The sequence below is a fragment of the Microcaecilia unicolor genome, chromosome 4, assembly GCF_901765095.1.
Source record: "Microcaecilia unicolor chromosome 4, aMicUni1.1, whole genome shotgun sequence".
Lineage (NCBI taxonomy): Eukaryota > Metazoa > Chordata > Amphibia > Gymnophiona > Siphonopidae > Microcaecilia > Microcaecilia unicolor.
In genome coordinates this window covers 274,637,496-274,925,853 of record NC_044034.1, presented here as the reverse complement: position 1 = coordinate 274,925,853, position 288,358 = coordinate 274,637,496, and the positions used below count along the sequence as shown (strand labels likewise).

General features: G+C 42.6%; 1 protein-coding gene across 2 annotated transcripts; it reads left to right on the top strand.

Annotated features, from left to right (window-relative positions):
- Window positions 1-142,955: 142,955 nt before the first annotated feature.
- GLRA2 (glycine receptor alpha 2) lies at window positions 142,956-286,430 on the top strand. 2 transcript variants are annotated; one of them, XM_030199575.1, is made up of 10 exons: window positions 145,041-145,173; window positions 172,257-172,324; window positions 212,453-212,676; window positions 234,740-234,822; window positions 238,254-238,391; window positions 243,465-243,679; window positions 274,175-274,321; window positions 275,851-275,879; window positions 278,891-278,906; window positions 286,155-286,430. In XM_030199575.1, exons 1-10 carry the CDS (start codon window positions 145,041-145,043, stop codon window positions 286,428-286,430), a joined length of 1,329 nt encoding a protein of 442 aa, XP_030055435.1. The 2 variants fall into 2 exon arrangements, with proteins under 2 accessions (XP_030055434.1, XP_030055435.1); XM_030199574.1 differs by lacking the exons at window positions 275,851-275,879; window positions 278,891-278,906 and adding an exon at window positions 142,956-143,023 and having other exon boundaries at window positions 145,040-145,173.
- Window positions 286,431-288,358: the final 1,928 nt, after the last annotated feature.

Genomic DNA, 288,358 nt, shown 5'->3' with positions numbered 1-288,358 from the left:
TCCCAGTGCTTTCTTGATCGTTGGGTACCTCTCCTCACTTCTGGACACAGGAACACCTCAGCCACCACAGATAGAAACCGGAACCAGGAATCAACCAGATCAGGATCAGGAACCCCAGCATCATCTCCATATGAAGGCTGGAAGAAAATTTGTCCCTGTCCCTTGTATCTGCAACCTTGCTTTATAGGTGCAGGAGTTTTTAGTCAGGGCCAGGATTTCATTCTGTCCCAGATCCATCTCTGTCTCTCTCTGCTAGCGGTATACATGTAATCCTGAAGAATGTAATTCATTTCTGATGGAAGTTGCACTGAACTCTTTGTGGGAATGCTGGCAATTAATAAGAACTAAAGTAAAGTAAAGTTGAGGTTCTCAAATGCTGAGCCTTGCAATTCAGGCTTCCTTAAGGCTCAGCCCTGCCTTTCCCTGCCTGTACATGATTTGGTCCCCTGCTTAGCAGGACCAAAGATTCTAAACCCTTTCCTGAGAGAAAAGCCAAAGAAAATACTGAAACTCTCCAAAGAAAATACTGAAACTCTCAGACTGAAGTTTACTTTTTTTTTTTAAATCATTTTACTTAATTACATTCACATTTATCACATAAATGTAAGGGGAAACAGAAATTAATATTAAAAAAGAAAACATTTTCTCCCACCAATATATATTATATAATCGTCCACAACTGGGAGATCCAAGATCAGGAAAACAATCTCAAAGAAAATAAGAAAAACTCAAAATGGTTAATCTTACAATTCACTTTTTCTCAGGGAGGAAGGTTAATCGGTAATTGCAGCCGGAGGTGGTGGAGATGAAAATGGTAACTGAATTCAAACATGCGTGGGATATGCATAAAGGAATCCTGTGCAGAAGGAATGGATCCTCAGAAGCTTAGCCGAAATTGGGTGGCGGAGCAAGTGGGGGGAAGAGGGGTTGGTGGTTGGGAGGCGAGGATAGTGGAGGGCAGACTTATACGGTCTGTGCCAGAGCCGGTGATGGGAGGCGGGACTGGTGGTTGGGAGGCGGGAAGTACTGCTGCAGACTTGTACGGTCTGTGCCCTGAATAAGGCAGGTACAGAGGAACCAACAGAACCGTAACCCAGTGTTAAATTATTTTTACCTGGGGGGGGGGGGTGTTCTAGGGGGTGAGGAGACTCTTGTTGGTGTCCATGGGTGTTGTCCCATCACGGGTGCAAGTGCTCCAGAGCAGCAGACTTGTTTTTGGAGCTATGGGATGGTTGATTTTTGTAGGGGGCAGCTTTAAGAAAGGCCCCCGGCTCTGCCTGAGCCTTGGGGCTGAGTTGTGGGGACTCCCACGGCTCAAAAAACAAGTCTACACCCACACCATGATGGGATCGCAGCTCATACCCCAGGATGCCTCCCCCCCCAAAGATTTACAAAAACCTCAGTTAAACCAGTAATACCAGGCCTCCCAAGGCAGGTTATAACAGCAAAGATATACCAGACGTAGACAACCTTGCGAAATATTTCAAGGAGAAAATTATACAATTACGACTCAGAATACCTGCCAGCCATACTGAATACGCCACACTCCTAGACTGTCTAGACCCCGAAGACGGAATATACCCAGCAGACAGAACCTGGACCAAATTCGAACCACTATCAGAAGACCTCATCTCTGAAACACTTAAAAGATATGCCAAATCCCACTGCAAATTAGACGTATGCCCAAACAACCTCATGAAATCAGCTCCTCAACAATTCATAACAGACCTAACGAACCACACAAACTCCATGCTACAAAACAGACTTTTCCCTAAAGAAAAAGGAAAAATTTTACTCACCCCTATACCCAAAGACACAAAGAAAAGCTCAAGAGAAATAACCAACTACAGACCAGTAGCATCCATACCACTAACAACCAAAATAACTGAAGGAATCATAACTAAACAACTTACCAACTATCTAAACAAACACACAATACTGCATGATGCCCAATCAGGATTCTGATCAAACCACAGCACAGAAACAGTATTAGTTACCCTAATGACTAAATTTAAACAAATAATTGCAACCGGTAACAATATACTCCTCCTACAATTTGACATGTCGAGTGCCTTCGATATGGTTGACCACGGAGTCCTATTACACCTACTTGAATACTTTGGCATTGGAGGAAATGTCCTAAACTGGTTCAAAGGGTTCCTAACCAAGCGTTCATACCAAGTCACATCAAATTCAACCACGCCTGCCGCATGGACACCGGAATGTGGAGTACCGCAAGGATCACCCCTCTCACCAACCATCTTCAACCTAATGATGATCCCTTGGCAAAAATCCTATCGAACCATAACCTCAACCCACATATATACGCCGATGATGTAACAATATACATCCCTTTCAAACAAGACATCAAGGAAATCTTCAACGAAATTAACCAAAGCCTATACATCATGAACACCTGGGCAGACGCATTCCGTCTGAAACTGAATGCAGAAAAAACTCAATGCCTGATACTCACTTCCCAATACAACACGAAGGAATTTGCTGCTATAAATACACCAAAACTAAACCTCCCAATCTCAGAAACGTTAAAACGTTAAAAATCCTTGGAGTTACTATTGATCGCCACCTAACGCTCGAAACCCATGCAAACAACACAACCAAAAAGATGTTCTACTGCATGTGGAAACTGAAAAGATTAAGATCATTCTTCCCAAGATCCGTTTTTCGCAGCCTAGTGCAATCCCTCGTACTCAGTCATCTGGATTACTGCAACTCGCTGTACGCAGGCTGCAAAGAGCAAATCCTGAGGAAACTTCAGACAGCCCAGAACACAGCAGCCAGACTCATCTTTGGAAAACCAAAATATGAAAGTGCAAAACCCTTACGCGAGAAGTTACACTGGCTCCCACTTAAGGAACGCATTACTTTTAAAGTATGCACATTAGTCCACAAAATTATTCACGGTGAAGCCCCAGCCTACATGTCTGAGTTAATTGACTTACCACCCAGAAACGCCAAAAGATCATCACGAACCTTCCTCAACCTACACTTCCCTAACTGCAAGGGCCTGAAATACAAGGCGCTACACGCGTCAACCTTTTCCTACATGAGCACGCAGTACTGGAACACACTTCCATGCAACCTGAAAATGATTTACGAACAAACCAACTTCCGCAAATTACTGAAAACACATCTCTTTGATAAAACCTACGGAAAGAACCAAAACATATAAAATCCACAATCACTGCTCCGTTATACATCAACACATCCACTTATGAATTCTCAATCCTGAAATCTCACCACACTCATACCTTTAATCACAGAAAATGTATACCATAGGTTATTCGCTTTTATATGCTATATATTGTCCTCAGACCCTCTAGTTTCTCGTTGTTTTCGTTCCAATGTTTCAATGTTCTTTTCAATTGATATGTTCCTTAACGATACTTTGATTTGTCTCGTATAACTCTTCACAATGTAATCCATAACCGAATTGTAACAAAATGTAATTTCCATCATTCATAATGTATTGTAAGCCACTTTGAGCCCGCAAAAAGGTGGGAAAATGTGGGATACAAATGCAATAAATAAGTAAATAAATAAATAAATAAATAAATAAATAAATAAATAAATAAATAAGATAACCCCACCAGGAAACAGGATATCCTCACTGAAATGTGACCATGTATTACTATATTGTATAGAACAATGTAGACAAAATAGCTCAAAATGCAGAGTTTATTACTGCTATTTCTACCAGCTACAACAATTTTTTATGCTATTTTAGTGGGAAGCTTTCAAATAAATAAAAATGCTGTCAAATAAAAAAAAAAATCCACACACAGGCAGTCATAAGCATTGCTATTGTTTTTATGTAGAAATATATTTATTGTCATCACAAGCAAAAATAAAGGCATATAGGGGGAGATTCTCTATATGGTGCCTAAAAAATTCAGGCGGGAAACAGTGCCGACTAAACATATTCTATAAGTGGTGCCTAAAACTATGCAGCTCCATTTACACCAACGAAAATGTAGCATAAATCCCGGCACAGATTTACACGCAGTGGGCCATATTCTCTAACTACACATGTATATTTTGGAACACCCATGGAACACCTATTTCCCTGCCCATAACCACACCCCCTTTTGCCTGTGTGAATTAGAAGTTAGGCTCAGTGAATTACACACACAACTCCCAAATACACTTCGGGAGTTGTGTGTGTAAATTCTAATTATTGCCAATTAGTGCTCATTATTGCTTATTAATTGCTGTTAACAACACTGATTAGCTTGTTAAGCCAATTAACTTAACTGTTACAGAATACTGATTTTGGCTCAGATCTCTAGGCGCACTATATAGTAATCGGGGGATAGTGCAGCACTGAAATCCACAATACAGCTTTGCAAATAACAAAGCAAGCTCTGGAGCACTGACAAAAACATTTTGAATATAACCCTCTTCCCCTTCACAGACTCCTCAAACTCCCCAACCACCAATTGCCCTTACACCCCCCCCAATCCCCTCCTAACAGTGAGAATGCAATACCAAGGAGGTTTAATAAAACAATATAAACCTCACAAGTTTGCCATTGTTTTCAATTATGTCTGCACATGTCTGGTGTCATTCAAAATGGTGGCAAGCTCAGCCCACAGAATGGGCCAGATAGGCTCATGCCGTTTTCTGCCATAAAACCTCCTTGGTCCAGAAGCATGGAATTCAAACTTTTACAGATCTAAGCTCCATTTTCAAAATGGGAAAAATACATTTCCCTCAATTCCTCCACCAATATTAGTGCAAAACACTACCCACTCACTATATTGTCTCTGCGCATCCATTCTAAAGTCCCCAAAATTTTAAATTTCAAAAATAAGCATTTTCCTGGATGTCACACAATTTCCACCGAAAAATCATAATAAAATCCCCTGACAGCCACATGGAAAATTAAAAAAATTCTCCACCAAAGACTATTACTGAAGGAACCTCAAAATATACATTCTAAGGACTATCAGCCCTACGCACATAAAATGCCCACTTTTCAGGCAAAAATAAAATTTCCCAGGATCCAGACCCCCATGGCCAACCTAAAAGGAACCCCTAGAAACCCAATCCACCAAAAATTAAAATTTTCTAAACATTTCCCCTGGTGCCCCAGCAAATGCAACACCAAAACTACATTTTAAAATTAAAATAAATAACCCAGAGGCCCAGAAGACCTCTTACCTGGCTCCCAGAAGGTTCCATATGTGATCACCAGCCTTAAATTTGGTCCCGATGAACATTTCCTGTTGCTGGTGACTGCCCATGATCAACTGCGGCAGTCTGCCAGTCGCGCAGAAAAATGTAGGCCCCTGGTTGAGTTTGGGCCTACACTGAGCTCTGGGTGCCTACCGCACATGTGCAAAAAGCTACACATGTGCTGGAGCTCCTGTAGCCGGGCCTCAAGCAGGCCATTCTCCTGCCCCTCTCACTTGCTTCTGCTGCATCCTCACAACAGGTTGTGTCTGCCATGGCAGGTTGTGTCTGTAGCGGCTGGCCGCCCAAAAGACCCTGGACCTTTTCTGGATCCTTGCTGGGTCATGATGTGATGCCACCAGCCCAGGCCAGCCTCAAATGAATTGGAACCCAGAACTAGCAGCACCCATCCGGAGCCCCCAAAACACTCCTAGGCAGGTAGATTTTTTATTTTACTTCTGCTTTACAAGAACTACATGTTTTATTTTTCATGGAAAATCTGTCTGCAGAAAAAGAAGGTACAAATCTCTGCAGTTACTTTTTACTGGACAAATTTCAAAGGAATACAAGAAAAAGGAGAAGAAAAAGTAAAGTGGGAAGCTACCACTGGTGAGTTGGCAAGGCAGAACAGGACCAGCATTTTTATCCATTTTGCCTAGAAATTTTGTTTTTAATGTGACAAATACAACTTCTTTCATGGATCTTTTCAGTTAAAAAAAGGAGGGAATATACTTCCACTTTGCTGTGCGCCAATCCAGCACTACCACTGGGCTACCACGGGAGCCCGGTGGTATTGTCTGCCCCCAACGTTCGCCATTTCTGGCGCTGAAGAAATGGTGAACGTGGAAGATGCTTCTAACTTTTCCCTCATTGCCTACTGCTCAAATAATCATGGCAAATGACACACAGAAGTATATGACTATACCACTGTGATTTGTTTTTGATGAGTTATAAAGATGATTAATAAATCCCAATAAATACAACAAATAAAACTATTTTAGCTTGTGATTACTCATCATGATGTCAAAGACATATGTGATTATGGACAGACTCATTTATAACTTTCTTTGAACCACTTACACATCTTTACCAAATGTCGGCCTAGCTCAGACTGAGGTTCACACTAGAATTATCTGGTGACTGTCATCATGTCATGCATCATTCAGAATGCTATAATCACGTCTACTCAAGAAACGAGGCATCCATTTTAAGTGGGTGCAGTCTGTCAGGAGGAATTCCCCAAGATCCCTCACTCTTTTCATTAATTGATTCTTTTATTGATTGGTAGCTACTTGGAACGTGCTGTTTACTGACAAAGGAAGGCAATCTTTTATAAATGCTTCTTTGGAGCCCTTGAGGTTATTTACATTGTAAATTATCTTTAGGAAAGAGAGCCAACTAGCTGTAATTTTTAAATTCAGGGAAATCAGACAATTAACCTTCTAACTTCTATCTTGAGGGATAGCTATATCACCCAGCAGTGACAGGTGTTATAATAAGTTTTCCTACAGCGTATAAGGTGCCCTATAAATGAATTATAATGTGCCTCTGGAGCTGTTAGAATGTAAAGTAGCAGAAAGAAAAATAAGCCTTCCAACTGTATTGACAGTTCACAGAACTTTGGAGCCTTTACAAAAACACTCAGAAGGTCTGTAAAATGTATGCTTTATTTGAAATTAATGCTCAATTTAGCAGTTATTTTACAATAGTGTCCTTTCAGCACTTTACATTTACCAGTGAATTTAGAGCTAATAGAAGGGGCTGGACTGACAGCACTGGAAACCAGTGTTTTCCATTGTAGCCACAAAATTATTATATTACAGGCTGTTGAATAATGTACTCTACTTAGAAGAAAGATGTAGAAGTTTATAAAGTTCACAAAAGGCTAGAGTGAAAGAAGTGCAATCTTATTCTTGGCTTAGACCAATGTCAATGGCATATTCTGAAGGTATTTTTTAGTAAATATGGATGCCCATCCATGTAGGTAGAGCTGCCAAGTTACCCAGTTGCAGGAAGGATATTTTAGGTCAGTCCTGGATTTCTCACATCCCTATCCTGCTGTGTTATGGGGGAACGCAGCACTGATTTCAATGGGTAGATTTAGGGACTATAAATACTGTATTGATTTAGGATATTTATTTGGATTTGGCTCATATGTTTGGTTGCTAAAGGTGAGTTATATTTAGGCATATTCGGATTGCCTTGTTTTTAGAAGGTGTAGAATCTAAATTTTTACCTGAGTTAGGGGAAAGTTAAGGGCCTCTTATCAAGCTACAGTAAAAGGGGCCCTGTGGTAGTGTTGGCACATGGATTTGCGTTAAATTGTGAGACTGAAAGATGCTGCGAACTGCTATGTGGATAACGATGAAGAAAAAGCAAATTTACTAAACAAATACTTTTGTTCTGTTTTCACTGAAGAAAATCCTGGAGAAGGACCACGATTGACTGGCAAAAGTACATATGAGAATGGAGTGGATATAGCACCGTTCACAGAAGATAGTGTATATGAACAACTTGAAAATCTAAAGGTGGACAAAACCATGGGACCGGACGGGATCCACCCCAGGATACTGAGGGAGCTCAGAGAGGTTGTGGCGGGTCCTCTTAAAGATTTGTTTAATAAATCCTTGGAGATGGGAGAGGTTCTATGGGATTGCAGAAGAGCGGATGTGGTCCCTCTTCATAAAAGTGGTGATAGGGAAGAAGCTGGAAACTACAGGCCGGTAACCCTCACTTCGGTTATCTACTTAGACTTCAGCAAAGCTTTTGACACGGTTCCCCACAGGAGTCTCTTGAATAAACTTGACAGGATGAAGATAGGACCCAATGTGGATTAGGGACTGGTTGACGGACAGACACCAGAGGGTGGTGGTTAATGGAATTCACTTGGATGAGGGAAAGGTGAGTAGTGGAGTGTCTCAGGGATCGGTGCTGGGGCCAATTCTGTTCAATATATTTGTGAGTGACATTGCTGAAGGGTTAGAAGGTAAAGTTTGCCTTTTTGCAGATGATACCAAGATTTGTAACAGAGTGGACACCCCGGAGGGAGTGGAAAACATGAAAAAGGATCTGCAGAAGCTAGAAGAATGGTCTAATGTTTGGCAATTAAAATTCAATGTGAAGAAATGCAAAGTGATGCACTTAGGGAGTAGAAATCCACGAGAGACGTATGTGTTAGGCGGGGAGAGTCTGATATGTACAGGCAGGGAGAGGGATCTTGGGGTGATAGTATCTGAGGATCTGAAGGCAACGAAACAGTGCGACAAGGCGGTGGCCGTAGCTAGAAGGTTGTTAGGCTGTATAGAGAGAGGTGTGACCAGCAGAGGAAAGGAGGTGTTGATGCCCCTGTGCAAGTCGTTGGTGAGGCCCCACCTGGAGTATTGTGTTCAGTTTTGGAGGCTGTATCTTGCTAAGGATGTAAAAAGAATTGAAGCCGTTGTAACCAGGTACCTCTTAGTGCAGCCAAGGATAGAACAATCTCCTCCAGCCACAGGCTCCTGGTATAGTCAAGAAATAAATGTCCACCATTAACTTCACTCTTAAGGACTTTATTCCATGCAGGTTTCTAGTGGACCTAATACACAGTTCCAACAGCAGCATTCACCTTCAATCTTAAGCACATGTAAGCCACCTGAAAGTGTGTGGAAAATAGTCCCCTTTAAGCAGTAGGCTACCAGCACATACCAGGATTCAATACAGGCTCACAGTCAGCTCCAGTCTGGGCTCTTTATCCAGTGCACAATAAACAGTAGTTCAATTCCAATTAGAAGCAGTTCATTCAGTTCATCATCCCAGTTAAACCACAAAGCAGAGGTTTCTACCTTCTACTCTCTTTACCTTCATAATAGGTTCCATACTTTAGGGACTTCTCATACCCAAGGGATTCCACCCTGCATCTGCTTCACTGGTAGATTCAATACTTTAGGGACCTCTCTTACCCAAGGGTTTTCAGCCTGCACAACTTTAGGGACTTCTCTTACCCAAGGATTTTCAGCCTGCATCTGCTTCACTCTACCCTCTTCTCTCCTTCTGCTTCTCTCTTCCCTGGGACTCCTTCCCACCTGCCTAATCAATCCCTGGCTTCTGCTCTCACAACCAATCATTCTCCTTCCATTAGCTTCCCCTACACCCATACCAGCTGAGATAAGCATTAGATTAATGATGAGCTCCTGCACACAGGATTTCCTATCTCTCTTTCCCCCTAGTGGCAGCCAATCTACACATCCTGTCAGCTTACATCCATGTCTTCCCCTATTGCAGCTAGGACTCCAGTCCAGGTTTTTTTTATCTCACCCCCTGGCTCCTTGCCTGCAATGCCTTCTGGGACTTGTATTTCAGACTGAAATTGCCTTAACCCAACTATCCTGGATGTGACTCTATCACACGGTGCAAAGAAAAGCTACAAAAATGGTATGGGATTTGCGTTACAAGACGTATGAGGAGAGACTAGCTGACCTGAACATGTATACCCTAGAGGAAAGGAGAAACAGGGGTGACATGATACAGACGTTCAAATATTTGAAAGGTATTAATCCGCAAACGAACCTTTTCCGGAGATGGGAAGGCGGTAGAAGTAGAGGACATGAAATGAGGTTGATGGGGGGCAGACTCAAGAAAAATGTCAGGAAGTATTTTTTCACGGATTGGTGGATACTTAGAATGCCCTCCCGAGGGAGGTGGTGGAGATGAAAATGGTAACGGAATTCAAAAATGCATGGGATAAACATAAAGGAATCCTGTTCAGAAGAAATGGATCTTCAGAAGTTTAGCAGAGATTGGGTGGCAGCACCAGTGGTTAGGAGGTGGGCTAGTGCGGGGCAGACTTCTACGGTCTATGCCCTGACAATGGTAGATACAATCAAGGTCAGGTATACATATAAAGTAGCACATATGAGTTTATCTTGTTGGGCAGACTGGATGGACCGTATAGGTCTTTTTCTGCCGTCACCTATTATGTTACTATGAGGCCCCCCCTTTTACTGCAGTGGGTAAAAGTCTTAAAAAAAAAAAAGAAAATGGTCATATTGTAAGTGAACCACTTGACACATGGCCATTTCTCGGGGGAGCCCTTACCACCACCAATTTAGGAAGCGGTAAGGGCTCCTATGCTAATCTGGCAGTAACTGGGCAGCGTAAAAGGCTGCCTCATTATGGTCGGCTAAGCCCCTGGTGCTAAAAAAGTACAGTATTTTTTCAGCACCAGAAATGGCACAAATGGCTGGTTCTAACGCCGTGCTTTGTAAAAGGGTACCGTCTCTTTGTACCCTTGTACAGGTACTGCTGCTTTGTAAAAGGGACCCTAAGTGACTTGCCCAAGATCACAAAGAGCAGCAGCAGGATCTGAACCAAGCTTCTTTGGTTGTGAGCTCAATGCTCTACCACTAGGCTACTCCTTCATACTCCTCTAAACCAGAATTGATCAAAAAAGTCTCTCTCAGAACTAGATAATTTGACAGTTCTGTGTAGGGTTGATGTCTGACTCTAGATTTTCATGATGTTGATACAGTACGAGTTTTATCCCACAGACTACATGACTTCTTCTGAGAGGTTCAGGCAGCTGGGAAGGAGTTTACTTTGGGTAAGACAACTAGGAGAAACCTATATGCAAGATGTAGCTTCATTTGTTAGAGTCTAAGTATCACCAGATGGCTGTTCTCCAGATCAAACCAACTGGCTGTTTCAAATTGCTTTATCTCAAGATTCATATCTAAACCTAAAAAAAAAAAACCCACATAGCTGTACTAATAGCAATCAGGGCCCCTATCTCAGCATTCTGCCCATTGTTGTTGCAGCATATTTCCATTGCCTGGTATCACCAATATCCTTTATGTCCTCACATCAATGGAGACATATCTTTTCTTAAACAATGGTTACACAAGATAGTTGCAGATTGACAAATGGTTCTTTTATTAAGGATTACAAGCAGACATTGTAGCATAAGCTATAAGTTCAGAAACAATGACAACCATTGTACTGTAGCCAGTCATTTCAAACAGCATGAAAACATTCTATTTTCACAAAACCACTGATGATCCTACAAACAGAAGGCCTAGAAGCATTGCCCAATAATATCTAGAAGAGATAAGGCCAAGCTTTCTATTCCGTTTCTGCCAAAATACCACTCAGGTAGTATAAATAAAGACCAACTTTTCCCCATAATTGTAGTCACACAAGACTTAATGTCATTTCAAAAATACTGCACCTAGCAAGCCATATGTTAGAGCTGCTGCCCCAGCCTGTTTGATCCCACTCCATGCTTATTGAGGTGCTCTTCACTTGGTAAAACAGTAAGGGGTCCTTTTACTCAGGTGCACTGAAAAATGGCTTGCGGTAGTGTAGGCATGGGTTTTGGGCGCGTGCCAATCCATTTTTCACTCCACCTTGAAGTGGAGGAGTGGCCTAGTGGTTAGGGTGGTGGACTTTGGTCCTGAGGAATTGAGTTCGATTCCCACTTCAGGCACAGGCAGCTCCTTGTGACTCTGGGCAAGTCACTCAACCCCCCATTGCCCCATGTAAGCCGCATTGAGCCTGCCATGAGTGGGAAAGCGCAGGGTACAAATGTAACAAAAAATAATTAAAAAAAAAAGGCCTTTTTAAAATTTTTGCCGAAAATGGATGTGCAGCAAAATCAAAATTGCCGCACGTCCATTTTGGGTCTGTGACCTTACCACCAGCCATTAACCTGGTGGTAAAGTCTCATGTGGTAACCGGGCAGTAATGCCTAAGTGCGCCAAATGCCACTTGGCTCACGTCCGATACATGCGTCAGAAAATAAAATTATTTTTTGGCCACGCGTATTGGACGTGTAGCACAAATTAAATTACTGCAAAAGCCACACAGTAGCCATGCAGTAACTCCTATTTGGTGCGCATTGGGCGTGCGTAGATGCTTACATGGTTTACTTAAAGGGCCCCTAAGAGAGCATTCTGAACTACCAGTCTCTGTACATTCTGTCATGAAGTTAACATTGAAACAAGCAGGCCTGAAAGATTGCAGATAATAGTTCAGCCTAACACATGACCAGATGCAGGCCCACCTGCCAATATCATTAGGCAGCAAATGGACAACACAGCCTCATTCAGTAGTCACTGAACATGGGCACGTGTTTATATTCTATGACACTTACTATTAGTACATTTTAAGTTAGAGCTGTGAATATATACAGGCTCTTTACAGTACCTATACTGGATTATTAAGGCAGATTATAAATGAACTCTGTACGCATCTTTACTGTCATTTTCTCCACAAAAATACACCCCTGCATTAGTGTGTGTTCTCCCATATTCCTCCAAATCAAAATGTGTTACAAACATTGAAAAAGAAATATTGGCATGTTTTACAAGTATGTGTTTTTTTATTCAACACTCTATTTTGCTTATATTCAGGTTACCCAAATACTATCGAATAAGTTGCTTTGTTATGGTGTACTACGTGTGGAGACATTGCTTAAGCGGAGGAAAAGGCTTCAGATGCTCGGTCTACTTTTGCAAGATATACTTTGCTTGTGCCGGGTGGGCTTCTTCAACAACCTTTAAAATCCTCCTGCCTCCATTTTAATATAGTTTTTTTTCTTTTTTTTGTAATGCTATACTGCTATTTGCCTATTACGTTTTCATAATTAATTATATACAACCATATCTGTGTTTGTTTTCAAGATACATGGTTTACAGTTACTTAGCTTTGTTTTCTTTATTGTTGGCGTGGGTTTCAGAGCGTCTCCGTTTCGGTCCTTCCTCAGGAGTCAAACTATGTCATAAAGTCGCTTGGAGAAATATAAAGGGACTTAGAATATTACTGTTTTTGGAGCCCTTTTACTAAGCCATATTCAGTGATAATGTCTGCGGGTAGCTAGCATAGGCAGTTATGTAAACAGGCTGCTGTAGTTGGCCCACCAGGGTTTTTCCTCTTTAGCATCAAGCCTCCTGTGATGTAGCTTCCTGTGGGCAGACGGGACAGAGGAAAATCCTTGGTGGGGCTGACTGAGGTAGTGGACATAGAAAGAGAACAAATGCCAAAAAGACAGGAGACCCTGGAAAGAGAATTTAGAAAAAGCAGAAAAGCAATCAAAGCAATGCTCAGACAACAAAGGTAGAAAAATGTATTCTTTTCTGAATTTAATAATTATAGTGTGTCAGCTTTGGGCAATGTGCATCTCTGATATCTTGTATTTAAATCTCTATTACTATGTCAGGTTTTCTATACAAGTCTGAAATGTGTTTGCTTTTTGCAGGGTTTGTTTACTGGAGCTCTGAAGGGGTTTCCATTCTCCCCCTCCCCCCAGTCCCTATTACCTTAGGAAAGATGGTGTTATAGGGGTCCTAATTTTTCCACCTGAGGCCCATTCAGTCCTAGCTACGCCACTGTATTTAGGTATTTTGACATAGATATATGAAGAGCAATGTAAATGTTTAGAAAACTAACACTTATTAAGCTTGTATGTATGCACACACCTACATAAGAGTTAGCAGGGCACCCAAGCATTATTCAGCAATTACCTGCCTATTTTACAGAGTGGGTATTTGCAAGAGGGCATACACAGGGATGGACATAGGCGAGGCTCACATTTATGCATGTAGCTTACAGAATATGTCTCTGCCACATTTAGGCATCCACCCTTATATAATTGTGGGCATCTAAATGTTAGATGCACCAATACCAGATTTCACTTGCACTCTATAAAGAAACCTGGCTGCTAGGTTCTATTGTTGAATAGGCACCTACCACATAGCTTTAAAATGCCTACATAGAATGTAGGCAGGTATAGAATTGCCTCCATGGACAAATGAAAATGAGAAATATTGATTACTGCAGTGGCTTGTTCCCCTGAGACCAAGTCCAAGGCCAAGTATCGACAAGAAGAGTCCCTCTTTCTTCCCACTGTCTCTATTCTACTTCCCATCTTTCCCAAGTTCCACCTCTGCAATGTGGACTTCTCCCTTATAAACGAGAGGAAGAACCCAGAGGAATGTCCTATTGTGGAACGTATCTGTATCTAATTCAAAAGTAATTTCCTAGATCATGATCTAACAGATTGTAGTTTCATTCATGGATAAACATTATTTTGTTTATAATTACTTTCATCTCGTATGATTTTTTTCAAATTTCATCCTTCATAGAATTTCCTTAATTGTTAATAAATTTCATTTGGATGATAATGCTGGATGGTTTTTCCTCTTTTTATTGATTAATCAGCAAACAGAGGACATTTAATATTGTATGTCAGTAGTAAGTACATATTTGGGTAGATGTTGATATTAAAAGGATCAGTAACACCACAGGGGTAGGTTGGACAAAATAGTGCAGCATATTATGTTTCAATCATTTTTATTCAAAACTTAAGAAGAAAGTTAACATCATCATGTATGAACATCTGATATTTTCCCCCCATGTGGCTAAACTAACACATAGACTTCTACCCCAACAAATAGAACTTAACCTTTCCTCCCCTTCCCTTCCCCTCCTATCCCCCCCCCCTTCCCTTGCTATGGCATCAAATGAACATAATAACACAGGGTACAGGGCAATATCTAGAAGTTTAACAGTCTACTCCTGGCGGTTGGAGTCAGAGTATTCCAAAAGGGAGTCCAAGTGAATTGGAAACGCACTTCAGTCTTCGTTTTAAAGTCTGTAATTCCCACCCTCTCTACCTGCAGTAACGTTATCATACGCACACGCCACTGCGATACTGTAGGGTAGTTGTATGTAAGCCATTCTGAGAGTATTGCTTGTTTAGCCACTACAATAGCTTTGCGTACAAAAGCGGTAAATCCTGATAGGACAGGGTATATGAGAACAGGATGGCCCAGGAGCAGCGCCGAGTCATACTTCCAGCCCGCCTTCCACATCTCAGAAACATATTGTATTAGCTCCTTCCAAAATCGGACTATGCCCTTGCAGGACCAAAAGATGTGCCCGAGGGTGGCCCCCGGATCCCTGCATTTGAGGCACTCTCCCCAAGGCGAGAGTCCCATGTGAAAGGCTCTTCTGGGAGAAATGTAGAGTCAAAGAGCAAATTTGTATTGTAGCTCCCAGTGCTGCGTCATGTTCATTGTTTTGCGCATTTTAAGCACATGGGACTTGAACTAAGGCAATGAAAGGGCCATGGGGATATCTTGTTTCCAGGCAGCCAGTAACTTGGCATAGTCTAGTTCAGTAACTGTGTCCCTGATGTGCCTGTGATGGAACGTGAGGGGCACTTTTTGCTGTGCCTCTAAAGAGAATACTGTTGCCAACTCTTCCTGGACATCCTCAGCCAGCGCCTCCCAGGACAAGGGAGGCTTTAGCTGTGCATAATAGAACTCATCGGAGGGCAGCAGGGCGTATTCAGCACAGAGCTCCTGAAACGGCTTTATCTGTCCTTCACGGGTAAGTACTTGTGTTTCAATCATTTTTATCCAAAACTTAAGAAGAAAAGTTAACATCATCATGTATGAATGTCTGATATTTTCCCCCCCATGTGGCTAATAGTGCAGCATATTAAATAATATACTCTACTTAGAAGAAAGATGTAGAAGTCTATAAAGTTCACAGAAGGATAGAGTGAAATAAGCAAAATCTCTCACAATGAGGGTCAAAAAAGTTAAAAAACCTACAGTGGTTACTTTATGATGGTACTGACTAGACAGAAGAGGGCATTCAACAAGTCAAATGGACATGGCCATCCTTATTTCCTCCTTTCTCTGCTTTCCAATAAAGAGTTCCAAAGTTATAGTATTTCAATCTATATGTAAATTAATTGCTGCTGTTTAACATGTTTAGTTAAATATTAGATACATCATAGTGTGTAGGTTCAGTAATTCTCTTCTCTTTTCTGTTGAGATTTTTTTAGTTCTAGGTGGGCAATGACAGCACTAAAATGAATGTTTTAATTATCAAATGGATATATATTCATGCATCAATTAATTAAGCTTTGATATCTTATTAATTACAGTAAAATATACCTAAATGTCAAAAACAGCTTTATAAAGCTATATTTACACAGTTAAAACTGAAGGAATATTTGATATCAAGTATGTTGTTTTGATGCCAATATGTTTTTATAACATTTTTGTCTTGTCAAGTACAGCCTTGGCAACTTTCACAACTACATTATCATAAATACCTATCCAAAGTCGATGAAAACCATTAGATGAAATGCTAGCAAGACAAAGCATACAACAAATTTATTAAAGAATGAATACATTTTCAAATAAACAATTTACATTCATTTCCAATTTGTGAGATAATGGTTCATTTGAACTTTTCTCATTGTGCTTATGCTATAGACATATTCCTATATGGATCACTTCAGTTTGCTCTTCAGACACTCTATTCCTACTATTGTCACCTTTCACCTGCTAAAATATCTAATTGCAAAGCCTTTAGCAAACATTGCAGTAAGATGTAAGATGCTTGGTTTATTTCCAGTTTGTATATGTTCTGCAAAGAGTGCATGCAAATTCAATGCACACTCTATGGAATTCAGCAAAATGATGTTCTACACAGAGCGCCTTGCAAATTTGAAAAGGCAGAGTTTTAATTGTGACCTAAATAGAGAATGGGATGGTCTTGGATAATAGAAGTACAAGAAGGCAGAATGCATGCAAACGGGAGGAAATTTACCTATTACAGAGAATAATATTATCATTTGGTGGGATTTAAGGTGTGTGTGGGGGGGGGGGGGGGGTGGGGGGGTCGAAAAGTACTGGCAGTCATGATGATATGGAAAGTTTATTTTGATATTTCTATTATTAGCTAGGAGCTAGACACTAATTTGCTGGATTAATGAGCTTCTCCTCTATTGTCCTTATGGTTGCAACAAATGATAGATTGGATGCAATTAGAAAGGTTGGATGTTGCATTAGAATATTGGAAAATAGAGAGGTCATGTAATAACTTGGGAGAGACCTTAATTCAATGCCTGGAAACAAAGTACAGTTGATGAAAAATTATATTATGAAGTGGTATCTGGTTTAACGGATATAAAATAATCTGACATGATGTATGGAAATGAGCTATAAGTGAAGTGTGGTTTGAGGCTAGGCAACACATGGAATTTATGAATGTACTAGGACTGGAATTCATATGAGTGTTTGATGTAAAACAAGAACTGAGAAGATTCTGAGTGTCTTTATGTAGAGTATGGGGACAATTTTAATACAGTGCATGTAGCTTCAAAGCCTGCAGACCATTTTCCTTTGAAAATTGCATACAGGTATACAATATCTTCTTTTTCAGTGAGAAACATTTGCTGGAAATCACCATGCAAGATCTAGAAATCCAACCTATGTGCATTATCCCCCTACCTTGCTGCCTCCTCAACCCTAGGATTGCCTGTCTTCAATCAGGTTAAAAATACATGTGCTGTAAAAGCTTCATGAAAGAGGACAGTTTACTTGTTGAAAGAGGACAGTCTATTTTACTCATGTAAATTGCTATATGCCAAAGTAAGGGGGAAGTTGTCTAGTTGCTTAAGGGCTTTGCAATCATATTAATTGCCCCTTAATGCAATTTAAAGGGTCCTTACACAGCTTGATTTGTTTTATCATGGTGATATTTAGGTCACCATGGATTAAATAATAATGAGATTTAAAGCATGCAAATGCATATAAGACAGCTCATTACTATGTAAAAACCAGAACATAATTGTCTTCTGGTCTTAGAATGATGGTAAAATAACCTCAGCCAAAAGCCGGGGTCTGATGCTCCTGGGCTAGAGACAAGGACTGGTAACATTACCCCCTCCCCGATCATGTCCCCAGTCCCGCTGAGGCAAGACTTCCACCCCTTAAAAGGATCCTCCATGTGATTCTCTGGTGATCTGGTGGTGATTGAGCAGGAGCTACCCTCAGTCGTTCGTCTTGCTTCTATCCTGATTGTTATCCCACAGGTTGCCAAATCCTGTAGTAAATCAAGGTGCACTAAAGGTTCGCCTTTTACCACACCTTGATAACTTCTTTTGTAAATGGATCTGAAAATTGATCTGATGCAGTGCACATTACAAATTGTTTCTTAATACAAATTTGTGAAATGAATTAAAAAACCATCTGAAATCTGGGGAAAAGCCTAAATGAACACTAGGGGAATGATTACTAAGGTACAGTAAGTAGTTAGTGCAGGTTTTAGTGTGCACAAAGGGCCAAATTCTATAAATGGTGCCTTAAAATTGGTGCCAAAACCACATGGTTAGCATGATTCTATAAACTACGCCTAAAGTTAGGTGTAGTTTATAAAATATATCTATGCACCATTCTTGTGACTAAAATCTAGGCGCACCCATTTATGCCACCTAAAATCAGGCCTAAATACCTGCATCTAAGTTAGGTGCAGATCAGGTATATTGCATAATAATGCACATGGTTTTTTGAAACACCCACAGCCCACCCATTCCATGCCCATAGCCAGGCCCCCTTTTCGACTGCATACATTATAATTTATAGGCACTGCATTGTAGAATATGCCTAGGGTCTGAAATATTGGGGAAAAACAAAGACAACATTTCCATTCCAGAGAGCTGTTGGACTACAGTTTAGAGTGGAAATGCTGCCTCTATTTTCCCCCTATACTTCAGACCCTGAAGCAGCTGAGTGGGATGGACCTAAGCGAAACGCTAGCCACCGTTGGTCTGGGGGATTGGCGAGTACTATGAGGAGTGGCTCAATTTGTGCATGCGGAGATAAGTATTGTTTTTCAATGCACGAACATGGGATTTGTGTTCACTGTGCAATGTTTACTTTGGAACTGAATGGAATATTGTTCTAATTGGAACATGTATAAATGTTGACTGCATTGAAGCTGGAAGCTATTGGGCACTAGTGATGACGTTCAAAGAAACATTTATAAATTAAAAGACGTCTATGAATTGAATAAAGAAAAATGTAAAAATTAAAAGAAGTCTATAAAATGTGGACTGGACTGGAAAGGTTTTTTAAGCCAATGATGAAGAGTAGATCTGTGAGATTACCATAAGCTCTATAAATCTTTTGATTTGGAGCTCTTTGAGGCTTTTTTTCTTTCTTTACAATCATATCTCTAATGTCTAGTGAGTCATAATTTATTGGTGTTGATTTAATTTTTAATGATTTGTATGACTTCACACCCGTCCTGTTGATTTAGTGGATTTTACAAAATTGCTAGAAACATCAGTGAGTAGAGTGATGTGGTAGACCTGTTAGTCCACTTTAAAAGGTAATAAATAGAAGTAAAACAAAACAGAGAAAAGAAAATAAGATGATACTTCTTTTATTGGACTAAAATACATTTTTTGATTAGCTTTCAAAAGTAACCCTTCTTCTTCAGATCAGAAATAAGCAAATGTTGATAAATAACAGCATATATAAGTGAAAAACCAAAGCATTCTAATGACAGTTTTTTAAAACATTTATTTATAACCATTTAAATTTTTACAAGCGATAAATACAGAGAAAATAATATGTAGGAATTATTTCAGTCAGGTAAATCTATTCTCTTCCTTAGACCACTAAATAGGGAGAGTGAAACAAGATAAGGAGATCAATTAAACAGTAAACAGAAAAAAAATGTGGTATTAACCTGATTATCCCCAGATATTACTCGTCCAATTCATTATTCCACATTGAACCTGGTTGGCTTCTTCAAGGCCAATTCGGTGTATAGTCAAATCATTTCATTGAAAAACATACTTATTGTCCAATATTGGTTAGAAATAATACATCTGATTACATTTTCTCTCTTTTAAAAACCAGAAGTTATTTAACAATACATATACTTAAGTCTCTAATTCAAATCCCACTGATTAAAGTAATCCCAGTTTTCACAGGCTTCACTCCTTTTAAAGTAATAATTTGAGGAAATACATTCTAATTACAGTTTCACAGGAAGAAGGTGGGGTGGGTAAGAGTCAGAGAGAGATGCATGGTAGATAAGAGGGTGAAAAGCAGTAGAATTGTATGGTTTATAATGGGCTAGAAAACCCAGATCTTTGTTAAGACCTGTCTGGTGGGTGTCAAAATATTTAATCATTCTGACTTCAAAGGTCTTATGTTCCTGAACTGTCTTAAAGTTTCCTTTTAGTATTTTCACCATAAAATCATTGATACAGTGTTCTGGTTTTGTAAAGTGCTGTCCTACTGAAGTGACATTCTGGTTGGCACTGGCATTTTTCATATGGTGTCTAAGTAAATTAAATCTTGTCTTTAGCATCTGACTTGTTTCTCTAATATAGCACCCTTCTTCACACTTTTTACACTGAATGATATATACTACATTTGAAGATGAGCATGTGAAGGATTCCTTTATGTTGAATATTTTTTCTTTGTGAATTACTGTGGGATCCTGTGAATGTATTGGCACAGTTTGTGGCTAGATATATTGCAAGGACATGTGCCACTCTCTTTTGAGTCTCTATTGGGAGCTTACTTTTCACTAGTTTCTGTCTTAAGTTGGGTGGCTGTTGGAAGGCCAGCACTGGTGGGGACCAGAGTATCTCTTTCAGTATCTCTTCTCGAGTAGTGACTATAGATCTTTTATGATTCTTCTCAATGTTTCTAGCTCTGGGCTGTATGTCACTACAAGGGGGATTCTCTCTGTGGCTTTCTTTTCTTTGTACTGCAATAGGTTTTCCATGGGTATTTTAAGGGAGGAGGCAGCATTCTTGGAGATTATTTTGGGGCTGTAGTCTTTTTGTTTGAAGGATTCAGTCAGGAGTTTGAGGTGTTTATCTCTATCTCCTGGGTCAGAGCAGATACGGTGATATATTGTGACTTGGCTGTGTGTAATGGATTATTTTTGTACGTGAAGGGTGCCACATGACTCTGCCATGGGCAGCCTTCTATGTGATGGGGCACGTGCACACTGCCAAGCACATGCATGCTCCTTCCTACAGCTTCCGGGTCCATTTGCTACTACATCCACTGGTTTAAAAAGCAATACCATGTGCATGCAATGTCTGGAGAAATGAATTGAGACTAAAGTAATGCAGTAACATACTAAAAAGTAGATGATGGCAGATAAAGACCTGTACAGTCCATCCAGTGAAAGTTTTAAGCAAATGCCCAAAATATGTAATACTTGGTAGCAATAATGAAACAGTGATGGAATGTTCACATAGTAGGTACTTAAAATGATTAACTTTGTATTAACTTGATGGCTAATAGTGTGCTGCTTACAGTTACATCCACCAAAACTGGTCCAGGAGAAAGCCTCCCCAGGCTCTCCCTACTTTGCTCTAGCCCCATAATTGTTTCTTGAACCTCCCAGAGTGAGCCAGCACTGATCCAGCACTCACGTATGCATGCTGATGCCAGAGTCATGTGGCAAAAAGGAGTGCTGGTTTGTGGCATATGCACACCATCAGCATGTGCATGCATGCACACACCCATGACTACTTCCAGGTCAGCAAGCTTACCTCGCCTGGAGCTCTACCAGGTAATTTTTCTGCCCTGTCACATTAATATTCATCCACTCAATCATGAATGTCACTGTCAGCAATCACTGTCAGAGGGGAATGAATGAATGAAGTGGCATTAATATTATGATACAGTTTTGCAACTGGATTGTGGCTGAAAGTTAGTGCAATGGGAATGGACAATATTCATGGACAGTAATGATGAAAAGACAAAACTGGAACACAAAAGGCTCAGCTGCAGCTTGTCAGAATCTGGTTCAATAGGAAAAGATAAGTCTGTTGCTTCAAACAATTATGCATCTCTACTGTGTACACAGCAAAATTAAACTAAAACTGGAGATTCACACAGATGCATAAAATCATCATCAATTTATTTTTTTTCCTGAGCACGCACAAAATTGTAATTTCATTTCATTTCCAATGCCGAGCCTCTGCAGTGGTTGGACTGACCTTATAAGCTTGTTTGCATATCTCTTCCTCCACTAGTGCAACAGCAAGCAATGAACAACTTGTAGCAACCAGAATGGCCTGGCCTGCCTCGCTCCTGTAATGCCTAGAGATGGTGAAGAAATGTCAGCAGTTATCTTCATACAAACCAAGAAAATCAGGGCCAAGCCCTGTGCAGACCAGTTTAGTGGGGCTCCTCAGCCCCTTGCCTAGCCCACCCACTCCTGCCAACCCCTGCCCACACCCCCAACCCACCTAGCCCCGCTCCAACCCCTCCTCTGTCTAGCCCCACCCCCAATGACTCACTTCTACCGTCTGTACTCACCATCCTCTTATCACTCATCTCCCCTGAGAACACTGAAGGTCTCTACCACATGGTTCCACCATGTCAAACATTTCCCCTCCCTCTTCTTTCCTACAGTCTGCTACCCCAACATTTCCTCTCTCTCATTCTTCACCCACACTTGCAGCCACTGCTTTTTTTTTGTAGGAAAAAAAGGTACTGGTACTCATTATGGGTAACCTTAGGGGCGGGGTCACTATGGCCCTTTCCCTATGATAGCCACACCCTTTTACCGGTTGAGAAGTAGCCTAGTGGTTAGTGCATGTGGGAAGTGCACACAGACGGCAAAACTACCTGAGCATGACCTGTGGTAGTGGATTTTAACCTGTGGTCAGCATGCATTGGTGCTTATCGCAGCTTAGTAAAAGGGTCATAAAGTTTGCTTGTCTGCTTAATGATGGCAGCAGAAGCATGGGAACTGAGTTTACTTTACTAACCCCCCTGTACTAAGCCGCACTAGTGGCTGCCGTGCGCTAATGCCGACACAGCCCATTCAAAGTCACTTTGAATGGGCTATGTCGGCATTGCCGTGCGGCAGCTGCTAGTGTGGCTTAGTAAACAGGCAGATAATGTTTTAAGCAGCATTCCAACGAATAGCATAACAATATGCCTTGTTTGTTTTCATTGATAGGAAAAAAACAAACAATTATACAACAGTAAGCCAAAGAGATTCACTGAGATGTGACTAATGCATTCTGTTTTATTACTTCAAGGTATGTAAAATTGCTGTAACATATCTTTCAATGACTGAGAGAGCGCTGAGCTAAAGGTATTCAAAGAGCATTCTGTTTATAGTAAGAATGGTTCTGGAATATCTGAACAGTAGGGATGTGCATGCTTTAATTTTAGTGCACAGAAAATCTTTTATGTTAACCTACAAGTCAACATCCATTGAGTTAATCTGAACATATTAAAAAACTCTGATGTGTGTTACAATTTTTATTAAATCTAATATGTAAAATGAACAGAATAAAAAAACAAAATTCTGAAAATTCCCCCCCAAAACATTTATGAAGGCGTGGTAGGACTATTGCGTGAATAGCGGGCGCCAAAACAGCACCACTGCTGGGCACTCCCAGGCACCCAGCGGTAGTTCTAATTTTGGAGCGCATCATTTCCCATGATAGAAAATAGTTTTCTATTTTCTACCGCATGGGTGTTCCCGGTGGTAAATGAGAGCACGGCCTCATTGGCAGGTGCTGCCTGATTACCAATAGACACTCAGTTCTACATCTACGCGGACGATGTGCAGCTACTCATACCCATTGAACCTGACTTACCTACAGCCTTAAATAAACTGATTACCTGTCTAACATCAATTCAAGAATGGGCTAAACACAACATACTTTGCCTGAACCCAAGTAAATCCAAGCTTCTCTGGGTCCCTAACACAAGTGGATACATACCTGACATCAAAATCCCTTTTGGGAAGTATGAACTCCCCTTCAAATCACAAGTCAGAAACCTTGGAATACAGTTAGATTCAACACTTACTCTGATTCCCCAAATCCAAGCAACCTTCAAGAGCTGCTTCTACTATTTGCGACAGCTGCGCTGCCTCTCTCCTTATATCGAGAAGGTAAATCTTATCCCAGTTGTACATGCCATGATGACATCAAGACTGGATTACTGCAATGCACTATACAATGGTCTGACTACAAAGGGCCTGCACCAGCTCCAGTTGATTCAGAATGCAGCAGCAAGACCCATAGAAGGTTGCAAGCGACGTGACCATATCATACCATTTTTGCAAAAACTTCATTGGCTACCAGTACAATACAGGGCTAAATTTAAAACTCTATGTCTGATCTTCAAGGCCCTGAAAGGAAATGGCCCTGAGTACCTGAAAAATAGAATGATCCTCCATACACCGCCAAGGACACTAAAGTCCTCCCAAGGACTTTCACTAACCACACCCTCTCCACAAGTCATTACATGATGTGATACCCGTAAGCGAGCCTTCTTCAGAGTAGCCCCCACACTCTGGAATGCATTGCCTGAAAGGCTCCGCTTAACACAAGACTATCTGTACTTCAGGAAGCAGGTGAAAGCTTGGCTCTTCAACCAGGCCTTTACTGGAAGAAGTAACTAACTCATCAGTCTCACTCATACACACAAGGAGTACTCAGGCTGCATATACTGCAGCAGGACATGTTTATCCACTTCTACTCTAGCTGAGATAACATTTAACCATTTCTCTGACCTCATGTGCAACTTTCATTAAATCAATCACCTTACTTTCTAACTCTTCCTACTTTCTTACCCTTCTATATGTTACATCTTTGCTTTACCCTTTGCTATCACCTATAATGTTCTATTACGTATTGTGTTGACATTGTAAATAGTATACCATGACATACTTTGTATTGTTTTTGAATATTTTTACTGCTGTAATTGTCTATTCTTACTGTACACCGCCTTGAGTGAATTCCTTCAAAAAGGCGGTAAATAAATCCTAATAAATAAAATAATAGTGTGCTGAACTGGACGATGTTGGCACATTTAGCCACACCCTTTTACCAGCCTTGGTGCATATAAACAGTAAGCACTGAAAATATTACACTAGTACAGGAGAAGAAAAATAACTTATTTTCCATTATAAATAATTTCTGTAAGCTGTTACAGCTCCAGTATACCCAAAATGACACACAACAAATTAACATACAGACTCTGCATGTAGCACAATACCAGAAAAACAGAAACAAACATATTGCTATACATTGAAAAATAAGACAGCAGATGTAAATTCAAATTGGACATATTCCAAACACTAAAATGAAAATAACATGATTTTTGTTTTCTACCTTTGTTGTCTTGTGACTTTGTTTTTCTGATCATGTTGGTCCCAGTCTCTGATTCTGCTGCTCTCTATCTGCTCCCTTAACTCCACTTCCAGGGCTTCCTTTCCATTTATTTATTTCCTTACTTTCTTCTTCATTTCTTGCCCTACATCCATAGGTAAAAGCTGGGTCCTCTGTGGACTTGACTGGAGGAGGTATAGAGTGGATCCAGCATTTGCCTATTTTCTCCAGCCATGTGCAGTTTTTCTCCTCTTTTCCCTTTCCCTCATCTCTGTCAGTATGCATCTCCTTCCTCTTTCTTCCATCCCTTCCATCCATATGTATCTTCTTCATCTATCTTCCCTCTCCTCCATCCATGTCCAGCATTTCTCCTCTCTCTGCTCCCCTTCATCCATGTTCATCTCACTTCATCCCACGTCCTCTCTCTTCCCTCTCCTCCATCCACATCCAGCATTTCAACTCTCCTCTCCATCTGTGTCCAGAATTTCTCCTCTCCCCTAAGTCCATGTGCATCTCCTCCTCTCTTCCCTTCCCTCCATTCATGTCCAGCATTTCTTCACTCCCCCTCCATCCATGTGCATCTACTTCCTCTGTCTTCCCTCTCCTCTATCCATGTCCAGCATTTCTTCTCTCTCCTTTCCCCTCCATTCATGTGTATCTCCTTCCTCTGTCTTTCCTTCCCTCCAACATTTCTACTCTCTTCTCTGCCCTCCACTCCATCCATGTCCAGCATTTTTCCTCTCTCCCCTCCATCCATCCATGTTCAGCTCTCTCCCCTGCCCTCCCCTCCATGTCCAGCAACTCTCCTCTCTCCCCTTCCTTCCTCTCCCATCCATGTCCAGTGATTCTCCTTTGCCCCCCGTCCTCCCCTCTCATCCACATCTAGTGATTCTCCTCTGTCCCTTGCCCTCCCATCCCATCCATGTCCAGCGATTCTCCTCTGCCCTTCCCTCGTTGTCCAGTGACTCACCCCAGCCCCCAGCTTACCCCCTTTTTCAGCCCCTGACTTTCAATTCCAGGTTAACCCCAGCCCCCACCTGCTCCCTCAGCATTCCGACAGCCCTCCATTCTGTCCAGCCGCTCTGCACTTAAATAGTTGCAGTGGTGACAGTGTCAGCGAAAGCAGCAGGCTCGCCTCTAGTGTTCCCTTCTCACTCAGTGTCCCGCCTTTGCGGAAACAGGAAATTGCATCACAGAAAGGCGGGACACTGAGTGAGAAGGGAACGCTAGAGGTGAGCCTGCTGCTTTCGCTGACGCTGCCACCATTGTGACTTTTTAAATGCAGGGCGGCTGGAAGGAAATGAGTGCTGTCAGAAATCTGAGGATTGAATGGCGGGAGAGCAGGAGGAAGCACTGCGGGGCTCCTGGAGGCACGGGGCCCTGTGTGACGGCTCCTGTCGCCCCTGCCTAAGACCGGCCCTGCATCCATTTTCAGCATCCACTATCTCCGCCTCTCCCTAAGTGGTCCCACATGCCTGTACCATGCTTTCTTAAATTCAGATACAGTCCTTGTCTTCACCACATCCACTGGGAGGCTATTCCACATGTCCACCACCCTTTCTGTGAATAAGTATTTCCTTAGATTATTCCTGAGCCTCTAACCTCTTAACTTCATCATATGCCCTCTCATTCCAGAGTTTTCCTTCATTTGAAAAAGGCTCACCTCCTGTACATTAATGCCACAGAGTTATTTAAACATCTCTATCAAATCCCCTCTCTCCTGCCTTTCTTCCAGAGTATACATATTGAGATCTATAAGTCTGTTTTTATTTGCTTTATGACAGAGACCACTAACCAATTTTGTAGCCGCCCTCTAGACCAACTCCATCCTGATTATATCATTTTGAAGGTGTGGTCTCCAGAATTGCACACAGTATCCTAAATGGGGCCTCACCAGACACTTAAACAAGGGAACTATCACCTCTTTTTTCCTGCTGACCATTCCTCTCCCTATGTACCCAAGCATCCTTCTGGCTCTGACCATCACCTTTTCTATCTGTTTGGCCACCTTAAAATAATCAGATATGATCACCACCAAGTCCCACTCTTCTTTCGTACACAGAAGTACTTCACCCCCCTATACTATACTGTTCTGTTGAATTTTTCAACCAAAGTGCATGACCCTGCATTTTTTAGCATAAAATCTTATTTGCCAATTTCTGGACCATTTTTCAAGCTTCGCTAGATCCCTCCTTATACTATCTACACTCTCCGGGGTGTCTACCCTATTACAGAGTTTGGTACCATCCACAAAGAGACAAACTTTACCAGACAATCCTTCTGCAATATCACTCATAAAGATGTTAAAAAGAGCCAGCCCAGGGACTGATCCCTGTGGGACACCACTGATAGCATCCTTTTCATTTTGATGTCTTATACTTTTTATCTTCCACTGCTTTTCTTGCTCATGGTGCTAATTAGAAAAAAAATCATATTCTAATACTGCAGACAAAATGACCTTTGAACATCAGTCTGCACTCATTTTGATTAGAGAGAGAGAGAGAGAGAGAGAGAGAGAGAGAGTGAGAGAGATGGGGAGGGGGTGGATGGTAACTATTATAGAACTGGCTTCTTAAAAAAAAATAAAGAGAGAGAGAGAGAGAGAGAGAGAAAGAGGGCCTGACTTGCTGCCTGCTGTCTTTACACTGCTTATAGGTTCATAGTATGCAGTTCTGGTTGCCCAAATTCTCTAGAGATGGTATACAAAAGCCTAGATAAGGTGACAAAATGAAAGTGGATGCAGCACCTCCCTTATGACAAAAGACTAAATATATTGGAGTGGGGGAGTGGCCTAGTGGTTAGGGTGGTGGACTTTGGTCCTGAGGAACTGAGTTCAATTCCCACTTCAAGCACAAGCAGCTCCTTGTGACTTTGGGCAAGTCACTTAACCCTCCATTGCCACATTGAGCCTGCCATGAGTGGGAAAGCAAGGGTACAAATATAACAAAAATAAAATCATGAGTGGAGTGATCAAATACAGAATAGTTGCTTAATATTTCATACAAGAGTATACTCTACAAAACTAACAACCAGCAGATTGAAAACAAATTGTTGATAACATTTTTTTCATGCAGTTCATAGTTAAGCTGTGGAATCTTTTGCCAAATGTAATTAAGGTGACAAACATGAGTTCAAAAGAGATCTGGTCATGTTCCTGGTTCAAAAATTCATAAATGACTAACCCAGTAGACTTGAAACAGCCATACCTTATCCCTTGAAATGAGCTATAAAAAAACTGGTTCTGCTTTTTGGAATCTTCCTTGTATTTGTCACCCAAACTGGCCACTGTCAGACAGACATCCTGTGGTAATTTTGCCATGTACACACGCTACCTATGTGCTAAAAAAAATATATATATATTATTTTTTGGCACAGGGGGAATTTCTGGGGACAGACAGTGGGCAAGAATATGTAAATTGGTCAGTACATCAGCATTGCTGCATGCTAACCAATTAGTGCAGGTTTAGCATATGTCTCTACCGCCTACAAAATAGGTGGCAGTAGGGGCTCACACACTATTGGCCATGTGCTAATGGGAAAATTAGTGTGTGGCTATTAATGGAAAAATTTGAAAGTCGTCCATTTTATCCCTTAGCATGTGGGGAAAAACCCAAATAAGGGTGTGCTAAGGCCACTAACATCGATTTTGAATGTTGAACCTTGGGACTCATAGCGCTGTACTGCTGTGTGGTTCACTGATTTTGAGCGCAGAATTTTGAAGGCGTGTAGTGCAGTGATGCTACGAGTGCCATAACCTCTGACGAAAGCTCTGTGTCAAAACTTGCCCATGTTGGGTTGGTGTGTCAGCACATCTGTTTGAAGAATAAATTTTGGACTTCCTGGACATTGTGGCTTGGCTTATTCCTCTATTTTTGCAGCCTCTTTGTTTTTAAACATTATCAGTCAAATAAAGGTTTGTAATTTTTTATCTGTGATCTTCTGGATAATTGTGATCTGGGATCAATGGATGATTTTTCATATGGTTTTATGCAATAAAGAAGATATAAAATAGCTACTGAGATGTTTTCACAGTTAAATTTTATTCTGTATTAAAAACGTATCATCCCATTTAACAAAAGTTATATTACGTGGAGAAGATTATTTTACAGAGAATTGATAGTACTTAACTTTCCATGGAGACAATTAGTTCCCTTAATATTTTGGATAGTCATAGCTGACCACCCACATATATTGTGAAGATATACGTTTGCCACTGTTGTCATGGAAACAATAGGACCTATATCTAAAGGGTTAGTCAGAACAGAAGTGATGCAATCTGTGTACATCATATCTATTTTCAGAAACTGTGCAGTGACACACGTATGCAAATGCAAGTTTTTAATGAGTCTGGACACATAGCAAATGCACATGGATGAATGCACACATACTGAGTTGCATCATGCATTGACATTTATGCTAGGTTGTATGCAAATGCAAGTTTAATGAGACTAGACACATGGTAAATGCACTTGGATGCATTCACACATGCTGAGTTGCATCACACACTGACATTTATGCTAGGTTGTCTTTTATACTTAACTGATGTATTTGCTTTCTTTTTTTATCACTAATATGAATTTCAACCACTGGTGTAACCCCTCTAACTCAGGTTAGTTGGTCTGAGACTCACTGTTTGAAGAACAGGACTGTAGATTTCTCTCTGTGTATTAGAAAGGAGGTAGGAACAGTGGCAAATATGCAGAGCTTTCTTTCAGCCTGTATTGAAAGCCAGCCTCAGTGGCACTGTGGCCATGGATGTGGATGGAATGGACCAGCACTTTAATAAGGGAAAGGGGATGAGACTTAATATGCAGGTACTTACTTTGTACATGGGGCAATAGAGGGTTTAGTGACTTGTTCAGAATTACAAGGAGCTACAGTGAGAATCAATTCAATTACCCTGGTTCTCAGGCCACTGCACTAACCATTAGGCTATTACGCCAGACTCTCTATCCCTGAAGGATCTTTATGATGGGCTTGTTAAAGTGATAGACCAAAGAAGGCACAAAAAAAGCTATGAGTTTATGTTTCCAGTCTATAGACAGAAAAGCACAATAGGGATAGATCTGGATGAAGGATTCCATGAAGTTTTGCTATAAAGATAAACCTGATCCCTTGAAATGAAAGGTTCATATAAGGGTCAATCAATTAATATGCATATAAGTACACAGTGAAACTGAAAAGTTTAGAAGAAAATACTCTGAAAATGACGTAGTTATAAAAAGCATTAATGAATCTGGATGTTGCACCACTATGCACTGTCAATGTCATTGCTTGTATCATGTTGCTCCTTTTCAAACCTTTGATTTGATAATTCCCCGTTCTTTGATCTTTTTCTTCTGCTACCCCCTGTAGGCCTAAATGCTTCTCTTTCAAGGAGTAGATTGGGCTAGCCCATGCTTCATACTCACAGGCCCTACCTTCCACATAGGAAATCCAGAAAGAGTAGAGACACTGCTGTGACTGACTGACTACAGTGGAGGAGTGGCCTAGTGGTTAAAGCACTGGTTTTATAATTCAGAGGTGGCCAGTTCAAATCCCACTACTGCTCTTTGTGATCTTGGGCAACTCACTTAACCCTCAGGTTGAACTCTCTCCTCAAGGTGCCCCCTCCCCCAACTCTCCTTTCATTATCTCCTCAGACCCTTGCTGAATTCTTTCACAACAAGGTTGAAAAATACACCTTGTTTTCTCTACCTCACCACCTCTCCCTCCACTAGTCCGTTCCCCTCTCTCTCCTTCCTCTCATTCCCTTTCCTGAAGTTACTACTGAGGAAACTACACTTCTCCTTTCTTCCTCAAAATGTACCACCTGTTCCTCTGATCCCATTCCCACCCACCTTCTTAATGCCATCTCTCCTGCTCTTATTCCTTTTATCTGTCACATTCTCAACCTCTCACTTTCCACTGCGACTGTCCCTGCTGCCTTTAAACATGCTGTGGTCACACCTCTCCTTAAGAAGCCTTCACTCGACCCTACTTGTCCCTCTAATTACCGACCCATCTCCCTCCTTCCTTTTCTCTCCAAATTACTTGAGCGTGCTGTTCACCGCCGCTGCCTTGATTTTCTCTCCTCACATGCTATTCTTGACCCACTACAATCTGGTTTTCGCCCTCTCCACTCAACCGAAACTGCGCTTACTAAAGTCTCCAATGACCTATTACTGGCTAAATCCAGAGGTCAATATTCCATCCTCATTCTTCTTGATCTTTCCGCTGCTTTTGACACTGTCGATCACAGCATACTTCTCGATATCCTGTCCTCACTTGGATTCCAGGGCTCTGTCCTTTCCTGGTTCTCTTCCTACCTCTCCCTCCGCACCTTTAGTGTTCACTCTGGTGGATCCTCTTCTACTTCTATCCCTCTGCTTGTTGGCGTACCTCAGGGCTCTGTTCTTGGTCCCCTCCTCTTTTCTATCTACACTTCTTCCCTTGGTTCATTAATCTCATCCCATGGCTTTTCCTATCATCTCTATGCTGATGACTCCCAAATCTACCTTTCTACCCCTGATATCTCACCTTGCATCCAAACCAAAGTTTCAGCGTGGTTGTCTGACATTGCTGTCTGGATGTCTCAACGCCACCTGAAATTAAATATGACCAAAACCGAGCTTCTCATTTTCCCCCCCAAACCCACATCCCCGCTCCCCCCGTTTTCTATTTCTGTTGATGGCGCTCTCATTCTCCCTGTCTCCTCAGCTCGAAACCTTGGGGTCATCTTTGACTCTTCTCTCTCCTTCTCTGCTCATATCCAGCAGATTGCCAAGACCTGTTGTTTCTTTCTTTACAACATCCGTAAAATCCGCCCCTTTCTTTCCGAGCACTCTACCAAAACCCTCATCAACACCCTTGTCACCTCTCGTTTAGACTACTGCAATCTGCTTTTTGCTGGCCTCCCACTTAGTCACCTCTCCCCTCTCCAGTCTTTTCAAAACTCTGCTGCCCGTCTCATCTTCCGCCAGGGTCGCTTTACTCATACTACCCCCTCTCCTCAAGACCCTTCACTGGCCCCCTATCTGTTTTCGCATCCTGTTCAAACTTCTTCTACTAACCTATAAATGTACTCACTCTGCTGCTCCCCAGTATCTCTCCACACTCGTCCTTCCCTACACCCCTTCCCGTGCACTCCGCTCCATGGATAAATCCTTCTTATCTGTTCCCTTCTCCACTACTGCCAATTCCAGACTTCGCGCCTTCTGTCTCGCTGCACCCTACGCCTGGAATAAACTTCCTGAGCCCCTACGTCTTGCCCCATCCTTGGCCACCTTTAAATCTAGACTGAAAGCCCACCTCTTTAACATTGCTTTTGACTCGTAACCACCTGTAACCACTCGCCTCCACCTACCCTCCTCTCTTCCTTCCCGTTCACATTAATTGATTTGATTTGCTTACTTTATTTATTTTTTGTCTATTAGATTGTAAGCTCTTTGAGCAGGGACTGTCTTTCTTCTATGTTTGTGCAGCGCTGCGTATGCCTTGTAGCGCTATAGAAATGCTGAATAGTAGTAGTAGTAGGTACAAACTTAGATTGTGAGCCCTCCTGGGACAGAGAAATATCCAGAGTACCTGAATGTAACTCACCTTGAGCTACTACTGAAAAAGGTGTGAGCAAAATCTAAATTAATAATAATACAGGGCCATGGGCTAACAGTTTCTTTGATACTTGAGGTTTGCAGAAATTGTTTTGCTGCCTGAGGTCTGCAGTATGATAGGATGGGAAGAGGAAAATTGGAGTTTTGAAAATATTTGACTCAATGAGCATTATAGATTGATGACCTTTGGTTTTTTTTTTTATATATTTTTATTTTTAGGGGTCTGTGATGTGACCTCTGAGCTGATTTTTTTGTATTATGATTTTCTTGCTGTACTATTCCTGGGAATGCTCAGTTTTGATTTGTAAGCCACACTGAACTCAGAATACATCTATGGGGTATAAATCCTGTAATGTAATGTAATGATCAGTGGCATTACAAAGGTATGCTGATGCTTAGATTCCCCCCTCTCCAACTACATTAGGAACAACATTGCCATTGATAAACTCATGAGTTATAAAGATCTCACTTTGCTCATGAGACAGGGATCATCAATACATTAAAGAGATTAAGAGACAATTAGATGACAAAAAGTTTTATAAACCTCTATCTAAAGATCCAACAGATAATTTGAAAATAAGGATTGACTCTCTGATTGGGGAATTTTTCTGAAGGTAGAGCACCCATGCATTCCGACTATGTACTCCCAAAAATTCATAAATCTCTAAGTAACCCTCCAGGAAGACCTATTGTGTCTGGTATAGGCTCTTTGTTACAACCAATATCAAAATTCACTGATGTATTTTTGAGACTTCTCATTCCATTGATTCCCTCATACATTAGGGACTCTACATATTATTAATATATTAGAACAATTACCGATAACAAACAAAGATATTACTCTGGTTACGTTTGATGTAGAGTCCCTTTATACTAATATCCCTCAGGATGAAGCATTACATGTGATTAGAAAAGCATTGTCAGACAGTTTTGTATTCAAAGGGGTACCTACTGAATCCATTATGGAACTGATTACCATAGCATTGAAAGAAAACTTTTTTTGATGACACTTTTTTTCAAAACAAATTAAAGGTACAGCCATGGGTGCAACAGTAGCAATCCCCATAGTTAATCTTTTCATGGCATGTTTTGAAGAAAGATTTTTGCAGGGCAATCATTTTAAAGGGAATATTATATGGCAGAGATTCATTGATGATTTTTTTTATGATATGGACTGTCAGTGCAGCAATGCTGATGGATTTTTACAAATGGCTAAACACAAGGGATAGTAATTTGAAATTTCAGGTTAATTATAGTAGGAAGGAAATATCATTGTTAGATATCAAAATTCGGCTACAATTTGTAGGCTTACAACTACAATATATAGAAAACTCACAGACAGGAATAAACTCCTACATTTTGACAGCTGTCATTGCATTTTAAAGCATGGCTATCTCCCTTACAACAAATTCTTAAGAGTGAAAAAATTGTGTTCATAAGATCAGGATTTTAAAGGCCAAATAGAAGAAATGGCTTGAAGATTCAAGCAAAGAGGTTATCCTGTCAAATACATTAAAGAAGGTATATCAAGAGTTACACAACTACAGAGGAAAGACCTCCTGCAAACTAGTGATAGGAAAAATAATGATAATAAAGTTATATGCACTCTATATTACGATCACTTATCCTCTGATAATCACAATATGAAGAAAACATTGGTTGCTGATTCAGAATATTCCATTTTTTTTCAAATAAAGAGTTACTAATAGCATATAAAAGAAATAAAAATTTGAAAGATTTTTTGTCACCATCAGCTTTGCCAGTACCACCTAGGAAAGATTCAGTATAGGGTCATTACCCCTGCCTACATTGCTCAGTTTGCTCTGTCAATATTAAAACAAAATTTGAAAGATTTTTTGGCACCATCAGCATTGCCAGTACCACCTAGGAAAGATTCAGTATAGGGTTATTACCCCTGCTTACATTGCTCAGTTTGCTCTGTCAATATTAACAAACTTTTTTGAACATCCAATGACAGGGGAAAGATATCGGATGAAGCATTATTCAAACTGCAAGACATCCCAAGTAGTATATGCAGTAATGGGCTGATTTATATTGGTAAAACAATAAGGGCATTTAACAAGCGCATTTTAGAACATAGGAGCGCAATCAAAAGAGCCAGTACCACCAAGGAAAGATTCAGTATAGGGTCATTACCCCTGCTTACATTGCTCAGTTTGCTCTGTCAATATTAAAACAAAAATTTTTGAACATCCATTGACAGAGGAAAGATACCGGTTGAAACATTATTCGAACTGCAAGACATCCCAAGTAGTATATGCAGTAATATGCCCATGTGGGCTGATTTATATTGGTAAAACAATAAGGGCATTTAACAAGCGCATTTTAGAACATAGGAACGCAATCAAAAGACCCACACTGGAAAACCCATTAGTAGCACATATGTGTGATTTTAAACACGATTTTAAACAATTGAGGTTTTTAATTCTTCTAAGAATGTACTCACATTGGAGAGGTGGAGATGTGAATAGACAGTTATTGCAAGCAGAACAACGGTTGATTCATAGATTTAAGACTGTAAAACCTTTGGGTTTAAACCAGGAAAGTGATCTCTCAGTGTTTTTATAGAAGAGCTTGTATATATTTAGCTTTTGCTTTGCAATCGTCCTCATGCTTGCTCATAATCGTCAGCCTATAAAGATTGAGTTGGCATTTTTTATTGTTTTATTACAATTTTCAGTACTCTGAATTGTTTTTAAACTCAATATTGAGTATCATGAATAAAAGAAAAAAACATTTTAACGGCTGTTCCCTGTGTTGAAGTTCCGGTTAACCCTTGAACTGGTAAAGAAGATATTTAAAGGACCAAAGTGTTTGTTATAACGCTGTCAGTTAGCAGTGCCGAGTGAACTGAGTCGCGGTGAGAAGTGTATAGAGTAAGTCATGGACACTTATTTTTATTCTTTTTTTTGGAAAACAATGTACTGCTTTTACTGGATTTTTAGTTAATGAGTGGATGTTGTGAGTATTTTTACACAAGGATGCTGTAGCGACAATTCGGAAAGTTTCTGTTTGCCGGTGGAGATGGCTGCTAGCATTGTTTTTTGTATTGATTAGTTTGTGGAACACCATATGCTTTTATGCTATCACATAACTGTTTAAAAAGTATTTGTTTGAATGTTATTTGACAAACGTGATCATAAGACAGTTAATCATGTAATCTTCTAAGTAGTAGCTCAGGGTGCTTTATTTCAATTTAGTCACGTTTGTAAAGTTTAAAAATTTTCCACCAACAATCCTTGCTTTTAGCAACTGTTTCAGCATTTACCTCAATGACTTTTATAATCGGCATCGTTTGAGTGACATCTTGCTGATTTGTGTAATGTAGGTATGTAGATAGCATGTGAGGATGTTACTTTTTAATGGAGATAGGCAAAGTAATTAAGAACTTTATTGTGGAAATATGTTAATGGAGATCAGTCTCTAGCGTCCAATAAGGGTAAGTGGTAATCTACTAAGTATTGGATACTGTTAGTGAATCATCTCGCTGATTTGTGATGCACTGTTTTACAAAAGTAATTCTGTATTATATCATGGTGATGCACTTCTGAGGCATTCACTATTGGCTTAAGCTTTTGCATTAAATGTTTAGTTTTATCATAGGCATTTAAAATGAGATAATTTATTCATTATTTATGTTCATAGGACATGTTGATTATGACCAAGCATTGAGATTTTTGCTTATTTTTTTAGGTGGTTATATGACTACTATTAGGGGCTTGCTTTGTTCTTTACCCCTATTAGGTACAGTGGGGGAAATAAGTATTTGATCCCTTGCTGATTTTGTAAGTTTGCCCACTGACAAAGACATGAGCAGCCCATAATTGAAGGGTAGGTTATTGGTAACAGTGAGAGATAGCACATCACAAATTAAATCCGGAAAATCACATTGTGGAAAGTATATGAATTTATTTGCATTCTGCAGAGGGAAATAAGTATTTAATCCCTCTGGCAAACAAGACCTAATACTTGGTGGCAAAACCCTTGTTGGCAAGCACAGCGGTCAGACGTCTTCTGTAGTTGATGATGAGGTTTGCACACATGTCAGGAGGAATTTTGGTCCACTCCTCTTTGCAGATCATCTCTAAATCATTAAGAGTTCTGGGCTGTCGCTTGGCAACTCGCAGCTTCAGCTCCCTCCATAAGTTTTCAATGGGATTAAGGTCTGGTGACTGGCTAGGCCACTCCATGACCCTAATGTGCTTCTTCCTGAGCCACTCCTTTGTTGCCTTGGCTGTATGTTTTGGGTCATTGTCGTGCTGGAAGACCCAGCCACGACCCATTTTTAAGGCCCTGGCGGAGGGAAGGAGGTTGTCACTCAGAATTGTACGGTACATGGCCCCATCCATTCTCCCATTGATGCGGTGAAGTAGTCCTGTGCCCTTAGCAGAGAAACACCCCCAAAACATAACATTTCCACCTCCATGCTTGACAGTGGGGACGGTGTTCTTTGGGTCATAGGCAGCATTTCTCTTCCTCCAAACACGGCGAGTTGAGTTCATGCCAAAGAGCTCAATTTTTGTCTCATCTGACCACAGCACTTTCTCCCAATCACTCTCGGCATCATCCAGGTGTTCACTGGCAAACTTCAGACGGGCCGTCACATGTGCCTTCCGGAGCAGGGGGACCTTGCGGGCACTGCAGGATTGCAATCCGTTATGTCGTAATGTGTTACCAATGGTTTTCGTGGTGACAGTGGTCCCAGCTGCCTTGAGATCATTGACAAGTTCCCCCCTTGTAGTTGTAGGCTGATTTCTAACCTTCCTCATGATCAAGGATACCCCACGAGGTGAGATTTTGCGTGGAGCCCCAGATCTTTGTCGATTGACAGTCATTTTGTACTTCTTCCATTTTCTTACTATGGCACCAACAGTTGTCTCCTTCTCGCCCAGCGTCTTACTGATGGTTTTGTAGCCCATTCCAGCCTTGTGCAGGTGTATGATCTTGTCCCTGACATCCTTAGACAGCTCCTTGCTCTTGGCCATTTTGTAGAGGTTAGAGTCTGACTGATTCACTGAGTCTGTGGACAGGTGTCTTTCATACAGGTGACCATTGCCGACAGCTGTCTGTCATGCAGGTAACGAGTTGATTTGGAGCATCTACCTGGTCTGTAGGGGCCAGATCTCTTACTGGTTGGTGGGGGATCAAATACTTATTTCCCTCTGCAGAATGCAAATAAATTCATATACTTTCCACAATGTGATTTTCCGGATTTAATTTGTGATGTGCTATCTCTCACTGTTACCAATAACCTACCCTTCAATTATGGGCTGCTCATGTCTTTGTCAGTGGGCAAACTTACAAAATCAGCAAGGGATCAAATACTTATTTCCCCCACTGTATGTGTAACATAATGATTTCATATGGGCACTCAGATACCTTAAAATTGTCACTATCAGCGGCATCATCGAAAGAGAAGGACGTCCATCTTCCGACACAAATCGGGAGATGGCCGTCCTTCTCTCAGGGTCGCCCAAATTGGCATAATGGAAAGCCGATTTTGGGCATCCTCAACTGCTTTCCATCGCGGGGACGACCAAGGTTCAAGGGGGCGTGTTGGCAGTGCCTTGTACCCTAAGGGAGGAGAATTCAGGAGTTCCCCCAGAGAATATTTAGAGATTGCACCAAGGGATGGGGAGTTTGTGCAGTTGGAATATTCCAGTGATTTCAAGTTGTAGAATTTGAGTTTTAAGCTGCTGACTATAGAGTGGTCATTTTGGACTAGACAGAGTGTCGCTGTTCTCCCAAATTTAACTGCCAGCTTTATTTCCCACATGGGATTTTGGGCTTGATTTTGAATTTCCTGTGGGAGGGTCATTCCACCCACTAACTCTTCTTTCCTCAGGTGGAGATACTGTGCACCAAGTGAGTGAGGGTCTGACAGAGTCTGACCTTCATGGGGGCTCCAGCCCACTCGGACCCAGAAGTGCCCAGGCAAAGGGGCGTTACATAAGGTTTACTGTCAGTTTATTTAATATGTTTCAGAAGTTTGTTTAAATACTGCACAAATAAAAGCTTTTATAGGATAGTAATTGAGCCAACATATACGGAATAATGCAACAATTACAAACTGATTATAATTTTAAATCTATGAAGATGCCAAGAATATTTTTGCTTTTCATCTGCTGTAAAATAGTTGAGATCTTTATTAGTTAAAATACAAACAGTTTTGAGCCTGATTACAGATGGTGAAGCACCAGGAGTGCATGCATGTATTCCTACCACTCCAGAGAATCTGGAAGAAAATTAGAGAAGATGTCTTATTGGGAAAAGGAAAGTCCAGTACATGACTGAAAAATGAACAAACTACTTTTGTGGCTGTAGGCTTGGACCCAGTTGGATCCAGTGGTCTCCCTTATATGATTTAGGAGCATGTAGGGAGCAATTTTAGTGACTTTCATTTTAGTTTCTTTGTAAATTTATTTTCATATTTTTTTTTCATTTTAGCATGTCCTAAAACAAAACTCAATGTGAAGAAAATGCACATTCCTAATGCAATTTTATTTCAAGCTAAGCCTTCCCCCTCTCCTGCTTAAGCTGAGAGAATGAAGCTCAGTTCTGGATCAATAATTTTTTCTCATTGTAAAATACATCTTTGGGGCCTAATTTGCTAGATATTCAAAGTGGATTGTAATGTGTGCTAACAGCATGGTGCCACATTAACTCAATGTTAACTGTTAGCACATGCTAGTTGCTGCTTTAAACACCTAAGATGGCAATTCTGACCAGGAGGTATAATATGGGCAGGGTATAGGACGGGAATAAATCTTGCTGTGAAAATGGAGAACATTATCATATGTTAATTGCTGTTCACACATGTAAGATTATATTAACAGAACAGCAGATAAAGTGGAATGCAGTCAGCTACAGTTCTGAGTGGTAGTGATCATTGCCCTGTACTTAGAGGGTAATTCTATAAAAGGGTACCTACGTTAGCAGCTATAAAGTGAAGTAGGCAACTAGTTTCCTTTATAGTATACTAGTGTAACAAGATGCATATATATTTTAGGTGTGACCACTTATATTAATGTGCCCTTTGGAGGTAATTCTTTACTGCATAAATAATTATGTGCACATCCACTTGCAAATCCACAAATTCCAGCTAGGTGCTATTCTATAAAAAGGTGCCTAAATGCATTAGTGCATAGTTGGTGAGTGGGTGTACACGTGGGTGTGGCTCATATTTACCTATCTAAATTACTTGCATGATTCAGCAATGTAGGCATGAGTGCAATGGCTGGCCTAAGTGCTTATGCCTAAATTACAAGAAAAGTACCAAGGGCCGTCAAGGTTGGAACAAGAAAAAGTTCTTTATTAATAGACCTGACAGGGGCAGTATTTTGGTGTATATACTCTTTGGAGTGAATGCGAGAATACTGGTTCGTGGCGGTGTGCCACTTATTTTTACACTGGAAACCTTTGGTTATTGGCCAGAGTGAGCTGTGGCTGTATACCCCTAACTTGGAAATATTTTCCAAGAGTCCAATTTATTTGACTTCTAACATAGGTGTATCTATGCTGAAATACGGCCCATGTTGGGTCTGTTAAAGGACTTTTTATTGTCCCAAACTTGATGGCCCTTTTGCTTTCCTTCTTCGCTCCTGTGTGTTGTCTTTGATCTTTTCTGCTGTCTGATTGTGCCTAAATTACAGGCACAAATCTTCCCTATTTAGCTAGAATTCTACATGGCGCCCGGAAAAAAATGGGACCCCTTACATAGTTTCAAAATACTTTGCAATTGTTTAAACATTTATTATGACCTTTGAAAATACATTAGTATAATGGGGCTTTTCCTTAGTTAATTCATTGCTTGTGTTCAAAATGTCCTCCTTCAGGTGATCCAAGATGGCATTGAGGTCGGACACAGCGAAAAGAGTTCACTCATTGGTAGATTATTTTTCTAATTTTCTTTGGATTCTTTACCTTCTCATGCCTAGACATAGGGGGAAACTGCGGGGAGTTCCTCTACCTCCTACGGTTCCTGGCAGACTATGGTAGACCACATCAGTTACAGGATGCATCTGTTGCTGGGGTGGGGAACAGCCTCAGCCTGGACAATGAAGTTTTGCTGAGCCCACGAGGACCCGTTACTCCCCTGATATCCAGAAGTCTTGCTCAGTCTCTGTCCTCGTGATGAGTGGAGGGCGCCAAAAGAAACAGCATCATGGGGGTGCTTGAACTGTCTGACTCCAGAGGAGCTTTGTCATCTCTGGCAGCGCGTATGTAATCCTCTTTGCCATGGTCAAGAGAGAATGAATCTGGATCTCCAGTGTTGTCAGAGGAGTTGATGGCTGGGGCTGTTTTACCAGCAACAGGGGTTTTCCCTGTGTCTTTGGCTGGTGTTGCTCCTCTGAATCCCCTGGTGAAACCAGCAACAGTGACCCTGGACACACTCTGGGAGGCTGTTCAGGACTTACACTAGGTTTGCTCCTCTATTATGTCTATTTCTGTGGCTTCTTCATCTAAAATACTGTAACCCTATGGGTTAGATCTGGTGTAGAGACAGTGAGCAGTGCAGTGAAACTGAGTAGTCTGTGTGCATGCGCTGAGTGTTCTGCATGCTGATGGAACTTTCAGGAGAGTGACAAACAGCTCAGGCTGGCAATTGGGAGGTAAGAGAGAAGCTGTACAGAAGTATGTTAGTGGTCTGTGAACAGCTGGACTAGAAAATCTGTTTTAAAAGAGAGAAAACAGATTTTGAGTAGCTTTTAAGGTTGTTTGAGTGTGAGAAATGTGAATGAGATTAATTACTTAGTTTGCAAAGCCTTCCGCGGTTTTTAGAGGCTTTTTAGAGTGGTGACTGGCAGCTGCTTGGAAAGCTCTGGTATTAGAAACGAAATAACTTAATAAATCCTAGCAGGATATTGATGATTTGATGAGTTAATAAGACTGATTTATCTGATAGGGTGTCATATTTAATATTTCTGACAAAAGTGCAGGTTGAAGTGCACCTTAAGTCCTATCAAACCTTATTGGTTTTAGTAGGAGTTTAAAAGAGGAAAGCCTCACTGAAGCTTTAAATAAATGATTATTTAAAGGGAAAAATATTACACTGAACTTAAGTTGCAGTGCATATGAAACAGCTGAGAATTATTTTAGTCTCAAACAGGGGCGTAGCCAGACAACAGATTTTGGGTGGGCCTAGGCAAGAAGTGGGTGGGCACCAAGTGTTCTCCCCTTCACCCACCACCAAAAAAAAAAACTCAGCCGGTGGGAAAACGCTTCTTTCCACCTTAGCAGTCTGCAGCAGACACGCGCTCAAAACTGAGCATGCGCAGGTGCTGGTATCCTGGAGAATAGCGTTTTCATTACCATTAGGGGGAAGTCTTCTGCTGGTGGAGCTTGGGATCCCCACCTGCTACCGCTAATGCGTGTGCTGCTGCTGGGTGGGCCTGAGCCCTAATTGGGTGGGCCCTGGCCCACCCAGGCCAACCTTTGGCTACGCCACTGGTCTCAGAGGATCTTACATTTCCTGTAGTTTTGAAAGAAAACTACCTCTAACATACCCTTTCTGCTTGAGTAAGTGTGGGAGGGAAAGTATAGGGATTAAAAATTATCCATTTCTTTACTTGGGATAGTTAGATAGTAGATACAAATGAGCTGATATTCAAAGTGATTTTGGGCTTAAATCGCATCCTGCTGCCTAAATGAGGATATTCAGTGGCACTTAACCGGAGAGTGCCGCTGAATATCCCCAGGGCCGCCGAGAGACTAGGCTGGGCCCGGGGCAAGGCCACCCCGCCTCTGCCACCCCCCTGCTGCCGCCTCCCATTGCTCCCCCTGCCGCTGCAGTCCGTGGTCTCACCTGCCTGCCTCCACGGCTCTGGGCCCCCTGCATTCAAGGCGGCAGTCGCAGATCGCCTCTCTTCTCTCCCTGTGTCCCGCCCTCGTCCCTTGGAGGCCCGGGCCCGGGGAATTTTGTCCCCCCTACCCCCCTCTCAGCAGCCCTCAATATCCCCTCAGACCACCCAAGTAAAAAGTGGGCAGGTCAGGGGCAGCACTGGGCGTGACATAGGGGAGAACTCTGAGGTTATGTGGGTGCCAGCAATATTCTGTGCTGGCACCCGCACTGGTAGCATGGCTGTGGCTATAGTCATGAGTCCAGATTGCTTTGCCCTTATATGTCACCTTGACTCCTGATGGTAGTTTTTTAAAACTACTGCTAGTGGTCACTGGCACCATTTTGAACCCAGTAATGTCAAAGGCAGGAGCAACTGGGGATTACTTCTGCCTCAGGACCTACTGGACTACCATGGATGTGTTCTGGTAGGCCTGTTGGGGGGGGGGGGGGCAGGTAGAATGCATGAGGGCCCTGATCAGGGGTCTTGCCAGGAGTGGGGGTCTTCAGGGGTTTTCTGTCAGGTGTGTGTGTGGAAGATCCTTAAGCGGAGGTGCATGGATCAGGGGAACCTTGAAGGACTGACAGCTTAGTCGGCCCCTTTAAGATGTGACCACTTTGTGACCTGATGCTCAGAAGCAGCGTTATTCAGATACCATGGGTGTCAATAACCTGTGGTGCTGGGCTACCATTTGTTGTTGACTCTCATGGTAAATCAAGTTATGGTAAAGGCTCAGCTTTTACTACACCTTGATGACTACCCTCTTTAATGTGGACACAATAAAAAATTTCCCATAGGGGCCAATATTCACATCGCGGGAGTTAGCTGGGCTAACTCCTGTGGACACTGCTAAACCCAGATAGTCAATGCTGGGCCATTGCCGGTGACTAGAGTTGACTATCCAGTTTATTTTTGGCCAGTTAAAAGATAACCAGTTAAATTGCTTAGGGCAGGCTAACTGCTGATATTCAATGACACTTAACCTGGTAGTAACCACTGAATGTCAGCATTCAGACTGCCTCTTCACTATCCGAGTAATGCTTGGGCAGTTTGGAGGCAGAGTCTGGGCAGAACTGGAACTTATCTGGACACAGATGCCATTCAGTGCCAGTGCCCAGATAGTTAACCAGGCAGATAGGACTACTTTGTTGCCTGTAATGGAATCTAGGTACCTAGGTTCCTTTATTGAATAGACTTCTACCACATGCTTTTGGAGTGCCTGAATTTAGGCACATATTTGTGGAATTGCCCCTTTAATGTGCATATTAACACTCTATAGCATTCCCCAGTATGATTCATGAAAAGAACAGCTATTAATATGCAAATTTGGTTTTATTCATAGGCCTTTTATCACATTTAGATTAAAAACTATTTAAATGTCCGACCCCTATCAATTACCAACAACGACTCAACTAGCATATCTTTTTTTCCCAAAGATTCTAGTATCAATCTTAAAGACAGTTCCCCTATAAAGTCATTACTAGTCCTGTCCAGTTGTTGACTCATAGAGCTATAAATGGCTTTTTTATTAACTTTCTTAGGCAGATAGTTAGTTTTCATTAATGGTGGAATTACTGAATCTGAACTCCCAACACTTCTTTAAGGAACTCCAATAAATCAACTCCAGGAACTTTAGCCACTCTGGGGAAAGTTCTTTAATCTTAAGCATATTATCAACCTTTTTAATGTTCCTTCTGTAATGTTACAACATCCTTTAACAGAGAGTAAGAAACTAAAATTATAATGTTGAAACCTTACAGGGCAGTATTCCTTCACAGGTGGCCTCTGGTTCTTCAAAGTGAATCACCACATACTGCATTTCTATTTTCACCACAGCAACTGCCTGCAGTCTAGAAAAGACATCTAGGGGCCCTTATACTAAGCTGTGTAAGGGCCTACACGCATACAGCACGTGCCAAATCGGCACTACCACCCCGCTAGTACATGAGCCGGTCAGTAATTCCAAATTTGGCATGCACTGAATCCCGCGGTAGAAAATAAGTTTCTATTTTCTACCGTGGGCCGCTTACCTGGCAGTAAACAGCAGTTGGCATGCACTACATGCTTACCGTGCAGGTAGAGCGTGAGACCTTACCACTAGGTCAATGGGTGGCGGTAAGGTCTCAGGCCAAAAATGGGCATGTGCTAGTTTCAATTTTAGTACAAGTCCATTTTCCGGCCCCTTAAAAAAATGGCCCTTTTTCCTAGATGTGGTAAAAAATGGCCCAGTGTGTGCCCAAAAGATACGCTCACACTACCGCAGGTCATGTTTTTACCATGGCTTAGTAAAAGGACCCATTAGCTTACCAACAATAGGCAGGCAGACAGCTTTCCAGGTGCTTAGCTCATTTGCAAAGTGCTTGATGATGTAGTAAATAAAGTTGCTGGTTTGTAAAACTACTCAAGGGGTCATGGTCAGGAGCAGGTGGTGACAAAGGTCATAGTTGCCCAAAATGGTAGTTATTAAATATGTACAACACAAGTTATATCTATTATACTCAGTGCTTTTTTTGTGCCGGTACGCAACGGTACGGCGTACCGGCACCTTTTTTTTTTGCTCCCCCCGCCCCGTGAATCCAAGTCCCACACGCAGTGCCAGCCCCCATTTCCGGCCGCTGCTGCTTCTCCTGTTGAGCAGCAGCGGCCGCTACACAAAGAAAAAGATAAAAAAAAAAACTTCAAACCTGTTACCTGGCTGAAACGCGGCACCCCGGCACTGTAGACAGCCATTACGCATTGGCTGTTGCCCTGCAGCTGCTCCTCCTCTTGCCTCTATTTCACTGCGCTCCTCCGGGGTCTTCCTCCAGGGGCAGTGATGTAGAGGCAAGAGGAGGAGCGGCTGCGGGGCAACAGCCAATGCCTAATGGCTGTCTACAGTGCTGGGGTGCCGCGTTTCAGCCAGGTTTCAATTTTTTTTTAAATCTTCTTTTTCTTTGTGTAGCTGCCACTGCTGCTCAACAGGAGAAGGAGCAGCGGCCAGAAATAGGGGCTGGTGCCGCGTGCGTCGCGACTTTGCTCCGTTCGCGGGAAACTTGGCTGGGAGAGGGAAACCAACAGAGGGAAGGATTGGGGAGAGAGAGAAAGAGGGAAAACAACAGAGGGAAGGATTGGGGAGAGAGAGAAAGAGGGAAAACAACAGAGGGAAGGATTGGGGAGAGACAGAGAGAGGGAAAACAACAGAGGGAAGGATTGGAGAGAGAGAGAGAGGGAAACCAACAGAGGGAAGGATTGGGGAGAGAGAGAGAGAAAGAGGGAAACCAACAGAGGGAAGGATTGGGGAGAGAGAGAGAGAGGGAAACCAACAGAGGAAAGGATTGGGGAGAGGGAGAGAGAGAGAGAGAGAGAGAGAGAGAGAGAGAGAGAGAGAGAGAGAGGGAAACCAACAGAGGGAAGGATTGGAGAGAGAGAGAAAGAGGGAAACCAACAGAGGGAAGGATTGAGGAGAGAGAGAAAGAGGGAAACCAACAGAGGGAAGGATTGAGGAGAGAGAGAAAGAGGGAAACCAACAGAGGGAAGGATTGGGGAGAGAGAGAAAGAGGGAAACCAACAGAGGGAAGGATTGGGGAGAGAGAGAGAGAGGGAAACCAACAGAGGGAAGGATTGGGGAGAGAGAGGGAAAACAACAGAGGGAAGGATTGGGGAGAGAGAGAAAGATGGAAAACAACAGAGGGAAGGATTGGGGAGAGAGAGAAAGAGGGAAAACAACAGAGGGAAGGATTGGGGAGAGAGAGAGAGGGAAAACAACAGAGCGAAGGATTGGGGAGAGAGAGAGAGGGAAAACAACAGAGGGAAGGATTGGGGGGAGAGAGAGAAAGAAAGAGGGAAAACAACAGAGGGAAGGATTGGGGAGAGAGAGAGAGAGAGGGGAAACAACAGAGGGAAGGATTGGGGGGAGAGAGAAAGAAAGAGGGAAAACAACAGAGGGAAGGATTGGGGGGAGAGAGAAAGAAAGAGGGAAAACAACAGAGGGAAGGATTGGGGAGAGAGAGAAAGAGGGAAACCAACAGAGGGAAGGATTGGGGGGAGAGAGAGAAAGAGGGAAACCAACAGAGGGAAGGATTGGGGAAAGAGAGAAAGAAGGAAAACAACAGAGGGAAGGATTGGGGAGAGAGAGAGAGGGAAACCAACAGATGGAAGGATTGGGGAGAGAGAAAGAGGGAAACCAACAGAGGGAAGGATTGGGGAGAGAGAGAGAGAGAGGGAAACCAACAGAGGAAAGGATTGGGGAGAGAGAGAGAGAGAGAGAGAGAGGGAGGGAAACCAACAGAGGGAAGGATTGGGGAGAGAGAGAAAGAGGGAAACCAACAGAGGGAAGGATTGGGGGGAGAGAGAGAAAGAAAGAGGGAAACCAACAGAGGGAAGGATTGGGGAAAGAGAGAAAGAAGGAAAACAACAGAGGGAAGGATTGGGGAGAGAGAGAGAGGGAAAACAACAGAGGGAAGGATTGGGGAGAAAGAAGGGAAAACAGATGGAAGGATGGGGAGAGAGAGGGAAAAACAGATGGAAGGATGGGGAGAGAGAGGGAAAAACAGATGGAAGGATTGGGGAGAGAGGGGAAAAACAGATGGAAGGATGGGGAGAGAGAGGGAAAAACACAGATGGAAGGATTGGGAGAGAGAGAGGGAAAAACAGATGGAAGGATGGGGAGAGAGAGAGGGAAAACAGAAGGATAGTGAGAGAAAGAGGGAAGACGCTGGATGGAAGAATGCAGAAAGAAATAGGGGAGACACTGGAAGGATGGGGAGAGAAAGCAGAGCTGCTGGATGGAAAAGGGGAATAGAGAAAGACTGGAGAATAAGAGGAAGGGGCATGGGGAGAACAAGGGTGAGGAAAAGATGAAAAGCCACAGGTAGATGAAGGAAATTAAAGAATGGATAGTAAGAATGAATTAAATCTGGACAGAGAGAGAGAGAGTCTGAAAAATATTGAAGAAAGCAAAGAAAAAGGAGACAAAAATGACAAATGGCACAGAAGAGTTAAGCGAAAACAAAGGAAAGGAGAATCACAGACTGGGACCAATATGGAAAGAAAAACAGTCACCAGACAACAAAGGTAGAAAGAAATCATTTTATTTTCATTTTAGTGTTTGTAATATGTCCAATTTGAGAATTTACATTGGCTGTCTTATTTTGCACTGGGTATACTGGAGCTGTAAGAGCTTACAGAGATTATTTATAATGAAAAAAAAAATCACATTTTTTTCTCCTATAGTACTGTAATATTTTCAATGATGTCTGTTTATATGCGCCATGGCTGGTGTAGGGGGTGTGGTTAATGTGGGTGTGGCTATCATATGGGTGGAGCCATATGTGGTGACCCCGCCCATAATGAGTACCGGCACCTTTTTTTGTACAAAAAAAGCACTGATTATACTAAGCCAGAATATTTATCTCAAAACAAGGAGGGAAAAGACTTCAGAAACTCAGCGACCTGCCCTATCATAAGGGACTTTCAGCTGAGTATGCCTCTTCACTAGTCTGTAAAAAAAACCATTAATATATTTTTTAATATTCATTTCTCTCATATGTTCCTTTTCATGTAAAACCATATGTTTATAACAAATGCGTTTTGCCTTATGAACTTGAAAGGTAAGAATTGGACACATCTGAAAAAATTAAAAGTCATGCTGGTCTGCTCAACAGAGCACCACTGTTTTACTTACAGCTTCTTCAGGAGCATAGCCATGACTAACTTATGTCCATCTTATACAAACATGTCCTTCTTGATGCAGCTTTCACTGCTACATTGCGGCTTGTTGAGCAGATCGGCATGACTGTTCAAATGTGCCCAATTCTTAACTTTCAAGTTCATAAGGAAAACGCATTTGTTATATACATATGGTTTTACATGAAAAGGAAAATATGAGAAAAATGAATAAAATTATAGAGACAATATAGATTTTAAAATATAAATGCATGCACAGACTACACAGACACACATTGATACCTGTCTTGGAGCAGAGGAAAATTTGTGCTCGAGCATTTATGATAGGAGCCTCCATAATAAAGGAAAATTTTATGTACTTTGGATATTTATATAGGTTAAAAAAATGAATCCATATTGGAGGGTACAGCGTTACTTCTTACAAACTAATTGGCATAAAAGTACACACCATGATAAGATCGCACACACTTTGCAGGTGGGCATGCAAACTGGAATTTGGGTTGAGCATGGACAGAGTCTATAGTGTGCAGTTACACTGACAACAGGGGATTCAGTAAAGGTGTCAAACAAGATGGGCTCAGCAGCACCAACATAACACGTCCCACCCTTAAAAAAAACCAAAACAAGAGGGGCTTGACAGCCCCTACACAGTACTTCCCCACCCTCAAAAAATACAAGAGGGGCTTGCCTACCTTCTACTCTAGTAAGAACACAAAGAGGGGCTTGATGGCCCCAATATAATAGTTCCCATCCCCAGCGGAGATAATGGGTCTCAGTGACCCCCAACAAAACACCAATCATCTTTCCCCTGTAAACTGTATCCAACAGCTTATTCCTCTCCCTCTTATCCCTTGTACTTCACCACACTGGATAGAAAAGGAATGCAGGACCCAATATTCAGAGTCATACATTTATGGTGGCTGGTTAAAGTATAACCACACTATCCATGCATTTTCAATCTCTTTACCGATAGCGTCAGGCTGAAAATCCCTCTAATCGATCCAGCACTCACTGTATAGTGAACAAGGCAGGTTTAAGGCTTTGGCACACTAGAAATGTGCCTAGAGTGCAAGTTTGGCAGCCATTTTGGGCCATGCGAATACCAGGCCTATCTTTGGCCGGTTCAAACTTAACTGGACAGTGCTGAATATCAGCTTGGCTGGTTAAGTTTGAACCGGCCAAAAATAAACCAGATATTCCATGCCAGTTACCAGATATGGCCCAGCATTGAATATCTGGGCTCAGCGCCAACCTCTGGAGTTAGCCAGGCTAAATCCCACGGTCTGAATATACGGCCCTAAATGTTTTGGACGGGGAATTCTTAGAAGGGCTGATTAATTACCTGCCAAGGCAGATTTTGCCCAGGTAAGTCAGCTGCTAGCAGAAAGAAGAGTGGAGTTGGGTCAGAGTCACCACTGCCCGGAGTGGTCTATCTTATCTCTCCATATCCTGTGTACTGTCCCCCAGTTGGCAGGAGCAGTTGGCAAGTGGTGCTTCTTGCCTCCTCTTTCAGTGATTTCTCTCTGCATTCAGAACCACATGAGGCCCAGTTGTGGGAGTTTTAAAATATTTTCATATTACAATAAGAGGACCCAACACAGTTGTTTACTTAGAGCCCACCCAGGGATAAATCATGCTTTAATAGCAAAGAGGTGGAGGGAAATCAGAGAGAGGGCAGAAAAACAAAATAATCTAGGTAGTGGCGATTTCCAGACACTATCTGGATAATCCATATGTTTGTTTAGGCTTGCTCAACAGCAGGTCTAAACTAAACATACACCGGCTGATACTCGGCACTTTTTAACTAGCCAGGGATGGCTCCTGGTTGGTTAAATAGCACATAGCTGGAGAGCACTAATATTCAGTGCAAGATAGCCTGTTATCTCCGCTGAATATTAGTGCTTAGCACATACTGCCAGAGTCTATATAGCACACTTAGAGAACTGCGCTGAAATCCAGGCATATTCTATAACAATGCATGTAACTTAATTGGCTTAACAAGCCAATCAGCATTTTTAAAAGCACTTAACAAGCAATGGAGTGAAGGAGTGGCCTAGTGGTTAGAGCACTAGTCTTGCAATCCAGAGGTGGCCAGTTCAAACCCCACTGCTGCTCCTTGTGATCTTGGGCAAGTCACTTAACCCTCCATTGCCTCAGGTACAAACTTAGATTGTGAGCCCTCCTGGGACAGAGAAATATCCAGTGAATCTGAATGTAACTCACCTTGAGCTACTACTAAAAAAGGTGTGAACAAAATCTAAATAATGATCACTAATTGGCAATAATTAGAATTTACACATATAATTCGCTAAGCATATTCTTTAATGAACTGAGCCTAAATTCTAATGTGTGCAGTTCAAAAAGGGCATGGCTATGGGCAGGGAAATGGGTATTCTGCGGCATTCCCAAATTTACACGTGTAGTTATAGAATATGGTCCAGTGCACGTAAATCTACACACAGGGATTTATGCCACATTTTTATTGGTTTAAATGGACATGCATAGTTTTAGGCGCTGGAATATCAACTAAGCGAATTCTGCATACTGTGCCTAAATCTAGGCACTATTTATAGAATATGCTTAGGCAGAAATGTTTACCACACAGAGGGGCTGTTTTACCAAGCTGCAGGAAAGAGGACCCTGTGTTAGTGGCAAAGGCCATTTTTCCCATGTGCCAGGGCCATTTTCCTGCAGCTGATAAAAGCCCCCCCCCCCCCAAAAAAATGGCCACACAGTGAGATAACTCTTACCGCATTGCCATGCCCATTGAGGCAGCGATAAGGGCTCCCATGCTAACCCGGTGGTAACCGGGCAGTGTGCGGTGATGCACGATTACCGCCGGGTTAACGCCATGCAAGCCATTTCCAGGGGTTTCCTTTTTCCTCCGGAAATGGCGCACGCTCGGGGCAGGAGTACTGCTGGCGGACACGTTGGGCCAGCAATAGTCCCGGAAGACTGAGCAGTAAGCCTGCATTGGGCTTACCACTGCTCTGTAAAAGGACCCCTTATTTTTTAGGCGCCATATATAGAATCTAGCCCATAGTGGCTAACCTAACAAACTTCTGTAAAGCACTGAAGACACATCTCTTTGACATGACATACCATAATGGCTCTTAATTAGAACCATAATTTTCCCATCATCTGTTTAACAATCGGACTATTTTTTCCCTATATCGTACTGCCTAATTTACACGTAATCCATGTTCAATATATGATTCCAATTGTATGTTCTCCCTTGTGTAACTGATTGTTCATTATATCATCCTTGTTTCTATATATATTACCAATTGTATCTGTACTCTGAAATGGCATAAGTCATGACGGAAATTGTAAGCCACATTGAGCCTGCAAATAGGTGGGAAAATGCAACAAATAAATAAATAAATAGCCGGCTATATCGTGCAATATAATTAGCTAGCCATGAAAGTTCAGCGCTTAGCCAGCTAAATTTAGCAGCCAAATCAGACTGCATAAATAGCAGTCCTATCTTTGGTCACTATAAACTTAACCAGCCAGAGCTGAATATTAAGTTTAAGCTGACCACAAAAAAAACCCAATAACAACCCCCCCCCCCCCCCCCCCCAGAAACCAGATATTCGATGTCGGTTACCGGAAACAGCCTGGCATTAAATATCTGGGCTCAGCAAAGATCACGGCACTTAGCCGGCCTGCCTCCTGCAGGCTGAATATTGGCTGCTTAAAAGGCAATTCTGTAACTGGTGCTTGCAGTTATACATGCCTTGTAATGTGAGCACACAGAAAAATTGCACACAAGTGCACTGTGCACTATTCTGCAAAATAGCATACAAGTACAACAGGGGAATTCCCATGGGCATGTGCAGCTCATAGATTACTATAAGTTACATGCTTTACAAGGGGCACTTAAGCACAATCATTTATACCTGCCATTGACTTGGTGTAAATGGTTGTGCTTAAATTTAGCTGTGCCCATTTGGGGTTACACTAGTGCTCTATACCAGCACCTTGCAACACAGATGCCATTATAGAATTGGCACTTAGAACAGTGTCAACGTGCCTAACTAGAGGCACCAAATCGTAGAACAGCCCTCATAGCGGCAGCAACACTGACCACATTACATGAATTGTAGTATTATTCATGTAGTACTGCTGGATGTAGATAACAAATTTAAATGCTGGCATGGGCGTTTAATTTACGATTGCTGCCACCACTGAAAATTCACCCCAGTATTTTCAACTGACTAATTTTTGCCAGTGATCACTCAGTGGGGTGGATTTACATAAATAACTCCTCCTCTCAGCTATGTTTTTAAAATACAGAAATGATTTTTGTCAACAGCTGAAGGTTTTCTTGGAGTTAGGGATATGAGATTGGAGCAGATATAGATTACTAAACTGATTAATGCAGGCACTTTAAACCAGTGTTTCCCCAAGTCCAGTCCTGGAGTACCCCTTGCCAGTCAGGTTTTCAGGATATCCACAATGAATATGCATGAAAGAGATTTGCATATAATGGAGGCTGTGTGTATACAAATCAAGTTCATGAATATTTATTGTGGATATCCTGAAAACCTGACTGGCAAGGAATACTCCAGGACTGGACTTGGGAAACACTGCTTAAACAGTACATCCCACAATTGGGAATATTTACTAATAATGCATGTTAAAATGGCATTAGGACATGCTAATGAGCTAGCATTCTTTAGTAAACCTAGCACTAATTATCATGAATGAGTACTTGACTTGTGTTGTCAATAAAACTAAATACATGTGCCGGCATCTTTATTCTTGTGTTAAACGTGAAAATTTCAGCCCAAGCAGGCTGCTGCCTAAACTGGCAGAAGAGAAAATGAGTAATTGTTCCCGCTTATCTTAGTGATACATTGGGGAATGAAAAGTAAATTTAAAAATATCTGGCTAAATGCTTTCATAACTCATTGTGACTGTAGTTACAGGCAGTATACAAAAGGACCTTAAAACCTTAGCCTACCACAAGAACAATCCATCATTATACTTGACCTGGTTAAGCAAACTGTACTGTACATACCATTAATGATTCAGTAGATCTAACACCTTTTGGCTGTAGACCTCATGTTCTTATTCCAAGCTAAAATGGATTTTTTTTCAACAAAATTAAAGATTATAATATTTAGATCTCTGCATAGACTTTTCCCTGCTCCCATCAGATCTGTACCCACTATTCTATAAACAGATAATTATAGTGTTATATTGGCTCCCAAATCTGTTAGCTTTTCCTTAATGAACCACAGCTTGAGCTTCCACCAGGGTTGCCAGGTGGAAAATTTTTTCCCCACCCAATCGAGCCCAAAACCAGCCCAAAACCCGCCCAAAGTCAAACCCCGCCCCTGACACCCCCGCCCCCGCCGTCATCAACCCCGCTCCCGCCGTCATCGGCCCCGCCTAGAACGTCACTAACCCTGCCCAAAACATCACTAACCCTGCCCAAAATGCCACTAGCTCCGCCCCCCGCGGCCAAAAAAACCGTGGAAAAACCCCAAAACAAGCCCAAAAAAGCGGGCAAAAATTTCCCGCGGCGGGTCGCGGAAAACCGCCCAATTGGGCGGGAAAACCGCCCACCTGGCAAAACTGGCTTCCACCAGTGAGTTAACTTTACAGTATCATAGGCAGCATTTTACCACAGTCCAATTATTAGCTCTCCTCTAGCCTTCTTTATGGCTTACCCTCCCTGTGTTTGGCCTTAAGAGCCCCCCTTGCTCTTTCTAGGTGCAACTGTGGCCCCCTGTTGGGGTCATGATCTCAGCCAATGGCCCTATAGTGCGTGGTAAAAACTTTGCCGCTAAGAAGAGAGAGACAATCCATTTCAGTCTTGGTAATTACTCTAGTAGTCTTAGACAGTGATCCCCTCACATTCAGGGTGACTCCGGTCAAACTCCCCTGTTCAGGCACTCCATTTTGCTGGCACATTCTTTCCTTAAACTGAACTCAAGCTGTGGTACTTCCTCAGCATTTTTTCACTTCTCATATGACCAAACATGCTTGGTTAGTAGGCTTTTGGGCAATATGCAAATATGACAGTCATTACAGCCCAGCCTAATGCAAATCAACCCCCCCCCCCCCCCCAGATGCAACTTCTACCCACCAACTCTGTGGGGGTGATTCTCTTTCACCACTGTTCTCTTTAAACAGTGAACTGAGCCCTTCCTCTGGAGTATAAGGGACTCAGTTTAACAGCCCCTACCTCTTCGACAAGACAATACTTCACTGTGACCTTACGGTCCTGTCCTCCACCCCCAGATGTTAATATCTGTTCAACAAAAGAAAATGTAAAGTCCATGAATATTAGTTCTAAAGGTAGGTACCTTCTGGCATCTCTTTTCAAGCTCCCCCAGGTCTTGCTTTTCCTACAGTGGCGCCTTCTTTCTTCTCCAGGGCCCTCCTCTTCCCTTTCTGCTTCATTCTGGGGAGTACTTTTAAAGGGCTCCAGTGTCTGAACATCTCTCTCTGCTTAACTTCCCCACCTGTAGGGACACTGGTCTCCTCTCCTTCTTTAAAAGGGCGATGACATCTCTCCTTCCTTAACAGGTTCTGTATCTGTGAATTCTTAAAAGGGGAATGTCGTTCCTTTCACAGGCAGGTTCTAGGTTTGTCCTGGGACAGCAGTATGTAGGGCTCCTTCTTGTGGCCACTCTGTGACTAACCACTTGTAATCTCTCCAGTGGAGTTCTTCAGAAAATGGGAAGTTTTCTCTCATCCAAACATGCCTGGAAACAGGTAATTTTAGGTGAGATCATTTTTTTCTTATATACCACCTGCAAGCCTGATGGCTATCAAAATGGTATGTATTCAGGTACAGTAAGTATTTTCTGTCTCTTGTGGGCTCACAGTATAAGTTTGTATCTGAGGTAATGGAAGATTAAGGGGCCCTTTTTCTAACTATGTTAAGCACTAAAAAAGCCATATTGTAAAACACATTAAAGCATTTTGTAGTTTGTCAGTGCATGCTAATCATGCAATTAAAAAAAATGTTTTCAGGAGGGGCATACCATGCTTCAGGAATGGGTATGGAAGTGTTATCCAGCTAGTGTGTTTTGATTAACATGCAGTAATTGGATAATAGGAGGTGGTAAGTGCTCCCACGTTAATTTTATTTTTATTATTATTATGCTTTTATTTTTTGCAAATCCTGCATGCTAATGGAAAGTTAGCGTGGGACCTGCAAAAAAATATGATGTTGTGTAAAACTTGACTGAAAGGGAAAATCTAATGTTAAAACACGCTAAGCCTTTATTTTAACAGGTTTTAATCAAAAGGCCCCTAAGTGACTTACCAAGATTACAAGGAGCTGAAGTAGGATTTGAACTAGGCTCTCCGTGTTCTTAGCCTGCTGCTCTAATCATTAGGCTTCTCCTCCAGCATTGAGGTCGGTGGACATAAACTTGCATTCCCCTTCTGAAATGCAGAATGCATGCTTATTTTTCATCCCACCCTCGTACAGCCGAAAATGTGCTCAGACCACTCCCCCATGCCGTATGCACATACTCAAGTTTTAGATGTGTATCTCTGAGTCTTATGCATGTCCAAAATGCCTAATCAATAACAGAAGTGTTAATCAGCTAGCAGGGTCAGATTACTGTGCACTAACTGGCTAATGCAGAGTTAATATGGGAGCACTTAGCGCCTCCTAAATAATGTTCCAGTGTTACTGTTTTCCGGTTAATGCACGGTAATGAAAAAAAATTGTGTGGGACTGGAAAAAAAAAAAGAATGGTCAAAAACAGTACCATGTTGAATCTGTGCTTAGCGTTCTCTAAAACCCCATGTTAGCAAGTGCTAAGCCCAGATTCTAGCGCACTTAAAGGTCCTTTTACCAAGCCACGCTAAAAAATGGCTGGCACTGTTGTCAGTGCATGGGTTTTCTGCATGCTGTGGCTGCGTTACGGGCCCCTTTTACCAAGTTGAGGCAAAAGGGGGCCAGCGCTCGTAAAAGGGAAGTCTCGCCTTCCTGCAGCAAATGGCTGTGTGGCAAGTAAAGCACTTGTCATGCGGCCATTTCTGGGGGGAGCCCTTACTGCCACCCATTGAGGTGGTGGTTAGGGCTCACGCGTTAACCCAGCGGTAACCGGGCAGCACACGGCACTATCCAATTACAGCCGGGTACACTCTGGGTAGCGCGCTGGAAATGATGGCGTACTGGGGGTGGGAAGTACCGCCGGGCTGCTGAGGTAGACCGGCGGTACTTCCTGCTTAGCGAGTGGTAAGCCCGCATTGGGCTTACCACCGCTTAGTAAAAGGAGCCCTTAGAGCGGTGGTAAAATGGCTGCCGTTCCATACTTTTTTGTAATGGCCACATGCTAGTTTCCCATTCACTGCATGGCCATTACTGCGGTAGTCCTTATATCTAGATGAGTTTGTATTACTAAGGGGCCCTTTTATTAAGGGACCCTTCTACTAAGCAGCGGTAGGCACTAGAGCGTGCCTACCATCCGGTAAAAGAGCCCTGCTGTGTGACACACTGAGGCATCCTATGGTAATAACTAGTGAGGTAATTAAATTCGCCGATGACACAAAATTATTCAGGGTCGTCAAGTCGCAGGAGGAATGTGAACGATTACAGGAGGACCTTGCGAGACTGGGAGAATGGGCGTGCAAGTGGCAGATGAAGTTCAATGTTGACAAGTGCAAAGTGATGCATGTGGGTAAGAGGAACCCGAATTATAGCTACGTCTTGCAAGGTTCCGCGTTAGGAGTTACGGATCAAGAAAGGGATCTGGGTGTCGTCGTCGATGATACGCTGAAACCTTCTGCTCAGTGTGCTGCTGCGGCTAGGAAAGCGAATAGAATGTTGGGTGTTATTAAGAAGGGTATGGAGTCCAGGTGTGCGGATGTTATAATGCCGTTGTATCGCTCCATGGTGCGACCGCACCTGGAGTATTGTGTTCAGTACTGGTCTCCGTATCTCAAAAAAGATATAGTAGAATTGGAAAAGGTACAGCGAAGGGCGACGAAAATGATAGTGGGGATGGGACGACTTTCCTATGAAGAGAGGCTGAGAAGGCTAGGGCTTTTCAGCTTGGAGAAGAGACGGCTGAGGGGAGATATGATAGAAGTGTATAAAATAATGAGTGGAATGGATCGGGTGGATGTGAAGCGACTGTTCACGCTATCCAAAAATACTAGGACTAGAGGGCATGAGTTGAAGCTACAGTGTGGTAAATTTAAAACGAATCGGAGAAAACTTTTCTTCACCCAACGTGTAATTAGACTCTGGAATTCATTGCCGGAGAACGTGGTACGGGCGGTTAGCTTGACGGAGTTTAAAAAGGGGTTAGATAGATTCCTAAAGGACAAGTCCATAGACCGCTATTAAATGGACTGGAAAAATTCCTCATTTTTAGGTATAACTTGTCTGGAATGTTTTTACGTTTGGGGAGCGTGCCAGGTGCCCTTGACCTGGATTGGCCACTGTCGGTGACAGGATGCTGGGCTAGATGGACCTTTGGTCTTTCCCAGTATGGCACTACTTATGTACTTATGTACTTATGTACTAATTTGGCCATCAGCATGCACTACTCCTGTGTTAATTTATTTTTCTTTTTTTGGCATGGGAGGCGTGTCTGGGGGTGGAGAGTAGGCATACCCTCTGCTAATCATGTGTTGCCCGATTAGCACAGAAGTAGAACCTAAATAGGTAGCGGTAAGGACTACCTATTTAGGTTCTACTTCTGTGCTAATCGGGCAACACGTGATTAGCAGAGGGTATGCCTACTCTCCACCCCCAGACACGCCTCCCATGCCAAAAAAAGAAAAATAAATTAACACAGGAGTAGTGCATGCTGATGGCCAAATTACCATAGGATGCCTCAGTGTGTCACACAGCAGGGCTCTTTTACCGGATGGTCGGCACGCTCTAGTGCCTACCGCTGCTTAGTAGAAGGGTCCCTTAATAAAAGGGCCCCTTAGTAATACAAACTCATCTAGATATTAGCTTGTATGCATATATTAGTACAGCACAGTGAAAGGGAGTGGAGGGATAGCCAGAAGTGAAGAGTCAGTAACATTTTACAGATCAAAGTCCCAATATCCGATAATGGGTGAGAAAACCAATGACTTTATTGAGTCCTTTCATGTCAGTCTCAAAGTATTTGATCTTTCTAACTTTGAAAGATTTCTATTCCTATGTGCTCCTGAAGTTTTTTGTAAGAATCTTTATTGCAAGGTCATTACAACTAAGAATGTATAGCCTGCTTATTTAATATTAGTGAAAAATAATAACAGACAATATATATTTTCACCTCAAATAATACTATTAATGACAACTGGAGATTTGAAGGAACATTTCTGGTACACACCTTGATTCTTTCTTAACTTGAGTGAAAGTAACTGACTGTTTCTTTGCCACAGACCATTCTGGATATTTTTAGAAAGAAATATATACATATATTTGTTTTTTTATTTTTATATACATAAACATATGCTGAAAAAAATACAGTGAAGAGACACAAATATCTAATGACCCCAGGCAAGGGTTAATGTAGAGCATGTTTAGCCAAAGGCACAGCCTGGAGAAAATATTATAAATAGTTTAAGGAGGAAGTCTAACAAACCATTAAGCATTCAGTAAACATATACACAGGAGGCTTCATTAAGAAATTATTTTAAAGCATATAAATAGAACCAAATATGGTTACCAGATGTCCTCAATGTTCAGGAACTGTTCCTGAATTTAGAAGCCTGTCCCCAGAAATCACATGTATCTGTGGTCATATTCTCTGTCTGGCAGGCAAATGGGTTTTAGTTTACATCCTTGTTAATCTGGTAGAATTAACCCATCCTTCTAAACAGGATTCCTTTCTGTTTGTCCCACGCATTCTTGAATTCCATTACCATTTTCATCGCCACCACCTCCAGCAGGAGGGCATTCCAGGTATCTACCACCCTCTCAGTGAAAAAATACTTCCTGACATTATTCCTGAGTCTGCCCCCTTTCAATTTCAATTCATGCCCTCTAATTTTACCACCTTCCTGTCTCTGGAAAAGGTTTGTTTGCAAATTAATACCTTTCAAATATTTGAATGTCTGTATCGTATCACCCATGTTTCTTCATTAGTACTTTGTTTTTTAGACTTCTTCCGTGTTCAGTTATTGTTGTGCAAAGTGTGGGATTTATGCAAAGGGTGTGGGGTGTTCATGGGTGTACACAATTGAATTACCACTGAATAATAACGTCCCAAGATCAGCATGACTTATGCTGCAGAAGACCTTCCGTATAGTCAAAACAGTTAGTCTGGTCAATTGGCTGGAGGTGGTGATATTCCTCTATTGCATCGAGGAGGGTACCTTTCATGAATTGAAGGAGATAGAGTTTTGAATTAGGAGGAGGATGAGTCCAGTGCACTTTTGGACCTGTAGGAACCTTACCTTCAAGGCCTTGAAACACTGTGTTAATTCAATAGATGGTTTCTGAGCATTTGAGAGACTGTGTCCTTGAAGTGCACTTAAAGAGGGACATTTCTGTATTGGGTAAGGGGAATAAGGTGTATATGGGGTCTTAATTAGTTGGAGTAAGTTTATAAACTGTGTATGTTTTATCCAGGATTTAGAGTCTTGTTGTGTGAATTTATAATATTTTATTGTTGGAAAGCATAAATACATTTGAACTAAAAGAAAACCTAAATATCAAAGAGGACATCAGTGACGTGGGAAGTGGCTTGAGATCAGGTCAGCTGAGGGTATGCAATCAGAGCAGTCTTAAAATGAAGTTCCTGTTTTTGAAAACCTTTTTACCAATTTAAAGATAACAGTTTGGCATCTAGACTGCTGAATATTTTGAAAGTAAAAATAGGTTGCTGTAGAACGACCTTGCAAAAAATTAGGGACAAATATACAATTGAACAACCGTTAGCCATGGCCCCTGTCCAACTAATTGGCTGCTGTTTACCTATCCAATAATATCTGCTTGCCAATGGATAGTAGCCAACCAAATTTATTGGTGAATCAGTCAACATGACATTAAGCTGTAAAACAATTTGGCATCAAAGACATGATTTATGTTTCTGTCTTGCATAGTAACGAGATAAGTACATTATTGGTGACTGTGATAATTTTGCTAAGATGATATTTATTAGCAGAAGTATCACTGGGCCTTAAAGAGCTCGGAAAGGGGTCCTTCTTTGCAAAAGTGAATGTTTTGATGTATGAGAGGGAACTCTTGTGGGCTCTTCTCTGATGTTATGCTTTTGGATGCTCCAGTTGCATGTACTGTTTATGTGAGATGCTCAGATAGAATGCTTAGCAATAAAAAAAACCCTAGAATAAAATGATAAATTATTAATATACAAGTGGCATCTGCATGTATTAAACACAATGGGAGAAATTTTCAAATAACCTGCACACTGGGGTTGTGCTGTCAAAGAGGCGGTGAGTAGTATCATAAGGGTTTCAGGATCCACAAGCACAGATGGTATGAAAGTCCTTAGAGAGGTGACCTTTGGACCTGGGACAACCCTTCAACTGCTCTTGAGGGCCACAACTAACATCACTATAATCTTATTGAGTAGCATTGTAGAAGCAAAGTCATTTCATTGAAATAAAATCTTGGAGGCTTAGAAGACTACCCAAATATCAATGCAGGAGGTTTTGAAGATGTACCCTTTAAAGATGATGTATATTTACATACTATCATCAGTAGAAGGTTCTCCCTTATTGTTGAGCCAACAGGAATAAGTTGTAGGAGTTGCCAGAAATGCAAATCTGTGTGATGTTGTAGCTCTTTCTTCTTCAAGGTGAGAAAGACATTATGCCTCAGAGAGCCAAACGGTATCTACAAAAGAAGTAAGTGGAATCCACAGTCAGTAGTAGCAATAGAAAAGAGTAGATCACAGGATGTGAACTTAAAATGCTTTTATTAAAATAGCCCACATGGCCACATTTCACCTTTCTCCTTCCCTTTATGTCATGGCCAATCTCCCCTCTCCTTTTTTTTGGGTTCTTTTTCTTCCTTTCTTCTCTTTCTTCTTTTTAGACTGTATGCGTCCCAGAAATCTCTGTATAATGGATAGGATAGTAAATTCTTAATAAACTTGAAACAAATCTTGATTAATGATTAGCGTGTCCATAATGCAGGAGTCCTTAGCACCTCCTAAATAGGATGTGTTAAGTACACCTGTGTTAACTTTTTTAAATGGCCGCATGCTAATGTTAACATTAGCAGATGACCAGATATTCAGCAAATAGAATAATGCCTCGTTTATGGCTGTGCTAAAAAGGGGCTTAGCATGCAAGGAAGACCAACCTTAGGATGTGGTAAGTCCATTTACTAGCTCATCTTAGTAAAAGAGCCCCATAGTAATCCTTCTCCAAGATTAGGTTCCTTCTAGCATATCCCTTCACCTTTTTCCTCTTTCTTTGTTAGTCCTTGGGTTCAATCTGTCCTTTTTCCAGTACTTATTTCTCAGAACAAAAAGAATCACCCCAAGCTGTCCTATTTAGTCTGCCTGAGAAGGTCTTTTTCATACATCTCTCATTATCCAAGCAGACTTACAGGGGCATAATCCAAAGAGAAGGGCGCCCATCTTTCGACACAAATCGGGAGATGGGCGTCCTTCTCTCAGGGTCGCCCAAATCGGCATAATCAAAAGCAGATTTTGGGTGCCTTCAACTGCAGTCCATCGCAGGGAGGACCAAAGTTCACAGGGGCCTGTTGGAGGCATAGCGAAGGCGGGACTGGGGCGTGCTTAAGAGATGGGCGTCCTCGGCCGATAATGGAAAAAAGAAGGGCGTCCCTGATGAGCATTTGGCCAACTTTACTTCGTCCCTCTTTTTTTCATGACCAAGCCTCGAAAAGGTGCCCAAACTGACCAGATGACCAGCGGAGGGAATCGAGGATGACCTCCCCTTACTCCCCCAGTGGTCACTAATCCCCTCCCACCCCCCAAAAAAAATAAAAAAACATTTTTTGCCAGCCTCTATACCAGCCTCAAATGTCATACCCAGCTCCATCACAGCAGTATGCAGGTCCCTGAAGCAGTTTTTAGTGGGTGCAGTGCACTTCAGGCAGATGGACCCAGGCCCATCCCCCTCCCTACCTGTTACATTTGTGGTGGTAAATGTGAACCCTCCAAAACCCACCCAAAATCCACTGTACCCACATGTAGGTGCCCCCCCTTCACCCATAAGGGCTATTGTAGTGTTGTACAGTTGTGGGGAGTGGGTTTTAGGGGGGGTTGGGGGGGGTTGGGGGGCTCAGCACCCAAGGTAAGGGAGCTATGCACCTGGGAGCAATTTGTGAAGGCCAATGCAGTGCTTCCTAGGCTGCCCGGTTGGTGTCCTAGCATGTGAGGAGGACCAGTGCACTACGAATGCTGGCTCCTCCCATGACCAAATGGTTTGGATTTGGTCGTTTTTGAGATGGGCGTCCTCAGTTTCCAATATCAGCGAAAACCGAGGTCGTCCATATCTAAGGTCGACCATCTCTACATTTAGGTCGACCAAGAGATTTGGGCATTCCTGACCATATTATTGAAACGAAAGATGGACGCCCATCTTGTTTCGATAATACATGATACCCCACCCCTTCGCGGGGACATCCTCAGAGATGGGCGTCCTCAGTTTCCAATATCAGCGAAAACCGAGGTCGTCCATATCTAAGGTCGACCATCTCTACATTTAGGTCGACCAACTCTTAGGTCGACCTAAATGTTGAGATTTGGGCATTCCTGACCATATTATTGAAACGAAAGATGGACGCCCATCTTGTTTCGATAATACATGATACCCCACCCCTTCGCGGGGACATCCTCAGAGATGGGCGCCCTTAGAGATGGTCATCCCCGTTCGATTATGCCCCTCTTAATATTAATAAAGCCCAGCAGTCTGTCAGTTGGGCCAGGGCACTTCCCCATTCAAAATAAAGGTAAATTCTCCCAACTTTTGCTGTCACCAGGAACTGGTTGCTTTATTTTTAGTTCACCAATTGGTCAGGTGACATCAGAAGCTTGTATAAGACTGCTTTTTCTTCATCTCAAATCTGGTAATGGACTGAGTGAGGAACCACATTGAGAGCTTTATGCCCCTGGTGCAGCAGTAGCGAAATGAAGACTTCCACTGGGCAGTGCAAGCTAAGGGGCCCTTTTACTAAGCCACGTTAAAAAAGGTGGATGGTGCTGTTTTTAGTGGGTGGGTTTCCCTTGCACTGCGACCATTTTTTGGTGCCACTCTAGAATGGCCACAAATTTTGATTGTGCCATTAATGGCCAGGTGCTAATTTCCCAATTAGTACATGGCCATTACCACAGGAGCCCTTACTGCCACCTATATTGTAGGTGCTAAGGGCTCCCACGCTAACCCTCACTAATCGAGCAACACATGGCAATTTACTCGCGCTATCTGATTAGTGCAGGTTTCGCCTTCTCTCTGCCTCCAAACACATCCCCTCACTAAAAATGTTGTTATATTTTTGAGCGCAGCATTGGCGCACGGTAATCCAAGAACTACTGCGTGATGCCTGAGTTTGTCCTGCAGTAGTGCCTTTTCAGCGCACAGTAAGCATGCTTTAGTGCTTACTGCCACTTAGTAAAAGGGTCCTTAAGTCTTTTGTTTTCATAAGTTACTGTTCTATGTGATAATTTATAAATTGAAGTCTTCAATTCTATTTGGACTTTTTTGATTGAAATATTTTTTAAAGTTTTGATATGTAAAGTATGTTTTTGTTTTCTGATGCACTTTTTTGAAATATAGTTTGAGATTGTGTGAGGAGATGAATGCTAAATGGCAGCTTATTGTTGAGTGTGTTCAAAAAGGGTTTTACATTATGTTACTTACATATGTCTTTTTCAGGGCTACTAACTTTTGATCTTGTTTTTTTCTAAATCTACATAGGTGCGTTAAGAAAGACAGATTTACTTGTGCATGCGCAATCATCCCTATGCAAAGGCATACATGTAGGAAATAAGAGATGTATGCAAAAAGAGCAGCAGGGTGGAATAGAAGTCAGGATCCACTACCTGAAGAAGGGCAAAACAGATCCATGACTGGGGTCCCAGTGAAGAATTAAGCAGTTTACCAGCCGGAACCCAAACCCTGTCTGCACAAGAAGGAGAGCAAAAGCATTAGGGGAATGGAACCTACTGATGACAGAAGAATGTGGAGAGTGGGGATTGCAAGAGGGGGATGAGAAGGAAGGAAATAAGTAAAAAGGGGAGGGGATAGATGGGGAGGAAATGGAGATGGGAAGTTCAAGAGGAAGGCATGCAAAGGGGGAGAGTGTAAAGGGGGAAGGGAGAGAGTACAAGACAGAGGGTAGCAAGGAAGTGAAAGGGAGAATAGAAGAGGTGAGAGAGAAGGGGACAGATAGAGAATGTAGGTGATTAGGAAAACCTACAGGTCCACATCCCCAGCTATAGCCACACTCTTACACCCTCACCCCCAAATCTCCACAGAAACATACCTAGACTCTTTCCACAGGCATACACAGCCCCTGTTACTTTTCAAAATCACTTTACAGTGGCTCTTTCCACCTTGTCCCATGCATAGACACGCCTGAGTCTGCCAGTGGAGAAAGAGGAAATGTGCCATTGTGTCATGCTGTGAGTGTTCATCTTTCAACATGTTGAAATATTAAGGACTGAACAAGATAATCTGATCGTTCTTTGTCACTGATCAAAATTAACATTTTTTTTCACAGCTGGATATGAGATAATTGGGATGAAAACAGAGGGGCTTGATTGTTAGGAATGCAGCTGCATTCTTCTCCAGACTCTTTCCTCTCATACCAGGATGGCAGATTAATCCTTGATCATCAGTTTTACAGATAGATTCAGTATGAGAAAAGGAGGTGATACAGTATAGATACAATATTTTATTTGATAGGAAAAGAAATCAGTGTAGCTTTCATCAATACAATCATTAACAGACAGTTCTCTGTGCAGGTTAGTCCAGTCCAATAGAGCACCATTAGGCATTTTGCAGTAAGGCTATTTTCCTTTCAACAAATGCAGTTAATAAAGAACCAACTGATATATTGAAGTTATACCTATAAGTAACAGTACCTTCCTTAAGGTAGCCATATTCATTTTTTGGTTTCTCTTCATCATGCACGTCCTCCAGGAACCCTTGCATTGACTTCTACAGAGAACTCCACATAGCAAATCAAAACCAGATCAAAACATAGCTGTCACAACCAATAAAAATACATTAAAAATATTCATACCAAGACCATGTCAGGAATAGCAAAACTGAGAGAAACACACTTCCCATGGATTACATGGGAGCAGGCTGTCTTTTTAAAAGTAATTTGCTCTGTCTGCATGTTTTTTTTTAACCACGCAAAATCGATATAAGTTACAGAAGCAGCTCAGGCCAGGTCTTTTAGAGAGAGACCCTCATCCCTGATTAAATGAACTTCGCTAGCCCCTGTTGTACTGGGGAGATTAATTTGTATTTTGTGTATAGAATGCACCTGGCAAAGCAGATAAGACTGGCTGAAAGAGCTTAGTTGAAACAAAAGCATAAATAATATCATTGGAGAGCCTACAAAGAACAAAAATATGGACAATCATTCGGAGGTGACAGTAATTATTCAAGTAAATGTCAAAACTCCCCTACTAAACAAGACCAGTAGAAGCATTCATGAATATTTATTGCTGGGATACACTATGTTAAAATGCCTTTTGGACTGTTATGTTTTCTTTTATCTTTTTCTGATGGTTAATGAAATGTGTATTTGAACCTGGTGCTGATCAAGTGTATATCATATGGATGATATACACAATCGTCTCTTAATTTACTCTGTAATTACATTTAGCATCCTAGTGATGAATTTAATCACTATGAGAGACCATTTTGCATGACTGTTTTGTGTGTGGGTTTTTTTTTGGCCTCAGAAATGTATTCTTGGTTTATATTTTTGTCTGTAATACTTTCCTTCCACCAGAGTTCATCATATAGGGTATATATATTTGTATTTATTTATTTAGATTTTGCACATGCCTTTTTCAGTAGTAGCTCAAGGTGAGTTACATTCAGGTACACTGGATATTTCTCTGTCCCAGGAGGGCTCACAATCTAAGGTTGTACCTGAGGCAATGGAGGGTTAAATGACTTGCCCAAGATCACAAGGAGCAGCAGTGGGATTTGAACCAGCCACCTCTGGATTGCAAGACCGGTGCTCTAACCACTAGGCCAGTCCTCCACTCTGGTAGACAGTAGTGTGAGCCCCTGCTATTGTGTCCTGTGCACCAAAAATCCCACAATAGTTGAACATGGGAGGAGATGGAAGATGGCATGATGTGGGAAGGTGAAGGATTGGCTAGCTGTGACAGCTGGGTCGCAGGCTGGCACTGTACCCCAGCTGTCATTACTGCTGATACTGCAGCTGAACTTACTGCCAACTCACAAGGCTGTCAGGTAACACAGCACACTGGAAACCTAGGCTTAGTAGTGTTTCCCCCAACAGCCGTATTAGCCTCCTAATTCTATAAAATTGTGCATCCAATAAGTGTCAGTTGCGTGCATCACTTAATAGAATAATTAAATGCTAATTGGATTATTATTGGTTATAATTGGCGTTAATTTGTACTATTTAGCAGTTATATATGTAACTGCCATTGGTCCATATTCTATAAATTGAGCACACAAAATCTACTGTGTGCAACTGAAAGGAGGGTGTAGACCTGAGAGGGACATGGGTGGGTCAGGGGTATGCAGATTAAGTGCTGGGTTATAGAATACTAGCAGTTATGCACCTGTCTATAGTTAGACTCAATTATTTGCCATGTCCTTTCATCTAGTATAGGTGCTTGCGCCTAAAGTTAGGCAGGCAACTGTGCACTTATGCTGGTTTTCTATAATGGCAACTGGGCACACAATTCCCTTATAGAATATGCACTTAGCATGCATCATCCTGGCACCTAACTTTAGGCAACCTATAGAGAATTACCTTTAAGGGTATAATTCTGTATAGGTCACCCAATGTTAGGCACCGGGATGAGGAAGGCTAAGGGCTGGATTCAGTAAATAGCGTTCAAAAGTTGGCATTGAAAAATATCAGCGCTGAATGGTTTTCTATAATGTGCATTCTGAAATGGAAGACCATTATAGAATAGCATGTCACAAGGAGTAACATCAATTAAATCAGGTGTAAATCCTAGTGCACAGGTTGGGTGAGGATCCACACTATTCTATAACACTTTACACATTTCAAGGGAGCACCCCTGACCCATCTTTGTCCCTCCCATCGTTATACTCCCTTTTGCAGATCCACATGTAAACACTTAGGCACTACCACCGAAATGGGTGCGTAAGTGTGTTTTTGTGTGGATCTGTCATTTCTGCCCTGTTTTGATGCTTTGCATCCATTGGTACGTTTTTGAGCACTGAAAATTCAGCTCAGAAGTAGTACCTAACGTTTGGCACCATATATAGAATTTCCCTGTGTCAATTCTATATTGGTAATTATGCACATAATCGTCATTCTAGAATACTAGTGTAAGTCCTCAATTATGTGCCTAATTTAAAACGCAAGCACCTATGCTAGTTCAGTGGCCGATGTAAATGCTCATGCCTTACTACTCTCAGGCTTGTAACCAGGGGCGTAGCCAGACTTCAGCGGGAGGGGGGTCCAAAGCCCAAGGTGAGGGGACAAATTTTAGCTCCCCCCCCGCTGCCACCGACAACCCCCTCTCACCATTGCCGAGCCCCCACCACCACCGCCAACCCTCCCCTGCCGTCGCCTACCTTTGCTGGATGGGGACCCCAATCCCCGCCAGCCGAGGAGGTCCTCTTCTTTCCGCGAAGGCTTCATTATGTTTCTGACATCCTGCAGACTCACAGAAACAGAACAAAGCCGTGCAGGACGTCAGAAACAGAAAGAAGCCTTCGCCGGAAGAAGAGGACCTCCTCGGCTGTCAGGGATTGGGGTCCCCTGCCAGCAAAGGTAGCCCACAGTGATGGCGGGGGAGGGTTGGCGGCGGGAAGGGAGGTTGAGAGGGTCGTCGGCAGGGGGGGGGGTCTAGGGCCAAATCTATGGGGGCCCGGGCCCCCTGGCCCCATGTACAGTGGGGGAAATAAGTATTTGATCCCTTGCTGATTTTGTAAGTTTGCCCACTGACAAAGACATGAGCAGCCCATAATTGAAGGGTAGGTTATTGGTAACAGTGAGAGATAGCACATCACAAATTAAATCCGGAAAATCACATTGTGGAAAGTATATGAATTTATTTGCATTCTGCAGAGGGAAATAAGTATTTGATCCCCCACCAACCAGTAAGAGATCTGGCCCCTACAGACCAGGTAGATGCTCCAAATCAACTCGTTACCTGCATGACAGACAGCTGTCGGCAATGGTCACCTGTATGAAAGACACCTGTCCACAGACTCAGTGAATCAGTCAGACTCTAACCTCTACAAAATGGCCAAGAGCAAGGAGCTGTCTAAGGATGTCAGGGACAAGATCATACACCTGCACAAGGCTGGAATGGGCTACAAAACCATCAGTAAGACGCTGGGCGAGAAGGAGACAACTGTTGGTGCCATAGTAAGAAAATGGAAGAAGTACCAAATGACTGTCAATCGACAAAGATCTGGGGCTCCACGCAAAATCTCACCTCGTGGGGTATCCTTGATCATGAGGAAGGTTAGAAATCAGCCTACAACTACAAGGGGGGAACTTGTCAATGATCTCAAGGCAGCTGGGACCACTGTCACCACGAAAACCATTGGTAACACATTACGACATAACGGATTGCAATCCTGCAGTGCCCGCAAGGTCCCCCTGCTCCGGAAGGCACATGTGACGGCCCGTCTGAAGTTTGCCAGTGAACACCTGGATGATGCCGAGAGTGATTGGGAGAAGGTGCTGTGGTCAGATGAGACAAAAATTGAGCTCTTTGGCATGAACTCAACTCGCCGTGTTTGGAGGAAGAGAAATGCTGCCTATGACCCAAAGAACACCGTCCCCACTGTCAAGCATGGAGGTGGAAATGTTATGTTTTGGGGGTGTTTCTCTGCTAAGGGCACAGGACTACTTCACCGCATCAATGGGAGAATGGATGGGGCCATGTACTGTACAATTCTGAGTGACAAACTCCTTCCCTCCGCCAGGGCCTTAAAAATGGGTCATGGCTGGGTCTTCCAGCACGACAATGACCCAAAACATACAGCCAAGGCAACAAAAGAGTGGCTCAGAAAGAAGCACATTAGGGTCATGGAGTGGCCTAGCCAGTCACCAGACCTTAATCCCATTGAAAACTTATGGAGGGAGCTGAAGATGCGAGTTGCCAAGCGACAGCCCAGAACTCTTAATGATTTAGAGATGATCTGCAAAGAGGAGTGGACCAAAATTCCTCCTGACATGTGTGCAAACCTCATCATCAACTACAGAAGACGTCTGACCGCTGTGCTTGCCAACAAGGGTTTTGCCACCAAGTATTAGGTCTTGTTTGCCAGAGGGATTAAATACTTATTTCCCTCTGCAGAATGCAAATAAATTCATATACTTTCCACAATGTGATTTTCCGGATTTAATTTGTGATGTGCTATCTCTCACTGTTACCAATAACCTACCCTTCAATTATGGGCTGCTCATGTCTTTGTCAGTGGGCAAACTTACAAAATCAGCAAGGGATCAAATACTTATTTCCCCCACTGTAGCTATGCCACTGCTTGTAACTGATAGTATTGACTGCTGATACCGCTCTGTGAAGTTACTGTTCTAAGTCTCAATCCCTTGATATAGCGACGGCGAAACGGATGTCTGTCAGGATTCGTGGAGCCAAGGATAGGTACCACACTGCTTTATTTACCAATACACTGTCAGTCAGTTTATATAATGAATTTGATAATATTTTGAGCACATTATTTGTTTTTGGATGGAAGGGGTTTTTTGTCTGGTCAATGATTGAATCAATCACCGAGGGTTTTGAACATGGCTCCTTAACAATGAGTGGAGCATTGACCTGGTGACTGATGAGACTTTTTCCCCCTCTCTTTTTCTATACACAAATTTATGCATTTGTATGGTGACTTATTGGTCCAACTTAGTTGATATTTTTGCGTTTAAATTGGACTGATACTTTAGCCTTTGAACAGCTGGATATTAACTGGAAAGCTAATCAGATAAAGGGGTCCTTTCACTTAGTGGTGGTATGCACTAATGCATGCTTCCCACACACCAAAATGTACTACTTCGGGGCACACTCAGGCATCCTGCGGTAGTTCTGGCATCTACTCAAGTTTCCCTGTTGCTAACAAATATTTAGCATTTTTTAGCGCTGGGGGCATGTTTGGGGAGCAGAGAATAAGCATTCCGGGAACTAATCAGTTAGCGTAGCTACATTGTCACACGCCAACTGACTAGCACATGATTAGTGCGTGAGCCTTTTCCACCTACTAAATAGGTCATCAAGGGCTCACACGCTAATGACCATTTGCTAATTTGGAAATTAGTGCATGGCCATTAATAGGAAAAATGGAAATGCAGCCATTTTATAGCTGTGCTAAAAGTGGCCTCAGAACATAGTGACACCTACACACTAGTCATAGAGCAGGCCACCTTTTAGCACAGCTTAGTAAAAGGGCCCCAATGTTTGGGCAGTCTTTTTGCTGTCTTAACTTTTACTAGTTATCTATATGGTTAGCATTGTGAACATGGCTGCTAGTCAGAAACAATCCAGCCCAGGGACTGTCCCAGCACTGTCTGGACAATGCCAAGGTAGTCAGAGGAAATATTTAGTGAAACTATCCAGTTAGTACCGCTGGATATTTCTGTCATCGGTACTGATCCAGTTAGCACTGCTAACCGGATAAGTGCCTTTGAATATCTACCACAAAGTTTATAGTGTCTTTACTATTTCTCTGTTCTCTCTTTCTGTATAATTTCCCCTCTGTTATCTTCTGTATCTTTTCTATTTTTCTATGTTCTTGTGTACTTTCTAATCTACACAATTTCCTGACTTTTGTGTAAATTGTGATCCGAAATGTGTTTTGGATGAGGTGTACACCTAATAGCTCTTCTAATGTTTCCTATGCCTAGTTCTCATTTTCAGTTCAAAGTTTACTATCCTAGTCAAGATTTCATCCAGTAATCAGCTGTGGACCTACTGTTTTGGCTTTACCAAATCAATTAAAAAAAACTAAATTACCCCGTCACCTTTGATTTATTTATTTAATGTGATTATACCATCGTATCTGGACTATCCAATCAAAATGGTATGCAAGTGTTAATTATCTAATAGTAACACATATAATAACAAAATTATTACAAAAAAACACAATTAACAATAACAAATCAGGTTGCAATGATGTAATCTAAATTTTCTGAACCAGGGAAAACAAGAATAAATTAATAGTTTTTAAGCCCATGTTAACGTTTTGGTTTCTTTATAACTGAAGGTATAAAGAAAGAGAATTTCATGGAGCTGGGGCAAGATAATAGCATGCAGAAGCCCATGCAGAATCTCGTCTATCACATGAGGGGGGAGGGAGAATTCATGTTGGCCAAAGTGAAAAGCCTTATTGGTTATCACCACCAGCCTTGAAGGCTATCACCACCATTTTGAACTTTATACGACATTGAATTGATGGTGTTCCGTAAAGTAACTAGAAACCTTACTGAATTTTCTTCTGACACACAAAATAAAGATTATTGAACTTCTCTGTCTAACTGAGAAAGTCAGAAATACCATTCATTCTCCTCTCACCATAGGGGTAATTTTTCTGTTTTTACACAACCCCCTGGATTCTATATATGGCAACTGAAAATCCGCTTTAAAACTGAAGCATATTCTATAATGATGTGCATAACTTAATTGGTTAACTAGCTAATCAGCACTGTGAATTGGATGTTAACAAGCAATTATCAGCACTTACACGCACAACTCGCTAAGTGTATTCTATAACATGGTGTGCCTAAATTCTAAGTTGCATAGTTGAAAAGGGGGCATGGCCATGGGCAGGCCTTGGGTGTTTCTAAAATCTATTCACATTATTACAGAATGTGCCTGATCTGCACCTAATTTAGGCATTGGGATCTACACCAAATAAAATGTGGCCTAAATGGATGCAACCAAATTTAGTCACTTGGTGAGCCACTTGGCATAGTCTATATAGCAGGTGGAAATTTAAGTCTATTCTATAAAATGTAGGTGTACTTTAGAAAATACGCATAGGAGTTATTTTTTCCACATATATAGAATCTAGCCCTACATGCACAAAAGTATATACCTACTTTGCACAATCTGGGGTAATTTTGAAAAGGTCACCGATATTTAGGTGCTAGGTTGCTCCACACCAAATGTGGTCTATATCAGCCATTATAGAATATTAGAGTAAGTCAGCATTTATGTCCAAAAATTTAGGCATGACTGTATTTGCCATGTCAGTTGCTAGTGTAAATGACCACAGTTAAATGTTGCAGTTGCACGCATAACTGACTGTACTCTAGAATCTTAACGCATGCCCCTGACCTGCCCATACCCAGCCCACATTAATGCCCCCTTGCAATTACACACTAAGTCTAAAATAAAGGCTAAGAGGTTCTTTTAGTGGAGTGGAGGAGTAGCCGAGTGGTTAGTGGTTAGTGCAGTGGACTTTGACCTTGGGGAACTGAGTTTGATTCCCACTGCAGCTCATTGTGACTCTGGGCAAGTCACTTAACCCTCCATTGCCCCTGGTACAAAATAAGTACCTGAATATATGTAAACCACTTTGAGTGTAGTTGCAAAAACCTCAGAAAAGCAATATATCAAGTCCCATTTTCCCCCTTTTACTAAGCTGTGGTAAGCCCTAATATGTGCTTATCATAGCAAAGAATGCCTTACCATGGGCGTACTCAGGTATCCCATGCTAATTTTGCCATGCTAATGTGTGCATGCTACTCACACGCTAAAAAATAAAATGTATTTTTTAGCGCTGGGGATGGGTCTAGGTCAGAGTGGGTGTGTTCTGTAATAATTGGTTAGTGCAGCTACATTTCTGCGCACTGATTAATACATACTTAGCGCTTGAGCCCTTACCGTCTACATAATAGATGGTGATAGGGACCTCACACGCTAATGGCCATGTGCTAATAGAAAAATTGTCACAATGTTAAACCAGCCAGCTGGGGTGTAACCACGCTTCACATGAACGGCACAGCTCCACAAAGATAAGTTTTTGATTCTTAATGCCAAGTGCGTTATGATCAGCACTGTGTATAAATGACTGTGGGGCAGTGCGTATGATATGCCTGAATGATATTATATGAGATGTCAAGATTTTACAGTGCAAGATAAAAAAAAAACAACAAAAAATATTTTTAGGAGGTTTTTGATCTATGATTACTTTTTGCACTGTGTGTAGAGAAATTGTCAATTAATTGCCACTGTTGTATGAGATCTTTTTTTCCTCCTTGAAAAGTCTCTCTTCACTGTTTGGGGTTTGAATAGAAAAATTGGCACATGGCTGTTAATGGGGAAAATAGAAAAATTGGCAGTTTTACCCTGGTGGTAAAAATGGCCTTAGCCATGAAGGAATGACCCACGTAAGGACGCACTAAGGTCACTTTTTACTGCAGTTTGGTAAAAGGGCTCCTAAAAGCAGTTACATATCTAACTGAAAATTAGTGCCAATTAATGCTAAGTAACTCCAATTATCTGTGATTATTGGTTGTTAGTGCCAATTAGCGCCTAATTTGACAATTAACTTATACTTGTAACTGGTACTATTCTATAACGTGTGCATGCAAGATCATAGAATGAGGGGGTTCATGTGTAGGTGTTTCTGTGGGAATTGCTCAGGCAAAGTGGAGGCAGAAAGCATATTTTCTAAAATTCACAAGTACATTCTTGAAGTACACACACATATTTACACCATTTTTGTAGCAGGTGTAAAATATGTGTATGGGCATTAGCACATTATTGGGTTGCTTGGCTCTCAGTGCTTATTTTACAAAGGCACATAGGTAGCCTTTATAAAATAGTCTTATAATTGGTGTTTTTAAAAACCTTTTACCTGTTATAAAATCAGGCCTCTTGTGTTCAGCTCTACTTGACATTTAAATATAAGAGCTCACAGCAATGAACCAGGTTTTTTAATTTTTCTTCTGAGCTGTATAGTGTTATAGACTCTCCCTTGGTTTCTCAAAACTAGCTGATGATTCTCAAATGTTTGTTCTTGGTTTTTGTTTCCATCTTTCTAAATATTGTAAGAACATTTCAGGCAGCTTGAGTGGCTGACAGTGGTTTCTTCACTAAAGATGAGCGTTTATTAGCACATGTTACATTTTATTAAGGCACCTTAAAAACTTTATGCACTTAAAATTGAACTGATGGAATCCGTGACCTCTAGTGATACTACCATTAGGGGTCAAGAACCTAGCAGTAGTACCATGAGACTACTGCTAGAGGTTGTGACCACCATTTTAGACCAGAGCCAGTACTGTGATAGAATGGAAAACCTTTAACTAAAGTAAATAATTTTTCTGTTTTATTAATACAGTTCCCTTCAATAGAACAAGCTTTCTAATTTTAACACTCCTTTTCAGATAAGTTTTAAATTTAATTCTCAGTAAGACCTCAAAATTTCAAAATTATTTCTAAATTTTTTCTTCCAACATTTCCTTCTTTCACAGGTTTCTATCAAAAACACATTTCCAGGTTAATTACCTTTTACTGTAGCATACCTTTATATCAAGTTCTATCAATTTTCTGTCACTAAGGGGCCCTTTTACAAAGCTGCATTAGGCAATAACAGGTGCCTAACCCAGCAAAAATGGCCTACAGTGGGACACACAAAAGTGTTCCATATTAGTTTTGCCATCTGTGTGCATTAGGTGCATGATATTTATTTGGTTTGGGGGGGGGGGGGGGGCAAAGGGATATGTCAGGGGCAGATAATAGGTATGGAAGCTACTGCACTGAAATTAGCGTATGATAACTTAATAATGCTGGCAATGTGGGAGCCCTTAGCACCTCCTACAAAGGAGGCAATAAGTATGTCAGCATTATTTTTTTTTAATGGTTGCACCCTAATGCTTACTTTAGTGCATGGCCATATATTCAACAAACAGAGAAAAGCCCTTTTTGATGACTATGCTAAAAGTGGGCTTAGGGCACTGGAAAGTCCCACATAAGGAGGGCTAAGCCTATTTTTTAGTACAGCTTAGTAAAAGGGCCCCTTAGATATTTTCTTTTTCTTTGCAGAAGCAAAACTACCTTAAATTTCTTAGGTAAGTATGAACAATTCTAATCACTAACCCAAGTTCTATAAATCGCGCTTTAAGTTGCGTGCTCTAATTTGGCCACACGACCAAACTGTGTACACAACTTAATTGATTAACAAACAAATCAGCACCAATAATTGGTATTTAATAACCAATTAGCAGTACCAATTGGTACTTTCTACAACTTTCTACAACGTGGTGCACATAAATTCTAATGCGCACAGCAAAAAGGTGGTGCGACCATGGGCGTGGAATGAGTGGGTCAGGGGTGGTTCAATAAATTATGTGCACTGTTATGGAATACACCCGATCTGCACCTAAGCTAGGCGCAGGTATTGAGGCCTGGTTTTAGGTGGCCTAAATGGGTGCACCTAAATTTTAGTCACAAGAATGGCATGTGAGCATATTCTATAAATTACGCCTAATTTTAGGCGTAGTTTATAGAATCGCGCTAAGCGTGTGACTTTTCGGTGCTGATTTTAAGGCACCATTTACAGAATTTGGCCCTTAAGTGAGTGGTTATTAAGGTGTGGTAAAAATCAGACTTTAACCACACCTTAATTACCATGGGAGTGTCTAACGTCAGGTAGCTCAGTATGACAGGTTATTTTCTCCCATGGTGCAAGAGTAACACTGTTTGCAAATAACCTTGCAAGTAACATTATTTTATCATTCCAGGAGTATTGATGTGCTCAGGGGCTTTCTAAGGAGGCCAGCATTCGCAATCAAGAGCTGCTCCCCATCCCTGTAATCCTCCCAATGACATCCCCCCACCTTGGAGAACCCCCCCCCCCAGTACATACTACACCTCAACCCCCCCCCCCCCCAGTGCAAACACCCTAAACTCCAAAAACCTCTCCAAATAACATACTCCCTCGCTTGAAGCCTCCCAGTGACATCTCCCCACCCAAAGATCCTCCCAATCACTCACAACACCATCCCACCCTCTCTTAAGCCCTCCCCCGCCCCTGAGCCTACCTTTCTGAATACCTGCTGACTTGTGGGTTCAGGACAGGAGAAATCCGTCATCTTTGAGAAATCTTTGGCTGTTGAAGCAGCTAGATTATGGAAAGATATTGCTGGAATATTTTCATTTTCTCATCCCTATGTTTTATTTAAAGAAGGAAGATCAGAACATTTTTATTTAAGAAATATGTATTATAGGTCTGATGTTACTCCCTAATTGGTTAATGTAATTCCCAGAGCATTGTTCTTTTTTTTCCCGATAGTTGTGACCTGCTTAGAACTGAATGGTGGTACCGGGATACATGTCATAATATTATTGTTAATGTTAATCTCTCTCCTGTGCCTTGTGGTGCTGGATTCAAAATGGCACTGGTGACCCCTACAATTAGCCTCATGGTACTACCAATGGGACCATCTATGGACCTTTTGCCCTTATACAGAACCCCAGCACTGCCCCAAACCAGCCTTGACCTCAGAGCCTCCCTGAAGCCTCAAGTAATTTGTTATTTTTTTTTTTTTTAGCTCTTCTACAATCACTTTAAGATATGAATTAAAAATCCTTTTTTCACTCTCAATCTCTCACAGCAGCAATTCTCTCTCAAATCAGGTCTCCTTCTGGTTTGTTGATTTCTGGAAATTCCCTTTTCTTTCTGTCACACCGCCTCTCACAAAGTTTGAACTTTTTCCAATCACCATACCAGCTCTCATAAAACCCAGCCTCCCTATTACTAGCTTTCACTCTCTCTCTCTCTTAATTATCTCCATCAGACTGTTCAGCATGAGCTCTGCTCACCAAGCAATAACGTTGCCAAGCAACACTGCCCCAGACTTTCTTCTCTCAGTTGCACTGCCTGTCAGTACCACCAAGGCAGCCTGCTTTCACACCAAACTGTGCCATTAAGATGTGTCTTCCATCCTCCCCCCCTCCCCAGCAGCACTTGTTTTGAGCTGGACAATAATCCTTCAGCACCAGCTGGCCCTGGGGCTGCCGAGAAACAAAGTTGGGCCTGGGGCAAACAATCTTAACGGCCCCACTGCCGCCCCCATCCCCATGGTGTGCCATCGCTGTTCCTCTCCCTCTTGCCTGTTTACTGGCATATCACGCCCTCCCTGCACATGTTCTATTATTTTTTACCCTTCTTTCCCGTCACCTCCCCATGCAGTCCAGTATCGCTGTTGTCTTTCCCTCCTCCCCATTGGCGGTCCTCCATTGTTTCTGTGGGCTGCATCATTAAGGAGAGCAAGCTGCCTCTGGCTGGCCCTGAAAGCATTTCTTCTGCTGTGTTTCACCTATGCAGAAAGGCCTACTTGTCAGTTCAGACATATTTATCCTTCCTCATTTACTAATTATTGTTACAATGCCATCTTTCTATCAACAATGGAGTTCTGTTTGTCCCCTCCCTTACAATTCCCCCCTTGTCTTTTTCCTTCTATTTTCTTTAGTTTTAGCTGTGTAAGCTGCATAGATATATTTTCTTTTACTGATGTGTGACATAGCACATTTTTGATAGACCTGAAACCTGAAACCATTACAGAATACTAAACTTGGAATTGGAGTGCCTATATTTAAGCATGACCATCTATGCCATCTCAATGGCAGGCATAAATAGGCACACCTAAGTGTACCATGCAAAACACAAGATTTATACTAAGTTACACACAAGTTGGAGACATGCTCATAGCCTGCCCTTGCTCCACCCATGTATATAACCCCTTGCAGTTACATGTGAAACTCCCCTGTGGGTAGCTTTCCTGAGAATCAGTGAAAAGAAGAAATCCTGGTAAGGTGCTTTTAAAACACAAACAGGTTTATCCTTTTTAAGGTGAACTGTCAGTTGCTTGCCTTGGTAAGAGGTACATAGGAATGTGGCTGAACATGGTTACATTTTGCAGGAGGGGGAATGGATCCCACAGTTCTGTCTGCATGTAAATGGAAACAGACAGGTGGATGGGAACATTTCCACACACTTTGAGGGGACTAATTCACTGAAGGGAATATAGCTTGTGAGTCAAACTATGCATACACATTGTATGGAGAGAGCTGAATCAGAATAAAGGAAACAAAAACCTGCTCCCCATGAGTTTAGGGGAGAGGGAGCTTGTCCGCATGTTGGGAATTCACTGAGCAAGATTAGTCTTCAGAGGGTATTTGTTTCATGCTGAGCTATCACTGATGGCTCTGACTGGAATGAAAGCCAGCCCTCTAGTGGGAAAATCCTGCTATTGGTGGTTACAGAGTCTTATTATGTGCTGGAAATTCTGAACCCAAGCAGGGTTAGCTCAGGGCAGAAGAGGGAGCAGGCTCAAGGCAAAGACTTTTGGAGAAGCACAGGGTAGAAGAAAATGGCCTACGGGGGTACTATAGATGTCTAGGGCCAAGAAGAGCAAAGGTGGCTCTCTAGCAGTTGCACAGTCCTTTTAGAACCCCAACAGGGAGAAACCCCATAGGCTCCTCTTGAAGATAGGAGCAGCGAGGGTGAAGGCCTCTGAGGTGTGATTGGCACTAGAGGCTCAGTGAAGGAGAAGAATTCCTAGGTGAGGACAACCTTAGTAACCTTCTGACAACCAGTCCCCAGAGGTGAGGGAGATCCTCCAGGAAACCACAGTAAGGGGCAGGCTCAGCCAGCCAGTGATCAGCACCAGCCTAAGAAGCCTCCTGAAGGAGGGGTGAGATCTGAGGGAAGTTCCTCATTTTTTGGATTTTTTTCCTGTGGGGAGAAGAAGGTAATCCCACCCGCTAACCCTTTTCATCCTCACATGGAGGCACTGAGAGCCAAGTAAGTAAGGGACCGACAAAGGCTGCCCTTGGAAGGCTCCAGTTAGGTCGGGCCCCGAACCCAGGAGCACCCAGTAAAGGGGTGTTACACATGTTATAATACTTAGATGTGAGCTTATAGAACAGCATTTGGTGCACATATGTGCATAATTGTTGATGCATGTGAATGCTGAAAGGTAAAGCATCATGTTATAAAATTGCCTTTAAAACACTACTTTCCAAGCTGCTCTTTTTGCCTCCTTGGGTCCCTCAAGCCTTAATGCATAGTAGAAGCTAGTTAAAAAAATACTTCCCTGCCCCTTTCTACCTGTAAAGATCGCCGGGGGGGGTGGTCCCTCCTCCTCTTCTACTCTCCATGGGGATCTTTCTGCATCAGCTCCCAGCTCTCTGCTTCAGCTGCTAGCTCTCTTCTCTCCCTCCCACTCAGGTGGGGTATTAAGTGGTTAATGGCTAAACAGGACCCAGCCCATAACCTGCTGCACCTGTTTCCTCCTCCAGGACTCTCCTCGGTCCTAGCGACCTCCTGCTATACATCCCCTTACTGGCTCCCTTTAGTGACTCACCCAGTCCTTCTCCCTGGACATTTTAGGGGAACAGTGCCCTCTAGGGGCCTAACCAGGGTAGGACAGCCTCATACTTATCACAATATCTATATAAGATCAATATTTTAGATGCTTAAGTATAAGAGCAACCAATTTGTTACAGGGGTTTGGCTTTTCCACTATCCCTTCCTTCCACTGGGCTATCACGTAACCAGGACAAATACCATTCTTTCATCACTTGAAATAGCTATGGGGTTTCTGCTTTGCCACTAGCCCTCCCCCCACTGTGCTATCATACCAGGGCATTATCTGTGCCCTTGTTCCCACAGACTTCCATACCACATGGAGTTCCTCTGTGTTAATTGGGACTGGAACCCACAACACCTAACTCCACTTCCCTGTTACAATTTGAACCCTCCTGTCCCACTGGAGTGGTTCCTAACATCAGGGAATTCTGCTCCCTCATCCCAGGCACTGCCTTCTCTTTGCCTATCCCCATGCTGGGCCCCCTTGCAACAGAGAATTGTCATCGCTGGTTTCCACTCCTTACTGGGAAGAGCTTTCCTGTTCCACATGCCAGGCATGGCTATGAGCTGACAGGGTTAAGCCTTGCCTTGCCCTATAACCTTTAGAAAGCCCTCTACCAGAGCCTCTCTGTACCCCTGGAGTGCTGCTCTTCCTTTCTCTCTCTGAACACAAAACTAAAAGCCTCTCTTTTAAATTCCCTCTCTCAAGGCCAATGCTCAAAACCTAACACCAGCACTAGAGATGATTGGCGCCTAGACCACCAAGGAGTAATAATTAGAGTGGGTGTGGGGGGGAGGAGGTTTGGGAGGCAGTCCACTGGACCACCATGGAATTTTTAAAAGATCTTGGAGGGGGTTTGGGTGGGGGTTGTCATGTGGCAGTCACTAGACTACTAGGGTTCTTTTGCCTTGGGGAGGGGGGTCTACTGGACCACCAGGGAATTTTTAAAAGATTTTGAGGGGGAGCAGGAGGTGGTCCACTGGACCGTCAGGAATTTTTGGTTTAGTGGGCATTCGGTATTTAACAGGTTACAAAAAAAAAACCACATAAAGATAGGACTGCTTTTTTATGCAGTCAACTTTAACTGGTTAAGTGCCAAATAGCAGACTTAACCGGTTAAGTCCCAACTCTGCTCCTAAAGTAGCTGGTTTTGCTTGGGTGCTAACTGGACATTTTCAGTGGCACTACCCAGTTAAGTGCCACTAAAAATGCCTGGTTAGCCCTGGATAGACGTTTGAAATGGTTCATCCAGTTTAACACATCTGGATAAGGACATAGCCTAACATTGAATATTTAGGGATACTGCCAACTGTGGCCAGAAATAACGCTGAGCACTACTAGCTGAATATTGACCCCTGTGTGTTTTGGGTTATCTCCACTTGTAAATAGTTGTATTCTGAAATTCTTATTTGGATGTGTATGCCATTTACATGTGCAAATGCTGCTGTTTATATGTGGATATGTCACATAAGGCTTTTAAAATTACCTCCTTAAGGGGGCCATTTCTAAAGATTAACTCGAGTTATCTGCAGCAGGGGCCATTTTATTCCTATGGGCCCTGCTACAGATAACTTGAGCTATCCATTAGTAAAAGACCTCCTAAGTTATTGCTTGGCACTGTATCCAGTGCCAGACCCACAACATTTCTAAGACAATAGAAAAAGAATTTAGAAAATGCAATGAAAGCATTCCTCTGAAGAGCACAGAACATTAAAATTTTATCTCAAGAATTGTACCTGATAAAATTAAAATAATAGCATGGATTCCAGTGGGAACTGCCAAAAGATGCATATGAAAAATCAGTTAGTTTAAGCAATTAGTTCATATTGATGTCTGATGCATTCTGGAAAGCATCTTAATATAGTTAGGCAGACATTCATACTAATAAATGAAATAACATTCATGGAATGGAACTTATTATTATTGCAAATGCTGTATTAACTGTAATACATTTCCAAGTGTACAACAGAAGCTGTATCTGCTTCCAGTTTGCTAAAGATAATTTTGATTTCATAATTTAGCTACTTGCTTATTTTTTTTACTTTTATTCATTTTATTATATAGCTATGTTTTATGACTTGACTGGACATAGTGTAGATGCCATTGGAAGAGTATCATTGGAAAACTTGGAAATGGTAGAAGTGAAAGAGAAGGACTCCCTCTCCAATGAGAGCTCCCTCTCATTGGAATTGTCTTCCTAAAATTATTAGATTGGAAGAGTCCTATGTCCAGTTTCGTAAACTTTTGAAAACATATCTGTTTCAAACTACTTTCGATAATAAGCTGGGATAAAAAAGGGGACAAATAGGCAGAATGAATACGCAGTAAAAATAATATGTTTGCTTATATAGTATGTTATGAATGGTTGTCCAATGTCTATTGGTGTTAGTATCTTTTAGAATGGTTGTTTTAGTTTTTGCTGTGCTTTTCTATCAAATCAATGGATTTCTTATATGTTTTTTAAAAATGATATTTTATTTTAAGATGTAAACCGTTCTGTTTTGTGAATGCAATTAGAAACGGTATAGTAAATAAATAAACGATAAACGATAAACTATGTTTAGGTGCCCAGAAGATGCCTTTTTGGAGGCTATTGTACAAAGGAAAGTAGGCACCTACTCTCCTTTATAGAGGGGCATATTGTGTATGCACATATATGTTTAGACATGAGCAGTTATGTCTTGCACTTCATCTCCTTATTCATTCTCTAATTGTCTCTCATTTGGACTATTGTAATGCCATACTCCATGGGCCAAATACATTGTTTACAGCTAGTACAAAATACGGCAGTAAAACTCATCTGTGGTGCAAAAAAGTATGACAGTGTTTTTTCTCTACTGATGGCTGAACACTGGCTCCCTATTTCTTTTCAAATAATGTACAAAATTCTCATGCTTGCTTTCTAAATCTCTTATGCAGGTGTACTTTTATTTCTCAACAGTTCTTTTATACCGTTTCGGGCTCTTCTCAACAGAATCTATTTATTATCCCTTTTCACTTGCAAATTAAATCTCATGTAGCTCCCATATCATGTTTTTCAGTGGTTGCCCCATCTCTTTTATTTATTTATTATTTTATTTATTAGGATTTATTTACTGCCTTTTTGAAGGAATTCACTCAAGGCAGTGTACAGTAAGAATAGATCAAACATGAGCAGTAGGCAATTAGAGCAGTAAAAATATTCAAACAACAATACAAAGTATGGCATGGTATACTACTTGCAATGACAACACAATATGTACTAGAAAATTATAATTGGTAGTGAAGGGTAAGGCACAGTTGTAACATATAGATGAGTAAGAAAGTAGGAAGAATTAGAAAGTAAGGTGATTGATTTGAAGAAAGTTGCACGTGAGGTCAGAGAGATGGTTAAATATTATCTCAGCTAGGGTAGGAGTGGATAAACATGTCCCACTGCAGTATGTGCAGCCCAAGTCAATCCTTATGTGTGTGAGTGAGACTTACAAGTTAGTTACTTCTTCCATTAAAGGCTTGGTTGAAGAGCCAAACTTTCACCTGCTTCCTGAAGTAGAGATAGTCTTGTGTTAAGCGGAGCCTTTCAGGCAATGCATTCCAGAGTGTGGGGGCTACTCCGGAGAAGGCTCGCTTGCGGGTATCACATCGTGTAATGTCTTTTGGAGAGGGTGTAGCAGTAGCGTAGCCAGAAGTCAATTTTTGGGTGGGCCAACAGGTTGGATGGGTGGGCACTAGACAGTGGTTTGCTGGTAAATGTTTAACAACAGGCTCTCTCCCCGGTCCAACTCTGCGCCCCCCCCCTCAAAATTGCAGAGCTGGCTATAGCCGGGGAGAGAGCCTGAGGGGGGGGGGGAGGCAATGCATTACTCTCTCCAGGAAAAAAAAAATTAAATGATCCCAGGTTCCAATCTAATTCATGTTTAATGTGGGATAATATGCTATAAATAAGTAAATAAATAAATATAAACTTTTAATGTTGAGCACCTGGTTCTCAAAGTGGACATATTCCAAACACTATAATGAAAATAAAATGATTTTTTTTCTACCTTTGTTGTCTGGTGACATTGTTTTTCTGATCATGCTGGCCCAGTATCTGATTCTGCTGCTATCTGTCCTCTTAACTCCGTTTCCAGAGCTTCCTTTCCATTTCTTTACTTTCCTCCTTTCTTCTTCATTTCTTGCTCTACATCCGTAAGTAAAAGCTGGGTCCTCTGCAGACTTGACTGTCCAGTGGATCCAGCTTCTGCCTATTTTCTCCATCCATGTGCTGTTTTTCTCCTCTCTTCCTTTTCCCTCATATATCCTTCCTCTCTCTTCCCTCCATCCATGTCAGCATTTCTTCTCTCTCCCTTTCCCTCCATCCATGTGCATCTCCTTCCTCTGTCTTCCCTCCCCTCCATCCATGTCCAGAATTTCTTCTTTCTCCCCTCCATCCATGTGCATCTCCTTCTGTCTTCCCTTCCTTTCCCTCCATCCATGTCCAACAATTCTCTCCCTGCCCTCCCCTCCATCCACCCATGTCCAGCAACCATCCTCTCTCCACTGCCATTCCTTCCATTCATGTCCAGCAACTCTCTTCTACTCTCCCCTCCATCCACCTATATCCAACAACTCTCCTCTCCCCTGCCCTCCCCTCTATCCACCCATGTCCAGCAATTCCCCTGCCCTCCATTCATCTATCCATCCATATCCAGCAATTCTCCTCTCTCCCCTGCCCCCTCCATCCATCCATATCCAGAAATTGTCCTCTCTCCCCTGCCCTCCCCTCCATGTCCAGCAATTTCTCCTCTCTCCCTGGTCCTTGTCCTCCCATCCATGTCCATCGATGCTCCTCTCTCCCCTTTGACCACCTCCCTCTCATTCCCTCTCCAGCACTCCCATTCCCCCCTCTGTCTCTCCCTTACCCAGTCTCCTAAATTCCTCCCCCATCTTTCACCCACTTCATTAGTCCCCCATTCCCCATACTCTGTACTTACCACCCCTCCCAGTCCCATCCTTCCCTCTGCTCACCACCCTCTGCTGAATAAAGAAGACAACGTGGATGCAGACAGCACAGCAGCTCACTGGTTTGCTTGCTGTGCTTTAAGTGAATGGTGATGGCTGCGCAGGGAAGTAGAAACAGAGATTTAAAAAAATGGCTTCCTTCTGTAGTTTCAGCAGCGAACTGGCGGGCAGCGGCACTAAAAGCATAAAGCAGCGAAGCTCTTCGATTCCGTCCTTCGCTTTCCGTTTCCTGCCCTCTCAGCGTCCCGCCCGCCCGAAAGGAAATGACATCAAATGAAGGCGGGACGCTGAGAGGGCAGGAAACGGAAAGCGATGGACGGAATTGAAGAGCTTCGCTGCTTTATGCTTTTAGTGCCGCTGCCCGCCAGTTCGCCGCTGCTGCAAGTCTGGAGAGATCAGCTGGGTGGGCGGGCGGGCCTGAGCTGAAATTGGGTGGGCCTGGGCCCACCCAGGCCCACCCGTAGCTACGCCCCTGGGGTGTAGTTAGTGAAAGTCCTTGGGAGGACCTTAGTGTCCTTGGCGGTGTGCAGGATCATCCTATTCTTCAGATACTCAGAGCCATTTCCTTTCAGGGCCTTGAAGATCAGATATAGAGTTTTAAATTTAGCCCTGTATTGTACTGGTAGCCAACAAAGTTTTTGCAAAAATGGTGTGATGTGGTCACTTCGCTTGCAACCCTGATATTCAAAACCATTTAATTGGCCAGTAATGGTACTTGGCCTGTTAAATGGTAAATAGCTGGCTATCTAGCAATGTTCAGTGGGGGATAACTGGCTATCTCCCGCTGAATATTGCCAGCTAGCAGATAGACAGTTATATCCCCCCCACCCCCCGATATAACCAGCTATCTGCTGATTTTTAAAGTCAATTTAGCAATCATATTTGGCTATATGAAAACGTGGGATATCTTTGACCAGTTTAAAGATAATTGGCTAGCGTTGAATACCAGCTTAGCTTGTTATTTTTAAACCAGGCCAAAACAAACCCGGATATTCAATGCCGGTCACCAGAAACAGCCCGGCATTGAATATCAGGGTTTAACGCCGACCACAGGAGTTAGCTGGTCTAACTCCTACGGACTGAATACCAGCCTCTTAGACAGCAATGTCATCACAAATGAGTCCTTTTCAAAAGCTGTGGTAAGCACTAATGCGTACTTATCACAGCAAAAAATTGTGTACCATAGGGCATGCTGAGGTGTCCTGTGGTAATTTGGGGATGTGCGCGTGCTACCTACATGCTAAAAATATAAAACTGAGGCGGGTAAACATAGGAGCTCATAAATTTAGGAGCATTACCTTTATAGGATAAGGCCCTTTATTCTTATGGGTGTTTTATTATGCAGCGAGTGCTATTCGTTAATGCTTGCTAAATCTGTTACCACACCTTAGTAAAAGGACTCCTACATTTGAACTGTGAACTTATGTAAATGTTCGCACCTAGATGTGGTAGATGTGCATGCAACTAGTTTTTTAAATTAACTCTGAGTGAGAGTGTGTCCTGCCCATGCTCTACCTAGACTCCACCCCAATGAACACCCACCTGCAAAATATGTGCTATTGAAAATAGGTGAGTAATTCCAGAATCGTGCATAGACAAATTGTTATTTACATGTGTATGTATTCACATACACATGTAAATGACTAGACACCAGCATTTAAGTGCATACTTGCCACTAAATCTATCTCGCACTTTATAGAATTATCTCCTTGCTGAGAAACTATATTGAACATTAGCTCACCCTTGCCGATATAGTATCCTAGCATCAAAATAAGGGGCCCTTTTACTAAAGTACAGTAAAATCTGGGCTTAACGAGTTCTAACGCAGTACGTTTTACTGCCCTAAGACCAGATTTATAGTGGCACTTTATAGGGCATCCTTTTATTTATTTATTGCAGATCATGAGCTAATGTTATCATTAGTGTGCAATACCTACAAAAAATTAATACAGAAGCACTTACCACCTCCTATTTAGGAGATGCTAAGAGTTGAATTTTATAAATGCTTAAAATATCGGTGCCACCCTCCCCCTCACTTAAGCAGTATTCTATAAGCTGTGCCTAACTTTTGGCATAGTTTATAGAATAACACTTAAACAGAGAGGTTGTAAGTAAATGTAGGCACTGCCATTGGAACCAGCAAAAAAGTGATGCAAATGCCCATGCCTAAATTTATGCACGGAGCACTGTTATTCTATAATTACACGTGTAATTCAAAACCATGCCCCCAATCTACCCTAAAATACCCATGAGCCTCTCATTTCCATGCCCCCTTTTCTGGCTGCATGTAACTTTTAGGCGTGTAAGTCCCAAATAAAACTAATTAGTGCCAACAATTGCTTTTTAAAAAGCCAATTATTGGCACTAATTGGCTCACTATTCTATTAAATTACATACACGAATCGCAGCTGTGCCTAAATTTGCATGCACATTTTTTTGTGGCTTTTATAGAATCAGGGGGTTAGTGCTCCCATATTAACTCTGCATTATCCAGTTAGTACATACTAAGTCTAACACTCTAGTTAGATAATTTGGGGATGCCCACTCTTTGCCCACTCCTCACCCCTCATAAAAATATATATTTTAAAATAGGTAACATGAAATACCGCGTGCTAACAAGCAAAATACTGTAAAATGCCTTAATGCATTTTGCAGTAGCCTGGTGGCCCGTGCTAACACCTTAATGTCGTTTATTAAAAGGGCCGCTAAGTTTTAAACCATCTGGATGCACCTTTATTCTAAGCATTAGAAACTTTTTCACTATATTACTTTCATTAGAAAGACATCGGTAATATGATGATTACTGGAGCTGTGAGAGGTGCTAAATGCTGGACTGATCATTGGCACATCTGAGCAAAATTCAATGTTCATATAGCATCATGGAGCAGAAAATCACCTGAGAAATTTAATACAGCCAGAATAAATGACCAAACCATTGCTGACCAGCTGATGCATGAAATTGGTGATCACTTTTACTTTATTAATACATCATCTGGAGATATGAAGTCTGGGAAAATTTACTCTGTTTTCTCTTCAGTCAAGTCTATAGGGAAGAAGACCAGGAAATATCAAGATCAATTTGATAAAATTGACAATGAAATCCATCAGCTTTTACATAAAAAACATATGGGGCCCTTTTACCAAGCTGTGCTAACAAGTGGCCTTAGTGTGCTCTTATGCAGGTCTTTCCCGCACATTAAGGCCATTTGTACCACTGATAGAAAATGGGCAATTTTCTATTTTTAAAAATTAATGGTATGCGCTAATGTTGCAATTAGCATGTGGTCAGTAACAAAAGCTAACACACAAGTGGAGGAGTAGCCTAGTGGTTAGTGCAGTGGACTTTGAACCTGCCGAACTGAGTTCAATTCCCACTGCAGCTCCTTGTGACTCTGGGCAAGTCACTTAACCTTCCATTGCCCCTGGTACAAAATAAGTATTTGAATATATGTAAACCACTTTGAATGTAGTTGCAAAAACCTCAGAAAGGCGGTATATGAAGTCCCATTTACCCCCACCCATTTTGTAGGTAGTAAGGGCTCACGCACTAATTCTGTGTTAATCAATTATTATTATTTGTTACATTTGTATCCCACATTTCCCCACCTTTTTTGCAGGCTCAATGTGGCTTACATATAACCGTTAGCGGTGTTAGCCAATTCCGATCTGAACAAATACATTGTATGAATGAATACAAAGTGTAATTGTGGTAGAATGAGGTACATGTATGGTAGGTACAATTGGGGGGAACTTAGAGAGGGAAAGGGGGAAGAAGAGTCAGGTAATGTCCGTTACGGTCTTTGGTTACATTGTGTCGCAAGTGTCCAGGTATTTTTATGTTGGGTCGGTGGGGTATGCTCTTCTGTACAGGTCTGTCTTTATTGCTTTCCGAAAATTTAGGTGGTCGAGCATAGTTTTTGCTGCTTTTGGCAATGCGTTCCATAGTTGTGCGCTTAGGTAGGAAAAGCTGGATGCATAGGTGGATTTGTATTTGAGTCCTTTGCTACTTGGGTAGTGGCAATGTAGATGTGGTAACTGATTAGTGATGAAATGCCCACTCTCAGCTCCAAGACATGCCCCCTTCCAAAAAAAAAAATCAAAATATTTTTTATCATGTGGTTCGCGTGCGCACATTCAGAACTTATTGTGGGTCACCTCAGCACGTCCCGTGGTAAGGCCTTTTAAGCCTCAGCAAGCACACGCCAGTGCTTACTGCAGCTTAGTAAAAGCTCCCAGGGGCCCTTTTACCAAGCTGCAGTAAAAGGGGCCCTGCAGTAACAGTTATTGATGGTTATAAGCTTGTTATTCAATTACTTTGCATGCACATCTAGGGAGAAGTGCGCAAATCTGGGCACAATATATAAAATCTAGGGGTATATACCTAGCTTGAGTATTATTATGTGATATCACACACTATAGCAAGGAACTACAGCAGATAGCTAGTATTGTGATCAAACAAGACTGACTTTCAAATGCCAGATGCTAGATCCTAGCATGCCTTAAAAAGTTTACTGTGTGATAAGTGCAAAGCCTGTGTGGTGAATGCAGGAGGCATGGCATCATGTTACCTGCAGTGCCATATAGCGTGGGTGCTAGTTCTATCTATCACAGCTGGTATTGTGGTGCATGCCCAAGTCTAAATAAATACGAGCAAAAAAGATCTACCGTGGTGGTATTCCCCATCACATATCCCCCCTACATATATATACCTCCCCATACAGGGGCCCTTTACTAAGGCGCTCCCAAAAGTGGCCTGTGTTGGTGTAGGCATGTGTTTTGGATGAGCGCTGGTCCATTTCCTGAGCGTGCCTGGAAAAAAGAGGATTTTTTTAATGTGCCGGAAAATGGAAGTGCGGCAAAATGAAAACCAGCCTACGTCCATTTCGGGCCTGAGACCTATTGACTTAGTGGTAAGGTCTCATGTGCTAACTGGTCGGTAAGCGTGCAGCACGCACCAACTGCCGATTACTGCCATGTAAGGGCCCCGTGGTAGAAAGTAGAAAATATTTTCTACCGTGTGTTTCGGTTGCGTGCCAAAAATGGAATTACTGCCCGGGGTACATGGTAGCTGGGTGGTAGTGCCAATTTGATGCACATTGGACGCACATAGATGCCTATACACCTTTATAAAAGGGCCTCACAATCCCCCCCCCCCCAGATGTCCTAATTCTCATGATACCCCTGATCAAATCCCTGGATTCTGTAACAACCTCCTTGAACCTCAACCCTCCCCATGTGTCAATGGAAAACCTTCTCTAATCTCCCGGCTCCCCTAACCCTTTATCCTTGGGAGTTACCCAGAGGTAAACACTAGCAATACAGTGGGCTGGGATAGGAGCAGTCCCCCTCTGCTCCTGCCCCTTTTGACTCCAGGGATCAATGTGGCCACCATGACCCCTAGTGTTATTCTCATGGTACTAGTAACCTTCCATGTAAAGACAATCTCCTTTACAACATTTGGAAACCTAGGGGCCCTTTTACAAAGTGGCGGTAAGCCCAATGCGGGCTTATCGCACACTAAATCTGAACTACTGCCTGGTTACTGTAGGAGCACTTACTGCCACCTCAATGGGTGGTGGTAAGGGCTGTCCGCTGCATGCCCATCTAATTTGGCTATGGTAAAAAGGGCCCTGGTGCATGGGAAAAACGGCCCCTGCCATTACTGCAGGGCCCTTATTCCCGCAGCTTAGTAAAATGACCCCCTAGTCACCTGATTAGCCTCAATTGCAATTTTCTATCCCTGTGGGCTACATTATCCAGCTTATTTTCGAAAGAGAAGGCCGGCCATCTTCCGACACAAATCGGGAGATGGCCGGCCATCTCTCAAGGCCGGCGAAATCGGCATAATCGAAAGCCAATTTTGGACGGCCTCAAATGCAGTCCGTCGCAGAGCCGGCCAAACTTCAAGGGGGCGTGTCGGAAGGGTAGCGAAGGCGGGCCAGGGGCGTGCTGGGGCGTGCTTAAGAGATGGCCGGCTTCGCCCGATAATGAAAAAAAGAAGGGCATCCCTGGTGAGAATTTGGTCCATTTTATTTGGTCCCTTTTTTTTCAGGTCCAAGTCCCAAAAAAGTGCCCGAACTGACCAGATGACCCCCTGAGGGAATCGGGGATCACCTCCTCTGACTCCCCCAGTGGTCACTAACCCTCTCCCACCCTCAAAAAAACAACTTTAAAAACTTTTAAAACCAGGTGTCCTTCAGCTGGGAGCTACCTTTTACCTACGTTACCCCTGTAAGTGCGTAATCTGTTACCAGTCAGTGAAGTATGTTTTTTATGAATCCTCACAACTTACAGAATTTCTTGTTGCTAGAAGAGTTTGAGAACTTTATGGAAAATATTAACATAATAGAGCTATGATTGAAATAGGAACTCTTTGTTTAGCCAGGTTTAATAATTCTTAATATTATATTTCTTTACATTCCACATGTGTAATTCTTGGATCATAAAATTGAGGTCTTGAGAGTACTTAAATCTGGTAATTTTCAATTGTGAATTAAGGATGTATTTGTTTTTTCTTGATGAAGTACCTTTTCTATTCAAGATGTAATGCTTGATGAACAATGTAAAATAATTATAAATAAATAAATAAAAAAAAAGAAGAAAAAAAAAACCTTTTTGCCAGCCTCAAATATCATATTCAGGTCCATCGCAGCAGTATACAGGTCCCTGAAGCAGTTTTAGTGGGTGCAGGGGACTTCAGGCAGGTGGACCCAGGCCCATCCCCCCACCTGTTACACTTGTGGTGGAAAATGGGAGCCCTCCAAAACCCACCTGAAACCCACTGTACCCACATGTAGGTGCCCCCCTTCACCCCTTAGGGCTATGGTAGTGGTGTATAGTTGTGGGGAGTGGGTTTTGGGGGCTCAGCACCCAAGGTAAGGGAGCTATGCACCTGGGAGCTATTTTAAATTTTTTTTTTAATTTTTAGAAGTGCCCCCTAGGGTGCCCAGTTGGTGTCGTGGCATGGAGGGGACTAGTGCACTACAAATGCTGGCTCCTCCCATGACCAAATGCCTTGGATTTGGCTGGGTTTGAGATGGCCGGCCTCGGTTTCCATTATCGGCAAAAACCGAGGCCGGCCATCTCTGACATTTGGCCGGCCCCAACCATATTATCAAAACGAAAGATGGCCGGCCATCTCATTTGAAAATACGGTCGGCCCCACCCCTTCACGGCACCGTTCTCGGAGATGGGCACCCTTAGAGATAGGCTCCCCCGGTCGAAAATGCCCCTCTATATTATTACTACCTGCTGTGGTAGGCCTGATGAATGGAGCAAGATGTATAAGAGGAACCTACTCTAACCTTAAATATTCCAATAAATGAATAACTACATAAATAAAATAAATATAAAGTTAAATACAATATTTGTAAATTAATACAGTAAGGGATCCTTTTACTAAGGTGTGCTGAAAAAGGACCTGCGGTAGTATAGACACGTGTTTTTGGTGCACACTGAATTATTTTTTAGAGCACCTACAAAAAAAGCCTTTTTTTTTTTTTTTTTCTGAAAAGAGATGTGCGGCAAAATGAAAATAGCCGCACGTCCATTTTGGGTCTGAGACCTTACTGCAAGCCATTGACCTAGCGGTAAGGTCTCACGTGGTAACTGGGTGGTAATGGTCTACGCGTGTCAAAATCCACTTGACGTGCATAGCTGCTGCTTGCCAGAAAAGATAGCCAAGACCTGTCGCTTCTTCCTCTTTAACATCAGCAAAATTCGCCCCTTCCTCTCTGAACACACCACCTGAACTCTCGTCCACGCTCTCATTACCTCTCGCCTTGACTACTGCAACTTACTCCTCACCGGCCTCCCACTTAGCCACCTATCCCCCCTTCAATCTGTTCAGAACTCTGCTGCACGTCTTATATTCCTCCAGAAGCGACATACTCATATCACCCCTCTCCTCAGGTCACTTCACTGGCTTCCCATCAGATACCGCAATCAGTTCAAGCTTCTCCTTCTAACCTACAAATTCACTCAGTCTGCTGCCCCTCACTACCTCTCTACCCTCATCTCCCCTTACGTTCCCGCCTGAAACCTCCGCTCACAAGACAAATCCCTCCTCTCATTACCCTTCTCCACCACCGCCAACTCCAGGCTCTGCTCATTCTGCCTCGCCTCACCCTATGCTTGGAACAACCTTCCTGAGCCCTTACGCCAAGCCCCCTCCCTGCCCATCTTCAAGTCTTTGCTTAAAGCCCACCTCTTCAATGCTGCGTTTGGCACCTAACTCTTACCTTTCAGGAAATCCAGACTGCCCCAATTTGACTGCCCCTATCTAACTGACTGTTCACGTGTCCTTTAGATTGTAAGCTCTTTGAGCAGGGACTGTCCTTCTATGTTAAATTGTACAGCGCTGCGTAACCCTAGTAGCGCTTTAGAAATGTTAAATAGTAGTAGTAGTAGTAGTAGAAAGGAAAAAAATATTTTTCAGCCCCCAGTAGCAGACGCGAGCCAAAATTGAAGGGCCCCCTAAATGAGGGGTGTATTTATCAACACGGGGTTCCATTAAGTAATAATTTAGAACCAACTTGTGCTATTTTAACACAGGTCACATTTTATGAGATCTAAGTACTAATAACTGGGGTTAACAGTAAAATAGCATGTTTTAATGGTAGCCCACATTGAAAACTTCTCCCCTGAATGTCTTATGTACCAATTTGTCGATCATTCTGAATGTCATTAAAAATTGCTTTCATAACAGAATATAGAGGAGTCATAGGCTGACCCTGGAATTCCTGTCATTACTTTAGTTAAAATGCTGTCGGCATCACAGGCTACCTTCACATGCTACAATAAAGTGTTTCAGGTTCTAAAATTGCACTATATCTCAGCAGATGCTGTCAAGGAAACCTGAGGGCAATCAGTAGCCTTTACAACATTTGGACTAAACCTGATTAAATTTGACCTTTGTCTATTTTCCTTAAAATTATGATTTTGTAAAGGATGATATTTCCCTGCTTCCACCAGAAAGGAATACAAATGTTGATAGAAGCATAGGAATTTCTGTCTGCAGAGAACAATATTTAGGAGAATCTGTTCTATATTTTGGAGAATCCATATCTTCTAGCTCCCTAAAGTCTTAAAATTATGTTCCTTCCCCTTCTTCCTTCTACACTTCTTTTTCTTTTGTCCATCTGGCATGGAAGTAATTTGAGAATGGGCCTTGTGAGTTATTATTATAATGCATGATTATTTTGCTTGGCCTGAAGCCCTGAGGTCAGATTTAATTACCATTTTGACCATATATACAGTTTCTATATGTCAGATCGCTGTCTGCTTGTTTTTTTCCCATGATTAAATGTTTGCATTCTAAGAGGATTATTTACTAAATCTTAGCCTGAGTTATCTGCAGCAGTGCCCACAGGAATAAAATGGGCCCTGCTGCAGATAACTTGAGCTAAGCTTTAGTAAACAACCCCATAAGATAGCTCTTTTCCTTATCAGGTGACTTATATATGGAATGGTCTGGTCTGCCTTTTTTTGTCAAGCAGAAACCTTTTTATTTCTGTTTCAGAACTATCTGAAAACATTCAAAAATATTTAATTCAGCAAAATGTATAAATCTGCACAGTTTTGTTGATTTTCAGTTTTATTGATATTATGTAATTCCCAGAGTATATCTGGTTAATCTTTTGTAAACCGCTTTGGATCCATTTTTTGGGAAGAGAGGTTAATAAATGATTGGATTAGAGTAGATTGTTGGGGTAATTGCAGAGACTCAATTTATTTATTTTATTTAAAGAAACCTTTCCATCCTGCTGTCTCTAAAGTTCATTATGATTGACAACATACATGCATAATCCTAATCACACTAAAACACATAGGACATTTTTTTACAAAGCCACGCTAGTGATTCCCACGTGGCAAATGAGAGGAAGCCTATAGGAATTGGATGGGCTTCCTCTCATTTGCCGCACCAAAGTCAGTCGCGTTGCTTTGTAAAAGAAGTCCTTAAGGCCCTGTTTATTAAGCCGTGCTGTAGGCGCGCTAGCATGTTTAGCATGTGCTAACGTTAGAGACATGGGTGTCTCTAGTGTTAGTGCATGCTAATTTTTAGTACACACTAAGGGCTCCTTTTACTAAGCGGTGGTAAGCCCAATGCAGGCTTACCGCTTGCTATAACAGAAGTACCGCCAGGCTACTGCAACAGCCCGGTGGTACTTCCCACCCCTACCACACCGAGTGGGAGTTCATCAGGGGAGGACTCTGAATAGAGTTCCTCAGCAACAATGACTAGACTACCACCAGCTGCTCCGGAACCGGGTGGGAGGGGTAGGAGCCAGCGAGGCAGGGAAAGGGGGGAGGGGAAAGTATGCAGTAGTTTCTCTGATGGGACACACTGGGGAGTGAGGGAATGTGGGAGTGGTAGGGTGGGGTGTGCTGGGAGGTGGGAAAAGGGTTGTGAGGGTTGGAGGGAGGGGAATATGCAGCGGGTGATTGTGCGGGAGGGTGTGGTGGTAGTGTGTTACTGGTGTGTCATTGAAATAAATGTTCATCACTTACTGTCATTAAAAATTTGTCCTGATGAATCTTTTCCTGGCTCGAACCCCCAGCTGGTGGGAACTGTGCTCTGCTCTGTGGTCGGATGGTGGAGGGGGTTCCTCCCTTGGTCTGGGGCCTGCTGCTCTGGTTGCTGTGGCTCTTCTGGGAGGGCCTGTGCTCTGTGCAGGGCCAGAACATGTAGCATGCAGCAAGCCATAAAGATCTTGGCAAACTTTTGGGGATTATACAGGAGCTCCTCTCCAGAACGATTTAGACATCGGAACCTGTTTATGAGCTGTCCAAAGGTGCGCTCTATGATGCCACATGTGGTCCAATGTCTGAGGCTGTAGTCCTCCTCCACCCATTTCTAGGTGCACTATAGGGGTCATGAGCCAGTTCAGCTGTGGGTAACCTCTGTCACCTTTGGGGGGGGGGGGAGCAGAATGAGAGACTGTGTATTGTCTGGTCTGGGTACCTTGTGACGGTGGAGTGGGAATTGTGGGTTGTGGAGTCACTTGGAGGAAGACAGTGCTGAAGGTTGGCAGGTGGAGGGGATATGGGTTTAGCTGATCCATGTTGCACTTGCCTTGGAGCCATCCATCGATGATCTCCCCTCAGTCAAACCTGCGGAAAATTCCAGAGTGCTGTATTATGTAGGCATCATGGGTTGAACCTGGGTATTGGGCACACACATGTACAATCTCTCCCTGGGTGTCACACACAACTTGCATATTCATGGAGTGGAATGCTTTCCTATTCCTATAGGTGGCCTCTCGTGCCTGGGGGGGGGGGGGGGGTCTGAGTGCGATATGTGTGTAGTCAATGACACCTATGACAGAGGGGAAGCGAGCTATGGTGTCTAAGTGAGCCATGTTGTTCTGCAGGGCCTGGGGGGGGGGGGGCAGGGTGATGTACTCCGAGGTGTGTGTAAGAAAGACATCAAGGAACTGGGTGAGGCAGTTTGAAATGACAGGCTGGCTGAGTCCCACGTTGACAGCTAGCACAGACTGCAAGCTACAAGTGGCCAAAAAAGAGAGAGGGAGGCAGTGAACTTGAGGTGGACAGGGATGGGATTGTTCTTATGGGTCCTGGCTTGCAGGAGGGGTTGGAGCTGGTCACAAAGGTGCTGAATGGCAGCCCTGTCAAAATGGTACCTATTGAAACACTGCTGGTTAGTAAGGTCTAGGAAATGGGTATGAGGCCTGAAAACTCTGGAATGTGAGTATCTCCTGCGGCGCCTCCCCTCCAACTCTCCTACTCCTCCAACATGTGAGTCACCTGTGCATTCAGTGCATCCATTTCCCAACACCACAGGTGCAACCTAATGAACACAGTGCTCACCTCTCCCTACCAACCTGGTGAAATCCACCACCATCAAACACAACCTGACACTCACTCTCCCACTACTGATAAACAATGTAGTCACACACTGCACACAGCATAGCCACACAGCAATCACTCTCTCAGCCACTGCAAGCACTCATGCCACACCCTCTATCCACTCACCCTCCAAGCAGCAACCACACACAAACACACCCACACACAGGAGCAGCACACAGGACAAAGACAGCAACACAGACTGACACCAAATAGGTGTAATGAAAGGGGTGTGGGCTTGGGGACAGTGAGTGGAGGGCAGGGCCGCCGAGAGCCAGAGCCAGGCCTGGGACAAGGCCACCCCCGGCCCCCCCACCCACCCCACCTGAGGTCATCATCGCCGCCGGGGCCCCCCCACCCGAGGTTGCCGGGCCCCCCTCCACCCGCTACCTTCGCGGCAAGCAGCAGCAGGGCAGACCTCTCCTTCCTTCCGTGCTCCGCCCTCGTGGATGTTACGTCAGGCGAGGGCGGGACACGAAAGGAAGGAGTGGCCTGCCCTGCTGCTGCTTGCCACAAAGGTGGTGAAAGGAAAGGAAGGAGGCGTTTAAGGTTAGTTAGTTCGGGAGCGACGGCGGGCGGGCCTGACTGTGGTGGCGCCGGGCCCGGGGACTTTTGTCCCCCCTGTCCCCCCCTCTCGGTGGCCCTGGTGGAGGGGGAGGGGATGGGGGAGATACAGAGGAAGGAGTAAAGGAGTAGTTGTGGCTGGGGGGGGGGGGGCTAGCAGGGGTGGACAAGCCGAAAAGGCAAGACACAGAGGAGGCAAGTCAGGGAATATAAGGGTGAACAGGTTCAGACAGAGAAACAGTAAACACAGCACTGAACAACTCGCAACTTTCTCTCAAAACAACTATTCCTCCTCTCTCCAACTTCGCAAAATCGATATTGGGTTTATAGACAACTTTGCTGTTACCCCAGACACTTTTATATCAGGTCCAAGTCTGTATGTTTCAATTCCCACCAATATAAAATCATTTTGCTATCCGTTATGGGCTGAAGATGTTCATTCTATAAGACTGCCCAAGACACGCCTCAGAAATGACCCCTCTGAAGACGTTGTAAACTGGACACACTAGCGACTTAGACCATTTTTTGTTTGTTTGTTTGATTATACGGGTTGGATGTTTCCCACTAAGATAAATGTCTATCTCACTTGTAAACCATTTTTTTAAATGTTGTTCTCTTTCAAAAATGAGCCCAAGAGTAACCTATGGAACTTTGTAAGCCTGAGTGCTTTAAAAATGAGCCCCTTAGTTATTTTGAAAAGTGGTATAGTCTTTAGTAATTTACATCTGTACTACTGCTCTACCCTTTCTGTAGAGTAGATCTCAATGGTAGGCTAAATCCTAGACTACAAGTAGTCCAGAAAGCAAAATGTATAGCAGTGCTCAATTGCTCAAAACAAACATTGGTTGTGCCAGTGCTGAGAACTCTGTATGTAAGGATGTGCATTATTATTGTGCCTTAAAAAAATTAATTCACACAACATTGTCTTCCTCAAACTGGATATCCACTGAAACCAGTTTCCACATTTTGAGTCCAGCAAAATCAAACGCCTGCCAATTATTTTAATATTCTACTTAGTATGTTGCCTTGGTAATTGGTAATAAATAATACATTTCCAAAATATAAATAAACAAACAAACCTTGCCTCTGTGTCTTTATCGCACCCTTCCATTCTAGTACTCAACACTCCTAACACCCCTGGCAACTGAATTCAGAAGCAGAGGATGAAGACAGCTAATTGGCAGAAGCAACTGACATTGGAGGCATAAGAACCAGGGCTTTTTTTGAGGGGGTACTTGGGGGTACTGAGTACCGGCACCTTTTCCATTGTCTGCTAAAATTGATCCATGGTCCCCAAGTTTTAATGAAACAGCTCAGGCTCTACACACCAATTCTGCCTTGTCATAGATTCTGTGATTGGTTGCAGGGGGCCTGGCTATTGTGGGGGTGGGTCCCTCATTGATCACCCCACCCCTGAAGGGTGGCCAGGCCTTTGAGTACCGGCACCTTTTTTGCTAGGAGAAATGCACTGATAAGAACACATACTCAGGTCAGCAGTGGAGGTGTGATGGGGAGAAAGATTTAAATTCTGCACTGTTTGCCATGACGGAGTCACAGGAAACTGGAAGAACAATGTGTTGTCTCTGGAACTCTTTTATTTGAAAATACTCAAGAAATTTCATTGCAATCATACAAACCAAGATGGTTGAAAGTGTCCTTGTAATTCTTCATGACCACCTATAAAATAACATTTCAAGATTGCTCTGGCTTCCTTTTATCATCAATCAATTCAGCACGTGTTAATTAAGTGCTTTGTAGTGCTCTCGCATGATTTATTAGGTCTTTCCTCATTAATGTGTTTGATCAGAAAAGTAATTAAACAATGAACGTTGACAGTAATATATACTCAGCATCAATAATGAATAGGTTGTCTAACAAGAAAGTAGTAATTAGACCAGAACTACCACAGGTTCACTTAAAGCTATTATAATAGTTCTTTGAAATTGGAAGAAAGATGATCAGTTTCTTTATAAACTATCAAAGGATGTTCCCTGTTTTTCAAGAAGATTACATCAGTCACAGGCACTTCTGGAATCTGCATTTTAGTTTCAATTCTGCTTTTTCAGGAAAGTGTGCAGAGAAGTCACTATCTGAAAATGTAACCTCACCAGTGGTGTAACCATGGGGGGGGGGGGGGGGGGGGGGGGGGCTTGGGGTCCTGGGCCCCCTATATTGGGTTTACGCTCCAGAGCTGCAGCACCCCTTTAAATGGCTGGTGGGAATGCCAAAGCCCCACCGGCCAAATAAATATCGTGCCCGGGCCGCTCCCCTCCTCCTCGTGCTACTTCCATAATGCAGAAGTTGGCAGCGTGCCTCAGCCACTGATGTTGGGACCTCGTGCATTCTCAGTTGGTGCACGAACTGAGCATGTTTGAGGAGTCCTTGAGGAGTCCGTGGAAGCAGGGCATGCTGGGGAAGTTGTTTACTCCTAGTACTATCATTTTGTTGCCTACAAGGGCCTAAGCTACTTCTGTAATAGGCATCTCACAGGAAACCCAAGAGCTAATCTCCTTTACACACAGAATTTCAGTCAGTCAGGCTTTCAGAGAAAAAGTCTCATCAGTGTTGTATGGACCCAGACTCTTTATAGCTACCCTTAATTCCATCTAATCATCTCATAAGTTCTTGTTTGTTCAGTATATAAAATCATTGGAAGTCAAGAAGCAAGTGTGTGGATGTTTGAAGTGAAATTGAAATTTGTGTCCAGCTTCAGTTTCTGACCTATCCTGTGGTTCTAGCAGGCAGGAATTGAAGGTGGAAGATAATATGCACAGGTGAGATTCATTTTCTGCAGCTGTCAAAGCTTTGTCCTCCTTTGTGCCTCCTTTGTGCCTGACTTCCCACATTTGCTTAGAACAAAATCTTTCATTTTAATCCTGAAGCCTTTTAGTTACACTAATTTGTACTTCCTTCCCTGGAACAGCACCAATATAGTTTCTGCATTGCTCTCTAGTATTTCTTGATTTAACTCCTGTGTTAACCAGTTTGACTTGAAAGATCTACCATAAATAATCACATATAGGTTGCAAAATTTAGGAATTATTTGTAAATTAAATGAGGAAGGTGATCAATATGCCCACCCACCCCAGTCCAGCATCTCCCCTTCCCCTTCCTCTTCCCATCCACAATCCCCCTTGGGGTCCAGCATCTCATCTCCCAATCTTTTTCCTGATACCATTGCCAGCATCTTCCCCCTTCCCTTCCTTCTGTAGTTGCTGTCACCCTTCCTCTATTGCAGCAGCTCTAAAGGAGGTTTGCACTGGCTCGGAATCTTCCAGTAGAGGCTCATGCTCAAGAGCTACGCGTCCTATCCTCCCCCTGATAGGAGCTCCCATGATGCATTGACCATTCAGTGGAGGGTGGGATGTAGCACTAGAGAATGACACGGGGACAGGGATCTGTGGTAACCATGGGGGCGGGGACAGAGCTCGCCGGGACAGGGACAGAACCCATGGGGACAGGGTGGGGATGGAGACAAAGCCTGTGGGAATGGGGACAAACTTTGTCTCCATGTCATTTTCTACTTTGAAGCATATTAATGAACTAGACTATTATTTATGTTTGAGTGATGCAGACGACATTTTGATTTTTTGGAAAAACAAGCAAACATGCTGGCCACAACTAGCAAAATTTGCATGGGGGATCCTGTACATTCCTGCTACCAGCACATCTTCTCAGAAGACGTCTTCTGTTGCAGGAAGGACAGTGAAAGATAGGTGAGCTAGACTGAATCCTGAGATTGTTGATGACTTATTCATTCACAGATTAAAAAATCATAACAGCACTTTATAGGGCATATTTCTCCCCCGCTAGGGCATACAGAATGGATTGTATTTTGTACCCCTGGACATTTTAACATGGTGGATTAGGATTCTTTGGGGTAGTAGGAGTCAGCTATTGTTGGGGTTGGAATGGTAGATGGTGGTGGTGGTGGGGGGGCTATTATAGTTGTTTGGTTTTATTATTGTTTTCTGTTTGTGATTTATAAACAAACAGTTGCACAGCATATTGTTCCTTTTTATACTTTAATAAAAAGATTTAAATATAAAATCATAAGTTTTCGAGGCTTCTGTAGATGAGGACAAAACCCACTGGGATGCGGCAGGAATGGGGCGGGTGTAGGGTGGGGATGAGAACAGAACCTGTGGGGATGGGGCGGGGACAGAGACAGGGCCCATGGGGATGGGACAGGGATGGAGAAATAATCTGTGGGGATGGGGTGATGATGGAAACAAACTTTGTCCCCGAGTCATTCTCTATGCAGCACGATGATGCATTTCTATCAGGAGGGTGGGACATAGCAGTGCTTGAGCATGGGCATCTACTTGGAAGGCCCTGACATAGAGCACTTTGGAAGGGTGTCAGGGGAGGTAGGGTGACAGCAGGAGCATGGGAAAGGGAAAGGGGAGAAGATAGGAGGAAAGAGGCTGGATCCCTGGGGAGAGGAGGGATAAGGAGGGGTGAAGATGCTGTCTTTGGGACCAGAAGAAAGAATTGGAGATTAGACTCTGGATACTGGGGGGGGGGGGGGGGGGGATTCCAATGGTCCATATAACCCAGTGGCTTCTCCCATGTCTATGTCAATAGCAGACGTTTACTATTTTTTTCTTTTTTTTTTTTATTATGAGCCCTTCAGGAACAGAAAAATACCTACTGTACCTGAACGTATAAAACACCTGTAAGCCAGAATGCTATTGAAGTAGTGTACATTCAGGTACAGTAGTTATTTTTCTGTTCCTGGAGGGCTCAAAATTATAAAATAAAATAGTTAAAATGTTCAGTTTTGGAGGCCATATCTTGCTAAGCATGTAAAAAGACTTGAAGCTGTCCAGAGGAATGTGACGAAAATGGTATGGGGCTTGCTCTAAAAGACAAATGAGAAGACTGGAAGACCTGAATATGTATACCCTAGAGGAAAGAAAGGACAGGGGAAATATGATAAACATGTTTAAGCACTTGGCAGGTATTAATAAAGGATCAAATCTTTTCCAGAAAATGGGAAATGGTAAAACTAGAGGACATGAATTGAGGTTGTGGGGTGGTAGACTTAAGAGTAAAGTCATGGAATAGTTTTTCATGGAGAGAGTGGCCGATGCCTTGAATACCCTCCTGAGGGAGGTGATAGAAACAAAAATGGTGATGGAATTCAAAAAGGAGTGGTATGAACATGTGGAGGGGCATAATCGAATGGGGCGCCCAAGTTTTTCTGAGGGCATCCTCGCAGGACGTCCCCAGGAAGGGGCGGGGAAACCCATATTATCGAAAGAAGATGGGCGGCCATCTTTCGTTTCGATAATACGGTCAGGGACGCCCAAGTCTCCACATTTAGGTTGACCTTAGAGATGGTCATCCCTAGAGATGGTCATCCCCAATTTTCAGCGATAATGGAAACCGAGGACGCCCATCTCAGAAACGACCAAATCCAAGCCATTTGGTCATGGGAAGAGCCAGCATTCGTAGTGCACTGGTCCCCCTGACATGCCAAGATACCAACTGGGCACCCTAGGGGGCACTGCAGTAGACTTCAGAAAAAGCTCCCAGGTGCATAACTCCCTTGCCTTGTGTGCTGAGCCCCCCAACCCCCCCCCCAAAACCCACTCCCCCACAACTGTACACCACTACCATAGCCCTTAGGGATGAAGGGGGCACCTAGATGTGGGTACAGTGCGTTTCTGGTGGGTTTTGGAGGGCTCACATTTACCACCACAAGTTTAACAGGTGGGGGGGGGAGGGCCTGGGTCTGCCTGCCTGAAGTGCACTTCAGTACCCACTAAAACTTCTCCAGGGACCTGCATACTGCTGTCATGGAGCTGGGTATGATATTTGAGGCTGGCATAGAGGCTGGAAAATATTTTAACATTTTTTTAGGGTGGGGAGGGGGTTGGTGACCACTGGGGGAGTAGGGGGAGGTCATCCCTGATTCCGTCCGGTGGTCATCCGGTCATTTAGGGTACATTTTTGTGTCTTGGTCATAAAAAAAAGGACCAATTAAAGTCGGTCAAGTGTTCGTGAGGGACGCCGTTCTTTTTTCCATTATCGGTCGAGGACGCCCATGTGTTAAGCACGCCCTAGTCCCGCCTTTGCTATGCTTTTGACACACCCCTGGGAACTTTGGTCATCCCCGCGACGGAAAGCAGTTGAGGGCGCTGAAAATCAGGTTTCGATTATGCCGATTTGGGCGACCCTGGGAGAAGGACGCCCATCTCCCGATTTGTGTCGAAAGATGGGCGCTCTTCTCTTTCAAAAATAAGCCCAAAAGGATCTCTAATTAGAAAATGAATGGTATAAAAGAAGACAAAACTGAAATGGCTGCATTTGTGTGGATGCGTCAAGTGGCGACTAGATGGAGACTCTGGCTATGAAGAACTAAGGCCGGTGCCAAGCAGGCTTATATAGTCTGTGTCCCATATATGGCAATATGGTTTAGGATGGGCTGGAGAGGGCTTTGACAGAAACTTCAGTAGCTGGAATGTGAGGACAGGGCCGGGCGGACTTCTACAGTCTATGTCCCAGAAATGCCACAGAAAGATCATGATCAATCTGCCATCTTCAAACAATCCAAAACACCACCATTCACATTTATGCCCAGGGCCGTGCCAACACAGTAAGTGGGGTAAGCACCGCAGGGGGGCGCCTCTGGGGGGCGCCACCGCGGTGCTTACCCTCGCCGCTTACCTCAGCTCCACGCCGCCCAGGGGGCTTTAAATCTTTTACCTCCGACGGTCGCAGCAGCTGAGCAGCATCAGTGAAAGCGCTGCCGACGTCTCCAGCCTTCCCTTCGCGCTCGTTGGTTCCCTCAGTGTCCCGCCCTCGCAAGGAAATGACGTCAGAAGAAGGCGGGACACTGAGGGAACGAACGAGTGAGCGCAAAGGGAAGGCTGGAGACGTCGGCAGCACTTTCACTGAGCTGCTCAGCTGCTGCGACCATCGGAGGTAAAAGATTTAAAGCCCCCAGGGCGGTGCGGAGCTGAGATGAAGGAAAGGCAGAGAGGGACATGGATGGGAGGGAATGGCCCAGGGAGAGGAAAAATTGCTGGAAATGGAGGGGAGGGGAGAGAAAATTGCTGGATATGGATGGAGGAGGGAAGGGCAGAGAGGGACAAGGATGGACATGGATGGGAGGGCAGGGCCCAGGGAGAGAGGAGAAATTGCTGAACATGGAGGAGAGAGGAGAATTGCTGGATATGGATGGAGGAGGGAAGGGCAGAGAGGGACAAGGATGGGCATGGATGGTAGGGCAGGGCCCAGGGAGAGAGATTGCTGGACATGGAGGGGAGAGAGGAAAATTGTTGGACATGGATGGAGGGGAGGGAAGGGAAGACAGAGGAAGGAGATGCACATGGATGGAAGGGAACGGAGAGAGAAGAAATGCTGGGCATGGATGGAGCAATCCCACAAAGATGCACTCCATCTTTCAGCTCCTATTTCCTTTGCATCTTGTGTCACACGGGGGGGGGGGGGGGGGGGGGGGGGGGGGGGGGGGGGGCAACCCTAGGCACGGCCCTGTTTATTCCCATGACATTAGATTCAACCGTATAACTCTTTCACTCATTCATCTCCACTGGCTTCATATTAGTTCCTGAATTCACCATAAAATCTTAGTTCTCACCCATAAAGTACTCTATTCTGGTACCCCTTCTTACTAGTCTTCTATGATTATCCCTTACACTTCAGCCAGAGTTCTGTGCTCCCTTAATGACAATAGAATCCAACTTCCACCCCAAAGGAGGCTCTTCACTAGTCGAGCCTTTTTCTGGCATGCACCTTCACTCTGGAACTCCTTCTAAATGCAATTAATCTTAATCAGTCCTACTCAAAATTTAAAACTCTATTGAAAATGCATCTGATCATAAAGGCATATGCAGTTCAGCTGGATATGGATGAATCTGGGGGAATCCACTAGCCAGAAGTCTTTTGTATTACCTTAAGCTACTCCTTCCTTCTTTTACCTCTCTCTTTCCTATCCTTAATGCGATGGTGTTCTTTTCTGTTATTGTACATCACCTTGTTATCAAACGAGGAAAGGTGATTCATTAAATTACAATAAACCATATCACATTCATTGTTGGTTTAATCATGAATTGATAATGAGTGTGACTGTTGAGCAGACTGGATGAACTGCTCAGGTCTTTCTCTGCTGTCATTTACTACAGTATGTTACTATGTAAAGTGGGATTGGAACCTCAGTCCTTGGGCCCCTGTACTAACCACTAGGCTACCTCTCTGCTATGCATGGATATCTATATGGCATTTGCTAAGAATGCTGCCATACTGACATCCATGTCCCTTGTTTCTCACCATTCATAATTTGGATGTTCCAGCTTGTGGAATGGCTGTTCATGCTGGATATCTCCAGCACATAGATGTCTATCTCACATATTTTCAAACAAGAAATCTTGATATATTTACTGGGCAAAAATACCTGTGAGATGGATGTCCATTTTGGATGTTATGACCTAGATGTCCCTATTCTGACTTGGATGTCCTTTTGAAAATGCCCCTCCACGCCAACTGGCTCACCATTACACTTTCAAAATAAATCTGATAAATTGGTAAGGTAAATTTGTTTTTGCTGGACCTATGCTAAATTATTTCTATTAAGCCATGTAAATCTATATGTTCAGTAATTCTGTTTATTAACATAGCTTGAACTATTTTGCCCTGCACTGACATCAGGATCACCAGTCTGTAGTTTCCATAATCATCCAGGAGACTATTTTAAAAACTGGCATTATATTGACCCTCCTAAAATCCTTAGATATTGTGGACATTTTGAATGATAAGTTACAAAATACTTGTAACAGATTAGCAAATTCATGTCAACTCCTAGTACGGGAACCATCTTTCTTATATGTGTCCGTTACTGCACATGCCTACTAGTGCTTTATAAAGATGACAAACATAGTACAAGAGAGGGTTCAAAAGTATACAAATCAAGACAGCAAAGAAAAAAAAAAGCACAAAGGAGCCCTCAAGACTGGAACAATGTAGAAATCTCTAATGCAAAAGATCAGACACAGGCCGTATTTCGGCATAGAAATGCGCCTGCCTCAGGGGTCAAAATAATATACTCTTTGATAGAAAATGAAGTCAAAGCAACCCTTCTAAAAACACATCAAGTTAGGCAGCAGATTATACGAAAGGCATACAAACACAATGATGGCTTTCGGTAATCTGCCAAAGAAAAAAAAGTGCGTAACCTTCTGCCTAGCATGATGTGTTTTTAGAAGGATTGCTTTGGCATTAAAGATTTCTACATTATTCCAGTTTTGAGGGCTTCTTTGTGCTTTTTTTTGTTGTCAGGCATTGACACACGGTCACTGCCCTGTCTATAGTCTTTGAGTTCTTGTTCTCTCTGTTTTGAGTGTGCAAGCTGTCTGGATCTACAGAGCCTAAGAGTTTTAAAGTCATTTTTTGGGGGGACACAGTCAGAGAACAAGGTTGCCTGTACCTCTTTTTGTCTTTCTTCTAGACCTGTAACCAGACAGACATGCTGACAGATTTTTTACAAGGAGTCACTTTGCTATAACACTGAGAAAAAAAAACCATATTGCTACTTCCTCGCTTTCTATGTGAGCCCTGTCTATGCTGTTATAATGCTTTCTCTATTTTGTCAAGTTTCTGAGTTCAGCAAACATTTTTTCAAGCTAGTAGCCCTTTCTTTCTTACTTCCCTGTCTGTATGCAGACAGAAACTGGTGCTGTGCTTTCTTTCACTTTCCCAATCAAGTGCTAATGACATCACCAGTCATGGGATTTTTTTTTTGGGGGGGGGGGGGTGGAGGAGGAGGAGGAGAGCAGGGATAGGTTAGTCTGGTCGCTTGTCAAAAAGTTTCAACATGATCAGTGAAGTGCCTCATGGGTCTCCCTTCTCCCCACAGTGGCTTTCATTTGTCTGCCCTTCCCCCTTCTTGCAGGAATGGTTGTTGCCACTAGAAATAAATTCAATTTCATCCATTTAAAGGTATACAAACTGAAAATACTCTCATTTGCTGCACTTTACCATTGGTCTGAAATGAATGCATATAATTACTGAACAGCTTATTTGCTATAATGGTCTCTAGAGGATGGGAACAACACTCCTTCCTGCTTTCTTAGATGTATTTTCACTTGACTGGGGGGGAGGGGATTGGGCAAAAGCATGGAATAGGTAAAAAAACAAAACAACGCATTTTGGGACCCTTTTACTAAGCCGCGTAAGCATCTACATGTGCCCAATGTGCGCCAAAATGGAGTTATTGCAGGCTACCACATGGCTCTTGTGGTAATATAATTTTTGGTGCATGTCCGATATGCGGGGGCGAAAAATAATTTTGTATTTTCTGCTGTGTGTATTGGACATGCGCCAAGTGGCATTTGGCATGTGTAGGCATAGACGGTCGGTAGCCCAACTGTTTGGGGAGGCTAAAGGGGGCGGAGCTTACTTCCATACGCTCCGGGCAGCGACGTCAATGAAGAAAAAGACTACAGGCTCGCCGCCAGCTTCTCCCTTCTCTCTGCACACAGTGTCCTGTGATGCATTTCCTGTTTCCGCGAGAGCAGAGAGAAGGGAGAAGCTGGCGGCGAGCCTGTAGTCTTTTTCTTCATTGACGTCGCTGCCACGGAAATAAAAGATGAAAATACGCGGGGCGGGAGGGTGGGCTGCACCACAAGCGGAAGTCGACGATTGGGCTGGGGAGGCTTATCCTCCCCAAGCCTCTTATACGGGGCGCCTATGTGTGTAGGTCATTACCAACCTGTTACCACGTGAGACTTTACCGCTAGGTCAATGGCTGGCAGTAAGGTCTCAGACCCAAAATGGCCGTGCGGCAATTTTCATTTTGTCGCACATCCATTTTAGGCAAAAATTTTAAAAAGGCCTTTTTTAATAGGTGCGCTGAAAAATGATTCTGCAAGCGCCTAAAACCCCTGCCTACACTACTGCAGGCCAATTTTCAGCGCACCTTAGTAAAAGGATCCCTTTGTTCTCATGTGTGAAAAACAAATATATTTTTTTTGTTTCCCCTTTCCAATGTAAAGATTTGAATAAAGATTGATCATAAGAAAAAAAAAATAAATCTTACATGGATTCCACTGAAAAATTAAAAGCACTTATGGGAAAGTTTCCTCAGCACATAGTAAATGGGATAATGTAAAACCTCATTGTCAGTTTTCTTTCACAATTTGATGCACAGTTTTCACCAGAAAGAACAACAGACTGCTAATGTACAGTTTAATCAAGCCAAATGATTCAAGGAAGAAGAGTATGAAATGCTGAGCCAATTTTGATATCCTATTAGAACTTGCCTGGGTAAGAGTGTCAGTGTATTATTTGCATGCTGTGTCATCTGGAACATAATAAAATTGTTGTTATTCATGCTCCAAGGAAGAGCTAGAAATAACCTATAACTTCGGTATGCTTTCTGCTGATGTAGTACAACATGATGACTTAAATGAGACATATGGGAAATGCACCAAGAAACATATGCAACAGCAGGTAAAATGCTAGCCCACACATTTATGCTGAGTGCTGCATAACAAATCCAATAGATCAGCACTGCAGAAAAAAAGGATCTACAAATCACATTTGGTTTCAACAGAAAAGCTATATTTGGCATGACTGCAAAAATTTGTGGCTCTATTAGTACACTCCGATTTGGCTACAAAATGGCCCTACATGTGAACAAGTGGCTTTTCTAAAAAAAAAAAACCCCAAAAAACAAACACACACAAATACCAAGATATGTACAGAAGTATAATAATGTGTGTACTTCAATGTGTGTTGTGTGTAGGGATTCCAACGGATGAAGCTGGGGCAGAGATGGGATATATAAAATGTAAGTGTACAGACATGGGGTGAATTCTGTATATGGTGCCAAAAAAAAAATCAGCACTGAAAAAGTGTTATTCTATAAGCCAGGTTTAAAGCTAGGCTCGGTTTATGGAATAACACTTATGAGCAAGAATCATGCCTAACTTTAGGCACAGCCATTTGTACCAACTGAAACGTGGTGCAAATGTAGGCATCTAAATTGGGCACTTATCCCCCCTCATTCTATAACAACGGATGTAAATGCCAGCAATGCCACTGTTCTATGATGGTATCTGTATATCAAGATGAGGTTATAGAATATTAGTGGAAACCTGAATTGGCGTGCTTACATTTTAGGCACAGCCATTTATGCCAGGCTAATGACAGGTATAAATGGGCACCTAAGAGCACCATGCAATCCACATAACTTATTGTATTCTGTAGGTTACACACATAAGTTGGAGACACCCTCATGTCACCTCCCACTCACATGTATGTCCCTCTTGTAGTTACATGCTAAGGCACTTATGTGCTACCTTATAGAATAGTGCGAGGAGGGGCATAATCGAATGCAAACGCCTATCTCCATGGGCATTTATCTCCGAGAACGGGTCCGTGAAGGGGCGGGCCAAACCGTATTTTTGAAAAAATGGACGTTTTTGAGCTGGGCGTTTGTTTTTTTTAGCGATAATGGAAACTAAAAATGCCTAGCTTAAAAACGTCCTAATCCGAGCCATTTGGTCGTGGGAGGGGCCAGGATTGGTAGTACAATGGCCCCCCTGATATGCCAGGACACCAACTGGGCACCCTAGAGATCAGTGCGGTGGACTTCAGAAAAAGCTCCCACATGCATAGCTCCCTTACCATGGGTGCTGAGCTCCCAACCCCCTTCCCCTAAAACCCACTACCCACAAATGTACGACACTACCATAGCTCTTAGGGGTGAAGGGGGCACCTACATGTGGGTACAGTGAGTTTTGGAGGCCTCACATTTACCAGCACAAGTGATGCAGGTGGGGGGGATGGGCCTGGGTCCACCTGCCTGAAGTGCACTGCGGTACCCACTAAAAGTGCTCCAGGGACCTGCATACATGCAGGCCTCTAGGACTTGTTGCTGTTGTATAACATTGGCACACCAGTTGACACCTGAAGACTAATCTCTCCGAAAACGTCCTTTATTGGAATAAGCACGTTTACTCGCAGTTAACTGCAGAGGTTGTGCCCCACTGGCAACGAGTCTCCCTGGTACTGAGATTAGCAGAAGGTCAGAGCTGGCAGAATGCTGTACAATGCCCTCTTTCAGCCACATTCAAGGGAAGAACTAAGTTGTCTAACGTGGCTAACACAGGAAAGGGAACTAAAACTGGCTTACAAAAATGGCCACTACCGCATGGACTACAACAGGAAACACAACAGGGCACACTCTGACCCAGTAGGCAGGGGGAAAAGCACCATGGGAGAAGAGCCTACCAACTACCAACATCGTGAGACTGTAACACAAGCTAATGAAATCACGGAGCCCAATACCCTACACCCACCACAATGCAATGCTGATGTGACCCTGTAGTGCACCCGAGAGCCACATCTGACCCAGGGAAAGGCTGTGAGAGGATTGAACACATTCTGCTGTCATGGAGGTGGGTACGGCATTTGAGGCTGGCATACAGGCTGGGAAAAAAGTTTTTAAAGTGGGATTTTTTTTGGTGGGAGGGGGTTAGTGACCACTGGGGGAGTCCGGGGACGTCATCCCCGATTCCCTCCAGTGGTCATCTGGGCAGTTGGGGCACTTTTTTGGGACTTGTTCGTGAAAAAAAAGGGTCCAAAAAAAGTGACCCAAAATCGCGGTAAAAACGCCTTTTTTTCGATTATCAGCTACAGACGCCCATCTCTCCTTGATAACCACGCCCCAGTCCCGCCTCCGACACGCCCCCATCAACTTTATTCGTTTCCGCGACGGAGTGCAGTTGGAAACGCCCAAAATCGGCTTTCGATTATACCGATTTGGGCACCTTTGCGAGAAAAACGCCCATCTCCCGATTTGGGTCGAAATATAGGCGTTTTTCTCTTTCGATTATAAGCTGGATAGTATGCTTATGTGCAAAAGTGCCAATTTTCACAATACTTACGTGTGCAATGTGCCCTGTTATGGAAATGCCCTTATTGAATACACACACATATTTCCCCCTGCCTCAGGACAAGTGTAAATTTGTGTGTCTGAATTTGTGAGCTACTGAAGCTGGTTCAGGGTGCCTATTTTATAAAGAAAGGAACCTATGCTGCCTTTATAAAATAACACCCAATAACCAATGCAATAATGTGAAAGCATATATAAAATATCACACATATAACATTCCTCTCTCTCAAATCCTCACAACAAGGCTGATTTTCAGACCATAGGAGTTAGACTGGCTAACTCCTGAGGTCGGTGCTGAGGCTTCGTTTTATATAGCCAGTCTGTAAATTCTGATATAAATTCATGTTTCAAGTCTGCATCTGACTCCATATTTTTTGTAGGATTAATGTGATGAAAGATTTGGACCTTGTGAAGGAATTCTCCAATGTAGGTTATTGAGTCAGATGCAGACTCAGTACATGAACTCATGTCAGAATTTATAAACTGGCTGTTTAAAGCAAATGATTGAATTATGATTCCTCTTGTTTACAATGTCTGAGTATTTCATTGATAAATATAGATATATATTGAACTAAATTGGACTGATGATGAGACGGAAGACCAAATTATGCTGAATAAGCTAAGCGATGTACCTACTAAAGGGTCTTAAGCCCTAACATGTGCTTAGCGTGTATGAAACCTCTTGCCACAAAGGGCAATAAAGCATTTTTCAGTAAGTAACCTTTTTGTGTGTGCTAATTTTACGCTATTTATATTTTTATATTTATTTTTTGAAGATATGAGTCAGGAGCAGAGAGTGGGCATGGATGTGCTATTCAACTTTCGTGTCGACATTTGCACGTGCTAACTGATTAGCATGTCTATAACGTGGGACTCCTTACCGCAAGTGCTTCCACGTCAATGTTTTTCAAGTTATGCAAACATGTCAGGAGGCCAGATAAGAAATGAAGTGATAAGAGAGACAACTAAACAGCCACCAGTTAGGAAGCTACTACAGAAATGGCACCTTAGAAGGTCTGTTCTCCTCTAAAGAATGGATGTACAGTGCATACCAAGGGAAATCAAAACAGAAAGGCCTAGACAGATGTACCATCAAGGAATTGAAACGGACTTCTCTGAACTGGATATCAATTGAGCAGATGCAGTTGATGAAACACCAGACTGACAAGTATGGAAAATGCATTTGTCTGCTTTATGTGCCAACTGGCTTGAGAAGACATAATGCTACTACTAATAATAACAGTTTTTATTAAGGTTAGTGCAGAGGCCCAAGAACCAGAGGAACTGGCTTTGAATCCCACTGCAGGTCCTTGTCACTATGGGCAAGTCTCTTAACCTTCCATTGTCCCCACTACAAAATAAGTACCTGTATACAATATGCAAACTGATTGTAACCACAGACAGGCAGCATATCAAATACCACCCCATATTCCCTTTATATATGTGGATTGTTATCTATATGATATGGTGGATGGTGTGGGTTATAAATCTTTAAAAAATATACCTGTGTGGGATTCACAAAACCACAGTGGCATAGCGAGGGCGGCTGCCACCCGGGGCGGTTTGCCACTGTGCACCCCCCCCCCCCCCCCGGATGCAGCATGACACCCCCCCCCCCTTGGAGCATCAACCCCCCCCTTCGGCGCATCACCCAAGCCCCCCCCTGAGTGCATTCATGCCTGTGCCATGTGCACGCCGCTGGGGGGGTGTCGGCTCCGCTGGTTCCCTGTTCCCTCTGCCCCAGAACAGGAAGTAACCTGTTCCGGGGCAGAGGGAGCAGGGAACCAGCGGAGCCGACACCCCTCCAGTGGCGTGCACCTGGGGCGGACCGCTCCCACCGCCCCGCCCTTGCTACGCCACTGCAAAACCATATTTAGATTTAGCTCATGCCTTTCTTAATTGTAACTCAAAGTGACATTCAGGTTACATTCAGGCCTTTCCCTTTTGGTTTCCAGTTCATGGCTATCCTTGGTATGCACTGTACATCCATTCTCTGTACTTTGAGTATTGTGTACAATTCTGGTCACTGTAGCTCAAAAAAGATATAGCAGAATTAGAAAAGGTTCAAACGAGGGCAAACAGAATGATTAAGGGAATGGAACTCCTCTCATATGAAGAAGGGCTTAAGAGGTTAGGGCTCATCAGCTTCGAAAATAGATGGCTGAGGGGAGATATGATTGAGGTCTGCAAAATCCCGAGTGGTGTAGAATGAGTAGAAGTGAATTGATTTTTTATTCTTTCAAAAAGTACAAAGACTAGAGGATATCCAATAAAGTTACATAGCAATATTAAAATGAATAGGAGGAAATATTTTTTCACTCAATGAAAAGCTCTGGAACTCATTACTGGAGGATGTGGTGACAGCAGTCAGCGTATTTGGGTTTTTAAAAAGTTTGGACATGTTCTTGGAGGAAAAGCCCATAATCTCAATTAAGATAGAGATGGAAAAAGTCACTACTTATCTCCAGGATTAGTAGCATGAATCTTGCTGCTCTTGGGATTCTGCCAGGTACATGTGACCTGGATTGGCCACTGTTAGACATAAGATACTGGACTAAATGGACCATAGGTCTGACCAAGTATGGCTATTCTTGTTCTTAGGTTTTTTCTTGTTTCTTGTACAATCTTAGCGCCCTGTTTACTAAGCAGCATTATAGGCACATTAACGTTTTTAACGTGCATTAACCATGTACGTGCCTACATTATCCCTATAGATGCTTATGTGGTTAATGCACGCGCTAAGTGTAGGCGCGCTAAAAACACTAACGCACCTTACTAAACAAGGTCCTAAATTTGTATCTAAGGCATTGGAGAGTTAAGGTGGCATTTCTATGAAGTTGTGCCAAAAAAAGCAGCACACATAGCAGCAGTTCTATAATGGCATTAAGGCATGCCTAACCTGTAATAGCACAAAGTGGTCTTAGTGCGCCAATATATAGGTACGTCTGCTTATCCCATATTATCGTTTTTTATTTACTATACCATTTCTTATTGCGTTCACAAAACAGAATGGTTAACATCATAAAACTAAAATTTACATTAAAAACATATAAGAAATCCATTAATTTGATAGAAAAGCACTGCAAAAACATTCATACCCATATTATAAAGTATATAGACAATCAGTGCTTTTTTGTGCCGGTACATACCAGTACAGCGTACCGGCACCTTTTTTGTAGGTCCCTCCCCGACCCAGTCCCCACCTGCCTACCAGCTCCGTGCCAACGACCCTCTTCTCCTGCCACCCGGCACCATGACCCAGCCTTTAAAAAAATCTACGAAGTGGCGGAGCGGTGCCTCGCGTCTGCCTGTAAAAGAAGAAAAATCGCCTCGTCAGCCGGCCTTCCCTCACTGTGTTCCGCCCTTGCAGAAATAGGAAGTTACATCAGAGGGCAGGACACAGTGAGGGAAGGCCGGCCGACGAGGTGATTTTTCTTCTTTTACGGGCAGACGAGAGGCACTGCTCCGTCACTTCATAGATTTTTTTAAAGGCTGGGTCACGGTGTCAGGTGGCAGGAGAACAGGGTCGTCGGCACGGTGCTGGTAGGCAGGTGGGGACTGGGCTGGGGAGGGGGGCTCAGATGGGTATGGGTGGCTGAAGGGAGGGGGAGCAGGGAAACAAGGAGAGTCGCTGGATATGGGTGGAGGGCAGGGGGGACGGGGGGGTTGCTGGACATGGGTGGATGGTAGGGGAGGGTAGGGGAGGGCAGGGTGGGTCAGGAGGGTCGCTGGACACGGGTGGATGGCAGGGGGAAGAGAGAATTGCTGGATATGGGTGGATGGCAGGGGGGACGGGGGGGTTGCTGGACATGGGTGTATGGCAGGGGGACGGGGGGTTGCTGGACCTGGATGGATGGTAGGGGAGGGCAGGGTGGGACAGGAGGGTCGCTGGACACGGGTGGATGGCAGGGGGAAGAGAGAATTGCTGGATATGGGTGGATGGCAGGGGGGACGGGGGGGGGTGCTGGACATGGGTGGATGGCAGGGGGACGGGGGGTTGCTGGACATGGGTGGATGGCAAGGGGAAGAGAGAATCACTCGACATGGGTGGATGGCAGGGGGGACGGGGGGGCTCGCTGGACATGGGTGAATGGCAGGGGAGGGCGGGGGGGGATGGGGGGGTCGCTGGACTTGGGTGGATGGCAGGAGAGACGGGGGTTTGCTGGACATGGGTGGATGGCAGGGGAGGGCAGGGGAGTCGCTGGACACGGGTGGATGGCAGGGGGAAGAGAGAATCGCTAGACATGGGTGGATGGCAGGGGGGACAGGAGGGTCACTGGACATGGGTTGATGGAGGGCAGGGGAGAGGAGGGCTGCTAGACATGGGTGCATGGAGGAGAGGAAGGGAGAGAGAAGAAATGCTGGACATGGATGGAGGTGAGGGAAGAGTGAGGAAGGAGATGAGATGAGGGAAAAGGAAGAGAGGAGAAAAACTGCACATGGATGTAGAAAATAGGCCAAAGCTGAATCCACTGGACAGTCAAGACTGCAGAGAACCCAGTTTTTACTTACGGATGTAGGGCAAGAAATGAAGAAGAAAGGAGGAAAGTAAAGAAATAAATGGAAAGGAAGCCCTGGAAATGGAGTTAAGAGGAGAGATAGCAGCAGAATCAGATACTGAGCCAGCATGATCAGAAAAACAAAGTCACCAGACAACAAAGGTAGAAAAAAATCATTTTATTTTCATTTTAGTGTCTGGAATATGTCCAATTTGAGAATTTACCTCTGCTGTCTTATTTTGCACTGGGTATACTGGAGCTGTAACAGCTTACAGAAATTATTTATAATGAAAAAAATCACGTTATTTTTTCTCCTATACTAGTATAATATTTTCAATGATGTCTGTTTATATGCGCTATGGTTGGTATAAGGGGTGTGGCAAATGTGGGTGTGGCTATAATGAGTACCGGCACCTTTTTTTCTACAAAAAAAGCACTGTAGACAATAGACAACCATCCATGCCAAAAATATAATTAAACATATTAATAGGTAAGGCATATTCATTCTGTCTGACATATTCATTCTGTCTGTTTTTTTCCCTTTCATCCCAGATCATTATTGAACATATTTTGAAACAGATACGTTTTCAGAAGCTTAGGAAATGAATATTGGACTCTTCTATTCTAATAATTTTTGGAAGACAGTTCCAAAGTGAAGGGGCTAGAAAGAAGAAAGTTGAAGTTCTAGTAGCCTTTTGGGGTGACGGAATTACTAATCTATTATCTGTAAGTGATCTAAGTATTCATATGGGAGAGTATGGTATAATGAGATTAATATTAATGTCAGGCGTAAGTTGTCATGCTTTAGTGTATGAAAATTATAATATTCGATAAGTTGCGTGCGTTGCTAGAATCATAGCCTACTTGAAGTTGTTCGCTAAGGGCCCCTTTTACTAAGCAGTGGTAGGCTCAATGCGGGCTTACCACTCGCTAAACAGGAAGTACCGCTGGGCTACCACAGCAGCCTGGCAGTACTTCCAACCCCTAGCGCAACGTCATGTCCAGTGCTACTAAAATATAATTTTTGTAGCGCCAGGATGTACCCAGCAGTAATCGGGCAGTGCCGTGTGCTGCCTGGTTACTGCCAGGTTAGCACGGGAGCTCCTAGTGCCACCCCAGTGGGTGGCAGTAAGGGCCCCTCTGAAATGGCCGCACAGCAAATGCTTTACTTGCTGCACAACTATTTCCTGCAGGAAAGAAAGACTTCCCTTTTATCCGCTACGGTAAAAGTGGGCATTGGCGCGCGTTAAAAACACACGCTGACACCAATGCGGGCCCTCTTTTGCTGCAGCTTGGTAAAAAAGGCCCTAAGTGATGTTCATACCATGTTTGCAAAATAGTGCCTAGCCCTTACTTCTGTATTTGCCAATCAAAGGAATCAATCCAGCTTGTAAGTGCTAGTATTATGTAAACCTTTGTGTGCAATTGACACCTATATGTAGGAGTGCCTTATAGAATTGCCCTTTAAGTGACTTGTCTAGGCTCACAGGGAGTCACAGTTAGATTGTGTTTGTGATGGGAAGAATAGAAAAAAGGAGAGAGGCAGACTGAAAGGATCAATTCTCTAACAGCTGTTTCAGCATGTCCATCTTCTATGCTGCAAAACCTGTAACTGCTTCTCTCACTGAAATGAATTGTACCATATTTTGGGAGGGAGAAGGGCTCTTTTTCTCTGGAACCACCAGTCTGATCTAGGCAGTTTTCAAACTTGATGTGTCTTTTTACTGGGTTTTCTCCCTACAGCAAATTTGGCTCTATTCTGTTATAATATCAGAGAGTTATTTTGCCCCCAGAATTAATTGCCAGAGGATTTAGTGAAAGCATTCAGTACCAGAGGATTTAGTGAAAGCATTGGGATAGTTATTTGGAAATTGCATCTTAACTTTATCCAGTTAGCCATGTGGATTACAGTTTGAATATTCAGTAAAACACAATTCGAAAGTGCCAAACCCCTCCGAGAAAGAATGCTTTGGCTCCTAATCAAAGAACGTATCACCTTCAAAATCTGCACCCTGGTCCACAAAATTATCTACGGCTAAGTCCCAGGCTACATGACAGACCTCATAGATCTACCAACCAGAAACAGATCCGGATCATCACGATCATACCTAAACCTTCACTACCCAAACTGCAAAGGACTCAAATACAAAGTAACCTATGCATCCAGCTTCTACTATATAAGCACACTACTACTACTACTACTTATCATTTCTATAGCGCTACAAGGCATACGCAGCGCTGCACACCATACACAAAAAAGACAGTCCCTGCTCAAAGAGCTTACAATCTAGATAAGACATGAGACAGACAGAACAATTAAGGGTAGGGGAATAAAGAGGTGAGGATAAAGGATAGGGCAATAAGTGAGGGTACTGAGTAAGAGAGTCATGGTTAGGAGTCGAAAGCAGTAGCAAAGAGGTGGGCTTTAAGCCTAGATTTGAAGACAGCCAGAGACTGAGCCTGACGTACCGGCTCAGGGAGTCTATTCCAGGCATAGGGAGCAGTGAGATAGAAGGAACGGAGCCTGGAGTTAGCAGTGGGGGAGAAGGGGGACGACAGGAGATATTTACCCAGCGAACGGAGTTCACGGGGAGGAGTGTAGGGAGAGATGAGAGCGGAGAGGTACTGAGGAGCTGCGGAGTGGATACACTTGTAGGTCAATAGGAGAAGTTTGAACTGTATGCAGAAGCGGATAGGGAGCCAGTGAAGTGACTTGAGGAGAGGGCTAACGTGAGTATAGCGACTCTGGCGGAATATAAGATGCGCAGCAGAGTTTTGGACAGATTGAAGGGGAGAGAGATGGCTGAGCAGGAGACCAGCGAGAAGCAAGTTGCAGTAGTCTAGGCGAGAGGTGATAAGGGTGTGGGTAAGGGTTTTGGTAGCGTCCTCGGAAAGGAAAGGGCAAATTTTATTGATATTATAGAGAAAGAAACGACAGGTTTTGGCAATCTGCTGAATATGAGCAGGGAAGGAGAGAGAGGAGTCGAAGATGACTCCAAGGTTGCACGCAGATGGGACAGGGAGGATGAGAGTGTTACGAAATAGAGAACTATGGAACGCACTGCCAAAAGCTGTGAAAACAATACATGACATTTAAATTTCAGGAAATCACTAAAAACCAACCTGTTCAAAAAGGCATACCCTACTGACCCAACTTAAATGCCTAAACTCTGCAACACAGCAAAACCAAAGATTGTATTGAACACTATAGAACATTCCTCTCTTCAACCCCATAAAAGCTGAAACACATGTACCTTATTCTACCACTACATCACCTTGTATCTGTCTCCCTACCGGACTTGGTGAACGCCTTCACGGTATTATTTAAGCCACATTGAGCCTGCAAATAGGAGGAAAAATGTGGGATACAAATGTAATAATAATAATAATAATAATAATAATAATAATAATAATAATAATATCGCTGCTATCTGGATAGTGATGCACTCCTGCTTTGCATGGATAATTAGTACCACTCACTATCTGGATACTGGCATTGGATACTATAAATCATATAAATGCCATGTCTGGTGCTTAAAATAAATGCCATTCACTGAGTTTAAGTACTGACTCTGCTGACATCACAGTGGGAGCAGCAGCCTCGCGCCGGTCAGTCTCTTGCAGCAGATTGGCAACAGATGAGTGCATCTCTGTAACACAGATGCGGCTGTAGCAGAATATAGGTAGCCCTTCTACAGATCTTGTCGCAGGAACATCTCTGCCACAGACCCCTGAGGCAGGCATTGTTTAACGCCGAAACACGGCCCGTGTTGGGTCATATGTGAAATAAAGACTCCTGTTGTCTCAGTCTTGAACGTTCAGTGTTGCTTTTTTGTTTGTACACTTTCTATGTATGCTGTTTACCCTCTCTGGTCAGTTTGTTTTTAACTCCCATGGTCTGAATATTGGCCCTAATGAGTTTTATACATGTATTCCTGTTTCTTCTCCAACATTTACGCACTTTTACTCTTCTTCTTAGATCTGTCTGACTTTTCACCTGAGATCCTGCTTTCTTGCACTTGTTACATTTTTATACCCCTATTGCAGTTTCTTTTTGTACATTTACAGTGCTTTTATTATTCTTTTTTTCTTATTCCTAGATCTATTCTCACTTTTCATCTGTGACCCTGCTTTCCCTGAAATGGCAAGTTTAAAAGAGGGAAAAAGTTATATTGTCTATAGAGCAGAAACTTGAAGCTATAAAAAAAAAACAGACAAGGGTTAATCCATCAAAAAAAAATTGTAACTGAACTTGGAGTGGGGAGAGTAACTGTTATTGACTGGGAAAGGCAACGAAAGTGAGCTGGAGAAATGGGGCTCCAATCATGCCTCTAATTATGCAATGAACACTAGAAAAACTGAAAAACGCTACTATGAGAAGGTGAGCGAAGCTTTGTCCCTATGGTTCACATGGAAAGGAACAAGGGCATGCCAATATCAGGCCCTATATTGCAAAAGAAAGTTCTGGAGTCTTTTTAAAGCAATTTAGAACCCCTTTTACAAAGTGGCGGTACTTGTACTGTCGCTTTTCCGCACAACATTTCAGCTCTACCACCGGGCTACTGCAGGAGCCTGACAGTAGTGCCTGCCCCTGCATGCCATTTCCGCCACTTAAAAATAAAAAAAAATGTTAGCACCGGGGCTTACTCAGCAGTAATCGGGCAGCCCCACACACTGCCTGGTTACTGCCAGTTTAGCGTGGGAGACCCTACTACCTTCCAAATAGGTGGCGGTAAGGGCTCCCCATGGAAATGGCTGCATGGCAAGTGGTTCACTTACCACATACAGTCACAAAAAAGAGGGAAAACAGCACACAAAAGCAACCAACCAACCAACCAAACAAACAAACAAACAAAGTAAACACTGGGCCTTCAGGAATGAGAAAAATGCAGTCCTTTATTTATGATGAAAACCCGACACGGGCCTGATGCAGGCGTTTGTACGCCGAAACACGGCCCGTGTCAGGTTTTCATCATAAATAAAGGACTGCATTTTTCTCATTCCTGAAGGCCCAGTGTTTACTTTGTTTGTTTGTTTGGTCACTTACCACATAGCCATTTCCTCTTAAAATAAAAAAAAAGCCTTTTACTTGCTGTGTTATAAAGGGGTCTTGGTGCATGGCAAATCTATGCACCAGTACTACCGTAGGGCCCTTTTTACCACAGCTTTTTAAAAAGGGCCCTTAATGAGTGTGACCCTGATTTCATTGCTAGTGTGGTTGGCATATAAGTGGCCTAGTGGTTAGAGTGGTGGACTTTAGTCGTGGGGAACTGGGTTCGATTCCCACTGCAGGCACAGGCAGTACCTTGTGACTCTGGGCAAGTCACTTAACCCTCCATTGCCCAAGGTACAAATAAGTACCTAAGCCGCATTGAGCCTGCCATGAGTGGGAAAGCGTGGGGTACAAATAAAAAAAAAAAAAAAAAAAGAAAGAATGATAGCTGGAAAAATATGAAATAAAACAGCTCAATATTTCTGGGGGGGAAAAAAAACTATCAGCAGATTCTGAGGAATTTATCTGATTTAAAACAAAATTTCATCATCTTATTAAAAAGGAAGGAGTTTCAAGAGAGCAGATGAAACTTGGTTAAATTTGTAAATGTTGCCACCAAGAACTCTTGCATCATGTCTCAAAGCTTCAGTTTCTGGTTATAAATGGAAAGAAAGAATGACTATTCTAGCCTGTAGTAATTCAACTGGTAAATATAAATTACAATTCACTTGTATTGGAAGAGATCCAAGGGCTTTAAAAAACCTGGTTCCTACTGCACTTCCAGCCTCCTATAAGAACTAGAAGAATGCCTGAATGGACACACATTTTCCATAACTGTTTTTTTCAGTGAATTTGTTCCATCAGTACAAAAGTTTTCGAAATTGCTAAACCTGCCTAGGAAAGCAATGTTTCTCACTGAAAATGCACCATCTCATCTGTGTCAGCCAGTGGATCAGGGTGTACTTGAAACATTAAAGAACAAATATCACCGTAAGCTTCTAACAATGCTTGTCTCTGCATTGGATGATGGAAAAGGAATGTTAAAAAAGAGAAGAAATGCTAAAGAAAGTGAACATTGAATATGTTAATTACTGGATCACTCAATCATGTAATGAAATTGAATCACAACCTTATCAAGATCATGGAGAAAGTTATTTTCTGAAGATGACAATGGACAAGGAGATCACACTGAACATGAAGTTGTTAAGGAAGATGATGATAATCTTCTTTTTATGTTATAAGAAATACCAGGCAGTGAGAATGCTTGTGAAAATGACATAAAGGGGTCCTTTTACTAAGGTGCGCTGAAAAATGGCTTGCGGTAGTGTAGATGGGGGTTTTGGGCACCCATCACTCCATTTTTCAGCGCGCCTGTACAAAAGCCCTTTTAAAATTTTTGCCGAAAATGGACGTGCAGCAAAATCAAAAGTGCCACACGTCCATTTTGGGTCTGAGACCTTACCACCAGCCATTAACTTACAGGCTCATTTTAGAAAGAGATGGGCATCCATCTTCCGACATAAATCGGTACTTGGACGCCCATCTCTCAGAGACGTCCACATCGGTATAATCGAAACCCGATTTTAGACGTCTCTAACTGAAGTCCATCGCAAGGACTTCCAAATTTCAATGGCGCATATTGGAGGCGTGGTAAAGGTGGGACTTGGGTGTTCCTAAGACTTGGACGTCTTTGACCCATATTCGAAAAAAGCAGAGGTGACCATGACTACAACTTGGATGTTTTCACCCAGATGTGTTTTTATTACAAATAAGGCACAAAAAATGCCCGAAATGACCAGATGACCACTGGAGGGAATCGGGGATGACCTCCCCTTACTCCTTCAGTGGTCACTAACCCCCTCTCACCCTCAAAAAAACAACTTTAAAATGTTTTTTTGACAGCCTCTATGCCAGCCTTAAATGTCATACTCAGCTCCATCGCAGCAGTATACAGGACCCTGGAGCAGTTTTAGTGGGTGCAGTACACTTCAGGCAGGCGGACCCAGGCCCATCCCCCCCTACCTGTTACACTTGTGGTGGAAAATGGGAGCCCTTCAAAACCCACCCAAAACCCACTGTACCCACATGTAGATGCCCCCCTTCACCCATTAGGGCTATGGTAGTGGTGTATAGTTGTGGGTAGTGGGTTTTGGGGGGGGGGTTGGGGGCTCGGCACCCAAGGTAAGGGAGCTATGCACCTGGGAGCTATTTTTTTTTTAATTTTTAGAAGTGCCCTCTAGGGTGCCCGGTTGGTGTCCTGGCATGTCAGGGGGACTAGTGCACTACAAATGCTAGCCCCTCCCATGACCAAATGCCTTGGATTTGACCGGGTTTGAGATGGCCGGCCTCGGTTTCCATTATCGGCGAAAACCGAGGCCGGCCATCTCAAACCCGGCCATCTCTGACATTTGGGCGTCCCCAACCATATTATTGAAATGAAAGATGCTGTCCTCGGAGATGGGCGCCCATAGAGATGGGTGTACCCGGTCGAAAATGCCCCTCCACCTCTCCTACTGTCATCCCTTTTATCTGTCATATCCTCAATCTTTCACTTTCCACTGCGACTGTTCCTAATGCCTTCAAACATGCTGTAGTCACACCACTCCTTAAAAAATCCTTCATTGGACCCTACCTGTCCTACCAACTATCGCCCCATCTCCCTCCTCCCTTTCCTATCCAAGATACTGGAAAGTGCTGTTCACCACCGTTGCCTTGACTTTCTTTCATCTCAAGCTATTCTTGATCCACTTCAATCTGGCTTTCGCCCCCTTTATTCAACTGAAACAGCACTTGCTAAAGTCTCCAATAACTTGTTTCTGGCCAGATCCAAAGGTCTCTATTCTATCCTCATCCTTCTTGATCTATCTGCTGCTTTTGACACTGTTGATCACAGCCTACTTCTTGATACGCATGAATGAATATGCATGATCTTGATTTGCATACACTGCCTCTATTATATGCAGATCTCTTTTATGCATACTCCATTTTGGATACCCTGAAATCTTGACTGGCAAGGGATACCAGCGACATAACGTAACCAAAGACTGTAACTGGACATATCTTAATCCTTCCTCTCCCTCTCTAAGTTGCCCCAATGGTCTTTACCCTACATGTACCTCAATATCACCTTGTTCTACTAATGTAACAAATAAATAAATAAATAAGTTCGCTGTCCTCACTTGGATTTCAGGGCTCTGTTCTTTCCTGGTTTTCTTCTTATCTCTCCCAGCATACTTTTAGTGTATACTCTTGTGGATCCTCCTCTACTTCTATCCCACTGTCAGTTGGTGTACCTCATGGATCTGTCCTGGGACCTCTTCTTTTCTCCATCTATACTTCTTCCCTTGGTACTCTGATCTCATCCCATGGTTTTCAGTATCATCTTTACGCTGATGATTCCCAGATCTACCTCTCCACACCAGAAATCTCAGCAGGAATCCAGGCCAAAGTATCAGCCTGCCTGTCTGACATTGCTGCCTGGATGTCTCACCGCCATCTGAAACTAAACATGACCAAGACTGAGCTTCTTATCTTTCCCCCTAAACCAACCTCTCCTCTTCCCCGATTCTCTATTTCTGTGGATAACACTCTCATCCTTCCTGTCTCATCAGCTCGTAACCTTGGGGTCATCTTCGACTCCTCCCTCTCCTTCTCTGTACATATTCAGCAGACTGCTAAAACCTGTCGTTTCTTTCTCTATAATATCACCAAAATTTGCCCTTTCCTTTCTGAGCACACTACCAGAACCCTCATCCACACTCTTATCACCTCTTGCTTAGACTATTGCAACTTGCTTCTCACAGGTCTCCCACTTAGCCATCTCTCTCCTCTTCAATCTGTTCAAAATTCTGCTGCACGACTAATATTCCACCAGTGTTGCTATGCTCATATTAGCCCTCTCCTCAAGTCACTTCACTGGCTCCCTATCTGTTTCCGCATACAGTTCAAACTCCTCTTATTGACTTATAAGTGCATTCACTCTGTAGCTCCTCAGTACCTCTCCACTCTCATCTCTCCCTACACTTCTCCCCGGGAACTCCATTCACTGGGTAAATCTCTCTTATCTGCACTCTTCTCCTCCACCGCGAACTCCAGACTCCGTTCCTTTTTTCTTGCTGCACCATATGCCTGGAATAGACTTCCTGAGCCGGTGCATCAAGCTCCATCTCTGGCTGTCTTCAAATCTAAGCTAAAAGCCCACCTTTTTGATGATGCGTTTAACTCCTAACTCTTATTCACTTGTTCAGAACCCTTATTTTATCATCCTCACTTTTAATATTCCCTTATATCTTATTTGTCCTGTTTGTCTGTCCTACTTAGATTGTAAGCTCTGTCGAACGGGGACTGTCTTTTCATGTTCAAGTGTACAGCGCTGCATACATCTAGTAGCACTATAGAAATGATAAGTAGTAGTAGTAGTAAAAAAATTTTAAAAACTCCAAAATTTGCAATAATATCTTTTTTCAAAATCATTTATTTTTCCTGTTTTTGTTATGTAAGTTAAAATCTTTTGGTAGTAATTGGAAGCATAGTTTCTGAGGACCTCCCACTGGTATTGGGTCTGCATTTAAGTCTGAAAAGATTTTCTCACTTTTTAAACCTCATTTCCATATCACACAGCAGAAAATAGCATCTGCCTACTCCTAATTTGCTTTAATGAACTATAGGATTCCTAAATGCTAATGAGCATGTGGGCTCATAAAGCAAAATAGAAAAGCACAATTTTGAGCTTGTAAGACAACCACATAGGAGTCTGTGCACTAAAAGCTAGTATACATGCAAAGGCCATATGGGTGGCAACGCTATAACAGGACTCCCAGGCAGAAAAGGCACATATGTGCACATGTGTTTTATAAAGGCAACATATGTACCTATACACCTTGATGAAATAGCCTGCCTGAAAACTCCCACACAGTAGTCTTCTTGTACAAAGTCACACTAACGATTCCCACGCGGCCAATCAGAGGAAGCCCATAGGAATTCAATGGGCTTCCTCTCATTTGTGACACCGGGAATCGGTACTGCGCAGGGGCGTAGCCAGACTTTGGCGGGAGGGGGGGTCCAGAGCCCGAGGTGAGAGGGCACATTTTAGCCCCCCCGGCACCGCCAACTCCCCCACCATTGCTGAACCCCCCCGCCATTGCTAACCCCCCCACCAACTTTGACCCCCCCTGCCGATGACCCGACGACCCCCTCCCGCTGCCGCCTTCCTTTGCTGGCGGGGGACCCCAACCCCTGCCAGCCGAGCCGAGGTCCTCTTCCTAATCCCGTGCATGGCTTCGTTCTAGTTTGATGTCCTCAGCAGCCCCAACAATTCCCCCTCCCCCCAAAGAAACAGCAAGAGAGGCTCAGTGGACCCATTATATCACCTCTAAGTGGGAGGTGATATGTTGGAAGCCAAAAAATCCCTCTTGCTGATTCTTGGAGGTTGGGAGGATCTCACCCCCTCCTCCAGGACACAGCAGGAAGGGCTCACTGGACCCAGCATACAGTACCAACTCCACATGAAAGAAACAAGAGGAGCTTAAAACTTGGCAATTGCATTATATCACCTCTCTAATGACTCCCCTCACTCTGAGTATACAAGCAACAACTTTTTATGGAAAGGTTCTCTGTTTGTTTGAAGTCACTAGTGAAAGTTATTTTTTTTTGTGGTGCACTAAAATATGCAGATTGTATATCCATGATGTTCACTTATTAGTAATATTTTATTTTGTAGTTTTATCATTACTCTTTAATTTATGATTTTATATATATATATATATATATATATATATATATATATATATAGTCCTTTTTCATTATTTTTATTTTTCATTTATTTTGATTACATTATTTTGTTTTTTGTTTTTCGAGATCCGTATCAAGACACACATCTTTCCACGCTTGGTATTCATCCAAAAAGTTTTTATAAACAGTTTTTTTGTAAACAGGTATTTTCAAATACATGTAGAGTTACACATATGAGTTGTTTTTAGTGGTACTTCATGTCTGTGTATTTAGCTTTGGTTCTGTTACTATACTTTCCTCACTTCATCATGAAACATTTTTGTACACCTATGTATATACAAGTTTTATACACATGATTTACTTCTCCTTTATATTTACCACTTTATGTTCACTGTATATATGTGTTATACTTTATGCATTATTTTTTGTTGTCATAGAGATCTCAGATCATAGAAAATCCACTCAGAGATTTTTTGTATCAAAAATCACTAGGTATGTTCCTTCATATATATGTTTATTATATTATGTTTTATTTTATTTTAGTTTATTTATTTTGATTATAAACATTTGTTGAAATTATTTACAATGTTTTTTTTACTCTTTTAAATCATATATATTTTTATATATGTAATTCTTATATACATGTGTTTTTTGCTTACTTTGTTGTATTTACCCATAGACCCTTGACACAGGCCTCTAAGGCCAAAACACGACTCGTGTCGGGTCATTTTTTATTGATTTGAATAAAGACCTTGTTCGAGAAACACCATCTGAAAGAGGAGTTTTTTGGATCCACTATTTGTTTGCTTGGCTTCCCCTTGCTCTGTCCAATGCCTATTTTGTTGTGTTTCTTTCTTGGTTCCCTAGACTTCCTCCACTCCAAATCCTTTCTTTATCTCTCTCTTCTCCTCCTCCATCTTCTTGTTTCCCTCCTTTTACAAATGCACACCTATTCCCCTCTTCCCACCTTGCCCCTTGCCCTCTTGCTACCCAAACTATTCCCATTGAACCCCACCCCTTCCTTTCCCCACCATCCCTTTTCTCTTGTTGCCTTCAGTCCCTCTCCTGTATCATCCCAATCCCACAGTACGTTTCTAAGTTTGTTACCAAATAGCCCAAATCAGTGGCAGACTCAAACTCTTCCCTCTGTACCTCCATCCTATTCCTGTCTCCACCATCCCTCCTCTCCTGTTGCACCCACTCCCTTTCTAGTATCATCCCAACAGCCCAACCTCCCAGTAAAATTAATAGTTTTTAAAAAATCTTAAAATACCCCAAATCAGTGGTAGTCATCCGCCTAGCATGAGTTCTGGAGGAAACCCATACCACTATGCATCCAGGGATCTGTCTCCAGCAGTTGAACTGAGGCAATGATAGGCCAAGGTGCAAGGCTGCAGCCCTGTTGCAATTGGGGTCTCTTGTCCTGACTTAAATGGGGTTCATATGTGGGCAGGGGAGGATGGTGCAGCTTTCCAAGATTCATATCAGCACAGCACTCGACTCTCTCCTCCTGGCATGCTATTGGTTTGGAAGTTCTGCTTGGGGTACCTGGCCCAGACAGCACAATGTGCAGCATGAGGAGCAGTGCAAGAAGGTGTGGTAGCTCCTCTGCTCCATCTGCATGTTTGCCTTGTAACTTCCAGACCATTGCATCTGCTCCAACTGATCTGCCTCTGCTGAGGGACCGGACTGCTCAAAAGGTAAACAAACAAAAAAAGTTTGAGGAAAAATAAAAGCATAGCTGTAGGGCTGGGGATTCATTGAATCCCTCAAAGGTCCTGACCGTACACCACTGATCACCACCGAGGAAGAGGATCTAGGTATCGCTGTTGACAAACATTTGTATCTTCTGCTCAGTATGCAGAGGCAACCTATTTAGACAATAAAACAAAGAATATTATAATGCCTGTATATTGCTCTATGGGTGTGACCATATCGTGAGTATTGTGCGCAATTCTGGTCACTGCATCTCAAAAAAAGATATAGCAGAATTAGAAAAGGTACAGAGAAAGGCAACCAAAATGATAAAAAGGATTGACTTCTCATATGAGGAAAGGTGTACTTCAAAAAAGCCATGTGAGGCCTGTTTTCTGCATAACTGTGCCAAAACCTGACCAACTTCAATAAAATTTGGCATATAGCATCCTGAATAAATTGACAATGAGCTTACACTCACGCCAGCCACTTCAACTAAATGAGGTCCTTTCACTACCTGGTTCTTCAGCTGTAGCAATGTTTTCTTCAGTATGGACTGATTGGGCCCTGCCACTTCCTGTTTTGAAGAAATTCAATTTTTCTTTTGCAATTTCTTCTAAACATATTCTACATTTACCTTATTCCACCTCTTTTCTGGAAAGACTTGCACCAGTCTATTAGAAACATAACCTTTCTCCAGATACACATTTTTAATAAGGATCAGATTCTCCTGATGGAAAACCATGGTAACTATTTAGGTTTAAAGCAAAATGGCATCTATGTGTATCATAACAATCATCACTAGGTGGTAGGGATGTTGTTTAGGTGAGATGACTGGTGAGTGTAGTAGTGGGAACTTAGGGAGTCTTTTTCTAAAGTGTGCAATATTTTTTGTATTTAGCATGCCTTAACAGGAAAAATTGAAACATGTTGAGTGCAAAGACTGTGCAGTTATAGTTGAAAGCGTGCTCAGCATATCCTTAGCAATTACCACACTGAAAACTGCACTAGCGCATGTAAACCTGATTGTAGTCAGTGCGGATGCACTAAGCTCCTCAGAGTTCCCACCCCTAACAGCACATGGAATTAATGCGCAAATTAGCATGTACTATCTACCATGCCACCTCAATAACAGTTGTCACGCTTGTGCAAAAGCAGTTAATATGCACTAATTCACATGTTAATTATTGCTCTTTGGTAAAAGGTCCTCTTATGTTTTAATGTATATTGATTTAGCTATTAATAGGGCCGCTGAGAGACTGGGCCGGGCCCGGGGCAAGGTCGCCCCCGTGGCCCTGCCCCCCCCCCCCCCGAGGTCACTGCCGTCGCTCTCCCTCCACCCCCTGAGGTCACCACCGCTCCCTTCGAGATTGCTGCAGCCACTGCTCCCCCTCCACCTCCCTGAGGTCGCCGCCACTCACCCCCTCCATCTGCCACCGGGCCAGGCCCCCTGCATTGAAATTGCAGTCTCACCTCCATGAAAGCAGTACTGCAGGCAGCAGAATTCTCCCTTTGGCCCTCTTTCCCTCCTTGTGTCCTGCCCTCGCGGAAGTTATGTCAGACGAGGGCAGGACACAGGGAGGGAAGGAGGGCCGAAGGGAGGCGTTCTGCTGCCTGCAGCACTACTTTCATGGAGGTGAGACTGCGATTTCAATGCAGGGGGCAGAGGGTTGATGACAGAGGGCGGCGGGACTGCGGCGCCGGGCCCCCCTTGGAGGTCTGGGGAATTTTGTCCCCCCTACCTCCCCTCTCGGTGGCTATGGCTATTAATTTGAAGATACATGAAGTTATTTCTGTGAGTATCTTGTTTCAGTTGAGTAAAAAGATGTACAGTTTTGTCAAATCTACTGCATTTGCTGGTATTCATTTGATTGGGCTTTTTGATAAAGTATTTATCCAGCCCAGGCCAAGTTGATATTTGAAGATTCAAAACAGGTATTTCTTTATCCTCTTCCATTTTAAAAATATAGAGGAAAAGGTCTGTGAGATTAATAAGCAGTGCTGGGGACAGAACTCAACATGATTCATATCACTCTTTATAAATCTAGCTGTATCTGTGAAATAGAAAATGTGATAAGAGTTTGAGCAAGTAGATGGTTTTAAATAGCAAGTGAAAATGACTTCTGACATTGTACCAAGCACCATAGTGAAGCTGATAATACTTTCTTAGTGTAAACTGAACAATAGGGAATTTGTTTCCTACCTGGAGGTAAAAACAAACGTTTATTGCAAAAGTAAATGGTAAAATAAATCTTTTAGACTTGCTGTATGTGTGCTGAAAAATATCACCAGGAAATATAAGAAAAGAGACGTAGGATTTACCCATAAATCTACTGTAGTACCTGGCTTGAAGACCTAGAACTAATTTGACCAAAGGGGCTTATATATAAATCTGAATTTGCTTGGTGTGTTAATTGTGTAAGCAACAGATTTTAACATGTATTAATGGAACAAAGTTAATGTCAGATTTACTAACCAGTGATATACAAAAAATGTGCACATGCTCTTAGGCCCTGATGCTCAAACCTCTGGTGCTGTTCTGCACAGCGCTGGAAAATACCGCCAGTAGCGCCCAAAAATAACTCCCTGTTTTGACACTAATAGTATGCAAATGATATGCACACTGTTAGCGTCAAGCATTAGAACGTTAAGTGGCAGGATTTTGTTCTAGAATGTGCACAAGAGCTGTGCCTAAGCCCTAACTGCAAAGGTCTAAAATACAAAGTAATGCACGCGTCAAACTTCACCTACTTAAGCACACAGTTATGGAACGCACTGCCGCGCAACTTAAAAATGACCTACGAACTAACGAACTTCCGCAAACTACTGAAGACCCATCTCTTCAGCAAGGCTTACCACAAAGATCAACCAATGTGAATATACATAAATCTCCACACGTAGTTAGAAATGTCTAATAATATCTGCTTGTCATACTACTATCATGTCTTATCATTTTCATGTTACCAAAACTTTTCTGTAACACTAAATGCCTATTTTTCTATTATATTTCCACTATCCATGATGTATTGTAAGCCACATTGAGCCTGCAAAGAGGTGGGAACATGTGGGATACAAATGCAATAAAATAAATAAAATAAAGCTCTTGTGCTCATGCCCAGCCCAACGGGGGGAGAGGCAGTGCGGCAAAGGCAGAGGAGACCGGCCAGAGGGAGGGGCAGTAGAACAGGAGCTGGAGACTGCAGCAGCTTGTATGCCCTCGCTGCTCTTACTTGGCCCCCCCCCCCCATGGCCCCCTCATATTCCCATAGCATTGTTGCCATGGGTGAAGAGGATTTCCTTGCCTCAAGTTCCCACAGCATGCTGGCTGAAACTCCTTCAAATCCTCGAAAACCGCATGTGTGCTTGACATGTCTCTGCATCTTTCACCATTTCACCAGCCATATGGGAAGGAAGGGGACCTCCACCTCCTCACCTTGCTAGATGTGAGTAATGCCTGCTCCGAGCTGGCACACGGTTTTGTGCAGTAGGGCACCCTTGTTCTGGGATGCTGTTTTCGAGTTCAAAGTTGGTATGAAACAGGCTCCAGTGATTTGGCGACTGTAAACTACAGCCTCAAGAATTTAAACTTTACAACTTGTGGTGGATCACACATACATCCTGGAAGTGTGGAAACTTGATACATTGGATTTACAACATGTTCAGTAGTGGCTGGACTATTTAAAGCCATGACATTTATGAACAATATTTAAATATTGGATCAACTATATCTGGATTCAGCGATGTGATTTATGGAGATTACGAGATGTTAGAAATGGGTTTACTTCCGAGTTGTATGGTGTATTTCTGAGTTGTATGATGTGAGCGTGATATGATTTGTTGTGAAAAATATTGTGTGTGTGTGTTTTTGAAGAATTAGCACTATAACATTGTCTTGATAGTAAGAGCTTTTAATAGATTTTTCTAATACAGAATAAATGTTTGAAGACTACATATAGTTGTGAATATATTGAACATGTTTGTATGTTAAAAATTTATTTGAATTAATGTTTCTCCATCGTGCATAGGTGAAATCAAAGGTAAATTAGGAAAATTTATTACCCGAAGGTTACAGTTTAGACTGTTTTTCAAAACTCTCAATTTTCCTCTTCATATTATTATTTTCATTTATAATGGATACATTAACTGCTTGAAGCATTTTAATCTGAGTAGCATTTTTGGTGGCTGTTTCTTCAGCAAGGGACACCTGCACTTGTAAAGCGGTCAAGGAAGAGGAATTAGCAGTTCAAACGGTAAAACAGCGGGGGACTCTGGAGTGAAATCTCAGTAAGTTCAACAGCCTTTGGTCCACTTCCAGCAGCTGCAGAAGTCCCATTCGTATCTAACACTGCAGCTCCACCCGACACCGCTCCTAGCAAAGGTTGACCTGGAGAAGCAAAAACTTATTCCTGTGATGCTGACTCCATCCCTCCACAGGCTGGGGACTCCGCTGTCTTGCGTCGGGCTCCGGTCTCTGAAACCAGCAACTGTACACCGCTACCATAGCCCTTACGGGTGAAGGGAGGCACCTAGATGTGGGTACAGTGGGTTTGTGGTGGGGTTTGGAGGGCTCGCTGTTTCCTTCACAATTGTAACAGGTGTGGGGGGGTATGGGCCTGGGTCCACCTGTCTGAAGTGCACTGCACCCACTAAAACTACTCCAGGAACCTGCATACTGCTGTCATGGACCTGAGTATGACAACTGAGGCTGGCATAGAGGTTGGCAATCGATATTTTGAAAGATATTTTTTGAAGGTGGAAGGGGGTTAGTGACCACTGGGGGAGTAAGGGAAGGTCATCCCCGATTCTCTCCGGTGGTCATCTGGTCATTTTGGGCACCTTTTTGTGCCTTGTTTGTAAGAAAAACACGACTAGGTACAGCCGTTCAAGTGCTCGTCAGTGACGTCCTTGTTTCTTTCCATTATGGGTCAAGGACGTCCAAGTGTTAGGCACGCCCAAGTCCCGCCTTCGCTATGCCTCTGACACTCCCCCTTGAACTTTGGCCATCCCTGCCAGGAAAGCAGTTGAGGATGTCCAAAATCGGCTTTCAATTATACTGATTTGGATGACCCTGTGAGAAGGATGTCCATCTTCCGATCTATGTCAAAAGATGGGCATCCTTCTCTTTCGAAAATGAGCCCGTTAGCCTTCCTTTTGTATTGTTTATATGGGAAATACAAAAATAATAGAAATAACACATAATTTCTGAAAGAAGCATAAAGCATTCCTATTCTTATGGATGTTTCAAGGTCCACACTCCTCTAGATAGCAACCTTTTAGGCATTGATGTTGGCTGCTCTATCAGGAAGGATATTTGTTATTGTCTAGTTTGGCATTATGATTATATTGTCTGATATTGAAGTATGTTTTGTTGTTAGGTACCATGAACTATCATGTGATATTTTAGAATATAGATCATTTTAAATAAATAAATAGATAGATGCCCAACAATCAGAAATATGAGCTGCCATTTTGCTGTATTATATTGTGCAGTAGTTATTCTACGGCAATGTTCAAATTTGACCTTGAGCTGGAATTTCCCATTAAGAATATCTATTGGAAGCAGTAAAGTAGGTATAGAACATTAATATAAAACTGTCAATAGTATTTTTAGCATCTAATAATACTAGTTATCATAAGGGTAATTGCCAAACTGCCCGAATTGTTGCAAAGTCCATGGGCATTTTTGTGTATAGACATTTATCACTTTTCAAAGTGATAGCATCCACACACACTTGAACCTACTTTATTTTGCAAGTTCTTTAACATGCACACACATTGGTGAACAATGAGAGTACTTTTACTTGTAGATATGTTGGGCAGTATACAAAGTCCAGATTTCCTCACCTAAAATGTTATTGTGTCCCTCTGTTTGATACAGTTTGTTAATGGCAATATTTTTATAACTTGTTCCGGCATTACACACAGAAATGTATAAGAAGTAGGCAAATTCATGCTGGAGAAACAAGGATACATTTAGGAATATTCATATGAATGGGCATTCACTCATCTAAGTGTTGGGCAAATCAATATTGCAAAGTTGTAGGATATATATGAAATGTTGCTCTTTTGAAAGTCACCTGGCTTGATGTTGACTACAGATATATGTAAAATGTGTGTGTGTTCATTTGTGTGTGTGATAAAAGATTTAATACATCATTAATCATTATAGGGAAACAGTCAAAACCTTTCCATCATTCACAATGAATTTTAGAAGGTTAGAATTAGCGGAGGAAGGGGAAATGAGTGAATGTATAGATTGTGCTGATGTGGCATTAAAATAGATTGGCAAGACTGAGTGCAATTGTGATAGATGAGCTGGAGGCCACAGTGCTGTCAGGCATCCAGCCAGTTTATGCTTATGAAATCTGTTTAATACAGATGTGCAAGATATATGCTGTAGATTTTCTTTGGTAATTAGTTCTGGCATAATTCCATACTTTCTTGCTACCAAAAAAAAAGTGTAAAGAGTAGACGTAAATCTTGAGCAGAGGTTTACTTTTTAACTTTAATATCCAAGTATCAGACTTCACCTTTACGCCAGTAGTTATATGGCCTCAGGTTTGATACCACAAAACCTTTTGGTTGATGTGATCAGTTTTTCAGATTTTGTTTGAGAATCTATAGCAGTTATAAAAATCTACTTCCAATGTATTAGATTGCGTTTGAATTTTGACCAGGTTTGCTCAAAGAAATTATCCAGCTTATTTTCGAAAGAGAAAGACGCCCATATTTCGACCCAAATTGGGAGATGGGCGCCTTTCTCTCATGGGCGCCCAAATCGGTATAATCGAAAGCCGATTTTGGGCGCCTCCAACTGTATTCTGTCGCGGGAATGAACAAAGTTGATGGGGAAGTGTCGGAGGTGTGGTGAAGGCGGGACTGGGGCGTGTTTATTGGCCGAGGAGAGATGGGCGCGCTCGGCCGATAATGGAAAAAAAGGGCACCAGAAGTGAGAATTTGGGTCACTTTTTTTGGACCCTTTTTTGTCACGAACAAGTCCCCAAAAAGTGCCCCAATTGCCCAGATGACCACTGGAGGGAATCGCTGATGATTTCCCCTGACTCCCCCAGTGGTCACTAACCCCCTCCCACCAAAAAAAAATAACTTTAAAAACTTTTTTCCCAGCCTGTATGCCAGCCTCAAATGTCATACCCAGCTCCATCACAGCAGTATGCAGGTCCCTGGAGCAGTTGTTAGTGGGTGCAGTGGACTTCAGGCAGGTGGACCCAGGCCCACCCCCCTACCTGTTACACTTGTGCTGCTAAATGGGAGCGCTCCAAACCGCCCCCAAAACCCACTGTACCCACATGTAGGTGCCCCCCTTCAGCCATAAGTACTATGGTAATGGTGTAGAGTTGTGGGCAGCGGGTTTTGGGGGGGATTTGGGGGGGGGGCTCAGCACCCAAGGGAAGGGAGCTATGCACCTGGCAGCTATTTAACTTTTTTTTTTTACTTTTTACAAGTGCCCCCTAGGGTGCCCGGTTGGTGTCCTGGCATGTGAGGGGACTAGTGCACTATGAATCCTGGCCCCTCCCATGACCAAATGCCTTGGATTTGTTCGCTTTTGAGCTGGGCTGCTTCGGTTTCCATTATCGCTGAAAACCGATACTGCCCAGCTCAAATCTGCCCAAATGCGATGCATTTGCCCAGCACAAACTGTATTATCGAAACAAAAGATAGACGCCCATCTTTTTCGAAAATACGGTCTGTCCCGCCCCTTCATGTACCTGTCCTCGGAGATAGACGCCCATGGAGATGGACGTTCGCATTCGATTATGCCCCTCCATGTGGCTTTCCCAAGGTTAACATGGATGAAATCTGAAATGTATTTTATTTATTTATTTTCAAAAAATTATATTCTGCTTAGAGTCAAAGTGGGTTACAAAGCAAAGCAATCATAATATGAAGGGGAAAAATACAACAAACAGAACAATCACATAAAATCATAAATCTCATTCAATATAAGACAACACAGATCAAAACATGGGAAATGTCCAAAGAAATAAACTCGATCCTATCCATCAATAAAAGCTTTTAAAAATAATAAAGTTTTCAACAATTTCTTAAATTGTTTGTGATCAGCACAAAGTTTTAAATAACCTGGCAAAAGATTCAATAAATTCCCTCCAGCTATTGAAAAGGTGTGATTCCTTGGTTCTGCAAAATGATATGTTCAAACAACTAACAGTTAGTTTTTGAGAAATCAAAGCAAATATTGACACTGAGAGGGATTCAAGGGTGGGAAAGAAGTTGATGAGTAGATGAGTTAGGAGTACTGGGAAAATATTTAAAAGAATTGGACCTGAAATAGATCCCTAAAGAACCTCAGATATCAAAGGCCTTGAGGAAGAGTTGACATCTGATAAATGAACCACATAAGAGCAGTTGGAAAGGTATTGAAACTATTCAGTTCCACAGATGTTTAGATCAGAAAGTCTTTGGAATAAGATGGTTGACTAGATCAAATGTGGCAAAAATGTCTAAGAGAAACAAGACAACATCTCTACCACCATCCAGGGTTAGTTGTAAGTAGCTAACCAGTCCCAAAACAGTATGTTCTGTGGAATGATTCAGATGGAATCCAATTTGATGTGGATGGATGGTGTTTGTGTGGACAAGGTAGCCATACAGCTGAACTGCTATAACTGTCTCAACTATTTTATAGACAAATGGTAAATTGGATATGGGTCTATAGCTGCTTATTAAAGAAGGCTCTACCCTAGTCCTTTTAAATGGCTCTGGCACTATAACCTGAAAACATCACAATCCAGCAGGCAAAGGCCTGGGATATCTCAGGTATCTAAGGCTAAGCAGCAGAATATACTATATAGACCCTTACTTGGGTAAAAATTGTGACTACATGCAATGCAGTCACAAAATGTAATAACTGTATGAGACAATGCAAAGGAAGCCCAATATAGGAGGGTCACTGCTGCCATGTTAAGGCTGAGCATCTACCTGTACAGTACAGCAGTCATACATTAAACAAATGGCCAGAAATATCACCCTGTATCACTGTCCTGCCATACCTATCTTCATGTTGAGAACAGTGCTTCAAAAATGACCCCTAAAATGTCTCTATGTGCTAAAAGGCCCATTGTTATAAATTCTTGATACACTTTATTAGTGATAATATTTTTATGACTCTGTAATACATTTCTAGCATAAATATATTCCTGCTTTTGAGTGCAATCTTTTATTGATAAATTGATATGCATATTTTTCACATACATATGTTCTATATGTAAACATATTGGAGCAGACTGTGTATATGGCGCCTAGATTTCCATGCAGAATATACACGTAACTTAATTGGCATAACAAGCCAATCAGCATTTTTAATAAAACTTAACAAGCATCAATCAGCACTAATTGGCAATTATCACAATTTATGCATGGAAATCGTTAAGTGTATTCTATAAAGAACTGTTCCTAAATTGTAAAGCGCACAGTTCAAAATAAATAGACTTTGGCGGGAGGGGGGTCCAGAGCCCAAGGTGAGGGGCACATTTTAGTCCTCCTGGCACCCCCCGGCGCTGCCACCCCTCCCCCTTCCCTTTCGACTCTCCCTCCCGCCGCTGCCAATTTTCCCCTGCCACCGCCAGGTACCTTTGCTGGCGGGATCCCCAACCCCCACCAGCCAAAGTCCCCTTCAGCGCCGGTCTCTGAATCCGGCACGTTCACTGATCTGGAATCTGTTTCTGTGAGTCCTGATGTCCTGCACATTCCTACGTGCAGGACGTCAGGACTCACAGAAACAGAATCCAGATCAGCAACGTGCTGGTGACTGGCGCTGAAGAGGACTTGGGCTGGCGGGGGTTGGGAACTCCTGCTAGCAAAGGTACCTGATGGCGGTGGCGGGAGGGGGGGGACGAATGTGGCGGGGGAGGGTCAGCGGTGGGGGTGTGTGAAAGCAGAGGGGCGAGGGCTAAATCTGCGGGTGCCCCTGGCTCCACCTAGCTACGTCCCTACCTTTTACTATGTTTAGCACATGGATTTCCCCAACGCTGATGCCACTTTTAGCGTGCTGGTAAAATAGCTGCAATTTAGTTTTTTTCTATTAATGGCCACATACTAATTTCCCAATTAGCAAGTGACCATTAGTGCAGGAGCCCTGACCACCACTTATTTACTAGGCAGTAAGGGCTCCTGCACTAAATCCATGCTAATCAGCAGTACACGGCAATTTGCCGATTAGCACAGGACATGCCTACCTTCCGCCCTCAAATATGCCTTCGTACTGAAAAATATTTTATATTTTTTTTCATGGGATTGGCATGCGCCGATCCCAGAACTACTGCAGAATGCCTGAGCACATCCCACGATAGTGCTTATCTTTGCTTAGTAAAAGGACCCCTAGGACAGCTATTTCTGCAGTCCTACTTGTCCAGATTGTTATCCCGGCACCAGCACCAAATATCAGCAATACCTGATTAACTTCTGGGTCCACCCCGACTTCTCTCCTGGATCACCATGGCACTAACCAAATATCTTCCCTAAAGCATATATTCAGGAACACGCTTCAGTTAAGTTAAGAAATGGATCCAAAGAAACTTAGCGGAGATTAGGTAGCAACACCGCTAATTGGGAAGCAAAGCCAGTGCTGGGCAAACTTTCTAAGGTCTGTGCCCTGATTGTGGTTGAATAGTTTTGTATGGGCTGAGTGAGCTTTTCAGAGGCTTCGAAATTTCAGAACTTTAGAACAAGGACAGTGCCGGGTAGACTTCTACAGTCTATGCCCTTAAAATGGCAAGGACAAATCAAGATCAAATATCACATCAAAAACTCATTACATATGGCATCTTGTTGGGCAGACTGGATGGACTGTACAGGTCTTTATATGCTGTCATCTACTATGTTACTATGAGGTCCTTTTATGAAGCTGCAGCAAAAGGGGGCCTGCACTGGTATCAGCACATGTTTTTGATGCATGCTGAGACCCCTTTTACCACAGTGGGTAAAAGGCAGATCTTCCTTTTTTTTAAAGAAATGCCTGTGTGGCAAGTGAAGCACTTACCATGCACCCATTTCAGGGGGAGAACTTACCGCGTTAAAGGGCTCCTGTGCTAACCTGGAGGTAACTAGGCAATGAACGCCACTGCCCCATTACCACCGGGTACACACTGGCACCGGAAATGGCACGTGCTGGGGTGGAAATTAATGCCGGACTGCTGCAGTAGCCCAGCGGTACTTCTGTTTTAGTGAGTGGTAAGCCCGCATTGGATTTACTGCTGCTTTGTAAAAGGACCCCTATGTTACCACGTATCACTGAGTATCTGCTCTAGAGCCAATCAGCATTATCTAACTGGGCAGGAGCTGCCCCATTAAATCATTTTCAATATCAGCCCTTTTGGAAATTAATATTGCTTAGTCACAAGAGCACATAGTGTTTTGTTTTGGTATTGTGGTTATATTTAGCTGCAATAAAATTATCACATCATACTGTAAATAAACTCATTAAGCTATTTTTTCTTTTGCAGCTGCTGTTCAAAAGATGTTTGTTTGTTTTTAAATCCTCAAGCCACAAAGACCTCTCAATCAACGAATAAATGATTGATCAAAATTCAATGTTCAAATTTAAGCATTGAAATGTGTATCACAGATTGAAGGAGAGATTAATCTGGTCAACTGGGTTGCATGCCAGCTATAAAAGAGGAGGTCACCCAATATGATTAGAAGGAAAATGTTTTTAAGCTGGTTCAGGGGATAGGGTCGTTTACACAGAGGATTGTAATTATTGACTTTCCTGCCAAGTGAACCACTTCAATAAACATTTATAAAGTTGAATGAGTTCCTAGGAGTAATATATACTCAAGTTTCTTGATTAATACTGATCTCAGAATTTGCTTCATCATTTTCTTGTGCTAAAAGAGGGATGATCTGCTTACGATGCAGTTGGTTGAGGTTCATAGTATTTTTTACTTCTCTCTGTTCCATCATAAATAATTACCCAAATGTAGGAAGTTTAACAAGTGTTGGTTAACTGTGTCAGGTCACTGATGTACAGTACTGATCAGCATTGCCAATAGAAGGATTTTTTGGTACTTTTATGCTTTGGACTTGCCCCACTTTTGAAGACCCTTGGTGCTTTGCTGTACTGAATATAGCACTTAACCGGTTAAATGCCAACTTCGCTCCCAGAATGACCCCAAATATTTGGTTTTGGCTTGAGTGCTAACTGATAATTTTTAGTGGTGCTATCTGGTTAAGTGCCACTGAAAATGTCCAGTTAGCCCTGGATTCTCCTGGCCATTTAAATAATTTTGACTATCAAGCCCATCATTATTAATAACTAAGGGGCTCATTTTTGAAAGAGAAAAACATCTTAAAAGTGACATAAAGCAGCATGTGGACGTTTCTCATAAAAGTTCTCACAAAAATGTTCAAATTGGTATTTTTGAAACCTTTTTAACGATGTTTTTCTATGCTGTTCATCTGCAGTGCATCCAAATCTCAAGGAGGCATGTTGGGTACTTGTTAAGAGTGGCATTTGGGCATTCCTAACTTGGATGCTTTTCAGCCATAATCGAACAAAACTGTCCAGGACTAAAACTAAAGACGTTTTGAGCTAGATCTGTTTTTAGAACAAACAAGGCACAAAAAGGTGCCCTAAATGATCCAATGACCAAAAATGCCCCTTCATGTCTCATTGTATAGAGTGAGACCTATGCTAAAATAGCATGTTAATGGTAAAATAACACATCTTAAGAGTAAGCCATGTTGATACTTCCATCCCTAAGTTGGTTGTTTTAAGCTGTACTTGCTCATAAGAGTGGCTTCAGAATAGTTTTCCATTTCAGTGGTCCAAGTTTCCCTGAGGTGAGTAGACGAAACTCTGGTCAATATCGGACATGGGCTTTGGTATTTGGATTTGCAACTAAAAGATAAGAAACTGTTTTTTGAATATCAATGACAAGCTACATACATTTTTTTATGTATACTATATGATGGACATTTCTTTATAAGGAATTTTTTTTATACCAATGATAACACTGTAGTTAGCACCTTAAAAGTTGAGGCTTTCCCCCCTTATTTTTAGCATATAGTACCCTGAGTTTTCAGAGTTGCATTGCCTCTGTTATATTATTTGTGGACTTGTTTAAGTGTTTAGGTTATAGGTACTCCACCTCACTTTTCTTTTTTATAGCGTTTAGACAAAAAAAAAGGTGCATCTTCCAGAACACGCCAAATCCCATCCTCTTTTTGAATGGATAACTTTGGCTGTATAGCAATTTATACAACCAAAATTACCAATATTCAACTGCCATGGATTTTAAAATAAAAACTTATGTGGTTGGTACTGTCATTGACTGTATAAGTGCTTTTGAATATCAGACCCGTTATTTTTTTTTTATGTTATACAATTGTACATAGGGGAGAAGAGAGTTTTGTTTATCTGAACCATTTTATCAGATAAAGTCTCTATCTGAATAAATTATTTGAAAATTGCCCTCCCCATCTCTGGCACAACAAATCTCAGATCTCAATGGGGTATCAGAAAGATCTGGCCAAAGAATGAAACCTAAAGAGGGGGAATCATATAGGGATCCTTTAACAAAGGCACACTGAAAAATGGCTTGTGGTAGTATAGGCATGGGTTTTGGGCGCGCACCGATCCATTTTTTAGCGCACCTGTAAAAAAGGCCTTTTTTAGCTGAAAATGGACATGCAGAAAATCAAAGTTGCCGCATGTCCATTTTGGGGCTCAGACTTTACTGCAAGACATTGATTTAGTGGTAAAGAATCTGGGCGGTAATGACCTACTCGCATCGAATGCCACTTGGCATGTGTCAGTTACGCACGCCCAAAAATATAAAATAATTTTCAGACATGCATATCAGACACTCACCAAAAATGAAATTACCGCAAGAGCCATGCAGTAGTTGGACGGTATCTCCATTTTGTAACGTGTGTTCGGCACACATAGACGCTTACATGGCTAAGCAAAAGGGCCCCGTAATTTGTCTTTGATGAGCATCAACAATATTCTCAAGAATGACCATGTGGTCTCACCTGCTCCAAGGCACATTTCCCTATCTGCAAAGGTTGCTTAAGTCAAATGTGTCATGAAATGTCAAAGTCAATTCAGTGCTTGAAAGAGAAATAGAAGTTATAATTTGATAGAGCTACACTGAATTATCTAGAATGTCTGTTGGAATGCAGCCAGAATGAAATCTAATTCAGTTCGAAGTACTAGCATTCTTGCAATAAGGCTATGAAAACACCAGAATTGTTGCAGTTACACAAGTGCGTGTGTGCACTCTCTCTCTCACTAAAACAAGGGGAACTGCTCTAATAGATGCATGGTATTGTCATCCCTAGTCAAACAGTATTGGTACTTGATTTGTTTAGCCTGTGATCATAGAACAGATGATCAAGGAGCTCCGGTGCCTCAGTGAACAGTTTTCCTGGGAGTCGGTCTTGCTGCCTGAGCGTTACTGAAGGAAGCTCGGAGCTGTCCAAGTACTGAAATTTCTAGGCACTGCTAGATTACGTTGCGCCCTTATTCGCTTAATCCTGCCGGGCTCCTGAAGAACATTTTTAGTATTCTGTCATCCAATTGTTTTTTGGACCTATTTTAAACACACAGCGCTCAGAAAAAAATTGTTTCTTTTGCCAAAGCAGAGAGGATAGCACACATCCAGCACAAGCTAATTCTCCATTGTACCCTAACCATTTCTTCTGGGTTTTTTTTCTGGAGAGAGCTGCAGGGAAATAAAAAACATATCCAGTACTTTGTCTGTTTTGTGTTGGCCGATGGTGAATCTATATTGGACCTGATCATGATTCCAAGGACTGGCATTTTTCGTATTTTTCCCCCAGTCTGTAGGAATCCAGATCTTTCTGTTCTGATTTTTAGGCGAAACAGCTACAGGTCATTAGTGAGATCCAGACAATAAAAAAAAAATCACTTTCCCTTGCATTTTTTGAGGGATCGTTTCTGGGATATTTTACAGTTATTCAAGAATCAGGAATGAACCGACAGCTGCTCAACATTTTGACAGTATTAATTGCATTTTTCTTAGGAATAAACAACTTCAGGTTGGTAAATCATGCTTTATGTTGTTATTTGAAATATATGAGGATATTTATAATTTATCTATCTATGTGTGTGTATTTATATATATTTATACATACTTAGACACACACACACACAGCATAAAAATCTAATTCATTATTCATTCTCCTGTATTTCATATGAGTCACTTATCGGTAATTTCAAAACATTATTTATGTGCAATGTATATGTTCTGTAATTTGTACTATAAATATTGTCACTTTCTAGCATGATTATTCACTTGGAGGGCAATACTCTTAACCCCACTGTTTGTTTAATGTGATACGATCAGACTCCATTGGATGTTTGATTTGTTCCTGGTACGATTCCTTCAAGCTGTGAGAATCAAACGTAGGGACCTGCTTGTTTGAATGTTCCTAGTAAGCACCATGGTTCCAGCTGAGCCAGTACCATTTCAGTTTCCCTTCAATCAGGTAAAATATAAAGCATTAATAAAATAGACTGACGAAATGATTATCAATAAGATTCAAGTACTGAAGGGGTTATTTTGGACCAAATAGTTTCATTCTGTTATTCTCTCAACGACTGTGGCTGTCTCTATCTAGGGAAACTACATTTGGGCAAACCTTAAGGTGTAGCTAAGAAGCACTGTTTTATCGGGAATGCAGTCAAATAAATTGTACCATGAACATTAGAGAGTGTTCAATTATACTTCACTGAGTATGATATTTTGAGATGTGCTTGCACAATGCTTCACAGGAAAGATGATATCATAGAAGTTACAATCATGTCTTTTAAAGCACAGATGCAGTCACAATTTTAATTTGATAGCAAAATTCTCAAGTCTTTAAATACGGTATTTCCAGGAAATAATATATCTGTCACACCATCTGTGCTATATATCCGCCTATCCATCTACAAACTGCTAGCATTATTGTATTAAGTAGAGTTGTACTCTTAATTTATGGAACTCATAACCCACATATGTTCCATACAGACTAGATATGCATGTTAGTTGATAGGCGTGATGAATAATTTGACCATTTACAATGAGAGTTTACAGAGGAGAATGCCTCCAACTCAGGCTGTTTTCTGAAACTGTCTCCTCCCCCTAAAAAAAAACACCCAAGCCCATAGTTGCTGACAAAATAAGTCATTGCATTTGTTTATGTTTTATATTGAAAGTAATTTGGTCATGGTATAATTTCAGCAAATGCCTTTCAGTTGTTTGGACTGGAAGAGTCACTTCAGTTTTTGCTGTCATGTAATTTTACACCAATTTCCTAATCATTTCAGGGAGCGTTTCCTTAAACAGCTAAAATTAACCTGTTATGATCTTTTTGTAAGAATATTTTCTTTTTAAATGACTGTTTTTTTAAACTATTGCTTCAATGTTTACACAGTTATCAGATTGGAGTTTATTGTGCTGGAGAGTGACTGTAACTAAATAGATTGAAAGCAAATTATAGTCATATGTTTCTATCATCACAGCTTAAACATAAAGTGGTTCCTTATATACAATTCTTTGCCCTCTGATTTTTTTTACTTTCAGATACAAAACAGCATTTTTAGAAAGAGGGAATTTAAAATGTATTTTCTACTAATTATTGAGCTCTACTAATTGATAAAACCAATGTGGAAACTGAAGTGATAAGGAACAAACAGAGGAGAAGTGTTAAACCTTACAGATGCATGTACAGTCAATAGTCAGGAGTGAGGAAGCCAAAAAAATAACAAAGATGAAAGCAAAGCTCATCCAATGAATCAGGTTTTTATTGCCTCAGAAAGAATGTAAGCCACTTTTGAAAAGCTTGACACAGCCGTGTTTCGGCAGATGTTCCTTTATCAGGAGCCTTATCTTACTGACCACATAAACAAATGTGTAAACTGTGAACAGGTACAAATATAGTACACATTAGAGTGAGATGTATAGAGTGGCTGTACTCTAATGTTGGCCTCACAGTGTCTCACTTCAAACTGAAGTGATTAAATTTTGACTTCAGAACTGTTCACTTAATGGTAATTAATAATCTGTTTAGGATGCTATCTTGTAAAGAACATGATTCCAGATCTGGAAAATCCCATTCACAGACCATGTCTCCTTCTGATTTTTTGGACAAACTGATGGGAAGGACCTCAGGATATGATGCAAGAATCAGGCCAAATTTTAAAGGTAGGTATATTCAAGATTTTTAAAAATCTTCGGTCAAACTTAGAACCTAGTTTAATGTTGTGCATCAGGCCAATATACCCTTTATATATACCAGAAAAGACAGAATTAACTAGTCAGTCAATCAATTTTTTTTCTGTTCTGTGTGGGAACCTCTGCTCATGATTAGAATTTGAATTGGATCTAAATTATTGTTGGCTGTTGTTTAATTGCTCTAATGCAGTGGTTCCCAAACCTGGCCTGAGGGCTCCACAGCCAGTTAGCTTTTCAGAGAGATTTCTATATATATATTGCCCCCACTGCATGCATATCTCTCTCAGGAATATTCATTGTAGATATCTTGAAAACCTGACTGACTGGAAAACCCTCAGGACAGGTTTGGGAACCACTGCTGTATTGGATCTTCTTTATCTGATTAAATTCCATTATGCATATGGTAGATCAATATAAAAATGTATTGTATCTCTCTCTAGTTAAAAGCTCATTATAAAACAAAATATGGCTACTGGTTGAAACGTTTTATACAAGAAATGTCCTTGAACAAACGTCAAAGTCTGTAAGGTATTTCTGATCTGAAATAACATTGTAGTCCAAGTTAGTTACCTACTTTCTGTCAGCCTTCCTTTGGAGTGGTCTTCCTTTGAGTATTAGGTCTAAACTATCTTTACAAAAATGTAAAGTCCACCTTAAGACTTACTTTTTTTTACCAGCATCTCCTTGAGAAAACTCTGTTTTCCAGGTGGGAGAGGAGTGCTCTGCACTTTCTGCTTTATGAAGAGGTTGACAGTTTCTTGATATGATTGATGACTTTCCTCTATATTCATGGTGTTCCTTTTTCAATTGTTAATTTTTCATTTTTATAATGTACATCACTTTGATTTAAGTGTTAAAAAAGTGGGTAAGCAAATTTTAATAAACATTAGCTTTGTATGTTACTTATAGATGTTCAAAACCGTATCCCCTTCATTCTGTAACTAGATACCTAAATTTGCATGTTTATATTATAGAATGGTAGCACTTGAGCAGGTAAGGTATACTTGCACTTGTAGGTGCTAAGGGCCAGATTCTATATATGCAACTGAGAAAATCAGCACTGATGGAAAACGTGCTTATATATATTCTATAAACTGTGCCTAACGTTAGGCCTGGTTTATAGAATATGTGTAACGCCATCCATGCGACTGAAATTTAGGTGCAGCCATTTACACCAATGAAAAGCTGGTGTAAATGCCATGCCTAACTGTAGGTACAGAATTGGTTATTCTATAACACTGTGCATAAATTTTAGGAACACCCTGGCCATGCCTACATTTTCAATCCGAATGGTAGAATTTATGTGGACTACTTTATAGAATACACTTAAGTAATGAGTGTAAATTCTAATTAGTTTCAATTAGTGCTGATAATTGCTTGTTAACATCCAATTATCAGTGCTGATTGGCTTGTTAACCAATTTAGTTGTGTGTGCAAATCAGAATACGCCCAGATTTGCACGCACAATTCTAGTCGCACTATATTGAATTTGGGGGTAAGTGTGCATGCAGCACTGTTCTATAAATGAAGTACACAAGTCACTTAAAAGCCCTTTCACAAAGGGGTGTTATACCCTTAACATGTGGTTAGCACACAAAACCAGGCTACCACACAAATGCGTTAAATCATTTTGAGGTATTTGTCCTGTTTCCATGCACTAAACAGTGCATTAGTGAATTGTCAGAGATATTTTTGGAAGGGGGCGAGGTATGGGTGGAGAGGGGACATGGATGCATTAACCAGCCAGTGCACTATACTTAACATGCACTAATAGAGATAACACGGGAGCACTTAGGCCCTCATGGTCAAAAGCAAACTCTGGCGCTAGAGGTTGTTAACGCCATACTAGCGCCAGAGTTTGCAGCCGACCCATGATCAGAGCCCTCAAGGGCCTGAAACAGCGCACTTGAGGGCTCTCAGCGCAAGTAGCATGCAAATGCATGCTAAACAGGGCTTCTAGCGCAATTAGCTTGCAAATGCATGCTAATTGGCGCTTAACGCATTCATCCCCAATGATCAGCGACCAGCGCGCCAAAGATTGGGTCGCTGGCCGCAGCAAAATCAACGCCAGCTCCAAGCTGGTGTTAGATTTTGCGGATCATTGGGGAGGAATGGTGAGCCTTGTCCAGCATGCAGTTGTATGCTGGCAGGCCCCCGTTCCCCCCCCCCCCAAGGCAACAGCATACGGGACTGGAGGTCCGGTGGACCTCCGGTCCCCCCCCTGACGATCTGACCCTCCCCGAACCCCCTCCGAAATCTTCGTGGCCGCCTCCGGCCAAGCGTTGTCCCACCCTCCCACCAGCGCTGGGGGGGGGGCTGGAGGTTCAGTGGGCCTCCAGCCCCCCAAACCCCAAGAAATCCTTGTGGCCGCCTCCGGCCAATTGCTGTAATCTATCGACGAGGGGGGTGGGGCTGGAGGCCCACCCCAACTCCTCCCCCCCCCCCCCCCGCGTTCTCAACAAATCTCTGGTGGTCTGTGGTGACATGTAAACCCAACCTCCTCCCTCCCTCCCGGCCCCCCTACCTTTTGTTGGAGGAGGGACGCAGCCTGCATGCCTCCCTCCTCTTCCTTTCGACGCCGCTTCAAAATGGGATGCGCTGGGCGGGGCTACATACCATGTAAGGGAATCGCTCCGACCCACCGATCCTCCAGCCCCCCCCCCCTCCCGTCGCAGATGGGATGGTAGGGCAGCGTTTCTCTAAAGCCGGCAACCAAGTCCTCTGGGGGTTCGTGAACATGGGGGGGGGGTCGGCGGGGGGACCGGAGGTCCACCAGAACTCCAGCCCCCCCATTGCTTTGTCGGTTTGGCCGGCGGCGGCGGCAGCGGCCTCTTTGTTGGGGGATCGGCAGGCCACTTTGACAGTTTTGGGCTTTTGACAGCCCAGACCTGTCAAAGAAGTGCGGGAGGATTGTGCTGAGCGCATGCTCGGGCGCAATTCTCCCGCACTTCAACATGATAATCAAAGATAATAGCGCTGCTTAGATTTGCATGCATTATCTTTGATCATCGATGCAGAAAAGCCCTGCGCTGTCCCGGCGCTATTTTTAGGGCGCTGTTTGGAACAGCGCAGGGCTTTTGATCATCTGGGCATTAGTGCCTCCTAAATAGGGGCAGGAGTGTTCCTGCATTAACTCTAGGCAGGTACAGCACACAAAATTACAAATGACAAAATTAGCACACAATCTGCAAATTGAAAAATGAAAAGAGTAATATTGAAAAGTGGTTGTGTTAGATTTACAGTTAATACATGTGAAAAGATTTCCTAAATTGGGTGCTGATGAGGCCTATTCTGTAACAATGTGTGTAAATTCTGGAAATGTCCCTGACCACACCCCCTTGAATTTATGTGCTATAAGATTTATGCACAGAGGGTTAATAGAATATGATTGGTGTATAAATCCCAATTAAGGCCAATCAATGCCAATAATAGGTTGTTAGCAGCCAATTATTGGCACTGATTGGCTCATTAATCAATTAAGTTGCATGCACAAATCGGCAATGCGCGTTGATTGGCGCAGATAACTTTAGTTACCATATATAGAATCTCCCATATATTGAGAAATTGTTCTAGAATGTGTATTGATTATAAAGATTGACAATACAATTGTTAGATTATGCCCTTTAATGTAATTTAGTAAGGGTAAAGCTTGACTGATCATTTTAGCCCATTGTGCAGAAACGTATTCAGTTGAATTATAACATCCAGTTGGTTTTACTAAAGCTAATTAAATTAATTTACACATTTCAGAAAAAGGTCTCTTAGGGCCAGATTCTATAAATCATACTCAAAAATGAGTGCTGGAAAAAAATCAGTGCTAAGCATAATTATATAAAGGGTGCACATCCTTTATAGAATCACGCTTCATGCCAATTCTCGCACCCAAACTTTAAGCATCAGATTTATGCCTGCTGAAACCAGACACAAATGCTGGTGATCAGGTTGGGTATGCTGAGCCAGTATTCCATAACTATGGAATACTGATGTGCCTATGGCCATACCCTCTTCTGAGTTATACGCTATGGGAGTTAGGTGTCCTGCCATATAAAATAGCACACAGCCAGATGCATGCACAAGTTCTAATGGGTGCCAACTAACCTCAATAAGCCAATTAATTTGCGCTTACATCTCAGGATTGTGCCCAAATTTGGGTGTGGTAATCTGGTGCCATAGATAGAATCCAGGGCTAGTGTTTAAATGCAAGGGGGCATTCACAGGGGGGAAGAATGGGCAGAGCCAAAATTTACAGTAAAGTGTTGCATTTATGCACACACATTTATACCTGCTATTGATATGGCATAAGTGGGCATGCCTAATTGTAGGCATGTTGATGCTGACTTACACTAGTATTCTATAATGGAATCTTGGCACACAGATGCCAAAGTAATCAGTTTGAAAGTAATCCTGTGAGCAATAGGTAACCAATGCTCACCTATCATGAGTGGTATAACATAGTCATGATGTTTTGATCATGTTATAAGCTTCAGTGTTGAGCATTGGATGATTTGTAGACAATATCTTGTTTACGAGATATATAAAGGAGGGAATTGCAGTAATCTAACTGAGCCATCACAAGTAAGTGGATTAAAATACGAAGAGCTGCCTTATCAAAGAGGTAACGTACAGAGTAGATCTAAGTCTGAAAAAGGATGTTCTAATGATGTTTCACTGTGCCTGGAAGCTCATAACATCATCAATAAGAACTCCTAGAATTTTCATAGCGGTAACAAAGGTTATGGGCATCCCTGCTAACACAATGGGGGCTATCAAAGTGGCCAGTTGTCATACTTTGAGACTTAGACATGTTCAATTTATGTTTATGGGTTTGGAGCTTATCCATAACACTGGGCAGGTTCTTATTAAGCGCTGCAATTTCATCAGGATCATCATTGCTAATACTAGCCAAAATTTGGATGTCGCATAGACAAATGGAAGTTGACCAAGAGACTGAGTAAGTGTAAGAAGGGGGATAGAAAGATATTAAAGAGAGTCAGAGCCAAAAGGGATCCTTGGGGAACACCAGAGAGGAGAGTGTAGGGTCTAGATGTGGTATTATGCCAATAAATCGAGTTGATTCTGTCAGAGAGGTAGACCATTCCAGAGCAGTAACTCCCCAATAAATGTAAAATAAATTAACACACAATAAAGAACTATTCTGTACAGTAATCCTAGGGGTCCTGCTGGGCATGCCCCTAACAGTTGCTAAACAGCTTTCACACTTACCATGCATTAATTTTTGCAGTTGTAGAAAGCACAAAATTTACTACACTTCAGTAAATAGGCCCCTAAAGTTAGTTAAGGATATAGGCCTGTGTACCTTGAAGGAAAGAAGGGAAAAGGGGGATATGGTAGAAACAAAGCTAAAATCAGATATCCTGTAAAGTTGTTAGTATTGCAGCAGGAAGGAAATGTACAAATTAGATGGCTCTTGTGGTCTTTATCTTCTGTTATATGATTCTTTGTAAGTATGGAATTATTTATATTCAGATTTTTCTCATATTGTCTAAATCCAGTGTTGGGCCATGATCCATTAAACTCTACCCACTAGTAAATACCAGGATTATACAGAGAAAATTGAATGCAGAGTTTTCAGGTAACCTCTAACTTGTAATCTGAAGTTATACTTGAGAAACATGCTCAGACCTGAGCTCTATGTTAAATTATCTTATGAAAACAAAGAGTTGTGAACCGATAGGAGCTCTTGTATAGGCCATTGATAGCAGTGAGAGGCTCTTAATAAAGGGCCTTTTCATTAAAGCTTAGTGGGCTTTTTAGAAAGGTACGCTAGCATTTTTAGTGTGCGCTAAAAATAAAAGTGTGCTAAATGCTAGAGAGGCCCACATATTCCTATGGGCATCTCTCGCGTTTAGCACATGCTAATCATTAGCGTGCACTAAAAATGCTAGCACGCCTTTGTAAAAGACCCTCCCCCCCAGAGCACACTAACAGAATTAGCACACGCTACATTCTAAGAAGCCCGTAGGTATAAAATGGGCTTTCTAGCATTTAGCTTCTGCAAATTCCATTAGAGCTAAGCTTTAGTAAAAGGGCTCCTTTGTGGAGTGAGGATTGACTTGAAAAAAAACATAGAGACGGTTAATTCAGTTTCCCCAACATGTGCAAGGACATTGTTTTTATTATTATTCACCAAAGTTGACACATTTCCATCCTAGAACTGTCTGAATTCAGCCAATTGTGGCAGACACTTACAAGGAGTGAAAAAGATGGAAGTTAAGGAAAATATATCCATAGGCTCCATGGGAAAATGGTACCAAGTGAGAACTTAAGAAGATACTTACTCCACCAGTCTTCTCCCCCAACCTATTTCCTTCCTACCGTCTGGCAAGATCTAATTAACATATTTAATTCCAGACAAATGCTTGTCTACTTTGTTCTTAAAAATCTCCACTGGCAAATTCTACCAGCTCCTTAGGTATTTTGCTGCTATGCTTGGCTGTTAATACACATAGAAGGCTAGAGCCTATAAATGGTGCCACCCCCCCCCCCCCCCCCACACTAAGTGCTAGTCTATAAGCTGCACCAAAAGATAGACTTGGTTTATAGCAAAGCACTTAAGTCCCAGGGGTTATTCTTAAATGTAAGTATGTTCATTTGCACCAATAAAAATATGGTGCAAATGCCCACACCTAAATTTAAAATCTAAGACATATCTCAAACACTCAACAATTTTCCACTTTTAAAGCTAAGTACTTAATACTAAATAGTACTTGATAGAAGTTGTTTGATTTAACATATATAAGTAGATTTGGATATAAAACCATAAATAAAAGAAATAGTAAAAAAATATTGAATAATATATTCAGGTTGATCAATGAAGAATGGGGTGTCACCTGTGGAATACTGGGGAATTCCCCAGATGTTAGTGGTGATCAAAGTAATCTGATGATCCCCGTTGAAGATAGGATGTGCAGCCATGCATAAATGTGTATGCTGCGATTTTCATCATCGTTAAAAGTGGAAAATTGTTGAGTGTTTGAGATATGTCTTAGATTTTCAATTGATCTCCACACTATAAATATAAGGTCTCCTTCATTTGATTGACACACCTAAATCTAAGCATGGAGCCCCCTTATTCTGTAATTGCACATAACCAAAAACCATGCCCACGATCTGCCCCAAACCACCCACGACCTTCCCATTTCTGTGCACCCTTTTTCAGGATGTGCTTAAAAATTAGGCATGGATCATACAGTTAAATTTAGGTGCATATCTTGATCGATTCCAATTAGCTCCAATCATGACTTGTTAAAATGTCAACTATTGGCACTAATTGGCTAATTATTCAAGATGTGTGCGTGTGCATCTCAAAGTGCCCTTTATAGGCGGTATGGTGGTCTTCAAAAAGCGATCTGGCAAGGATTCACATAAATGGTGTTTTTGAAGACCACCATAATCCATCATCGCTACTTCTGGACTCTCATTTTTTGTTTAAGCATACAGACTCCTGATGTAGGCCTTCTGGCTAAAACACAACGTTGTGTTGAGTCTTTTTATTGTTCAATAAACTTTGCTTTGTTTTTACTACTGCTGTGGTCTGGTCTTTGGGAATCCTGGTTTATATTCCCACTTCCCTCTGTTTTTGTGTTCCTTAATAGATAGTTATATTTATCAGTTTAAAATCTGAGGTAGCATATTCTGTAGTGTGAGTACATAGGGGAATGAGTGCCCCATCCATAATTTGCGGGGCACACATGTCTCCATGAACCCACACTACAGAATATGCTTCCTCAGATTTTAAATTGATAGATTTAAAATGTTTTTTAGGTGTGTATGCATCAACATACATGACTTGAATGCCCAACATTTACATGCATTCTTGTTGCCTAAATCTAGGTAGCATCTTATAGAATTACCCCCCTAGGACTAGATTCTATAGATGGTGCCAAAAAATGTGCTTAAATGGCACCTAACTTAAGGCGCCAATGGGGTCTATTCTGTAATGATGCGCGTAAATTCTGAGAATGCCACGGAACACCCCTGAAATGCCCAGCCATGCCTCCTTGAATTTACGTACTATAGGATTTATGTGCAGAGTGTTACTAGAATATGATCCATGAGTAAATCCCAATTAAGGCCAATTAATGCCAATAATTGGTTGTTAGCAATTACGTTTCATGCACAAATCAGCAATACGTGCTGATTTACATACACAACTTTAGTTGCCATATATAGAATCCCCCAGATAATGTAAAATAGTTCCATGAATGTGTATTAATTAGAAAGATTGACAACACAATTGTTAGATTATGCCCTTTAATGTAATTTGGTAAGAGTAAAGTTTGACTGATCATTTTAGCCCATTGTGTAGAAAAGAATTCAGTTAGTTTTGATAAAGCTAATTCAATTAAATTATTAATGATTATAAGCCAAATATTGATGCTTAAAATAAATCCAAATAGAAATTAGGGTTAGTTTGTCACAAATTGCAGGTCTTTAAACAGGTATTATTATTTGAATTTGCTATACTGCCTATTCCGTCAAGCAGGTTGAGGTGGTTTACATTGTCTAAAACATAGAAGCATAGGACCACCTGAGAGATCTATCTACCACTGAAAGTTAAGTTGAAAAAAATAGTTTTTAAAACTTTCTTAAATTTTGGGAACAACTGTTCCATACGGACATAAAATGGAAGATCATTCCAAAGTCTGGGTGCTAAATAGACGAAGGCTGTGCACCTTGTACATTCATAGTGTCCTGGGAGTACCAACTGATGTGTATCTAGTGGCCGTAATACTCTAGAAGGTAGGAAGGCTGGCCTACCTAGTAGGCCTTGTGGACCAAACAGAGGGGCCCTTTTACTAAGCTGTGGCAAAAAGTGGCCTGCAGCAGTGCAAGTGTGAATTTTGGGCATGCTCTGGGCCAGTTTTTGTTGCGTCCTGGAAAAAGGGCCTTTTTTAAGGGGTCAGAAAATGGACATGTGGCAAAATAAAAACCAGTGCATGTCCATTTTCAGCCTGAGACCTTACCGCCACCCATTGATTTAGTGGTAAGGTTTCACGTGCTACCCAGGCAGTAGGCATGCAGCGCACATCCACTGCCATTTACCGCCAGGTAAGCACCACGCGGTAGAATATAGAAAATATTTCCTACTCTGTGTTTTCAGCACATGCCAAATTCAGAATTACCGCATGGGGCATGCAGTAGCTGGGCAGTAAAACTGATTTGATGTGTGATGGACACGTATAGGCCCTTATGCACCTTTGTGAAAGGGCCCCAAAGTATGTTAAAGAGCACATGATAGTGAAGAGGCAACTCATGTAATCGCGAGAGTAAGAGGGTCAGATGATCAAATTTTCTGTCATGGCACAGAAGTCTGGCTGAGAATTGTGAAGGGTCTATAAGCTTTTTTCTCAACCCCCAGTGAAAAAAATATTGCTTTCTTGAATAGAGGCACCTTACTGAAACCTTAACCATGAAATATCAGCAAAGTTATACATATAGGGCTAGATTCTATATATGGCACATGAAAAATCGTTACGGTAACAAAATATGCCCAGGCATATTCGCTAAAGTATGCCTAAATTTTATAGAATAGGCTTAAATTTCTGCATGGTATATAGAATAAGCCAAGCGCCTCTCCATGTGACCAAATTTGGTTGCATCCATTTAGACTACATTTTACTTTGCTGAAATACTGATGCTTAAATTAGGCGCAGACCCCCAGATTCTATATAGTGCGCCTAGAGATTGGCGTTTATATCTACACGAATTCAATAACAATGCACTTAATTTAACAAGCTTATCAAGCTAATGAGCATTGATAGCAGCACTTAACAAGCAATAATGAGCACTAATTGGTACTGATTAGAATTTAGGCGTACAACCCGCTAAGTGTATTCTGTAATGATGTGTGCCAAACTTCTAACACATGCAGGCAAAAAGGGGCTTGGTTATAGGTAGGAAATGGGTGTTTCATGGACGTTCTGGATTGGCCACTGTCGGGGACAGGATACTGGGCTTGATGGGCCTTTGGTCTTTCCCAGTATGGCATTACTTATGTACTTATGTTCTGAAATTTACATGCCTAGTTACAGAATATGTCCTAGTGAGCCTAAATCTACACGCTGGGTGTTATGTCACATTTTCATTGGTATAAGTGGATGTGCATAGATTTAGGCACTGAAATATCAACTAAACATATTCTATCATTGGTGCCTAAATTTCATTGCTGATTTTTTGGCGCCATATATAGAATCTCCCCCCGAGTGGGTGCATTCTATAATAATGCGTATAGATTTTAGAAATGCCTACGCACCGCTCATGGCCTGAATAGAACAAGGCAATTTTCAAACAATACATAGCTATGGACATTGATAGGGCAATTTTGATTACCCCAAGTTGTTTGCAGTTTATGTCGACATGTTTAACCACGTCATTTCTTTTTGAAAATTTAGCAGCTGCAAAGTACGTTTACCACAAGCACCTATGAACTTTGCACCGGGGAGCAAAATAAAATTCATGTATTGAAAATTAACTGTATGCATGGTTTTTGACTGTCTTGACCCAAGCATATCCAGGGGAGTGCCCCTCTATTACCTGGCTAAATGTAGGTGTCTGAGGAGGCTCATGCATGCTTCTGTTTCAGAGGAGGGAACTTTTCAGATAAGCCAATATACTCAGTTATATAGCTTTGAAATTTTCCCTTTGATTTAGAAAATTGGATAATTATGAGGGTAAATGCATGTAAAAGAGGACATCTGGTCAAGCACACTAGAGGCACACCATGTACCACATACATTTTGAACATCTAAGTTATGCATATAAATCTGTTACATGCCCACAAATAATCTTTGCAATGCCTTTTTAGAAATGTATTGAGTTTGGTGCCTTATGAAAGTATGTGTGTACTTTCAGGAAACTGAAAATCTACTTACCTTAATAGGACTGACTTACATGGGTGAACTCTATTTTTATTTACATAACAGGCAATTAAGTCTTTGAACATTTATGTCCTGGATTTTGAGTGCATTTACACATTTTAATGATGTATCTTGTTATTGTGTACATCTTAAAGAATGAGGTAGTCTAGGGCATGAGTCACATTGGGGTTACATCATGCAACGGAGCTGAAAGCTTTGTGCCTTTAACTTACTGAATCCAAAATAAGACATACAAAGCATTTACTCACGTCCTATAGACAAAGGAATTGGCTAAAACAGAAAAATAAGAGTCCCCTGGGGTGAAACTATATTGTCTGTGCACACTGCTGCATCTGCCCATCAAAATTGCACCCAACAGTGACTGCATCATTTATAGTCTATCATATAGACTGCAAAATGTTACAGATCCAGCATTGTTTGTGTTGTTTCATTTTACTTTTACCTTGTAAATTATTTCAAGGCAGGAAACACAGAACTGACCAAAACCTAAATCAAAATCAATATGAAATTGATTGTAGCATATTACAATTGCACTAGAACTTGTCACCCTCATCCTCACAATGAACATCGGGTCCCTAAATATAGCTCACACAATGATGCTAGTGAAAAATATGATTACAAACCACAACTGGCAGGAGTAACCCATTAGGGGTGATCATAGAATCTTATACTGGTCTTTGGAGGCAGCCTTGAGAATTTGATAGTGGCTTCTAAATACCAGGCTTACAATCAATGAGGCACTGATTAGCATCATGTAATCCTTGAAGCATTATACTGTGCAACACCTCAACTGGGTTGGTGCAACAAAGACATTTAAAGAGATGATGTTTGTGTATAATCACTTGCCACAGCTGAAAAATATACTGTGCCCTTTCATCACAAATAAGTGCCAGTTTTGTAACAGGTCCAGCAGAAATCCACTAAGGCGGAGAACTCTGAAATCCCACTGGATATAGTAACAGAAGAAGACAAATGGGAACTAGACCATGGACTCCAAAAACGAGAAAGACAACTTTGATACTTAAGGAAGATTTATTGATAAAAGACTCAGCACAATACTGTGTTTCGGTCTATGTCCTGCTTCAAGAGTCTGTTGGTGACAACTGGGTGACAAAATCTCCAATGTCATGTCTTTTCAATATAAAAAATACAAAGGAAAGGTCTTGAAAAAGACCTTAGTTAAATTATATAGAAGATCTATGCATCCTCTAATTGAATGGCTTAAGAGACAAGTGGTTGAAAAAACACGACATTGGAAATGTTGTCACCCAGTCTTCTTCAGTTTTGTAACAGGGACAGGAAAACTGAAATGGCAGGAGTAATTCTTCAGGCTCCAGGTTCATCCATTCATTAGTGCGTGCCATGTTTGGCTACATCTGACATGTAGTATTCCTGTATAGAGCTGAAAAGGTGGAAGGTAAGAAGTATTTTCTACCCACCCAAGTCCTTCCTGCTGTTGTTTGGTTTCCCTAAGGTGATGTCACATCCATGCCTCTACTTCAGTGATCATGATTGTGATTCATCTATTGATGACATTTTCCCTCTGTTGTTCCTTCACAGGTATTCTGCACCAAACTGATACCCACCTTGTTCTTTCACAGGTATTCTGCACCAAACTGATACCCACCTGAGTCCCTCCCAATGCTGCTCTAGTTTTGCTAAGGTGATGTTATATCTGTATCATAGAAACAGAGAAAAATGACTGCAGATAAAGGCCATATGACCCATCTAGTTTGCCCACCAATACCATCCCCTACCTCTTCCTCCCCCTAAGAGATCCCACATGCTTGTCCCATAGTTTCTTGAATTCAGATACAGTTCTTGTCTCCACCACCTCCACTGAGAGGTCATTCCATACTTCCAGCACCCCTTCTGTAAAGAAGTATTTCCTTAGATTACTTTTGAGTTTACCCCACATCAACACCATCTTATGCCCTCTTGTTCCAGAGCTTTCTTTGAGTTGAAAAAGACCTGCCTCCTGTGCATTTATGTTATGGAGATATTTAAATGTCTCAATCATATCTCCTCTCTCTCTCTCGTTTTTCTTCCAAAGTATACATATTGAGATCTGTGAATCTGTTTCTATATGCTTGAACCACAGTACAGGCATGCAACTAAGGAGCAGCATCTGCTTCTTCAGTGCTCCTTGAGGTGTCTTGTGGGGCACCTTTTTAATGTCTCCTCAGAGTCTTTTACAGGGACATCATCACCTCCTTTTTTCTACTGGCCATTCCTCTCCCTGTGCACTCAAGCATCCTTCTAGCTTTTGCTGTTGCCTTTTCTACCTGTTTGGTCGCCTTAAGATCATCACATATGATCACACCCAAGTCCTGTTCCTCTTTACCCCCTAAACTGTACCATTCCCTCAGGTTTTTGCAGTCCAAATGCAAGACCCTGCTTTTTTTTTAGCATTAAATCTAAGCTGCCAAATTCCAGACCATTCCTCTAACTTTGCTAAGTTCTTCCTCATGTTATCCACACCATCATGGCTGCCTACTCTATTGCAAATTTTGGTATCATCTGCAAAGAGGCAAACCTTACCAGATAGCCCTTCGGCATTATCACTCACAAAAATGTTAAAAAGAACCGGCCAAAGAACCGAACCTTGCGGCACACCAGTACCCTCTGTCACCTTCCACTCAACCAGTTCCTAACCTGGTCAGTCACTGAGGGCTTTAAGTTTATTAATTAGTTGTATATGCAGAACTGTGTGAAAGGATTTGTTAAAATCTAAATACACCACATCCAGTGGTCTCCCTCGATCCAACTCTCTGGTCACCCAGTCAAAGAAATTAATCAGATTTGTCTGACAAGACCTGCGTCTAGTGAAATCATATTGCCTCAGATCCTGTAATCTATTGGATTCTGAGAACTTTAATATTCTCTGTTTTAAAAGTGTCTCCATTAATTTACTTACCACAGAAGTCAGACTTACTGGCCTGTAGTTCCCAACCTGTGATGCTTACAGGAAGGACGGTATAGTAAGTTGAAATAAACCATAAACCTCTTCCTTATTTCCACTTCTATGAAGATGGACCGCATCTGCTCTTCTCCAGTCCTCCGGAACCACTCCCGTCTCTAGAGAAGCATTGAAAAGGTTAGCTAGTGGAGCTTCTAGAACATTCCTAAGTTCCATCAGTACCCTTGAATGTGTGCCATCTGGCCCCATCACTTTGTCCACCTTTAGTTTAGCCAGTTCCTCACAAACACAGTCCTTTGACAATCGTTCAAGGGCTACCACCCCTTTATTCCAATTTGTGTTTGTCTTCTGTGTCCTGCTCCCAGTCCTTCAGCTGTAAACACAGAACAGAAATATATGTTAAGCAATTCCACTTTATCTTTATCAGCTTCTACATATTCTTCCCCTTCACCTATACGTCTTACAATGCCACTTTTACACTTCCCGCCTATCACTGACATATCTAAAAAATGTCTTGATCTCCCATTTTACCATATTGGCTATTTTTTCTTCCATTTCCATCTTTGCTTTCTGACTACTCCACCAGCTTCTCTTAGCTTTTCCAGATACTGTCACCTGTCTTCCTCTTTCTATGGTTAGGGAAACTTCTTGAGAGGACCTTATTGACCTTCAAGGTGTGCAGAAGGAGATCCTGTTCTTCAAATATTCTGGGCCATTTCCTTTAAGGGCCTTGAAGGTTTTAAATTTGGCCCTGTATTGTACTGGTAGTCAGTGAAATTTATGCAAAAATTGTGTGATGTGGTCATGTCACTTACAACCTATTAGTCTTTCTGCAGCATTCTGAATAAATTGGAGCTGGTGCAAACCCTTTGTAGTTAGACCAGTGTAGAGTGCATTACAATATTCCAGTCTTGATGTTATCATGACATGCACAACTGAGACAAGGCTTGCCTTCTCAATGTAAGGAGAGAGGCAGCATGGTTGTCACAAGTGATAGAAGCTGCTCTTGAAGGTTGCTTGGATTTGGGGGATCAGAGTAAGTGTTGAATTGATCTTTATTCCAAGGTTCCTGACTTGTGATTTGAGGGAGAGATCATATTTCCCAAAAGAAATTTTGATGTCAGGTGTGATCACACTTGTGTTAGGGACACGTGGAGGGGCATAATCGAACGCAAATGCCCATCTCCATGGGCGCCTATATCCGTGGGCGCCTATTTCCCTGAACGGGACAAACCGTATTTTTGAAAAACGATGGGTGCCCATCTTTTTTCTGATAATATGGGTTGTGTGGGGCAAATGCCTAGTAGTTGGCTGTTTTTCAGCTGGGTGCTATCGGTTTTCAGCGATAATGGAAACTGAAGGCGCCTATCTCAAAAATGAACAAATCCAAGGCATTGGGTTGTGGGAGGGGCAAGGATTCATAGTGCACTGGTCCCCCTCACATGCCAGGACACCAACTGGGCACCCTAGGGGGCACTTTTACAAATAAAAAAAAAACAGTAAAAGAGCTCCCAGGTGCATAGCACCCTTCCCTTGTGTGCTGAGCCCCCCAAATCCCCCCAAAACCCACTGCCCACAAGTCTACACCATTACCATAACCCTAAGGGGTGAAGGGGGGCACCTACATGTGGGTACAGTGGGTTTTGGGGGTTTTGGAGGGATTAGCATTAACCAGCACAAGTGTAACATGTAGTGGGGTGGTGGATGGGCCTGCGTCCGCCTGCCTGAAGTCCACTGCACCCACTAACAACTGCTCCAGGGACCTGCATACTGCTGACAGGGAGCTAGGTATGACATTTGAGGCTGGCATACAGGCTGGAAATAAAAAGTTTTAAAAGTTGTTTTTTTTGGTGGGAGGGGGTTAGTGACCACTGGGGGAGTCAGGGGAGGTCATCCCTGATTTCTTCCGGTGGTCATCTGGTCATTTAGGGCACTTTTTTGGGACTTGTTCATATAAAAAAAGGGTCCAAAAAAGTGCCCTAAATTTTCGCTAAAAACGGCTATTTTTTTTCCATTATCGGCGAAAGCCGCCCATTTCTGTTCGGCCGATAACCATGCCCCAGTCCCGCCTTCACCACGCCTCTGACACGCCCCCGTCAACTTTGGCCATTTCCGCGACGGAGTGCAGTTGAAGACGCCCAAAATCGGCTTTCGATTATACCGATTTGGCCGCCCACGGGAGAAAGACGCCCATCTCCCGATTTGGGTCAAAATATGGGCGTCTTTCTCTTTCGAAAATAAGGCGGATAGAAGCTCAATTTTACTAGGTTGAGACAAAGTTTGTTGTTTTTAGCCCGTTCTTAAATTGATGTTAGACTGGTAGTCAGTTTATTCAGGTCTACGTGTAAGACAGGTTCAATGGGTATGAGTAGCTACACGCCATCCACATAGATGTAGAACTGAGTGTCCATTGACCAAATCAGCTTGGCTAGTGGCTTGAGGTAGATATTGGATAGAATAGGTGACAGTATCGATCCTTGTGGTACCCTACAGGTCAGTGTCCATGGTTGTGATGAAGTGCTGCCAAACAATAAGGACTGTTGCCTGTCTGATAGACAGGATCTGAACCAGGCAAGTACTGTTCCATTGAGACCTGTTTCTGTCAGTCATGCTAGCATAATATTGTGATTCACTGTCAAAAGCTGCTGAAAAATCTAGCAGTACCAACATCGAGGCAAATCCCCATTTCACTTTCTGTGAAAATCATCTAGTAGGGATACAAGGACCGTTTCTGTTCCATAACTGGGTCTGAATCCAGATTGTCATGGATCTAGCCAGTTTCTCTCTTCTAGCCAGTCATTGAGTTGATCACAGACTGTTTGTTCTATAAGTTTCCCTAAAAATAGGGTGCTAGATACCGGCTAGTAATTTTCAAGTTTGTCCTGGTCAAGGTTGTTCTTCTTTAGCAAAGGATGCACCACTGCCCTTTGTAATATTGTTGGTAGTTGTCCATTACAAAGAGAGGAGTTCACAATTTTTGTGGCACCTTCTATGAGGCTTGCCTGCAGCACTATCTTTGATGGGCAGGGGTCAAGGGATCAGGTAGTCGGTCAAAGATTTCTTAGGATTTTGTCAAGGCCCTGCTCTGTTATTGGGTTAAAAGAGTCCCATATGTCTGTGTCAGGAGGGACAAGTTTGTGCCTGACAGAGACTTTTAATTTTGTTAGCAAAGTGTGCAGCAAAATCATTGCAGTTCAGTTGTAACTGGGCAGACTGGTTCTGTTGTGGGGTTTCAGTAGACTGTTTACTGTGCTGAACAGGTGCTTGGTTGAATTGGCAGCCTGTTCAATGCATTGAGAGAAATATTGTTTTTTGGCTGCTGTTAAGGCTTGGCAGTACTTTGTCATGTGATTCCTACAGTTTAGCTTGTACTCATCCAGTCGAGATTTATGCCATCTCCTTTCCAGTTTCCGTCCTTTGCACTTAATTGTATGTGGATTGCAGAAATGTATTACTTTGACTATACCAAAGCACACACAAGTGCCAGCTTGAAGGGTCAGATACAGATACCAATGGATCCACTTTACTTCATACATAAGAATATAAGAATTGCCATACTGGGACAGACCGAAGGTCCATCAAGCCCAGTATCCTGTTTCCAACAGTGGCCAATCCAGGTTACAAGTACCTGGCAAGATCCCAAAACAATACATTTTATGGTGCTTATCCTAGCAATAGTGAATTTTCCACAAGTACATGTAAATTGTGACTCTGCCAGTGCTAAACCTTAACTCCTCCCCTCTCCCCGAGCATGCCTTTAGTACAAAAATATGCAGGCATGCAGTATGCATACTTTTAGACATGACCAAATTTTATGAGGCATTTTTTGTATGTATAGATAGTGCCAGAGCAATTAGAGCAATTTTTGCTGGTGCTATGCATCTGGTGTCACTGAAAAATCACTAGTCAGTGACATTATTTCTCGGATTCTATAAAAGTTGCTCAAATTATTTATTCTCACACACTGTCTCTCACACACTCTATGTCTCACACTGTATCACATTCACTCTCTATGTGTCATACAGTCACTGACACACTCTCTTGGTCTCATACACTCAGTCTCACAGAGAGTCTGTGTCTCACACATACTCTCTCTCTCGCACACACTGTATCTGTGTGAAACACACTCTCTCTCTCACACTGTGTCTCACATATGCACTTGCACACACTCTCATTCTCACACACATACTCTCTCTCTCACAGACACACACACGCACATTCACTCTCTCTCTCTCTCTCTCACACAGAGTCACTCTCACTTACACTCTCTCAAACATACACACTCCGAGGAAAACCTTGCTAGTGCCCGTTTCATTTGTGTCAGAAACGGGCCTTTTTTACTAGTGTAATAATTAATAAATAAATAAATATGCATATCTCTGAGAGTGCATAGTCTGCAGGTAGGTGTACACATGGGCAGAGTCTGGCCCGAGCATGGGTGAGGCGCAAAGTTCCACACATGATTTATAGAATACTATAAGTTCTGCATGTATCTCTGGAACATAGCAACTTCCTCCTTTTATGAGGATGAATTATAATTGTGATGATTTAGCAGATGAGGCATTTCAGGTAGTTTTAAGTGAGCAACACCAGAAATGGGGGCCCTCTTAGTAAGCTGCGGTAAAAAGTGGCCTACACTAGTGTGGGCATTTGAAATTGGCACGCTAGGCCATTTTTTACCACAGCGGGTAAAAAGGCCTTTTTTAAAATGGGGCAGAAAATGGCTCTGCGCTACTATTAAAAGTGAGCCCTTACTGCCACCTATTTACTTAGTGGTAAGGGCTCACGCGCTACTCATGAGGTAATCAGGCAGCATGCGGCAATGTGGCCGTGCTGCTGGTTATCACTAGAGAATGCCCCACGTGGTAGAAAATGGAAAATTATTTCTACTGCAGGAAACAGCACACGCCAACTTCAGAATTACCACCAGGCACCCACACTACCCTGGGGGTAGGGTCGATTTGGCGCATGCTATCACATCAGTAGCTCTACTGCAGTTTAGTGAAAGGGCCCCATGGTGCATTTAATGAGCTCTGAAATGCTATTCTTGCAGTGACAGTGCACACTGAGGTCTAGATTCAGTAAATGGCACCCAAATTTGGGCACCAAAAAATTTGTGCTAAGTGATATTCTATAAACAGCGCTCCGAGTTGAACACCATTTATAGAACAGCACTTAGCACCGGGATCTGCACCCAATTTTGGGTGTAAGGATTTACACCAACTGAAATCCTGGCACACAAGTTAGGCGTGGATCCCCCAAATTTTATAACACTATGCGCATTTTAAGGTAATACCTCTGACACGCTCATATCTTTCCCATCGTTATGTCCCCTTTTCAGATCCATGCAGAAACAGGTGCTATTCTATAACAGGACACACAAGTGAAGTTTCATGCCGATCAGCTATTTATGGGTCATTTCGGTGCCTTGCTTCCATCATAACGCTTTTCTGTGCCAAAAAATCAGAGCGGAACTAGCACATAATGCTAGCACTATATATAAAATTCCCTAGTAAAGCTGCTGGGATCACATGCGACTACTAATTTTCTTAATGTAAACAGGACTATGGTGGAAGGTGGGAGCAAAGCCAAGGCAAATATTGCTACTGCTGTCAGGGCATCCCCTTAACTTCAGTTGATTCTCCCTGACCAATGTGGAGGAAGTTGTACTGTTTGAATAAAAGTGAAGAGAAAGAAAAAGGCCAGTCCGATTAGGGAGGCCAGACACAACTGGGCTGTAGGCCAACAAAGGGAGCAGTGGTGAGGAAAGGGTTAAGGAAAGGCAGGGGAAGGAGGGGGGAGGGAGGGCATAAAGAGGAGCTCCACAGGTAAGGAGGGGTCATTCTGAGTGGGCAGCAGCAAGGCAGAAGAGCTGAAGAAAGACTGACCTCACCTACCTTGAGAAGGCCTGAATCGAACACGTTTACTTCTTGCACAGGGGCTTCAGGTTGTTTGCTTTCTGCAGTGAAGTTCTCAATTGTCTGGTTTGCTTATTCAAGGTAGTTTTGCTTGCAGCCCATGATAGGCCGCAGCCAAGGGGGGGGGGGGGGGTTGGAGGGCCCTAAGCAAACGAAGCTTTGTTGCCGCGGGCTGTGACGGTAAGGGATGGAGATTATGTAAGACTATGGAGGGTACACAGCATGTCAGCACATAATAGTGCTTCCTGGTTGGGGAATAATTGCTGAAATGTTATGTTCAAGATCAAGTTCAAGATCAAGTTGAATTGTTACGCCTGCATGCGGGCAGATTGCAGTTCATTTATTTTGATTGCATTGTCTCCTGGCTTGAACGGCCGGGAGGCCAAGAGCTTATGTCGGGTGCATCCTTAAATGGGATGCACCATAATCAGTGGGTGCTATAGGTAACAACCCGTATAGGAGGGGGGTGTGCTTAGACGGCACAACCCGAAGCGGGTTAAAACGCGAGGGGAATGAAAAGCTATGTACCCAGGGGTTTACAATGAGTGGTGATGTTATTGGAAGTTATACGATTTGCAACCGATGTAAGTGGTATTTATGAGATTGAATGTTAAAGTGCTTGGCTACGGCCTTAATAAATTCCAAATTCGTTCAAAGAAGTGGCTGCTGGGTCTTTTTTGGTTAAAAAAAGGAGCTTGGATGAGTGGGCAGTGCCGAATGCCCCAGTTGTGACTAAAAACAAGATTTTTTTGGGATATCGGATGTGATATTTCTTTCACTTTTATGTGAATGGAACAGAGTGAAAAGATAGAAAGAATGATTCAGTTTATAAGGTTTTCTCTAGCGTGAAACTAAAATATATTTTTTCAAGTTTTCCTCCATAAAACACAATGGGAGATATGTGCTGAAAGGAAAGCCCAGCCAGAATTATACCTGCTCTTAGCAGGAGTAAATATATTTAGGATGAAGTCCTCCAGCAAGAGATAAAGGTACCTTTCGGAGTAGTATAGAGGTGGAACACTAATTGAGCATATCTGGTTGCTCTGTCTTTTGAACATGTAAAATACATGGGGTCAATATTCAAAATGATTTCACTGAACAGGAGAGACTGAGGGAATAGGTTTAAGGCATTTAGATACACCAGAAAAGTGAATGGTGAGAAATCACTGAAGGACAATGAAAAACTCCTAGAAGAGAGATTTAAAAAAGATGAGATAGAAGGGTTCATAAATTTCTATGGATTCTACCAATATTGTGGTCATCATCTTAGATATATTTATATTGTCTAACTGTGTTTAGGGTTTTGTATTATCTAACCCAGGCTTGTCCAACCTTTTTTTATCGGGGGCCACATTTTATATTTTGTAACATTTGGAGGGCCAAAACATGGACCATCATATTTTGCTGCATATTTTGTCAAATAGTGGCAAAATACAACAGTGCATTGTCCCCTTTTCATCCTTCACCTGGTCTCTCTCTATCTCATGTACTCCCCCTCCCCCAGTCTTTAATCAGTCTCTTTACCCTCGCTTGTCTTCAACTGCAGAAGAAACAGTGGGATTCCTACTTCCCCACCACGATACAGTTCTCTGCAAGCTTCGGCCATGTGCAGCTGGAAGTTTGGGTTGGTCTTGTGAGACTTGAAACCGCAAGATCAACCCGAACTTCCAGCACCACATGACTCAAGCTTACAGAGAGATGAGTCATGGTGGGGCAGCAGGAATCTGGCTATAAGCATCACAAGAATTGCCAAGCTTCTGAGGGCCATATAAAAGCACCTAGTGGGCCGGATTCTGACCCTCAGGCCATAGATTGGACAAGCCTGATCTAACAGTAGTTAGATATGTGGTATGATAACTCTCCCAGTGATATTTGGCACCAATTGGGCTCAGGCCCACCCAAAATTGTGGCACCCTTGTTAAGCATGGCAAGGATCCCCAAGCCCTGCCAGCTGAAGAGATCCTGCTTTGGTGACCCAGAAACACCCATACTCGCTGCAGTTGGTGGCACTATCTATGGGCTGCTGCTGCACTGGTTCACCCCCTCCCATGCATGCTCATAGGAGAAGGGCTGGATTAGCGGGGGCCCATAGAGAGTGCCACAGGCTGCAGCAAGAACAGGTGTTTCTGGATCACTGGAGCTGGATCTCTTCAGATGGCAGAGCTTGGGGATCCTTCCCAGTTCAGGTATACATTGAATTTGGGGGCTATGGAGTTGGGAATAGTGTATGCCCATCCACTTTGGACTCAGGCCTACCCAAATTGGCACATCTATCTATGCCACTGCAATTTACTACTACTATTTATCATTTCTTTAGTGCTACTAGACGTACGCAGCACTGTACACTTGAACATGAAGAGACAGTCCCGCCTCGATAGAGCTTACAATCTAATTAGGACAGACAAACAGGACAAATAAGAGATAAGGGAATATTAAAGTGAGGATGATAAAATAAGGGTTCTGAACAAGTCAATAAGGGTTAGGAGTTAAAAGCAGCATCAAAAAGGTGGCTTTTAGCTTAGATTTGAAGACGGCCAGAGATGGAGCTTGACGTACCGGCTCAGGAAGTCTATTCCAGGCATATGGTGTAGCAAGATAAAAGGAACGGAGACTGCAGTTAGCGGTGGAGGAGAAGGGTGCAGAAATTTACCCAGTGAATGGAGTTCCCGGGGAGGAGTTTAGGGAGAGATGAAAGTGGCGAGGTACTGAGGAGCTGCAGAGTGAATGCACTTATAAGTCAATAAGAGGAATTTGAACTGTATGTGGAAATGGACAGGAGCCAGTGAAGTGACTTGAGGAGAGGGCTAATATGAGCATAGTGACATTGGCGGACTATTAGTCATGCAGCAGAATTTTGAACTGATTGAAGAGGAGAGAGATGGCTAAGTGGGAGACCTGTGAGAAGCAAGTTGCAATAGTCTAAGCGAGAGGTGATAAGAGTGTGGATAAGAGTTCTGGTAGTGTGCTCAGAAAGGAAGGGGCAAATTTTGGTGATGTTATAGAGAAAGAAACGACAGGTTTTAGCAGTCTGCTGAATATGTGCAGAGAAGGAGAGGGAGGAGTCGAAGATGACCCCAAGGTTACGAGCTGATGAGACAGGAAGGATGAGAGTGTTATCCACAGAAATAGAGAATGGGGAAAGAGGAGAGGTTGGTTGAGGTGGAAAGATAAGAAGCTCAGTCTTGGCCATGTTTAGTTTCAGATGGCGGTGAGACATCCAGGCAGCAATGTCAGACAGGCAGGTTGATACTTTGGCCCATATCATAGGCGCCCAGTATAAGAGGCTTGGGGAGGCTATGCCTCCCCAGCCACAAGTGCAGCAAGGGCGGGGCGGTGGGGGCAGACCGCCTCGGGTGCAGCTTGTGAGGGGGTGCTACCTTGAACATCTATCTCCCTCCCTCCCCCCGACTGGTGCGTGCGGTCCTGCCGTCTTTACCCCCCCTGGTGTGGTGCAGTGCACTGCGGTGTCCCATCCCTTTGTCTCCATCCTCACCACCCTTTTCTCCCTGCATCCCTTATCCGTTTTTCACCATCCTTTCATGCATTCACCTGTCTCCTCCGCACTTTACTTCCTCTGTCTCCTACACTCAACTTCGAGGCTTCCGGTAGCAGCAGCAGTAGCAGCAGCATCAGCAATGATTTAAGCACTGCTTTCAGCCTGCCCCGGAAGCACTCTCTGTACAGCTTCCCACATAGGCGGGACGCTGTCCAGAGAAGGCTTCCGGGGCAGGCTGAAAGCAGCACTTACATTGCTGCTGCTGCTGCTGCTACCAGATGCCTCGAAGACGAAGTTGAAAGACAACGACGTGACAGGAGCGGAGGAGGAGAGCGATACCGCACTAGTCCGGGGGGGGGGGGGAGCGATGTCAGCCAGCCAGACCAAAGGGAAAGGGGGTGGAGGTGGAGAGAGGAGGATGTGATGCCACATCTAATGAGATGAGGGAGGAAGGAAAGCAATTGCAGGGCAGGGGAATGGGAAAAGGGGGGTGGAGAAAGGAATGAGAGTGATGGTAGTCTAGATCTAAGGGAAGGAAGAAGGGGAGGGAAGAGAAAGGTGGGATGCACGAGGGAGAGGAGACTGGGAAAAAGCTGGGGAGGGGGAGAACAAGATGCAGTATTATGAAGCAGGGGAGAGAGATACTGGCCCTGGGTTTGGAGTGCAGGAGAGAGGGAGAAGGAAGGGTGAAGAACATGGGAAGGCATGGGGATACAGAGCAAATGCTGAACATGGGGGAATAGGGACAGAGACACACAGGGGAGGTTATGGATAGGAGAGGGAGTAAGATGGAATGACAGTGAACATGGAGAGAAAAAAGTCAAATAGGAGATAAGCAGAAGATAGATATGGATGGGGAACAGAGAGTGGAGAGAGAAAGATGGTGAGAAGGGGAGATGCTGGAATGCATCATATAAAAAGGAGAGGGAGGCACATGCTGGATAGAAGGAAGAGAAAAGGCAGGCAGTGGATAGAAGGGGCAGAGAAAGCTAGCAGACACCATATGGAAAGGGGGCAAGGGCAGACAGTGGATGGAATGGGCAGAAAAAGCAGACAGACACTGGATGAAAGGGAGAGAGAAAGAGAGCAGATGCTGGATGGAGGGAGAGAGTGAAGGGAAGACGAGGAAAGCAGAAACCAGAGACGACAAAGGTAGAAAAAAGATTTATTTGCTTTAGAATAAAGTAGTATTGTGGCTGTGGTGATAAATAGAAAATGAAAATAAGGTGATCTTTTTGTTGGACTAATTTTAGTACATTTTTGACTAACTTTCAGAGACCCAAACCTCCATCCTTAGGTCAGGACAGGACCATAACAGCAGTATAGTGTACTGACCTGAGGAAGGAGGTTTTGGCCTCTGAAAGCTAATTGAAAAATGTATTAGTCCAATAAAATGGTATTATCTTATTTTCTATTTTTTGTTTTATTTCTATTTGTTAATTTGTAAAGTGGTGTTGCATTGTATGCGGGATCTGGCCTCTTGGGGGTTCAGTTTAATTTTAGTTTGTGGTTACTTATTCTATACTTGGTGAGGATGTATCGATGTTCTATATTTGTGAAAAAGATGTTTTTCTGTTGGCAGAATCATTTTTACTAATGTCTTGGTTAGTTTTACAATGGGTGTATTGATGTTCTAGTGCTCACTGCAGTGTTTAAGATGCTGCCTTTCCTAGGTACACCCTTGTTGTGTGACTCGTGGATTATTACTAAAAATAATATTTTCATATGGAGGAGGGGGTGTTAAAAATGATGGACCCCAGGTATCAAATATGCTAGGTACGCCACTGGCAACCAACCTTCACATAACAAAAAACTGCTGGCTGTCTACCCAGCAACAAGCAACAGGGGGATCTGAGAGACCCTGCCTTTTTGCAGCAGTTTCTCCTGGGTGGTACTTGTAACTTTTCACATTTGGGATGGGACACCCTTCACTCCCCTAGATATTAACCCTGAGCAGATCATTGACACTTATAACGCGAAGTCTAGTTGCCAGATGTTATTTCACTAATGTGACCATTTCATTTTGGGATTTTGCATGGATGGAAATAGCAGTGTTTAATAATTGATAACACTTTTGAATAGTATACATTGGTTAGTATATGCTTTGAGCAACCACTTTATTTTTTGACATATGATACATATCTAATATCTACATTTAATAAAAGGTATTAATTGTAACTATTTTATTTTTTTCTGTGTTGTCAGACAATTATGGATGTAAGCCCCACCCCTAACCCCACCCCCTTTAGCCTCCCCAAACAGTTGGGCCACCAACCGCCTATGGCCCATATCCATTTCCCTTGAAGATATGTAAAACATATCGAAGTATAGTTTGATTTAGCAGTATTTATTGGCCACATGATAGCAAAGGGAAAGATAGCTAAATGAATACAAGCTTGAAATTTATGAGCAGTAAAATAAACAAGGATTAAATCCTTGTTGCTAAGTAAAGTACTCATTTAAGATTTCCCTTTGCTTTCATTTATTTTCCAAACTGCTTAGCAAAATGTTTCACTTTCCTGCTGAAACCATGGCTACGTTGTAAAATTATCTGAGGTCTTTCTCCTAACCCAAAACTTCCTAATGACTGTGAACTCTTTTAAGCACTAAGCATGTTGTATGCCAGTTCAAATGCTACACAGTGCCTCGGTTGTCATGTTTAATTGCCAGTAGACTTGCTGTTATTGTTGCTGTGCATTTGTTATCATTTTCTTGAAGCAGAATGTGCACCAGGCAAACACATTTGGTTTAATTTTGATTGATTTAATTACTTAGGGGGCCCTTTCACTAAGCTACGGTAGGGCTAGCGTGCTCCAAATTGACCCAACCACTGGGGTAGCGTGGGAGCCCATCGGTAGTTCCGAAGTTGGTGTGCACAGGGCTCCTTTTAATAAGCAGCGGTAAGCCCAGCAGCCCCGCAGTACTTCCCACCCCTACTGCGTTGTAATTTCCAGCACTACAAAAATTGATTTGTTTTTATAGCGCCGGAGTGTACCTGATGGTAATCGGACATTTCCGCGTGCTACCCGGATACCGCCGGGTTAACACGCAATGGCCATTCGGCTAGCTCTTTACTTGCCGCATGGCCATTTCCTATAGGAAGGCGAGAATTCCTTTTTACCAGCTGCAGTAAAATGGGGCCTCGGCGCACATGTAAAACATGCGCCAATACCAGCGTCGGCCCCATGTTGCCGCAGCTTGGTAAAAGGGGCCCGCGGTTTCCAGTGGTAGAAAATAATTTTCTATTTTCTACCATGGAGGGCATTTCCACACACTGCCCGATTACCGTACGAGTAGCACGTGAGCCTCTACTGCCTACTAAATAGGTGGCAGTAAGGGCTTAGGCTCTATTTTTAATATTAGCACATGGCCATTTTACTGCCCCATTTTAAAAATGGCCTTTTCCCCAATGTATTAAAAAGTGGCCCAGTGCCTGTCAATTTCATGCACCTAAACTAGTGCAGATCACTTTTTACCGCAGCTTAGTAAAAAGGCCCCTTAATTACTTATTTTATTCATTTGGCCTATTTTCCCAATGTTTGGATGATATTTTCGGTATATTTCACAAATTCATTTTAATAAAACAAACTTTAACATGCATTAAAAACTTTGTAACACATGCTTATCAACTTCATGTGTGTTAATCTGTAGCCTGACATTTTAGCGCACAAGATAGTCCAGTGAACCAAATGTATGCAAATGAATGCGCATCCCTATGAAAAGCACAAGCTTTGATATATCAGTCTGTAGATGATAATTGATGGAGCCAGTGCATTTTACTTCTGGATGTATTGCAACATTTTTATTGCATTCCACAGGTCCTCCAGTAAACGTTACATGCAATATTTTTATCAACAGTTTTGGATCAATCACAGAAACTACAATGGTAAGTATGGCAATGCCAGTGTGGCAAGATAAAATAAAAAAATTTAATGTATGTCATGAGCACCACCTGTCAATTTGGCTTTTTTTCTATTTATTGTTCAACTTACAAGCACTGTTCTCTCTAAGCTGAGTGGGAGGCTGCCACTAACAGTCCTGCCAGTGGGTGGTGCTGTTTCACTATCACATTTTCTATAGTGAGGGACAGGCAAGCTCTGCAGGACTCCAGGGAACCTGCCTGCCCTAGTGATTGAAAACACAATATTGATGCACGATTTCCCACCGGCAGCAATGTGTTTGGAGGACTCCAACTCATCTTAGAGGAAACAGTTCTTACATGTCCACCTGTAAATGTTTGCAAAAAACACAATGGCTCCAGAACTTGTCAAAAAAATTATCTTTATTAAAAAGGTCACTCAGTGTGGTCCACATTTCTCCCAGTCATGGGTTGCTTCAGGGGTACAGTACTATAAATAATAATACACACATATACCCCCGGATTCTATACAGTGTGACTTAAATTGTGTGTGCAAATCTGGCTGCATTCTGGATTTGTGAGTGCAATTTTATTATTGAACAAGCCAGTCAGCGATGATCATTGCCAATTAACAAGCAATTATTGACACAAATTGGCATTAATTAGAATTTACGTGCACAACTGTCTATTCTGTAACGTGATGTGCATAAATTCTAATGCGCATAACTGAAAAGGCATGGCCATGGGCGTTTATTGTGTGGGCCATGGGTGTTTCTGAAATCTATGGGGTCCTTTTACAAAGGCATGCTGAAAAATAGCTTGTGGTAGTGTAGGCATGGGTTTTGAGAGTGTGCCGATCCATTTTTCAGTGCACCTGTACATAAGTACATAAGTATTGCCATACTGGGAAAGACCAAAGGTCCATTGAGCCCAGCATCCTGTTTCCAACAGTGGCCAATCCAGGTCACAAATACCTGGCAAGATCCCAAAAATGTACAAAAAATTTTGTACTGCTTATCCCAGAAATAGTGGATTTTCCCCAAGTCCGTTTAATAATGGTCTAGGGACTTTTCCTTTAGTAAGCCGTCCAAAGCTTTTATAAACTCCGCTAAGCTAACTGCCTTTACCACATTCTCTGGCAACGAATTCCAGAGTTTAATTACACGTTGAGTGAAGAAACATTTTCTCCGATTCATTTTAAATTTACTACATTGTAGCTTCATCACATGCCCCTTTGTCCTAGTATCTTTGGAAAGCGTAAACAGACGCTTCACCTCTACCTGTTCAACTCCACTCACTATCTTATAGACCTCTATCATATCTCCCCTCAGCCGCCTTTTCTCCAAGCTGAAGAGCCCTAGCCACCTTAGCCTTTCCTCATAGGGAAGTTGTCCCATCCCCTTTATCATTTTCATCGCCCTTCTCTGCACCTTTTCTAATTCCACTATATCTTTTAAAATTTTTGCCGAAAATGGACGTGCAGCAAAATCAAAATTGCCGCGCGTCCATTTTGGGTCTGAGACTTTACCGCCAGCCATTGACCTAGTGGTAAAGACTCTTGTGGTAACTGGGTGGTAATGACTTACGCGCGTCAAATGCCACTTGACACGCGTCTGTTATGTGCATCCGAAAATAAAAATTATTTTTCAGCCGTGCATATTGGACACATGCCAAAAATGAAATTACCTTAAGAGTCACTCGTTAGTAAGGCAGTAACTCCATTTTGGCACGTTGGGTGCATGTACCTGCTTACACGGCTTAGTAAAAGGGCCTCTATGTGTGTTATAGAATACACTCAATCTGCATCTAATTTAAACATCAGCATTTACACCACGTTTTACTTGGAGTGTCTGCCTGAGACTAAATTTAGTTATGCAGATGTGCGCTAAGCGTATTCTATAAACCACGCTGAAATTTAGGCATATTCTATAAAGTACACCTAAATTTAGATGAACTTTATAGAATACGCCTAGGTTTATTTTTTTCAGCACTGAGATTTTAGGCATGATATATGTTTAAAAAGGGGGCATATGACATCCAAAATGTAAGGAATCCAATACAAAGAATTGTATGCACGAAGTATTGCATATTGCATGTGTACAATTACATAAGTTTAAAAACATGCATCAAAAAACAACGAAAAAAAACATGCACAAGATGTCACACATAATTAAAAGGATTAAAAGAATAAGGCTAGGCAAAGTGTATATGCAGTGAAAACTCAGTGCTACATTGCAATAGTGATTCATTATGAGTGCAGTCTGATTGCAACTGAAATGTCACATATCAGCTATGGACAAATTCTGGGTCTGCTCTGTTTTTTTACATCTATCTCTGGTGCAGGTCTGAAGAGCCTTTTTGTTTGTTCCACCTGTAAATGTTTTTCAACATATTTATCAACAGTTTTGGTTCAATAGGAGAACTTACAGCGGTGTGTGGGGTGTGTCATTGAAGCCAACTATTCACGGAAATAGATGCACTGTAGAAAGCACTACATAAGAAAAAATGGGTCAATATTTAAAGCTACTTAAGTGGTTTGCAGGTCCTGCTACTTGCATAAGTGCTGGCCAGTGAAATATTCCCTATGACCACCTTGGCATTATCCTGAAAGTGCTGTAGCAATCCATGGGCGGAGCTTGGGCAGAGTCAGAGGTTATCCGGTTAGTGGAGATATTACTTGTACCTTTTTCTTGTGGTGTTTTTTAATTTTGTATTTTCCCAGGGTCCGCCCAGCTTCTTGAGGATTGTAAACTGCATGGAACTGTGATGGGACTTTGCAGGGTAGAAGTATAGTTTTATTTCAACTGTGGTGGTCAATACTGATCTCTGCATCCTGAATATCAGCCCACAAAACATTTTACTTTGTGAAAATGTGAGGCAATTTGGATATCTAGTAAGAGAGCATTGCTGTTTACACCACAGATTCATGCTTTATTGATTAAGAAGATTGTTTCTGTAGGGGTGATTTGGGATTCCAAATTGTCTTTGGGTCCTTATATCTCAAAGATTGTTTGTTTGTTGTTTAAGGAAAATCAAATCAATGAAGTGCTTTTTGAACAAGAGAAAAACAAATATACTGCCCCATACTTTCGTTATAACTCAAATTGATTATTGTAATTTTCTGATGATAGGACGTCCGTTATACCAATTGAATCGCTTACAGTTGATTGAAAATACAGCTATTAGGCTCTTCTATGATGCCAAGATTCTGGACTTTGTCACCCCTTTCTTAAAGGAGCAACATTGGCTACCAGTTGTGGCATGGATTAGGTATAAAATGCTGGTTCTGGCATTATACGGTGCATTATACGGGAGTCCCTCAATATTTGCATTCTATAATTATTATGTAGCAACCTGCCTGACAACTCCAGTCCTCGCAAGTCAATGATCTCAGCCATTGACTTAGCGGTAAGGGCTCATGAGCTGCCCATGCGGTAAACATGCAGTGCACGCCAACATGACTGTGCTGCCAATTACTGCCGGGCAGTAAAAAATAGAAAAATATTTTCTATCACAGGATTCAGCACACACCAAACTCAGAATTACTGCCGTACACATGCGCTACCCAGCAGTAGTGCTGATTTGGCACGCACTAACCACACATTAGCCCTCCCATGGTTTTGTAAAAGGGCCCCTAAGGGGCCCTTTTACTAAGCCACGTAGGCACCTACGTGCACCCAACGCGCATCCAATGTACTTCAATTTGGAGCTACAGCCCAGCTACCACGTGGCTCTTGCAGTAATATGATTTTTGACACGCTGCCGCTACATGCACGGGAAAATAATTTTTATTTTCATGCATGGTGCAGAAACTGGGTAGTAATTGTCATTCTGCATGTGTAAATGATTACTGCACGGTTAACGTGTGAGACCTTCAGGCTTATTTTTGAAAGTGATCGCCGGCCATTTCCCCGACATAAATCGGGAGATGGCCGGCAATCTCTCAAAAGCGGCAAAATCAGTATAATCGAAAGCAGCTTTTTTGACAGCATCGCTGCTTTCCCGTCGCCTCACCGGTGAAAGTTCAAGGGGCGTGTTGGCGTAGCGAAGGCGGGACACGGGCGGGCATGGGCATGGCTACCAGATGGCTGGCTTTCACGGATAATGGAAAAAAAAAGCGGCGTTAAGCAGTATTTTGCTGGGTTTACTTGGTCCTTTTATTTTCAAGACCAAGCCTCAAAAAGGTGCCCCAACTGACCAGATAACCACCGGAGGGAATGGGGGATGACCTCCCCGTACTCCCCCAGTGGTCACCAACCCCCTCCCACACTAAAAAAATACAAATCAAAACCTTTTTTTACCAGCCTGTATGCCAGCCTCAAATGCCATACCCAGCTCCCTGACAGCAGTATGCAGGTCCCTGGAGCAGTTTTTAATGGGTGCAGTGCACTTCAGGCAAGCAGACCCAGGTCCATCCCCCCCCCTACCTGTTACACTTGTGGTGGTAAATGTTAAGCCCTCCAACCCCCCCCCCCAAAACCCACTCTACCCACATGTAGGTGCCCCCCTTTAGCCATAAGGGCTATGGTAATGGTGTAGAGTTTTGGGGAGTGGGTTTGGGGGTGATTTGGGGGGCTCAGCATCCAAGGTAAGGGAGCTATGCACCTAGGATCTTTTTTGGTGTTTTTAAAAACTTTTTAGAAATGCCCCCTAGGGTGCCCGGTTGGTGTCCTGTCATGTGAGGGAGACCAGTGCACTACAAATGCTGGCTCCTCCCATGACCAAATGCCTTGGATTTTGCCGGGTTTGAGATGGCTGGCCTTTTTTTCCATTATTGCTGAAAAACAAAACCGGCGATCTCAAACCCGGTGAACTCTTGCATTTGGCCAGGCTAAACAGTATTATCGAAAAAAAAGATGGCTGGCCATCTTTTTCGATAATACAGTTCTGTGCAGCTGTTGCGCCACCGCCAAAATAGATCGCCGGTGAAATAGTTCACCGGCGACATTCGATTATGCCCCTCCTTACCACTAAGTCAATGGCTGTCGGTAAGGTTTCAGACCAAAAATGGACTCGCGCCAATTTTAATTTTGACGCACGTCCATTTTCTGCAGAAATTTAAAAGGGCCTTTTTTACAGGTGCGCTGAAAAATGGTTCTGCGAGCGCCCAAAACACGTGCCTACTCTACCACAGCCCATTTTTTTGTGCACCTTAGTAAAAGGGCCCCTATGTTTGGTGGATAAATTAGTCTGTTGAAATAGCTGAAATATTTTTGGCCGGTTTAAATTTAACCGGCAACACTGAATATTGGCTTGGCCGATTAAATTTATACCAGCCATAAAACACCCGGATAATCAATGCCGGTCACTGGAAATGAATATCCGGGCTCAGCACTAACCATTGAAGTTAACCTGGCTACCTCCCATGGTCTGAATAGTGGGCCCTTAGTGTCTGAAAGAGGCGGTAAGTGCTTCCTTATTAAATTTTTTTTGCAGGTTTTCCTAATGAGAACATTAACATATTACCTGCAAAAAAAAAAAGCACTAAAAAGTGCCTTTTTAAATCTGGACTTCGAGCATGGGAAAGTCCTCTAAGCCCAAATTTTACTACACTTTACTAAAAGGGTTCCTTAGGGAGGTATGCACTAAAGGACATGCTAAAAATGATGGCACTTTATGGACAATGCGCTCAGTTCTCTGTGCATCTGTTAAAATATAGTGCAAAAATGAAAGGAGCAGGTCTCCAAGATCTCCACACCCCTGATACAACAAATAAAGAGAAAAATACAGAAGAGTGATTCCTTTCAGAATAAGGCACAACAGAACAGAAGCCACATTGAACTTGAGTCTATTTCGGGCTAATGTGGGGTATAAATGTCATAAATAAAAGTGAAAGAGAAAGGGAAGGGGATGGGGTTTAAGACATAAGAATAGCCATACTGGGTCAGACCAATGGTCCATCTAGTTTAGTATCCTGCTTCCAACAGTGGCCAAGTCACGTCAGAAGTACCTGATAGAATCCTAGATAATAGGAAGTTTCATGCTACTGATCCCAGGGACAAAAAGAAGCTTCCCCATGTCTATCTCAATAGCAGATTATGGACTTTTCTTCCAGGAAATTGTTCAAACCTTTTTTAAACCCAGATGCACTAACCACTGATACCACAACCTCTGGCAACGAGTTCCAGAGCTTAATTATTTGTTGAGTGAAAAAATATTTCCTCCTGTTCATTTTAAAAGTAGTACTAGTTGATACACTGCCTTTCTGTGATTACAATCAAAGAGGTTTACATATTATATACAAGTACTTACTTTGTACCTGGAGCAACTGAGGATTAAGTGAGTTGCCCAGAGCCACAGGAAGAACTGCAGGATGTGATCATAATATGGAAAGACAGAGATATAGAACGTTATTTTAAAAAAAATCCAAAATAGCACAAACTCATAAAATTGCATTGACATCAATTGACAAATTAAGGGGAACTTTTACTAAAGGATAGCACATTTTGGGTCTTTGTATTAAGGTGTGCTAATGGATTTAGTGTATGCTAAATGCCTTGTAGCCCATTGTATACCTATGGGCTTCTTAGCATTTAACGCTCACTAAATACATTAGCACAGGTTAGTAAAAGGACTCCTTTATCTGCCACAGGACCCATTTTATTCCTATGGGCCCTGCTGCAGATAACATGCACTAATCTTTAGGAAAAGACCCCCTAAAAAACTAAAATAGTTTAAAAAAACAAAACAAGATCCGACATGGCCATATTTGACATAACTGCATTCATCAGGGATGCTGATATTAACAAAGATTTTTGTATTCACATTCAATATACTAAGAAGACAACTCTGTTTATATATAAAAATCCTTATTATATTTAGAAAACAGCATGATTACACTCTACGATATCCAGGGCTTTTTTTGAGGGGGTACTTGGGGGTACTGAGTACCGGCACCTTTTCCATTGTCTTCTAAAATTGACCCATGGTCCCCAAGTTTTAATGAAAGAGCTCAGGCTCTACACACCAATTCTGCCTTGTCATAGATTCTGTGACTGGTTGCAGGGGGCCTGGCTATTGTGGGGTGGGTCCCTCAGTGATCACCCCACCCCTGAAGGGTGGTCTGGCATTTGAGTACCGGCACCTTTTTTGCTAGTAAAAACGCACTGACGATATCATAATTATAACATGTGGTACGTGGCAGTCTCGAAAAATAAAAACTGAGAAGGTATTCATGTCATTTCCAGTTATTTATGCCACAGCGTTAATTGTCTAAAAACAGAATCTCTTTCATGTATATCAGCAACTTCAGTGCAAATGACGTCTATTCTTGACACCCTCAGGTGCCGTTGATGTGGGCTTCTATTCATAGGTGCTTATAGATTTTAATTTAGGTATTTATTTTCCATAGAATTAGGGCTTCTTTGAAGGTACAAAAAAAAAATCTGTTTTTATTGGTGTTTTCACTTCACAGGTTCTAGTGCTGAATATTATTTGGGGGGGGGGGGGGGGTGGAATCAAGTTTGAATATATGTGTCAATTAGGAGTCATAAGCACAGAAAAGGTGTAAAGGCTGAATGGATGTTTTTTTTTGGGGGGGGTGGAATCAAGTTTGAATATTTGTGTCAATTAGGAGTCATAAGCACAGAAAAGGCGTAAAGGCTGAGTGGATGCTGCAAGACAAGCAGGGGAGGGATGAGAAAATACTGGGGAAGCGGTGACTTTATTTTTTCTTGCATATGGTGTGTTTTCTCTGTGTTTCTCAGTTAAAACCTAAAATCAGAAGCTCTCTGGTGGGATGCAGTCAGTCACTTGGGGGGGGGGGTCTTTTACTAAGGCGCGCTCACGTTTTCAGTGCCCGTTAAAAATAAGCGTGCACGCTAAACGTTAGCGACACCAATGCATTCCTATGGGCATCTCTAACATTTGGTTCGCACCCAATTTTAGTGTGCATTAAAAATGTGAGCGCGTCTTAGTAAAAGACCCCCTTGATATCTCCTGCTCCACCTCCTCTTGCCTTTCCTCAGACCATATGAGAGTATGGACCTGGGAGTGGCAGGAGCAGATGTCATTCGCACTGAGGTTGATCCTAACACAGACCACGTAGTTAAACAATTTACACTGTCACTGAGTCAGCAAACAATTTGTGGTACAAATCAGAGGAGTGCAGGCATAGGTACCTATGGGGTCCTTTTACAAAGGCGCACCAAAAAGTGTTCTGTGGTAGTGTGGGCACATGTATTGGACACGCATTGGACCATTTCTCCACCGTGTCTGGAAAAAAGGGGGGGTTGGGCTGGGAAATGGACATGTGGCAAAATGAAAACCAGCGTGCGTCTATTTACAACCTGAGCCCTTAATGCCACCCATTGACTTAGCGGTAAGGGCTCACGCTTTACCCGCATGGTAACCGACTAGCTCGTGCAAACTGCCATTTACCTCCGGGAACGCCCCCGCAGTAGAAAATAGAAAATTGTTTTCTACTGCGGGTTTTTGGTGCCTTCCAAACTCGGAATTACCACCAGGCGCACACCCTTGTAAAAGGGTCTTTAAATGTCTTTATAGAATAGTAACACAAAAGCAACCCAAATAATGGCTGCAAAGTACTTGTATACATTTACATCTGCTCAGGTGCAGGTGTAAATGTACACGGCTGAAGTATGCAGGTAGGTGATTATTTTAGAACCTATGGGGTCGATGTTCAGATTGCGGGGGGTGGGGGGGCAGCTCTGCTAACTTCCATGGTTGGCAGCGAACCTGGACATTCAATGCCGGGCCATATCTGGTGTCATGCCCCTCACCTCCTCTTCGGCAGGATGCTCCGGAGGTGCGGGAACGCCTGCCGTCGTAGCGGGTCCGGCGCTCCAGTCTGTGCGGCGCTCCCCCTCTCTCTCCTCGGCATGGTGCGAGTGCCCAGACCGCCATGTTGTCCTACATCCTGCCAGCTCTGCGTGCCTCCGGGGCTGGTCGGGACCTTTGCTCTGCCTCCTTGCTCTGCGAGGATTGGCCCTCACCGTGGGTGGACTCCTCCTTCTCAGACCACCTACCTATGGCAGCTATCCTCTCCAGCTGATTCCTCTTAACGTCTGAAGACCAGCACTACTTCTGGGACGCTTTCCCTCTGCCTCATTGCTTCGGCTTCTATTTGGGGTAAGCATTTCTCTACCCTGTTTTCTTGCTTGTCTTGTTATCCTGATACTGACTCTGCCTGTACCTGGATTACTCTCGTGTCTGCTGCCTGCCTACTGACCTTGCCTGTACCTGGATTACTCTCATGTCTGCTGCCTGCCAACTGACCTTGCCTTTACCTGGATTACTCTCGTGTCTGCTGCCTGCCTACTGACTCTGCCTGTACCTGGATTACTCTTGTGTCTGCTGTCTGCCTACTGACCTTGCCTGTGCCTGGATTACTCTCGTACCTGCTGCCTGCCTACTGACTCTGCCTGTACCTGGATCACTCTCTTGCCTGTGCCTGTATGGCCATCATGCTCATCACCCCACTTCCTGCTCCATCTCATAAGCCCTGCAGGCCGCCCGCACTTAGGGGCTCAACCTCTGGAGAACAGTGGTCAGCGCAGGTGAAACTCAGGGTTGTCTGGCCGCCAAGCAGAACCTGGTTCAAGTACCAGGCTTGGCAGCACTCTACTTAGTAACATAGCAAATGACGGCAGATAAAGACCTGTACGGTCCATCCAGTCTGCCCAACAAGATAGACTCATTTTACAAGGTATGTCATACTTTATATGTATACCCGAGCTTGATTTGTCCTTTCCATTCTCAGGGCACAGACCATAGATGTGTGCCCAGCACTCTTCTTAGTACAAGTTCTGAAGCTAAGGTTGAAGCCCCTTAAAATGTACACTCCAGCCCATCCCTATCTATTCAGTCACGATCAGGGCATAGGCCGTAGAAGTCTGCCCAGCAACGGTTTTGTTTCCCAATTATCGGCATCGCCACCTAATCTCCGCTATGATTCCGCGGATCCATTCCTTCAAAACAGGATTCCTTGTGTTTATCCCATGCATGTTTGAATTCCATTACCGTTTTCATCTCCACCACCTCCCACGGGAGGGCATTCCATATGTCCACCACCCTCTCCGTGAAAAAATACTTTCTGACATTACTCCTGAGTCTGCCCCCCTTCAACCTCAATTCATGTCCTCTAGTTCTACCGCCTTCCCGTCTTCGGAAAGGTTCGTTTGTGGATTAATACCTTTCAAATATTTGAACGTCTGTATCATGTCAGACGTTCAAATATTGAAAGGTATTAATCCGCAAACGAACCTTTTCCGAAGACGGGAAGGTGGTAGAACTAGAGGACATGAATTGAGGTTGAAGGGGGGGCAGACTCAGGAGTAATGTCAGAAAGTATTTTTTCATGGAGAGGGTGGTGGACATATGGAATGCCCTCCCGTGGGAGGTGGTGGAGATGAAAACGGTAATGGAATTCAAACATGCATGGGATAAACACAAAGGAATCCTTGGTACAAGAACTCACAGGTCTGACATCCGGCAACCAGTATTGACAGGGGCGCCCTGACCATTTAGCCACCTGAGGTGGGGGCCTCAGGCGACACTTTTCAGGAGCGGCATCTCTGGGGAGCAGCATTTCCCCCTTCACGGCGTTTACCTTGTCATGTTTCAAATCCGGCAACGGCAGTGATTCCCATACACTGCCCTACTGCTGGCACCCGCCTCTTCCCTTTACTGCGGCCACCTCTTTGATGTAACTTCCTGTTTCATCAGAGGCTCAGGCAGCCACAGTAAAGGGAAGAGGCGGGTGACGGTGGCAGGGCAGCATATGGGAATCGCTGCCGCTGCCGAGTTTGGAACGTGACAAGATAAACGTTGTGAACGGGTTGAAGGTAGAAGGAAGAGCAGCATCTCGGCCCGGGAGGGGGAGGCATCTTGGCATGGGGTGGGAATCGACATCTGGGGGGTGTGCATGCTAGCTCCACCTCAGGCAGCATCTTGCCTTGGTCTGGCCCTGGGCATTGAATTTCCAGCTAAGTCATAGCAACCAAAGATAGAGCTGCTATTTACACGGGTCTATCTAGCTGCTAAACTTAGCCAGTCAGCCGATGAATAGCGGTGCTAACCGGCTATGTCACATGACATAGCTGCTGACCGGGCTAGCCACTAAGCGCTAATATTCAGCCAAGATAGCTGGCTATCTCATGTTGAATATTAGTGCTTACCCAGCTTAAGGCTGTTTAACCGGCCATGTGCCTTTCCTGGCTGGTTAAATAGCACTGAATATCGAGCAGAATGTGTGTACTTCATTTCTCCACCCATACTTTGCCCCATCTCCTTCCTGGACATGCTTACACTTGCATCACATACAAGCATACGCTAACCTGTTATAGCATATACTGGTGCATAGATGTGAGAACTCTTGCATAAAATTGCCACCATTGTACAGAAATGATTTTTTAAACTCCAAATGGCTTTAGCTTGCAGGTTAACCTTAGATGCATGTACAAGTTAATGTTTTTTTTCTGGTGCAGAACTGAGGATATGCAAAATTGTAGCAACAGACTTAGCTGATTGTGCCCAGATTGACCAACACCATGGAACTGTAAACAAATCTCAACAACTGATGTGTAGCACATCAAGGGGACCATTACAAAGCTGCGGTAGGGCTACCACATGTGTAACGCATGGCAAAACAGCATTACTGTGGGGCATGCCCAGGCGCCCTGTAGTAGTTTTGTGTTTGCTGCGTGGCGTTTCACGCGCCAGAAAATATATTTATATTTCCTAGTTCAAGGGCACAGTGTAGGTGTGCCCAGCGGTAATTGGCCATTAACACATGCTGTCCAATTATCAACGGGTTAGTGCATGAGCCCTTACCACCTAGTAAATAGGTGATGGTAAGGGCTCAGGCAGTAAATTGCCACAAAGCAATATTTTTTATTAGCACATGGCCATTTACGACTTCCATTTAAAATACAGTAATACCTCGGTTTTCGTTGACTTCGGTTATCGTCGGTTTCAGTTTTCGTCGATTTTTTCTGCGAAACATTTGTCTCAGATTTCGTCAGTTGCCTCGGATTTTGTCGGCGTGCCCACGTGACCTTGCTGCTAATTTTGCAAAAACAAAGGGCGACCCACGCGTTCTCCTGCTCATTGATTCATATGGAAATAATTGCCTCGGTTTTCGTCGGTTTCGGATTTTGCCGATTGTTTTCGGACGGATTATCAACGAAAACCAAGGTATCACTGTAATGGAAATTCCAGCTGCAGTAACAAGTGGCCTCGGCACATGCACTTTCATGCACCCACACTACCGCAGGCAACCTTTTACCGCCGCTTAGTAAAAGGACCCTCAAATAAAGCGATTCTATAACTGAGCACAAGCGGTTATGCAGCCTTGCATGTGTAAGTGCACAAAGTCTCACACACATGAGTTCACTATACACTATTCTATAAGAGTGCACGTAAGTGCCATAGCATGGAACTCCAAGGGGGTGTACATATAGGTGGAGCATGGTAGAGATATGGGCGGGGCTAACACTAATACACACAGAATACTGTGCTGCATGCCTATTTACACCAGCCATTCACCTGCTGTAAACGGACACACCTAAATTTTGGTGCACCAATGCAGGTTTATGCTAGTATTCTACAATGGAATCTGAGCACTCAGATCTAATATAATAAAACGCACCGTGAACGTTCTGAAGACAACGTTCTGTGAAGCCGGAAGCTTGAAGCCGGAAGCTTCAAACCCTGAAGCCTTGAAGCCTTGAAGCCATCTGACGTCACTCCCAGGCTGAGGCTGAAGGGTTCGGGGATTCGTGGTGTGAAGCCTTCAAGCCAGCCAGCCGTCTCTGGCCCGCCCTCGCGACAAAACAAACAAATCCGGAAGCGAAACGTCAGGGAAGGAGGCGGCGCTCCCGACGTCTAGCCTTCCCTTCGCTGTGTTCCGCCTTCAAACAAGGCGGAACACAGCGAAGGGAAGGCTAGACGTCGGGAGCGCCGCCTCTTTCCCTGACGCTTCGCTGCACGAACCGCCACGGAGGTAAAGTTAAAAAGAATTTAAAAAAAAAAAGGGATGCATGGATGCGAAGGGGTGGGGGGGGCATGGATGCGAGGCATGGATGCGAAGGGGGGGGGGGGGGAAGAAGAGGGCGGGCCAGGCTGGGACATGGGAGAGAGCGTAGCATGGATGCGAGGGGGGGGGGGGGGTCATGGAAGGGCGAGAGGGGATTTGCTGGAAAAGGATGAATGGAGGCGGCAGGGGACAGAGGAGCATGGATGGGTATGGATTAGGAGGGCAGGGCACAGGGAGAGAGGGGAATTACTGGAAATGGATGAATGGAGGGGGCAGGGGACAGAGGAGCATGGATTACAGAGCAGGCCTCAGGCAGAGAGGGGAAATGCTGGATAGGGAAAAATGGAGGGGCCAGGTGACAGATGAGCATGGATGGGCATGGATTGGAAGGGCAGGACTCAGGGAGAGGGGAATTGCTGGATAGGGATGAATGGAGGGGACAGATGGGCATGGATGGATATGGATTACAGAGCAGGCCTCAGGCAGAGAGGGGAAATGCAGGATAGGGAAAAATGGAGGGGCCAGGTGACAGAGGAGCATGGATGGGCATGGATTGGAAGGGCAGGACTCAGGGAGAGGGGAATTGCTGGATAGGGATGAATGGAGGGGACAGATGGGCATGGATGGATATGGATTGCAGAGCAGGCCTCAGGCAGAGAGGGGAAATGCTGGATAGGGAAAAATGGAGGGGCCAGTTGACAGAGGAGCATGGATGGGCATGGATTGGAAGGGCAGGACTCAGGGAGAGGGGAATTGCTGCATAGGGATGAATGGAGGGGACAGATGGGCATGGATGGATATGGATTGCAGAGCAGGCCTCAGGCAGAGAGGGGAAATGCTGGATAGGGAAAAATGGAGGGGCCAGGTGACAGAGGAGCATGGATGGGCATGGATTGGAAGGGCAGGACTCAGAGAGAGGGGAATTGCTGCATAGGGATGAATGGAGGGGACAGATGGGCATGGATGGATATGGATTGCAGGGCAGGCCTCAAACAGAGAGGGGAAATGCTGGATAGGGATGAATGGAGGGGGCAGGTGACAGACAAACATGGATGGCCATGGATTGGGAGGGCAGGGCTCACGGACAGAGGGGAATTGCTGGAAAAGGATGAATGGAGGGGGCAGGGGACAGATGGCCATGGATTGGGAGGGCACGGCTCACACTCTCTCTCTCATATACAATGTCTTTCTCACTCTCACACACTCTGTCTCACATTCACTCTCTATGTGCCACACAGTCACTCACACACTCGCTTGGTCTCATACACTCACTCAAACAGAGAATCTGTGTCTCACACACACTCTCTCTCTCGCCCACACACACACACTCTCACTCACACTGTGTCTCACATACACACTTGCACACACTCTCATTCTCACACACACACTCTCTCACAAACACACTCACACCCAGACTCACGCTCTCTCTCACACAATCACACTTTCACTCCGACTCTCAAACAGTCACTCTCACATACACTCTCCCAAACATACACACTCCGAGGAAAACCTTGCTAGCGCCCGTTTCATTTGTGTCAGAAACGGGCCTTTTTTACTAGTGTCCTTATAAAATAGTCAGTTCCCGCACAACATTAGAATGCCTACAAGGGGCACCCAGTTCTAGAACTGTCCCCTGAGCTTCTAATGCCACTCCAATTTATATACAAAATGATGGAAGACAATATGGCCAAAAAAAAAATCTTAAAGACCCACAAGATCTCATTGGAATGATTCGCAAAAAAATAAACCAAAAACATTGAGGGCTTCTTTTACAAAGCCATGCTACCGATTCTTGGTGCGGCAACTGAGAAAAAGCCCATTCAATTCCTATGGGCTTCCTCTCATTTGCTGCACAGGAATCGCTAGCGCGGCTTCATAAAAGGAGCCCTGAATACTGTAGTTGCATTTTCAAAAGTTTGTTTTTTCATATAGCAATGCTGGCAGTGTCCCTTTAAAGGAAATGATTTTTTTCCTCTGGATGATAGAGAAACCAAGGATCGATTTGTAAAGGTGGAAAATACCACCATCAGATTTCTGCTAAGCTGATTTACAACTTGTGCTGGTTAATCAAACCCTACTATCACAAGAATTAATTGAAAAATTTGGGGGTCATAAAGTTACAATAGAATCCTACAGATGATGCAAAGGAAGGACATGAAGAATAATATAGCACTTTAGAATTCATTGTTCCTGTATTGCTCATAGCACACAGAGCTGAAGGCAGCTATAAAAAGCTCTAAATGTCCAATCCTGAGATGTCACAAGCTTTGCAAGGTGGCATTCAATGAATAAACATGCATGAGCTGTTGCTAACAGCATTAATTAAATCCCTCCATCGCTTCAGTGAAATCTTCTCATTCCATCTTACCGTGAACTCAAATATATTAATGTATCAGGTTCAGTATTCATGAAAGCACTTGTGTTGAGCTCAAAGCCATGCATGTAAGCAGAGCCTATTGGCTTCCTTGTTTCTCTGTTTCTTAATATTGGCAGACTGCACTGGGGAGAGATTTGTTAACTGTGATGCTGTTCAGTTTTCATGATGATTTGATCTTTGTTGTTGCCAACTGCTGTCACTAATAGCTGTCGGAGTATTTTAAAATTGTTCCCAACATGGACATCAATTCATATGTCTGTAGCTTGTGTTCCAAAGGAAGCACAGTTATGTTTAATTAAGGAAACATTGATTTTTCTTTATCCAAATCATCTTTACTAGTTTCAGAAGGCTTAGGTGGAAGAAAGCAATAAGAACAAAAGTGGCATCCTTTATCCTCATAAAGACATATCCAGTCAACTGTTATATTAGCTTTATTTAATTAGTTTTAGTTTACACAAGGTAATAAAGCACTTCTTTGGCTTTGAGAACTGACTCAGCTGATTTTCAAATCGATTTAAGAAGGCAGAAGAGGCTCCTGCCTGCTTAAATCACTTATGGCTATCTAACCACTGATCTTCACCAGCACTTAACCGGTCAGTGCTGTCGGATATCGGCTTTAACTGGCCATGTTTGAAGTGGGCAGGTCAGGGGTGGTACCGGGACAGAGCTGGCATTTATGCAGGTGCCAGCACCCACATAACTAACCCGGTGAATTTAGAACTGCTAATTCAACCAGTTAGCCATGCAGGTGCTGGCTTTGAGTATTGGCTGGCATCTGCATAACTGTGGGTATCAGCCAGCACCATTCTGCTGTCTTTTACTTCCTCTCCCAACCCGTGGTGAGACCCAGACCCCCTTCCACCCCCTAGCAAGGAAAGACCCCCTCCCTCAGGTTCCAATCAGCCTCCCTCCTTCACCCCCAGCAAGGCCCAGACTCCTCTCCTATCCTCTCCCCCTGAAAAGGCAAGACCCCCCCCCCCACTCACAGTAGGCCCCTCTGAGTCCAGTGAGGATGATGAGGCAGCAGCAAACCCATCTTGCTCCTGTCCCTAGTGGCTGCCTCAACAAAATGGCTATTGTGATCTCTAGTGGCAGCCTTGCAGTACTTCTGGAGTTTGACACTATTGCTATTTGTCTGTGATGGTTGTCTATTTTGAAAATAAAGCTAAAGTTAAAAACAAGAACAACAACAAACAAGGCACTGAGGTTCCCCATATGTATAACAAATTGGCATGCCTGAAAAAAAGTGGCTAACCAGAGGACTGAGCAGAATCCCACACTCTCTTACTGAGGTTTTTTTCTAAATTTCTAACATTCATCTTTCCATAGGACTATATAGTGATTCGTAGAGGGATAATAACCTGTTTATGTAATCTTGGCAGTGGCGTAGCTAGGGTAGTTGACACCCGGGGCCGGTCATTTTTTAGCACCCCCCCCCCCCCCCCACCCAAATCCAGTACAAGGCATACCGAGAATACAAAACACTCAGGACCTATATGTAGAGCAATTATACCATACCATAAGCAGTAATTTGTACGAGTCACACAAGGAAAAGGAAAGCACCTTAAACACTACAGTGAACACTAGAACATCAATTCACCTATTGTAAAACGAAAACAGACAGAATAGTACAGATCGTCAATCCTGCACAGTCAATGCCAACCGAAAGCCATGTCTTTTTCACAAACACAGATACACCCTAATCCACTATAGAATAAGTAATAATAAACTTTCTATTTAGACAAAAATTAAACTGAACCCCCGATGCCAGACTCTGTATACAATGCAACACCAAAGAAACAGAAAATGTCCCCTAGTACTGTGCAAAATATAAAGACAGCAGATATAAATTTGAAAAAACTAACAAATACCAATCACCACTTTACAAATTAACAAATAGAAATAAAACAAATACAGAAAATAAAATACCATTTTATTGGACTAATACATTTAGCTTCCAGGGGCCAAAATCTCCTTCCATAGTGCTGTTACAGTATCCTATCCTGACCTGAGGAAGGGGGTTTTGTTCTCTGAAAGTTAAGTCAAAATGTATTAAAATTAGTCCAATAAAAAGATTACCTTATTTACATGTTAAAGCAAAAAAATAAAAATATGTATTTTATTTACAGTTTGTTGTCTCTGGTTTCTGCTTTCCTCATCTTCTTTTCAGTCTTCCTTCCATCCAGCATCTGTCTTCGCTCTCTCTCTCTCTCTGCCATCCAGTGTCTGCCCTCTCTAATGTCCCTTCCATCCACTGTCTGCCCTCTCTCTCTGCCCCTTCCATCCACTGTCTGCCCTCTCTCTTCCTTCCATCCACATCTGTCCTCTATTTCTGCCCCTTCCATCCACCATCTGCCGCAGTCTGCCATCTCTCTCTCTCCCTTCCACCCACCATCTGCCCTTTCTCTCTGCCCCTTCAATCCGTCTGACCTCCCTCTCCCATCCATCCATCCATCCAGGGTCTGCCCTCCCTCACACTCCCCCCTTCCATCCAGGGTATGTCCCCTCTCTCTCTGCCCCCTCTTTTCAGCCCTCAGTTCCAGCCCTCTTATTCCACCTGCTCCTGGTTCCAGCCCCAGCCCACATCTCCCACCTGCCCCCCTTTTCAGCCCCACTATCCCACCAGTCCCCAGCCCTTTTCTTCCATTAGTCCCGAGCTTCAGCCCCCAGCCACTTCTCCTTGTCCCCTTTTCAGCCCCCAGTTTCAGCCCCCTTCATCCACCACATGCCTTGCATCCCCCCTTTTCAGCCCCAGACCCATTCTCCCACCTGCCCCAGGCATGGACCCATTTTCCCTCCTGCCCCTTGTCAGACCCCAGTTCCAGCTTCAGACCCCTTCTCCCATCTGAGCACTCCCCTCTGAGCACCCCCACTCCTCCCCAATCCCCTTCTCCCCTCCGAGCGCCCATCTGGGCTCCCCCACCCTCCCCAATCCCCTTGTCCCCTCCGAGCACCCATCTGAGAACCCATCTGAGAACCCCTCTGGGCTCACCCACCCTCCCTCCCCAATCCCCTTCTCCCCTCTGAGCTCCCTTCTGGGCTCCCCCACCCTCCCCAATCAACTTCTCCCCTCTGAACACCCCTCTGGGCTCCCCCACCCCTTCCCAATCCCCTTGTCCCCTCTGAACACCCCCACCCCTTCTCCAATCTGAGCACTCCCCTTCTCCCCTCTGACCCCCCCCCCCCCCGACCCGGTCCCGTCCTCCCTTGTGGAGAGCTGACAGAGCCCTGTCTCCTGCCATCACCCTTCATTTTTTTTTAATCCATTGCAGCGACGCAGGCAGCGCTTCGCGTCTGCCCTGCGTGTGCTGTGAAGATAGAAAATCACCTCGTTAGCGTCGGCCCTTCCCCTGTTGTGTCCCGCCCTCTTCTGAGGTAACTTCCTATTTTCTCGAGGGCGGGACACAACTGGGGAAGGCCCGACGCTAACAAGGTGATTTTCTATCTTCACAGCACACGCAGGGCAGACGCGAAGCGCTGCCTGCGTCGCTGCAATGGATTAAAAAAAAAAAACAAAGGGGGCAGGAGACGAGGGCTGTCCGGAGCACCCCCCCACCCGCTGACACCCGGGGCGGACCGCCCCCACCGCCCCGCCCTTCCTACGCCACTGAATCTTGGCCAGATAGCCATCAATGGAACCAAAAAGGGGTGTGATTTATCTCTGCAAAACATCACCTTTTCTTCCATATTAATAAGAAAGACAAGGGCAAAGATAAGGTCATCTAGTGGGAGTCTAAAATTTCTCAAATCGGGTATCTTTGAGACCAGGCCCACTAATCAAGCACCAACAACATTGCACTCCAATAATGCAAATGACTCCCCCCAACTCTTTGGGAGATTTTAAACAGCAAAATAAAGCCTCCCATGGCGAAGGATGCACACTCAATTTATGCACGCTAAGCCATTGAGTAACGAGCCAATCAGTAATGATAACTGGCCAAAAAAACCTAATTATCACTAATTGGCAATAATTGAAATTTATTTGTGTTTCTTTTTAGGTTAATTTCTAAAAAGTAGCACACATAAATTCTAACGTACGTAACTGAAAAGGGGGCACTGCCATGGGAGGAGTGTTGGCATGTTAGGGGCATTACTGAAATTTACGCTTATGCATCTACATTTAGGCATGGGTATTTACACCAGTACTATGTGCTATTCTATACACCCCACCTAACTTTAGCCACATTATACATAGTAACATAGTAGATGACGGCAGAAAAAGACCTGCACGGTCCATCCAGTCTGCCCAACAAGACAAACTCATATGTGTATACCTTACCTTGATTTGTACCTGCCTTATTCAGGGCACAGACTGTACAAGTCTGCCCAGCAGTATTTCCCGCCTCCCAACCACCAGTCCCGCCTCCCATCACCGGCTCTGGCACAGACCGTATAAGTCTGCCCTCCACTATCCTCGCCTCTCAGCCACCAACCCCTCTTCCCCTCCACCTGCTCTGCCACCCAATTTCGGCTAAGCTTCTGAGGATCCATTTGTTCTGCACAGGATTCCTTTATGCATAAGAAATGGATCCTCAGAGTGCTTTTTTCAAACGCATCTAGATTTTAGATATCATTTACAGAATCTGGCCCTATTCGTCTTAACAGTTAGGCAAAAAGATCTGGAAATGATAATTGGTAATCGAATAAAATGAAAAAGCATCTTTTGCAGGACAATCATTTTTATGTTCATCAGGCCCAATTAAAATAGTGCCTTATCCCTCCACATCTAATCCCAATTTAGGGGGTCTTTACTAAAGTGCAATAAGATTTTCTACTTACAGTACCGCACATTAAAGGGAAAATTTAAGATGCAATAAGTGTGGTAAATGCAGAGAATGTGCACAGCATCTGCTCTGCATTTACCACACAGGGCAAAGCTATCTATACAACATGGCACCACATTACGTGCAATGGGCCTAACTGAAATAAAATAACTAATAACACAGCCAAATTCTTCAGAAACACTCTTAACAAACACATACCCTTTATCCAATATCTCCTGCCACCCCTCCATTTGATTCTCTCGCATCCATTTCCCTATCCCAACTCTCCCCGGATCCATGTTCCTGACACTTTAACCAAGCTGCCCAGATTGCATACTCCTCCAATCCCCCCTCACCCCCACCATGCAGCAAAACTCAAAAGGCCTCTCTTCTGACCTAAAGTCACACACAGACATATCCTTTTGAACCCTCCCTCCTCAGCCCCCCTCTCCAGCACCCACATTACCCCGGGCCTTACCTATAGGAGATCACTGGTGGGACCATGGGCCGGGGCGAGAGCAGTCCCCTCTGCTCCCTCCCCCCCCCCCCTTTCCATCTGCATCTCTCAAAATGGCCATCATGACCCTTAGCAGTAGTCTTGCTGTACTACTGCTTGGGTCTGCCTTCCATATAAGGAGACAATCTTTGATGAGCTCTCTTTTTAAATGTGCATTACAGGTTAGTGCAGTTACATGCTAATGTCAAACATGTGACAAAACTTGTGCTAGATGTTTCAAGCAGCCTAATAAGAGACCCACCCTCCTTAATGTCCTTTAGCAAACCCCTGTAGATCAAACAGAATTATTGCCTTAGGGCCAGGGCCGGTCTTAGCAAGTGCGGGGCCCTATGCAGACCAATCTGATGGGGCCCCATCCTAGCCCCGTCCCCACCCTAGCTCCAGGGCCAGCCACCCCTCCCTCCGAGCTCCCAGGCCATCCCCTGGGCTCCCCAGCTCCAGGGCTGGGCTCCCCAGCTCCCTCCCAGCTCCAAGGCCCCCCTCCCTCCCAGCTCCAAGGCCTCCCAGCCTCCCACCCAGCTCCAAGGTCTCCCGGCCTCCCACTCAGCTCCAAGGCCGGTCTCTCTCTCTCTCTCCCTCCCTCCTACACACTCACCCAGCTCCATAGGCCGGTCTGTCTCTCTCTCTCTCCCTCCCTCCCTCCCTCCCACCCACCAGCTCCAAGGCCCCCCTCCCTCCCAGCTCCCAGTATAGGGAGAGTATCAACCCAATATCATTGCTGCAGCCAGCTGGGCAAGAGAGCAAAGGTAGCCTCTCTGACAGAGGGCAGGAACTGAAGCAGATTCAAGGAGGTGACTTGCCTTAGTCCCTCTAGTGGACAGCTGCTCAATCAAAACACATTTCTATAACCTGGATGTGCTAAGCACCAGGTCTAAATAATAACATCTACCTTTTTGGACATAGATGTCTTTTCCCTTCTGAAATTGGAGCTGGACATCCATATTTTGGCCCCTCACTAATCCCACTCCAAATATGCCCAGACCATGCCCCCTTGCCATATGGATGTTCTGCAGTTTTAGATGTCCATATCCCGGCTTTAGAAAATCAGGTCTTGGACATCCATTGGTGTTCAGATGTCCAGAACACAAATAGAGGTTCTAAAATAAGGGCCATGTAGACATAAGTAAATGTAAACCTAATATGTAATTGATTTTCAGTGGCACAAAGTACTTTGTGTTAGTTACATTGGTTTTTGTTGTTGTTTTAATACAAGTCCTGCTCCCCCCCCCCCAACCGCCCCCTCCCCTGCTCTTAAAGGTAACTGATGAATAATCTAGACAGAACTGGGCAAAATGCCCAGAGATGCCAATTACTGCTATGTAGTTAATGATCAGGTCTTTTTTTCTTAAGTTTAGCTTACTTTATCTGTCCCAGGTAAGGCAGAGAGTGCTTTTGCTAATGACACACTAATTGTTAATTATAGAAATGACTGTGCTAATTATGCAGTGATGTGTGATAGTGTGACCCAGAATCTGTGCTTAACAAAGTAATCTGTGCTATACATAAAACACTGAATAGCTACTGAACATGAAGCACTTGAGTATTTTAGAACAGTGTTTCCCAAGTCAGTTCCGGAGTACCCCCCTTGCTAGAGCAGTCTGTCCTCGCCCCTCTCACCCACACTTCTTTAGTTGGTGCGAACCTCCCCAAGTGCATTGCTTACAACCCTATTTTCAACATCACTCATAAATTATTGTCTTCATTTGATAAAATGTTAAGCATTCCCTGGTCCTCTACATTATGCATGCCTATTTGGCATAACCCTAAATTTACAATCGGTAAAAAAGCAGGTTTCCTGGTCTCACTGGCAGCGGATAGGTATATGGAATCTTGGCCATTTTGTTGACTTCAATACTCGTACTTGGAAAACGTTTGCAGCTATGCAGGTTGATTTCCCCTTATTAGACTCTCAATTTTATCAGTGGTTGCAACTAAGCTCCATGCTGAACAAAAAGCCAATTGCAACTCGCCAGGATGCCTCCTTCTCCAGAGCTTCTTGAAGTAGCCAAAAAAACTCCAATCTGCAAAACATGTTGCCTCGCATGGCCATACTTTCTTTTTAAGTAAATCACCCACTACATGTCTAGGTCTGCGTAGGTATTGGGAACAGGATATTCAGCAGCCCATTTCTGATCGCAGCTGGCAACAGCTTTGGAGTTCTCTGTTTAAGTGTTCACGGTCTGCTGCCCTCACACAGTCTCTTTATTTTTTTATGCACAGGTCCATATGGACACCCCTCCGGTCACATACCATTACCCCTTCCATTCCCAATCTCTGTTGGGGCACTCTCAGCATGCTCAGCGGGGCACTCTCAAACACCTGATTTTTGACTGTGTGTGTCTTGCACCATTTTGGACTGATGTGTGGCTTACTTTAACAGATGTCTTTCACTTCACTGGTCCTATGTTGTACAAGTATGTGTTGCTCAGAGACCAGTGTTTTCATTCTCTGTTAAGCTACAATGACTTTTTGCTTTTGAATACTTTGCTTAGTTTAGCTTTGAAAGTTGTCTTTGGGCACTGGAAGTCTCTGAATCAAGCCACACATCAGGACTGGTGGACAGTGGCGTAGCAAGGGGGGGTGGGAGGGGCGGTCCGCCCCGGGTGTCAGCTCAGGGGGGGGTGCTCCCTGCCAGCTCCCCCCCCCTCGGCGAATTGACACCCCCCCCCCCCGACCAGCTCCCGCACCCTACCTTTAAAAAGAATATCGGGAGGCGAGGCGCAGCACCTCTGCCTGCCCGGCACGTAAAAGAAATGTGGACCGTCGGGTCTTCCCTCGCTCTATCTGTCCCGCCCTCCGCTGATGCAATTTCCTATTTCCGCAAGGGCGGGACAGACAGAGCGAGAGAAGGCCCGATGGTCCACATTTCTTTTACGTGCAGGGCAGGCACGAGGCGCTGTGCCTCGCCTCCCGATATTCTTTTTAAAGGTAGGGTGCAGGAGCTGGTCGGGGGGGGGGGGGGGGGGTGTCATCATGCTGCACCCGTGGGGGTGCAACGCGAACCGCCCCGCCCCGGGTGGCAGCCCCCCTGCTACGCCACTGCTGGTGGAATTTAGTATTTAAGACTTATAAATATGAAACGTTCCTAGCTAAAAAGTCTTGTCGATATATCCATTATAAGGAGAAGTGGTCTTTGCTACTGACCTACTTTAGAGATGCATGTTGAGAAGCTTTTCATTCTGTCCCCCCCCCCCTCTTTTTTTACCCTTCCCTTCCACGCTTTTTGAAATTTGTTTACTGTTGTATTGACTTGTTCACTGTAATACTGTTTTAAAACAATAAAAATACTAAGAATTACATGCAAATCTTTTTCATGCAGATTTATTGTGGATAACCTGAAAACCTGAATGGCAAAGTGTCTAGCCCTATTTGAAAGTAGACTCAGCCACTCTGGGGCAAGGGCCGCCTTTGGTGGCCCTTGTCACCCAAAATAAAAATGCTGAAGACTAGTGGTCTCCACATCCTGTAGAGGCACCACACAAACAAAAGCCTATGTGATTTAAACAAGGTGTCTAGAAGTGGAAGGAATGTGTGTGTGCTATTCCTGAGGTGATGGTCATGATTTGAATATTTTTACTTTGTAGTTGTCACGTCTGTGGTCGTGACCCCTCACAGCCTCTACCTGATTTCTGGGGGTCAGCTTCTGAGCTGGCTTCTGCCTATCCTTTCTGGAGTAGTTCTGTCTTTGGGAAGATCTGTTTCGGTTTCCTATCTCTGACTGCCGTCATCTGGGTTGGATCAATGGCGGCAGCCATCTTGGATGGCTCAAGAGTCATAGCCATCTTGGATAGCTCAAGGAGTACAGCCATCTTGGATAGATCATATCATAGGAAGCCATCTTGGAGTAACGAGGACAGGAAGGAAGCCCTTATTTGGTCCTTAGAGATCTCCTGTGGGAACAGCCTCCATTGTTACTCAGAGTTGCTGCAGCTGCACCTCAGGTGTGGATGGGCTTTATTAATCATCTAGAGACTGCGGTCAGTTGCCTTTGCATTGCGTCTTAGGCCCTGGTTTGTGGGTGCTGGTGCACTTCTGCCTGAGAGACTTTGTCTGATCCTGATTCTGTGTTTGCTGGTTTCTTGCCTTTTGATCCCTGCCTGTTACTGGACTATTCTTCTGCTTGCCACCTGCCTAGACCCGGAGTGCTACTGGACTATTCTTCTGCTTGCCACCTGCCTAGACCCGGAGTGTTACTGGACTATTGTTTTGCTTGCCGCCTGCCTTTTGAACCTTTGCCTGGACCTGGACTTTGTTTTGCTTGCCGCCTGCCTTTTGAACCTTTGCCTGGACCTGTCTTCTGCTTGCTGGCTGACTGCCAGAGACCTAGCCTGGATTTACCGGTACGTCTGTTTTGCCTGCCACTGCTGCTCCTCGGCAGTGGCCCAAGGGCTCACAAACCCAGTTCCTGTTTAGTGAACGTGACAGTAGTTAAGAAGACAGGTTGCCTGCTCTGGCCAGTCCATAATCCATCCTGCTTAAAGGGACATCAGTAGGCAGGAAGTGATGTCACAAATGAACCATCAGATCTCTGGGGGACCCTAATCCACCTGTTTCTCATACATTAAAGCCTCCCTGGGCCCCTAATGTGGCTTAGTCCAAAGTAAGCCCAGGTCACAAATATAGCACTTGGGCCAAAATATTTGCCCACTCAAGTTGCATATCATATAAATGGGAACATCACTCTTAGTCACTCTTAGTACAGTAGCTAATTAAGGGTAGATTCTAGAAAGGTTGCCAAAAGTTAGGCGCCAAACATTTGGGTGTCAAGCATCAATTCTATAACAGCAATTCCACATGGAACTGCCATTATGGAATACTAGCAGGAGACCGCATTTACACACCAAACTTTAGGCGTGATCGCTTATACCATCTTAAAGACTGGTGAAAACACTCCCACCTAACTGTACATAGTTGGGTGCATAATTATTTATTTTATTTATTTGGATTTGCTCACACCTTTTTCAGTAGTAGCTCAAGGTGAGTTACATTCAGATACACCAAGTATTTCTCTGTCCATGGAGAGCTCACAATCTAAGTTTGTTCCTGAGGCAATGGAGAGTTAATTGACTTGCCTAAGATCACAAGGAACACCTCGATGTCAAGACCACTAGGCCACTAGGCCACTTCGCCACTCCATTAACTAATATCAGCCATTGTACTTAGTTACTAAATACATTTCATTGACAACATGGACTAAACTGTGCCAGTAGGAAATTAAGGCCATAAGATTACACTTGAGGAAATGGAAAGTAAAGTGACTTAGATCATAAAAACAGCCATACTGGGTCAGCGCAATGGTCCATGTATTCTAAATGGTCCATGTATTCTAAAACATATCTAGTTTTCGTTGTTTGGATGTCCTTCTTGATTGGCACCTTTCTTTTGAGCCGCAAGTATCTTCATTATGTAGGTCTGATTGTCTACTTCTGCGACAGCTGTTTACGGTGCAACCTTTCTTTAACACTGATGCTTTGCATTAATTGACTCAAGCAACATTGTTCATGACTAGATTGCATTATTGTAATTGTATTTATTTGGGAGTTTCTGGAACCCTGCTTACAAGGCGTCAGACCCTCCAAAATATGGCTATTCAACTTTTGTATCACCTCTGTAAATCGGACCATGTTACATCTGCACTGAAGAGTTACCAGTTTATATCGTGTCCAATTTAAAGTTCTTTTACTTGCAGTTTGGGCTTACACCATCATATTTATCAATGTTGCTATTCCTTGTTCTCCAGCCAGGGTTTTGAGCTGTGTAAATGACCATTGTATGTTATACCAGGCCCTTGTCAGGAACAATTGGAGAGTACATGGCATAGAGCTTTCTTTTTTACTACTCTAGTACTTTAGTACCTTGCCCCTTTATTTAAGGAGTGAACATTCACTAAGAAAGTTCAAATAATTATTGAACGCTTGGCATTTTGAACAAGTTTACTCTACTTGATCGGTCTGGCTCCATTGCCTCAAGAAGTATGCACTATCAGTTTTAATCAATCTTGTGTGTATGTGCTCTTTCCTTTTTATTTATTTTATTTTTCCTTTTTTTGTATTAGCATGTAAACCGCTTTGCCCTGCTTGACAGTTAAAGTGGTATAGTAAGTTTGGAATAAATACATCTGAAAGCTTTCTTTTTCAGGAAATCCTTTCACATTGATAACTAGGCTTGTAGTACTACTACTACTAATTATTTCTATAGTGCTTCTAGACATATGCAGTGCTGTACACATTATCCCCCTGGATTCTATATAGTGCACCTAGAGATTGCAGATTCTATAACAACACGTGTAACTTAATTGGCTTAACAAGTTCATCAGCATTGACAACAGCTCTTAACAAGCAATAATGAGCACTAATTGGCACTGATTAGAATTTATCTGCACAACTCCCTAAGCATTTTCTCTAACGAAGTGTGATGAACTTCTAATGTGCACAGGCAAAAAAGGGTGTGGTTATGGGCAATCTGAAATTTACGCGTGTAGTTATAGAATATGGCCCAGTGTGTTTAAATCTACTTGCTGGGATTTACGCCAGTTTTTTGTTAGTTGATTTCTCTGTGCTTAACCCATTTACACCAAGTGTATTCCATTATCAGTGCCTAAATCTAGGCACCATAGATAGAATCTCCTCCTCTATGCAGGTACTTTCTCTGTCCCTAGAAGGTTGACAGTCTAAGGGGCCCTTTTACTAAGGTGCTTAGGTGCCTAGGCACATCCAACGCACGTCAATTTGAAACTACTGCCCGGCTACCGCGTGCCCTGGATGGAAGTTCCATTTTTTAGGCACAGCTGATACACGTGGCAGAAAACATTGCTCTGATTATTACCACCTGGTTAACGCTTGAGACCTTATCACTAAGTCAGTGGGTGGTGGTAAGATCTCGGGCCCAAAATGGACACGCACCAATTTTTATTTTGACACACATCCATTGTTGGCCAAAACAAAAGAAAGGCCTTTTTTGCAGACATGCTGAAAAATGGACCTGGCGCATCCAATACACATGCCTACAATGGTTCAGGCCATTTTTCAGTGCACCTTAGTAAAAGGGTCCCTAAGTTTTTGTTCCTGGGGCAATGGAGGGGTAGGCGATTTGCCCAAGGAGCTGCAGTGGTAGTTGAACCCAGGTCACCAGGATCAAAGTCTGCTACAATAACCATTAGACCACTCCTCCACTTGTAGCCAATATATTGTATATGTTAGCTACTTATACTCCATTATCAACATTATACTGTTGTGTCGAACTCCCCCATTCTACTCCTTTGTTCAATAATTAGAGCCTTCATGTCCTAGGCATGCTATTATATTGTCAGAATTGTCTCATTTGACTCTATAGTAAGCCACATTGAAACCAACCACGTTGGGAAAATGCGGGATACAAATGTAAACCTAAATAAATCACTAAATAATGTGCACAGAAGTCCTGGGCACACTCTAACCTGCCCATGCCCCTCCCCGGTCCATGCCCTCTTGCAGTGGTATGCTATTGATTTTGCATGCACATGTTACTGAATACCGACTAAGGTCAGTTGCACCCATAACCACTAATTGGTGCCTATTAGCACCAATTAACAGTGCTAATTACTGCTAGTTAACAACAGTTATCAGCACATTATTATATTAGGGGCCTTGTTTATTAAGCCATGCAATAGGCGTGCTAGCTGTTTTAGTGCATGCTAAAAATTAGCGTGCACTAACTTTAGAGACACCCATAGGAAATATACGGGGGGTGTCTCTAGCATTGGAACATGCTAATTTTCAGCACACGCTAAAAATGCTAGCACACCTTAGTAAACAGGACCCTCAGTTACATGCATAACTGATCTTATTCTTTAACTTGAGTGCAACCTTATGTGCTAGGCAAAATAATTGGGCATGCAAGTTTACAGACTCTGGGGGTATATATTTAAATTTTTATAGTTACATACTATGGCAGGGGTGGCCATGAGCTGTGGCCCTTTATGGGCACTTTTACAAAGGCACGGTAGGCTCTACCAGGGGCGTATCTGGACTTCACCATTAGGGGGGTCCAGAGCCGAGGTGAGGGGGCACATTTTAGCCCCCCCTTGGCGCCACCGCCGACCCCCCCTGCCGCCATTGCCGCCGCCGCTCGCCCGCCATTGCCGACACCCCCCGCTGCCGCTAGAACCACCTCCAACAACTGTGGCCCGCCGATGATCCCCCGCCTGCCTCGCCGTGATGTCGCCTACCTTTGCTGGCGGGGGACCCCAACCCCCGCCAGCCGAAGTCTTCTTGCTTCGTTTGGTTTCTGAGTCTGTCTGACATCCTGCACGTACAATGTGCAGGACATCAGACTCACAGAAACAGAACGAAGCCCTGCAGATCGCAAGGCTTCGTTCTGTTTCTGTGAGTCTGACGTCCTGCACGTTGTGTATGTGCAAGGCTTCAGACAGACTCAGAAACCAAACGAAGCAAGAAGACTTCGGCTGGCGGGGGTTGAGGTCCCCCGCCAGCAAAAGTAGCAGATGGCGACGGCAGGTTGACGGTGGGTTGGCGGCTGGAGGGGGGGTTGAGAGGGTCGTTGGCAGGGGGTCCAGGGCCAAATCTACAGGGGCCCTGGCCCCCCTGGCCCCATAGCAGCTATGCCCCTGGGCTCTACACATGTGCAGTGTGCGCCAAAATGAGACTACTGCCAGGCTAGCACACCCCCCTGGAGGTAATTTCAGAGTTGCCATGCACCCATACTGCCAGGACAAATTATTTTTTTATTTCCTACCTTGAGTGGCATTTCCAGAATTAATCAGCAGTTGGTGCGCACTGACCACTCACTGTTCATATAGCATATGAGCCCTTACCACTAGATCAATGGGTTAAGAGCTCAGGCTGTAAATAGGCGTGTGCTGGTTTCAATCTTACCGCAGGCCCTTTTCCCAGCCCATTGAAAAAAAGCCCCTTTTCCCAGACGTGGTAAAAATTGGCCCAGCACATGTCAAGAAGGCACATCAACACTACTATAGGCCACCTTTTTGCCACGGCTTAGTAAAAGGACCTCTTAGTGCATTGTAATTCAGTTTCATTTTTTAGTAAATCTAGCCATGTGTGTATTGTTTTCTATACAAAATCTACCTACACTAAAAGCAGGTGCAAATATTTGTTGGCATTTCTTACCTACTTCATGTTTCAAAGTGGATAATCAGGTGTACTTTCTTTGTGAAACTTGGTGTAAAGTACCTACTGCCTTTGTCCCAGGTCCTTCATTTTTATTTCATGATAATTTTTTTAGGGGGGGGGGGGGTCTTTAATTGGTTGTTTCTTGTCTCACCCACCATTGTGGACTTGATTTAGCAGCCTTTTTACTAAAGTGTGGTAAGGTTTTGCATTTACTGTACCTTAACTGCAAAAGTTAAGGTGCAGTAAGTGCAAAATCCATGCAGTAAATGCAGGGTGCATTCCTTGTTTCTGTCCTGTATTTGGTGCACAGGCACTCACCACAGAGACACTGTGTTACATGCATTGGCAGACATGTGGCTGCTCCTGTGCTATATGTCAGAAAAAGTAATGTGGTGCCAGTCCAAAAGTTAAAACAAAAAAGATCTATTGTGGAGGATAGTAGTTGGGGGGTACATGTGGGGATGATCAGATCATGGCCAAGCTACTAAGCTGTAAATAATTTGGCTGTACTTTATGACACTTCTTACCATGGCACTGACTCATGTGATAGCTGTCACTAGTGGTTAAGCACTATCTCCACCCATTTCATGCCTACAATTCATCGTCTGGTACCCCTTGCTTGATTTTAAAGATAAATTTCATATTACTAACAATAGTCCTGCAAGTTCATTTTTCAATTCTATCAATACTCTGGGATGAATACCATCTGGTCCAGGCGATTTGCTACTCTTCAATTTGTCAAATTGCCCCATTACGTCTTTACATAGTTTATTTACATAGTAAATGACTGTAGATAAAGACCTGTATGGTCCATCCAGTCTGCCCAACAAGATAAACTCATTTTACATGGTATGCGATACTTTATATGTATACCTGAGTTTGATTTGTCCTTGCCATTCTCAGGGCACAGACTGTAGAAGTCTGCCCAGCATTGTTCTTATACTAAGTTCTGAAGCTAACGTCGAAGCCCTTAAAGTTTACACTCCAGCCGATCCATATCTATTCAGTCACGATCAGGGCGTAGACCGTGGAAGTCTGCCCAGCACCGGTTTTGCTTCCCAATTACCGGCATCTTCCAGGTTTACAGAGATTTGATTCAGTTTCTCTGACTTTGCAGCATTGAATACTATTTCTGGCACCAGTATCTCTTCCACATCTTCCTTGATGAAAACCGAAGCAAAAAATTCATTTAATCTCTCCGCTATGGCCTTGTCTTCTCTGAGTGCCTCTTTTACCCCTCGGTCATCTAGCGGTCCAACTGATTCTATTGCTGGCTTCTTGATTTTAATATACCTAAAAAAAGTTTTTACTATGCATTTTTGCCTCCAATGCAGTCTTCTTTTCAAAGTCTCTCTTTGCCTTCCTTATCAGCGCTTTGCATTTGACTTGCCATTCCGTAAGCTGTTTCCTATTAATTTCCTTTGGATCCTTATTCTATATTCTGAAGGATTTTCTTTTAGCTCTAATAGCTTCCTTCACCTCATCTTTTAACCATGCCGGCTGTTGTTTGTTCTTCCTTCCTCCTTTTTTATACACGAAATATATTTGGTCTGGGCTTCTAGGATGGTATTTTTGAACAGCATCCACGCCTGGTATACATTTTTGACTTTTGCAGCTGCTCCTCTAAGTTTTGTTTTCACTGTTCTCATTTTATCATAGTCTCCTTTTTGAAAGGTAAATGCTAACGTATTGGATTTTCTGTGCATATTCTAGAACTTATATCAAATATGATCATGTTATGATCACTGTTATCAAGCAGCCCCAGCACCATTACCTCCAGCACCAGATCTTGCGCTTCACTAAGGACTAGGTCTAGAATTGTTCCTCCTCTTGTTGGCTCCTAAACCAGCTGTTCCATAAAGCAGTCCTTGATTTCATCAAGGAATTTTACCCCTCTAACATTGCCTGATGTTACATTTACCTAGTCAATATTAAGGTAATTTAAATCACCCATTATTATTGTGTTCCCCAGTTTGTTAGCCTCCCTGATTTTATAATAACATTTCTACATCTGTCCATCCTGGCCAGGTGGACAATAGTACACTCCTATCACTATCGTTTTCCTCTTTACACAAGGAATTTCAATCCACAGGGATTCCAAGATGTGTTTTGTCTTTCAGAATTTTTAGTCTATTCGATTCAAGGCCCTCCATAACATACAATGCTATCTCTCCACCAATTGGATCCACCCTTTCACTGTGCTATAATTTGTATCCTGGTATGACAGTGTCCCACTGGTTATCCTCCTTCCACCAGATTTCAGAGATGCCTATTATATCTATTTTTTCATTTAGTGCAATATATTCTAACTCTCCCATCTTATTTCTTAGGCTTCTGACATTTGCATATAGACATTGCCAGCCATGTTTTTGTTCCTATTTACATCTTGCTCAGCATTTGACAGTGATAATGTGCAATCTTGAAAATCTGTCTGCTTTTTATTTAAAGAAACCTGGTCTAATATGGTCTCTGTTGCAACCTCGCTATCAGGAAGTCCTATCTTCCCTGTCCTGGTGATATCTTTGAAAGATAACTTATTCCAAACCAAGAGCTTTTGAGCAACTGTTGGCCTTCCCCCAATTTCTTGTTTAAAAGCTGCTCTATCTCCTTTTTAAATGCCGATGCCAGCAGCCTGGTCCCACCCTCAGAATGTTGCCCAGTTCCTAACAAATCTTAAACCCTCCTCCCTGCACCATTGCCTCATCCATGCAGGAGGTATGTCTCTAGGCTGGCCCACAAAGCTCTCGCAGTTCCCTCCTTCCCACCCCATTTACAAATCCATTATTTCTCCATTCCCTTCCTGTCCCACAATTTCCTCCCTTCTCCCTCCCCATTTTACAAAGCTTTCACAATTCTGTGCATTTACAAGTGCCAATGGTGCATAACAGTAAGCGCACTGCTGTAGAATTGATCCTGCTGTGTGCAAGAGTGTCTAAAAAGCATCACAAGCTGCAAAAATCTCAGTGCTCTTAAGAACCATTATGGCTACTAGATGCTGGACTACTGACATTGTGAAGAAGAATGCTTGGCAACTCATCATAATGCAATCCTAGTGCAATTTTTCCCGTTTAAAAAAGTATCTATGCACCTAATTATTTCTCTGCACTTAAATTATCAAGCGGCCTGATACTGGAATAATAAGGGCTTAGTAGAATGAATAAGTGGCTTTATTCTGTCTTTCAAATAACATTGTGTTCTCCATAGATTCACAGGGGAATCTGATAATAGAAATTGTAGTTTCAGTCATAGAAAACGAGCATTTTCTTGACACAAAACCATGAATTGTAGTATGTTGGTAAAAAGAAAACATACAACTTTTCTATTCCAAAAGTTTTTGTATTGATTTTCACTTTAATTGCTATTATTTCTATTAACCAATATTTGTATTTAGATGTATAATCCAATTTAAATGCTTATGATCCTTTGGAATCGTAACATTTATAATCTGCTTTAGGCCTGCTGAGGGGATTTGACAGAATATAAATAGATTAGATTAGATTAAAATAAAGAAACATAGGGGTCCTTTTACCAAGCTGCAGTAAGCTGTAATGTGTGTTTACCACAGATTAAAATGGTGAACTATGGTGCACACTGAGGTGTCCCGCAGTACTTTTGACTTGTGTGCGTACTACTGCTGCGCTAAAAAATAAAATTAGTTTTTTTTCACCAAAGGGTGTGTCTGGGGGGGGGGGCAGAGAATAGGTGTGTCTGTGATAATCAATTAGCACAGCTACATTACCGTGTGCTAATGGTTAAATAACATGTAATTAAACTCTGGAATTCATTGCCGGAAAATGTGGTGAAGGCGGTTAGCTTAGCAGAGTTTAAAAAGGGGTTGGACGGTTTCCAAAAGGACAAGTCCATAAACCGCTACTAAACGGACTTGGAAAAATCCAAAATCCCAGGAATAACATGTATAGAATGTTTGTACGTTTGGGAAGCTTGCCAGGTGCCCTTGGCCTGGATTGGCCGCTGTCGTGGACAAGATGCTGGGCTCGATGGACCCTTGGTCTTTTCCCAGTATGGCATTACTTATGTACTTATGTACTTATGAGCCCTTAACATCTACAGAGCAGGTGGAGGTAAGTTTTTTTTTATAAATGGCCACACCCTAATAGCAACAATAGCACATGGCCATCAAATTGGAAAACGGAAAATCGGCCATTTTTCGACCATGGTAAAATGTGGCCCTAACATATAGAAAAGATCTACATAAGGGCACATTAAGGCCATTTTTGCCGCAGTTTAGTAAAAGGACCTCATCATTTTGTGCTTTGTTTAATGTTCAGATCTACCTTTCATACTCTATAGAGAATCACTCACTATGGGGCTTGTGCAAGAAAGTATAATGTGAAAAAAACCAGCATTATCCAGATAATGTCACAAACATTTATTGTAGACCATTCCAGTTCTATTTGGACAGCATTTAGCTGTGATATTTAGCAACACTATCCACATAACTATTTGGATAATTTAGGATTATCAGTGCTGAATGCCACCATTCCCTGGTAGTGGTCCCTAACAATAGAACTCATTGCTAATATTTATTATAGAATAACACTTTGTGTGTGTTTTGTGGGGTTTTTTTGCACCCGAATTTGGACACCTTTTACAGAATTAAGTCCTATTTGATTAAGTAAGGGTAGTTGGCCTACTTGATTTGTGACAAGTACTATTTTGTATTTGGGTCTAATGTTCTTGTATATTAATTATTGATAGAGAGATTATACAGTCGCTTTTATAACTGTTCAGGGATATTGTGGGAATTTGTATGTCATAAATGACATCTATTATATTGGAATTGTATTTTAACATGATGCTGTAATCCATTTTGAGCTGGTATTTCTTGTGAAGTGGATTAAAAATGCTGGAAATAAATTAAATTACATTAAATAGCAACAGTCGTCACAGTTGTCTGCTGGCACTGAATATTCAGGTATATGCTGACCGTGGAATTTTAAATATCAACCTGAGTGTGTTTACATTTGTATATGAAGTGGCTTCATGTTCAAATGTCCTTAGCATGTGTGTGGGAAATAATGAAGTGAGGAGGGGCATAATAGAATGGGGATAACCATCTCTAAGGATGACCTCGGGAAGGGGCGGGGAAACCTGTATTATTGAAACAAGATGGGCGTCCATCTTTTGTTTTGATAATACGGTCGGGGACACCCAAATCCCAACATTTAGGTCGACCTTAGAGATGGTCATCCCCGGTTTTCGGCGATAATGAAAACTGAGGACGCCCATCTCAGAAATTACCAAATCCAACAGGCAGGGGGGGGATGGGCCTGGGTCCGCCTGGCTGAAGTGCACTGCACCCTCTAAAACTACTCGAGGGACCTGCATACTGCTGTCAGGGAGCTGGGTATGACATTTTTAGGGTGGACAAAAAATGGACCAAGTAAAGTCGTCCAAGTGCTCATCAGGGACGCCCTTCTTTTTTCCATTATTGGCTGAGGACGCCATCTGTTAAGCATGCTCCAGTCCCGCCTTCACTTCGTCTCCGACATGCCCCCAGGAACTTTGGTTGTCCCCGCGACATAAAGCAGTTGAGGACGCCCAAAATCGGCTTTCGATTATGCAGATTTGGGTGACCCTGAGAGAAGGACGCCCATCTCCCGATTTGTGTCAAAAGATAGGCATCCTTCTCTTTCGAAAATAAGCCTGATAGTGTCTTCCATCCGCTAATGAGCATGCACTCCCAAAAGGAAAAAAATCTTTTCCAGAGGTAGGGAAATGGAATAACTAGAGGACATGAATTGAAGTTATGGGGTGGTATACTTAGGAGTAAGATCAGGAAATTCTTTTTCAAGGAGAGGGTGGTTGATGCCTGAACACCCTCCTGAGGGAGGTGGTGGAGACAAAAATAGTTACAGAACTCAAAAAAGCATGGGATGAACAAAGAGAATCCCTAATTAGAAAATGGATGGTATAAAAACAAAACTTAAATGACAATATGTCTGTTGATATGTTGAGTGTTGCTTAGACTGTGACTTCAGCTGTGAGGATATAAGGCCAGTGCCAGGCAGACTTCTACAGTCTATGTCTCATATATGGCAAGACAGGTTAGGTTGGGTTGGAGAGGGTTTTGATGGCAACCTCCAATAGTTGGAAAGTAAGGACAGTGCTGGGAGGACTTTTATGGCCTGTGTCCCAAACATAGCAAAGAAAGATCAGGATCAATTATTTTTATACCACATTCATTGTTGGTTTAATCATGAATTGATAATGTGTGTGACTGTTGGGCAGACTGGATGGACCATTCAGGTCTTTATTTGCTGTCATCTACTATGTTACTAGCACCTTGAATTCTATATACGGTACTCAGAACTGCACACCTAAATTTGTGCATGCACCCAGGATGCACATACAAATTAATTGAGCAATGAACCCATTACGATTAATAATTGGGTGCTAACAACCAATTATTGATAATTGGTGCTCATTAAAATTTGCACACACATCTCATTATGCGTTATTTTATAAGGCTTGGCGCCTAACTTTACTAGCCTGTAAGTCAAAAGGGGTGTGGCCAGGGGTATGTCAGAGACATTCTGAAAAGTTGCACATGGAATTACAGAATATGGCCTCAGTGTGCATAACTTGGGCGCTGGCATTTACATCAGGTTTCAGGCATACGTATGCCACTGAATATACGTATAAGTGATAATAACATTGATGATCATATACATATATTACATCTGCTATTTCACTGGGAGTCTTGCTCAGCATGGGGCCATGTCTCAGGGGGTCTTGATCAGGGGTGTCTTATCTCATGGTGAGAATCTTGCTCAGAGGGGGACCTGGTCTTATTGGCAGGATTGTTTAGAAGAACCCTGGGGAACTCCGCTATCTACTCTTCTCCATTGAGAATACTGACCATTTAAACCTACTCTCTTGGGGTTTTTTAAAACTAGTATTTAATCCACAATAGGACACTGTCTGCTATCCCATGGGTACTTTAGCATGTGATTAGTTGAGGAATTAACTTTTTATTCAAGACCAATATAAAAATGTAACTAAAAAACATAGCGTGTTTTCATATTTACAGGATACACAGTAGATATTTCAAGATACACAATAGAAAAACAGGTGCATGCATTTCTCAGTGGTTTTTCTGTTCAAAAACATGCCTTATTTAGGTGGTCTTTTTACTAGATGTTAGCTCGAATTATCTGCAGCAGGTCCCATTTTATTCCTATGGGCCCTGCTGCAGATAACTCAAGCTAATCTTTAGTAAAAGAACCTTTTAATGCTTTTTGTACCACTGACATTTCAATCCAATCAGTAGCTGAAAAAGAAAAAAAAAAGCAAACAATAAGCAATTTTGGTCCATAGCCAAGCATAAACCAAATTGCAGAGGAGGAGGTGGTTCATTTACTAAAGCAATTACACTGGTGCTAAATAAAGGAATCAATATAGCTCTGGGAAGAAAGGCCTGTCTTACTGATTTACCTTGACATAAAATTAAATTGAAGGTGCATCAAACATTTTTGCATCTGCAAAAAAGATTGCACTTGCAGGCAATACACTGAAATCGTCTGCTAATGTGTGGAGGCATCCAAAAAAGCAAACAGGATGCTAGGAATTATTAGAAAAGAGATGGTAAATAAGACCAAGAATATTATAATGCCTCTGTGTTGCTCCATGGTGCAACCTCACCTTGAATATTGCTTTCAGTTCTAGACACTGTATCTCAACAAAGATATTGTGGAATTAGAAAAGGTTCAAAGAAAAATGACCAAAATAATAAAGGAGATGGAAAGCTAAGGACGGCTGAGGTCTACAAAATCCTGAGTAGTGTAGAATGGGTAAAAGTAAATCGATTGTTCACTCTTTCAAAATACACAAGGACTAGGGGACACTCACAATGAAGTTACATAGAAATACTTTTAAAACAAATAGGAGGAAATATTTTTTCACTCTATGAATAGTTAAGCTCTGGATCTCATTACTGGAGGATGTGGTTGTAACAGAACAGTGGGGCCTTTTTACAGACCGGCGGTAAGACCAACGTGGGCTTACTATTTGCTCTTTTGGGACTGCTGCCGGCCCAATGCAGTCACCAGTGGTAGTCCTGCCCTGAGTGCACGCCATTTCCGGGGCAAAAAGAAACCCCCCGAAAATCTCTTGCACAGCAGAAACCTGATGGTAATCGAGCATCCCCGTGCACTGCCCAGTTACCACCAGGTTAGCGCGGGAGCCCTTATTGCCACCTCAATGTGTGGCGGTAAGAGCTCTCTGTTACATGGCCATACGGTAAGAGTTCTATCACTACACGATCAAGTGTGCTGAGGGCTTTTTTTCCCGCTGCGGTAAAAATGGCCCCTGCCACCAGCGCAGGGCCCTTTTTCCTGCAACTTGGTAAAAGAGCTCCAGTGTGTTTCAAGTCTGTAAAACTGCCTTATTTCCTGAAGTGTATTTCTTTAGTTTGGCCAGCAGGTGGTGCATGTTTATATTTTCAAGCTGCTGCAGAACCAAGGCTGTTTCCTTTGTTTTAAGCCTTTTGGAAAGGCAGTCTGCAGTATACTTTCAAAGATTGTTGTTCTGCGCTCTGATTGGCACAGGAGTTCATTTTCATTTGACTTTTACTGGCTTTTTCCCCAGTCTTAGCCAGGAAGAAAAGAGAGGCAAATCTCTTTGCTGAGGCTTGGTGAAAAGTTATAATGTCCTTATCTTCCCAGGTAATTTTTAGAAAGTAAACAAATATTCAGATAATTTTATAACTGATCCATATTTTAGTTACCAGTTGTTGTTTTCTGATTGCACTTTTTTGTTCATTGTTCAATATTTTTAAGACAATAAACACTATTCAGTTTATTGCCTCTGTCTGGATTGATAAAGAATCCTGGTGGTTTGTGTGATGGGTCTGTGAGTGCTTCCTGGGAACAGTGGGACCACCAGGAGTGTGGCCCCAGTAACCTAGAAATTAATGGGGATAATTTGAGAGCAGGAGACTCACCCAGAGGTGATTGAGACCCAGTCGGTGGGAGAAGGGTGCTAGTGTAGACCACAAGCGGCAAGTGCAGGTGGACCTGAGCTGTGCTGTAGATAGACCCTCTAAGTTGCTGTGGGATAACCCCAGGCAGGTGGCTAGGCATTTGACAGGTCTCCCCTACCAAAGGGCCCCCACCATTATTGTGGGCCTACCAGCTCTGTACCTGATGACCTAGTGTGCTTGCTAGTTCTGTCTCCAAAATGGCACCCCTAGTAGTAGTCTTGCACTAGTATCTCTAGGTTTTATGTTTTCTAAATTTACATGTAATCATTTACACCATGTCAGTGGCAGGTGTAAATGAGCAGATATACACACGCCAAGTGACACACATAACTGATTTTATAAGTTACGCACATCACTGAAGAAATGCCCATTGCCTGTCCATGCTCCATCCATGTGTATATTCCCTCGCAGTTCTATGCTATAGCATATAGGCATTGTCTTATGACACAACTGGATGGGCCAGTTAGCCCTTATCTGCCTTCATGATTCTATGTTTCTATGACACCTAGAGTACATTCATGTGTAACTACCAATTATTGGCACCTATGTAGCATGTATGTCAAAGGTGCCAATTTTTAGAGTTACCTCCTATATGGTTACTAAGATATTTGCAACATTTTTTATTTGAAATAAATCAACCACCATGTTGGATCTCTATGTACATATTGATAGCCTATGACAATAGTCAAAATAAAAGTAGCTTTGCAGTCCCAGAAATGAGGAGGCTTACATTTGTTTGGTATGCAACTGCTCTATTTCTTTCTTCCTTTTTTTTCATACAATAGCTCTCCCATCACTTAGGGGTCCTTTTACTAAGCTGTAGTAAAAAGTGGCCTGCGCTAGTGTGAGCGCATGAAATTGGTGCGCTGAGCCATTTTTTTACCACAGCTAGAAATAGGGCCTATTTTAATGGGGCAGTAAATGGCCATGCGCTAAAATTAAAAGTAGTGCACAGCTATTTACTGCCTGAGCCCTTACTGCCACCCACTGACCTAGCGGTAAGGGCTCATATGCTACTTGCACGTTAATCAGGCAGCATGCACCAATGTGGCTGTGCTGCCTATTACCACTGGGAATGCCCCCTATGGTAGAAAATAAAAAAATTATTTCTACCGCAGGAAACAGCATGCGCCAACTTTGACTACCGCAGTGTGCTTGCGCTACTCCTGCAGTAATGCTGATTTGGTGCTCGCTACCCGCGCGTTAGCTCCACCGCTGCTTAGTAAAAGGGCCCCTTAGTCTGCATCTGTAAGAGGTACTTGTCATAGTACAGATACAGGACAGAGAAAGCTAAAAACAACAGAGGTGCTGCAATAAGCCTGAAATGCTGGATTCAGATTTCTGACTTTTGTGCCTGACATTTCTATAGGACTACAGGGTGAACATTTTTTTGCGGCAACAATGGAATGATCCTCGGTTAGCATACAGCGAGTACCCAGATGACTCCTTGGACTTGGACCCTTCCATGCTGGATTCTATTTGGAAACCTGATTTATTCTTTGCGAACGAGAAAGGTGCAAATTTCCATGATGTTACAACAGAAAACAAACTGCTAAGGATTTTTAAAAATGGGAATGTGCTGTACAGCATTAGGTAAGTAAAACTATTATTGACCAATTTGTTTTTATTATTTTTATTTGACAAATTAACTCCCTAATGCCTAGATTTATGTCCAGTGTGCAAATTTGTGCACACTCTTTATAGAATACTAGTGGAACCCAGCCCGTTTCCTCAACAATGAAATGGGCCCTAGAAAGGCTCTCTTGTAAATGATTTTTTGTCTCTCCCCTGCCCTTCCCTCCCATCCCATCCCATCCCCTCCTCTCCATGTCCAGCAATTCTCCTCTTCCCTGCCCTCCCATCCGTGTCCCGTGATTCTCTTCTCTCCTGTCCTCTCCTCCCATCCCATCCATGTCCATCGATTCTGCTCTGCTCTGCCCTGCCCTGCCCTCCCCTCGATGTGCCACGATTCTCTCTTCCTTTGTACCTCATCGTTTTCTGGCTGGCCTGGCTGGCTTCCCTTCCATTGGTAACATCCTGACATCAGCTCTCCTCCATCATTCCCTTCCCTCTTACTGTTCCGCCCTCTGACGTCATTACGTTTTGACGCGAGGGCGAGGCAGTGAGGGGGAATGGTATGCTGGAGGCTGGCTGATGTCATGAGATGTTACGAACCCAGGCAGCCAGACAGCGATGGAACTTTGGACGTGCAAATTATTATATAGGATGGTCACTTGCCTGTGCAACTCAGCTCAATTGGCTTATTGGCTTAAATGGGTGTTAATTGGTACTAATTAGCACCAATTAGCAGTTGAGCACACAAATGCCCTTAGCTGCTATTCTAGAAGTTGGGCGTGCAAATTCTATTGTGCCCAACTTCTAGGAAGACATGAATGTGGGAGGGGCATGGGTTGCTCGGGGGCGTGCCCATGAGTTAAGTGTGTAGGTTGCAGAATACTAGGAGTTACATACCTAACTACCAACAGTTAGGCATAACCACTTACACCAGCCTTTGATATGGTGTAAGCGCTCATGCCTAAAGTTAGACGTGAAACTGTGGTCTTATCCCTTAATTCTATATATGGCGTCTTAAATTGTGCACACTAATTTAGCCACACGGACAATTTGCATGCACAACTTAATTGATTAACAAGCCAATCAGCACTGATAACTGGTACCTAACAATTAATTAGTGGCACTAATTGGCATTAATTAGAATTTACATGCACAAGAACAGCACATGCACATAATTTATAAACTACATGTAACTTTAGGTGTAGTTTATAGAATCACACTACCCACGTGGTTTTTCAGTGGCAATTTTTAGGGCACCATTTATAGAATTTGGCCCTTATGCTAGTATTCTATAAGAGCAGTTGTGTATGGAACTGCCATTATAGAATTCACGCTTAGCACGCATCATCCCAGCACCTATACTTTGGTGCTTTTTCTTGAATCTATCCCTAAATTCCTAGCTCAAGGGAATTTACAACAAATGATAATATAAGCAAAGGAGGACTTTTACTAAAGTGTGGTAAAATATATTCGATCTGAAGAGAATCCAGAGATTATGATTTTCCAAATTGCCTAATGTAAAGCCTCTCTGTCAAATGTCAGGAGCATTCCCAGCTTCTTCCCATGCAGTTAATGCAGAGAAAATACATTAAGCGTTCATTTACCCCCTGATTCTATAAAGGTCACCAAAAAGTGCATGTGCAAATTTAGGCACATTCCCAATTTGTGCGCACAATTTAATAGAATAATGAGCCAATTAGTGTCAATAATTGGCTTTTTAACAAGCAATTATTGGCACTAATTAGATTTGGGACTTACCCATGTAAAGTTAGGCATGGGATCCATGCCTAAAATGTACATGAAGTCCAAAAACGGGGCCATGGAAATGGGAGGAGCCATGAAATTTTGGGGGCAGATCGTGGGAATGGTTTTGAGTTACGTGTGTAATTGTAAAATGACAGTGCTCTGTGCGTAAATGTAGGAGCGGGCATTTGCACCACATTTTCATTGGTGCAACAGACCATGCCTAAATTTACACATGATCTCTCTGCTTAAGTGTTAATTCTATATACAGTGCCAAATTTTAGACATGGCTTATAGAATACTGTTTATGTGATTTTTTTCTGTACCAATTTTTAGGTGTCATATATCGAATCTAGCCCTTAATGATTTGATTTCTACACTGCACTAAGCAGTTAGTGCCAGTTTTAGCATGCGGTGGCTTTGCACTTACTGCAGGATCTTTGCACTTACCACTCCTTAAGTTCTGCGCTTAAAGTATGGTAAATGTAAAAACAATACCACACTTTACTAAGCATACCCCTAAGTGAATTTCAGATAAAACAAATGCACTTAATGCTACTTATTGCATTAGCCTGTGGCGAGTTACTATGCATTAACTGTGAGGCATAGTCACTGACTATCACCTACCCATTCCCCACCCCACCCCTCTCCATGCTATTCAGTTAACACATGTGTTAGCCTGCACTTGCATAGTAATTCTATAAGATGGGGCTTATTTTTAGCACCTAGTCTTATAAAAAAGCAGGTATTTAGTTTTCTTTATAGAATATTAGCATAAATGTTGGATACTACGAGGAACACTCTGATGAATAAATTTTGAGTCTAGTTTTGACCATTGCTGACTATATTATTTTCTTCTGTTGGTTTTTCTTAAATGTTTGTAACAAAAAATCTTAAAAATTATTTGAAATAAAGCACAAAAAAAGAATATTAGTATAAGTGGGAAAATAAGAGCATATGTTTTTGTGTATGAGCACTTATGCCAGCCACAGAGCTGGTAGAAATGCTTGCACCTAGACTGAAGAGGTATACACATAAATTATTGTAGTCTATAATTAGTGCATGTAAGTGTCCACCCCTCTTCCCACCCCACCTGAACTCCGTCCATGTGGACACTCAATATAATACTTCAGCCCCATGGCCTAATGTTAAAATCATGGCAGTAATCCAAAGCTCATTTCAAAATGTTCCTGTTCCTGTCAGTGCGTGAGTGGTGTTCAGTTCTTTTACTGCTGCTGGCAGACTCCCTAGTAGTCTAGCAGCCCTCCAACCTGACCCCTCCCTCCTTCCCCTACCATTGATCACTTTCTGCATCAGCTCCCCCAACATGAACCCCCAAAAGTCCTGCCAGCTGATATTCAGCTGGCGGTGATGAGCGTTTGGCTGACTACCACTGGTGTAAGTCCCGGATAATTAATGGTGGGCCCTGCCACGGTTTGGCATTGAATATCCAGGATTTTTTGAGTCAGCTAACACAAAGCTGGTTGCGTCAATATTCAGCCCCTTACCGCATAAGCCAAACTGCTTAAAGATTGGACTGCTATTTATGCGAACTGATTTAAGCAGTTTGCTTATGCAGCGAGGGACTGAATATTGGCACTTAACCGAACTCCACCCCTGAAAAACCCAAGTTAGTGCCAAATTCAAAAATAGCTAACTTGTCATTTTCGACAGAGATAACCAGTTAAGTACTGCTGAAAATGACAAGTGATTTAACTAGTTGGTGGCCGTTTCCAGCTGGTTAAATCGTTTTGAATACTGGCTGGCTAGAAGTCTAGCAGCTACCCTGACCTGACCTGAACCCCTGCCTCCAGAAATTAAATTAAAAAATAAAAATCCATGGTTGTCGGATAGTGGAGGATGGGGGCCACTAGACTACCAGGGATTATTAATGGAAGTCAGGGCAGGGGGGAACAGATCATGGTTGGGAGAAGGGAAAACTCTAGTGACTAATAGGACATTTTTGTGTTGGTAGGGGGAAGGAGTCAGATTGATTCAGGAGTGGAGGGAGGGGCCACCAGACAACAGGAAAATATTGGGGTCATGTTGAACGCTATTGTGGGTAGGAGGTTTAGATTGAGGGGCTCACCCTAACCCTTCTATTTTGCCTCAGACCTGGCAGTTGATTTCTTGCACTGTGGACATCAGCACACAGGTTTGAACCTTCTCTGCATTCCTATGCATTGGCTAATAGCCTTTTCATCATGCATTTTAATAGGCTGTGCATGCGAGTTAATTCAAGCGCTGAACTCTTTGTTGCATGGTGTGGCCCATAATGAGCATGTAGACCACTTATTAACTGCGCAATTCTGTCCTCGGTAGCTTTCTGCTGAGAATTGAATAACCTCCAAATGGGTTAGCTTTGTAATACTTTGACTGGAGTGAACCTCCAGCGCTGCGTAACCCTGGTAGCGCTTTAGAAATGTTAAGTAGTAGTAGTAGTAAGCCAGGGCATGTGGAGTATGATCTCAGGAGTCAGTGCCAGGAGCCAGAAGCTGGCTGAAGATTGAATTAGTGTGCTCCACTGGAGGCCTGTCATCTTCTGGCTTTAAGAAAGTGTAGACTGATTCAGTATCCTGCTGGTTCCTTAGCACTGAGGCACAGCTGTTCACCTATTGAGACTGAGGAACAATCTTAAAACAAAAAATTGTATTGAGGGCTGAGAAAAATGCAAAAAAAGAAGTTTTTATTGTGTATTAATCAAAGAAACAGAAAATGAGCATTTTTCACACTCTCCCTAAACAACTTTGGGGGGGGGGGGGGGGGAGGGACAATCACTAGACAATTTCTGGCCTGAAGTACGGGATTACAATTTTAAATGCTCACTTTCTGTTTTTTTTTATTAATACACAATTATTGTCATGTCTGTGGTCGTGACCCCTCTCAGGCTTACCTTATTTCTGGCGGTCAGCTTCCAAGCTGGCTTTTGTCTGTTCTTCTTGAGTTAGCTTTGTCTCTGTCTCTGTGTGCTGGCTGCTTCCAGCATGGCTCTGATTTCTCCACTTTGCTGCACCTGTGTATGTTGAGCCACTCTGTGCTTCAGTATGCTTTCTGCCTGCTTCTTGGTTTGTGCTCCCCTTGCCCTCTGGTGGCCAGAACCGGTGGCTGCCATAGACTGTCTTGCTGTCCCTACCCGTTCCAGGCTTCAGCCCAGTCCGGTCCGGATCTTCCAGGCTGCCAGACTTGTCTCTCTTATTTGTGCCTGAACAGCACCCGTAGTTGCCTGGAGATTGCTGCAGCTGAGCCTCAGGTGCTGATGGGCTTTATTAATCACCTGGAAACTTCTGTGTTTGCCTTTGCATCGTCTAAGGTCCCTGGTATGTGGGTGTGCTCTGTGCACTTCTGCCTAGTCCAGTTTTATTCTGAGGTTTTGCTTGGTTCTTGTTTGTTTGTGTGTAGTTAGCTTTGGTTTTATTGTTTAGTTCCTAGTCTTGTTTCTGGTCTGCATTTCCTTGTTTTGTGTCTGTGTTCTTTATTAGTGGCTGCTTGGCAGCTTTTAGTCCTGACTCCCTCCTGTCTGTGTTTCTGTCTTAGTGGCTGCTTGGCAGCTTGTAGTCTTGACTCTGTTGTGTGTTTCCTGCTGGTATCCAGTTCCTGCCCAGTCTGGTAAGTCCTGCCGGTCACCTACACCCAGGGGCTCAACTTCTGGTGAAGGGTGGTCAAGTGCAGGTGAAGCCTTGCTCCAGTCCTGTGTTCCAGTCCAAGTGTTCTTGTCCAGTGTGTTCCTGCTTTGCTTACCCCTGTTTGCAGTCCCTGCTTTGTGTGTGAGTTAACTCAGTGCTGGTTGGGGTGGTTTTTGCCTGGCACTGCCGCTCCTTGGCAGTGGCCCAAGGGCTCACAAACCTAGTTGCTGCTTTGAGACGTGACAATTATAACATCTTTTTTTGCACTTTTCTAACCCCTCAATGCATTAATAAATGTGACCCTCAACTATCTCTTCTTTGTTGGAGAGGCTGTAAGACTTCCGGTACTTTCTTACACATGTGGTGGGACTGCCCCTTTATTCAGCAATACTGGGTTTTGGTTCTACACCATAGTAGCAAATTTGTAGGCCAACAAATTCCACTAGATCCTTCTTTTAGTATTACTTGGAATACCCACGACTCACATTGAGGATGCAATACATTTAGATTTAATTAAACTATTATTACTTATTGCCAAGGTCTGTGTGGTACAAAGAGGGCACCAATTTTCTTTCCCTTCCAAATACATATGGTTAGAGAAAGTATGGCATGTTGCTGGTATGGAAAAGCTAAATTGGCTTATGAAGCATAAATCATTGAGATAGTATCAAATTTTGAACCCTTTATTCCTCTTTTTAATTATTATGTTAACTTATTTGATTCCAGGATTTGATACTTTCTTGGTGCTCATATACGCTTGATTTATATTGATTTTTCTTTAATTGATATCTCTCTTATTTAGTGATAAATATTAATATTAATTTATCTCTCCTTTCTATTTTGTTCTTTTTCTCTTTGCATTTTCTTTTTCTTAGTGTTGCTAACTGTTTGATGCTGTTATTATATGTTAATGAGAAATCACTTTATTCTGAATCGCTCCTTTCTCTTTTGCTTTTTGCAATTGCCTTTTATTCTTTGATACATTTTGTGGTTATGTCAGCAAATGATTTGCAACCGTTTCATTGCTTGTTAATATTATACTGGTAAGTTTCAAGAGAAAATAATAAAGTTGTTTGTTATGTAAAAAAGAAAGCATGGGTAGCTCACAGGTTGCATACTCATTCAGGGGGTCTTTTTACAAAGGCACACTAGCATTTTTACCATGTACATTAAATGTGCATGCACTAAACGCTAGAGATGCACATATATTCCTATGGGTGTATCTAGTGTTTAGCATGCGATAATCATTACTGTGTGCTAAAAAAACCCCTCAGTGCTGTAAAAGACCCCCCTCAGTATGTAATTACTGTAAACTGACGCCAAAAGTCATAGTTTAAGTAAAAGCTACCTAGATGATGTGAAATATTAATGACCACCTGCATCTGTTGTGTCAGGCAAATCTAAGTCATCTTGTTCTTCTATGAAAAATCCAAGTTGATGTCCATTAAATCCAAGCTAGTTGACAGTACAATCATAAGTACATAAGTACATAAGTAGTGCCATACTGGGAAAGACCAAAGGTCCATCTAGCCCAGCATCCTGTCACCGACAGTGGCCAATCCAGGTCAAGGGCACCTGGCACGCTCCCCAAACGTAAAAACATTCCAGACAAGTTATACCTAAAAATGAGGAATTTTTCCAGTCCATTTAATAGCGGTCTATGGACTTGTCCTTTAGGAATCTATCTAACCCCTTTTTAAACTCCGTCAAGCTAACTGCCCGTACCACGTTCTCCGGCAATGGATTCCAGAGTCTAATTACACGTTGGGTGAAGAAAAATTTTCTCCGATTCGTTTTAAATTTACCACACTGTAGCTTCAACTCATGCCCTCTAGTCCTAGTATTTTTGGATAGCGTGAACAGTCGCTTCACATCCACCCGATCCATTCCACTCATTATTTTATACACTTCTATCATATCTCCCCTCAGCCGTCTCTTCTCCAAGCTGAAAAGCCCTAGCCTTCTCAGCCTCTCTTCATAGGAAAGTCGTCCCATCCCCACTATCATTTTCGTCGCCCTTCGCTGTACCTTTTCCAATTCTACTATATCTTTTTTGAGATACGGAGACCAGTACTGAACACAATACTCCAGGTGCGGTCGCACCATGGAGCGATACAACGGCATTATAACATCCGCACACCTGGACTCCATACCCTTCCTAATAACACCCAACATTCTATTCGCTTTCCTAGCCGCAGCAGCACACTGAGCAGAAGGTTTCAGCGTATCATCGACGACGACACCCAGATCCCTTTCTTGATCCGTAACTCCTAACGCGGAACCTTGCAAGACGTAGCTATAATTCGGGTTCCTCTTACCCACATGCATCACTTTGCACTTGTCAACATTGAACTTCATCTGCCACTTGCACGCCCATTCTCCCAGTCTCGCAAGGTCCTCCTGTAATCGTTCACATTCCTCCTGCGACTTGACGACCCTGAATAATTTTGTGTCATCGGCGAATTTAATTACCTCACTAGTTATTCCCATCTCTAGGTCATTTATAAATACATTAAAAAGCAACGGACCCAGCACAGACCCCTGCGGGACCCCACTAACTACCCTCCTCCACTGAGAATACTGGCCACGCAATCCTACTCTCTGCTTCCTATCTTTCAACCAGTTCTTAATCCATAATAATACCCTACCTCCGATTCCATGACTCTGCAATTTCTTCAGGAGTCTTTCGTGCGGCACTTTGTCAAACGCCTTCTGAAAATCCAGATATACAATATCAACCGGCTCCCCATTGTCCACATGTTTGCTTACCCCCTCAAAAAAATGCATTAGATTGGTGAGGCAAGACTTCCTATATGCTCTGCAATTTTATTCTTAATAATAGCCTCCACCATCTTGCCCGGCACCGACGTCAGACTCACCGGTCTATAATTTCCCGGATCTCCTCTGGAACCTTTCTTAAAAATCGGAGTAACATTGGCTACCCTCCAGTCTTCCGGTATTACACTCGATTTTAGGGACAGATTGCATATTTCTAACAGTAGCTCCGCAAGTTCATTTTTTAGTTCTATTAATACTCTGGGATGAATACCATCAGGTCCCGGTGATTTACTACTCTTCAGCTTGCTGAACTGACCCATTACATCCTCCAAGGTTACAGAGAATTTGTTTAGTTTCTCCGACTCCCCCGCTTCAAATATTCTTTCCGGCACCGGTGTCCCCCCCAAATCCTCCTCGGTGAAGACCGAAGCAAAGAATTCATTTAATTTCTCCGCTACGGCTTTGTCCTCCTTGATCGCCCCTTTAACACCATTTTCGTCCAGCGGCCCAACCGACTCTTTGGCCGGTTTCCTGCTTTTAATGTATCTAAAAAAGTTTTTACTATGTATTTTTGCTTCCAACGCTAATTTCTTCTCAAAGTCCTTTTTTGCCCTCCTTATCTCCGCTTTGCATTTGGCTTGGCATTCCTTATGATCTATCCTGTTACTTTCAGTTGGTTCTCTTCTCCACTTTCTGAAGGATTGTTTTTTGGCTCTAATGATGAGACAGCTTGCTTTATAAATGTGAGTCTTAGAGGGCTGAGCAAGTCAGCCAAAACATCTGAAATTACTATTTGAGCCAGGTTACCTTAAGCTGAGGTAACCATACCCAAAAATCATTGAATGTTAACATCTAATCCATTTTAGAGGAAGGTTTTATTCTCTATACCAGTGGTTCCCAGACCTGATCCTGAAGGCACCCCAACCAGTCAGGTTTTCAGGATATCCACAATGAATATTATGAGAGGAAGTGGCTCTTGGACTTTGAAGATACCAAGTTACGTGTTGCAAAAGTTAGTAAAAATTGTGAAACAGGACTATTTAATTTGTTTCATCAAGACAGTTGATAATAACACTTGTGAATCTCTTTCAGGTAGCTAGGAGCCTTCTGGCCCCAGCCCAATAAGACCCTATGCAATCTTAATTAGATAAGTTTTAGGTTTTTTTAATTTTTCATTTTTATAAAGCTAGAGGAAATTTGTGATTCCTTTAGGGAGTAAAGCAAGAAGTGCAATTGACCCTGAGCTTAAGAACACTCTCACTAGGAGGGGACAATTTCTGACACCTTACAGCCCTCCATGACTGTTTTCTCCACTCAAGAGCATCTTCTACAAGTTCCTTCTCCCCGCTACCTTCACTTCTCTACAGTCTGCTCCCGTATTTTTAGTGTCATGGGTCCTCAGTTTTGGAATGTTATCCTCTTGTCACTACGACTGAAAACTACACTGTCCACTTTCAAATCCCAGCTCAAGGTCCATTTGTTCACCTTAGCTTTCAATTCTTGAATTGCTCCACTGCCAGCAGGTCCAGCCATTCCCACATAGCAACATCCTTCTTGGCTCTTGGCCATCACAAGTACCCTTATTCCTTAGCTCCTTTTCTCTCTTTCCTATATTTATTGTACTTCCTTTTCCTTGTCATTGCTAATTAAAGATTATATTGTAAACCACCTAGATGGTATTTTCTCTTAGGTGGTATATCAAATCAATGAATAAACTTGGAAACTTGAATATTGTATTGCATTATTATTAGGGGATTTCACAAAATAATATCGAATGCCTTCAGATGTTACAGAATATGACTCTGAAGTTAATGGGCATTAGGAAATATAAATCTATTACCTCTATCATCTTCACTGGTTAACAGTAGAGTTGAAAGTAAAATTTTAAAATTGTTGTGCCTGATTTTAAAGCTCTTCATTTAGGACACTCAGTATATTTGGCCATGTTATTGAAAAACTATGAGCTGTTATAACCATTGTGATCAAGTGGGCAGGATTTGTTTCTCTTCCATTATTAGATGTGGCTAAGTTACAACGTACAAGGCAGGTGGCCTTTAGTTATGCAAGGCCATATCTATGAATTTCCTTAACTCAGGAGTTATGAAGTGAAACTTGCTATCTGTATTTTAGGAAACTGGTAAATACTTGGTGTTTTTTAAATTGTATTAAATTTCAAAATACTTATCATCAACAATCTGGGATAATCAAGAAATATGAAAATGTTACAAATAAGATAACAAGAAAATAATCAATTTCATCCACAAATAAAGAAAATAGAGATCCAAGAAATTAGAAATTTACTTTAAAAATGGTAAAAAAAGAACTAAATCTAGGCAGATGCAAACCCAGAAGACTTTCCCGTGGTCTGCCCCTACATAAGGAATTACACAATAACATTCAAGTCTTCTTTAGTAGTAACAAATTCTTTTAGCAGTTTTGGGTCAAAAAATTGAAACTGTTTACCCTCATAAATAACAAAACAGAAATGAGCACAAAATTGACTCCCAAAGCTTGAACCCTGGACCAATAGGCCAAGAAAGCATTGTACCTCATCCGTGTCTCTCTTGAAAGGTGAGGAAATATTCTAACTTTTGAACCCAGAAACTGCTTCTCCAAATGCCTAAAGGAAAGTTTCAACACCACATTGTGATCTGGATCCACAGCGAAAGTTACCACCATAGTAGATCTCTGATTAATGAGGACTCCAGAAAGGATGTAAGATTCAAATTGTCCACCTCTTGGCCCCATATGGGCTCTCCAGTAGATCTTCCCAAGCTCAGAATATACTGAGTTTGTGTGATAGGGGGCAATGAATCGCTAGCCATCCACAGGACCTCCACCAAATATTTCTTAAGCATATCAAAGGTGACCTGAGGAAACTGAGTAGTCGCAGACTGTATCTCCTAACCTGGTTTTCCCAGTATTCCAACCGAAGATGCAAGAAATTTATATCTTTAACTGAGGCTGATCCCAAATTCTCCAAAGACTGAACTTTCAATTCAAAAGTATCCAGTTTAGAGGACTTCTGGAGCAAGACAGCTTCAGAAATCCCTTTAATATCCTTACAGCCCTATTTACTATGCCTTGCTAGCATTTTTAGCGTGCGCTAAACGCTAGAGTCGCCCATATGGGTGACTTAGCATTTAGCACGTGCTAATCATTAGTGTGAGCTAAAAACACTAATGTGCCCTTAGCACTGGTTAGTAAACAGGACCCTTAATGTTTTCCATAATCAAAGGTTGCATAGAAGAGTGCACATCATGTGTAATATCCAGAAGTGACTCTAAGGTCATAAAGGCCAATACTTGCTTTTTTTTGCAGTATTACTGTGGTGCTGCTGTTGCAGGGGCTGGAGGTGAGGGCTTTGTTTGAGTTCTGCTGGCATGCTTTTTAAATGAATATATTTTTATATATTTATTGTATTTCTGATTATAACCACTTGGATATTTAACTTATGGAAGGTGACATATCGAGTGGGTGTAAAGAAAGAAAGAAAGAAATTTGTGTTTTTCAAGCCTGATCTAGAGCAGTGGTTCTTAATTTTCCTTCTGTTATGACACAACGAACATTAAAATTTACAACTGAACAAAACATGCCTAAATATTTCAATGTTTAGTAAGTTTAGTATGAATTTGCTGATCTTATATCAAAAAACTGTATGCAACACATCAGTCCCAGATTTATTTGTCATACAACAAAACAAATATATATTCAGATTCTAATGTCACCTCAGTAATAGCAACACAAAATCCCTCCACTGCCAGATACTGTGAAGCAACACAAAAAGCTGCAAATATACTACTCATAAACTCTATAACAAACAGAGCCTTTGGACAACAGACCCGTAACACACTCAGTTGGGGTTGGAGGCAGCAGTTATTATTGGGGGTCGTAAGGATGCAGGAATAGGGACCAGTAACAGGGATTTCAAAAACCTGACTCTCATGACTGCTGGTTTTCCAAGCTTGCAGACAGTGATAATTGTAAAGGAAACACAGGCTTGCTGTCTATACTAAAATTTTTGTGACAAATTTCCCATTTCATTCATTTGTTTTTATAGCTCGTATTATTCCAAAGCATGTTTGATTCAATGTGGCTTGCATAGAACAGAAGAAAATAGATGACTTGATAGAATGTAGTGAGATAGTAATAACGTGTGAACAAATGACTATAACATCTCTTGGTCACACACCAGTGTGTCCTGACACACTGGTTGAATACCACTGTTCTAGAGTAATCCCTAGCTAGTCTGCTTTTCTGGATATGGACTATCAATATATGCATAAAATGCAATGCAAGTCTTGAAAAACACTGATCTAGAGGATATCCATTGTTTAGTTGCATGATACAATTTGTCAGTTGATTGCCCCCTAACCAGCAACTACAATTTGTAAATAATCTGTCTAACTATCTGCCAGAAGAAATGATCGTTTTGGCTTATCTTGTTGATTATTTTTCTTAAATAAAAAGATGCCAGTTCCAGCTTCTGACAGATGGTTATTAGTGTCAGTATTCAAGGCTAATTGTTTCATTCTTCATTCTAAATGATTGTAGTGTTTTTTGAAAGCTGCTACTTAGCTTAAACAATAAAGGTTTATGCCTGTTGTCCCACACTACAGAACACTGAAGATAAAATTTGTTGTATACATCATGGGATACATTTTCAATACGGCATCTGACAGCTAAAGAATGCTTAAGCCTGCACAAAAGAAAGCAATTTTCAAACGTACAGGTTGTTCATGTGACTCAGAGTAGTCCTTAAATAAAATGATTGTATAAAGTATATGTACTATACGTGTGGTATGCATATATCAGAAGCCAATCAAAACTGCTTATTTCAGTTTCAGTTGAAACCGAAACTGCCACCAAAATCGTCTGAAAGCTTTTGGCCGATTTCTGCAGCTGAAATTCATCACCTGGTTTCAGCTGGTGCCAAAATCAAAACCGAAAACTCAAGTTTGGTTTTAAGAATGTGAAGCAGTGAAAGTCGCTGGGGATTACTACAACATCCCTCTGAACCCCCATTATCCAAGCCAGAATATAATAGTTTAAATAATGAAAGACCATATTTTACCTCCAAGCACACACATGGACTGCAGCTAATGAAGTCTGAAATTAAAACCCACAGTGTTTTTACAGTGGCTGACTTTATGCCATACTTGGAGTGACAGCTGACATCATAACTTCACAAAGAGGCTAATTTCCAAGGAGCTTATCATCCCAAGTTTAAAGACTATCAAAAGTATTTATTTGGCTTACTCTGTTCACCATATAAACTATTGTGGAAGATCAGAACTGAAGTCCCCCCCCCCCCCCAAAAAAGGGAATAAAAAGAATATCCCCCCCCCCCTCAGGACTAGAATATTCCCACTGTTGATCTAGTCAGAGCAGGAGCGATAACCCAGTTGTGGCAGCCATTTTGAAAGCAGAGCCAGAATGGGTAAAAGGGGATGGTTTTGATGCTGTAACAGAAGCAGAGAGATAAGGTCCCACTTAACTTTCTTTCTGAGAAGTTCTGAGAGAAGAGGCCATTTCTCTGGTAAATGAACATTATTTTGCTCTGTGCTTTGAGAATTTAAAGTTTGGGGTTTAAAGGAGGAATTGTAGGTTATTGATAGTCTTCATACCCTTTCCCCCCTAGTTTTAAAACTTGCACTTTGTACCACAGCATTAACAGATAGCCTCTAGCGGGTACAGCAGAGCCTAGTTCAGTCTTAAGAGAGGGGGAAGAGAGAAGCAAGCATTATTAACTTGTTTCCATAGTGTACAACCCTTTCTCATAGTTTTAAACTGAAACTTTCACTAGAGGTAGAAACTTAACAGCCAAAGAACACTAAAAAGGAGAGTAGCAAGGCTAAAATTTTGTTCTAAGAGGCTGTTATTTTCTGTTCTTTGGCTACTAGAGAGGTAGATCTGCTACTGAACTGAATTAGGTGTTAATTAAAGTGTTAGGAAGTAAAATATTTGCAAAGGTTATTAAGGGCAATCTCATTACTGAGATAGCTTGAACTTTCTGCCACAGCCTACAACATTAACAGATAGCCTCTATAAGGCACAGCAGGACCTAGTTTAGGGAGTGCCAGGGGAATAAAATTTCTAGATGTAATAAACAACTGGTTCTTGGAGCAACTGGTCCAGGAACCGACAAGAAGGGGAGCCATTTTGGATATGGTCCTTGGTGGCATGCAGGGCATAGTGTGAGAGGTGGCGGTGTTGGGTACACTGGGAAACAGTGATCATAACATGATCAAGTTTGAGCTACTATCTGGGATGAACTCGCAAAGGAAATCTACTGTAGCTGCATTTAATTTTCAAAAGGACGACTATAATAAAATGAGGAAAATGATTTTACAAAAGCTAAAAGGATTGGCTGCTAAGGTTAGGACACTAAATCAGGTGTGGACGTTATTCAAAAATACCATCTTGGAAGCCCAGACCAGATGCATTCCACATATTTGCAAAGGTGGAAAGAAGAGAAAACGATAGCCAGCATGGTTAAAAGGTGAAGTAAAAGAGGCTATTACAGCCAAAAGATTGTCCTTCAAAGAATGGAAAAAGGACCCAAATAAAGAAAATAAGAAGCAACATAAGCACTGGCAAGTCAGATGCAAATAATAAAAAAGGCTAAAGAGAATGTGAAGAGAAACTTGCCACAGAGGCTAAAACTCACAGTAACAACTTTTTCAGGTATATCAGAAGCAAAAAAACCTGTGAGGAAATCCGCTGGATCATTAGATCATGAAGTAGCAAAAGGGCCACTGAGGGAGGACAAGGCCATAGCGGAGAAACTGAATGAATTCTTTGCTTCTGTCTTTATGGAAGAAGATATAAGAGATCTTCCTGTACCGGAAATGTTTTTCAAGGGTGATGATGTGGAGAAACTGAAAGAAATCTCTGTGAACCTGGAAGATGTACTGAGCCGAATTGACAAATTAAAGAGTAGCAAGTCACCTGGTCCAGATAGCATACATCTAAGGGTACTCAAATAACTCATTGCTGATCTGCTGTTAGTAATATGTAGCCTGTCATTAAAATTGTCCATAGTACCTAAAGATTGGAGGGTGGCCAATGTGATGTCAATTTTTAAAAAGGGTTCCAGGAGCGATCCGGGAAATTACAGACTGGTAAGCCTGATGTCAGTGCCAGGCAAAATAATGGAAACGAGTACAAATAATAAAATTACAAAACACATAGACAAACGGTTCAATGGAACAGAGTCAGCATGGGTTCAGCCAAGGGAAGTCTTGCCTCATTAATTTGCTTCATTTCTTTGAAGGTGCGAATAAACATGTGGATAAAGGTGAGCTGGTTGATGTAGTGTATCTAGATTTTCAAAACGCTTTTGATAAAGTTCCTCATGAGAGACTCCTGAGAATATTAAAGTGTCATGGGATAAGAGGCACTGTTCTGATGTGGATTAGGAATTGGTTATTGAACAGAAAACAGAAGGTAGGGTTAAATGGTTATTTTTCTCAGTGGAGGAGTGTGAACAGTGGAGTGCTGCTAGGATCAATACTGGGACTGGTGTTATTTAACATATTTATAAATGATATGGGAATCAGAACAAGGGTTTTGTGCTCCAGGGAAGAGGATGGGGTGTGGGAGAAGGGTAAGCCTGGAACAGAACAGAGAACAGTTACTCTACTCTCTAATCCAGCTCCTCTTTTCCTGTTGCTCCTTCCCCTTGCTCATCTTCCCCCTCCTCAACTCCACAATACCACTTTCTTTTTCTCTTCAAATTATGCTCTGGGTAAGCACTAAGCAAATGAGCATGCTGGACCCCCATTGTAATATAAATACATGATAAAACTTCTACCAATAGGCCTCATGTTGCTCTAACTATTGAGGAAAACTGGCAGAAGAGAAAGCAGCAAGTAAGAAGTACTGCTTGCCAATTTCTGTTGATTAGAAGATATCAGGGAGGTGGGGAGAACAGAGAGACCTCTGCAGGCAGCAGTGTCATTGATCTGCATCCCCCTATTTTTTCTGTCATCTGCTGAAAACTGCATAAACTCTATAACATTGCTGTATCAGACATTCATTGCAGTAATTTTACCATTAGTGTGTGGCCATTAAAAATGATTAGCATGTGAGCCCTTACTGCCGCCAATACTGTAGATGGTAAGAGCACATGCGCTAATCATGCACTAATCAGGCTGCAGGAATGCAGACATGCAAACTGATTAGCGCAGACACACCTACTCTCCATCTCCTTTGTGAAAAAATTTTAAAAATTTAACGCATGCTTTGCACATACACATTGCAAAATTAGCACAGGACTCTTCAGCGCATCCTGCAATAAGCTCTTTTCAGTTGCGGTAAGCACACGCTAGTGTTTTACTGCAGCTTTGTAAAAGGACTCCCATGTGCTAATGCTGCCATTAGCGTCCATTTTTAGGGTGAAATATCTTTATTGTCATTTTGTATATACAACACAACACATTTCAACCCAAATACTTCATGAAAGAAAACTTACAGAAAGATTAATGTGTAAACAAGGCAATGGCAGAAAATTTCATAAGATTCCCTCCCCTATAACCATTTCCCCCTAAGATCCTATCCCTGTACATCTCCCCGCCCCCTCCCCCACCATTTTTTAAAAAATTACCACAGGAGCTCTTGCCAATACTTATTTTATAGGCAATAAGGGTAATGTAGGTGCACTAACTGGTTAGCGCAAGACCATCTACTCTCTGCTCCTGACACCCCACCCCTAAAAAAATACAAAATATCATTTAGCACATGGTTAGCATGCATACATTCAAAAGTTTCCAAGTGACTCTGTAGCGCATCCCTTATAGCCCATTTTTTGCTGTGATAAGTGCACATTAGCATTTACGCCTATGTTTGCTAAGGTGCGCTACAGGCGTATTAGCATTTTTAATGCATGTAAATGGTTTACGTGCATTAAACGCTAACGCGCCCATGGAAATGTATAGGTGTGTTAGCATTTAACGTGCCTTAACTTTAAAGGTGTGTTAGAAATGCTAACGCACCTTAGTAAACATACCCCTTAATGTACAGTAGCTTAATAAAAAGAACCGTAAATCTAAAGATCCTATTGTCAATCACTGTTGACGATAGTTATAGTTTATGGCTTATTATGACTTGCTAGACTGTTTGCAAGACAGTAGAGAGCATTGTACAGGCTAAAAATTAAAATAAAAGGAAAAAAAAACACCATTTTAAATAGGAAAGTTTAACACTCAAACCAAGATAGGAACATTGTCAATCATTAAGGGCTTCTTTTACAAAGCCGTTCTACTGATTCTCGGTACGGCAAATGAGAGGAAGCCCACTTCCTTTCATTTGCCATGCGGGAATCGCTAGCGCAGCTTTGTAAAAGGGGCCCTAAATAAATGAGACATGATGTATTTTTTTCTCTCTCCACTGTATTCTCTTCTCTATGTGCCCATCTATCTGTATAGATATAAACCTATTTAATGCTGTCAGAAAGAATGTAAAGGGTCACAGCCAGCCTTGATAGAGAAGATGTTAACATTGTCCTTTAGTGAAAAACCTTACATTTATTTTGAGTGTTATTGCTTGATATATTGTCAGTTTATTTCATGAGGTTGTGATATATTTCATACTCTGGTAAAGGTAAGCGGGGAGGTAAGGTGGTGTAATAGTTGGGAAAGCTATATGCTGCATGGTTGACTTACTGCTGAGAATGTTTTACAGTTTCACTACTTGCATGAAAATGGATTCTAATTATCATGCTGTGTGCCTCTCAGAAAGCTCAACCTGAGGAACAATCAGAGATTCAGCTGTAGAGTGTAAAGTGCCAGTTTTTCTTAAAGAAAGCAAACATGAAAAATTGCGCTAGTTAAACCAAGCTATTGGCAAGAACAAATTATACTTTCTCTGTGATCCCAAAGAGAAAAACAAATCATTCTAACTTAGGGAAAAGTTTAAAAAATTGCATCTGAATTTCATTTGCTTTCTTTGACCACTTAAAAAGAACTGCTTTTGACCCAGGTGGTAAGGTTGCATGTGGTCTAAGGGAACGTTGGCATATCAGTATAATAGTTATTCGCATGCAAACGTTTGTGTATAATTTTATTACTTGGCCAACTTTATATGGAAAGAAAAAACTATTCTGTCTGTTAGTAATGCATGTCTCCATATAGTTTGAAAATGAGGAAAGGCTTTCATCCAGAAACAAAATATAAGACTATTGAGGTAATTTTTTCAAGTGTAAATGATATTATCTAATGTGAAGGAACATCTCGACAGAGAAGTCTGGCTCATGCCTTGAGCATGATGTTCTTTCATATAAAAGAGCACTGTTAGTTCTTGCAGAAGAGGTTTGAAAAGGTATTTTCCTTCTGCTGCTTCTAATTCTATAGAGGCTACTTCACAAGTCTTAGGTAGGGATGTGCAAACTCAGTTTGAATTCAGGTTCAGATATACAAATGTTTGATTTTGAATTCGCTCAGTTTTAAATGATCCCAATTCAAAATCATTTTAATTGGTTTCTACTGATGTGAAGATTTATAAATTAAAGCTTGAATTTGAACAACGTATGAATCCATGAATACTTTGAATATTTGTATTTGAGCAGATCAAAAAAAAATCTGATGTATATGGATAGCCAAATAAGACTACAAGGGGGGAAGTTATCGAAGTGGGCTACCATTAAGCTGTGCTATTTTACTGTTAACTAAGGGGGTCTTTTAATAAGCAACTGTAATCCCAACATGGGTTTACTGCTCACTAAGCCAGAACTACTGCCAGGCTACCACAGCAGCCTTGCAGTAGTTCCCACCCCCAGTACACACCATTTCTGGTGCTACAAAAATATTTTTTGTTTTTGTAGTGCTGCTGGGTTTTCCCAGCAGTAATTAGGCAGTGCCAAACGCTGCCAGGTTACCGCTGGGTTACTGCAGGAGCCCTTACCGCTACCTCGGGTGGTGGTAAGTGCTCCCCCCCAAAATGGCCGCATGGCCGTTTCTTTAAAAAAAAAAAAAAAGACAGCCTTTTACCCGCTGCGGTAAAAGGGGGCCTCAGTGCATGTCAAAAAAACATAAGTACATATAAGTACATAAGTAATGCCACACTGGGAAAAGACCAAGGGTCCATCGAGCCCATCATCCTGTCCACGACAGCGGCCAATCCAGGCCAAGGGCACCTGGCGAGCTTCCCAAACATACAAACATTCTATATATGTTATTCCTGGAATTTACTGCAGCATAGTAAAAGGGGCCACTAGTTATTAATAACTGAGGGGGAGGAGTTATCAATGTGGGCTACTGTTAAGGTGGTTTATTACCACACATTGGGTTATTTTAGCACAGGATCTCAAAATGGGACACTGGGCTAAAATAACCCAACTTAATAGTAGCTCATGCTGATAACTTCCCCTCTAGGTCTCATTGCATAAAATGAGACCTGTGCTTAAATAGCATGAGTTAGTGGTACAATAACACATCTTAACAGTAGCTCACATTGATAACTGTGCCCCCAAAACCTTTAAATTTATCCAGCTTCCTAAGTGGCTGGCATTGTTCAAATCTGCTTATTCGTACTTCCCCTGAGTTAGGATTTCATATCACCTGGTTTATCCATCATTTGATTAACTGTACCCTCAAGGATTCTAAGACTTAGGGTCCCTTTCACTAAGTTGCACTAAAAAGAGGCCAGCGCTATCCCCAGCATGGCGTTTTCCCACACGCTGAGGCCACTTTTAGCGGCAGCGGTAAAATGGCCCCAATCTCCATTGTCCCTATGTAGCTATTAGCACATGAGCACTTACAAACACCTATTTTCTTGGCAGTAAGGGCTCAGATGTTAATCCTGCGTTAATCAGTTCACCTGCGGCAATGTAACTGTGCTATCTGATTAGCGAGAAAATATCTATTCTCTGCCCCCAAACACGCTGCCAGCACTAAAAATTAAAATCTATTTTTTAGCATGTGGAAAGCACATGCCAATCCTGAAATTACTGCAGGACACCTGAGCGCACCCCTCAGTAGTGGATTTTAATCTGCGGTAAGCACGCATCAGTGCTTGCCACAGCTTAGTAAAAGGGCTCGTGAATAATAATTTTACAACAGGGCACCTCAGTTAAGTGATGATGATGATGATGGATATTTATGAATTAAAACAAATGCCCTTAATATGTAAAACATGGTAGCAATAATGAAACAGTGATTGAGTATTCACATAGCACGCAGCCTGAGCCAACAGATTTATTTTCCACTGAACATGATCAACTTTGTATGAACTTGGCTGCTAATAGTGTGCTGAAATGGACAATGTTGGCACATTTAAACTGACTCTGGACAGTTCTGCACCAAGGAAACTCTTCCCTCATTATTCAATACCTTCACTGTGAAGTAAATAAATAGATAAATAGAAACTCTGAATGTTGAGCACCTGGTTCTCATAACATGATGTCAGTGTAGTGGCCCTTTACCAAGAGAAAAAAAATCTCTGCACAAATATAACAGTGCTAGGGGATCCCTTTAAACAGCCCCTCCAAATCACACACTGATTATGATTTATAACAAATTACTACTCTACCTATAAAACGTTATTCTGTTATTTTACTTCCTCTGTGTACAATCCGTATGCACAAGCCGGCATGTTTGAAAATCTAAGTAAAATTAAATACAAATTCCACCAACAATAAAGACAATGTGGATGCAGCAGCTCATAGGTTTGTTTGCTTGCTTGCTTGTTTTGAGTGCACAGGGATCCAGCTGTACGAGGAAGGGGAAACAGATGTTACCTTGTTTTTTTGTTGTTTTTTAGAGTACCCTCCCCTTCCTCCCATATATTCTAGACCTCATCCCTGCTCCCCCCGGTCCCCTGAGCCACAAGGTGCCCTGGTGGCCTAGTGGATTCTTCAGGGCAGGAAAGATCCTCAGTCTTTCCTGCCCACTGCCCCCAGTACTGCCTGCACATCCCAACTAACCCCCTGTACAAGTCCCACACCCCTTAGGGGCTACCTGTTAGAGCATTGGTGGTCCAGAGGGGATCTAGGGGTCCTCAGGGGTTCAGGGGGCCATCCAGGGGTTGGGAGGGTCCAGAGGATCTTCAGGTAGAAGTGAGACCCTGTAACTGATGCCCAGTCTGGCACCTTCCTGAAAATGGCTACCCCTAGCAGTAGTCACGTGCTTTATGGCCCCTTCCTCTCAGGCAGTAAAATAACCGCAACAAACAGTTGGGGATATTTTACCATGATTTTTGGACCCTAACATGTGGCTATGTAAGTTCAGAATTGTTAGTAAGAAGTCTATGGAGCAGATTCCAATTTGAACTTGTAAATAAAGCATGTGAATAGTACTCTCATGTCCTGCTCATTAGTAGTAAAGGAGTTTAGTGCTGAATTCTTGTCCCATAGAGCTAACCCAGGAAGGTCCTTTATGTGATGTATATTGATTTCTATAAGGTATATGTGAAGTTTACTGATTTGTCTATTAATATACGGCTGTGTTTGGCCAATGAGGCTCACAATGGCAGTTTATAAATATGTAAAATAAATTGTGTTGAATTAAGATCTTGAGAAGTTTCATCTTTTAAAGTCATCCAGATTCTGTTATAAACTGACTACACTAATCATTTTTTCCTACCAAATTTCTATTCTAACATGTACTTCTTACTAGGAAAACAATATTACCACACTTCCTGTGTGCATAAGTTTCTCAGTAGCATAACTGCTTATGATTTCTTGCTTTCATTATGCCATATATATAGAATTATGACAATAAAAATATTGTCATGTTTGACATTCATTTTGAGCTAACGGTTCCCTTGGATATTGAATGCAATAATGCACTCATTTCAACATTTCTTTAACAGCAGTCACATTTGTTTTGTGTTTGTTACTATGCCAATTTTGTGCCATTTCAAGAATTAAAATGTTAACATTTTAGACTTGTAGATTATGTGATCATAACAATTACAATATATTTCTTGTCCATTGCCAGGCTGACTTTAATCTTATCATGTCCCATGGACCTGAAGAATTTCCCCATGGATGTACAGACATGTGCAATGCAACTAGAGAGCTGTGAGTAACCTCTTGAAAAAGTTTTTTTTTTTTACCTGGTCTTATTTGCATTTCAAATTTTATTGATATTGAACCACTATCAAAAGAAGCTTTCTAATAGAACTCTTATCATAATAAGTAAAGGCTTTATGGATATGAATTGAAATAACACCTTCATATACATTTCTTTTATTCTGAAAAAAGAATGAAACTGATTCACATGGATGCAATGAAAAGAAAGCACTTCTGCAAAGTAAAAATAGAATTTAAAAACATGGGGCCCTTTAACCAAACGGTGGTAAAACGTGACCTTAGCTCACTCTTATGTGGGTCATTCCCATGCGTTAAGGCCAATTTTATCACATGAGTAAAATGGCCACTTTTTCTATTTTTTGAATTAATGGCCACATGCTAATTTTCCCATTAAATGTAAGGTGCACCGATTGGCACCTAAATGCTGCAAGAGTACAAATATCCTTGGATTCTATACATGGAGCCTAGAATTGTGCACCAAAATTGAGTGTGCAACTTAACTAATGAGCCCTTAACTATCATTAATTGGGTGCTAACAACCAATTATTATTTTAATTGGCTCTCATTTGTGTATACATCTGGCTGCTCATTATTCTGTAAGGCATGGCGCCTAACTCTACTAGCGTTAACTCAAAAGGGAGTGTGGCCATGGGCATGTCAGGAGCATTTCAAAAGGTTGTGTGCACAATTATCAGTGCACCTAAGTTGTGTGCCAGTATTTACATCAGGTTTCACAGGCATAAATGCTGGTGGCTAAAGATAGGTATGGGAAAAAGGGCGCTTGCTTTTCATAGAATCGCGCTTAGTGCTGCTATGTTATGGGGTTGATTTTTTGAGCATCATTTATAGATTTGTCTGTATAATGTACAGGGAATTCTATGTTACACATGTAACTTGGAGATCCACCCGTGCCCGTCCCATGCTCTGCTCACATACCCAGCTTGCATTTGCACACTGTGGCACTTATGTGCCCCCTAATGTGGCCACGTTTTCAATTACCACGGGGAATGCTCCTGTGGTAGAAATTAGAAAAATATTTTCTACCGCAGCAAACAACGTGTGCCAACTTCAGAATTACCACCTGGTGTCCGTGCTACCCCAGCGGTAGTGTCGATTTGGCGTACACTACCTAAACATTAGCCCTACCGCATCTTAGCGAAAGGTTCCCTTAGTTATGTTAGTGACAATGCAGAATATTGGCCAGCACCCCTGTTCCCCCTTGTGCTTCTATATCTGAGGACCTGTGATTAGGTTGGCAGAGGATCTTTCCACACTAAGAGGTATGGAGATAACTCAAGTTTACTCCTTAAGGTGAGAAGAGGTTGTAAATTTTACCTGGAAATCATAAATTTAAATTAAAATATTCTGTCATATACTCTCATGTTTCTTATGGATGTTCTCGACCAACAAATCTATAGACCAACCAATAATGCCAGCATTTTTAACCTAGGGTGCTATAATTGTCTACTACCACAGTAGTTCCTGAATTTTTTGTTTTTTAAATTTTGATATCTAACTATTTAAGGAGCCCGTTTACTAAAAGGTATTAAGCCCTATCAATGTGCTTAGCATGTGAAAAATAGGCTACCACAAAACATCTTAAAGCATTTTGTGGTATTTTGCTTGTTGGTGCGTGCTGATCATGTGTTAAGTATTTTTCAAAAATAATTTTTTTAAAGGGGTGTGTCACAGGCAAAGAATGGTCATGGAAGCGTTAACTAGCTGGTGTATTCACATTAGTGCGCGCTAACTGACTGAGTTAACAAGGGAACACTTAATGCCCCCTAAATTGGAGTGGTAAGTGCTCCGATGTTAGTTTTTTTTTTTCAAGTTCCACGCGATAATGAAAACATTAGCATGGGACCTGCAAAAAAAAAAAAGCCCTATTTTAGGATGAACTACAAATAGACTTAGCATGCTGGAAAGTCCCACATTAGCATGTGCTTATCCATTTTTTTTTTAGCACACCTTAGTGAAAGGGCCCCTGAAGAAATAGGAACACACTCCAGTATTGGTGGTTTTAGAGAGGTTTGACCATGAACTCATGGAGGCTAAAACGTACACTATACAGCTATTCACATATTCATTACACATATGGGGCTAGATTCTATGAATGGCGCCTAAAAAAATCAGCACTGAAAAAACCAGCTTAAGCAGTATTCTATCAGCCACGCCTAAAGTTTGGTGTGGTTTCTAGAATAACGTGTAAGTGGGAAGGTTGTACGTAAATTTAGGCACCACCATTTTCACTACTGAAAATGTGGTGCAAATGCCCACACCTAAATTTACATGTGGAGCACCCATATTCTATAATTATGCATATAACTCATAACCACACCCCCTATCCACCCTGAAACACACATGACCCTCCCATTTCCACACCCCCTTTCTTAGGCCATGTGTAAATTGTAGGTGCGGATCCTGCACCTAAATTTACGCGCTTTAGTCCCAATTAAATTTAATTGCTTGTTAAAAAGCCAATTATTGGTACTAATTGGCTTATTATTCTATTAAATTGCATACACAAATTGGGGCCACACCTAAATTTGCACACGCAATTTTTAGCAACTTTTGTAGAATCGGGAGGATGAAGAGAAATTCTGTAACTTGGCCTCTCCAATTAGGTGCACCAATGCCATGTACTGAGGGCCAATTCTGTGATGAAAATTTGTGCACCAAGATGCTGTCATAGAATACTAGCATAAACTTAAATTGGCACACCTATATTTAGATGTGACCATTTATGCCAGGTAAATGGCAGATGTAAAAGGGCACCATGCAATGCAAGTAATTTATAATATTCTATAAGTTACATGTGTAATTTGGAGACACGCCCATATGCCTCCCATGCTTTGCCCACCTATACATCCCTTGTAATTTTGTGCTACCTTAGACTAGTGCGTAACGCACCTATACACGTATGTGCCGCTTTTTTCAGCACCTACACAGGCATGACACACATAACTGCAGACAGCCAGTTATAGAATTATTCTAAGCAAAACAAAGAATTTATGCCACTATATTATATATCCGTAGAAATAAAAGGTCCAAAAATTTCCTTGTGCTCTAATCCGAAGCATTCTTCTTCCTGGCGGACTTAACCCACCAGTTCTGGATTCATCTGCTGCGTTAAAGGAAAGAAAATTATCAGAGACTACATTTTTACAAGCTCCTTTGTCTGTCAGTATATCCCCTGTGCTACTACTGATTGACCCCTGATGAAGGTTTTTTTAAAAACCGAAACACGGACCGTGTTGGGTCCTCAATAAAGTTTTTTGGAGCATCTCACCCCTGATCCTGGCTTGATCTCTTGAAACTGTGTTTCCACTTGCTTCTCTCTTGTGTTACTATATTATATATCTCTCAGCTTCCTCTATCTCCAGTCTGCTATCTAATTTACTGTGATTTGTTTACTCCAGTTGGCTATACCATGAATGACCTGATATTCGAATGGCTGAGTAATGGTCCTGTGCAAGTAGCTGAAGATTTAACCCTGCCACAGTTTATATTGAAAGATGAAAAGGAACTTGGTTATTGCACAAAGCACTATAACACTGGTGAGCATTCTTATAATGTTTTTTGGTATAAATTAATGTCTCAATGAAATCGTTTGTGATTTTATACGAAGAACTCCCTGATCACCTAAAAGTAGTGGTAATTTGTCAAAATAATAAAGCCGTTAAATTTGCTAAAATATATTTTACTGTTTCATGGATTATGATGTACTCTATAGTTAATGCAGTACAAGATGATAAGGCCAGTCTTATGGTGCCTCTGATGATAAAAATGTACATTCCCTATCTGACAGCTTGACCACTCGTGGCTGTACTGTGAAATGATACGTTGAACCCAGGCTGGCAATAAGGCAGGAGCATCTAGAGATCACATGGCTCAGAGTGAGATGTAGGATGTCCGAAACAGTGAACAGCAGGCCTAGTCTGGAGAAACCAGGAATCAAAACACAAGGATGAAGAAGATCATTGAGCAAGGAGAACCTGACATGGCCACATTTTGGCAGATGCCTGCCACACGATGTGGAAAAATCAAAGCTCAAATAATAGAGTGTTGAATTGAAGTAGCAATCACTATGTAAAGGACTGTACATCAGCTGTGTTATCAGTAAATATAAAACAACTTTTTGTAGGAATAATAATAAAAAACAAATCCAGTCAATATTTATCCCACAGCAGTCAGAGCTTTTTTTTTTTTTAAATGCTGACCGCTATGGGCAGAATTATCTCTAGATGGAGTTTGTGAAGGTCCCAGCCAATATTCAGTTGGGACCCACATAAGACACATAAGAATATCGGCTGGGACCCATTCGATTCCCCCTCCCTCCCACCGCCAAAGACACGAAGGTCGGACCAAGCTAGGGGTCACAGAGATCATTTTGAGAAAGGAGCCACAATGGACAGGAGTGAGTAGATAAATACCAAGTTCTGCCCATGGACTGCCCTAGCACTAACCAGACAGTCCAGGAGCAGTTAAATCTGATATTCAGTGGCACTTTCTGGTAAGGGCCACTGAATATCAGTGGCTAGGCAGGAAAAAGCAATTTAACCAGGCAGGAGGGAACCCTGCCCAGTAAAATTGCTTGAATATTGGGCAGTCTATTTCTATAAGAGAGTTGTGACATATTTATTGACAGTGACAGAAGGGGTGGAGAAAAACATACATCAAGCAATGTGTGATCCAACAGAACAGCCTTTATTTGATTGTCCCAACACGGTCACCGTGTTTTGGCTAGACAGACTGCATCAGGATTCTACAAAAGTATGATGGCTGACTTAGCAGCTTAACCAATCAAATAAAACACACATTAAGCAATCTGGGTGACTGGTAAACCAATAGCATGTACAAATTGCATAGTAGTCCAACTGTGACAGCTTACAGTTGGATCCCCATTATCTACTATCTACATAGCTTCTCTCTCTGCCAGGCCTTACTGCTGAATTCATCTCCAATGGTTATTAGGAGATTCTGTTACAAAATCAGGCCCTTAGGGTCTAATAGATTAGAGATCTACTAGGCACCTCAGTGATTCACTGAGCACGAATTTGGATTTGCGTGCTGATTTGGCTGCACAATCTTGTATAAAAACATGTGCTTAAATCGTCTCATGAGCAACTCAAAAGATAGTGTGGCCCAGTGGCATAGCCAGACCTGATATTTTGGCTGGGCCCAGAGCTAATATGGGTGGGCACTATATATATATATATATATATATATATATATATATATATATATATATAGTGCCCACCCATATTATCTAGGGCAGTGAGGAGCCCATCCCCACTCAGAAATTCCCCAACAATAAATTTTAATAGTGACCACCAGCCCCAGGCAGGCAGCAGGCCCCAGCTAGCTCAATTTAAAAAAAATTACACAGCACACGTCACACAATGTTAAAAATAATGATGAAAAAAAAAGTATTTAAATTTTTATTACCGGCTCCTATTGCTGCTGGGCTCGCCTCGAAATAATGTCGAATCATGAAGAAGAACCTTCCAGGGCCAGGCTCGTGCTCCTCACCTCCGCTCCGCAACCCTCCTGTAAAACGTGCACTGCATGGCGTGCACGTGGTGGTGGTGGTGGGCTGGACTGGAGTCTTGGACTGGCAGCTGAGCGGGTGCCGCCATTCATTCCAGGCAGCTCCGCGCTCCGGAACTTTCATCCGATCTGGGCGCATTCAGAGCTGCCAAGGGGTCCCAATTTTTGAGAGGGAGATTTTTAGTACACACCCCTAGCCCTGCCCTACTCTGTATTGGCTCCACCCCAACACACCTTAATCCCACTGCCATTTCAGAAAATATTTTATTTAATAGTCTAATACCCTTTTCAATTAACTTTCAGAGGCCAAATCCTCCTGTCTCAGGTCAGGACATCCTCTCCTTACCTGAGGAAGGAAGTGCTGGTCTCTGAAGACTAATCAAAAGTGTTTTAAAAATCAGTGAAGGTATCACCTTATTTTCTATTTTATGTTTTGTTTGCATTTATTAGCCTTCATTAACACAGCTACCACATTGCTTTATCCTAAATTAAAAATAACATTATTTTCTGTACCTTTGTTGTCTAGCCATTTACTTTTTCTAATTGTGTTGGTCCCAGTCAAGATTCTGCATTCCTTTGTCTTCTCTTAACTCTCTTGCCAAGGTTTCCTGTTCATTTGTAATTTTTCTCTCCTTTTTCGGTTTTCTTCAATTTATTTTTCTATCTCACTCTGTCCAGATTTAATTAATTCTTACTATCCATTCTTTAATTTCCCTCTTTTTACTTCATCTACCTATCCCTTTTCATCTTTTCCTCAGTTTTGTTCTCCCCATGCCCCTTCCTCTTATTCTCCAGTCTTTCATTAACTCTATCCTCTCCCCCTTTCTCAACCTATCCTTTCAGTGTCTCTCCCTCTCTCTGAATCCAGCGTCTCCTCTTTCTCTCCCTAACCTTCCATCCAGCACCTTCCCTCTTTCTCTCCTACCCTTCCATCCAGTGTCACCCTCTTTCTCTCTCCATCCTTCCACCTTACCCTCTCCCAATCCATCCATCTATTGTCTCCCTCTATCTCCCCCTTCCTTCTAGACAGTTATCTCTCTACCCTTTTCCATTCAGCATGTCCTCTCTCATCCTACCAGTGGCTTTCCTCTTTCTCTTCCTACCCTTCCATCCAGCGTCTTCCCTCTTTCTGCTCCCAGCATTTTCCCTCTTTCTCCCTCCTTTCATCCAGCATTTCTCTATTTGACCAGCTAAGGTCTCCCCCAGTTTCTCTCCAGCAGCTTCTCTCTTTTTCTCCTGCCATTTTCCATGTCCCCTCCTTCTCTCCCCCATCTTTCTACTCATCTCTCTCTCTCTGTACCCCTCTTCCATCTAGCATCTTCCCTCTTTCTGCCCCTCCTTCTAGCATTTTTCCTCTTTCACCCTCCTTTCATCCAGCATTTCTCCTCTTTGTCTCTCAGACTGACCAGTCAGGGTATCCCCCTTGTTCCCCTTCCTTCTCCCCAGCAGCCTGTCTCTCCCCTGCTCTTTTCCATGTCCCCTCTTTCTCTCCCCATCTCTCTCTGGCTCTCCCCTGCTCTTTTCCATGTCCCCTTTTTCTCTGGTTCTCCCCTGCTCTTTTCCATGTCCCTTCTCTCCCCATCTCCCACATGGCTCTCTCCTCTTTCTCTCCCCTGCTCTTCTCCATGTTCTCTCCCCATTTTTCTCTCTCTGGCTCTCCCCTGCTCTTTTCCATGTCCCCTCTCTCTCTCTGTACTCTCCAGCGTCCTCTTCTTTTTTTTCTCTCCCCTCTGCTCTCTCAGACACCCTTCCCCTACCAGCCACATTTCCTCTCTTACTCTGGCCCTCTGAAGCAGGAGCAGCGTCGTCAACACAAGAAGAAAAACAAGCGCGGGGCCGCCCGCAGCAGCCTTCAGTCATGCGCTTTCGGCTCTCCCATCCTCTGCCCCCGCTGACGTCAATTTCCCGTTCCGGGAGCAGAGAACAGGCAGAGCCAACAGCGCATGACTGAAGACTGCTGTGGGCGGCTCCGCGCTTGTTTTTCTTCTTGTGCCGGCTAAACTAAAGTGGTGGCTCGGGGAAGCGCCTGCTTTTGTTCCTGCTGCTGCTCAGGAGGGAAGCGGAAGCGGCGGCAATGGAGTTCAGCGGGAGACCGGAACAAAGGTGGAGATGTCGCCGGGCGGGCCTGGAGGGAAAGTGGGTGGGCCTGGGCCCACCCAGGCCCACCCGTGGCTACGCCCATGGTGTGGCCATGGGAGGGTCATGGGCGTGTCAGGGGTGTTTTAAAAATGTGGGTGCAGTATTACAGAATACTGCAGTTGTGCACCCAACTTGAGTGCCAGGATTTACACCAGGTTTCAGCAGGCATAAATTCTGGCACCCAAAGTTAGGTGCAAGATCCATGCTAAAGCACTATTCTATATAGAGTGCTCATCCCAGAGCATGCAGATTTTTCCCAGTGCCCAAATTTGGCATCAATTTACTGAATCTGTTTAATAAAACGGCCCCTAAGTTTTTACCTGAGGCAATTGAAGTGTTAAGTGACTTGCCCAGGCTCACAAGGAGTGGCCATAAGAACAAAAGGAGTGGCCATAAGAACATAACAGTAGTCACACTAGGTCAAACCAATGGTCTGTCTAGCCCAGTATCACATTTCCAAACAGTGGTCGCCAACTTTTGAAATCAACAACAAAAATAAGGTATGCTCAGGGAAGGGTTTGAGAAAGAAAGGAGAGATGTTGCTCCATAAAGAGTGCTGCCTGAGGCCCTCTCCTCAGTTGGCTTAATGGTAGGGCTGCCACTAGTTGAAAAGAACAGTTGGTGTGGATAGGCAGAGTATATAGGCTATATGGTCTTTGTGTGCCATCATGGGAGGGGAGCTCAGGATATCATTGTGGAAAGGAGGGTGAGGGTCTTGAAGGTGGATTCCCAGACCCCTTTACGGAGCCTAATAGCAGCTACTGATTCTTATTAATCACTTTCAGAAGAACTACAATTTTACAAGTGCACTGCAACATTTTTAAACAAAAATAAATCTGTTTTATTTTTCAGTAAGGTGTGAAGCTGCTATAGACACTTTGAACTGAAGATACAACACAATCAATATGCTTGGCTAATAATAGCAATTTTTTCATTTTTAGGGAAATTTACATGCATAGAAGTTAAATTTCACTTGGAACGTCAGATGGGATACTATCTAATCCAGATGTATATTCCCAGCCTTCTGATTGTCATATTGTCCTGGGTTTCTTTCTGGATAAATATGGATGCTGCTCCTGCAAGAGTTGCTCTGGGAATTACTACAGTGTTGACCATGACTACTCAGAGTTCGGGCTCCAGGGCTTCACTTCCAAAGGTAATATTTACACGTTTGAGAGATATTGCATGTTGCTGGTTAGTTATGTAGATAAAAATGATTTCCTTGCCATGTTTCATTGGTCTTCACTCCCAGTCCTCAAAGGCTGCCCATTGGTCATGTTTTCAGGATATCCCTAGAAGTGGAAGAGTAGCGTATTGGTTAGAGCTTGGGTTGCCTGGTTCAAATCCCACTGCTGCTCTTTGTGATTTTGGGCAAGCCACTTAACTCTTCGTTGCCTCAGGTACAAAAATTAGATTGTGAGCCCTTCAGGGACAGGGCAATGCCTAGTGTACCTGAAAATAACTCACCTTGAGCCATCTACTGAAAATGGTGTGAGCAAAACCAAATATGCATGAGAAAGATTTGCATGTAATGGAAGTAGTAAGCATGCAAATCTTCTTTGTACATATTCATTAGGGATATCCCGAAAATCTGACCCGTTTGTTTCCCTCTAGGACTGGAAATGAAAACTAAACTCCATGCAACTCGTGTTAAAGGATTTGTACTGTACTGTCTCATGGTTATGATAACATTCCAGAACTTTCCGATTCTAGTGAATGGACAAGATAATAATGATCTGTGGGAATGCACATTGATGATATTGCTTTTCTTTTTATTAAAAAAATGGGGGGTGGATTATAAATATAATACATATTACAGCTAGAGCAATGAACTGAGAATCAGGGAAGCCCAGTTCGAATCCCACTGTAGTTTCTTATTATCCTGAGCAAGTCCTTTACCCTCTATTGACTCAAGTACAAACATAGGAGTCAATATTCAAAGTGATTTAACCAGGCAGGAGGCTGCCCTGTTAAAATTGCTTGAGCAGTTCTATGTACTGAAAATCTGCACTAACCACTAAAGCCATAGCCTGTGATTTTGTGGGCAGTCCAGGGGCAGAGTCAGCACTTATGTACTTAAGTGTTTATATGCAACACTTAATTGCCTAAGTTAACCAGACAAATCATATCATATAAAACACAATCCTGTATTTGTCCAGTTTCACTTAGGTGGATAGGTGCTGAATATCACATTTAACCTGATAAGGGATAGATGGCTGCACAAACCCAGATATTTAATGCTGGCACCTGGATATGGTCCAGCATTGAGTATCCGGGATCACCAATGATGGCCAAAAAACGCTGACTGCTGCCAGAATTAGGCAGATCTGCACCTAATTTAGGGGTGAGGATTTACACCAGGTTTTAGTTGGTGTAAATCCTCGTGCCCAAAACTGGGTGTGGATCCCAGCTCCAAACACTATTCTATAAAAGGCACCCAATTTAGAATACTGTTTATAGAATAGCACTTAATGCTTATTTTTTTTTAAACTGATTTTTTTTAGCGCCATATACAGAAATTAATCCTATTTGTACAAGGAAAATGATTGCCTAAAAAAAAAGATGAGTCAATATTCAATCATCACAGTGAGCATTTTTTTTAAAACATCAGTCAAGGCAGTCATAAAAATATCAAGATATTCAGCACCTCTACCCAGATAATGGTGAGCCATGAATATCCAGATAAGGCAGTCAGCACTGGATAGTACAATATTCAGTCCACTATCTGTAGTCCTAAGTTATCTGGATAAACTGAATGTTACCGCTATTCAAATAATATTTTTGACCGCCCTGGGTCCACAGTGGATCATCCCGGCACCATTTCAAAAGCACTAGCTTATCATGGATCATCCCAGCACCCTTTACAGAGTAGTAGCTTAGCATGGATCATCTCGGTACCCCTTTCAGAGGTGGAGGAGTAGCCTAGTGGTTAGTGCAACGGACTTTGCTCCTGGGGAGCTGGGTTTGATTTCCACTGCAGCTCCTTGTGACTCTGGGCAAGTCACTTAACCTTCCATTGCCCCAGGTACAAATAAGTACCTGCATATACTATGTAAATCACTTTAAATGTAGTTGCAAAAACCACAGAAAGGCAGTATATCAAGTCCCATTCCCTTTCCCTAGCTTAGAATGGCTCTTTCTGGCACCCTTTATAAAGTACTAGTAAAAAAGGCCCATTTCTGACACAAATGAAACGGGCGCTAGCAAGGTTATATTGATTAGTTGTTTTTTGTTAACCAAATATTTAATATTAAAGTATTGTAATGAGATGGAGTAATAGTGAAGGGTGTATAATGAGGAAGGAGGAGGCCCTGTGTAGGACCACAGGTGCGGTCCTTTTTGACAGAGTGTTTGTGTGTGTAAGACAGAGAGACAGACTGTGTGAGACCGATAGTGAGTGTGTGTGAAGAAAAGAGATTACTGACTGAGGTATTTCAGGAATGAAATGCTGGTAAAAGAATTGTCAATACTCCTTTCAAGTAATTAAATGTTTGTAAGCATAAGGTAAAAGGCAAGAAAGCTTTCAAAAATGTTGTTTTGTGAACTGCAGGTTTAGTGCAAAAGCAGTGCTGAAAGTGCTTTATCATGCACAGTACTTCCCAAGGAAGCAGAACCGCAGCAAAGTGAATTGCAAAGTGGAAAACTAAAAAGCCAACCAAACCCTCAGTATTTTTCATGTTAACATGGGAAATACACATTGAATGTAAAAGAAATCTGTGTTTCTGTTCCGTCTCCCCCTCAGAAGCACAATGGTACCGTGTCAGCGACTGCAGCCCTTAACCCTTTTATTGCCACATCAACGTTAACACTTCAGGAGCGAGCTTGCTCAGCTGGTTTGCTTGCTGTTGGAAGAGGGGTGGAGGAGTTGCTTCTTTTAGGATCATGTTAAGTGTTTCCCAATCTGCTAGGGGGAAGCTGTGTCATTTGTAACCCTGCCTCGCGAAAACAATTCTTCAGAGCACAGAGTAGTAGTCAGCCCCAAGCGCAGGAGCACCAACAATAAGACCATCGTTGATTGGTTGCAAAATCTCTTCCTGGTTGCTAGGAAAAGGAGTGGGTGATTTGTTGCTGTCAGGGTGATTCCTTGCTGTCATAACTTAAAGGAGGCGGATGTTCGTTCTCGTGCGTTGCCTGTAGATGTAAAGTGAGATGCATGGGGGGGAGGGGTTTCAAGTGTACAGCGCTGCGTACGTGTAGTAGCGCTATAGAAATGATAAGTAGTAGTTGTGGTATCGGAAGGGGGGGGTTGTGGGTGAGCTGTAGGAATTTGAACTCTGACACTGGGATGGAAAGGAGGCGGATCTTCGTGCTCGTGTGTTGCCTGTAGATGAGAAATGAGATCCATGGGTGGAGGTGAGGAATTTGAACTGTGACCCTGGAAAGGAAGGAGGCTGATCTTCGTGTTTGCGCGTTGCCTGTAGTCAGTGCTTTTTTGTAGAAAAAAAGGTGCCGGTACTCATTATGGGCGGGGTCACCACATATGTCTCCACCCCTATGATAGCCACACCCACATTAACCACACCCCCTATACCAGCCATGGCGCATATAAACAGACATTATTGAAAATATTATAGTACTATAGGAGAAAAAAATAACGTGTTTTTTTTTCATGATAAATAATCTCTGTAAGCTCTTACAGCTCCAGTATACCCAGTGCAAAATAAGACAGCCAATGTAAATTCTCAAATTGGACATATTACAAACACTAAAATGAAAATAAAATTATTTTTTTCTACCTTTGTTGGCTGGTGACTGTTTTTCTTTGCATATTGGTCCCAGTCTGTGATTCTGCTTTCCTTTATTTTCGCTTAACTCTTCTGTGCCATTTGTCATTTTTGTCTCGTTTTTCTTTGCTTTCTTCAATATTTTTCAGGCTCTCTCTCTGCCCAGATTTAATTCATTCTTACTATCCATTCTTTAATTTCCTTCATCTACCTGTGGCTTTTCATCTTTTCCTCACCCTTGTTCTCCCCATGCCCCTTCCTCTTATTCTCCAGTCTTTCTCTATTCCCCTTTTCCTTCCAGCAGCTCTGCTTTCTCTCTCCATCCTTCCAGTGTCTCCCCTATTTCTTTCTGCATTCTTCCATCCAGCGTCTTCCCTCTTTCTCTCCCCATCCTTCCGTTTTCCCTCTCTCTCTCCCCCCATCCTTCCATCTGTTTTTCCCCCTCTCTCTCCCCATCCTTCCATCTGTTTTTCCCCCTCTCTCTCCCCATCCTTCCATCTGTTTTCCCTCTCTCTCCCCATCCTTCCATGTTTTTCCTTCTCTCCCCAATCCTTCCATCTGTGTTTTCCCTCTCTCTCCCCATCCTTCCATCTGTTTTTCCCCTCTCTCCCCATCCTTCCATCTGTTTTCCCTCTCTCTCCCCATCCTTCCATCTGTTTTTCCCCTCTCTCCCCAATCCTTCCATCTGTTTTTCCCCTCTCTCCCCAATCCTTCCATCTGTTTTTCCCTCTCTCTCCCCATCCTTCCCTCTGTTGGTTTCCCTCTCTCTCCCCAATCCTTCCCTCTGTTGGTTTCCCTCTCTCCCCAATCCTTCCCTCTGTTGGTTTCCCTCTTTCTCCCCAATCCTTCCCTCTGTTGGTTTCCCTCTTTCCCTCTCTCCCCAATCCTTCCCTCTGTTGGGTTCCCTCTTTCCCCAATCCTTCCCTCTGTTGGTTTCCCTCTTTCCCTCTCTCCCCAATCCTTCCCTCTGTTTGTTTTCCTCTTTCCCTCTCTCCCCAATCCTTCCCTCTGTTGGTTTCCCTCTTTCCCTCTCTCCCCAATCCTTCCCTCTGTTGGTTTCCCTCTTTCCCCAATCCTTCCCTCTGTTGGTTTCCCTCTTTCCCTCTCTCCCCAATCCTTCCCTCTGTTGGGTTCCCTCTCTCCCCAATCCTTCCCTCTGTTGGTTTCCCTCTTTCCCTCTCTCCCCAATCCTTCCCTCTGTTGGTTTCCCTCTTTCTCCCCAATCCTTCCCTCTGTTGGTTTCCCTCTTTCCCTCTCTCCCCAATCCTTCCCTCTGTTGGGTTCCCTCTTTCCCCAATCCTTCCCTCTGTTGGTTTCCCTCTTTCCCTCTCTCCCCAATCCTTCCCTATTTGTTTTCCTCTTTCCCTCTCTCCCCAATCCTTCCCTCTGTTGGTTTCCCTCTTTCCCTCTCTCCCCAATCCTTCCCTCTGTTGGTTTCCCTCTCTCCCCAATCCTTCCCTCTGTTGGTTTCCCTCTTTCCCCAATCCTTCCCTCTGTTGGTTTCCCTCTTTCCCCAATCCTTCCCTCTGTTGGTTTCCCTCTTTCCCTCTCTCCCCAATCCTTCCCTCTGTTGGTTTCCCTCTCTCCCCAATCCTTCCCTCTGTTGGTTTCCCTCTTTCTCTCTCTCCCCAATCCTTCCCGCTGTTGGTTTCCCTCTTTCCCTCTTTCCCTCTCTCCCCAATCCTTCCCTCTGTTGGTTTCCCTCTTTCCCTCTCTCCCCAATCCTTCCCTCTGTTGGTTTCCCTCTTTCCCTCTCTCCCCAATCCTTCCCTCTGTTGGTTTCCCTCTTTCTCTCCCCAATCCTTCCCCCCCCCCCACGCGACACTCCGGGCGAGTCCTGCACTTAGTTTTTTTTTTTTAAGACTCAGAACGTGCGAACGATGCAGCCGGCAGCGATTGAAAGAGGCTGTCTGGGCTGGCGTCTGCGTCGGAGCTTCCCTCACCCTCTGCGAGTCCCGCCTTCGTTGTTACAACTTCCTGTTTCGCGGGACTCGCAGAGGGTGAGGGAAGCTCCGACGCAGACACAGACGCCAGCCCAGACAGTCTGTTTCAATCGCTGCCGGCTGCATCGTTCGCGCGTTGTGAGTGTTAAAAAAAAAAACTAAGTGCAGGACTCGGTCGGAGTGTCGCGGGGGGGGGGGGGGGCGCGGGGCGGGCAAAAAAAGGTGCCGATGCATTGGGGGGGGAGTTTTCTTTAGTGTTTGTATCGGAAGGGGGGGGGTGCTGAGTTGCATGAATTCCTAGGCAGGGGGAGGAGTAGGGAAACACGCTACGCGTGTTTCCCTACTCCTCCCCCTTTCCTTGTTTTTTTGTGGAGCAGCTGTGCTGGCGACGTCATCCTTGGCTTCACCCAACTCAGCCAATCAGACGTGCTACACGGTCTGTGAGTGTCATTGCTCCGCCCACTAGGTCATCACGTTTGACGTGTGGGTGGGGCAGACAGTCATGGATGAAAAATTGATCTCTGGCGCCTCACATTTAGAACGTTGGAAAAGTGAGGCTTCAGAATGTTGGTGGTGCGTTTTATATAGAGAGACTAGCCTTGAATGGATCATCCTGGCACCGTTTACAGAGTACTAGCTTAGTATGCCTCATCCCCGGCACCGTTACAGAGTACTAGCTTAGTATGGCTCATCCCGGCACCCTTTACAGAGTACTAGTTTAGCATGGATCATCCTGATGCCTAACTTTGGGCGCCATTTAGTGAATCCAGCCTATCGTGCAGAGATGGTCTATAAGGATATTGAGAAGTACTACCCGGGTACTGCAGCTGAACATTCTGGTCAGCAGCACTTATCCAGACAGCAGGTGCTGTTATCTTGATAAGTGCTTTTTAATATTGACCTGAGAGCTGTTAGCTTCTTTTGGAATGTAGTATAACAAGCCATAAGTCACATTCCCATATGCAATTTGTTCCACAGAGAAAATCTACTTGCATGTTTCGGCCAAATAGATATGTTTATTAGATGGAATATATAGCAATCAGCAGTCTAGGATTATATGGCCTAACCGTACATTTCTGCCGTTTCTTATGCATTAGTATAACAAGTAACCAGTATATTGGACAGTCACATCACACACATTTCTTTTTCTTCTTTTTTTTTCATTGACTAGTGCACTGCACATTTATGACTTGATAAGATTCACCTGTGTGGTGATTGATTGCATTTGAACAAATAAATAATACTTAGAGCACACTCCAATCTTCTTTTAGAGGATTCACAAAAATGTGTGTTAATAGGAGAGATTTTTTGAGTACTGAAATGGAAGTATTTGGTAATAGAGATAAAGAAAAAGTAAATGTCATCCGCTGATAGATAACGATGGAATGTCAGTGGAGATTTGCTTGAGATGTTAAATGCAGGCTGTGATTAGGAACTCTTATTTTAGATTGCGGATATTGAGCAAGTTGAAACCTTTTTATTAGTATTGTTATTCAGTATTTATTGAAAATGAAGGATATAAAATCAAAGGCAGTATACATGTAAAACATGATCATCCAGAATACCTTTTAAAAACGTTTAAACTGTTCCAAACATATTAAAAAATACTACAGTCAATGTAGGTATAATCATATCTCATCTCATCACATTAAATTGCACTGGCTCCCCATTGCCTCATAGATTAAATTTAAGATGGCCAATATTCAAAGAGACTTAGCATTAGTCAGGGCTAGCTGTTAATTTTTGATGGCACTTAACCGGCTAAGAGGGGCATAATCGAACAGGGCGCCCAAGTTTTTCTGAGGGCGTCCTTGCAGGACATCCCGGCGAAGGGGCGGAGAAACCCATATTATCGAAACAAGATGGGCGTCCATCTTTTGTTTTGATAATATGGTCGGGGACGCCCAAATCTCAACATTTAGGTTGACCTTAGAGATGGTTGTCCCCGGTTTTCGGCGATAATGGAAACCGAGGACGCCCATCTCAGAAACGACCAAATGCAAGCCCTTTGGTCATGGGAGGAGCCAGCATTCATAGTGGACTGGTCCCCCTCACATGCCAGGACACCAAAAGGGGCATATTCAAGGGAGGCACCCAAGTTTTCCTGAGGGCGTCCTCGCAGGATGTCCCTGCGAAGGGGCGGGGAAACCCATATTATCGAAACAAGATGGGCGTCCATCTTTCATTTCGATAATATGGTCGGGGACGCCCAACTCTTAACATTTAAGTCAACCTTAAAGATGGTCGACCTAAATGTTGAGATGGTCGTCCCCGATTTTCAGCGATAATGGAAACCGAGGACACCCATCTCAAAAACGACAAAATCCAACTCATTTGGTTATGGGAGGAGCCAGCATTCATAGTGCACTGGTCTCCTTGACATGCCAGGACACCAACCGGGCACCCTAGGAGGCACTGCAGTGGACTGATGCACTAACCGAATGCAAAAATCTCTTCCTGTACCGATCCCTTAGCGATTTGGAAAGGAACGGGCATGAATGAAGGAAATTGCATGCAAATGAACTGCTCACTGTTAGCTCATTTGCACATGATTTCCTTCCTAAGGAGGGGAAGCCAGTGCAGAGCATTATGCATGGCTGCTCTGCGCATGCCAAAGACGGCTTCATACATGCAGACAAGCTGCGTGTATAATAGCCTTCTACAATCTTAAATAAATTGCCGTCTTCAACCTTAGAAAAACACAAGTCTAGGTGCTTGTCAGGGATGTCTTTTTTTTAGAGTATGGGTGAAGGATGTCCTGTGCTATGCCTCTGTCCCTGTGATGAGGATGTCCTTGGATGTTTCTGTGAGAAGGACATCCATGCCTTTGCTATGCCTCTGACATCCCCTTTATTTATTTGGATTTTGGATCACAAGTAGCAGCAGTGGGATTTGAGCTGGCCACCTCTAGATTACAAGATCAGTGCTCTACCCACTAGGCCACTCCTCCACGCTACTCCACTCCCTTGAAATTTGGCTGTCCCTGTGGGGGGGGGGGGGGGCAGTTCAGGACGTCCAAAACGTTTGAAAGAAGGACGACCACACCTTCACTATGTCTCCGCTGACAAACACACACCCCCCCCCCCAGGGACCTGCATACTGCTACAATGGACCTGAGTATGATATTTGAGGCTGGCAAAAAAAGTTTTTAAAGTTGTTTTTTTCAGGATGGGAGGGGGTTAGTCACCACTGGGGGAGTCAGGGGAGGACATTCCTGATTCCCTCCAGTGGTCATCTGGTCAGTTCGGGTACCTTTTTGAGGCTTGGTCATAAGAAAAAACGGACCAAGTAAAGTTGGCCAAGTACTCATCAGGAACGCCCTTCTTTTTTCCATTATCGCTCGAGGACGCCCATCTGTTAGGCACGCCCCAGTCTCGCCTTCGCTATGCCTCTGACCGCCCACAGGAACTTGGTCGTCCCCGTGATGGAAAGCAGTTGAGGACGCCCAAAATCGGCTTTCGATTATGCCGATTTGGGCGACCCTGGGAGAAGGACGCCCATCTCCTGATTTGTGTCGAAAGATGGGCGCCCTTCTCTTTTGAAAATAAGCCTGTAAGTGCCACTTAAATTCGCAGTTAGCACCAAACTGAAAGCCATCTATGTTGGAGGTATTCTGGGGGAGGGGGGGAAGAAGTTAGCACTTGGCTGCTTAAGTGCTGATATTCAGCCTATAAGTGGTCAGGTTTGGTGCATAAAAACGGGACCGCATAAAAGTCTGCCCTATGTTTATGCACTAACTAACTAACCCATGGCCACTTAAGTGCTGAATATTGACTTAAGTGGCTATGTGTTAGCCGGCTCAAAAATAACTGGATATTCAAAGCTGAAGCCCAGATGGGGTCCGGCTTTGAATATCCGGAAATAACTCAGGTGGCGTTGAGCAAAACGCTCACTGCTGCCAGATGAATATTAAACCCAAGATCTTTTGCTGATTCATCAGGGGTTGCATCATACTTCTTCATATTACCTGACACATACGCTGCAGGCATATCTACCTGCGAGACTTGCAATGATATTTGTTTCAATATGTAAAGTTTTAGACTTGAGGAAACAAGGAGATGTGCCTTTTCAGTAGCTGGACTGAGAAAATGGAACCAGTTGCCATTGAAACTCAAGGTGTAAAAACATGCCTTTTCTTCCAAGAAATAATTGAGTTATTTATTTTGGCTAGCCTATGGGGTCCCCTGGGATTTGATTTGAAAACTCTGTATAGTTAACAGTCCAGATAGAATGACTTTGATGATAATTTGGGTTACTGATTTGACATTTAAGTGTTGCTTGATGTTGTTGTTATATTTGTTTATTGTGTTATACATTTTGTATTTTTTTATTGAAACACGATCATGTTGGGTATTTGATTTGTGATTCCCCATCCTTGTGTTTGGATCTGCTTCTGGTCTGTTGTTTATGTTTCTCCAATTTCTCAGCAGTATACATTATTCTTTAATGGTCATTACTATTTATCGAAAGCACACACTATTCTTTTATAACATGTACTATTGAGAAATAGATCTTGCTATCGAACACAGGGCCAACATGCATGTTATTAAGCAACAACCTTACATGACAATTAGCTCTTTTAATAGTTAAAGGAGCAAATTCAGGGCCTGTGTTAGAAGTGCACTCTATTCAGAATTTGCAAGTACTATTAAGAAATAGTGCATGCTACTAGTGATAACACAAGTAAATAACCCAAGGGGCCCTTTTACTAAAATACAGTAGAATTTGGACTTAACATATGGTAACATGGGATTTTACCACATACTAAGCCCAGATTTAACACAGCACTTTGTTTTTTTTAAAAAGAATTTATTGCAGGTCATGCACTAATTTCATTAGTGCACGGTAGCAGCCTAGTGTTAATGTGAGAGCACTTACAATGTTATTGCTGGAATCTTTATAGCACACCTACAGGCTTATTTTCGAAAGAGAAGGGTGCCCATCTTTCAACACAAATTGGGATATGGGTGTCCTTCTCTCAAGTTCGCCCAAATCAGTATAATCGAAAGCCAATTTTGGGCGTCCTCAACTGCTTCCCGTCTCGGGGACGACCAAAGTTCCCAGGGGCGTGTCGATGGTGTAGCGAAGGCAGGACTGGTGTGTGCCTAACAGATGGGTGTCCTCGAGCAATAATGAAAAAAAGAAGGGCATCCCTGACGAGCACTTGGCCAACTTCACTTGGTCCATTTTTTCTTACGACCAAGCCTCAAAAAGGTGCCCGAACTGTCCAGATGACAACTGGAGGGAATCGGGGATGACCTCCTCTGACTCCCCCAGTGGTGACTAACTCCTTCCCACCCTGAAAAAAATCACTTTAAAAACTTTTTTGCCAGCCTCAAATATCATACTCGGGTCCATTGCAGCAGTATGCAGGTCCCTGGGGGGGGGGGGGGGGGGGGGAGGCGTGTGTGTGTCAGCGGAGGCATAGTGAAGGAGTGGAAGTCTTTCTTTCAAACATTTTGGACGTCCTGAACTGCCCCCCACCACAGGGATGGCCAAATTTCAAGGGCGTGGAGTGGATGAGTGGTCTAGTGGTTAGCGCACTGGTTTTGCATTCCAAAGGTGGCTGGTTCAAATCCCACTACTGCTACTTGTGATCCAAAATCCAAATAAATAAAGGGAATGTCAGAGGCATAGCAAAGGCATGGATGTCCTTCTCACAAAAACATCCACATTTTGGATAGAGCACTTGGACAGTTTCACCTGTACTTGTGTTTTTTTTAAGGTTGTAGACGGCTATTATACACGCAGCTTGTCTGCGTGTATGAAGGCGTCTTTGGCATGCGCAGAGCAGCCACGCATAATGCTTGGCTGCTCTGCATTGGCTTCCCTTCCTTAGGAAGGAAATCGTGTGCAAATGAACTAACAGCAAGCAGCTCATTTGAATGCAATTTCCTTCATGCATGCCCGTTCCTTTCCGAATTGCTAAGGGATCGGTAAGGGAAGGGCTTTTTCTGTTCAGTTAGTGCATCAGTTAGTCCACTGCAGTGCCCCCTAGGGTGCCCGGTTGGTGTCCTGGCATGTCAGGGGGACCAGTGCACTACGAATTCTGGCTCCTCCCATGACCAAAAGAGTTGGATTTGGTCATTTTTGAGATGGGCATCCTCAGTTTCCATTATGGCCGAAAACCGGGGACGACCATCTCTAAGGTCAACCATCTCTAAATGTTGAGCTTTCGGCGCCCCTGAACGTATTATCAAAATGAAAGATGGACTCACATCTTGTTTCAATAATACGGGTTTGCCTGCCCCTTCATGGGAACGTCCTGCGAGGACACCCTCAGGAAAACTTGGGCACCCCGTTTGATTATGTCCCTCCTACTGTTCCACATTGAAATCTAAGCATACCCCGTAACAATATGTGTAACTTAATTGGCTTAACAAGCTAATCAGTGTTGATAACAGCTCTTTACAAGCAATAATGAGCACTAATTAGAATTTGCATGAACAACTCGCTAAGCGTATTCTGTAATGAACTGCACCTAAATTCTAAAGCATGCAGTTCAAAAGGGGGGTGGCTATGGGTGGGGAAATGGGAATTTAATGGGTGTTCCAAAATTTACATGCGTAGTTATAGAATATGGACCAGTGCACATAAAACTACATGCATGAATTTACACCATATTTTCATTGGTAAAAATGGACACGTAGTTTTAGGCGCTGGGATATCAACTGTGTATTCTATATGCTGCACCTACATCTAGGCACTGCTTATAGAAAACGCTTAGGCAGAAATGTTTACTGTGTGGATTTTCTAGGTGCCTTACATAGAATCTGGCCCTTAGTGTGCACTAAACATAACATGCTACCTGGATGACATGGGAACACCTACTCTGAACCCATAACATGCCCCCTTCCAAAAATATTTTTAAAAAGTCAATAATGTGCAGCTTACCGCATATAAACAGGCAAAATGTTACAAAACACTTTCCCTCCTGTTTACTAAGCTGCACAAGTGGCTGCCTTGTGCTAATGCCGACACAGCCCATTTACTTTGAATGGACTGTGTCGGTACTGCTGCACGGCAGCCAGTAGCACGGCTTAGTAAACAGAGGAGGTTTATCACATTTCTGTGATAGCCTGTTTGCATGCGCAACCCATATGTTAAGGGCTTAATAGTAAAAGAATCCTTAAATTTGGAGAGTTTCCTATCATTTTATTTTTAAAATGATTTGAAAGAACATAGGATACAAGGAGGCATATTTTTAAAGCACTTAGAGGCGTATTTTCAAAGCACTTAGCCTTCCAAAGTTCCATAGGTTTGTATGAAACTTTGGAAGGCTAAGTGCTTTGAAAATATGCCTCTTAGCCTTCCAAAGTTCCATAGGTTTCTATGGAACTTTGGAAGGCTAAGTGCTTTGAAAATATGCCTCATAGTAACATAGTAACATAGTAGATGACGGCAGAAAAAAGGCCTGCACGGTCCAGCCAGTCTGCCCAACAAGACAACTCATGTGTGCTACTTTTTGTGCATACCCTACTTTGATTTGTACCTGTGCTCTTCAGGGCACAGACCGTATAAGTCTGCCCAGCACTATCCCTGCCTCTCAACCTCCAGTCCCGCCTCCCACCACCGGCTCTGGCACAGACCGTATAAGTCTGCCCAGCACTATCCCCGCCTCCCAACCTCCAGCCCCGCCTCCCATTACCAGCTCTGCTATCCAATCTCGGTTAAGCTCCTGAGGATCCATTCAGGATATGTTGTTGGTTGACAAATACTGTCATTTTAAATGAAAGAATATCCCTGGATGATTCTTACTAGTCTTATTTCGATATGATCAACTATAAAGACCTTCTTACTTTAAAAAAAAAAGGCACAACAAAGCCTAGAGAGAAAAAATGTGGCAGATTGTAGAAGGGTTACAAAATACAATAAGTGGGGATGGTGAATGACAGAAAAATTCAAAATAGTTTAATGTGCAGCAATATTTTCTTTTTTTGAAGCATCTTCTTGTAGTCTGGTAGCAACATCACAATTTTACACTGCAGAACCTGAGACAGATACTTTACATTGTGAATGCTTAAAATGTAGAAATGTTAGTCAAAGTTGAAAGTCTTCATTTCAATTGTCTAAAATAATTGAGAGGATGTGTACACAGCAGCTGAACTTGTAGCCTTAAGGTCCTATGTACTGAATTAAGCAGTTGTCTGTCACAGTAATATGATAGGGGTATTGTCTTATAGAAATGACACTGGAAGCAATGTGACAGTGACTAGTGAGTCACAACATCCAACCTGATCTTTAGAAGCCATTCTATTGCAGCAGCCTTGCATGACAAATGGTTCTTTTTACTCATTAGAGAAGCAAATTCAGGGACTGTGTTAGACATGCTGGTGCCCAGGGAAGAAAACAAGGAAGGGGGGGCCCTAATCCTTTCTCCTCTTTGCCACTCTCCCCCAAGCTCCCCACTCACCATTACTGCCACACATAAAACAATCTTTTTAATATATCTGTTTCCAGTGGCGTACCAAGGGGGGCGGGGGCGGTGGGTGCGGTCCGCCCCGGGTGCACGCCGCTGGGGGGGGGTGCCGCCGCATGTCTGTCAGCAACGCTCGTTCCCTGTTTCTTCTGCCCCAGAACAGGTTGCTTCCTGTTCCAGGGCAGAGGGAGCAGGGAACGAGCGAAGCCAACAGGCGCGCAGCACCCCCCCCCCCCCCAGCAGGTAAAAATGCACCCGGGGGTGTGTCCTTTCGCCGGGAGGAGGTGTCCGCCCTTTTGCCGGGGGAGGTGTCCTTTCACCGGGGGTGGGGGGGGGGGTCGCATCGGCAATCCGCCCTGGGTGTTAGCCACCCTAGGAACGCCACTGTATTTTTCAGAACAAAGGTTTGAGCAGAATTTGGTAAATAAAGCTACTAAACATGCACTCTGCTTCTTTAGTGCAATGATTTATAATAAATGGCTTCCAATTATATAAATACTCACATAACAATGAAACACCACCACCTCCCTCTACCTAAACTTTAAATTATTATTTATTATTATTATTATTCATTAGGATTTATTTACCGCCTTTTTGAAAGAATTCACTCAAGGCGGTGTACAGTAGGAATAAATCAAACATGAGCAATACGCAATTACAGCAGTAAAAATATTCAAATAATTCAAAGTATGGCATAGTATACTACTTACAATGTCAACACAATATGTAATAGAACATTTTAATTGACAGTAAAGGGTATAAGCAAAGATTGAACCAATAGATAGGTAAGAGAGTAAGAAGAGTTAGAGAGTAAGGCGTCTAATTTAAAGAAAGTTGCACATGAGGTCACAGAAATGGTTAACATATAGATAAGAGAGTAAGAGGACTTAGAAAATAAGGTGACTAATTCAAAGAAAGGTACACATGAGGTTAAATATTATCTGGCTCATTTTCAAAAGAGAAGGACGCTCATCTTTCGACACAAATTGGAAGATGGACGTCCTTCTCACAGGGTCGTCCAAATTGTTATAATCGAAAGCCAATTTTGGACGTCCCCAACTGCTTTCCGTCACAGGGACAGCCAAGGGGGCTTTCTGAGAAGTTCCGAGAGAAGAGGACATTTCTCTGGTAAGTGAACACTATTTTGCTTTGTGCTTTGGGAACTTAAAGATTGAGGTTTAAAGGAGGAATTGTAGGTTAGTGATAGGCAAAATAAAAATATAAAAAGCAAATTTTATCAACTAATCTCCATAGTCTTTTCCACTTAGTTTTAAAAACTTGTACCACAGCATTAACAGATAGACTCTATCAGGCACTGCTGTAAATGTACGCGCCTAAAATAGGCATGTATCCCCCTTATTCTATAACAACGAGCATGTATTCCAAGAGCACCCCCTCCCCTGTTCTACCCTTGACCTCCCATTTCCGCACCCTTTTTTTTAACTTACACTTAAAATCCAATTAAATCTCATTAGTGCCAATAATTGCTTCTTAAAAAGCCAATTATTGGTGCTAATTAGCTTGTTATATCTAGATAGACAGATACACAGATCGATAGATGAATATCTTTAGAATTAGATCTGTATATATAGAACAAAATTTGGATAGATAGATAGATAGATAGATAGATAGAAACAGTGCCTAAAACTTTTAGAATTCACTCCAACATATGTAGGGATACTTATCCATTTGTGGACTTACTAGTTTAATGCTCATCAAGGTCTTCTTTTCTTTCAGATACTTTAGATGCTTTGTCTATATTTTTTGTAATATAAAAAAGACATATGAGTCATAGAAGAAATCTTATGAAGTGACATTAATGTATAACAGTGTTGAAGTCAGATAAAATTTCTCATAAATGTGAACTCTCAATTTCCTATGAAATCACTGAAGCATCACAGATACGCTCTGCTGTTCAAAAAAAAAAAAAAAAGAAACCAGTTGTTCCTTCCAGTGTGTCAAACAGCAAACATTAGAGAATGATCCATTTCAGATGTTCTCATAAACAGCCTTATAAACAGTCCATTTTTCACTTGTCTGCATTATGGATAGATGTTTTCAAGTGTGATAACATGGAAAGGGGCACCAGGTAAGGCATATACAACAAAACCAAGTGTAGAGAGTCAAAAATAGCAAATAAAAACAAGAAAAATAAAAACAGTGTAACAGATAATATTGTCATATGATAAACAAATACATATGTTAGAATCAGTTTAAGTAACAGACAAAGCCCAATTTTGCTATGTTTCAGCATAAGCCTGTGTTATGGCTTTTGAAACAACTCAGGACAATCTTATATATGCAGTTAACAACATCAGGCACAATTCCCTCAGGCTTATCCCCAGTAACTAAACACATGTTGAATCACATATCAAGTAGATTCTACAGCTTGCCCCATGAGATTATAAAAGTGCATCCTCCTTTTTTTTGTATTTATTTACTATGACCCCAATATTCAGACCACGGGAGATAGCCGGTTGGTGCTAAACCCAGATATTCAGTGCTGGCCCGTTTCTGGTTACTGGTGTTGAATACCTGGTTTAACTTTGAATGGTATGATTTTAACCAGCCATGCTGATATTCATCACTGTCCGCTTAAAGTGAGACATCTAAAATTATTCTAGCTATTGTGGCAGCCAAATATGGCTGCCAAACTTGGCTGGTTGGGATTTCAAAAATCAGGGGATAGCTGGTTATATCACGTGATATACAAACTATCACATGCATCGAGCTTTTCCTACACGAGCACGCAACTGTGGAATGCACTACCAAACAACCTGAAAACAATTAACGAAATAAATATCTTTCGCAAATCTCTGAAGACCTACCTCTTCAACAAAGCCTACCCCGAGAACCAACTAATCTCCATAGTCTTTTCCACTTAGTTTTAAAAACTTTGTATGACGGCATTAACATGAGAATCTAGCAGGCCCTGCAGGATCTAGTTTAGTATTAAGGGGGAATAAAAAGAGAGAAAGAGAGAAAAGCAAGCATTATTAACTAGTTGCCATAGTGTACAACACTTTCCCCCTCTTTTTAAACTGAAATTTTCCCATAGTTTTAAACAGTAACCTTTTCTAAAGGTAGAAACTAAACATCTAAAACTCTTGTTCTAAAAGGCAGTTATTTTCTGTTCCTTGGCTGCTGGAGAGGTAGCACATCCAGCGACCTTAATTAAGTGTTAACTAAGCTGTGGGGAAGTAGGTTGCTGAGTCAGCTTCAAAGAGCCTGTTTAAAAGAGGCCCCTTAGATTCAAAACTATATAAAGAGAAAAGTTCCCACTGAACTTTCTTTCTGAGAAGTTCCGAGAGAAGAGGACATTTCTCTGGTAAGTGAACACTATTTTGCTTTGTGCTTTGGGAACTTAAAAATTGGGGTTTAAAGGAGGAATTGTAGGTTAGTGATAGGCAAAAAAATATATATAAAAAGCAAATTTTATCAACTAATCTCCATAGTCTTTTCCACTTAGATTTGGCCCTGGACCCCCCTGCCGACGACCCTCTCGACCCCCCTCCCACCGCCAACCCTCCACCGCTGTCGCCATCGCCTACCTTTGGTGGCGGGGGACCCCAACCCCCGCCAGCCGAGGTCCTCTTCTTCCTTTGTTCTGTTTCTGAGTCTGACGTCCTGCACGTTGTACGTGCAGGACGTCAGACTCAGAAACAGAATGAAGGAAGAAGAGGACCTCGGCTGGCGGAAGTTGGGGTCCCCCGCCAGCAAAGGTACCAGACGGCAACGGCAGGTTGGCGGCGGGAGGGGAGGGTCGAGAGGGTCAGCGGCAGGGGGGACCAGGGCCAAATTTATGGGGTCCCAGGCCCCTGTGGCCCCACATAGCTACGCCCCTGCTATAAACCATGCCTAACTTTAAGCACAGCTAATAGAATAGCGCTTTTTTGGTGCTGACTTTTTAGGCACCATATATATAGAATCTTACCCAATTCCCCAGATTCCATATAGCATGCATAGCATTCCGCACCATAATCCAAACGTATTCTATAGCAATACGCATGGCTTCACAAGCCAATCAGCATTGTTAACAGCACTTAACAAGCAATAATGAGCACTAATTGGCAATAATTAGAATTTATGTGCACAATTCCTTAAGCATATTCTGTAATGTACTGCACTTAAATGTTAATATGTGCATGCAAAATGGGCATGGTATAGGTGGGAAATGGATGTTCCAAAATTTATGCATGTTTTCATAGAATATGGCCCTCTGCACCTAAATCTACATGCTCGGATTTACGCCATGCTTTCATTGCTGTAAATGGATGTGCATCAATTTATGCACTAGGATATCAACTAAGTGTATTCTATATATAGTGTCTAAATCTAGGCACCACTTATAGAATTTGCTTAGGTAGAAATGTTTGCTGCACGCATTTTTTTAAGCGCCACATATAGAATCTGGACCTATGGGTCTTATTCTATAAAGGTTATGCTCCTAAATTTACACTCCTAAAATGTATGCTCCTATTTTATAAGCATAATTTATGCTCCAAAATTTATGCTCTTAAATTACAAGCATAATCTATTTTGGAGCATAGAATATACTCCTAATTTAGAAGCATCAATTTAGGAGCATAAATTTTAGGAGTGTAAATTTAGGAGCATAACCTTTATAGAATAAGGCCCTATCCCCCAGATTCTATATAGTGTGCCTAGAGATTCATGTAGATTCTATAACAATGCATGTAACTTAACAAGCTTAACAAGCCAATGAGCACTGATAACTGCAATTAACAAGCAATAATGAGCACCAAAAAAATCTTCTTTTGGGAGAGTGAGCTTTTCTGCACTAAACAGCACATCCACATTAGCTGGTTAGCAGAGGATTGCTGTGCGAGTCCTTACTGCCCATGTGGCAATTTTTTTAATGGCAATGTTAGTGCATGGACATTAATATGAATAATAGAAAATTGGCCATTTTATGGTTGCAATAAAAATGTCTTTAGCGCAAGTGAAAACCCAAGCAAGGGGGCCATAGCTTAGTAAAAGGACCCCTTAATGCATAATTGTGAGGGAGGTTTACACATGGGTGGAGCATGGTCATGTCGCCAAGTGGCAAGGGCTATTGATAGAATGCTATCAGTTGTGCACCTGTCATAAGTCGCTTGCCTAAATATTGGTGTACCAACATGGATTTACGCTAATATTCTGAAGTGGCTTAGGTAAGTGCTTTGTAGAATTGATGCTACATGCGTTCCATTGTGACACCTAAATCGAGGTGACAAGTTATAGAATTGCTCTCTATACTCCTCCAAATAAGGTCTCATCACTGACCTTTATAGAGACATTATTGTCTCCTTCTTTCTACTGATAGATACCCCTTCTCACATTCTTCTGGCTGGTTTGCTGCCTTGTTTTGCAAGTTTGAGGTGAACTGCTATGATCACTCTAAGCTCTGTCCACGACCGCTAAATAAAACCTCAGTCTCTGTAAAGTACCGTCTTTGAATAATTTATCATAATTCATTCTAGTTAGCTAATTCTGAACCTAAATACTGGAAACCATGGAAAGAAAAGAGATGGATTTGTCGTAGCTATGTGAGGAACTATATAACGTGCCTCCTTATACCATTGCTAACCCGGTCAATATTGCTTTGTGCACAGTTCTATGATAAGCACCAAATTCCAAAAAGTAAAGACTGTAATCAGAGATGGGAAAAGTTCTTTGGGTGGGGGGAGGGAGATTATATAACATTTCTCATTAAGTGGTACATGGTTTTGGCAAACTAGGTCAAGGAGAATAAGGGTGGTTCAGTGAACAGATAGGAATCTTGATTTTTATGCTTGGAAACACTTCAGATCACAAAACTAATTTCTGGTTCATTTACTGCTTATTACTCTTCATCTTTCTTGCATATTGTTACAAGAATTCCTGAGACAAAAATAGCCATGAGTCAGAACTGCATTGAATCATTTTCATATTCCTTTTTCTTGCATTGAGATTTTGCTGCTTACTTTTCAGTTTCAAGTCACTGCGGGGGCCCTATTACAAAGCTGTGGTAAGAACTAACTCATGCTTACTGCAGCAAAAAATGGCATACCGCGGGGCATGATAAGGCATCCTGTGGTAATTTTGGAATGTGCACATACTACCCACATGCTAAAAAATAAAATTTACTTTTAGCAATGAGTGCGGGTCTGGGGTAGAGTAGATGTGTTCTGGCATTGTGGTACTCAAGTGAATTAGCGCAGGTTTAGTGCATGAATCTCTACCACCTACAAAATAGGTGGCGGTATGGGCTCATATACTAATGGCCATGTACTATTGGGAATTAGCACATGGCCATTAATAAGAAAAATTGGCCATTTTACCCCAGTGGTAAAAATGGCCTTAGCACGTGGGAATGACCCACATAAGGGTCTATCTATCTATCTATCTATCTATCTATCTATCTATCTATCTATCTATCTATCTATCTATCTATCTCTTATCCCAGCTATGCAATATTTCATATTAATATAAAATAAGAGCTCCAATAGAAGTCAGCATTTTTAGCTTCTTTTTAATACACTAATATATATTTCTTCCATCTACTTTTCATTTTTCTTCATTAAGGAAATAAGACTTGGACTATTAACACTAAGCAGTTACAGAAATATCATTTCATTTGGCTAAGCTGCAACTTTTACTTACAGCCAACGTTCAGCAGCAAGCATGTGGAACCAGATGGAGTTTCTACAGAAATAGAATACATAATATTGTAAATATTTCATGTGTAAAAAGCACCAAATCATTCATTAATTTTCATTTTATGCTATACTATATTTGTTTATAAAATCTTTTATAATTAATTTTGATATTTTCTGTATATGGAGATTTATGGTAAGCTCATGTCAAATATTTGCATTTATACTTAAGTGAGAATCTATGAAATTAATAAATTATTTGCAAATACTAAAGGGAGCAAAAATGCATTTGAAAAGCATGTAAAAATTAATAAGCATTAATAAGCACTTACAGTGCATTAGTTATAAAAACTAGGTTACAGTAGGTGCAAAGCCTGTGTGTAAATAAAAGAGACATGTGCAGCATGTGCCCTGCATTTCTCATACAATTACATACAGTGCCAGATAATATGAGAGCACCCATGCTATCAGCTACTAAATATATCACTGTGCTGGACCAGTCACAAAGAAAATGAAATAAAGCAATTACTGCTGTAGTAGTGCACCCCGAGACTCATCTCCTCTCCTTGTAGCCAATCCTGCTTGGACAATCTTCCCCCATATCTAATTCTTCTTCTGACATTAGATCCTCCCTCTTTGAATATCACTGTATGTAACAACCCACAGATCTGATCTCCTCTGGCTGAAACTTCACCCCTGAAGTTCAAAACTCTGCCTCCAGGCCTAACCACCTCCCCCAGATGGGGACTCCCCCCCCCCCACCCACCCTGCCTGATCCCTTGGTGCTTACCCAGGGGTCTTCATTCATAGTTCAGTGGTCCTTGGTGGGGGCAGTATGTCTTTGCTCCCACCCAGAACTGTGCTGGGATGCAAAATTGCTGCCAAGACCCCTAGTGGTAATCTCACAGTACTACTGCTAATGCCAACGTTCCATATAAGGACAATTTCCCAGTAGTTATACATTTTCTGAATTTTGAAAAAGCATTTGATAACATTGAAAGAGATATCTTATGGAGTATTATAAAATCATATGGAATATCTGACAAGTTCTTCAGAGTTATAGAAAACCTATCTGAGAACAGTTAATGCTGTGCCAGAGTGGAAGATGGTTATATGATTTAAAATAGTAACTGGAGTCAAGCAAGATTGTGTGTTACTATTGTTATTCAGTTTCACCATGAACTAGTTAATGTGGAATGCAGTAAGAGTTAAAAATAGAGAAATCACATGGTTTACAAAGCCACTCTAAAAAGTGGCCGGCACTGATAGTGGGTGGGTTTCCAGCATGCTGCAGCCACTTTTAACCCTGCAGTAAAATGGCTGCTTTTGTATAATGTGGCAGTAAAATGGCCACCTAATTTATAATTCCTAAGGGATCCTGCTCTAACCCCGTGGTAATCGGGAAGCATGCGGCACTACCTGATTAGCGCAGGGCACGCTTCCTGCTCTGAAAAATAAAAAACGGTTTTTCAACATGGGATTAGCATGCATTGATTGGCAGTCTACCATGGGATGCCTCAGCATGTTCCATGGCAGTGCTTGTTGGTGTGTGGTAGGCACACTCTAGTGCCTACCACGGCTTAGTAATAGTTAGAGGGCTTGGATTATGCAGATGGATGTGGCCTTGTTGGTGAGCTCTTTTCAGGCAATGCAGACGATGACAGATAGATATAGTTAACCCAGTCTGTTCACCAGACTAACAAAGAGATAATGTAAAACTGTATCTAACAAAAAGATAAAGTTTATGAATGTAAAAATATCAGAGAACACAGCAATCAAATTAAAAGAGCCAGAATTCACCTATTTAGAAAGTCTGATAAAAGACAGCAACTTTGAAAAAGAAATGAAAATTAGAATTAGTAAAAGCAGCATCAGTCATGAACAGGTTGGATAAGATCTGGGACAATAAGAAGATAACAACTCAAATGAAGATGCTTGTGTATTAAAGTCTGCTCTATGGTTCAGAAATCTGGCCAATAATGAAAACTCTCCAAAACAGGTTAAACGGTTTTGATTCACGTAGCTTAAGAAGAATTTTACACGTCATATGGCAAGATAAGGTTAAAATCCAAGCAATAAGAGGACAATTAACTGCCACCAGTTTGTAAGTTACTACAGCAATGACAACTTAGATAAATTGAGCACCTACAAAAAATGGATGCACAGTGCATATCAAGACATGAGCTAGAAACCAGTAGGGAAAAGAGGTCCAGGAAGACCAATATATATATGGCGTCAACGAGTGGAAAAAGACCTCAGTGAGCAGGATATCAATTGAAAAGAAGCAGTTGATGAAACACAAAGCCGACAAGTGTGGAAGATATGTCTGTCTGCCTTATGTGCTGGCTGTATAAAGAAGGCATAATAATAATAATAGTAGGACTGGTGTAAATGGTCACTCCTAGATCTAATATTCTGTAAAGAAAAGTAGGTGCCTATTTTTCTTTATAGCATAGGCTTAAAATGGGCTCCATAGCCAGCACCAATAGTAAGTGTCCTGTTATAGAATAAAGAATTATCTTTTCTGTGGGGAAGCACAGGGGCACATCTTCAGAGATTGCAACAAAAAGCGCTTCTTCAATGTCTGAGAAAGAATTCTGGGATTAAACCATCAGATGCTGAGACGCTTAATTAGACAGTCCACGTGATGATTTGTTTCAAACAAGAGAAGCTTATTGATTAGTGCAAAATTAAAAGTTGAAAGAGGCAAAAACAAAATACCCAGAGTGATACAAGATGCAAAAAATTATCCATGGCCACAGATATCACTCTTACTTTAACACTTCTGAAGCAGTAAGTCTTCTGACACACTTCTCAAACTTTTTGCGTGAAACCTAGGAGGGTCTTGGGCCTTCCACTGCTTCCTAGAAGTATTCCTCCTCTAACCTCAGTGAACTCTAAAGAAAGTCCTTACTCCTCTCATACAATAATACATCACAAATACCTCTTGATGAACATGGTCCTAGGAGTTTGTTAAAGACTCCTTCTGACTGATCATAAGAATGTAAGACTAGACATACTAGGTCAAACCAATAGTCCATCTAGCCCAGTATCCTGCTTCCAACAGTAGTCAATCCAGGTCACAAGTACCTGGCCGGAATCCAATTAGTAGCAATAATGCATGCTACCAATCTCAGGGCAAGCAGTGGCTTCCCCCATGTCCAGCTCAATAACAGACTATAGACTTTTCCTCCAGGAACTTGTCCAAACCTTTTTTTAAACCCAGATACACTAACTACCATTACCACATCCTCTGGCAGCGAGTTTCAGTGCTTAACTATTCTTTGGGTGAAAAAATATTTCTCCTATTTGTTTTAAAAATATTTCCATGATAAAATACTAGCACTCCTTGACCCTCTCTTTATTCTTTTGGCCCCACCTTTGGAAAAGGGCATATGTCTCGTTCTGACCACCCTACTGAACCCTTGCTGTTTTACACAAAGGACAGATAAATATCAGCTTATGGCGCTAGGGATCGCGACATGTATTTCAATACCATTGTTGTCCCTATCCCTTCATTTGAAGGTTGTTTCATGCATCTTCCACTCAATCCCATTCAGCTATACCTGCTAGTCTGTTGGTCCCTACAAATACAACCTCCACCCAATTCCCCTCCCCGTCCTCCATTCATTGTGACTCAGAAATGTGTTTTTGGTAGCTCACGGCCACAGCTTTTAGATGATATTCAACATTAGGTTAGTTATAAACTGTACCCCAGACTTCACCCAAACACATCTTGGGAAGCATCCAAAATATTTCAATTTATATTCTGCTTCTTTCATTTACAAATAACTGTACAGAGCAGATAACACATATATCATATTACACTCACTCCAATCTCCCCCCCCCCCCCAATTATCAATTCATATCCAACCACTCATCCCCTAATCTTGAAAACAAATTTAAAGACAATAAAACAGTGTGGCATTTAATTAAAATATTTTTTAAAAGCCAGGTTTTAAGCTGGCTTTTAAAGCTTGTATATATTTAGAATTATTTTTTAATCTTCTGGTAATTTATTCCTGGCCAAAGAGTCGGTTGGGCCGCTGGACGAAAATGGTGTTAAAGGGGCGATCAAGGAGGACAAAGCCGTAGCGGAGAAATTAAATGAATTCTTTGCTTCGGTCTTCACCGAGGAGGATTTGGGGGGGACACCGGTGCCGGAAAGAATATTTGAAGCGGGGGAGTCGGAGAAACTAAACAAATTCTCTGTAACCTTGGAGGATGTAATGGGTCAGTTCAGCAAGCTGAAGAGTAGTAAATCACCGGGACCTGATGGTATTCATCCCAGAGTATTAATAGAACTAAAAAATGAACTTGCGGAGCTACTGTTAGAAATATGCAATCTGTCCCTAAAATCGAGTGTAATACCGGAAGACTGGAGGGTAGCCAATGTTACTCCGATTTTTAAGAAAGGTTCCAGAGGAGATCCGGGAAATTATAGACCGGTGAGTCTGACGTCGGTGCCGGGCAAGATGGTGGAGGCTATTATTAAGAATAAAATTGCAGAGCATATACAAAAACATGGACTGATGAGACAAAGTCAGCACGGATTTAGTGAAGGGAAGTCTTGCCTCACCAATCTAATGCATTTTTTTGAGGGGGTAAGCAAACATGTGGACAATGGGGAGCCGGTTGATATTGTATATCTGGATTTTCAGAAGGCGTTTGACAAAGTGCCGCACGAAAGACTCCTGAAGAAATTGCAGAGTCATGGAATCGGAGGTAGGGTATTATTATGGATTAAGAACTGGTTGAAAGATAGGAAGCAGAGAGTAGGATTGCGTGGCCAGTATTCTCAGTGGAGGAGGGTAGTTAGTGGGGTCCCGCAGGGGTCTGTGCTGGGTCCGTTGCTTTTTAATGTATTTATAAATGACCTAGAGATGGGAATAACTAGTGAGGTAATTAAATTCGCCGATGACACAAAATTATTCAGGGTCGTCAAGTCGCAGGAGGAATGTGAACGATTACAGGAGGACCTTGCGAGACTGGGAGAATGGGCGTGCAAGTGGCAGATGAAGTTCAATGTTGACAAGTGCAAAGTGATGCATGTGGGTAAGAGGAACCCGAATTATAGCTACGTCTTGCAAGGTTCCGCGTTAGGAGTTACGGATCAAGAAAGGGATCTGGGTGTCGTCGTCGATGATACGCTGAAACCTTCTGCTCAGTGTGCTGCTGCGGCTAGGAAAGCGAATAGAATGTTGGGTGTTATTAAGAAGGGTATGGAGTCCAGGTGTGCGGATGTTATAATGCCGTTGTATCGCTCCATGGTGCGACCGCACCTGGAGTATTGTGTTCAGTACTGGTCTCCGTATCTCAAAAAAGATATAGTAGAATTGGAAAAGGTACAGCGAAGGGCGACGAAAATGATAGTGGGGATGGGACGACTTTCCTATGAAGAGAGGCTGAGAAGGCTAGGGCTTTTCAGCTTGGAGAAGAGACGGCTGAGGGGAGATATGATAGAAGTGTATAAAATAATGAGTGGAATGGATCGGGTGGATGTGAAGCGACTGTTCACGCTATCCAAAAATACTAGGACTAGAGGGCATGAGTTGAAGCTACAGTGTGGTAAATTTAAAACGAATCGGAGAAAATTTTTCTTCACCCAACGTGTAATTAGACTCTGGAATTCATTGCCGGAGAACGTGGTACGGGCGGTTAGCTTGACGGAGTTTAAAAAGGGGTTAGATAGATTCCTAAAGGACAAGTCCATAGACCGCTATTAAATGGACTGGAAAAATTCCTCATTTTTAGGTATAACTTGTCTGGAATGTTTTTACGTTTGGGGAGCGTGCCAGGTGCCCTTGACCTGGATTGGCCACTGTCGGTGACAGGATGCTGGGCTAGATGGACCTTTGGTCTTTCCCAGTATGGCACTACTTATGTACTTATGTACTTATGTACTGCATCTGAAAAACAAGTAGCATCTTGTAATAACAAGTTCATAATCCCACTAGAATGCAACAATCTCTTTGGCACATGGGTTTCCAACTTTTTGAATAGATAATCAAGCCCTATCCCATGAATGGCCTTAAAAGCCAAACATTAAAAAAAGAAGTAACACCCTTTCAGTTAATTGGTAGTAGTGCATTTTCAGTTGATTCAGGATAAAGAAATTCCCATCTGATCAACGGAGTCAGGAGTGGTCCATGTTCCTCCCATCCTTCATTTTAGCTGGAGTCAGCATATTCATGTAAGAGGGTTAGATTATCTTAACCCTACACAGTCAGCCTCCAGACAAATTTTGCATTAGTCTTATTCATTTCAGCAGTGCATGGAGGGCCCACTACTGCTGTGAAATTGTGCAAGCTGATTCCTGCCTTTATGTTATCATAAGTGACATTTACACACTTTTTCTGAACATATTAGCAATAGCATACGTGGAGGAGTATTTTCAAAGCACTTAGACTTACAAAGTTATGTGTCTGAATGAAACCACATCAACAAAGAAGTCCCCTACGTGTTCTCACCCTCTTAATCCTCATTCCACTGATCCTGCCACCAAATGCCAGAAACTCTTTTAATCTCCTATGTATATAACTGCCCACAGTTTTGAGAGGGCTGGGGGTGGAGAATGCTGTCCCAATATTAAAGACAATATGAGCCATGCAGTTGACAATCACATTTTGCCCTCTGCCATAGTCAGGTGGTAGTCTCAGGGTCTTTTTCTGTAAATATAGATTCTCAGGAATTCTATATTCCAAGAATAATAGATCTTTGTAATGGTGCTATTAATGTCTGGATAGGGATGGGTTATAAATAAATTTACATGAAATGTCTTACCACTGTATTGATATTGCATTTGATCATAACTGAACATGATCTCCAATTCCCAGTCACAAACCCAAACCTCTAATCTGGCCCCATTCCCTTGCTCACTTCCACAGGCCTGTCCCCAACAACAATCCCCTCCCCCCAAACCCCCAAACCCCCACCCTCCATACAACCTCCTGAACCCCCCCACCTCCAGGGCCTACCCGAGGTTAGCACAGGTGGTGCACTGGTGTCAGGCAGCAGGGATCCTCCTGTCTGATCCCAAAATGGCGCTGATGACCCCTAGTGGTAGTCTCATGATACTATTGCTAGGGGGGTCATCCTTATATATATATATATATATATATATATACAGTGGTGGAAATAAGTATTTGATCCCTTGCTGATTTTGTAAGTTTGCCCACTGACAAAGACATGAGCAGCCCATAATTGAAGGGTAGGTTATTGGTAACAGTGAGAGATAGCACATCACAAATTAAATCCGGAAAATCACATTGTGGAAAGTATATGAATTTATTTGCATTCTGCAGAGGGAAATAAGTATTTGATCCCTCTGGCAAACAAGACCTAATACTTGGTGGCAAAACCCTTGTTGGCAAGCACAGCGGTCAGACGTCTTCTGTAGTTGATGATGAGGTTTGCACACATGTCAGGAGGAATTTTGGTCCACTCCTCTTTGCAGATCATCTCTAAATCATTAAGAGTTCTGGGCTGTCGCTTGGCAACTCGCAGCTTCAGCTCCCTCCATAAGTTTTCAATGGGATTAAGGTCTGGTGACTGGCTAGGCCACTCCATGACCCTAATGTGCTTCTTCCTGAGCCACTCCTTTGTTGCCTTGGCTATATGTTTTGGGTCATTGTCGTGCTGGAAGACCCAGCCACGACCCATTTTTAAGGCCCTGGCGGAGGGAAGGAGGTTGTCACTCAGAATTGTACGGTACATGGCCCCATCCATTCTCCCATTGATGCGGTGAAGTAGTCATGTGCCCTTAGCAGAGAAACACCCCCAAAACATAACATTTCCACCTCCATGCTTGACAGTGGGGACGGTGTTCTTTGGGTCATAGGCAGCATTTCTCTTCCTCCAAACACGGCGAGTTGAGTTCATGCCAAAGAGCTCAATTTTTGTCTCATCTGACCACAGCACCTTCTCCCAATCACTCTCGGCATCATCCAGGTGTTCACTGGCAAACTTCAGACGGGCCGTCACATGTGCCTTCCGGAGCAGGGGGACCTTGCGGGCACTGCAGGATTGCAATCCGTTATGTCGTAATGTGTTACCAATGGTTTTCGTGGTGACAGTGGTCCCAGCTGCCTTGAGATCATTGACAAGTTCCCCCCTTGTAGTTGTAGGCTGATTTCTAACCTTCCTCATGATCAAGGATACCCCACGAGGTGAGATTTTGCGTGGAGCCCCAGATCTTTGTCGATTGACAGTCATTTTGTACTTCTTCCATTTTCTTACTATGGCACCAACAGTTGTCTCCTTCTCGCCCAGCGTCTTACTGATGGTTTTGTAGCCCATTCCAGCCTTGTGCAGGTGTATGATCTTGTCCCTGACATCCTTAGACAGCTCCTTGCTCTTGGCCATTTTGTAGAGGTTAGAGTCTGACTGATTCACTGAGTCTGTGGACAGGTGTCTTTCATACAGGTGACCATTGCCGACAGCTGTCTGTCATGCAGGTAACGAGTTGATTTGGAGCATCTACCTGGTCTGTAGGGGCCAGATCTCTTACTGGTTGGTGGGGGATCAAATACTTATTTCCCTCTGCAGAATGCAAATAAATTCATATACTTTCCACAATGTGATTTTCCGGATTTAATTTGTGATGTGCTATCTCTCACTGTTACCAATAACCTACCCTTCAATTATGGGCTGCTCATGTCTTTGTCAGTGGGCAAACTTACAAAATCAGCAAGGGATCAAATACTTATTTCCACCACTGTATGAGTGAACCTGTGGAAGTGGATGATGAGTTAGAGTTAGATCAGAGAGTTAGGTCTGTGACTGAGAAGTTCACGGTTCACGGTCAGAAAGCTGGGTTTAAAATGCATTTAAATGCGGTCATTAAGCACCCTGCACAAATTCCACCCCCCCCCCCCAAAAAAAAAAAAACCAAAGGCTCTCAGGTATGTTTAGCACCAGAAAATTAACACCAGGTCTAGATTAGCAAAGAAGGTTTGGATGAGAGGAATGGGTGTCTAGTGGCACCCCTTCTCTCCCTCGAACCTGACTATGCTGATCCAATCCCCTCCCTTCTTCCCTCCCCTAATTTTAAAAAAATCCCCAGTGATCCAGTAACTCATCCTGCCCTAGCCTCCCTCCCTCCCTCCTGTCCAAAAATGCCCTGGTAGTCCAGTGGTGCCCCCCTCTGCCATGGCCCAGACCAGCCCACCTGGGGGTTCCTGGCTCAGTCTAGCCTGAGACCCTCTCAGTTAGGCAAGGCCCAGCCCATTGGGTGGCCACCAGGCCTCCCCAGAAACATGCCTGGTGGTCTAGTGGAGACCCTCCCCTCCCCCATACCTCTTTGAAGGAGTAGGGAGCAATGCCTACTTGCTCCCGCCTCTGGGAGCTGTTATCTTCAAAATGTACTAATCACCTTAATGTGTGGTAATTCATAGGTTAATGTGTATTAAATAGATTTAGAGTTCACTACATTTAAGGCAAACTAAAGAACCAAATGCTTTGTTGATTTTATCAAAAGGTGGTCAATTAAATTGAAAAACAAACATAATAAATGCACATCCCTACTGAATCATAACACAAAATTTTATGCACATTGGGGATAATTCTATAAATGTACCCCTATGTATAGGCACTCAGAGGGTGCCTGATTGGTGCATATTCTGTACAGGAAAGTAAGTGCCTAAGCATGTAGCCTCTAGTATTCACATGCATAACTTTGTACCCCACCCACATTCTGCCCAGACTCTGCCTATATATATATGTGCCCATGTGTAAGCTATGTGTAGTTACAGAACAGCACTTAGACATACATAAGAGTGTGCATGCTAGTATTTTAAACATTTACACATGTAACTGGAGCGTAAATGTTAGCATCTGCTTTATAGAGTTATCCCTTATTGACTATGTCTGCCTGCTCGGCTGTCCAAAGAATTAGACTTACCATGCATTTTCTTCTGTTTTTGCTAGGTATCTTATGTGAAAGCTATTGACATCTGGATGGCTGTGTGCCTTTTGTTCGTGTTTGCTGCCTTGCTTGAGTATGCAGCAGTCAATTTTGTTTCAAGACAACACAAGGAGTTTCTGAGGCTTCGAAGAAGGCAAAAAAAAAATAAGGTGTTGAAAAATTATTCGATCTATATTATTCCAGCAATGTGTTTTTGTTGGTTTTATTCTAGCTTCTTTGAAAAGTATACTTTTGTGCATGGTAGGCTATTTAGAGATTCTACCTTCACCATGTGTGGAGCAATAGGTCTGAATGCATTCTAACATGTGAAGATTTTTTTTTTCATTACTTCTATTTCAAACAAATAATTCTGGATCACATATTAATGACAGAAACAAACGTATCAACGTATAACAAGAATTAATTGTATAAAATATCTTAAACCCAACATTCTCTCTAAGGTTTATCATTCCAGCAGCTGTTGGTACCCTGTTTTTATCAATCCATTTTTCAGTCCAAGTACTGACCTTCATAAGAGCTTAGTCTCCTTATCTGAAATGCAATATATATGATGGAATTTAGAGGAACACATGCATACAAAGGGTGCAGATATCATTGAGTTTAACAGTTGTCTGTTACAAACTGATGCCCTTAATATGCAGGGGCTGAACAGGATTAGATCCACTATCCAGCTTATTTTTGAAAGAGAAAGATGCCCATATTTTGACCCAAATCGGGAGATGGGCGTCTTTCTCCCATGGGCGAACAAATCGGTATAATCGAAAGCCGATTTTGGTCATCTTTAACTGCACTCCGTCGCAGGAATGAACAAAGTTGACGGGGACGTGTCGGAGGCATGGTGAAGGCGGGACTGGGGTGTGGTTATCGGCCGAGGAGAGATGGGCGTCTTTAGCTGATAATCGAAACAAGAAGGGCGTTTTTGATGAGAATTTGGTCCGCTTTATTTAGACCCTTTTTTTTCAGGTCCAAGTCCCAAAAAAGTGCCCCAACTGACCAGATGACCACTGGAGGGAATCGGGGATCACCTCCCCTGACTCCCCCAGTGGTCACTAACCCCCTCCCACCAAAAAAAACCCACTTTACAAACTTTTTTTCCCAGCCTGTATGGCAGCCTCAAATGCCGTACCCACCTCCATGACAGTAGAATGTGTTCTATCCTGTGACAGCCTTTCCCTGGTTCTGCTGTGGCTCTCAGGTGAGTGTGACACCTTTTCTGTTATGCACTGCAGAGTCACATCAGCAATGCATTGTGGTGGGTGTAGGGTATTGGGCTCCGTGATTCCACTAGCTTGTGTTACATGCTCACGATGTTGGTAGTTGGTAGGCTCTACTCCTATGGTGCTTTTCCCCCTGCTTACTGGGTCAGAGTGTGCCCTGTTTTGTTTCCGGTAGTCCATGAGGTAGTGTCCATTTTTGTAAGCCAGTTTTGGATCCCTTTCATGTGTTACCCACGTTACAGCACTTAGTTCTTATCTTGAATGTTGCTGAAAGAGGGTTTTGTGTAGCATTCTGCCAGCTCTGACCTACTGCTAATCTCAATAACAGGGAGACTCTTTGCCAGTGGGGCACAACCTCTGATCTGCAGTTAACTGTGAGTAAACGTGCTTATTCAAATAAAGGACGTTTTCAGCGAGATTAGTCTTCAGGTGTGAACTGCTGTGCCAAGGTTATACAGCAGCAACAAGTCCTGTCCCTGGAGCACTTTTAGTGGGTACCGCAGTGCACTTCAGGCAGGCAGACCCAGGCCCATCCCCCCTACCTGTAACACTTGTGCTGGTAAATGGGAGGCCTCCAAAACCCACTGTACCCACATGTAGGTGCCCCCTTCACCCCTAAGAGCTATGGTAGTGTTGTACATTTGTGGGTAGTGGGTTTTGGGAGAGGGGGTTGGGGGCTCAGCACCCGTGCTAAGGGACCTATGTATGTGGGAGCGTTGTCTGAAGTCCACCGCACTGACCTCTAGGGTGTCCAGTTGGTGTCCTGGCATGTCAGGGGGGCAAGTGTACTACGAATCCTGGCCCCTCCCACGACCAAATGGCTTGGATTGGGATGTTTTTGAGCTGGGCGGTTTTAGTTTCCATTATCGCTAAAAAAGACAAACGCCCAGCTTGGAAATGACTAAATCCATGGCATTTTGGTCTGTACAAACTGTATTTTCGAAACGGAAGATGGACGCCCATTGTTTTTCGAAACTATGGTCTGTCCCACCCCTTCACTTACCCGTTCTTGGACATAGACGCCCATGTTATGCACGTCAGTTCTAATTATTGCCAATTAGTGCTCATTATTGCTTGTTAAGTGTTGTTAAAAATGCTGATTGGTATGTTAAGCCGAATACGTTTTTGCACATTGTTATAGAATATTACTACTACTACTAATCATTTCTATAGCGCTACAAGGCATACGCAGCACTGTACACCATACAAAAAAAGACAGTCCCTGCTCAAAGATCCTACAATCTAGATAAGACAGGTAACAGACAGAACAATTAAGGGTAAGGGAATAAAGAGGTGAGAATAAAAGGACAGGGCAAGTGAGTAGTGGTTAGGAGTCAAAAGCAGTGATAAAGAGGTGAGCTTTAAGTTTGGACTTGAAAACGGCCAAGGACTGGGCTAGACGTACAGGCTTGGGAAGTCTATTCCAGGCGTGATGTGCAGCTCTTGTATTTTAGTGCAGAACGCTAGGCGCAATACATAGAATCCCAAAATGGCACTCAAAAATGGGTGCCCCAAAAGATTAGTGCTAAATGCTATTCTATAAAGGGTACACACACTTTATAGAATCATGTTTAGCAGCAATTCCCGCACCCAACTCTGGGCACCAGACTTACACCTACTGATACCCAAGTTGGGCATAGAGACCCATAATTCTATAACACTGCACACTATGGCCATGCCCCCTTTTGGTTTGCACACTCTGGGATTTAAGCACTCAGTGTTATAAAATAGCACACAGCCAAATGCATGTGCAAATCCCAATTGGTGCCAATTAATGTCATTTATTGGTTGTTAGCATCCAGTTATTGATGGTTAACAACTCGTTAGCCAATTAAGCTGCATGTGTATCTCGGAAGTGCACCCAAATTTGGGTGCCATATATGGAATCCGGGGGGATAATGTACACATAAATGTTAGTGCATAATTTATATGATTGCCCTGTAGAATACTTTCCCCTATGCATAAATGCAGTGACTACGAAAAATGCATGATGGCAGATCTTACTTTCATACAGTATTTTACAAGAACAGTACACTTCTGGCACCACACAGCACTGTTGTATTTTAAAAGGGATTCCTGCAATCAGAATCCAAGTCTCACGTATCTCCCAGCTCATGATCCAAACACCTTCCTCACCCACCCAATCAGGATACAGAACCTCCCAACCTCAGGATGTGGTCCTCCAACCCTCTCCCCCCTTCCCTGCTTCTTACTGGGTAGTTCCTGGTGGGTTAGTGGGGGTAGATGGTATAATCCCTGGACACTCCAGCCCTATTGCTGGCCTAAATGCAAAATAGTGGCCTTCATGCCTAGCAGTCTCAAAGTACTACTGCTAAGAGTTAATTTGCCAAATAAAGAGTGACAACTTGACCTCTAGCACTAGGGATTAGTGCTGCCAGTTTGCATTCAGGTCAGCAATGGGGCAGGAGCATCCGGCGATCGCTGAAGCTCTCCTAAACCCCAACAAGGACACTTCTGAAAAGTAATAAGGGATATTGGCCATGGAGGGAGTCTAGATTTTGACTTGGGGGGGGGGGGGGGGGGGGGTTGGTCTGGATCCTGATCATGGTGGATAAGGGTTGTTTTGTTACTGCAGCAATCCATATAACTGCATGCCAGTACTGCAAATGCACTTAACACCTTCTCTTAAGCAGGCAGTAAATGCATTGCAAGATAAGGAGACACAAAGTGTACTATAGCTTACTGTGCAATAATGCAAGTGCTGTTCATGCCCCAAATCCATTCCATTCTCTACCCCTTTCCCACTCTCAACCATGATAAGGAGTTACCACACAAATTAGCATACTGTGCCAGGGCCATGTGGTTAATGCTACGGCATGCTAATTTCTGTAGTAAGGGGGGAATGCTATAAATGGCGCCCAAGGTTAGGCACCAGGAAGATCCACATCAAGCACCAATTGTATAAAGGTCACTTAACGCTAAGCACCCCTTATAGAATAGTATTTAGAATAGGACTTACGCTTGCTGAAAAATGGTGTAAATGCTGACGTGCAACCAATGGCAGTAGGCCGCAATCGACCCTATTCTAACATATTGTACCCCTGACCTGCCCATGTCTTTCCCCTCCTTGTTACCCCCCCCCCCCTCCACACACACACACACTTTTGAATAGCATGTGAGATAGGCACATATTATAGAACAGCGGATAGGAAGATCTGCGCATAAGTCCTAATTAGTGCCAATTGATATCAATAATTGATAGTGGCTCATTAACTAATTAGTTTGGGTGCAAATCTGGAATCTATACCCAAATTTGTGTGACCTTCATAGAATCCAGGGGTAAATGCTTACTACACTATAGCAACAGGACCCATTAAAGTATGATGATTGGAGAAAGGACTGGTGTTTATATTAATTTTAAATGGTCTGTTTTCTTACAATAAGAAAAAGCTGTGCATATGTAGTAAAGGCTTCATTTAGCAACCCTCAAAGGTATTTGGAACCAATTTCAAATCTGTTTTAAATGCTTTCAGGTATCAGTGAAAAAAGCGATATAGTTTTTTCAGTTTTAAACTGGTTTCAAACTAGTTTAAAAGTAATTTTATGAAGATTGACTTTTATTTATATAATTTCTATTTATCATCTATTATAATTTCTTCAGCCACTTGTTTGCATTTCAACTTTCATGTACTTCACTTTGTGTGCTTTCATGTAAACCTAACTCATATTGTCTTGCATGATGTCTCCTCTAACACTGCCATTTTATTTTTAGCATTTTTGCCATTTACATTCACACTGCTGCTATCTGTCCTGACAAGCCAGGGACACTGTGCCTATTGGGAATGAAAGCATCGAGCTGGTGTGTCATTTTAATGGCTTACGGAGTAAAGACTATTCAGCATATGGGACACTGAATCAAATCTACAGTTCCAGCATGGAGGGTAAAACCAGAGAGTGAGAGAAAAAGAGAATGATAGTCTTTATGTGAAGGTGATGTTATTAGTCCAAACTACACATTTTTTTTTAATTTTACCATTTTGTGTAATCTCTGGTACTGTGTTGAATGAGAAGGGCAACTAAAATGATAAAAAGAATGGGTTAAACAGGTTAGAGTTATTTAGCTTGGGATGAGAAGACTGAGAAGGGATATGATAGTGGTTTATAAAATCACAACTGGGTTGGAACAGGTAAATAAGGAACAGTCATTTACCCTTTCAAACAGTACTAAAACTAGAGGACACTCCATGAGATTAGCAGGTGGCAGATTTAAACAAACTGGAGGACAGAAGAGGTTAGGGCAGGCAAGTCAGGGAGATGTGTTAGAGACATTTAAATAACGGGGTAGGTAGTCCACCTAGGTGAATGAACACCAAATCCCACGGAGTAAAAGTACACACAGAGAAGTGGGAAGTGGACCAATGACTCCAGGAAAACATGACAATGGTAATGTTCAATGAATAAACTTTAATGTAGACTGTTAGGCTTCTCAAGGAAACAATGGGTTTGTGAGCCCTTGGACCACTGCCGTAGAGCGGCAGTGGCAGGCAAAACCCCCCAACCAGCACTGGGCTAGCACAACAACAAGGCAGGGTGCAGACGTAGATAAATAAGCAGAACACTCTGGACTAAACACACTCGGACTGGAACACAGGACTGGAGCAAGCCTTCACCTACACTTGACTGCCGTTCCCCAGGGGTTGAGCCCCTAGGTGCGAGCAGCTGGCAGGACTTACCAGATCCAGGAACCCACTCAGGGAATGGGACTCAGAAGCAAGCCAGACCAACAGGGGCTGAGGGTCAGCGAGGAAAGGAGCAAACATGGGAGGCAAGGCAGGAATCTGGGCTAGAGCTCACAAACAATACAACACAAGACAGAAAGTGGACAGACTAAAGGACCAGGACTGAAAGCTGCCAAGCAGCCACTAAGCAGAGCACAAAGACAGGTAACGGCAAGGACTGAAAGCTGCTGAGTAGCTACTATGGAAAAAAAAAGACAGACAGACAAAAGAGCAAGAACAGAAAGCTGCCAAGCAGCCACTAAGAAGGGAACTAGCAATTAAAGCTAATAGCTAACCTACACACAGACTAACCAAGGACCAGACAAAGAAATACAAATAAGAAACAAGACTAGGAAACAAGCAATAAAGTACAAGCTAAGCTACACAAAAACTAGACTAGAACCAGGCAAGGATTTTAGACAATAAACAGACTAGGCAGAAGTGCAACAGAGCACACCAACATGCCCAGAGACCTTAGGTGATGCAAAGGCAAACTCAGAAGGTTTCCAGGTGGTTAATAAGCCCATCAGCAGCTGAAGCTCAACTGCAGGAATCACAAGGCAGCTACGGGTGAGGCTAGCTGTCAAACTTCAAACCAAGTCTGGAGGGCTAGAATATCTGGAATGGAATGGAATGTGTAGAGAGACAGCAAGACAGTCTATGGCAGCCACTGGTTCTGGCCACCAGAGGGTGAGGAGAGCACAGCCAAGGAAAACAGTCACAATCGTGACATAGACTCAGTACTGTGTTTTGGTCACAGGCCTTCCTCAAGAGTCTTTGATGGTCTAGTGTACAGATATATAATCCAGATATAAAAAGGTCTTACAAAAGCCCTTAAGTGATCAAAAAGATTAGTTTTTCGCGTTTCTACTGATGTAAGAAGACACACTCAGCGCTTTACAGTGATTTTTGATCAGTTAAGGACTTTTGTAAGACCTTTTTACATCTGGATTATATATCCATACACCAGACCATCAAAGACTCCTGAGGCAGGCCTGCGGCCGAAACACAGTACTGAGTCTACATTAAAGTTTATTCATTGAACATTACCATTATCACGTTTCCCAGAGACATTTAAATACCTAAAGAGTATTAATAGGGTTTCAAAGTAAGGGCCCTGTTTACTATGCCATGCTGTAGGCGCCCTAACCTTTTAGCGTGTGCTAAAAATTAGTGCTTGCTAATGGTAGAGACAGCTATTATATTCCTATGGGTGTCTCTAGCGTTAGCGCGTGCTAATTATTAGTGCATACTAAAACATTTGCGTGCCTACAGTTTGGCTTAGTAAACAGGGCCCTAAATCATTTTGCTATTGAACTAGGGTGTCCACAATATAAAACTCTTAGGGTACCTTTTGCAAAGGCATGGTAGCATTTTTAGTGCATGCTAATGATGCCCATAGGAATATATGGGTTTCTAGTGTTCAGCGCATGCTTATTTTTAGCACACGCTAAAAACTCTAGCATCTTCATTCATGAAGGCTTTATGAGGTCTGTGTATAGGCTGCTGCCCTATAATTATTACATTTTACCCAGCTCATTTTTCTTAATTGGATCCAGCTAGGCTTTTGGATGTATAGGATCAGAAGTCAGCTGCCCTCTTAGATGATATAGCTCCAATTAAGACTAGAAAGCTTTTTAGCTTACGCAAAGTCCCTTGGTACTTTCAACAGATTCAAACCTCTAAACAGATGTGACACAGATAAATTGAACTGAAAGAAACAAATGCATTATTATTAATGTGAGATTAATGAGACTAGGAAGTTATATTTTTTATTTATCTATTAGGATTTATTATGCTGATACAATAGGGATCCAGAGCTCCAACCCTAAGGTACTTTTAAGCTTTGTAGTGAACTCACCTCAGAAGTTCAACCTAATCATGTAGTAGGATGCCCTGCAACCAAGACTATGTCAAAATATTTTTTTGACAAGATCAATGCTCTCTAGAACACCTTAGTACAGAATACAGGTAACTCAGATACAGGCTCACAGGTCTCAGAGCAATTATCTAAGGAGGTCTTTTTACTAAAGATTAGCTTGAGTTATCTGCAACAAGGCCCAAACTGCTGCAACTCCCTCTATAGATACACTGCAGTAAGTCTATTAAAGAGGTTACAATTGATCCAGAACACAGAGGTTTGTTTAATTTTTAAATGTTAAAATTTTGGTCACATAAGTCTTCTCTTCTGTGATCTTCACTACCTTCCAGAATATGAGAGAATTGTTTTTAAGCAGGGCCGGTCTTAGCAAGTGCGGGGCCCTGTGCAGACCAATTTGGTGGGGCCCCATCCTAGCCCCGCCCCCGCTCCACCCTATTGATTATTACATTTTTAGAACATTTTTTATTTATGAAATTTCAAATAAAGACAAATGAAGTTAAATTTGTACAGAAAAACTGATTGAAATAATAAGCACAATGCTATCATGAAACCCCCGCTCCCAGAAATTATTCAGTTCAAGTCCACTACAATTAGTAGTTCCAATTCTCATAACCCTGGGGGGTCAGAAGTGCGGACACACAATCTCTCCACTGCAAAACACTATACACAAACTTGTGGAAAAACACACTCATAACCTTACCAAACCATAACAGCACTAATTCCAAGGACAGGACAAGCTACAACCTTATGCGTGGAAAGGCAGAACGGTAATTACACCAGGCTCTAAAACACCATTACACTACCTCGTGAAAAAAACAAAACAAAAAGGGTTGCAAATACTACATGCTAGCAGGATACTGCACCTTGATCACACATGAAAAACACATGACACAACAGATATGAAGGCAAAATACTGAACTGGAAAGTTACCTCAAGAAGTCAGACTCAGCATGCAGCAATACTAGAAAAATTTAAACTTACATGCAAAATATCACAGATGCACATTTCTAAAAGCTGACATATTCCAATTAATAAATTCTGAATAAAATACTTTTTTCTACCTTTGTTGTCTGATTATTTAGTTTTTCTATTCGCTTTGGTCCCAGTGTCTTCTGTTTTATGCATTGTCTTCTTTCCATTTGATATTTTTTCTCTCACCATGTCCACCATCCTCCGGTGTCCTGTCTACCATTCTCCCTTCCCCTCCATCTATATGCATCTCCTTCCTTTGTCTTTCCTTCCCTCCATTCCATATCCAGCAATTCTCCTCTCTCCCCTGCCCTCCCCTCCTCTCCCTGGGCCCTGCCCTCCCATCCATGTCCAGCAATTTTCCTCTCTCCCTGGGCCCTGCCCTCCCATCCCATCCCATCCATGTCCATCGATGCTCCTCTCTCCCCTTCCCTCCTCCATCTATCCAGATCCAGAAATTCTCCTCCCTCCCCTCCATGTCCAGCAAGTTTCCTCTCTCCCTGGGCCCTGCCCTCCCATCCATGTCCATCGATGCTCCTCTTTCCCCTTCCCTCCTTCATCTATCCAAATCCAGCAATTTTCCTCCCTCCCCTCCATGACCAGCAATTAATTCTCTCTCCCTGGGCTCTGCCCTCCCATCCATGTCCATCGATGCTCCTCTCTCCCCTTCCCTCCCGCTCACATGTCCACCTGCCCCCCTCCATGCCTTCACCCATTTTCTCTCATGTATCTCCTGTGCCTTCACCCATTCTATATTTCTCTCTCATGTGCCCTCTGTGCCTTCACCCATTCTGTCTCTCTCATGTGTCCCCATGCCTTCACCCATTCTCTCTCTTATGTGGCCCCCCTGTGTCTTCACCCATTCTCTCTCATGTAACCTCCCCACCCATCCCCAGCGCCTTCACCCATTCTTTTTAATATGCCTGCCTTGTCTTGCCTCCCCTCCCACAGTTCTCTCTTAATGACCTCCCCACCCACCCACTTGGTCTGGCATCTCTCCCTCTCCTCCCAGACCGCCAGCAACTCTCTCTCCCTTCCCCTCTTCTCTTTTTTTAAAGTTACATTTGTACCCCACGCTTTCCCACTCATGGCAGGCTCAGATCTTCAAGTATTTAAATTTACCTCCGTTGCAGGCAGTGTCAGTGAAACGCTGTCTGACATCCCACCAGCCTTCCCTTCACTCGTTCGTTCTCTCAGTGCCTCGCCTTCTTCTGATGTCATTTCCTTGGGGGCAGGACACAGAGGGAATGAATGAGCGAAGGGAAGGCTGGTGGGACATCAGACAGCATTTTCACTGATGCTGCCTCTAACGGAGGTAAATTTAAATACCGCTGGGAATCGGGAGCGAAGGAGGCTGTCTGCGGCACGCTGCGCGGGGCCCCCTTAAGCGCGAGGCCCTATGCGGCTGCCTTGGCCTAAGACCGGCCCTGTTTTTAAGATATTATGTTTTTAAACTTTTTAATGAGTTGACCCCAGAAGAGTTCCTATCATTAGTCTGTTTTTCCCTCTGGTGGTGTGGCTTGACAAAATTCCACCTTCGGTATGTTGTTATTCCCTTCCTTCAAAGCAATTCACTTCAAAAATCTACTGGAGCTATCTTTTTCTTACCAGGTCACTTCGCTCTTGAACTCTCTTCCTGTTTTTATTCATCAATCTCATTCTTATATGATATTTCGCCAACATTTGAAGATATTTATTTCTTAAAAGGCTTATCTATAGCATGAAATCTGTTTTTTCTTCCCTGATTGTTTTCATTTATAAACCACATCATGCTCAAATTTTTTGGGAACAGATGGTATATAAGTGCAATAACTAACTAAGAGGCCCTTTTACTAAGCCGCATAGTCGCCTCCCTATGTCCAACACGCGCCAATTCAGAACTACTGCCCGGCTACCACATGGCCCGGGCGGGTAATTTCATTTTTTTTATGCGTGTCCACTATGCATGCCGGAAAATATGTTATTTTCTGGCGCGTGGCGCTAATCAACATTGAAAGCGTGCTGACGACTACTGCCCGGTTAACGCGTGAGACCTTACCGCTAAGTGAATCGGTGGCGGTAAGATCTCAGGCCCAAAATGCATGTGTACCAATTTTCATTTTGCCGCACGTCCATTTTCGGCCAAAAAAAAAGAGGCTTTTTTTTTAAAGATGTGCTGAAAATTGACCTGCTTGCGTCCAATACATGCGTCTACACAAGCATAGGCCACTTTTTGGTGCACCTTATTAAAAGGACCCCCCACCCCATACTGTGAAAGTCAATAGCTAGATTTACTGATATGTACTAATGCATCAGAATAGGCTAGCATCATTAGCACATATTATTAATAAATAGGTCCCATCATTTAAAAGTAGTAAATCTAGTCTTATATGAGGAAAGAGGGTTAGAAATACATATTAACTAGTCCACTTACACACATCAAAGCTGTTGTTAATTGACAGTTGCTGTTATTCTGTGAGGTAGTACCTAAATGCAATAGCGTATAACTGCAAGGGGAGATTACACATGGGTGGGTAATGGGTGTGTCTCCCAGTTACATGCATAGTTTATAAAATTATGCACATCACTTGATGCACCTAGGTGCATCAACTTGCACATGTCACTGACATGGCATAAGAGGGCACTCCTAAACATGGGCAGAGCAATGCCAACTTATGCTAGTATTCTATAATGGATTCTAGGTGCCAAGATGCCGCTATAGAATTGGTGTCAAGTACACAGCTATGGGGTACCTAGATTGAGGCATCAATTGCCTTGATGGAGGTCAACATTCAGCAGGGCGCTCTCCACTCTAAGAGAGTTGGATAATTATCTAGCTACCTGCAAGCTATATAAACAGTTATCTTGAGCACACTATTCTATAAAAGTGACTGAGAGAAATGGATAAAATTAACTGTAGATTGGTATACTCTTTAGTATTTTTATCCCTGCATATTGAAGTTTGGTTATTGAATTATGATAACTGGCCCTATTCTGTAACTTCATTCTGAACTGTATGCCTAACTTTGAGTGCCATTTATAAAATTTGAGGGAAAATATTTGGACTAGTCCCAAAGGTACCTGAAGATATTCCATGCATTTTCAAGGTGCATTATGCAAAATTTGTTGACTCATCTAAGGTATACTTCATCCCTTCATTTTTAGGGTTTCAATTTTGATTCCTATTTTCTTCTAGGAAGATGATATCCGTGAGAGTCGGTTTAACTTCAGTGGCTATGGGATGGGTCACTGCCTACAAGTTAAGGACGGCACTGCAGTCAAGGCTACGCCTTCCATTCCTACACCAGTGCAACCAAAAGACGAAGATTCTATCAAAAGAAAGTTTGTGGATCGAGCAAAAAGAATTGATACAATTTCAAGAGCTGCATTCCCACTGGCCTTTCTAATATTCAACATATTTTACTGGATTACATACAAAATAATAAGACATGAGGATATCCATAAGAAGTAGGCAATGTACCATGTAGTGGAGACCTTCTTGCCAAAGTGTACTTGTACATAAACAGTAAAACATCTTTTTTGTCACTTAACTGTTTTTGTTTTATTGTTTGTTCTTTTTAACTGGACTATGGATAAAAGAGCAGTCACATAAAGAATAGTGCAAAATGAGCCGCCCTGGGACTGTGCAATAGGATTGCCTCTGTTTTACTGTTTGAAATATTGTTCTTCCAGACTCTACATTAACATGATTCATGTACTTAATGGGGCCAAATTTGCAGAACACTGCCATTGAAATGTTTATTTTAAAACACATAACACAAATTTAATAGAACTGCCATGCGATTGTAATAAACACTTTTAGCAGGTTGCCGTTTTGATATTCATGCGGCCTTCACAACAGTGAGTTAAGAGGACCAAACCTTTTTATCAGGAGATGCTGCCTTTCTATTTGAAACAAGTCTAAGTCTACTGAAAATACATTCCGCTAAAGAGTCAGTAATTAGTGGCTCACCAAGAAATCCTTTTGCAGGTTCTAAATGATTTCTAGTAAAGAAAAAAAATATTTGTACCTTAATATTCCTGTAAATGTGCATTTTAATATGAACTTGCTTTATTAGAATTGTAATTGGGGGAAATTATTGTGTATTTTGTGATTTCTTTGATAACTCACAGAATTAGAAATTAATAAAACTGCCATATGTTATATATTTTTTTGCACCTCAGAGAATTCTCTATTGATTTTTTTTGTCTGCAGCTTTTACATGGAACTCAAGGTGCCAAAGTATACCTTACCCATTGTGCTACCACAATATATTCATAGTATTAAAATATTGTTTCTTGAAAGGTGTAGCTATGTTTACCACAAAACTTTCATTTATTGTTGTCTTTGTAGCTGCAACCCATAGCTTCGTAGTTAGAATGTTAAAACTTTGTTTATACGGTAGACCTCCAATTTCTATCTTACTCAAAGTGACTTTAAACTTTAAGATCTTGGATCAACCTAAGAATTTTAATAATTGTACTGTGATTTTCATATCATGTTATTAACCTTTTGGTGCCACAGCGATGTTGTTCCGATCCTTGCAACGTGCTTAAATAAAAACCAGAACTAAGGTATTTTTGCTTACATAGAAGATCTGTAAGATAAATAAAAAAGGCATTTGCTGTATATGATTTTATTTAAAAAAAAGAAAGAAAGAAAGAAAACTATTTGTTCAATTTCAATAAAGTTAAATGTGGTACATTATTACTTTCTAGGCATATTTACTTACAATCACATGCAACTTGCATTACTATATATTTAGTTTGAAAATGTCTCTGCCTTGTGGAATCATTTTGCACCTAGTTTAAACAATCCTCAAAAGTGGATCTGCATATGGGTAAAGATTGATGTGGTGTATTTGACTAGCTTGTTAAGCTTTCTATGGTAAGTTTCTTCTGGGTAGGAGATACATTCTAACTGAAAATCTTTTAATCAGAGCTTTATGAGTTCATAAAGTCATTTTCACACATATATGCCAATATACACATATATAATACACAGTAACACACTGTAATACAGTAAATGACAGCAGATAAGACCTGCATGGTACATCACATCTGTCCAACAAGGTGGCCAGAGCCACACCCGCCACTCTGTGCAAGTTATAGTCATTCATGATCAAACACTGGTTGGCAATTTGCCATCATGCCAGACACATATAGACAGTTAAATGTGATGCCTCTTGAAACAATACTGTATGTGCTAAATCGAAAGTATTGCTAACAGTATTTAGCATGTTAATTTCAACTTTAAAATGTCTTCCCCTCCCCACTGAGATGCACAGCCTCCTCACTCATATATGATAATAAAGTAATATACAATACCCAGACTTCATCTCTGTCTTTTGCCGTTTGTGGGACACAGGCTATAGAAGTCTGTCCAGTATTGGCCTTTGT

Bases quoted from the DNA above. Each gene is read 5' to 3' on its own strand.
- GLRA2 (XM_030199574.1), top strand. From the start codon at position 142,956: ATGAACCGACAGCTGCTCAACATTTTGACAGTATTAATTGCATTTTTC. The intron at 143,024-145,039 runs GTTGGTAAATCA...TAATCTGTTTAG, and splicing joins TTAGGAATAAACAACTTCAG to GATGCTATCTTGTAAAGAAC. The intron at 212,677-234,739 runs GTAAGTAAAACT...GTCCATTGCCAG, and splicing joins AATGTGCTGTACAGCATTAG to GCTGACTTTAATCTTATCAT.